This window comes from Sceloporus occidentalis, unplaced genomic scaffold, assembly GCF_023333645.1.
Source record: "Sceloporus occidentalis isolate IW3139 unplaced genomic scaffold, rSceOcc1.0.p SCAF_13, whole genome shotgun sequence".
NCBI lineage: Eukaryota > Metazoa > Chordata > Lepidosauria > Squamata > Phrynosomatidae > Sceloporus > Sceloporus occidentalis.
The window spans coordinates 17,407,674-17,696,031 of record NW_028316993.1 but is presented as its reverse complement, the minus strand read 5'-3'; the positions used below and the strand labels follow the sequence as shown (position 1 = coordinate 17,696,031).

Here is a 288,358-nt window from a genome sequence, read left to right as displayed (position 1 = left end):
CACTGTCAAACAGCCCTGACTGTCAGGAAGTTCTTCCTAATGTTGAGGTGGAATCTCTTTTCCTGTAGCTTGCATCCATTGTTCCTGGTCCTGTTCTCTGGATCAGCAGAAAACAAGCTTGCTCCCTCCTCAATATGACATCCCTTCAAATATTTAAACAGGGCTATCATATCACCTCTTAACCTTCTTTTCTCCAGGCTAAACATACCCAGCTCCCTGAGTCGTTCCTCATAGGGCTTGGTTTCTAGACCCTTCACCATTTTAGTCGCCCTCCTTTGGACACGCTCCAGTTTCTCAATGTCCTTTTTGAATTGTGGTGACTGCTTTGACCACACTATGATGTTGCTTGGCCATGCATGCCCTTGTTTTCGTCTATGAAATGTTGGAGTGTATACAAGAGTGGTTAGCTGATGATATAGTTCCACCCAAAAGTATATTGTCACAGTTATAGTTACTTTTTTTTCCTTAAGAAAGTACTCTGCTTTCCCACTTCTTTGAAGTAAGTGTTAACAACTTTGTTCAGCCTGAGGGCCAAATCCAATTTCCAAATGGAAAAATACCAGCATATTTTTAGTTTATGGCTCTTGCTGAGATTTTTTTTTAATGGAGTAGAGAGGGGGAAACCATATAAATGCAGGAAACCACCCAACAGTGGTGTATAGGTAAGGGGCCAGGGCCATCTGAGGAAGCCTGGAGCATTGGAGGTTTCTCACTCCTACTTTAAAGGAGCCAAACCTTTTACTTTTTCATTACATCACACAAATGTTTGACTGCAACTGAATGAGGCACATCACCTGAATTTCTACCAAGCAGCAGAAGGACATCACTATAACTATAAAAGTAACTAACAGTTATAGCTATGCCTTAGAGGTTGCTCATACGTTATGTTTTTTTAGCACAACTATGCAAATAATTTCACCTACACTTTCTGGGTTTATTGTTCACACTATGGAACGGCATCTATGTGCATCTCTGTGAGTTTGGTTGCTCACTCGAATAAACTTGGAGGCAATGATGCAAATGTATTCAAAGCATATTCAAGGCATGCAGTTTTATCCCAGGCCTATTCATGTCAATTATTCACAGAGCCACGAATCTGAATCTTTTTGAAAAACTCAGGGGGAAAAAATCTGGCGTCAATTATCCCAGACTAAGTTGGGGGTTTTGGAAGTGTCCCCCCACAACTTAATCAGATGCATTCGAAATGCATGTGAACAGCAAAGGTTCAGCCCAGATTGTACGTGGATTATTTTCACCGTCTGAATAACCCCTTGGTGGAAGAGAAGTTATCTCTTGCCTAGTTACAGACAGCCTGTAGTCACCATAAGTTGGAAACAACTTGAAGGCAGATAACAACAACACATTTATATAAAAATGGTCCCCTCCAGCCATTTTATTACGCTGCTTTATGTAATGGGACTTGAGCGTCTATGGCTCCCCAGGGAAAGCTGTGTCTTTCACTTTGTTGTTGTTGCCTTTAAGTTGTTAGTGACCCTATCATGGGTTTTCTTGGCAAGAATTGTGCAGAGGCGGTTTGGCATTGCCATCCCCTGAGGTTGAGAGCTTGTTACTTGGCCAAGATCATCCCATATGTTTAATGGCTGGGATGGGAATCGAACCCTGGTCCCCAGACTCATAGTTCAGTGTTCAAACCGCTACACCACAATGGCTGTCCTCTCACTTTGTTAGCCTTAATCTCATCAGGAACCATAAATTTCTGTGGTTCAGACATGCTGTGCAGTTGCTCCTTACCATGAAAATCTTTGCTTCCTATCCAGTGCTACCTACAATGTGGAATTCGAAAACTCGAGAGCTGTGTGAGGAAGACAGCATGTTTGCATGCACACATGGAATATCAAACAGCTAGGGAGCACCGAGAAAGGCAAAGCTTTAATGCACTGCAGAGTCACCTCCAGAGGTAGCCCTGGCATCTCCCTTTGCTGCTACCCAAGATGTCTCACCCCCCCCCCCCTTGTTCCTGTTACATAACCCCATTGCACAATCCCAGGCCTGCTTTTTTCTAGTGGTGTGGCTGTACTGAGGACGGATTGGGCGAGACAAGCTAATTTTTCAGGCTCAGCGCTGTAGCTGTCAAAAGAGATCCTCAGCAGGGCTAATTTGGAGCAGAAATTGGATTTGATTTCTACACCTTCTTATGCCCCCTTTTTTAAAAATAGAAATGGCAAGACCCTTTCTCATGAGGGACGTTTCATTAGTTAGCTGCCAGGATTTGGATGAAAAAGAAAATGCCTCTTCTCTTATGTTATCATAGAATTAAGGAATCATAGGAGTTTATCACACTGGGGCTGATTTCGGCATTAAAGAGAGATTAAAGTGCATGTAAAGCATCCTGCAAATGAAGCAGAAAAGGTGAGTAATTGCACGAATGATTATCACATGCAATTGTGCAAATAAAGTGATATCAGAAATGCATTGTTGCTGAAGTCCTGAAAATAAAAAGATGTGCATTAATGTTTCTTTGTGACCACTTTAATGGTGGGTTTTGTGCGATGTCATGTGAAAATGTTACGCATAATTACATGATTTTTCCAGGATATTCATGGGATAAACTCACAGTCTCCTTTGTGTGATAAACTCCATATGGGTCATCAAGTCCAACTCCTTGCTCGATGCAGGATCTCCAGCTAGAGCATCCCCAGCAAGTGGCTGCCCAGCCTCTATTTGAAGATATCCAGAGAAGGGGACCCCACCACCTCTCTAGGCCATTGGTTCCATATCTGACCTGCTTTCATTGTCAATAACATCCTGATGGTAAGAGCAGTTTGACAGTGGAATACGTTGCCTCAGAGTATGATGGAGGCTCCTTCTTCAGAGACCACTAAATATAGGCTGGATGCCCATCTGTGTGTGTGCATGCATGTGCACTTTATATATGCACTTTGTATATTCCTACATGGCAAGGGATTGGACTGGATGACCCTGGTGGTCTCTTCTGATTCTATTATTCAATAAGAAAGAGATTTAAAGGCAACGATATTGATAGTGGCTTTGAGTCCCATTCATGGGGAAAAGGCAGAATATAAATGGAATGGATGGAAAGATGGCTAATGTTATGCAGAATGCAGAAAAGGAAGGAAAGCCATAGTACTGCAGGGATTGGTAATTTCCCTTCCCCTCTTCATAGCAAAGTCATGTTTCTGAATTGACAGAAGGAAAAGCTGTCAAAGAAGAGGTCACAATCAGCCCACAGGGAATCTTTCCTGGAGAAACGCTTAGCTAAGAAGCCTTTCCTCTGTGAGAGGAGTTCCTGACAGCCGCCTCCTGCCATCTCAGCACATCATGGTGCGGAAATGAGAGAGGGGCAATGAAGGGTCAAATGAGAGCCATCAAACTAGCCATGGGTGAGAAATCTGTTTCATAATGTTGTGTTCCAATTTTTAAAAGAAAAGTAAGAATTGATCCATTATTTGTATCCAGTTTACACCCCCCGGAAAAAAAGCCATGGATGCGAATATAATCCAGAGCCTAAAATAAGACATTTCCAAAAGAGCCATGTGATTAATAAGGCCATATATTTTGTTGTTTTATTGCTGTTTTATCAATTGGTTCTATTACATTTTCTTGGTTTTTAGTAGTACAGTGGGCCCTTGGTATCCACTGGAGTTTGGTTCCAGGACCCTCTGTGGATACCAAAATCTGTGAATACTCCATTGTATACCATGGTATATTAACACAGTGTGCCTTATATAAAGGGCAGATTTGAGGTTTGCTTCTTGGAATTTATATATTTTAATAATATTTCCAAAGCATAGATGCTTGAATCCTTGGATGAAAAATCCATGGATATGGAGGGCTGACTGTATGCATAGAGGCCATATCCTAACCTAGCTAATGAGAATGAGCTTTAAGGAGGAAATTGGAAAATGTGGGAAGCTTGGATTTAACAGTTTTGAAAACTGAAAACCATAAAACTGAAGGAAGGTGTTGATTAATTCAAAGAAAGACATTTCCAGTTATGTTTTTGTGTGATGAGGACCACTTCCTGCCTCACAGAAAGCTTGCACATGGATATAATTGTCTAAAACATCAGTCTGTTCTAGCAAATATATCCAGGAGCAGCCGTGTTGGCCATATAACAAAGTACTGTATAGTATCATCCAAAATCCACTTTATTGGCTCAGTAAAGGTATCACTGTCTTGTGGATTTTTGGATGATGCTGTACACTGTTCCAGCAGTTACTCTTATTTCTGTCTCTTATTTCTGGCACAATGCATGCTCTCTCCATTCATTGGGGCCCAGCACAGATGCTGATGACAGTGGCAGACCCTCCATCTGTTCCTCCCAGTCCCTAGAGATTTCTCCCCGTCTTAGAGGAGTGGCATTTGTTTACTACATTGCTGCCTTCCACCTCCTAGGCCAGCCTGTGCCCTCCGGTATGGTGTGCTATGATGAGTCCTAATGCTGCAAAGTCTGAATGTAGCTGCAGGGAGGGTGTTTTTTCTTCACCAAGGATCAGTAAGGAGTTGCATAAGCTCCTTGATCATTCCTAGAGGAAGAGAGAAGATGGGTGGAGGCGGCAGTAAGCATGCTGTTTCTGCATCTGCCTTTTCATCCCTGCAGGATTGCCATGGGAGGCTTAGATAATCATCCCTGCTACACCACAACCATCACAGCAAGCCTATCCTGCACCCAAAGAAAACCACAGATTAGTTCCCATTGATGGAAGAGAGTGGCTGCCTTTGGGAGGAGGTTTTATTTGTGCAACCATTCTGCCCCGAGCTTGGAAATGTAACTTGTTTGGACTACAGCTCCCAGAATCTCGCAACCAGTATGGACACTGGCCCTGCCTCATTCATATCATGTTTATAGGGAGGGACCCTTGTAATACCCCATTGTTTCTTGTCTTTCCTTCTGTTTCACTTAAAGAGTCGTCAGAAAGACAGAGTCGCTATACGGTATTTTCCAGATGACCGTGCCAAGGTTTTTTTGCCTGGAAGCAGCCACATTCAATGCAAAGAAGGATCTGCATGACTTAAATCTCAGCTAAATCTCCAGTGGTCAGGGCCATTTTGGATGCAGCAAAACTGGCACACAGATTGGAAGTTCACAGCAATGCGTGTGACAAATGCGTACATGTCCATTTGACACATGCACATATCACTCCATCCATGGTTTGATAAAAAGGTGCAGACAGTGATGGCAAAGTTCTGGATTTTGCTGCTGTATCTAAGGTGATTTTGTTTTCATACCTAAGGGAGGCATAATCTATTTCACAATTATTTATTACTTTAAGTGGGGTTAAGCAATTTAGGACTCCTCCAGAAGGGACAAATGTGTTGGGAGTTGCAGTATTGGTTACTCTAGTTCTTGATATTTTTTAAATATCCAGGCATAATTTCTATCGATCTGAACTGTTTTCTGGCAATGTCTGGCACAAGCTGCAACGTTTTATTCCTATTTTTGAGTGAGTTTCTTTTTAATGCTGTGACATATAAGAACAAGAAGGTGCTATTGTGCATCACTGAAATTGTATGTTGGCACTATACATGATAATGCTAAAAAGTATATGTTTTTTAAATCAGAAAGAAGCAAATTTACCTTTCAAATGACACAACCTGCTTGGCAAATATGACATACATAAGAGACTGCTACAAACAGATACACACCCCAGAATGGAATGAGTGAATGTGGAGGTGGTAAAAACAGGCAAATCCTGGCAAAACTGAAGGTGTGGGAGAATTCACACTTCTTTAGATTAGTCTGGAGCAAGCAACCAATAGGAAGATTTACAGAGAGAGAACAGTAGCTTTCTTGTAACTTTTACAGCTGTGCCCAGTTAGAGCACTCAAGACAATTTGCAAAAGTAAAGAATAAAACTGCACTCATGTGTCATTCTAAAGTTTAGGATCGCAAGAATGAGCTGCAGGGCACCTCACACATTACACGCTACTGCTTTCCACTCTGATGCTGCTACAGGGAGTTAAGAAGTTTTCACTTCTGATTTAGATTAACTGCAGCTATGCTTAGCTGCCCACAAGAACGTTGTAGTTAACCTTAACAATGATTTATTTAAAACAAAGCTACTCAAAGGTGTTGATCCATGCACCGGTGCAGGTCCACAAGCCATCAGCTGCCAGTGTGTGTTGGTGAGTTTCTGGGAAAGTATGTACATGCAATAATAATATGGCACAAATATGGTACCAATCCCTGGCACAATGGGGGAAAGAATGGCCACATCAGATAGCTTGAGAAGCACTGGTTCAAACACAGAGCCAAACATTGGTGGTTTCCATAGCCTTGGGGTGATGAATCCATTCTGGATTTTAATCCCAATTTTAAAGGCAGTATCTATGGTGCTCAATACTCTCCTCAAAATAGATTCAGCATGAATGAATGAACAAACTATGGCAATGATATGAAAGCCACCAGCTGCCACTGATGTCAAAGTATAGGCTACGAAACTGTGGCCATAGTAGCTGGGGATGATGGAAGTTGTACTCCATTATGTCCAGAAGGCCTCAAGCTGGTTCTGTAGAAAATTGTGACCAATAGATGCATGCTCTCCAGCGCATTCCTATGCACAAAGAGTCGTTGTTGTCCTCCCTCTTACTTATGCCCCGATGAGTCTGACTGAACTCAATGGGTCTTATTTCTGGACATATAAGACTCCATTGCTTGTCACTGTGGGTAGGGCAGCCTTTTGTTTTGCATGGACTACAGTTTCATTTAGTCTGTTTTGAACCGCTTATAATTGCTCCTACAGTACAACTTTAGCAGCAAATTACCACTTCATTTACTTCTTTGTTTCTAAATTAGTGCTAGGGAAGACTTTGTGCATAGCAAAAACATCAGCCTTCAAAGATGAGTAAAGCAAGCCCAGGCAGTGATCACTGGTTCGCAGCCTTCTTATGCCCCCCATTCTTCATCTGCAAAATAGGGCAAGGTGTGACCATTTTATATGATCAGAAACTCGTGTCAGAGGCATGGCCTCACCCACAATTACACATTTTAATCAGGCAGAAAGAGAAATGGTTCTGATTAAAACTAATCCCCTCCATGGTGTAAATAAAGAGGCTAGCAGGCAATACAAAAATGTATAATCATGTTAAAAACATCAGTTTCTCATTAAAACAGTAATCTATTTTTTTTAAAAAAAGAACAACATAAGCATCCATTTTGAGAGACATAAATCATTACAACAGCAGCAGCATTTGAGCTATATTCCTATTTTTAGGGCTGTGCACTTGCCTGAGATCGCAACAAGGCACAAGTGGCGGCAAAGTACAGCTAGACCAGACCTGAGCAAATATGCAATCCACCCATCCCATCCCATCCTCCCTGCAACCCAACAAGTAATACAGCCTACTAGGTGCTTGTAGAAGGAATGTGGTTATTTTTTTAACTGCTACAGGCTCGAGTAGTACTCTTGAACTCTGGCTAGAACTGGAAAAGTGGCTTTCGGGGATAAGAAGTTCCAAACTCCCCAGGCAACATGCTAGGATGGGGGACACCTGGCTGAACGAGACTACATGTGAAAGGGATCTAGGAGTCCAAGTAGGCCACAAGTTGAACATGAGTCAACAGTGTGATGCGGCAGCTAAAAAGGCCAATGCAAAAGTATAGTTCTAGATCAAGGGAATTAATAGTGCCACTCTATTCTGCTTTGGTCAGGCCCCACCTGGAATACTGTGTCCAGTTCTGGGCCCCACAACTCAAAAAGGACATTGAGAAACTGGAGTGTGTCCAAAGGAGGGCAACCAAAATGGTTAAAGATCTGGAAATCATGCCCTATTAGGAACGCCTTAGGACCTGGGGATGTTTAGCCGAGAAGGTTAGGAGGTGATATGATAGCCCCATTTAACTATCTGAAAGGATGTCATATTGAGGAGGGAACGAGCTTGTTTTCTGCTGCTCCAGAGACTAGAACACGGAACAATGGATGCAAGCTACAGGGAAAGAGATTCCTGACAGTGATAGCTGTTTGACAGTGGAACACACTCCCACAGAGTGTGGCGAAGGTATTTAAACAGAGACTTGATGGCCATCTCTCGGGGATACTTTGATTGTGAGTTCCTGCATGGCAGGGGATTGGACTGGATGGCCCTTGTGGTCTCTTTCAATTCTGATTCTATGCTTGGGGATTCTGGGACCTGTGTTCCCTAAGAGCCACCTTCCCAGATTCTGGAGACCCAAGCCATACCGTTACACACCATTACACTCAATCTTCCTAACGCTTTCTGGGCTAACACTCCACATTCCTTCCTGCACCCAGACATCTCATCTCTATTGTGCAACAGCTGTGCCATTCTCTTCCCCAGACCACAAACTCGGTGGTAAAGAGCATCCTTTTCCTGACATCTGTGCAACTACAGCCCATGTTCATCTATCCAGGATGCTGGGGCAGAATGATGAGGTCAAAAGGCACATTTCCAAGCAGTGTCTGAACCTCTGGACTTCTGTTGCTGTCAAGTGCCTTCAAATTGACTCCAGCTTAATAGCAACCCTATCCTAGGGTTTCTTTGGCAAAAGGAGCTTTACCTTTGCCTTCCTCCAAAGCTAAGAGAGTGCGACTTGCCCAAGGTCATCCCAGTGGGTTTCCATGGCTGAGCAGAGACTTGAAACCTGGGTCTCCTAGTCCAAACATTCACATTCCTATACCACGCAATTCCTCTCCCTAAACTTTTTATTAGTATAGTTCCAGTTGCAGACCCTCTTCATACAATCTTTTTTTGTTGTGTGCCTTCAAGTTGTTTCCGACTTATGGTGACCCTATCCTGGGGTTTTCTTGATAAGTTTCTTCAAAAGGGGGTTTGCCATTGCCATCCTCTGAGGCTGAGAAGGTGTGACTTGCCCACAGTCACCCAGTGGGTTTCCATGGCTGAGCCAGGATTTGAACTCTGGTCTCCAGAGTCATAGGAGTTTATCGCACAAAGGAGATTGGGAGTTTAGCTCATGAATACAGTATCCCGGAAAAATCACATAATTATGTGTAACGATTTCACATGACGTCGCACAAAACCCGCCATTAAAGTGATCACAAAGGCCTGTTACAGACTGCCAAAATAAAGCTGCTTCGGGTCTCTTTGGAGGTATGCTGTTTAAATGATGCATGCACCCTAAGAATCCGGAAGCTGCACCAAAGCTGCACTCCAGTGCTTAGGAATGGAGTGTGGCTTTGGCACGACCTCCGGACTCTTAGGACCCGTGCATCATTTAAATAGCATACCTCCAAAGAGACCCGAAGCAGCTTTATTTTGGCAGTCTGTAACAGGCCATAGAAGCATTAATGCACATCTTTTTACTTTCGGGATTTCAGAGACAATGCATTTCCGATATCACTTTATGTGAGCAATTGCGTGTGATAATCATTCCCACTTCATTTTCTTTTCTTTTCCATAAAGATATTTTTTATTGTCTAATATATATACATAAAATAAAGATAATTACAAGCTTAATAATTTTACATCTTATATCTTCTACATTGTACTCTTCTATAAACTCCTCCTAAAGAAGTAATCATGAAATAAAGCAAAACCATTACTTCCTTCTCCCCCTTTCTCCCTTTAGGCTTCATGTAATGTTTTCTTTGGTTTTTAACGTAACTCGACGTCTCTTAATCTGTACCTCTGGCTGTGTCAACAGTTGTTATGTTCATATCCTCAAAAGCCAATATCATATTTAAAGTAATTACTAACAAAGAATGTAATATCTTGTGTAACATATTATTTGTCATATATATATATATATATTTTCTTATATTATTTTGGCATTTCCAACACCTGTTAGACTTCCTCTTATCCATCTTGGCCAATCTATTGGGTGTTAAATGCCATCTATTCTCCATCTTCCAATAGTTTTCTTTTAAAGCTTGTGCTAAATTAAATTTCTTAGTTTTTTCTCTAGCTAGTTTCCAACTGTTCAGATCTATAATGTTTCCACAATCTGAGGCCCATTTGATCATAGCTTCCGATATGATATCTTGTTCTTGGTTAATTTTTAGCAAAAATTTATATAATTTAGAAATTTTTTTTTGGTTCTTTTCTTAATAGTATTTTGTCCAATTCTTTAGTCTCTTCACTTATTCCAAACAAGTTTAAATCCATTTTAAATCTTTCTTTCAATTGAGTATAAAGAAACCAGTTTATCTTGATTCCCATTTGTTGTATTTCTTCCTTTGTTTTTAATTGAAAACCACCTTCTTTATTACTTTTTAAAATATCCTCATATTTCAGCCATTTATCTATATTTCCCCATCTTCCGAAAAAGGCTTCTTGAGTTGAATTCCAGAAAGAAATCTTCCTATATATTCTCTTTTTCACCTTTTCCCATGTCTTTATCAGTGCTTTTTTAACTTCGTGCTCCAGGAATTCTTTATGTGCCTTCACCTTCCCATAATTCAAGTATGCGTGCCGCCCGAACCTGTTGTTGGCACCTTCCAATTTTAACATATCCGAATTATCTAGACTTATCCATTCTGCTATCCAATTTAGGCTGTTTGCTTGGTAATATAATTCAAGGTTCGGTACCCCTCCTCCGCCATCTTCTTTTGACCTTGTCATTGTTTTCCAATTTATCCTCGCTTTCTTCTTCGTCCATATAAAGTTTTTTATATCCTTGTCCCATTGTTTGAACGTATTAGGGTTAATATATATTGGGATTGCTTGAAATAAAAAATTAATTCTAGGTAAGATCATCATTTTGACAGTTTCGATTCTTCGCATGATTGACAGATCTAGTTGCGTCCATTTTTTATATCCTTTTGAATCTCTTTCCAAAGTTTTTTATAGTTATTTTCAAAAAGGTCCTTGTTCTTATTGGTAATCCAAATCCCTAGATATCTCGCTTTCTTTTTAATTACACATTCTGTCGTCCTTTCTATTTCTTGTTCTTCATTAATCGTCATGTTCTTTGTTAGGATTGCTGTTTTACTTCTGTTTATCCTAAATCCTGCCACCTCTCCGAATTCTTCAAATAATCCAAATAATTTTCTAGTTTGATCAATTGGGTCATCCAGACATACAACAAGATCATCAGCAAATGCTTTGAGCTTATATTCCGTTCCTTTTACCTTGGGTCCTTTAATTTCTTCTCTGGTTCTGATGTTATTTGTCAAGATTTCCATTGTTATAATAAACAAGAGAGGAGAAAGTGGACATCCTTGTCGCGTACCCTTCATTTTCAGGATGCTTTCAATGTGCTTTAATCTGTCTTTAATGTCAAAATTAGCCCCAGTGTGATAAACTCCATAGTCCAACTATTAATAATATCCCAAAGGCACATTTGGTCCAGCCTTGGTATACACGAGGCAGTCTCTACCCCAAAAGAGATTGCTCTATTTGTTTGCATGTATGGCCACTCTCAAGGTAAGGAAAGAATTAGAGTAAAAAAAGACAACGTGAAAACATCTGGACGTACCTAGTCCAGCTCAATAAAAGATGCAAAGACAGATATTTTCATACCACAGGGACCATTTGGGGCCTTTTCACTCGAGACCTTTGGAATGGCAGAACGCTGACAAAAGTCACAACCTTCAAGGCTTTCATATGATCATGGTTTTCCTGCAACCACTCAAAACTTTCTCCCAGATAATCCAAAAATGCAGCGTTTGCACAACAGTTCTGGATTTTCCCCCTGCTAGTGGGAATGCTTTATATCGATTTTCACTCACTTTTGGAGGAATGTGCTTGTAAGCATGCTTTTGGGTGTGTTTTCCAAATATCACAACTCTTGTGTACCTCCAGACCTCTCTCAGTTCTTGAGAGGGAAACATGTGTGCTGGTTGGTGCCTCCGTTAATTTCCTTAGGCCTTGTGTATACAATTCACAGGTGAAGAGGCGTTTTAAACATGGGGAATAAAACAAGCTTAGTGTGTCTTCCAAGGAGGAACAATAAATCACATTGTGTAACACCAACAGTAAAAAAGGGCTATCATTGCAGAAGGCGAAGAGGCAAAATGCTACAACAGCACACTTCTGGCCATGTGACAGGATTGTGTTCTGTGTTGTTGCAAAAGTCTGCAATTGCACAATTCCAGCATAATGTTGTTTTTTTAAAGGTGGGTTTTTGTGAGGTTTCCTAATGGAGTAGAGAGGTTGGAGAAAAAAAGATGGGAATCGGTATGGAGGTAGAATTATAGGAAGGAGATGGAGTCATGAGGTTCCCACTTTGTGTCACTGTGTCACAATTTCCCCAGAAAAACAAGGGGTGGGGAAAGTCTAAAAGGTGCGGCGCTGTTTCTACGTTTAATCCATAAGCAACAAACCTGGTTCTCTACCAGCAAAAAGGAACCAGTGTGAAAAGTCCCTTGATAGTCCAATCTTAGGGATATATATATATATATATATATATATATATATATATATATAGCGCTTCAGTTTCCATGGTGAACTACAGATGAGATCAGTCCTTCGTTCTGTAGCTGCCACCACAAAGTGAGAAAACCAGCTACCTGGATGACATTTTTCCTATTCAGAAAGCAGGTATGATTTCACAACTCTCTCTTTCTCACAAACACACACGTCCTCCCCCTCTGTGATACAGGTTGGCAATGGGACTTTCAGCCCAGACTTAAGGTGACTACCATTCTTTCAACATAACAGTTACTGAAATGCAATGCCCAGAATTCCCTAGCCACTATCACCAGTGGTCATGTTGGTTGGGGGGATTCTGGGAGTAATAAACCTCCCCTCCCCACCCAAGAGTTACTTTTCCAGACTTTGGCTCTTAACCGAAGTTCTTTTCATTTCAGTGGGACCTTGTGCAAAGTAACTACTTTCAGGGCAGTTTCCCCCACCACCACAAAACCACAATCTGTATTTCTCTTCCCCTTAATAACCACAGAGAAGCAGACAGTACAACCTACTCCTGATCACCTCTCTGTAGTATTGGAGGAAAAATTCTTATGTTTAAGGAGGCATCTCAGCAACAAATCCCACTGGAAGTGTGAGCCACTCTGGATTGTGATTATATAAGCATAAAATGATTCTCCCCAACATCCCCCACCTCCCACCAGTCCCTATATTTTGGGGGAATCATAGGAGTTGGGTTGCCCAAAAGCACTGAAAGAAATAGCGAGAGGGTATTTTGTGTCTAGAGGCTGGACTTCTGTAGAGGACTGTCTGGAACAATGCAGTCCCCGATGCCTTCTAGAAGATTATCCCACTGGTCAAAATCTTCTTTTAGCTCTGTGAGAAAAGAGGAAAAGCGTTATCACAGGAGGTTATTAATGCACTACAGACATTAATAATAATAAAATGTCTTCTGGATCCATCAGTGCAGAGAGAAAGTGGCATAATGCATAAGCGACAATGAAGAAGCACTAGAAAATCTGCCAGAAATTGGCCATTCATCCATCAGTAGCAGCATCAGAGAGTCTAATTTCTCCTTAGCCAGGATATAGTGAATTGCATGCATTCAGAAGAGACCTAAATTCAAGTCCTTCACTTGATCAATTGTTGTTGGGTTTATGGCTTCGACCCATGTACTGTATGCTGTCTTCAGCGCATTGGAGGAAAGGCAAAATCTAAATGTAAATAAAATAGCTAGCTACCTACCTAAGCTACATTTAGAGCCCACTTTTTCAGGCTAGCTAGCTGGTTGGTTAAATTAGGCTTAGTTTAGAAGCCTCACAGATTAAAAACTTCCACCCCATTTGCCTATTAACCCCCCCTGCAGTGCATCAATAAATGGTTAACCTACCAATTAATACTGCCAAACTGCAAATGATGTACACCAGAAAGACAGGCACTGAATCTAACAAAATGAGACTCTTGTTTTTAGTCTGCAGGGATCCTCTTCCAAGGAGCCTCCTAGGTTATATGCCTTTCCCAAGGTTTGGTTATAGTGGCAGTAAAGGGTAAATAGATGCTGGTATTTTTCATCTCATGCTCTCTCTCCCCCCCCCCCCCCCCACTTTGGCCTATTCACCACTGTGATGCATCACCCAAGAAATACCTGAAATTGAAATGGGCCCTTAGGCTCAAAGACGCTCCTCAACAATGCCATGAGGGATTAAATAACTGACGGCTTCTGTCTTTAAGTCCCCATCACAATCTCCCTGAAGTCTGAGATGGCAAGAGGCCAAGTATCTAAGATACCTTTCTGTCATTTGAAGTTCAACATGTCACCACAACTGCAAACACTACTTAGAAAGGATTCTGGAAAGAAGTGGCCCCCACATAATCAGCTCTGCAGCATAGACTCACGGAGATGTTTCTGCAGGAAGGCAAGGGCTGCTTGGTTGGTGATGTTGAGGCCTTCATAGGGATTGATGGTGCCTCTTGTTTGGAAGACCCTGTTCACAAGATTCCCTGCCAGGAAAGTGAAGTCAGTCTGACTCTGGTGGACAGTACCCCTGGGAAGAAGACAGAAGCACTTAGAAATGACAAGAACCACCACAGAGTACCAGGCCTCCCATTGGGACACCTTACACACAAAGCGACTGAGAAGTATCAGTCCAACAGCGTTGTGTATGGTTCCAGTGTTGGACAGGGAGCAGGGAAACTCAAGTTTTAGGGATTAAATGTGGAATATGATCAGGATGCACTTGACAGGGATTTTTCAATGCTGGGGAAGATTTTCCTCTCTATGACAAGAGAAACCAACAATTGAACTCAGTATTGTGGATGTATGCTGTTTAAAACCCCCAATGACATTTAGATAACTTAGTTCAGAATTACTGTACATACTCATGTATAAGTCTAGAAATTTTAGTCAAAAAATTGACCCAAAAGCCTAGGTCAACTTATCCACGGGTCAATGTAAATAGTATATTTTAACTCTTATTAAAATGGGAACCATACCCTGGTGAAAGGCAAGAGTGCAATCTGTCCTGAAAGTACTGAACTCCCTCTACTCTCTCTCAATATTATGCCTGCCATAATATTGTAGGTTCTTTGGCGTTGTTTTCCTTTGCCTCATCATTTAGGCCCTTTGTTGCATGCCCCTAAGTTTTACCCTCGACTTATCCAAGGGTCAGATCAATGTCTATAATTTTGTCCTTGACTTACACATGAGGTTGATTTATAGTATATAGGGTAATATTAAAGAACAAGCTGAATTTTTGAACAGCTAAGCCAACTATGTTTGCTTTGGAATTCCATGCTACTCCTTTTTGTCTGTCCTCTTTCCCATCTTATCTTTTCTCTTTTAATAATTAATTTTCCAGTTCACAAACTGTCAATCATGAAGCACTGCAGGGCTTGTCAAGCGGTACATTGATAGTGGGTATGTCTAGGACTCCGATTCCCTTCCACTTCTGGCCAGCCAACATTTGGGAGTGCCATATGGTAGAGACTGAGATGCAGGGGGTGGAAGGTGGTGGGGCACTTAAGAAGAGCGGCTAGTCTCCAATTCTTTCAAGATGATGATGGGCTCCCTTAGTTGGAGCCTATGGTTGTGGTGGTGCTTTTGGAAGTACAACTGAAGGAGCAGGCAGTTCTAAGTTCAGGGGCATCTCAAGGGTGTGAGATGCCTTCAGATGGGGCTCAGCCACAAAAATGTCCTTGTGTGTGTGTAGCACACGTGCCTTGAAGTTGTCTGTTGACTTATGGCGACCCCATGAATTTCACAGGGTTTTCTTAGGGAAGGAATACTCAGAGGTGGTTTTGTCAGTTCCTCCCTCTGAAAAATACAGCACCTGTAAATTGGTGGTCCTCCCATTCAAGTCCTAGCTAGGTCTGATCCTGTTTAGCTTCCAAGATCAGACTGGATTTGGTGCCTTTAAAGTATGTAAAGTATTATCTCTGGATGAGATTATAAGGGTTACTTATGAGACATTATAGTGAGATTATCATCTCACTGGATGAAATTACAGATTGGAGAAAAGTGAGGATTTACTCAATGGGATGAGGACTGGGAGGAACATCCATGATCTGTATTAAGCATGCTGGCCAGAGGTCTCCCTCTTATTTTCTAACTGGCCTCTTCTTATCTACTTTTTTCTTCAGTTCAGCATTTTACTTTAGTTTCAATCCCTCCCTCCCTTTATTCATCAGTCATATTTCTTTCGGATCAGAAGCCTGAAGGCAGGGGCTCTGGGATGCATGATTTACCCCATATATACTACCCTCCTCTTAATATATATTCAATATTATTGGCTTTGAACATATTGTTTGAGTGTAGACTTACAAAATTGTTATAATCTTGGTCTCACTGTTTGTGGCACTGATCTTTTTCATTTTCGCCACACTTTCAGCAGTCTGGAATGATTCTGTGTTGACAAAAAGCACCGGTTTGGTCACTTTTGGGTACAGGGAATTCTCCAAAGGGAACATCCAGGCATCCAGAGCAACAGCACATCTGCAGGAGGAAAAGGGCAGTGTGTTCAGCCAAGCAGGTAACCAAAGTCTTGGATTCCCAACAGGCTGCATATCTCTAGGAAGATGACCCCAGTCACCACTGGAGCCTTCAGAGCAGTTGATTTAAACATACATGCACACACACAAATTCTGGAGCAGGGGGCCATTCTATTAGTGGATGAAGCCAAAGTCAAAGATGAAAAATACTTTGTTGTTGTGTGACTTCAAGTTGTTTCCGACTTGTGGCAAACCTATCATGGTGTCTTCTTGGTAAGTTTCTTCAGAGCGGGTTTGCCATTGACATTCTCTGAGGCTGAGAGAGTGTGACCTGCCCAAGGTCACCCAGGAGGTTCTAATGGCAGAACCAGGATTTGAACCCTGGTCTCCAAAATCATCGTCCAACACTCAAACTGCTACACCAATCTGGTTCCCTCAAAATGCTAGCACATTTTAAGTTAAGCTCTTACTACCAATGGCCAGGGGCTTTTCACACAACACAATTGTAGCACCATTATTCCACATTAATGGCCATGGTTCCATCCTGTGGAATCCTGGGATTTGCAGTTCAGGGAGGGGCAATTAGACTTCTCAGCTAGAGTTCTCCGGTGCCTCACCAGACTTCAAATCCCAGGATGCCATAGGATGCAGCTAAAGTGGAAATACAGTGCTATAAACTGTGTAATGTGAAAGGGCCCTAAATCTTAATAGATAAATTACGACATTTTGAGATGGGGCACAAAAGTATGCCAAAGCAGAGAAACCACCAAACTATGTATTTAAAGTGCCGCAACACTTCTCTGCTGTTTTTGCTGCAAAAGACTGTGACACACATGCACTCTGGAAATTTCACCAAACAATTATGCCACACTGGGAAAGGTGGGTGGTTTTTTTGGGAGAAGCCCAAAGGGCCTGATTCAACATCCCAGCTCTGGAGCATACTCACTTGAACTGGGCTTCTTTAACCAGGGCTAGCACAGCTGTTGCGCCTCCAAAAGAGTGACCCATGACTGTGACTTTGGTTAGATCTATGTTGTCCTGAAATGGAAAAGATGGAAAAGTTTGAAGAAGCCAGGCTGCAGACTTCAATACAACCACCCACTACATGCAATATGAGATAGATGCCGCCATTATAGGTCAGCTAAGTGCCATTTAGTCCAGGGATGATGGGGATTGTAATCCAACACTTCTGCACGGCCCTTGGCTGATGGAAGTTGGGCTAAGTCCTTTCTCAGTGCCAGCTAAACTGGCATTCCAGAGCTTGTAAGTAGTCAAATTCCTCAATGCTTGTCCCAGTAGACCCCCTAGAATCAAGTGCTAAATGGTAAGTCAATACTTACATAAATTCCATTGATTCAATGGCCCTCCTCTTCTTGGGAGCAGCAAACTGGATTTGGGCCAATATTTCTATTATCACTTCCCATAATCCCAGGCTAATGCATGATCACTTAGTACAAGTGGGGTTTTCTTTTAAGCAAGCACAATATCTGTTCTACTAAACACTATCTGGAAAAGTCCCTTTCCTCTTTTGCTGTAGTAATTTACATCCAGAAAAGGCATGTGAAGTATTCAGAAAAGGCCTTGGGTGGTGTTCCACAGAAGTAACAACCAAGAGATATTCTTAGGATGCAGAAAACCTGATGCAATGTTGTCAAGAATAATAATACACATAAAATCTGTTAAATAAAGATAAGGAGGGGCAGTATTATAGAGGAGTCAAGGCTTATTGTGGCTTTTCAATCAGCAGAAAAAATGGACATTTTCTGCAAAACACACAATAGAAATGGATTTCCTCAGCAACAAGATCATGTTTTGAGCTATCCCTGGTTCCTAGATAAAGTACATTGAGTAATGCTTGTGCTTCAATGTGCAATTAAGATCTATTGGTTTTACAAAAGATGTGCTCCTGGTGGAGGTGAAAATTGCTAGGTTATTGTTGAAATAGATAAAGACAGCTGCCTGTATTTTGGGTTCTCCTTGGAAGTATGACCGTGGATGGGGACATACCCTTAAATTGTCTCAATTTGGCATGGGCAGTGCCCATTAATCCTTTGTAATGCCATTTTTTCAATGGCTTTAAAAATATCCCAACATTTAAAAAATGTCCTTTACTTCAATATTGCTGCAAACTGAATTAAAAATACAAAAGTAATTTGCACTCCATTAACTCAGTAGGGGAGGACAAAAATAGGAGTGGGGCATAAACCAACTTTTCACAGAAGGGTCAGGCAAAAGAAACAGCTGCTGATTTTTTTTGGCATTCTTCCCCATCATTAACTTTTGCTATCATGACCACATTCAGAAGTTGCTTGGTTGCATGTTTCTTCATGTTCATCTATAAAATGTTGGAGGGTGTGTAGGAGCTGTTAGGATGATCATCTGCACCTTACAATTTACCACTCAGAAGGACTAAAATTATAGGTAGTGTGAGAGGACACAGAAAAATGTTTGAAGGGGGAAAACTGGAAAAGCCAAATGCAAAAGCGAAAGCAAAAAATGTGACCAAGCTATCAAATGCTTATAGTAGTTTTCCCACCTTGATGCCCTGTAGAACAACAAGCCCTACAGCCCTGCAGGCAGTATGTGCTGCTGAGTGATGGGTTTTGTAGTCGAACCACTAGGAGGATGCTATATTGGGGAGGAAAGGCTGGCTTAGAGGCCCTTTTGTCTCCGGTTTGTTTTCTCTGCTGGTTTTGTTCTCCATGTGGACAAGATGTACATTTGCCATTTTCTAAGAAGAAAAGAGGTCCATGTTCCCTCTGGTGACCAAAAGGCAACATTACAGAGATGGCTCAAAAGAAGGTGGGTGGGAGATTCGTAGAGAGCAGAATATGGCAAAAAAATAAAATAAAATGCTTGTAGAGAGCTGAATATAACAAGAAAAAGCCGCAGGGTGGGGTGGGAGACATGATCATGGATATGGGGCATGATGAGCATGAATAGGATGTTAATGGAAGTGGGCTGAAGCTACGAGCAAACGGAGGAGTGGAAGTCCTCCCATCTTCAGTTCCTCCTTGCCCACTCTCTCCTTTAATCCATTTGATCCAATTGTGTGTGTGTGTGTTCATTCCTTTAAGTTGCCTTAAACTTAAGGAAGGCGACTGCAACAGAGTGACCGGAAAAGTTAGGCACTAAACACAGAGTCATAGAATCGTAGAGTTGGAAGAGACCACAAGGGCCATCCAGCCCAGCCCCTTGCCATGCAGGAAATCCAAATCAAAGCATCCCCGACAGATGGCCACCCAGCCTCTGCTTGAAGACCTCCAAGGAAGGAGACTCCACTACACTCCGGGGAGTTTGTTCCACTGTCCAACAGCCCTTACTGTCAGGAAGTTCCTCCTAATGTTGAGGTGGAAACTTTTTTCCTGCAGTTTGCATCCATTGCTCCGGGTCCCAGTCTCTGGAGCAGCAGAAAACAAGCTTGTTCCCTCCTCAATATGACATCCCTTCAAATATTTAAACAGGGCTATCATATCACCTCTTAACCTTCTCTTCTCCAGGCTAAACATCCCCAGCTCCCTAAGTCGTTCCTCGTAGGGCATGGTTTCCAGACCTTTCACCATTTAGTTACTCTCCTTTGGACACGCTCCAGTTTCTCAATGTCCTTTTTTAATTGTGGTGCCCAGAACTGGACACAATATTCCAGGTGGGGCCTGACCAGAGCAGAATATAGTGGCACTATGACTTCCCTTGACCTAGACACTAAACTTCTATTGATGCAGCCTAAAATCGCATTGGCTTTGTTAGCTGCCGCATCGCATTGTTGACTCATGAATTGCAGAATGGGGTTGGGCTGGATGGCCCTTGCGGTCTCTTCCAACTCTATGATTCTATGATTCTAAGTCACCAAAGGGACCATCAGAAACAATAAATGTCCATAAAGTAATCCTATGTTCTACATAGTTATTTTCAAGATTTTTCAAATCTCAGAATCTTCAAACCTCGGCTTCTATACAAGGATTCCAAACCTCATATCTTTCTTCAGTGTTTTAAGCTACAGGACCTTGAGAATTCAGGATTTATAAACCATGAATGGACTTATATTATAGACATTTATTATTTCTGATTGTCCCTTTGGTGACTAGATATACTTTATAGTTACTGTAGCATCATCGTCTGTATGCCCAGAGTCATGCCATTCATGGTTCTAAGATGTTATAGTACCATGGCTTAGTATCTAACCTTTCTGGTCACTCTGTTACAGTCTCTTAGTTTAAAGACCCTTCCCTCTGCCTTTTGATTTATGGTGACCCCGCAAATTCCATAGGGTTTTTTCAGTCAAGGAATCCTCAGAGGTGGGTTTTGCCAGTTCCATTAATAATACCAATAGTTCTCTGCAATGGAAAGGAATTCCTCCATTAAACTGACATTCAAAGGAATTCGTCATATGTGAACACATCTGGGTTGTGAGTCTAAGGCAAGTCTCCTCTTTGTGGCTGAGGTAGGTAAGACAGCCTCAGTCTTCCAACTGGAAAATGGAAAACTGATGATTGAAAACTTCCAATGAGTCATAGCATTGATCAGTGAAAATTAAAATAGTTTCGCAAACATTTGCAGTCTTTTGAGCTATTAGATCTGCATCACATCAGAGACTGTTGGACGGAATGAGCTCAGCACATTTACCTTCAGCGCAGAGAGATCAAAGTTGGTACGTAAGAGGTTGACGGGCGCCTTGCCGCTGTCGATGCTTCGGAAGAGCTTGAGTCCTCGTATGCATTCATTTGCTCTTTGATGGAGCTGCAGCGACAAGAAAGTCTACAATTAATTTTCCATTCAAACAGCAGAATTACGCCCTGGTTTTCATTGTGTGCAGGAAAACTGAATAGTTATAGAAACAAGGGCTGATCCATTAACTTCCCTGGCTGGCCCACCTGCTTTTCCCAGCCTGTAGATCAGTCCCAACACACCTTCCCAAAAATAAAATTTAAAAATGCAGTACTAGCAGCAGCAACAAAAAGAAGATTTTTGTAGGAGATAGGGAAGGTTCTAGAAGAAACACTCTTAGCATCAGCAGCATTGGAGGTGACGAGTTGAGAAGGGACCAAAAAGAAGACACAAAAGGGACTGTTCTCTCTACTGTAAATACCCAACAGGTATATTCCAAAATCTTCTTCTCTGCCCCAAGAAGACACTTTGTCTCTGTGTGTCCTTCACAGGCACATTTTAAAGCAGTACCACAAAATCCATTCTGTACTAAGAGACAACTTGAGAATAGATCTTTTGCTCCCCTTTGCTTTCCTGATCTGCTTTTCTTTTTATGTCGTAACTTGTCAGATGGGACAACCTGCGAGGCAGGGATTGTCTGGCTTTATTTACTGATGTATAGAAATGTGCTCTGACAGCTATATACAAAAATGCTGAACACAGATCTATTTGGTTTGGCTATTAAGGAACAAAGGGTTATTCAATAGTATTCTTCTTTCCTATATGAATAAGGGCCATTAACAAAAAAAAAATTAGATTAATCAAGACATACCTGTGGGTTTCGGAAGTGAAATTCCTTCTGATCTTTTGGTACCCCCCGATAGGAAAGCCACTCTTCATGTACCTGGGATCCAGGGAGGTCAGGTGCTTCAGGTTCCAGTTTGCAGAAGTAAGTGGCAGAAGCGGAACGATCCCTGAAAAGGATGCAAATACAAATGGGGGAATGGAGCCAGAACTTGGAGAAGTTACCTTTTTTGAATGGTAAAAAGGAAGAAAAGAAGGGGAGAAAAAAGGTGGTATCAGCTGTAAGACTGTTTTTTATTTTAGTGTGAGCTTTCGTGGATATAAACCCACTTCTTCTGATGTAGTACTGAGTGGTATTAAAGCCTTAGGTTTTAAAGCATCTTTATACATTTCTAGGTATGGAATAGAATGTAATGGGATCCAGAAAGATGCCAAAAATGTCCCTTGCCGTAATTTTTCAAAGGACTGAGCAAAGTAAAGATCTGAAAGAAATGTTATCACATCCTTGTCCAGCCCTTTGAATATTTAGGGCAAGGGACATTTTGGGCACCTTTCTGGATCCCATTACATTCTATTCCACACCCAGATGGTTTAAAACCTAAGGCCTTAATAGCACTTGGTACTGCATTAGAAGTGGGTTTATATCCATGAAAGCTCATGCTACAATAAAAACCAGTTTGTCTTAAAGGTGCTGCCACATTTCTTTCTTTTTTTCTCCCTTTCCCTTCCTCCTTTTTATGTTGCAAGAGACTAACACAGCTGCTTCTTTAACATCTTTTTTGGCTGACAATTGCATATCCCTCATTCAGTATGGTATGGGGCCATGTTGGCGGTGGAACCCCTGTGAGTTCTAGTGGAAAAAAGTGTATACAAACCTCTCTTTTGTCTGTCTGTGTTGTCAGGTTATATTGTTGTCATTATGAATGTGAAAGTTGTCCAGACTAATATTTTGTACTTTTATATTTCAATTAAAAAAAACAACAAGAAAATGCAAACCTCTCTTCCCTTTCTACCACTTCATTATTATTTTATAATAAATCAATGATCAGGCTCTAATATTACCGGTCTAAATATCATCAGTTTCTCACCTGTGCTCAAGCGCCATCACCAAAAACCCACGGGAAGCCATTTCAATACAGATGGCAGAATACACGGTGCTGAAAGTTGAAGGGCAAAGGAGAAAGTAAGCAGGATTAACCTCAGACATTTTATTGTTGCTGAAATCCCAAAAGTAAAAAGATGCATGTTAATGCTTGTTTGTGACCACTTTAATGGTGGGTTTTGTGCTATGTTTTGTGTGAAATTACATGATTTTTCCAGGATATTCATGGGATAAACTCCTAATCTACTTCGTGTGATAAACTCCATAGTCAGGATGGAAATAAAGTTTCAACTTGAAGTTGTAGTTGTTTTTGTTGTTATTATTATTATTAGCTTCCACCTTTTTCCCAGTTTGGGACTCAAGGCTGCTTACAACACTTAAAAACAAATATAGGTGTTGTTGTTGTTGCGTGCCTTCAAGCCGTTTCTAACTTATAGCAATCCTAAGGTGACCTTGTCATAGCGTTTTCTTGGCAAATTTATTCAGAAGGAGTTTGCCATTGCTGTTCTCTGAGGCTGAGAGAGTGTGACTTGCCCAAGGTCACCCAGTAGGTTTACACATGGCAAAGGAGGTATTTGAGCCCTGGTCGCCAGAGTCAAAGTCGAACACTCAAACCAGTACACCATGAGAGTTTATCACACAGGAGGATTTTCTCTTAATTTCGAATGAAAAGAAAGTGGGGCCAGAACGCATTCAAGTGAATTCGCTAGTTCAGCGAATTTACATGAATTCGAATTGCGTTCAAGCTGACTTCCCATTGCCCGAAAATAGCTTGCCATTGCCCGAAATTGCATGTGATCACCTCTCACGCAATAACGTGAAACACCATGATTGCGTTTGGACTGACTTCCCATTGCCCGAAATTGCATGTGGTAGTCTATCATACAATAACGTTAAACTCCATGACTGAGTTCGGATTGCCATTGGATTAGACTTCCAGTTTCCCTTGTCTGATAAACTCCCTTGCTGGCTCATAGATGAAAGCAAATAAAAGTTAAAAAGTAATTAAGTGAAAAAGAATTTAAAAGCATGGCCCACTGAAAACAACATACAACCCCCCCCCCCATATTAAAAAAGTTCAAATATGGGGAAAGCAAGGTTGATATAAAGTTGTCCCTCCATATATCCACAGATTCTTTATCCACAGATTCAGCCATCCATGGCTTGAAAATATTCAAATAAAGGATATAAATTCTAAAAAGCAAAGCTTAGAATCATAGAATCATAGAGTTGGAAGAGACCGCAAGAGCCATCCAGTCCAACCCCCTGCCATGCAGGAAATCCAAATCAAAGCATCCCTGGCAGATGGCCATCCAGCCTCCGTTTGAAGACCTCCAAGGAGGGAGACTCCACTCCACTCCTAGGAAGTGTGTTCCACTGTCGAACAGCCCTTACTGTCAGGAAGTTCCTCCTAACGTTGAAGTGGAATCTCTTTTCCTGGAGCTTGCATCCATTGCTCCGGGTCCTAGTCTCTGGAGCAGCAGAAAACAAGTTTGCTCTCTCCTCAATATGACATCCCTTCAAGTATTTAAACAGGGTTATCATATCACCTCTTAGCCTTCTCTTTTCCAGGCTAGACATCCCCAGCTCCTTAAGTTGTCCCTCATAAGGTATGGTTGACAGGCCCTTCACCATTTTGGTCGCCCTCCTTTGGACACGCTCCTGTTTCTCAATGTCCTTTTTAAATTGTGGTGTCCAGAACTGGACACAGTATTCCAGGTGAGGGCTAACAAAGTAGAATAGAGTGGCACTATTACTTCCCTTGATCTAGACACTATACTTTTACTGATGCAGCCTAAAATTGCATTGGCCTTTTTAGCTGCCACATTGCACTGTTGCTATTTTATGAAAGGGATATCATTTCACTATGCCACTGTATGAAATGGGACTTGAGCATCCATGGATTTTGTTATCCATGTACGTGTGTATCCTGGAACCAACGTCAGCGGATAGCAATGACTAACTGTATTTCTCCATCCTTAGCTATAAGTATATTATTTTGCGTTCAAATCCCTCTTCAGCCATGAAAACATATTGGGTGACTTTGGGCAAATTACATTTTCTTTGTCTAAGACGAAGGCAATGTTAAAGCTCCTCAGAATAAATCCTGCTATAAAAAAACAACCCTTAAGATAGGGTCACTGTAAGACAGAACTGACTTGAAATCATTATTGACAATAAACTCAATATGTCTGTGTGAACGGCATATCCATCCATCTATCTATCTATCTATCTATCTATCTATCTATCTATCTATCTATGAATGAGAGTATGTTCCCAGCACTGCCTAAAAAACCCTCAAACCACTGCCCTCCACAATTTGCTTTTGACTTTTTAATACCCAAATAATAATAATAATAATAATAATAGAAAGTCTGTTGAAATGTATACTGTAAACATGACCTCAATAAAATCACAGCAGACAGTAATTGCACTTAAAAACAAATGAACCCAAATATCCTGAAGAACGGATGTCTAATCCATGACATCTAATCCAAGATGTGTTTGGTCTTGCGATGAACTAAGCCGTTCTAGAGGATATTTATCCCTTGGTGCTTTCTAATGAGCTCACAAGGATTTGATGGCTGGGTGGCAAAGCAGCTTTTTAACAGGCTTTGGGATTTCTTGTCTTTGAGGTATCCTTTCAGTCAAATTTAAAATAGATCCAAAGCAACCCATTCATCTTCTGGTGGTTTAGTGCTCTGTGAAATGCTACAACTTCACACTCTTTCCCCAGTACTTGGGCTATTGCCATGCTGCAAATCAATCAAATTTATTTACATCCTGCTTTCCCCCCACAATTGGGACACAAAGTTGCCTACAAATTAAAAATCAATACAATTAAAAACATCAAAAATGGGCATTAAAATAGAATTAAACTAGTACGGTATTAAAATACACTACTCATTAAAAAAATAAAATGCAATTTAACAGGTAACAGTAACAGATTAAAGTCTGACACCCCTTTAACTGCCATGGCTCAGTGCTAAGGAATCTTGAGATTTATAGCCTGTTGTGGCACCAGAGATCAACATCTCACCAAACTACAAATCAGAGAATTCCATCGCATTGAGACATAGCAGTTAAAGCGATGTTGAACTGCATTAATTCTGCAGTGTAGATGCAACCGGGGTGTAACCCCCTACACGCACAGCCTCATTTTGTATTTTGTGCTTTCCAGTTCATTCAGAAAGACAACTGAATGCAAGGAAGCAAAGAAAAGCTTAGGGCTTATCTATATGGGTGATTTACCCCGAATTCCTCCCGGGATTGTGGCATCCGCTTTACATGATGCAGAGCCAAAATCCCCAAGCATGTCTGGACTGTCTTAATTTTAAATTGTCCTTTTAAATTGATGTGTATGTTATCTGATTTTTAAAAAACTTATGTTGTATGTCTTTTAATTGTTCCTTTCTACCTAGATCCATGGGGAGAGGTGGGAAATAAATAAATAAAATTATTATTATTATTATTATTATTATTATTATTATTATTATTCATGATGCCCACACCTTATTTGGGGTTTCCTTCCCCAACCCGCATTTAAATAACTCAACATTTTGCTGCAGGTTTTGGTCTCTCTTTACAGCAATGATGGCAGCTGCCTTCACTCGTAGTCCCATGCGGGCAACCTGATGCTGCTGCTGTGAGTGCGAATTGCTGTATACATCGCTGGGCTACTTGTTCTGACCTCAACATCAGCGTTAGGTGATGAAAGGGGACTGTGTAGGAAGGCAGATGCCCGTCATTCACCGTGACTAGAGCCAAAAACCTGCAGCAAAAGAGAGCAGGTGTCAGGGGAAATTTGAGGTCAGAATAATCCAGGGGTATTCTGGCAAGTGACGAGAGGGCTGTAGAACTGGTTCTTTCAGTCTGAGTTAGTAGGAAAGTAGCCTTAAAAAAATGAAACCAGGTTACAAAGCCAAAGCCAGAACACCATAGAAAGCAAATACAAACTCTGTATTTTGATAACAGCAGAAGAGTTCAAAACTCTCTTATCAGGCAAAGACAGTTTTAAAAACATGCAGGGGAAAAGAGGAGAGGACAGAGTGCAGGAACTACTTAAGTTTTTAAAGTTTGAATCCCCCTACAATGGAGAACCCTTCATTGTTCTTTTTTAAATAGCTTTTGTTCCCAGTAAGCAGGGCCACTGCAGGTGTGGCTGGAGCCTTATAAAGTTACTTTGATAGTCTGCAGATTCTTTCTCTATAGTATAGAATGGCATAGAATCTGTACCATCGCAAAACAACATGCAGACTACAGTATTATCATCACACACACAGAGAGACACACCTTTCCTCCTCCATGCTTTTTAAAGACTATCTTTTCCTGTATTGCAAAACCTTTTCCACATAATGTTGTGGCTTTCTAGTCAGCCTTGGTATTTTTATTACTATTCATATTAGTACTACAGGCTGAGTTTCCCATATCCAAAATGCCTAGGACCAGAAGTTGTTTAGATTTCTGATGGGTTTTTTGGGGGGATTTTAGAATACCTATATTTGCATATATGTACGTAGTAAGATATCTTGGAGCTGTGGAATGCAAAATTCATTTACGTTTCATATACACCTTTGGCATAATGGTTTGGGTGTTGGACTACGACTCTAGAGACCTGGGTTAAATTCCATGCTTGGCCATGAAACCAACTGGGTGATCTTGGGCAAGTCACATATTCTCAGCTTGAGGGGAAGGCAATAGCAAACCTCCTCTGAACAAATCTTGCCAAGAAAACCCCATGATAGGTTCACCTTAGGAAATGACTTGAAGGCACACAACAACAACAACCACAACAACAACATACACCTTATACACATAGCCCAAAGTTAATTATATACAATATTTTAGAAATAATTTTAACTATTTCACAAACTTTGTGTGCACTGAACCATCAGAAGTCATCTTAGATACCCACGAAAAAAGTTTTGGTTTTTGGAGTGTTTCAGATTTTGGAATTCAGATAAAGGAAACTCAACCTGTACTATTGTTTATGCCCCATCTTTTCCCAGGATTTTGACCTAAATGGCTTGGGCCAGGATATCTGAAAGGCTGCTTCCTCCAATATGGTCCTGTCTAAAATATGAGATCCTCAAAAGAGATCCTGTTTTATTTCCCAAGTTGCATTTCCAACTTATGGCAACCCTAAGGGGAACCTGTCATGGGGGGTTTGTTGGCAAGGTTTGTTCAGGAGACGACTGAGAAAATGTGACTTGCCCATGGTCACATAGAGCCTTACTTGCTAATTAGCTTACTTGCTGTTCACCGCTATGATCTTTGGAATAGCGGTATATAAATAAAACAAATTATTATTATTATTATTATTATTATTATTATTATTATTATCACACTAGACAAATCTGGCTCAGAAATAGTATTTTAAAAGTAGAAAAAACCTGCAAATGCAAGATGTTTTTCAGACGTGTTTGCACCAAACAGCAATAACCCAAAAATAAAGTGAACGGAAAGTCGACAAAACTTTTTTAGTTTCCTTTTACTTTCCTGAAAGTAAAAAAGATGTCATTTCTGTCAACTTTCCATTTGCTTTATTTTCGTATTATTGCTGTTTGGAAGAAATGTCGTCTGAAAAGCATACCACATTCGCGGGGTTTTTTCCTACTTTTAAATCCTGTTTCTGAGCAGGATTCATCTAGTGTGATAAGGTCCCTAATGAGTTTCCATGGCTGAGCAGGGTTTTGAATGTAGTCTCCAGAGTTGGAGTCCTCCACGCTGGCTCTCAGCACAGGTGCTCCACTATTTGTGTTTGCATGAGGAATAAAAAAAGATGTGAAAGAATGCCCCAGAGATAGGCCAAAAGTACTCAACAAGAGCCAGAAAAATACTGGAGAACAGCTGCCAGTTTGCACAGATTATACAGGGCAAAAATAGACTCTTTGTCCAACTCCATACAAGGCAACTTCTTATATTCTTATCAGAATGGGCTGTAACAGTGCCACCGAATGCAGAACATGCACACTCTCAGTTATGGAATGCTAGGCATCTAGGCTTCAAAGTGTCAGGAAAAGGACTACAAAAAGTACTTGGAGTTGAGCACCTCTCACCAAATTCCTGGCCCACATATCCATGGGTGCTCAACAGCCTTCTCATCAGTGGCATTTCTCTTCAGTTTGTTCCAGAGCTTGGCAAAGTCACTTCTTTGGATTTCAGCGCCCAGAATCCCCAGCCGGTATGGTCCACTGCTAGGTGGATTTTCTGGGGGCTGAAGTTCAAAAAGATAAGTTTGTCAGTTTCCAGTTTTATACCACTCCAGCCACAGAGAAGTGGAAATGTTCTTTGCCCATCGGTAGTGATGATGAGAATTTTATTTTGATTTCACCTTTTGAAAAATTCTGCAAAGTTCCTCCTATTCAGGATGGATGTACCCATCCTGACCAAAGGTACATTTTCTGCCAAGGAAAATGGGTGCAGTAATGGGGAAAAAGTCTTACCGAAATGCTCCTAAGCCATGGGAGAATATGATCACTGGATATTTGTGTCTACTCGGTCGAAAAGGAGCATCCCAGCTCACAGGGATTCTGTATGATCCTGTGGAAATGAAAGTATATATGAGAGCAGAAATACGGACAGCTAATTCATAAAAACAGCATGGCATTGTGGTTTCAGCATCAGACTACTGATCCTGGAGACTGGGTTTGATTCCCCAGTCAGCCATGGAAACCCATTGGGTGATCTTGGGCAAGTCACACACTCTCAGCCCCAGAACAACTCTGTGATAGGTTTGCCTTTCTTGTTGTTTTTGTTGTTGTGTGTCTTCATGTCGTTTCTGACTTATGGTGACCCTATGTATCATGGGGTTTTCTCGGCAAGATTTGCTCAGAGGAGGTTTGCCATTGCCTTCCCCTGAGGCTGAGGGAGTGTGACTTGGCCAAGGTCACCATAAGTCTGAAATGACTTGAAGACACACCACTACAACAACAAACTAATAAATGCAAATTGTTGATGCTAGGGGGCTGTACTGACTCTCAGGGGACTTTGTAGGAACTACAAATCTTGACAAACCTATAATTTTTTTTGAATCCTGTTTTCCCTCGTGGCCTTCCCAAAGTCCCCACATTAAGCAATTTAAGGCTGTAAGTCCTAGGAGAGGACAACATTATAGGAGAGTCCATCCCCCCCACAAAAAAGATGTGACTTGAAAATCGGTTAATATCCTATTCATGCTTCAAGTCCCTTCCCAAATTCTGAGAATGCTACAATGTCCCAGAAAAGATGCACACTCTTGTCCTTAGTGGGTTTCTTAAAACCTGGAAACATTTCAGACTCAGAAAGCATGATGCTGTTGCATATCCTCTTTGAGGCATGCACTGCAGGACCCTTTTTTGTTCCTTGAGCAAGGTTCTAATCCACAGAGTTACAACTAGAGCTAGAAACCACTGTTGGAAAATGTGTCACAGGGTATCTCTGGCCTGTTACAGACAGCCAAAATAAAGCTGCTTCGAGTCACTTTGGAGGTATGGTGTTTCAATGATGCATGTGTCCTAAGAGTCCAGAAGCCACAACAAAGCCACGCTCCATTACAGGCCTCTGTAATGCAAGAGAACTCTTGCAGGGAGAGCAACCGTCTTACCAAACGTCACACTGAGCAGTGGAGCGCACCATTTTCTATTCATGTTCATGTAGTCAGCCAGGCCACAGTAGTATTCGTAGCGGGGGATCCAGGAAGGCTGCTCAGCTCCATCTTGAGGGATGCAAGGGTAGAATAAACGGAAGAAGAGGCCCTGCAGAAAGGAAAGGGAGTGGGCGTTATAAGTACACACTTCCCACAAAAAGACCCCTTAGTTTTTCTTATTTCCAGCCATTTATGCTTGGACTGGCCTCCTTGAATACGTGCATGATGCTACCATTCTTTTGGCAGAACCTCCTTGCCCCTATCTGAGACATGAGATTTTAAGACTACAGTTCCCAGAATCCTGGCCATGCTGGCTGGGGATTTTTGGAGACAGTCCAGAATATAATAATAATGATATAAAAGTATCCTTTCTGAGCTTAAGTACATGCAGTGGTACCAATTGCATGCTGCTTGTTGTCTTATCTCTGCTTCTGTTTGCCTCCCCTTCCATGCTGTGGACTTTTAGATTGCAAAATCCCTGGGGCAGGGACCTGTTTTCTTCTACTCTGTCACACACTGTGTAGAGGAATGACAGAAGCCACAATAACCGCTGGGTCTGGTTTCAGACATTTTGCTCGCTGAGATTCAGCTACAGTAGGGCAACCTGGTGTGCTTTGGATGATACAGACAACAAATCTCAGAATCCTTGACCATGCTGGCTTGAAGCTATGGGAATTGTAATCTGGGGCATCTGAGAGGCACCAGGTGGCCTATAACAGGGTATGGGAGTGATGCCAAAAATGTCAGGGAACCGTGCCAGAAGTTTCAGGGTTTGGATGAGGAGTTTGAAGGAATAACTGAAGCAAACCTAGTGGTCATCTATCTCAACCTGCTGCCAATGCCAGATATTCAAACATATAGCACTTTGGAGATACGTACAACTATCCATTCTCTGCTGAAAAGCCTCTAAAGCAGTGTTATCAACCTTGTTCTTTCATATTCAGTGGGTCCTTGGTATCCGCTGTAGTTTGGTTCCAGGATCCCCCATGGATAACAAAATTCATGGTTGCTCAAGTCCCATTACAATATGGAAAATCAACATTTGCTATTTGGAATTGATATTTTTAAAAAATATTTTCAAGCTGTGGATACTTGAATCCGTGCATAAAAATCCATGGATCAGGAGGGCCAACTGTATTTGGGACTTCAGCTTCCAGCATCCCTGAGCATTGTCCATCCTAGCTTGGACCACTGAGAGTTGAAATCCAAAACGTCTGGAGGAGCAAAGGTTGAGCTCAAAGGTAAGATTGCAGAACTGTAGCAGTTCAGATGTGTCTCATGACGGAACCTGGAGTCCAACAACATCTGGAGCTCTCCAGGAGAACATACCAACCTGTTCCACTACTTAGAAGGACGTTTCTTCTCACGTTTAGCCAAAATTTCCCTTAAAAGAACTCAACCTGTTGGTTGAGTTTCTACCTGCCGAGGCAAGAGTAAACCCATTGCTTCCACCTTTCTGTGGAACCCAGCCCTCTAAAGATCTGATATGATCCAAGAGGAGGGTTTGAGTCTTATTTCCTAAGTGATATAAGCCCCACGCAGCTTCTTTGAAATAGAGGAAGTAAGCATTGTCTGTGCCACATCACATGGGTTTTGCTTTTAGGTTTGTTGGCACAGGAGCTAAAAAAGGGAAGCATCTTGTGGCTCACAAGAAATGTTTGAGTCATGTGGTAGCCTATGCTTTTTTTTCATCTGGTGTGGAATTAATTTTTAATTATTGCTCATGCAGAAGTTTTAAGTCTCCCAAGTTATGTTCCAGTACAGAATCATAGAGTTGTGCCGGAGAACCTACAAATGCCTAGAGAGATGTTCTCCCAGGTTAAAAAAAATAGTGGATTTTTATTTGTGTTTTTGTGTTAGAGTCCTGCATCTCTAACCCTATTGAACATGGAAGGTTCACTGTTGTTCAAACATGGATCCAATGTGTTAAACCTATTTTAGGGACAGAATCCAGCACTTGGAAAGCTCTTTTGAAGTTCAGACTATAATCTAGAGCAGATTCCCTGCCCTAGTGACCTAGAAACCAACAGATGTTACTGCAGCCAAGCCACTTTGAACTCTTGCATGGAAGGCTTTGACTGTTGGAGATTTGATTAATATGTTATCTCTAGGAATCTCTAGGTCCTCCAGATTGACTCTATGGTCAGCATCTGGCAGACGTTGGCCAGAAAGTTGCGCTGGAGGACATAGACATTCCTAGCAAGGGGCTTTCTCAAATAAATAAAAAAATAATTTTTATTGGGGTCCTGTGCCCCCAACTCCAGCAAATGTGGAGGGACCATTGTATATAAATGTAGCGAATAACTACCAAATAAATATTAAGCCACAATAAAGTCTTCAGGATTGAGGGAAAACCAACTGTTAAGTACTTTCATGAAATGATTAAATCCATAATGGATTTAAACTCAGCTAAAGTATTTCTTCATTTCATGCGGTCAACTTTTAAACGGAGCCCTGCAGCGGTTCCTCTGACGTAAGTTTGTTCTGTTGCAACTCTGCAGACGATCACACTTAGCTCTGTGCCATTTAGACATTTCCTGGCTGATAATGCGCTGCAGATCCAACGCCTGAACAACAGGATGGCTTTTTTCCCTTGGCCATTTGGCAACTCTCTCTCCGCTGCATCCAGATTATTATTCATTTTTGATCCCTGCCTCAGACAACCAGCTGTCCTTGTAATGACAGTGAGTCAGAGTAACAATTCATACCATTGATGCACTTTCTATAACCAGATTCATTTTTTAACCCAAATAAGCAGTTTGGAGGATCAAATGATTCAGTATTTGCAGTCACAGATCTACGTAATAGGACTGCAGCACTAAACCCGCTGAACCAAGGATACTTTCTCATTAAACCAAGTGGGGCTTACTTGTGAGTGACTATGCCAAGGGTTATGTTGAATGATGCCCTGAATGAAGGAAAAACATTAGATGGAATTGTAATTGTTTTTCCACCACTGGGAGCACCCTGAAGCCAAAAGTCATAGAGAAGCAACCTGTGCCAACCAGAATTAATGCAAGTCATTTCCAACTCATGGTGACCCTAAGGAAAACTTATCATGGTGCTTTCTTGGCAAGTTTCTTCAGAAGGGGTTTGCCATTGCCGTCCTCTGAGGCTGAGAGAGAGTGACTTGCCCAAGGTCGCCTAGTGGGTTTACATGATCAAAGCCAGGATTCGAACCCTGGTTTCCAGAGTCATATTTCAAAGCTTAAACCATTATACCATGCTGGCTCTGCTACCTCCCCCAACTTCTCTTGCTTTATCTGCACCACAGAAATAATGCAGTTTGACAGTGTTTTAACTGTCGTGGCTCAATGCTATGGAATGCTGGGATTTGTCGTTTGTTGTGGCACCAGAGCTCTTCGAAAGAGGAGACTAAATATCTCACAAAACCCACTAGCTGACCTTGGGCAAGTCACATTCTTTCAGCTTCAAAGAAAGGCATTGGCAAACCCCCTCGAACAAATCCTGCCAAGAAAACCCTGCAGTAGAATCACCTTTGAGTCAGTACAAGTCAGAAACAACTTGAAGGCACTCAACAACAACAAAGGAGCAACTATTTTAGTTCCATTTCAGAAAAGAGAAAGCAAAGAGTTACAGCACCTTGTAACTAAATACTATTTGAAAATAACTCATCAAACTCTGACTGGATGCCACTGGCTTTGAACTTTGGGTTGACCTAAGGCCTTGTTCTGTGTGCTGAGCTTGTGTTTGGACCTTGGAACTATCACCAGATTGCAAGTCAAGCACTGATGATTGTTGCTCTACTGTTGTACTCCTGGAAGCAGGACCTCAAACCAGCTTATCCTCTCAATTCATTGGCCTTAGATACATGCATCCAAGGGATGGGACAGACAGTCCAAAAAAGTAGTTTCCAGATGCTTTGAAGGAAGGACGTTTATATGACTCATGCCTCCAAAGCAGGTGGAAACCAGAATGACGCCACATTTCCAGGCTAAAAGCTGGAGCAAAAAGAAGTTGGGATAGATAGACTTAGCACAGAAGAAGTGCATCTTCACACCTGAATATCAACAGCCCGGTGCCAGTGTGAAGCTGTGGCAAGGCAAAAAAGTGCAACTGAAACAAACCCAATGAATATAGTGATACCATATACAAACCAGACAGTCCAACGGGGGGGGGGGGGGGGGGCATGGGATAAAGAGGATATATATGGGGGCCCCATGGTTGTGCTTTACGATGGAATAATTAGGCACTCCTACACTCTGATGCTCCGCACCGGCGGAGCATCACATGTGTGAATGTTTGCATGTCCAAAGGTGCAGCCATTCAATAGGATGCTATATCAAGTGTAAGAAACCTGTAGCCTTCCAAATGTTGACATATTGCAAATTCCATCATCCCTGTTCTTTGGCCATGTTGACTGGGGTCAGTGGAAGCTGTCATGCAATAACATTAGGCAGAACACAAATTCCGACTCCACTCAACGTGGTCCACCTTAAGTCTCCTTGACTACAGGGACCACATGAGCGATTACTAGGTTTATTTTTCCAAAAAGATTTGCTAAGGCAGCGGGGGGGGGGGGGGGGGCAACATGCTTGTTAAAAAGCAAACCATGTTGAACCTGGTAGAACTTTAATTCTGACTCAGCATGCACAAAACTGGCTCCAATCCTACTGGAAATAAAGTGAAACTAATGCAAAATTAATACAGTACAACCGCTACAGGGTTACTTTCCTGGACTTAATGTAGAAATGTGAAACTGCAGATAATAGCAAACCCTATTGAAATGAATGACTTCCAGCAGAAGCTGAACGATAAAACAGCTCTAGGCATTTGTAGGTCCTCCAATGCAACACGGTGGTTGACTTCTGCTGGAGATATACCATAAAATCACACTGGATGACCTAGAAAATGCCTAGAGAGAACATATTTTTCAAACATGGAACCTGTAAGGGGAACTGTGGGTAGCAGTCCCATGGATACAGGGGTCATACTGTACACTATATCACTGCTTTCAGAGGATGGTTTCTACATGCAAAACTTCATGGGCCATTCTATGGGTATACACATAAGAGGGCACTGGGAGCAAAGAAGCAAAATAATTCAGAAAAATAAAATAAGGGGCAACATAATAGAGGCTCTAATACTAGAACCTAGTTATCCAAAGAGGCCGAATGGGACTCTGCATAAAGGAGACTCAAGGGGGAATTCAAACTCATTTTTTTTGTCCCGAGGAGATGCGGATCACCGTACTGATACCTATTGGGTTTATTGTTCCCATCTTGTTTTGGGTTCGTGAATCATTGTAATCTCTTTGTTATTTACACATGCCATAGTTTCGGGATAAAATGGAGCCGCCTCCATTCTCTTGAATGATACAGAGCAATCCGAATTGATTCGGAAGCTTATTCACACTGCTGAAGATGCAAATTGATGTAATCTTTCAGGAAAACCTGGGGTCAGGGGGGGAATGGTATCAAATATCTCAGGTTAAGTGGGGTTTTTTTGCCATCCTCCCCACAAAGTGCATCAAGTATATTTGAGAGGTGTGTGAACAACAAGGATTCAACCCAGATTCATCCCGGATTACTTTTGTAGCGTGAATGGGTACTCAACCTAGAGCTCCTTCTTGTGAAAAGCATAAGGTGGACGTTTCACAAATAACAATAATATCTACTGACTCAATTTGCCTGTTTTAACTATTTTTAATCTGTAATTTATTGTTGTTGTTTTTGTTTATGGTGAAGGGATAGATTACGTATTGTGCGTTTGTTTTTTATTATGTATTTTATTGTATTAATTATGCCAATGTAACCTGCCTTGAACAGTACAGAGAGGTGGGATATAAATAAATTATATTATTATTATTATTATTATTATTATTATTATTATGCACATCAATATATCCACACTTATTCTTTCAGTTCTCTTAAAAAAAATCCTGCCAGGGAATCTTCTTATCATCAGTCCAATAATCCATCTTCACAACAGTCCTGCAGGGAAGACCAACAAGTCCTATTGTCTTTTAGACATCTATGTACTATCCACATGTCAGAGGCAGGAGGGACTGCCCAGGCTTAGCAGAGGATAAAGGTGAATCAGTAAGTTCCTGGTTCACATCTTGGCCTTCTTGGTGGGGCAGGATGTTGCACAGGATCTAATGGCAGATCTCTGGATGATACCTGCAAGCTTTTCTGACTTACTTTTATTTACCTATAGTAGACTATGATTCTGGAGAGCAGGGTTCAAATCCCGACTTGGCCATGAAACCCACTGGGTGGCCATGGGCACGTCGCACTCTCTCAACCTCAGGGGGAGGTAATGGCAAACCTCCTCTGAACAAATCTTGCCGAGAAAACCCCTGGATAGATTCACCCCTTGGGTGATCTTGTGTAAGTTGCACTTTCTCAGCCTCAGAGGATGGTAATGGCAAAGTCCCCCTGAAGAAACCTGTCAAGAAAACCCCATGATAGGTTTGCCTTAGGGTTATGTAAACCGTTTGGGTGATCTTGGACAAGTCACACTCTCTCAGCCTCAGGGGATGGCACTGGCAAACACCGTCTGAAGAAACTTGCCAAGAAAACCCTGTGAAAGCATTGCCTTAGGGTGGTCATAAGTTGGAAATGACTTGAAAGTACACAACTACAACAACAACAACAAATAGTAGCAATAAGCAACCTAAGGCCCCATACAGACAGGCCAAAATAAAGCTGCTTTGGGTCACTTTGGAGGTATGCTGTTTAAATGATGCATGCTTCCTAAGAGTCCAGAAGCTGCACCAAAGCTGTGCTCTGGTCCTTAGGATTTGAGCATGGGTTTGGTGTGGCTCTCGGACTCTTAGTACACACGCATCATTTAAACAGCTTACCTCCAAAGTGACCCAAACAGCTTTATTTTGGCCTGTCTGTATGAGGCCTAAGTTTCCCAAGTTAGTATAGATCCATAAAAGTAAGAGAACCTGGCATAACCAGGAGTGGACTCTTATTTAAAATAAATCCAGTTCTGATACTGAAAAAAGAAAGTCTAAGCTAAACATGCTCAGACGCAGCCTTGTTCTTTAATTCTGAACAGCTCCCTATTATACCTCTCTCTGGTTGGTGGATTTTGGTGTTCTCATTTTTTAAGTCCTCAAAATACATCTGACAAATGGAAGTCCATCTACAATATATTACCCAGCTTTCAAAGACAGAATGGAAAGGGTAGTACTGTAAATATAGTTGATATAATACAGCACGCATGGAAAGTTGAAGAGGTATCAAGCCAAATTGTTTATGCAGTGTAGATGCAGCCCAACTAGCTCACCAAACTACAGATCCCAGTTCATAGCACTGAACCCTGGCAGTTTAAAAGGATGTCAGATCGGATTAGATGCAGCCCAAATAGCCCATAACACTACAAATCCCAGAATTAGCCATAGCATTTAAAGGGCTGTCAAACTGGATTACTTCTGCAGTAAAGATGCAGCCCAACTATCTCACCAAAGTTTTTTGTTGGGTTTTCAGATTCATAGAATCATAGAATCATAGAGCTGGAAGAGACTGCAAGGGCCATCCAGTCCAACCTCCTGCCATGCAGGAAATCCAGATCAAAGCATCCCCGACAGATGGCCATCCTTCTGGAAGAGTTTATTCCTGATGTTTCGCTAGCATCTCTGGCTGGCGTCTTCCGAGAATGCTGGCACAGAAGAGAGTGGGATACACACACACACACACACACACACACACTGTGACCCTTGGTTGAGAGGAAGTGATTTAAATTTAAATAATAATAATAATAATAATAATAATAAGTTCCCTGTTTGTCTTTTGGGATATGTGGCCACATTCTGGAAGAGTTTATTCTTGACATTTTGCCAGCGTCTGTGCCTGACATCCTCCAAGAATGCTGGCATGGAAGTGAGTGGGGTATATATTCTGTGTAGCCCTTGGTTGAGTATATACACAATATAAATACCCCACGCACTCCCATGCCAGCATTCTCTGAAGATGCCAGCCTCAGATGCTGGCGAAACGTCAGGAATAAACTCTTCCAGAATATGGTCACAGAGCCCAGAAAGCCCACAAAAATCTATGGGTGCCAGCCATGAAAGCCTTCAACTTCACATATCTCACCAAACTACCGTAACATTGAACTGAAGCAGTTAAAGTGGTGTCAGGTAGGATTATATCTGCAGTGTAAATGCATCCCAACTGTCTCACCAAAAGAAACTACTGATGCCAGATTCCCATAGCCTAGAGCCAGGGCAGTTAAAGTGGAGTGGAACTGGATGACTTTTTGGGGCACCCTGGTTCTTTCCTTGAGCATCCCAGCCTGGACTCACCTTTGGGGTCTGTCCCACCATCACATCCGTACAGCCAACTGGATGGGATCCTTTGCCATGGGGCAGTCCCAAAGACTGGGTCACCCCCATTTCTGCATCAATCACTTTCTCCTGTGGTTTCAGGGGACCCCTCAAAAAAGAGAGCCACCGCCTTGCACTTTCTCTTCCTCCTTTGCTGTTCCTGGTGAGGCTTTAGAAGGGGCTGGATCTGACAGTCATTGGTTGCTCCAGCCTCTTTTTCTCTGCTGGGGAGGAGTTTGGAGGAGGAAGAAAAAGAATCAAAAACAAGTTTTAAAGGGAGGAAAGCACTCAATGTGGGTGATCATGCAAGAGTTAGTGAACCAGCCGGAAAGTGAAAAAGATCCGGCTTGATCTGTGGCTTACTCTCTGCAGGAACTCTGTAGGAAAATGTAGAATTTTTATTTTATTTTATTCTTTATGAATGACTTTATATCATTTTCACCTCTATTCTTTATGAACTGCAGTCCAGAAAACAAAGTGAGGTTTCCACTGTTGTAATCCGCTTTGATTCCTTGAGAAAAAGCAGAATATAAATAAATTATTATTATTATTATTATTATCATCATCATCACATTGGGGGTGATTTTGGCATGCAAGAGAGATTAAAGTGCATCGAAAGCATCCCACAAATGAAGCATAAATGGCGAGTAATTGTGCGAATGATGATCACATGCTATTGCACAAATGAAGCAATATCAAAAATGCATTGTCGCTGAAATCCCAAAAGTAAAAAGATGCATGTTAATGCTGCTTTGTGACTACTTTAATGGCGGGTTTTGTGCAACGTCATGTGAAATCGCTGCACGTAATGTGATTTTTCCAGGATATTCCTGGGATAAACTCCCGATCTCCTTCGTGTGATAAACTCTCAAGTGTGCTTTGTCTTCTTAAGAGATCCATGTGGCAATTTTTTGGTGTGTGGATCCTTTTTTGTACCTTTCCTAGGGTTAAACCGAAGCTCAGAAAGCTACTTATCAAAAGGATTTTGTTTTGTTCCCTTTTGCAATGTCTAGAAAGTAACCTGTTGCTCATCATTGCAAGCATGATCCTCTTTTTCAGTCGTTGAATGACTTGTTTCTATTATTTTTTGTTGCTTTTTTGGAAAGGGAAACCTTAGGCTTGATGGCATAAAACTTGAAAACTTCCTGTCAAATGGTCACTTTAAAATTCCCTTAGAAGGATATTTGGAAAACAACTCGAAATGGTTACTCGTCACTCCAACTTTGCTTTTCTTTGTTATATTGCCTTTTAAATGTCACCTCGCCATGCAAGTGTTGTCAAAAAGTAAATAGTTGTTTGTTGGTGGCGCAGTGGTTAAATGCCTGTACTGCAGCCATTCACTTGAAACCACAAGGTTGCGAGTTCAAGACCAGCAAAAAGCCCCAAGCTCGACTCAGGCTTGCATCCTTCCGAGGAGGGAGCTAAAATGAGTACCCAGACTGTTGGGGGCAAATTGGCTTACTTGCTAATTAGCTTACTTGCTGTTCACCGCGATGATCTTTGGAATAGCGGTATATAAATAAAACAAATTATTATTATTATTATTGTTGGGTGCCTTTTAAAGTCATTTCCCAACTTATGGCAACCTTAAGGCAACCCTACCACAATCTGCACTATAATCCAGTTTGATACCACTTTAACTGCCGTGGCTCAATGCTATAGAATTCTGGGATTTTGTAGTTTTGTGAGGTATTTAGCCTTCTCTGTCAGAGATCTCTGATGCCACAACAAACTACAAATCCCAGGATTCCATAGCCTGGAGCCATGGCAGTGAAAGCAGCGTCAAACTGCACTACTTCTGCAGTATAGATGCAGCCTTAATGGTTTGTTTTAAAATCTTTTTCTCTCACTGTTTGACCTTGGTTTTCAGGGTCCTTTAATTTTTTATTAAATTCCAGCCATCAAATACAGCAAAATACATTTATCCTTCAGTCAAGAGCTCAAGATTTTAAGTTATTCTCTAAGGCGCTTAATGATTAATGAATGGCCTTGTTGTTTTGCACTTTGTTAGACTACTTCTGCTGCTATCTGCTTTCATTCTGTCTTTATAGAACCAGGCTGTACATGTCTTTTCAGAAGAAAGTCTCACTGACTTCAATGGAACTTAATAGAAAGACAGTAGAATGAACATAACAAAATATATATTTAAAATGTGTTAGTGTGGTTTGAGTGTCGGGCTAGAAATGGTATGCAATGATGCCTTGGAGGTCTTTAAACAGAGGCTGGATGGCCATCTGTCAGGGATGCTTTGATTTGGATTTCCTGCATGGCAGGGGGTTGGACTGGATGGCCCTTGCAGTCTCTTCCAACTCTATGATTCTATGGCCTGTTACAGACTGCCAAAATAAAGCTGCTTCGGGTCTCTTTGGAGGTATGCTATTTAAATGATGCATGAATCCTAAGAATCCGGAAGCTGCACCAAAAGCTGCACTCCGGTGCTTAGGAATTGAGTGTGGCTTTGGTGCGACCTCCGGACTCTTAGGACCCATGCATCATTTAAATAGCATACCTCCAAAGAGACCTGAAGCAGCTTTATTTTGGCAGTCTGTAACAGGCCTATGATTCTATGTTAAAATGTCTATTCCATGCTTCCAGGAGAAAAACAAAAAACATGGAGGCAGAGATGGTTTGGGATTATGGGAGCTGTAGTCCAAAAAATAACTTCCCAAGCTCTCCCTACAGCTATATCCATTTTGCCGGTAGGAAAGCAAATTTCATGTTCCAATACTTTGGGCAATCCTGTGCATGCCTACTCAGATGTAAGCTTCACTGTCTTCTGCAGCAATAACTCCCAGAAAAGTATTATTGGGTTGTGACCTTAGTGAGTTATTTTATTTCTCTGAAAAGTACAGGACTGGGCAACCAGATCTGCATTCCATGCAAGAAAAATAACAGCTCTGTGGTTTTAGGATTATTTTCTTTTAAGATCTAGGTACCAGGGGAACGTGCTTGTTGCTCTTTCCATACATTTTTACAAAAGTTTCTTCCATGAATCATGTATATTATTATATGCTTTCAATCTAGTTTGTGTAGCATCTGTTTCAAACGGCTGGGCTGGCTAAGAAATAGATTACTCATCATTATACGTCTCACTAATAGTAAATTTGTGTAATAAATACCATCAAGAATGTAGCCAAAATGGAGCCAGTCTGCACACCTGGAGGGTTAGGAAGGCTTCCAGAAGCACAAAAGGATCTTCACAAAACCCTTAAAAGATAATACCCTCATAGTTCACTGAACACGCGTTGTTGTTATTTATCTTCGTTGTTTCTGACTTATGGTGACCCCAAGGCAACCCTATCTTGGGGTTTTCTTGGCAAGTTTCTTCAGAGGAGGTTTGTCATGGCCATCCTGTGAGGCTGAGAGAGTGTGACTTGCCCAAGGTCACCCAGTAGGTTTGCGTGCCTGAGCGGGGATTTGAACCCTGGTCTCCAGAGTCCTAGTCTAATGCTCAAACCACCATGCCATGCTGGCTCTCACCGAGTCATGAAAATGTTATTAGGAAATAAAATCAAAATAGGGTAGTAAGCAAAATGTAATGGCCTCTTTGACTGTTCCTTAGGGGTTATTCACACTGTGAGAATAATCCGGGATGAACCCGGGTTGAATCTCAGTTGTTCACACGCATCCCGAATGCACCCAATTAAGTTGGAGGGGGACTGCCAAAAATCTCACTTAATCCAAGATAATAGATATCAGATTGCCCTCCATTTTTAAAAATGATCCGCATTGTGGGTAGTGTGACTCACTGATGTGAATAGACCAGAATAGACCCAGGATAAAACACTGCATGCCTTGAACATGTTCTGAATGCTTGTCAACTCCATCTTTATTTGAATGCTTGCATGTGTGAGCAACCAAATGTGCAGAGGTGCGCATCGATGAATTTCCATAGTGTGAATAACAAACCCGGAATATGTGAGTGAGAAGATTTGCATCATTGCACTTAATAAAGCGAATGACCTCATAGTTTTTAACCAGCAATAGCAATATTTATTATGGCATAAAGCTATAGCTTTTAATATGAAGAAAGCATGGTTACTTGGCTACTGGGAACACGGAATAGGGGCCTTTTGGTGCGAAAGCATATGCTGCAACATTTTGTTGAAGAATTCACCTGTTACTTGTACCACTCACTCGAGTGATGGAGCACTGATGGAACTGGAGCCCAAATGGGCTTCCTGAAAAATTAAAGGGGAGTTATTTGTGTATGCCTTTAGGAACGCCAAAGTATGCAGAAGTACAAAACCCTTTAAAAAGCATCGAATGGGGAAATGCCATTTTTCCATCCAGTTATCCATGGGTCATCTCAAAATCCATAATTTGGGGCCCCAAACCCGTCCTCGATTTGTACATGAGGTTGACGTATAGTCAAGTATATACAATCTGTGTCTTTGTTTCTGCTCTGCACCCAAAAGCTAGGAATGGGTACCCATTTGGAACCCAACTCTTAACTTTAAGATGCACAAAACCTTTTCTAATAGTGTGCTACAGATACCTGTAAACCAGCAGAGGGTGCTACCTAACCATTCAGCAGCTAACAGTTTGCAGTCCCAGTAAACTGTATTAAAGGGGGAAATTTTTAAAGGAAAAAAGCCCTCATGTGTTCTAATTGGTGCTACAGACCTGATTTTGTATTTTGAAAGGAAGAGTGGGCCAGTGTTTTCTGTCTTCTGGGAATCTTTGCACCAACCAACTTTCTGTCTGTATTGTCTTTCTGCATCTCAACTAGCATGGTCTAAATTGCCAACGTTTCATAGCAAAATCTGCCATTTATTCATTTTATACAACAAATGAATTTCAAAAACGGCAGACGGCAAACAGTTGCTTAAAAGTCTCAATTATTCCCCCTCCCTCCTTGTCCATATAGAGATAGGAAATGTTTGGACCCTCAGACATTGCTGGACTGCAGTTCCCATCATTCCTCACCACTGACTATACTACCTAGTGCTGCAAAATCAAGGTTTGCTATTTGGAATTTGTATATTTGAAAAATATTTTCAAGCTGTGGATACTTGAATCTGTGGATAAAAAATCTGTGGATACAGAGAGCTGACTGTATAACCTCATCCCCAGAACTGGATAGTGGGAACAGATATTTGATATCATTTGTACGTACCCCCCTCCTCCCCAATAATTGTTTCTTCTCCTGTCTTTGGTGCATAACCATTATTTCTCTACTTATTTCCTGAGATGTTTCAAAGTGTCTGAGAATTCTCTTCATGCCTCCTGTAGGTGCAAACTGGGAATCTGTGGCTAAGACATCCCCAGCATTTTGGCTGTTTTCAATGAAGTATCATTGCTTTTGCTTTTCAGTATTTGAAGTTTTATTTAGTGAACTTTCATCTACAGAAGCCAGCATGCAAAACCACAAAGTGGAATGACCGTATTTCATATCTGGAAACCCTTAACATACTGAGGTTGATGACTTCACCCCTGTCATTTTCATGCCTGGTGTGTGTGTGTATATTAAAATGTTTTAGTTATTTGCAGTTAAATGAGGAGAATCAGGATCAAAGTTTGACTAGCCTGCCTGTAGCCAAACCCACAATGAACAGAGAAGGGCAGAAGCAAGTTAAACGTTCCCTCAAACAACTCCTGATCTGCAGATTTTGATAACACTGAGAAGAGCAACAACCCAGAGAAATGTCTTTGAGGAATCTGGGAACGATTTTCTTTTCTTTTCTTGGCTCCACTTGGGTGCATTTAATTCCCACCATCCTTTCCCCAGCTCAGATATGGTTTAGGCCAGCTTTTCCAACACAGCACCCTACAAATGTGTTGAACTGCAATTCCAGCATATTGTTGTGGTTTGCGTATTGGATGACAACGCTGGAGATCAGGGTTTGATTTCCCACTCAGCCATGGAAAGCCACTGGGTGACCTTGGGCGAGTCACACAATCTCAGCCCCAGAAAACCCCAAGATAGGATTAGTTTACACGTTGTAAACCGCTTAGAGACTACTGAGTTCTGTATGAAATGGTATGGAAATGTAAATGCAATTGCTATTATGGTCATCATAAGTTAGAAACAACTTGAAGACACACAACAACAACAACAACAACAACAACAACAGGTTAGACTGAGAAGTAGTGAGTGGGTTTCATGATGTTGCTTGGGACCTATGTAGCCCTGCTGTCAGAATGTGGAATCTGTATCTAGGAAAATCAACCAGTCCATCTTATGATGAATAAGCAGAACTTTATTGATAGCTCCAGGATCAGTAATTCAACTCCATTCAGCTTTTAAGCTGAGACTGACCCCCCCCAACCAAAAACCAATACATAAAAACCCCAGGTTTGTCTACTCCATTCCCTACAAAGCCTGCGCAACAATATCCCCACCCCTTTCTCACCATTAATCACCCCCTTTCACTCCCCCCCATTGCAACTATCCCTCTAAACTCTAAACCTACATTCCAAGCCTCTGAGAAGAGCCTTCAAGGACTCTTGATAACAGCCACCTGGCACAGCTCAGCTCCTACATATCTACATCTACTCCTAGCCACATCAAAAGCATCTCAACCCCCATCATCCCCACATACATAAAATATACATCTGGTAGAATAGTAACAAGGATTCTAACACCTATACAGCTCAGGCCTTGTATATCTGGGCCTGCATTCCCACTTGCAAATAAATCACTGTGAGATCCGAATCGATGGACCGATTTGACATCGGAGGATGGTTCGCACTACATTTGCCCCAATCGCATATTCTTGCTGCAAAATAAAATAAAATAACCCACTTGTGGTTCACACTGATGAATGAATTGACTCAAAATGGACCCGCTCCAACTGGCCAGAGGGCAAATTTAAATCGATTCCGATCTACATCTGGTTCACACTTGTGTGGAATTGGTGTATCCAAAAAGACACGGGAAAAAACAGCGTCAAAAAGACGCAGGTTAAATGGGTCTAGCACATGCCCCCCCCTCTCTGAATTGCTTCAGCAAATCGATTCAAGTGGGAACCAGAGTCATTTGAACCGGTTCAAACCGATTTGCGATCCGGTTTAAACGGTAGTGGGAATCAGGTCCTGATCTTCTATATACACCTGCCCAAGTTTTCATATTTTCAGGGGAGTCCCCTTTATTCATTCCACAGCCTTCACAGGTTTCTCTGGATGGAAATTATGGGAGAACCTCTTCAGTGGTTGCTCCCAGGCTTTGGTACTCCCATAAAAGGGATGCTAGGCTGGTCTCCTCCATGGTATCCCTTCTATGGGAGATAAAGTCTCTTTTGTTTCGACAGGCCTTTTGCCTATGGGAAATTAAAATTATTATTTTAATAATGCACTGCCCTGCCTACATTTCATGCTTGCTAATAGACATGTTTTTTTAATTGCCTCTGATTGTATTAAATGGTTTAATTATAGTTTAACTTTGTTATGTTTTTTGCTGATGTGAACTTTCATGTTATCTGTTTTAAGTTTTGTAAGCCGTTTTGAATCCCAGGGCTGGGAAAAGGCATCTACTCAGTTCCAGCTCAACTCAGTCCTTACCCATGTACTCAGTCCTCACCCAAGGTGGATACTATATATCCCCATAATATGTTTTTGAAGTGCAACTCCCAGTAGCCCCAGACACCACAGCCAATGGTGACGAATGCTGGAAGTTGCTGTTCAGCAACATCAGGGCAGTTTTCAGCAACATCAGGGCAGATATCCACCTCTGCTCTAACCACTACACCACAATGGATGAACCCTCCTGCCTCACTTGCTACATTTTTACATACAGATTATGCAGGGAGATTTCAGTGGGGGAGCATCCACATAACCTTGCTAAGATAATGCAGTCCAGGGTAAGATTTGTGAGTTTTAAAGGGCCAAAACAGAGGAGATACAGCACATTCATGACCAGATCTGCCACCATTTAGATCAAAGGGTGCATCTACAGCAGTGATTCCCAAATTTTGCTCCTCCAGGCGTTTTGGACTTCAGCTCCCAGAAGCCCCAGCCAATTTGGCCAGCGGTCAGGAATTCTGGACACTAAAGTTGAAAACATATGGAAGATCAAAGTTTGGGAATCATTGATCTACACTGTAGAAATAACGCAGTTTGGCACCCCTTTAAGCGCTGCAGTTCTATCCTTTTTAAAAAAAAATTTTTTTTTAATTGAAACTAAAATTCATACACATAATTTTATGACAATACATACTTCCATGTGTATATATATATTCTGCATTCTATTACAACTTGGCTAAGTGTATTTTATGTCCCATTGTAGCTCTATCCTATGGGATCATGGATAGTTTTACAAGTCTTTAGCCTCTGCTGCCAAAGAGTGCTGGTGCCTCAGATGGAGCCATGGAAGTTAAAGTGGTGCCAAACGGCATTATTTCTACAGTGTAGATGCACCCTCAGTTTAATAGAAAAATACTGTTTTGCTTGAACTGCAATGTAGCAATAGTATGGGGGAGAGGTGAACTCCTCTGTGCCATTTTCCCAATCTAATTCATGCTCCTAAAGGTTGCTGTTTCAGTCTCACTGGAAAACATGCAGAAGTTCAACGAAAGAATGTGCTAGCAGATCTGATCATAGAATCATAGAGTTGGAAGAGACTGCACGGGCCATCCAGTCCAACCTCCTGCCACGCAGGAAATCCAGATCAAAGCATCCTCAGCAGATGGCCATCTAGCCTCTGCTTAAAGACCTCCAAGGAAGGAGACTCCACTACACTCTGGGGGAGTTTGTTCCACTGTCGAACAGCCCTTACTGTCAGGAAGTTCTTCCTAATGTTGAGGTGGAATCTCTTTTCCTGTAGCTTGCATCCATTGTTCCGGGTCCTGTTCTCTGGAGCAGCAGAAAACAAGCTTGCTCCCTCCTCATTATGACATCCTTTCAAATATTTAAACAGGGCTATCATATAATAATAATAATAATAATAATAATAATAATAATAATAATAATAATAATAAGTTTTATTTATATAATGCTATTCCAAAGATCATATCACCTCTTAACCTTCTCTTCTCCAGGCTAAACATCCCCAGCTCCCTGAGTCGTTCCTCATAGGGCAAGGTTTCCAGACCTTTCACCATTTTAGTCGTCCTCCTCTGGACACGCTCCAGTTTCTCAATGTCCTTTTTGAATTATAGTGCCTAGAACTGGACACAATATTCCAGGTGGGGCCTGACCAAAGCAGAATACAATGGAACTATTACTTCTCTTGATCTAGACACTATACTTTTATTGATGCAGCCTAAAATTGCATTGGCCTTTTTAGCTGCCACATCGCACTGTTGACTCATGTTCAACTTGTGGTTTCTCATCTGTTTTGCTCCTGCAAGCTGTGGATGTAACCACTAGACTCTGCTCCCTTTCCCCATCAGTGAATTGGTCTGAAAATGTGGGGACTTGGAAGAGATGTCTCTCCTGCCTCCAGTTGCATCTTTCATTTTTCCTGGAGGGGAAAAAGCATGAGAATAAAACTGTTGTTAAAGAACATTTACATAAAGGGTAGACTGAAATTAATGTTTAGTAATGAGTGCTGCCAAGATCTCTGGGGACCAGTTTATGAAGAATAAATCAGAGTGTCCTTGCTTTGAAAAACAGGCTGTTAATTACAGACTGCTTCCCTCTGGGACATTTGCACTAGGAGGCACCAAGAATAATGGCTGGTCCCCACAGCATGAGTATTTTATGGAATCTCTCTGAGCTATCAAATGTTTAATCTCCCTTTATCTGGGATTGGTGGAGAATTGACCCTTTCTTGAGCTGGGACGAGAAGTTGGCTGATGCCACATTGCAGAATTAATGCAGTTTGATTCCACTTTAACTACCATGGCCCCATGCTATGGAAGCCTGGGAGTTGTACTTTTTGTGGCACCAGAGCTCTCTGACAGAGAAGGCTAAATGTCTCACAAAACGACCAATCCCAGAACTCTGTAGCATTGTGCCATTGCAGTTAAAGCAGTGTCAAACTGCATTTATCCTGCAGTGTAAATGCATCTGTATTGTACCCTCAACACACTGGATTCGTGGAGCTATATGAAGTTTGTAATAGTACCTCCCTATGACTATCACTCTCACTGCTTTGCCACCATTCAACCCCAAAGGTCTTCTGCTCCTTCAATAGAGCTGGCCCAAGACATTTTTTTTCTGCCTGAGCAGAGATAGGATATTTAATAGAAAGGGGGGGATGGCTTTAGTAATGCGTTTAATGCACTAGCATACCCTCCACCTCTCCCAATTTGGCAGGGAAAGTCCCGATTAATCCTCTATCATCCCACTTTTTCAACTAATTTTAAAATGTCCCGGTTTCTCTGTCCTCCTCCCACCTTCCTCCTTTGACCTTCGCTTGCTTCAATTGCTGCAAACTGAGTTCAAAGTCCAAAAGTAGTTTGCACTCAGTTAAGTCAGTGGGCAGAAGATGATTGGAAAAATCATATGCTTCCCAGTTGGCCCAGGCAAAAGCAAACTGCTGCTGCAACTCCTTTCTTGTCTGTTCTCCTTCATTAATAACGTTTGACAACATTTTGATATTGCTTGGCTATACGTGTCCTATTCTCATGCATGAAATGTTGGACTGTGTGCACTAGAGCCAGCATTTGTAGTGGTTTGAGTATTGGACTAGAACTCCAGTCCCTGGGAGACCAGGGTTTGAATCCCCGCTCATGCATGGAAATTCACTGGGTGACCTTGGGTAAGTCACACTCTCTCAGCCTCAGAAGAAAGCAAAGGCAAACCCCACTGAAGGGACTGTTCCAAGAAAACCCAGTGATAGGTTTGCCTTAGGGTTGCCATAAGTTGGAAATGACTTGAAGGCACATAACAAGAAGAACAGCAACAACTACAATGCACTGACAAGCGGAATAGTTAATTATTATGTTTATGTTTAATTGCAAAAGAAACTGGAGACATGTCTGAAGGTGCTAAATAAAATAGATGAATGATTTGTTGATAAAAGGGCCTAGTGCATTTTGGCCAAAGGCTTTCTTCAGCAGTTATATAAAAAGAGAGAGCACATAAATATACCCCCTGAAGCAGACCTTTGAGAGCATAAACAAGCCAAAACATGCTGGGCTTTTTATCAATAAGTTGTTCATCTCTGGAACTCCTTGAAATGCTTCATCAATTTCTTCTGAGGATTTTATAGGGTTCTCCCAGTTTTTGCTTCTTTTGTTTATCCTTAACTGCCATTTAAAGGTTCAGGTATCTTTCTTGCTATTCAATTATAGCACATTGATGACCACTTGAACTGCTATGGCTCCATCCTATCCTATGGAATCCTGGGATGTGTAGTTTCATGGTGTCTTTAACATTTTTTTTTTTTTTTGCCAGAGAGTGCCAATGCCTAACCAGACTCCAGACTCCAGGATTTTGCCGGATGCTACCATGGCGGTTCAAATGGAATCAAAGCCGAATTGTGTAGTGTAAAAGAAACAGAGCAGAGGTCTATGCGAAATTAGCATTTAATTTTTGTAATTAGTAATTAGGCTGTGGCCTGAAGCCACAGATTCCCCACCACTGTTTCATGCTGACTTGCAATGGTTCTTTCATGCAGGCATCTAACTCATCCCTACCTGGAGCTGGGAGTTTCTATGTGCAGAGAAGGTGCCCTACCACAAAACTATATGGCTCTTCCCAGCCTTTTCCATAAAGCCTTGGGCACAAATTTTGGGTTGAGTGTTGGATTACAACTCTGGAGTCCAAGATTCAGTTCCCTCTTGGCCATGAAACCCACTAGAGGACTTTAGGTAAGTCACATGCTCTCAGCCTCAGGGGAAGGCAATGTTAAACCTCCTCTGAACAAATCTTGCCAAGAAAACCCCATGATTGCTTTGCCTTAGGGTCGCCATAAGTTAGAAATGACTTGAGGGCACACAACAAAAACAATGTCATGATCCCCATTATAACTAAACTACTTGCAAAGTACCATCTACTTTGCATGCTGGGTATGAATAGCAGCAAATGCTATTCATACCCAGCAACATATCCAACACAGGGAGAGGCGGGTTATAAATTATTATTATTATTATTATTATTATTATTATTATTATTATTATCAAGAAGATGACGGTTAACTGTCATCTTCTGGCCTCCTATTCCACTCCAGCTATGCTCTGACTGTGTGGGGGAGAGGCTTGCGTACCCTAATGAAGTTGTGAGCTATGCTGGCGGTGGTATAATAGCCACCAGTAGGGCCTCCCATGCCAGACAGGTCACAACTGAACGGTCTGACCAAGAGCGCCAAAGGGCAGGATGGCCTCTCTAACCTTATGGCAACCATCCTAGGAGAAGAAAAACTCTAATCCCAAACCTGGGCAGATGGTGCTTGTCTAACCATGTAAGGTCAACCATCTAAGAGAAGTAAACTCTAATCAAACCTACGACCTGAGGACCTCACTGCCACCATCCATGCTTGTCAAGGCCTCAGCAGTCGAACCTCGGGTTTAAAGGGTGAGGCCAGTTCTGTGCACACTGTGCTCCACCAGAAAAATCCATTGCGCAGGCTGGAAGGATACATCCAACGTCATCAACACGCTTGTAGAAAGTACAGATGAATCCTTCCTGAATCTTCATTCGCGAAGTAAAGCCACACAATATTAATAATTAAGGGCAGCAAAGTGGGAGAGAAATGTGGATAGAAATTCACTATGTTATTCTCCTGTATGAGTCCTGTGGAGCTAAGTGAGATTTAGGAGTTTATCAAATGGGAGCAAACTGCAAAACCCCCATGCAAAAACGGAATTTAAAAACCGGGGAAAAAACACCACAAAAGCGGGTAGTTTTTCCACACACGACAGGGTTAATTTGACATTAACCTGAACAGAAAGTAGACAAAACCCACCCCTTTTTAATTTTGGGATTTTCTGAAAGTAAAAAGGAGCAGGTTTTGTCTAGTTTCCATTCAGGTTAATGTCACGTTAATACTCATTAACGCTAATGTCATCTGAAAAACAACCTGGTTTTGGTTAACCCTGAACATTGTCTGAAAAATTACCCACTTTTCTGTTTGTTTGTTGTTGTTTTTTCAGTTTCTGCATGGGATCCGTCCTGTGCAATAAACTCCTTGTACAGGATAATTGTCCAGCAGATTGTGCCCCGTTGTAATCAGTATATCTCAATCTATGTTTCTAGATACCAGATTAATATTCCACTTGGCTAAAATAGGTTGAGATAGGATTCCCAGAACTCAGAGCCTGGCCCTTTCAATCCAGTCCTCAAAGCAAGAGGGAGGAATGTAAGGGCAAGAGTACTCCCTTGAAAAGTGTGTGTGTACCTTCCTCGTTTGTTAGATCTGGTGGGTTTTGTTTGAATGGCATACCCTCCGCAACTGTGGTTAATGCTTAATGTTTCACCTTAATGAATTACCAGGGTGGCCCATTGTATAACATCACCAGAGCAGTTTTCTCCTATAACACCAGAATAGGTCATCTTTGCAATGCTAGAAATCTGTGGGCTGAAGGAAAATTTAATGGGGTGGATGGGAGAATTCTTAAGGGGGTCAATGTCTTTGCTTTGCCTCCAAGCTACACCCCATAATAATAAAAGGGTTGCAACTTCATGAGTCAGAAGTAAGAGTTCAAAAATAAAAATGAATTTGGGTAGAGTTGAGAAGTGGAACTGCATTGGAAGGGATCTATTGCACAAAGATAGTAATGGAACAGCAGTGAGATTGAGAGCCTATTGATGGGTTTTGCCTGTCAATGAAAAAGTGCTCTATAGTAATGAACATAATGCAAGGCAGAAGTAGGACACACACAATGAACTCCTGGAGTAAAGGAGAAGTCCCAGCAGACTGGAGGAGGGCAAACTTTGTCCCCATCTTCAAAAAGAGGAAAAAAGAGGATCCCAACAATTATCATCCAGTTAGTTGGACATCAATACCAGGAAAGATTCTGGAGCAGATCATTAAACAAAGAGTCTGTGAACATCAAGAAGGCAATTCCATAATCACAAAAAGTCAACATGGGTTTCAGAAAAACAAGTCATGCCAGACAAATCTTATCTCTTTCTTTGATAAAATTACCAGCTTGTTAGATAAAAGGAATGCTGTGGATATGGTATATCTTGATTTCATTAAGTTCTTTGACAGAGTTCCCCATGACATTCTTGTAAACAAACTAGTGGAATGTGAGCTAGACAACATGACTGTTACATGGATTTGTAATTGGTTGACTGGCCGAAGCCAAAGGGTGCTCAACAATGGCTTCTTTTCATCCTGGAGAGAAGTGACCAGTGGGGTCCCACAGGGCTCTGTTCTGGGCCCAGTGCCATTCAACATCTTTATCAAGGACTTGGATGACAGAATTGGGGGCATACTTATCAAATTTGCAGATGACACCAAATTAGGACGAGTAGCTAATACTCCAGGGGACAGGATCAAAATTCAAAATGACCTGAACGGACTAAAAAACTGGGCCAAAGCTAACAAAATGAAATTCAACATGGAGAAATGTAAGGTACTGCACTTAGGGCGGAAAAATGAAATGCACAGATATAGGATGGGGGACACCTGGCTGAAAGAAACTACGTGTGAAAGGGATCAAGGAGTCCAAGTAGACCACAAATTGAACATGAGTCAACAGTGCGATGCGGCAACTAACAAGGCCAATGCGATTTTAGGCTGCATCAATAAAAGTATAGTGTCTAGATCAAGGGAAGTAATAGTGCCACTATATTCTACTCTGGTCAGACTCCACCTGGAATATTGTGTCCAGTTCTGGGCACCACAATTCAAAAAGGATGTGGAGAAACTGGAGCATGTCCAAAGGAGAGTGACTAAAATGGTGAAGGGTCTGGAAACTATGTCCTATGAGGAACGACTTAGAGAGCTGGGGATGTTCAGCCTGGAGAAGAAATAGTTATGAGGTGATATGATAACCCTGTTTAAATTCTTGAAGGGATGTCATATTGGGGAGGGAGCTAGCTTGTTTTCTGCTGCTCCAGAGACTAGGACCTGGAGCAATGGATGCAAGCTACAGGAAAAGAGATTCCAGCTCAGCATTAGAAGCAACTTCCTGACAGTAAGGGCTGTCTGACAGTAGAACACATTCCCTCGGAGTGTAGTGGAATCTCCCTCCTTGGAGGTCTTAAAATAGAGGCTGGACGGCCATCTGTTGGGGATGCTTTGATTTAAATTTCCTGCATGGCAGGGGGTTGGACTGGATGGCCCTTGTGGTATCCTCCAACTCTATGATTCTATGATTCTACTGTACTCAAGTCAAGTAAACATTTATTTACTTACCAAAGATGCTTTTATCCTGTTAAAATTCTGCTTTTATAGCCTTGTGTGATAAAATCCTTTAAGTTTGACAGGTGAAATGGCACAGGGAAACTTTCTTTGTTCCCATACTCACAAGCATATATACGTAAAATGTTACAGTCAAATTTCTGCCTGTTGAATAAAGGTTCAGTTAAATGCCTAGGAGCCTGCAGAGGTGATGAAGAAATCGCAGTTCTATATTTTTCGATGCATCAGGGAATTCAAAGACAAGAATTTGGATCCTGGGAACAGAAGTGCAGGCTGGAAAGTGCTCCCAGATTAAGAGAACAATATAAATGACAAATTAGTCGCACTCTGCATTTCCCTGAAATGTTGTACTGTTTGAGTATGCATGTATTATGCAATGGGGAGTCTTGCTCTGAGATGTTAAGAGAAGATCACAACTGGGAGATATTGAAAAGAAGCCAAAAAAAGAGAGGAAATTTTGTAGGGATAGGTGCTATGTAAAGTTTATGGCACTCTATATAATAAACATAATAATAATAATAATAATAATAATAATAATAATAATAATAATAATATAAAATGCCCATTTCCCCCCTTTCATTCTGACCTGATAAAATTGTAGGCATTCCAGCTAGAATTCACTGCATGTAATCTCATGCATAAAGATTACACATTTGGGTTGCTGGGAGTTTTCTCAGTCCAAACTCTCCTCAAACAAGCAGCAAGGCCTGAAACTGGGAGACCCCATTCGAACCACTCCTGCACAATGGGCAAGTTTTTGTTCTCGTCATGCCGGCAGGAGTTTGGGGTTTGCATGTCTGAACTGGCTGGCTCTCCCTCCTCCAGTTCCATCTCTGTTTGTAGCCGCATGACATCCCCACCCTTCCACGGCATTCTCGGCACAGAGTCAAAAGAGCCGGCAGGACAGAAACCAGCTGTGTGAACAACTCAGATTGGAGGGTTGCCCTTTGCCCTTCAGCGTGGAAATAGGCTCAAGCTGGCTTTGGATCAAAACCTTAGCAGACCTTCAAGGGCTGCCTCCTACATTTCCCAGCTTGGCAGGTTCTTGAGACTCCCCAGGCCAACATAAGGAGTGAGGCACTCGAGAGGAAAGCGGGAGGGAGAGACAAAAACTGGGACATTTTAAAAGTGGCCGAAAAAGTGGGACCATCCCTGCAAATCAGGACAGGTGGAGGATATGAAATCACAGATTTGAAAAGTTACTTTTATGGGTGGACTATAGCTTCTCAGAATCCCCCGGCCAGCATCATGACTAACTGTGCTGGTCAGGGGACTCTGCAAATCATAGTTCCCCAAAGGAGAAAGAAAGCCTTGCTCAAAATATCAAGACAGTTGTATGTGATCTGATTTATACGTACAAAGCCAACTGAAACTTTCTTGCTGCTGTAGCTCTGAAGTTGAAAGCAAGTCTGATTCTGGGTTTTCCTGCATTCCTGATCCAATCTCTTTGAGAGCTGGGAACCTCCTATCCACACACTCCCAGTGAACATTGTTTGGTCTGGTATTACTGTGATAGTGAATCTGCTCTGGGGTTAAGTATTAAATTTAAAAGGATTGTCCAATGTGCCGAATCTGAACCCAAACCTAAACACTCAAATAAGTCAAACTTTTGGACAGTTCCTTAAAACCCAGAGCAGATTTACTGACATTGAGGCCACCTGCTTCCCATGCCATGCCCAACACACACTTTTGTGGTGATCTCACAGTGCCCCCTTTCACTTGCCTTGTTTATGTTTGATCAGTTGATCATAATAAATCTATACTAAGCCTTGTTTTGTGAATGTTCTCAGTGGGCATAGGGATACTCAGAGAAAACCACAGTACCTAGGGACGGGCAATGTCTCTGCTTAACCCTTTTCATTGCAAATGATGGAGAGCCAACATGGGTGTGCTGGTTTGAGTTTTAGATTAGGACTTTGGAGACCAGGGTTCAAATCCCCTCTCAGCCATGGAAACCTTTAGGCAAATCACATTCTCTCAGCCTCAGAGTCTGATTCAGTTTAAAATAACTTCTTGTGAACCTATACAGACCTCGGAAAAGTTACTGTTTAGATCACAACTCCCAGAATCCTCCATGCAAAAGTCAGCACCCACCTCAATTACTGTATAGTATCACAGATAAGAAAGCAATGGAATAACACTGACAAAACACAAAGAGCAATGAAAATTACTTGCAAAACAGTCAACTATACTTATGAAATTATATTACAAGCTTGTAGGTACATTACAGAAGTCCAAAAAGTTTTTGGTATCATCTGATAATACAATCTAACAAATGGCTAATCAAGATTCTTTTTTTACATTGCTTTTTTATTTCTTTTATTGATTCTTCAAAAAGTCCTCCATGTATGAAGCAGACATGAAATGTGTGGAAGGAATCTTATGTAGCCCAGAAAACACACAGAGACTGGATGGAAGATTTTGAGCGTTGTCTAAAAAGTAACTTTTATGATCTCTGTATAGGTCCATAGGAACCTAGGATGATCTCTGTACCTATAAGTCTCCTTATGTTGGGGATGTTTTAGTTTTTGCATCAGCAGGGGATTGGATTGGATGCCCACTGGGTTTCCAGCTCTACAGTTCTATGCATAAGAAAGCTCGTCTTGGATCAATCTATTTGGCTCTCATAGAGCTTATCTCTCTTTCTCCTCATGACATTGCGTTGGAAACCTCAGTGAATAAATGCATTGTTTGTTCATGCAGATGAAATTATTCAGAACAAGAAAGCCACACAGAGATCTATATTTAGGAGTGGTGTTGAGGGAGTGGCATGGTGGTGTTTAGGAGCACCCTTCCTAGAGCTAGCTTATTGCACAAAGCCATTGGAATAACAGATTGCAGCAGAGATGCTGGAGTTCATAACATCCCCAGTGTTTTTCCCCCCACTCCAATTTATGACAGCCCACTAGACCCGAAGAAGGCCCCCCTGCGGTCTTGGTGGTGTCTTTCTGCCTCCCCATTTCAAGGGTGTCAGTTTGACTGCCAGAGCTCTCTAATGATAGCCTTTGCATTGAGGGAAAGCGGAGGACTGTGGGAGTTTAGCTGAGGTCTAAATGTAGTGTGAGCCACAAATATAGGGTTTTAGGAAAGAAAAAAAAATGGGAGTGGAACAAAAACTTAACCAAAGAGCACTTTGAAGTGACTTTAGAGGAAGGGTAACATGTCCAGGATTGCAATGACAACTATAATTTGTCACATAGTTCTAATGAACCCTCTGTATCACAAACCTGAGAGAGCTAGTGTGGTGTAGTAGTGGTTTGAGCATTGGACTGCGACCAGGGTTTGATCTTCTGCTTGGCCATGAAACCCACTGGGTGACCTTGAGCAAGTCACACTGTCTCAGCCTCAGAGGGTGGCAATGGCAAACCTCCTCTGAACAGATCTTGCCAAGAAAACCCCATGATAGGTTTGCCTTAGGGTCGCCGTAAGTTGGAAATGACTTGGAGGTACACAACAACAAATCACAAATCTAACTCAGTGTATTTTCTCTCTCTGTCCAGTGGTGTACCTACTTAATGGTGCACGCGCCCGTGGCACGTGCATTGGCCACGTGCAGGAGCACACGGCCATTCAAAGCTATGGGGCTTGAATGTATGCAAATTTCCAAATTCACAGCGGGGGGGGTCCAGAACAGATCCTTCACGAATTTGGAGGGAGGACTGTACATTTAGATTGTGCATATCATATTGTAATTTGAAGGTATAATTTTAATTTTGCTAGTTGTTTATGTCACAACTATTAACATGACATTCAATGTTATATGGGAATGATGATTGACAAATAACATTAGTGCAAATAGCATTCCTAAGGATTCTGTACAGTGGGTGAAACCAACCCTAGGGACCCCACTGCCAGCAACTGGCACTATATCTGTGCCCACTGGCTGCAACTGTATTTTCTTGAAACTCTCTAGGTGGACTAGTAGCTTGATGATTTGGCATTAGCACTGGTCCATGGACCACCTCTTTGAGTAGCACTGTTCTAACTGAAAGATTCTTAACAAGTGTCTGTTTGAAAATTATTGGAGAGCCACAGTCCTTAATTTAACCCCCGCTCCATCCGTAACCCTGCAGATGCAGCCTGAATCCTGTGTGGGTGGGTGGAGATTTTTGCATGCAAAGGAAAGAGTAAGAGACAGACACAGATGCACATTAAAGCTATTAAATAAATAACTGAAATGAAATCACACTTTCAAATCAGAGCTAAAGAATGTGCCCGTAGTTGAAGAGGAGCTGCAATTAAAACCAGCGCTCTTGACTACAAAAGGATTCCACACCCATAAACACATTCCCCCAAACCCCAACAGAAAGAAAAGCATCATGTTGTCTGTTTTATGAAGAGGGAAAAAGTGGGATACTTACAGGCTTCTGTTGGGACGGTTACCAGCTTTCATAGAGGCCCCATACAGAACATATTACGTAACTAATTCCATTTATTTAAATGGATCTATTCAGAGCCAGCATGGTTTGAGCATTGGACTATGATTCTGGAGACCAAGGTTCAAGCATAGAAACTCACTGGGTGACCTTAGGCAAATCTCTTAGCTTCAGAGAAGGGCACTGGCAAAACACCCTCTGAGCAAATCTTGCCAACCCCCCCCCCCAAACACACACACACACACACACACACACACACACACACACCTGTGATAGGCTTGCCTTAGGGTTGCCATAAATCAGAAACAACTTGAAGGTACCCAACAACCAACTCTATTGACTGTGAATTCGCAGTGGAACAGGATTTATAAATTCAATAGTTTTCCAAATTTAGCTATTCCTGGGATGTCTCATAATTGTATTTGGATTGGGTTCCGATTGTGTGTGATGTCATTTGAAATTCTCTTGCGAAATTGAGTGAAATACTTTGGATGAGCCTGGATTAACCTTTGGTTAACCTTCCAATTTTCCCCGTGTGATGAAGTCCTAAGTAGGAATGCATCATTGTTTCTTTGCTTGCTGTGAAATAATTTGCTATGGCAAACACAAGAGCAGGGCAGCTCTTATTTTGCTGGTCAGTTGGCAGCTGCTAAGGATCATTTTCCATCTCTTATGGCTTTTCGGACAAACCATCACTGACTTGAACTGCCAGCTTTATTTCTGGTACAACTCTCTCCACAGCAGACAATGAGACTCTGAAAATTATTCACTCTTCACATTTGTATTTGCCACATTTGCATTCCCTTGGTAACTTTGCCTGCCCCTTTTGTTTGGATATCTAAACTGTACCTCTGAAGGTCCGACTGAAATTTTAAGTTACTGCAATGCTGTGAATTTGTGGACTGAAGGAGAGTTTTATGAGAAGGAGCAGACTTTCTATGGAGAGGCAATGCCTTTATTTTGCCTCCTCCCATAGCTATACCCTTGGAGTGACTCCAGGGCTTTCAGGAGCTATATGAAGGAGACATTCAGCAGCCCAGTGCTCTTAGCCTTTTCACAGCAAGAGTTAGGCAGCGCTTTAAAGACTAACAGATTTATTGGGGCAGAAGGTTCCATGGACTACACTTCATCAGATCTGAGTGGGTTGTTCTCAGCAAGCAAAGTTTATGGTACAATAAATCTGCTAATCTTCACATTTCTAGTTTCCTCAAGTTACCCTTCTTTGTGATTTAAGACACAGCCGTCCTATCAAGATGGTCTGAATACCAATCCTGTGTGATCTTGGAAGCTAAGCAGGGTCAGCCCTGGTTAGTATTCGGACGGGTGACTGCCAGCGAATAAATACTGTAGTATTTCAGAGGAAAGAACTAGCAAATCCACCTCTGAGGATTTCTTGCTTTAAAAATGCTATTAAATTTATTAAATTCATGGAGTCACCATAAGTCCACAGGCATCTTGAAGGTGCGCACACAGTCTTATCAAGGCTGGATTCGGCTCCTGGCACCTCTGATAACTGCATATCCTCCAACTTTTCACAGATGGAAACAAAGACACATGTGGCTAAACAACATCAGATGGCAAAAACATATTAATGTGGAAGAACACATAAGTTAGGAGAAGCTGCAACAGTTTGCTTCTGCCTGAGTCTACTGGGAAGGACAAGGTTCTCTCCTTCCAGCCTAATGGAGTTAACTGAGTTCAGACTACTTTTGCATTTTGAACTCAGTTTGCAGCAGTTGAAGAAAGCTGAAGAAAGTGGAGGGAGGAGAGAGAAACTAGGACACCTGAAAACACCTGAAAAGTGTGACATTAGAGGATTAATTGGGTCTGTCCCTGCCAAATTGAGACAGATGGCATGCAATTTCACTGTTAAGGCCCATAGGCACAGATACCTTACTTTGTGCCCAGCTCTTGTATGGAAAACCGAGGTACATGAACCACCATTTTACTTTCTTTTAAGTGCCTTTAAAGTAGGATAATTCCAGGCCACTTTGGGAAGTTTTAAAGTGCTGCTACTATTAGAAGCTCACTGTCAGCTTCCATCATGGGGAGGACAAATGTCAATGCCTCCAGATTCCAGATTGTTGCTGGTAGTTACCTTGATGCCACTTGCTTACTTATTTAAAAAAAACATTTTGTATTAAGGCAGCAGTGAGTGAGGTGCTCAGAAATAAAGTACTGGACAAAGGTGCAACCTTCTTAATTTCCACAGCCCTGATAGCTAAGGCAGGCAGATAGGCAGGATTTAAGCAGAAAACTGGACAAAGCAATACCATGCCAACCACTACTGTTGTTTTCTGTCATTGGTAAATTCTGAGGCTCCAGTGAGGAGGTCTGGATGGCATCTTCTCCAGATCTTCCTCTAAGATAATGGCAACCCTGACTGCTAAAACATTGCTGGGACATTCTGGAAGTTGTAGTCCCCCAAAGTAGCATAGCCAAGCTATAAGCAAGTCTATGATTGATGGCACATTCTGAAGATGCCAGCCACAGATTCAGGCAAAACGTAAAGAATAAACTCTTCTAGAACATGGCCACATAACCCGAGAAACCCACAAAAAACTATTGATGTTACACATTAATGAAGAAGGTAGGATTGCCAGATTGAAAGGACTCCTGTATCTTTAAGGATTATGCATGAAGGAATTTCACCAAGTGTTGCTTGCCATGCAACCAGGTAATAAGAAACACCTTCTGAAATTCCCTCTTGTGCATAAATATTAATTGAACAGGAATCTTCTCCAGTTTTCACCCTGGCAAAGTAGAAAGGCATTTTGCCAAGACTCCCCAAAAACCTAATAGACCCTGAATCCCTTCCTCCTTTATTCTGGTCACCCCAAAAAGCAGTTATGAGTGGGAATAGTACTGTGCAGGCAGAGTCTGTGAGAGCAATAGAAGGCAAAAGAGCTGGGAGGTAGATTTCTTCCAAGCCCTCCATCTCCGTCTCATTTGCTGATGTTTTTTTCCTCCCTAAGGTAGAGAGCATTTCTCCCTTTTTATCCCTTGGCTGTGAGTATTTATGTGGCTAGCACACACTGAAGTAATGGTGGTGTCTCCATAGATCATCCCCACAGCCATAAAAGCTGGCAGAACGAAATGAGTTGAGTGCACAGGGAAAGGCAGGGGGAATGAGAGAAGAGAAATGATTGAAAATGTTACAGATTGGACCAAGGCCTCATCTCACTTTTGCAGGCAGCAAGCGACTCTGCCTCTCTCATCAGCCCATCCCAGAGCGGCTTTGGTAGCTCTTCTCCCTTGCTTTTGATTAAATAAGCCTCTGGTGCTTTTTTTAAAAAACATATTTATTTGCCCATTGGGGGAAAGTGTTGGGGTGGAGAAGATCTGGCTTTAGGGGGGTGTCCCCAGGTAGCCTCTGAACATTACTAGGACACACAGCTCCATTTTTCCTGCAAATGGGAAGAAGGTCTTTGTGACAAACGCCAGCACATTTGGAGTACTGTAATGCACTCTACATGGGGCTGCCTTTGGAAACTGTTTGGAAATTTCACTGGGTTTGAAATGCGGTGGCCAAAACGCTGACTGTGGCCAGTTATAGGGCGCATATAACTCCCTTGTTGAAACAGCTTCACTGGCTACCGTTTCATTTCTGGGCACAATTCAAAGTGCTGGTCATGACCTAAATGCCTTAGGTTGTTAGTATACCCTGCATACTCTGCGCTCAATTTGGGGTTCCCATATTTTCATATCAGGAGCCAGCATGTTCTTGAGAGGTCATGATGCCCTTTAGGAACATTAGGTAAGGTTTCTAGGAGAAAAGGAGGGAAGACACGAGGGCATGGGGACAATCAGTACGCTGATTGTTATCAGTACGCTGATGACACCCAAATATATTTCTCTATGTCTCAGACTGATGCAGTGACTAAGGATGGCATCTCTCCTCTGAATGCCTGTCTTGGGGCGGTAATGGACTGGATGAGGGAAAACCGACTCAAGCTGAATCCAGGTAAGACGGAGGTACTTGTTATAGGAAACCCAAACCCAGGTATGGAATTATGTCAGCCAGTTCTGGATGGGGTCACACTTTCCCTGAAAGACTCTGTCCGCAGCTTGGGGGTGCTCCTTGACTTGTCACTTCACCTGACAGCTCAGGTGGATGCGACAGTCAGGAGCACTTGTTATCAGCTTCGGCTGATACGCCAGCTGCGCCCCTTCCTGGAACTGGGAGACCTTGAAACAGTTGTACATGCGCTGGTCACCTCTCGATTGGACTTCTGTAATGCGCTCTACATGGGGCTACCCTTGTGCCAAGTTCAGAAACTTCAACTTGTACAAAATATGGCAGCCAGGTTAATTACAGGTACTTGTCGTACCGATCACATAACACCGGTTTTGAAATCCCTTCACTGGCTGCCAATTAGTTTCCGGGCAAGGTACAAGGTGTTGGTGATTACCTTCAAAACCCTACATGGCTTGGGTCCAGAATACTTAAGAGATCGCCTACTTCCATACTGTCCGTCCCGCACTCTAAGGTCCTCGGGGAAGAATCTACTTCAGCCAATAAAATCTAGGCTAACTTCAGTCACCCAGAGGGCCTTTTCCATTGCAGCTCCGAAGCTATGGAATGACCTGCCGAAGGAGATCCGTGACATTTCTACTCTTACAGCCTTTAAGAAGGCTCTTAAGACGGATCTCTTCCAGCAGGCCTTCCCTACCTAGTTCTACTCCCCATTTACTGTGACTTATGTCACTCTGTCCACCAATTCTTCTCTTAAATTTAATGAGAAGAATTACATTAAAATTAATTAAAATAAAATCCTTGCCTCAAGAAGAAGAGCCCTCCCTCCATGACATCACCATCAGACCTGGGAGGAAATTAAAAAGAGAGGCCCAACTTCCATCAGGCCTAACTGTGAATGTACTCACTTCGCTCTCTTTAATTTTATTGTATTTTATTTATTTATTGTATTTTATTTTATTATCTTTATTTTTACTGTTGTAACCCGCCTGGATTCCTTGTGATTGGGCGGGCTATAAATAAATCATCATCATCATTATTATTATTATTATTATTATTATTATTATTATCCAGATAATGATACAATCAAGGCTAAATTGGTGTACTAATTGCTCCTTCCTTTTCCCAGGTCCTCTGCATTTCATCTTGCACCAAGAGACAAAGGAAGTCTCATTGCACTGAAGCAGTGGGTCTGCTTACCCATTGCTTTGCTTTTTCTTAGCCTCCCTGTCTATTCCATCTGAGGCTGTCCTCATCCAATCACTGTTTTCATGACCCTAAAGTTAAAGCCATCAACCAGTCTGGATTCCCATTGTTGATTCCTGGGAAAGAACATCAATCCATTGATGTTCTGGCCATTCCCAGAGGCCAGTTTTCAGGTATAAATATTGGTCCCCCAAAACCTCAGTGCATACAGTATCGTGCAGTTGTCCCAGGTTGTGGTGTCCCATGTCAACTTCAGTCTGAGCCTGTTCCCGCTTTCCATGGTCTACTCTTCGGACAGGTAAATATCACCCTCTTTAACCCAATTCCACTATCAATTTGCCATATTTCCATTTCATTTAGCTCTGAATGTTATATCTGTGTGAGTTACTATTCTGTGTAAGTGATTGCACTCTTCATTTTTCTAAATAAACCCCTCTTAATTCGCCCAAAGCTGGAGTCTTCCTCAGTTATTACCAGTATACACAGTTACCAATGGTCCTAAAGGTTACCCAGCTAATTTACCCAACATTTAAAGTAACACTGCTGTACTTGGTGGGGACCCCCTTGTCCCCCACCTTTCTTTGGGTAACAAGGACAAGACTAGTATCTCCCCATACACACCTGCAAGATCTTCAGGGGATTGTCAGGGAAAGGCTTTTTCTTGGTCCCACCACCATCTCATCACATCACATCACTTGGTGAGGACAAGAGGTATATGTGTGATTTTCCACATCATTTTGCAAAATGAATTGTTTAGCTTTGCAAACCATATGCCTTGTTTTGTATGTATGGAGTAGATCACTATTATAGGGTTTTCTTGGCAAGATCTATTCAGAGGAAGTTTGGCATTGCCTTCCTCTTAGGTTGAGAGAAGAGTTTGTTTCCAAATATATGACAACTTTTGTCTGCATGTTTTCAGTTTTCCCGTTTGTGGGGATTTCAAATCTTGGACACATCCTTTAAATTTAGACCAAAACCTAGAGGAGTCACTGCCCCATCAACACTGGAGTCCCTGATCTCCTCTGAATATACAGCTGCTGTCATGACCAGCAGCAACTGATTTTCCATCAATTTACACAGTTCGCCTTTGAAAATGTTGAACAGGATTGCTTGTGTTTATTCCTAGCTGGCTAGGCTCTTTTACAGGCTCTTGAAGTCTGATAAGTCACTGCTCCTATCTAATGTATGGTGTTTATTTAGCATAGTTCTACCTTGCATTTGGCACACCACCACAAATCAAAATGCATTATGCACCTATTCTGTCTTTTCTTCCCTAATGGATTTTTCTGCAGTAAGGAAAAATAAACACAAGAAGAAAGTAAGCTGGTGAGCGGTAGAGATTGTGCGGTTTGACTTGAGCGTGTGAGAACTATTTGCTGCTCTGTGTCAGGCAGCAAAATTTCTTGGGCCAGCCCTGAGGAAACAGACACCCCTTTAATTCCAGAGTGGTATTTAGAATTCAAATATATAGCTGTGTTAATCTGGAAGATCAGTATGCCAAGGGATCTTGCAGCACCTTTGAGACTAACTGAAAGAAAGAGGTTGGTAGCATGAGCTTTTGTAGACTTGAGGCTACTTCCTCAACATGCATCTGAGTAAGTAGGCTCAAGTCTACAAAAGCTCATGCTACCAGCTTCTTTCTTTCAGTTAGTCTCAAAGGTGCTACAAGATCCCTTTGCAGATAGAGAGGTATTTATTTATACAGCACAATGGATATTGATGGTGCAACACACAGACACACATATAGAATTGTAGAATCAGAGTTGGAAGAGACCACATTATCACATTACAACTCGACCTCCTCTTGCTAGTTTTTTTAGCATTTGGAAAATTTAATTTCAATATGAAATGAGAAGTTTCGTCTTTTTCATTATAAAGAAACAGAATTACAGCTGTCCCTCCAAGACCGCAGACTTGAGATCCGCGGACTTGAAAATCCACGGAGGGGTGACCACCATTAACGTCAATGGGGGTGTGCACCCATAGCGCGCGCCCCTCATGCACGTGCCTCATTCAAGCCTATGGGGCTTGAATATGTGCCCTCCTCTGGACATGCTCCAGCTTCTCAACATCCTTCTGGAACTGTGGTGCCCAGAACTGGACACAATATTGCAGCATGATCAAAGCAGAATGGAGTGGTGCTATTATCTCTAACATACGTACATACACACCAGTAAGAACAACAAGAATAGTGTATTCCTATGTCTGCCTACTCAGAGATAAGTCCCTTTGAGTTCAGTCTAAGGTAAATGACTTTTTAGAATTGCAACCTTAATTGATGCACTTTTCTAGAACCCATTAAGAGTAACATTTGTATAGATGTACAGAAAGATGGACTGTATTTGTCACATTTTGGAACAATAAAGATTTGGGTGGTCCCTTTTTGCTCTGTTTTCCCCTGCCTTCTCATAGCATAAAAGAGCATAAAAGATTATGCTCTTTTATTTGATTACCTTAGATAGAGGGTCTCTATTATGAAAAACAGGTAAATGATAAATAGGCTCCTACAGAATTTTATTGAAAATAGCAGGATGTGTCTATCCCATTGTCCTTTGTATGCCAAGCAAAGACCCTTTTATTCTCCTGAGCTTTCTAGATGCAATTTTAATCCTGCTGACTGTGTTTAAGCTGCTTTTATAATTTGGCAGCTTTAGCCTTTTTTCAATATACATTTTGATTTTTTAAAAAATGACCTGATAATATTTTTTTTAAAAGCATTGCCTACCAACCAATGATGGAGAAAGAGAAATAGAAATTACCTGGCCACTCTTAGAGGCAGTGGCATTTGGAGGGTTTTTTTTTTTGTCCTTCTCCTAGACTATTCTGATATTAGGTATGATAGGACTGTAAATTGAAACGTTGATAGGGAAATTCATAGGCTTCTTTCTTTTCCTTGTTGTTGTGTTCTTTTAAATCCTTTCCAATTCATGGCCACCTTATCATGGGGTTATCTTAGCAAGATTTGTTGAGAAGGGGTTTACTTTTGCCATTTCTGAGGCCGAGAGAGTGTGGCTTGCCCAGTGTGTTTCCATTGCTAAACAGGGATTTGAACCCTGGTCTCCAGAGTCATACTCCAACACTCAAACTGCTATACCATTTTGGCTCCATAAAATTTCTAGTCAATTTCAAACTAACAAATTAGTCCCTTGCTTTTTCTAGTCGCTTTCATAACCCTCCTAGGAAATTTGCCTGCTTGACTTTCTAATCAAATTCAAACTGGTCCCCTAAGGATTCTGGCCAATATCACAACCAAATACCATACGCCAAATGAAAGGAAATATTCTGCCCTTGTCAGGGATTTGAAGGGTTAAAACACAGCACACAGGGAAATGCTTGATGTGTGTGTGTTTGGCCATGAGCATTCAGCAGAGTGGCAAGGCTGATCAGCACAGCTGAAGCTCATTGTGTCAAGGACTCTTCAATGTCCAAGTGCACGTAGCCATGGATGATGAAACCATGTGTCTGGATTGCACAGGAGACACATGACATGGTTACACACCTGAACTCACTGGGTTTGGGAGACCACATGGTCTGGAGACTATATAAACCCAGGGGTTGCAAGGGATTGTTTGTGGGTTTGAAGTAGGAGTTGGATTGGTATGTTTTGGAGTTTTAGAGATCTAGTTTTGTATAGCACTGTGAATAAAGAGCACTTTGGGAGACTTAGTTTCTCTGGTGGTTTATCAGAAGAAGCTACAGCATTGGTTTGCTGTGTGTCCCCGGAGGTTCCTGCATTGCTGCAGTTCCTGGAAGACATCCAGTTGCTGTCACCCCAATTGGACTTTGGAGCCACGCTTCGGCTTCTGGAAATTGCCAGCTCTGCTCCAAGGGTCTGATTTAACCCCAGGACTTGTTTGAGTTGCTGACAGTGGTTGTTGGACCCCAGCAGTTGCGCTGACAGCCCTCGCTTTCCCAGACATTTGGAGAAGTGCCTTTTGATTTGGTGTTTCCAGTCTGATGAGCCAATAGCTCTAGTAAATGTTGGACTATTCTGTTTCTGGGTTTCGTGCCTTGTAATGCTGGTGTTCACTTCTTCCTCCAGACGTGCCCTAAATATACCAAGGTACCAGGGTTTAATCCAATTTTTTTCTTGCTTAATATACCAGGGCTTCTCGACAGACCTTACGACCTGTATTTATAACTTTGTATTTCTAGTTATATAGATTATATAAAAACACAGTGTGTGGTAAGTCTGTAGAATCTACTTTCTCTGGATGTGGTGATATCTGCCATCTTCAGCATTGCTAAAGGGGGATTACACAGATTCATGAATGGTAAGGTTAGGATTGGTTGTTATGAATGTTTATCCCCTTCATCACCAAAGATACCAAGACCCCTATATATGAGCTGCTAAGGACTACAAGCATAAGGGCACATTTGTAGCCATATTCTGCTGGTGAGTTTCCCAGAAACACCTTGCTATCCTCCGTTAACGTTGTACTATGTTGGCCTTTGAAACAAAACCAATTAAAAGCCCAATTGGAGCTGACATCAATTCTTGACTGTTTAAGATCTCTTTATAATGCATATCTTGGCTGATAGGATCTTTTAAAATAAATCTCCTGTCAAAGTGAACAGACCCCAGGGCGTTCTTAAGAACATAAGAGTGTACCAAATGCCAACAGCTCAGTTGTTTGAAGTGCTTCAAAGATCCCCAGTCCTTGTTCAAGAGTATACTGCCATGGGCTGGGGTGTGCCAGAACATGCATTGTGCTGGTATTAAGCTTTGGAGAGAGTGTGTGTATCCAGATAATGTTGCCATGTGAAATAAAGGACAGGGATCCTATTCCTTTAATGCAGAAGAAGGAACTTCAGTAAGCAACATCAGATGGAATTTCCTTTTCTACACATGCATCTGAGGAAGTAGACTGAAGTCTACACAAGCTCATACTGCCAACTTCTTTATTTCAGTTAGTCTCAAAGGTGCTACAAGATCTCTCTAAGTCTAGATGCTTTTCTACACAATCAGTATAGGGAGAGGACCCCTATCCCTTATTGGACCTGGCAATCCTATGCCAATGTTAACTGAAGGATCACCTTGAAGTCTACTCCAGGAAAATTTGCTCCCTCGAATGAAGGCCCAGATGGCACTTCCACATGTAAAGTAAAGAAACAGAAGCCAACTAGACTGTCGGTTGAATCCAGAGCTTGGAAAGTTTCCTTTGGAAGCTAGAGCTCCATGTGGTAGGACAATGACCAGGCTGATTGAAAGGGTCTGGGATTTGTAGTCTAAAATTGTTAATTTCCAAATTCTGATCTAACTTCGACATTGGTAATGAGACTGTATCCTCCACATGCAAGGTACCAACAGACTAGCCTAAGGAATGGAGGGCAAGCCATGTAACATAAAAAGCTCCACGCTCCAAGATTTTGCTGCTAGCCTCCAAACACCTCTCAGCATTTGCTGCATGAGGTATATGCCCAATGGCAGGGCCTACCAAAAACTGGAGCCAGAGGATGAGAACAACTATAAGGGCTTTATCACACACAGCTTTTAAAATGCTTGAAAAAAGTGGATTTGCTGAAACCTATCGCATGACAACGCTTCTGACCCATAGCTGCTGTGTCCCCAAAGTGGAGTTAGGCTGAAAAAGATTGCAAGTTTAATTGATTAATTTTTAAGGCAACCATCCCAAGGAGACATATTCAGGAGTAGCCATGCTGGCCACGCAGCACAATACAATAAAATCCACAATCCACAAAAGGGCAATACTTTCATTAGCCAAGCAAAATGGCAGAAAGCAAATCATACAAGCATTCAAAGCTTCACTGTCTTCATAAGGCAAAGATGTTTAAAATCATACAGGAGAGGAAAAGAGATGATGTTACAGTCATGTGCCTACATTTTGTCTCAGATGTTACTTCTCTTGTCAGTTAAGATTGTCTGGAGTAATCAAAATGCAAGCAGAGGCCACTTCCCTGCTTGGTCACGTGGAGACTGGGGGAAAAGGACAGGTAATAAAATTTCAACCCCATTAGCAACAGAAAAGTAACTTTCCTTGGATGCCAGGCTGCCCCTTTCTTAGGCAGAGAACTTTGAATGTACATACAGATCCTACTATTTCAGCACTAAAAAAAGATGCAGATACTCAAATTCTACTTTCTTTGTACACAAAAATTGCATTTATATGGTGCTGATTCTGATGATCCTGGACTGGATGAGCCCAATTTTGAGGGACTAAGGATTCAGCCACTGCCAGTCAATTCCTTCCCACCACTGCCAGCCAATTCCTTTAGCCTTATTTTGTGTCACTTAAGAACAACAACCGCATGCCAGTTTCGATAACAGCATGGTGCCAATTGGCAAGGATGTGCCATCTAACTTCCCAACAAATCAGGTCAATTGTGTTGCCATGGTGAAAGGCTGTGATCTCATAAAGAATGGCATTATCAGATTATAAGCAGAACTAAGAGATTTCAGGAAAAAAGAGGGGGGTGGGGTTGGCGTGTAGGCAGGATGGCAGGTCAGATGGGTTAGATCCCCTGTGTCGATGCACTTGGAAGGAAAAGAACATGACATTTTCTCTTTCACACACACAGACACACACATCTAAACCACAACTTTCTTCCTCTGCTGAATCTTCCAACCTTTCAACATCCTGGGAGGAAAAAGCACAAGGAATAACTACGTTTCAGATGGTACCTTTATGAGAACAGGGCAGCAGATGCTGGGGCTTTCATGTTAGCAGTGTGTGAATCCGCTGTGGCATTTGGTCTATACTTTAATGGCATTATGTTCAACATCTTGGGTAGCTCATTTGAACTCTGGATTAAAACCCAGAACAGGTTCGCCACCCTCTTTGATGTGGAAGCCATCTGCCACCTTTGCAATGACATTGAAATGGGCTCAAACAGACAGCTGCTTTGGGTCACTTTGGAGGTATATTGTTTAAATGATGCACATGTCCTAAGAGTCCAGAAGCCATGCCAAAGCCATGCTGTAGTCCTAAGCTTTGGTGCAGCTTCTGGCCTCTTAAGATGTGTGTATCATTTAAACAGCATACCTCCAAAGTGACCCAAAACAGCTTTCTTTTGGCCTATCTGTTTGGGCCCTAAGACTTCTAGATGAATTTCATCTTGACAGTGGTGATGGTGCCGATCTTTCAAATTGCTTAACCTAGGGGGCACTGGGTAAGTCTCTCCATCCAGAGTAGGTACTCCAGGATCACTCTGCCTAATGGTAGAGCTGGGCCTGTATGAAGAACAAAGTGAGCTGACCTCTAGGATTTTGCTTAACTTCGTGGCTCAAGACGTTGCTTCAGCTGTTGATTGTCAGAGAAGACATCTTCTTGAATGAACACAGATTGCTTTTGATGACTTATGGCTACTACTAAATGCATGAAGCAGGCTGGGGAGAAACATGCCAGTTTTCAAAGCAGCTAACAAGGGAGCAGAAAACTGAGTTTTGCAGCAGACTGGAAAAGGGTCTGGGAGAGGGATAGTTCCAAGGACATGCCGTTTGCTCTTGGGAGAACTAATGTTTCTTCAAAAACTGTTTACTCCTCTCATGCTTAACTTATACCACATTTGTCTCTAAATAGATACTATACTAGAGGAACAGTGTAAGAAGTTTATCACACTAAGGAGATTGGGAGTTTATCCCATGAATATCCTGGGAAAACCGCGTAATGATGCGAAACAATTTCACATGATGTCGCACAAAAGCCATCATTAAAGTGGTCACAAAGAAGCATTAATGCACATCTTCTTTCTTTTGAGATTTCAGCAACAATGCATTTCCGATATCATGTTATTTGCGCAATTGTGTGTGACAATCATTTGTGCAATTACTCGCCATTTTCACTTTATTTGCGGGATGCTTTAAATGCACTTTTATCTCTCTTTAATGCCAAAATTAGACCTAGTGTGATAAACTCATAAGACTCCTTGTGATAAACTGATCTGGGCTGCTTCTTTTTCCACAACTGCCACCCTTGTTTTAATCAGGGCAGGGCAAGAAAATGCAGACAAGGCATTCTGAGGACTCCTGTGCCTTTAATTAAAAGTTTCCTGTTATCAGTTCCTGCTAGTTTATATTTTACCTTTGAGCATGATTACAAAATCAATTATAAAAGTAGATAGACTTGGTCCAAAGTTAGTTTCTGTATTCCCAGAGGGAGGAGGATTAAATTACTTTGAGAAGAGTTCTAATATCATAAGCACTTTGGTGTTTCCTATGGAGTTTATCAGACAAGGGAAATTGGAAGTCTAATCCAATGGCAATCCGAACGCAATCATAGGGTTTAATGTTATTGCGTGATAGACTACCACACGCAATTTCGGGCAATGGCATGCTATTTTCGGGCAATAGGACATCAGTTCGAATGCAATTTGAATTCACGTAAATTTGTTGAACTAGCAAATTCACGTGACACTTTCTTTTCATTCGAAATTAAGAGAAAATCCTCCCGTGTGATAAACTCCAATGTCAGTAGGAGAGGAATCTGCCCTGGCTTTATTTTAAATTGTAAAGGAACTATCCAAGATGCCAAACTGATTTTGGTGTATCCACACTACATAATTATAGAAGATTGATCCCACTTTGATTGTCAGGGCTCCCTTTAATGGAATCCTGGGATTTATAGTTTGGCGAGGTACTTAGAGTCGCTAGTCAACAACTGTGGTAAACTTCCTTGAACTACAGCACAGAATCCTGATTACCTGCCAAAGATACAAATCCCAAGGCTCTGTACAATGGAGTCAGAGCCGTTCAAGTGGTTTCAGATAGCTATAAACTGTGCAGCGTGGATGCACTTTCTGCTCTCTTAGTAGCACCTTTAAAATTAAGTTTAACACCTCAGTGACATTGGAATCACCAACCACCAACAACGGTAGGGCATAAACCACAGAATGGGTTGAATTAAGTAACTGTAGTGTATAAAGAAAACATACATACTAAATATGTTAATAAAAGGCAGATTCAAACCTTGTTTCTGGTGCACATGTACCTTTGTAAAGAGCTTATTCAGACATAACTAAACAGCCATCAAAAAATAAAACATGTCCCACAATTTTATAGCTTTTAAATAGTTACTCTCTCTAGTCACCTGTGGAGCATAAAACTCCTTCTCCAGGTGACAAGATGTAAAAAGTTTTATTTAAAAAAATATTTTTGAAGGCCACAAGTGTCATCTTGTTGTTGTTTTTAATTGTCACGCTGTTCTTATTTTTATTTTATACATTATTATTATTATTATTATTATTATTATTTGTTTTTCTAAACCTTGAGTTTAGAGTAGTTTGTAGTAGTTAAGATAATCTTCTGTGATATATGGAAACTGGCCAAACTGTTAAAAGTTTTGGACATTAATACTTTTTCCTTTGTTGAAAATACTTACTAAAATATTACTAATCCTAACATGATCTTGAGCTCTTCCCGGTTGAACAGTACGGCTGAATCCTCACTGCAGAAATAATCCAGTTTGATACCATGGCTCAATGCTAGGGAATTCTGGGATTTGAAGTTTGCTGTGGCACCACAGTTCTCTGATAGAGAAGGCTAAATGTTTTGTAACTGTTCCTAGAATTTCATGGTACTGAGCCATGGCAGTTAAAGTGGGGTAAAACTGCATTAATTCTCCAGTGCAGATGCAGCCTACATTTTAAAATGTACAATGTCAGACTGGAACATGGCACCTCTCCATAAACGTTAGGAAGTTATGCTTAGTCGGGTCCAGTGAAAACTCTAGACATGTTTACTCAGAAACCACTAGGTTTCATTGGACATATTTCCACTCCTGGAAGGCATGGATAGGGGTACATAAGTGTGATCTACCTATTACTCTACAGGTGAAAGACGCATAGAGACTGCATGATAGAACAATTCTGGTAGGTTCTGGAGGATCATCTTTTACTCCCAAAGTCCTGCTGGTTTACACCAAATGGGATCAGTTGTTGAATGGATGTTCCTTCCCGTTTTCCCCCTTGCAGTGATTCCCAAACTCTGGCCTTGCAGGTGTTTTGGACTTCAGCTCCCTGAATCCTAGGCTATTGGCCAAGATGATTGAGGCTTCTGGAAAATGAAGTCCGGAACATCTGGAGTACCTGAGTTTGGGAATCACTGAGAAACTGGAAGGTTTTGTAGTTGTTGTTAACTGCCTTCAAGTCGATCTCAATCCATAGTGACCCTGTGGATGAGACATCTCCAAGATGCCCTGTCCTCCACTGCTCTGCTTAGGTCCTGCAAATTCATACCCAAGACCTCTTTGATGTACTCCATCCATTTGGCATATGGTCCTCTTCTCTTTCTACTTCCATCCTCTTTTCCTAACATTATTGTTTTTTCCAATCAGTCCTCCCTTTTCATGATGTAACCAAAGTACAACAGCCTCAGTTTTGACATCTAGTCGTCCAGGGAGACTTCTGGCTTGATCTACTCTAGGAACCATTTGTTTGCCTTTTTCACTGTCCATGGGATCCTTTGCACTCTTCTCTAGCACCACTTCGCAAATAAATTGATTTTCTTCCTATCCACTTTCTTAATCTGGAGGTTAGGACCACGACATCAACCACAGTTTTTACAAGCAGGATGTTCATGTTAAGTCTGGTTACCTTGTTGGTAAACTGCTTCAAGCCTACTTTGCATCCTGGTTTCTATGCCGTCTTTAACCATGGTTAAATGTCAGGTCGGCATAAGGGGACTGATAATTTTGTAGCTGGGGAAAATACAGTGAGGATACCATACGCCAGAGCCATTTGAACGGGGATCTTCCTACCACCTAGGGACCACATTACTAAAATATACACTGCCTTATCTTTTTCCATGACGCAACCATGGGGGATTTCAGTCATTCGAAGTACAAACCCGGCTTTGGATCTCTCTTAATATTTACCGAGATCAAACGCAGCAACACTGCCAAAGCCCTGCTAATTAAAAACCCTGGCTTGATGGAATGTGCATCTTCTGTTTCAAAGGAAGCACTGATGTCAGGAGCATATTTTTAAAGACAGCTCACATGAAGCAGGCTTATTAAGGGTGACCAAGGATGGATTTGGAGAAAGGGCTGCTTGGAGATGCATGATGGAGAAAGAAGGATAGGCAGCTATGAGAAGATGGGGAAAGGAGGTCTGTAGTCACAGCTTACATCAGCCTTTCTCATGCAAAAAGGCCCTCTGGATGTGCTGAGCTACAACTCCCATCACCCCAGGTAGCATGGCCAATGAAAGGGGTTGTCCAGAGCTTGAACAAGCTGCTTTTTTTGTTGTTTTTTTGCACTACAGCTCCCACAACTCCCCAGCTGATGGATTGCATTGATGGCGCAGTGGTTAAATGCCAGTCCTGCAGCCATGAGGTCATAGAATCATAGAACTGGAAGAGACCGCAAGGGCCATCCAGTCCAACCCCCTTCCATGCAGGAAATCCAAATCAAAGCATCCCCGACAGATGGCCATCCAGCCTCCGTTTGAAGACCTCCAAGGAGGGAGACTCCAGTACACTCCGAGGAAGTGTGTTCCACTGTCAAATAGCCCTTACTGTCAGGAAGTTCCCTACTCAATATGACATCCCTTCAAGTATTTAAACAGGGTTATCATATCACCTCTTAACCTTCTTTTCTCCAGGCTAAACATCCCCAGCTCCCTAAAACGTTCCTCATAGGGCATGGTTTCCAGACCCTTCACCATTTTAGTCGCCCTCCTTTGGACACGCTCCAGTTTCTCTGTGTCCTTTTTGAATTGTGGTGCCCAGAACTGGACACAATATTCCAGGTGGGGTCTGACCAGAGTAGAATATAGTGGCACTATTACTTCCCTTGATCTAGACACTATACTTCTATTGATGTAGCCTAAAATCGCATTGGCCTTGTTAGCTGCCGCATCACACTGTTGACTCATGTTCAACTTGTGGTCTACTTGAACTCCTAGATCCCTTTCACATGTTGTCTCCTTAAGCCAGGTGTCCCCCATCCTATATCTCTGCATTTCATTTTTCTGCTCTAAGTGCAGTGCCTTACATTTCTCCCTGTTGAAGTTCATTTTGTTAGCTGTGGCCCAGTTTTCTAGTCTGTTCAGATCATTTTGAATTTTGATCCTGTCCTCTGGAGTATTAGCTATTCCTCCTAATTTGGTGTCATCTGCAAATTTGATAAGTATGCCCCCAATTCTGTCATCCAGATCATTGATAAAGATGTTGAATAACACTGGGCCCAGGACAGAGCCCTGTGGGACCCCACTGGTCACTTCTCTCCAGGATGAAAAGGAACCATTGTTGAGCACCCTTTGGGTTCGGCCGGTCAACCAATTACAAATCAACATAACAGTTGCCTTGTCTAGCCCACATTTTACAAGCTTGTTTGCAAGAATGTCATGGGGAACTTTGTCAAAGGTCTTACTGAAATCAAGATATATTATATCCACAGCATTCCATTCATCTAACAAGCTGGTAACTTTATCAAAGAATGAGATAAGATTTGTCTGGCATGACTTCTTTCTCTGAAACCCGTGTTGACTTTTTGTGATTATGGCATTGCTTTCTAGATGTTCACAGACTCTCTTTTTAATGATCTACTCTAGAATCTTTCCTGGTATTGATGTCAGACTAAGTGGATGATAATTGTTTGGATCCTCTTTCTTCCTCTTTTTGAAGATGGGGACAACGTTTGCCCTCCTCCAGTCTGCTGGGACTTCTCCTGTTCTCCAGGAGTTTTCAAAGATTATTGCCAATGGCTCCGATATTACATTTGCCAGTTCTGTTAATACCCTTGGATGTAGTTCATCTGGTCCTGGAGACTTAAATTCATTTAGGTTAAACAGGTATTCCTGTACTATCTCTTTACTTATTTTGTGCTGAAATTCCCCTATTCTATCCTCTGCTCCATTATCCTCAGGTTGAGCTCCCTTTGCCTTTTCTGAGAAGACTGAAGCAAAAAAGGTGTTGAGTAATTCTGCCTTTTCTCTGTCTTCTGTTAGCATTTTGCCATCTTCTCCACGCAGTGGCCCTACTGTTTCCTTCTTCTTCCTTTTGCTGCGGACATATCCATAAAAGCCCTGTTTGTTGTTCTGAACCTCTCTAGCAAGCCTGAGTTCATTCTGCGCTTTAGCTTTTCTGACCTTATCTCTACACATGCTAGCTATTTGTTTGAATTCCTCTTTGGTGATTTCCCCATTTTTCCATTTCTTATACATGTTCCGTTTAAAAGTTAGCTCAGTTGAAAGTTCCTTGGTCATCCGTCCTGGGTTCTTGCGACACCTCCCATTTTTCTTCCTCACTGGAACTGTTTTAATTTGTGCCTTCAGGTTGTGAGTTTGATCCTGGGCAGGGCTCCAAGGTTGACTCAGCCTTCCATCCTTTCATAGGTCGGTAAAATCAGTACCCAGCTTGTTGGTTTACAGATTGGCAACCGCTGAGAGAGTGCTTAGTTCACTGCTAAGTGGTGTGGAAATGTACATGCTAAATGCTCGTTATGGGAACCTTAGTCTAAGAAAGCAGCTTTCTCAAATCTGAGTGTGTCATCCAATACACCTGGAGGGACCAAGGTTGGGATGGTCTGGCTTAAGTATTTAATTTCCACAAAATGTACCTTGCTGTTTTGATGCTGGAGAGGCATCTCTATGCTAACTCTACTGGCAGGTCAATCTGGGGTGTGACTGGGGATTACATTTGTTGTTGTTAACTGCCTTCGATTTGACTCTGGACGGTATCACACGACTGAAATTGGAAGTATAATCCAGTGTCATCCTGAGCGGAATCACACGTATTCACATTATTGCGCTAAAGGCTACCACACGCAATCGCTGGCAGTCCGAACGCAATCACGCATCAATCCACAGTTAAGTAAATTCGGTGAACTAGGGAAGTCACAAACCCTGTTCCTAGGAAACTTCGCACTCAGTGCGCTGTTGTTTGGTGTGATGTGCATGTCTCCTTTGGTCCTGGTTTTCCCCTCCAATCCAGAAGGGGGTGTTTCTCATGAAGCCACGCTGCAATTCCGCTTCAATTTTGCTTCCACTTGTCCTTCAGCATTGTTGAGGGGGGGGCTGCTGCCTGCTAATGAAGAGGCATGGACCTGGAGCTATTGGATAACCATTAGATTCACATTTTAATGTGACAAGAGTGAATATATGTTCCTTTTAACGTGAGTAGAGCATGTTCTTTCAATCATTCTTCCCACCCCCCTCCAACATCTTTTGTAAATTGTGGGGTTCCTTGGTTCCTCTCTCTAATCACTCGCCTAAATACGCTATGCTCCAGTCATCTGGAGTCTCACTGAGCATGCGCAAGGGTGCCAACTCACAGTTAAGAACCCACCGATGTGATGGCTTACTTTGCACAGAATCTGGGTCGTGTTTGGGGAGGCCATTACAGTGAATTTAAGGTGTGATAAGGAATCACGTAATTGCATGAATTTTTGAATTGGCCTTGCTATCTTCTCTTTTGAAATTGAGAGCCTCCCGTCCCGTTTGATAATCTCCTTTGACTCATGGCAACCCGTGGATGGGACATCTCCAAGACCCTCTGTCCTCATCCACTCTGCCCAGGTCTTGCAGGCTCAGGGCTATGGATTCCACTCCACCTGGAGGACCAGAGTTGAGGAATTATTGACCTAGTGGCTCCCAACCTTGGATCCTCCTGATGCTTTGGACTCCATGGCCTGTTACAGACTGCCAAAATAAAGCTGCTTTGGGTCTCTTTGGAGGTATGCTGTTTAAATGATGCATGTGTCCTAAGGGTCCAGAAGTCACGCCAAAGCCATGCTCCAGTCCTAAGGATTGGAATGTGGCTTTGGTGAAGCTTTCGGACTCTTAGGACACATGCATCATTTAAACAACATACCTCCAAAGTGACCCGAAGCCACTTTATTTTGGCAGTCTATATGGGGCCCATCTCTCAGAATCCCTGACTGCTGGTTCATCTGGTTTCTGGGAGTTGCAATCTCAAACACCTGGAGGACCAGAGTTGGGAAAGTACTGACCTAATGCCCCTCAACCTTGGATCCCCCAGATGTTTGGACTTCATCTCCCAGAATCCCTGACCTCTGACTGTGACTTCTGGGAGTTGGAGTCCCAACCCTCTGGAGGAACATGGCTTTTTCTCTTTCTGGGGTTCTCTTAGGCTGCTTTGGCAGATCTAACTTGCTCTCTTAGGCTTGGCTGCAGGAGGAAAAAACCTCATTTCCCCCACTCTTCCAGGCAGAGAAAAGGTTAATGAGAGCCACGCCCCTTCGGAGGGCGGAGGGCCAATCAAAGGCGAGGGGCGTGGCTTGGGTGGAAGGTTCTGAAGGTGGCATCAGAACCCAGTGTGAACCAGAAGCTGACCAAGGCAGCAGAGGGATGGATGGAGGAATGAATGAATGAATGAGCAGGTAAGGCGGGCGATCAATACCTTCGATCCGCAATGCATTGATTGGCAATCAGCAGAAAGGGGAGATGAATCCAGCTGTGGGCTGTGCTTCTGCAGCCTTGACTGGTGTGATCAAAAAGCCAGCCAAGGGAGATCAATAATGGACTAAGGGAAAAAAGGGAGATCCTAAGGTGTGTTTCCTCCAGGGTTTGGATCTCCTGGTGCCTGCCAATGGGATCCCCCCAGCTGAAAGCCACAGGGTCGGATTGCTGTTACTCTGAGCCTCCAAAGGGAGCCGGGTGGAAAGATCCGAGGCAAATGCAATAGGGGAAAAAAGCGCTCAGGACTGAAAGAACTTCTTCCTTCTCCCATCGCAGCCTGGGAAGAGAGAAAGGGCTGCATGCAAGATCGAAAACCAGTTTTTAACAAAGTCTTCCAAAAGAGATCCAAGGATGAAGCTGAGAAGGTGAGCTCAACTCCCCAGCTTTGCAGCAAGAAAAAAAGAAAAGAATTAGGATCGCTGGTGGACAAGGGCAAAAAGATAAGAAGAAGAGCTGGAATTGGTTGCTGTGGTTTTGCAAAGCACCTGGGGAAAGGTTGGCACCTGAGCCCCAAAACAATCCCAGAGGATCAGGACTCTCTGGGTCCCTTGTAAAATCTTATCCCCCCCCCCCACCTTTCTCTGCACCCTGAGATTTGTTCCTTAGCAGAAGAAGTAGGGATCTGATCTCTCCCTTTCGTTGCTTTCCAGGTCAAAAGCTCAGATCCCAAGCTGGAATCAGTTGCTGGGGTTTTGCAAAGCACCTAGAAAAGGTTGGCAGAGGATTGGGACTCTCTGAGTCTCTTGTAAAATCTCATTCCCCCTCCCTCCTCATCTTGAGATTTGTTCCATAGCAGAAGAAGTAGGGATCTGGTCTGCCTCTTTAGTGGCTTTCCAGGTCAAAAGCTCAGATCCCAAGGGGGAATTGGTTGTTGAGGTTTTGCAAAGCACCTGGAAAAGCCTGGCACCTGAGCTCCAAAACAATCTCAGAGGATTGGGACTCTTTGGGTCCATTGAAAAATCTCTCTTTTCCCCTCCCCATCCTGAGAATTCATCCATAGCAGAAGAAATAGAGATCTGGTCTGTCTCTTCGGTTATTTTCCAGCTCAAAAGCTGAGATCCCAAGCTGGAATTGGTCACTGGGGTTTTGCAAAGCACCTAGAAAAGGCTGGCACCTGAGCTGCAAAACAATCTCGGAGGATTGGGACTGTTTGGATCCCTTGTAAAATTTCATTTCCCCCCTCCCCGTCCTGAGATTGGTTCCATAGCAGAAAAAGTAGGGATCTGGTCTATCCCTTTTAGGTCAAAAGCTCAGATCCCAACCTGGCAGAGCCAGTGGGAAGCATCAGCTTTCCTACCCAGAGAACCAGGTATCCAGAAAGACCTTTAGCAGTGAAGGGTGTGAACTCCCTGGAGGGGTGTGCCAACCAAGAGAAAGCGGGCAGTGCCAGGCCAAAGCTGGCAAGGCAGAGCTCAGATCAAGAAAACAAACAACAGCAAGAACAAGCCGATTGCAGCACAGCGTAGCCAGGGAGTTGATCAAATAAAAGGACAGGTTTTTATCTCAATCTTAAGCCGAAGGAAAAACAGGGCAGACTTTGAGGATTAGAAGAACAGAAAGAAATTAAAACTTACCAGGAAGAAGCTGGGGGGAAAAAGGGAATCAAATACTCTCCTCTCATGGTGGTGGCACAGGCTGAAATAAACATTGCCTTGTAGAAAAACAGCTGCTGTGTACTCCGCTGGCCTCAGAGGACATCAAGGTGTCGAAGGCTGCATTTGGCAGAAGAAGAAACGATTGCAATTCAGCTCTAGCAACAGCCAACGAAGTGGTAGTTTGCAAACAAGAGTGGCGATACTCCTGGGTGCGTCGTAAGATGGGGAAAGGATTTGAAAAGTTCACCCAGTCTTCTAAACCCCTCCGAGATACTATCTGCAAAATTATCGACCCGCACTTCCAGTTATGAAACACATGGTGGGTTTAAATTCTGTCTTCTGGCCTAGATGACTTTTCTTTCCTGGATCGACCTGCCGATGAAGTGGACCTCCTTTTTCACACGAACCTATGCAGGCCAGGAAAAAATACATCTTCATGACTTTCTTGGCCACTTGGCTTCTGCTCTCCCTGTTTGGAGGAGACCAAATCCGACGCTTTGCCTTCCTCTCCACCAAGAAAGCTGCCGGGCTGAGGAGCTGGCCCCGCTGGGCAGACGGATTTCTCTTGAAGAGCTTTGCTGGTCCAGAGGAGCTCCAGAGCGATGAGGCAGACACTGGTGAACAATCCCCCAAGGCCCGGCGAGAGTTGAGGAGGAATATTTATAAGAACAGCCACTGCCGTATGGAAACGTGCTTTGATTTTTCCAAATGCAGGGAGCATGGCTTCAAGGTCTTCGTCTATCCCTTGGAAAGTGGGGACCTTGTGTCGGAAAGTTACCTCAAAATCATTGCATCCCTTGAGGAGTCGCGCTACTACACCTCCAACCCTGAAGAGGCCTGCCTCTTTGTCCTCAACATTGACACTTTGGATAGGGACCACCTCTCCCCAAGGTACGTTCACAACATTAACGAAAAGATCCACGGTTTCCCGCTGTGGAACGACGGCCGAAATCATCTCATCTTTAACCTTTATTCGGGTACGTGGCCTAACTACACGGAGGACTTGGGCTTCGACATTGGTCAAGCCATCCTAGCCAAGGCCAGCTTCTACATGGAGAACTTCCGGCCTGGTTTTGACATCTCCATCCCTTTGTTTTCAAGGGACCATTCCCAGAAAGGTGGGGAGAGGGGCTGGCTGCATAAGACCTCTGTCCCACCAAAGAAAAAATACCTCTTGGTTTTTAAAGGGAAACGCTACCTGACGGGCATTGGATCCGACACTAGGAACGCTCTCCATCATATCCACAACGGCAAAGACATTATATCCCTGACCACGTGCAAACATGGCAAAGACTGGGAGAAGCACAAGGACAAACGGTGCGATAAGGACAATGCAGACTACGAAAGGTAAGTGAGAAAGCTTTTTGCATTTGGAACTAGCCTAAAAATTGGAAATGGGTTGGGGTTTTTGGACCACAATCTCCCAGTCTCTATGACCACTGGCCATATTAGCTGTTGGATTCTGTCAACTGTAGTTCAAAAATGTATTTTTAAAAAAGCTCCAGTCCATCCATACCATGGGACAAGATGGGACAGTAGATTTTGGATACCAGTTTGAACTTTATTTATTTATTTGGAGTATTTATACCCTGCTTTTCAGCCACAAATGGTTAATTAGACATTTCCCTGACCTCAGTCTTACAATCTAAAAGACGTGACACAATATATATATATATATTTTTATGTAAGTTCCATTGATTCAATGAGATTCCTCTAGTTAGGTCAAATAAATGGATTGAGGATCCGGTAATTGGTCTCTTCCATTGTTTTCTCCTATTGTGTGCCTTCGTGTCATTTTCAGCTTATGGACACCCTAAGACAAATCGTAACATGTCTGTGGAAAAAAGGTGCAGAAATCTGTTTGACCCATGGGCCATGCTCCAGTGGGAAATTCTACAGAAATCTTGGATGAACAGCAGCTGCTCAACAGCACACACTCATTTCCATGCAGCTTATGCAAAACAATTTCCCAATAGCATGGGTCCCATCTCAATAAGTGTGTATAGGGTGCAATTTTTATTTTCCACCTCGCTCGGGCACCAAAATCTTTGGGGTGAGCCGTAATTGTACCTGTAATTTATGCCACGATGTTCAGGCTGGGAGGGTTATGGAGTAAAGAAAACAGAGGAATCAGCAAATAAAAATAAATGCAAGGGTTGTAGAAATGCCACAGTCGAAAGCTAGGATATTTTGAAAGCCTTGTTAGCTAGGTTTTTCGCATGACCCCTGTGTAGCAATGTGTCAGCATCACCCTGTGAAAATGTCATTAGGCTGTTTACTCAAATGTTAACTCAAACTTAGCCGCTTGCTCCATATTTTTAGTTCCTGGAATCTTTTGAATCACCACAGCTGAGCTCTGGAGTATCGGAGATGATGTGTCTCTAAGCACGTATAGCATGTTTTCCTCCCATTTTTCAAGGATTTGAAATAAGGGTTTCTCTTATCAGAGAATGGGTTCCCATCGCCCCATATCTGAGCCTTGGTATTTCTCCTTTTTGCATATAAAGAACTATTACTTGCAATGTTTTGGTGCCAGGGAGGGTGCTGGATTCACTTTACTTGAACAGAAGTTGGATGGTCATCTCTCAGGAGTGCTTTAGTTGTGTATTCCTGCACGGCAGGGGGTTGAGATGGATGGCCCTTGAGACCCCTTCCAGCTCTGTGTTTCTATGAATTTGTTTTACAAAGCATAAGCATTCTGTATGGTCTCCTGTAATGGCTCACCTGGAAGATAGAGGAGGAAACTAAGCAATAGTTAGCCCTTCCTTCCTTCCCTCCCTCCCTCCCTTGCCTTTCTGAACAGTTAAGTCCTAAGAAGGGTTTTGTGTGACCCTCAAATTTCCTTAGAGTATCTTAAAGTATTTTTTTATAACGCTTTATATTCAACATTGGAAACAGCATTTGGTCAATAACCTTAAGCTAACACTAATGTTTTGCCTGATTTAAGAATTGAAAACATTGGGTGCCAGGTGCTAGATATGTTGAACATTTCATCTATGATATCAGATTTCTCCTTCTTCAGAAATTATTGATCCACTTGAGTCAGTGCCTTTATCAAGATTCAAAGTGTACGCAATGGATTTGGACTTCTGCTTGCCTGTCACTATGTTTTTTAAAATGAATTTTTTTCAAAGCAATGAAGGTTTACAACTTCAGTTTAAAATCTTGTGTACAGTATTCTAACACTATAAAAATAATTTACTTATCCAGGCAGCATAAAGCAGTTCAGAGGCTGATCCTAGGCAGATTTGTTAAGAAGCAAGACCCTTTATGTGGTTGTAATTCGGCATCAAGTCAGCTTTGACTTATAGCAGATCTGTGTTTAAGAGACCTTCAAGTTTAGCAACAGCTCTGCTCATGTCTTGCAAACTCAGGGCTTTGGTTTCCTTTCTTCCTTCTTTTTCCTGCTGCCTTCAACTTTTAAAAGCATCATTATTTTTTTCCAATGAGTCATGTCATCTCATGAAAAGTCCAAAATAAGATAGCCTCAGTTTATTCATTTTAGCTTGTATGGAGACTTCAGGCCTCATTTGCTTTCAGATTTTCATGTATTCATGCAGAAGCAAGCATATGGACTGGATGTGTGTCCCAAAGCTACATGTGTAGGCAGGCTCGACCCAGGGTGCATCTACTGTATGTTGCAGAAATAATGCACTTTAATGCTATAGTTCCATTCTATGGAATCCTGGGACTTGTAGTTTTACGAGGTCTTTAGACTTCTCTGCAAAGAGTACCAACGCCTCAGCAAACTACAAATCCCAGGATTGTGTAGGATGGAGCCATGGCAGTTCATGTGGTATCAAACTGCATTATTTGCACAGTGTAGAAGCCCCTTTTGCCTTGTTAAAATTCTGCTCATTAACTATTTGGGAGCACTGAATAGATGTGGGAATGGGAGTGGGAATGATAATGGTCATTCATATACATGAAGATTTCTGAAATGAAGGGTTACTGTCCCCAAGGACTTCCAAACTAGGAAATGACACAAGTCAAGCAAAAGAAGAAAGAGAGGGTAAAAAAGAAAGCAGAAAAAGGCATATACTTTTTAATTTAGCTATGTATTATTTATTTATTTAGTTAGTTAGTTCTATTTCATCTTTTCCAAGATTAGGACTCAAAGCATTTTATGATTAAAAAACATTGTTAAAAATCCACAAAAAACAATAGAAAAGACACAATTAAACAATCAGGAAAAAATAAAAATAAAGCCAGGTTAAAACATAACCAAACAGCTCCTTGCTACCTGAAAGTTGACAGCAGCTCGCAGTGATTCTCAGACTTTAGTCTTCCAGATGTTTTGGACTTCAGCTCCCAGAACTCCTGAATGTTGGCCAAGCTGGCAAAGGCTTCTGGGAGTTGAAGTCCAAAGCCCCTGGCGATTCTAAGTTTGGGAACCACTGGGATAAAATTGTTGTGATTATAAAACAATATCACCCAGGGACATGTGTTGCAGCAGGAAAGCTAGGAGTCTGAATGACCAACTTTGGGGTAAATGATTTGGAGCTTATGTTGGTTTGTTGACCTTTTAAATCTGTTGAACTCAGTAGGCTTGTGCTGGTATAAACACTGGTCCTTAGTTTCAAGGAAAGCAACAGATGGTGAACAATTTCTCTGATCATCTTTCTCTCCGCCACTCCATCCTCATGTACATCCCTACTCAGTTCTCTTGATGGGGCAAAAAAGTGTCAAGAAATGCAAGGGATTCGCACACAGGTTTGCATGAGAGGTCCAACAGCCTTGCCAAATCTATGCTTGTATTTCTTCTTGTTGAAAAGTCTCGCTGTGATGATCTGTGCTTCCATTGTGGCGGTTCAAATAGTAAACATTTGATTAGACTGAAACTTGAAATAAAGTCAACAAAGATGTACATCACTCGGATTACTCAACATGAGATGATTCATGGCCAGGTGTGCTATATCAGGTGTGGGAGGGAAGAAAAACTCAACCCAGAATGTGGTCTTTACCAATCCCTAAGGGCAAAAAAATCCACATTTTTATTTACATACATAGATACATACATACATATCTAGTCTTGTTTGTCATTGAGCCAGCATGGTGTAGGTTGAGCATTGGACTATGACTTCGAAAATCATAGCATTGGACTATGACTTCGAATCCCTCCTCGGCCATGGAGACCCACTGGGTACTAAGGGTTACCTTAGGATCGCCAGAAGTCAGAAACGAGTTGAAGGCACGCAGCAAAAGCCTATTTGTAAAATTCAATGTTATTCACTGGCAACTGGGGGTTAAGATACATTTCCCCCAGTTCTTATGGGAAGTGCATATACCCAAATGAAAAGCCATGTCTATTTTTTGTTTTTGAAGACTGGGAAATTTTGTGTGACCATTATGTGGAATAAGAAATGCACCATGCTAACTCATTTAACTTTATGATCTGATATGACTGTAAATTGTTGATGCAATTTTTAAAAACATAAGAGGAACCATAAGGTGCATAGTAGCCAAGTGCATGAATTTATTTCACATGGATTTTTGTCTCTTAAAAGCTTATTGTTTTTGTGTTTAGTATGATACTAAACTGTGAAGATGAAAGATAATGATAAAGGATGTAATGCAGGCAGAGGCTGAAACACACATCATTAAACTAAAGGATGACAAAAATAAGAATGGGTGGTATTTGGAAATGAGAAAATATAAAAGGATAACCATCTGTGGATATGAGAGGAAGTTCTGGCATTGTCAGGCAAGTGGGGTGGAGAAGTCGTGGCCTTCCAGATGTTGTTGCATTGTACTTCCCATTGACTTTCCCCATTGACTGTCCTGGCTGGGGAGATCTAAAGATTTCAGTCCAACAACCTCTGAAGGGCTCTGAGTTGTCCAATCCATACTACTGTATTAAGATGCCAATATATATTGGAAATCATAATTATAATTAGTTATGGGGAGATTATGTCACTTAGAAGATCAGGATGCTGACTGCATCCCCACTGCAGAAATAATTCAGTTTGAAACCACTTTACCTGCCATAGCCCAATGCTATGGAATTCTAGGATTTATAGTTTCGTGAAATATTTAGCTTTCGCTGTCAGAGAACTCTAATGTTTATGATTATTGTGAACAGCACTGGACAGTTTGAAACCATGAATTTCCCACAGTGCCCCTGGTGCAATGTCCCTCAAGTCAAGGGCATTGTGGGGAATGTTTAAATCGTGCTCCCAAGCTCAGCTGAATGGTTTGAGATCTTGAGTTTGCTATTAGAGGCAATGAGAATTACCAGGGCCCCAGCGGATTCTTGAAGGCATCTATTTCATAGGTTATTGTTGTTGTTGTGCCTTCAAGTCATTTCCGACTTATGGCGATCCTAAAGCGAACCTATCATGGGGTTTTCTTAGCAAGATTTCTTCAGAGGAGGTTTGCAATTGCTAACCTGGTTTCCAGACTTGTAGTCCAGCACTCAAACCACTACGCCACACTAGCTCTTAAGGTGTGTATATTATGATGCTGAAACAGGTGTGTGCATTCCATGTGTTCCATGTGTTTGTCTGTTTACTAAGAATGATCCCTCTCTTCTTGAACACAATCCTTGCAAATGAGGGTCCCCTCCTGTGAATTTGGCTGTGCAGCTGAAAATCAGTAGCAAACTGGAAAATACCCTTTAAAAGGTCTATTTCTTGTTTATTTTAAGGGTGTTTTCCCAGATTACTGGCATCTCCAAATTGTGGAAATCTGGTAGTGTGGTTTTTTGCTATGTCTCAGTTGTGTGGTTTTCGGGGGGACACCTTGGAAGACCCCCAAACAGCCTCATGAGAGAGTGTATGTTGGCCATCGCTATTTTAAATCCCTGCCCCATTTTACTTTTAGGGCAGAAGTTGGGAGTAAGGACATGAGCATGCACCTAAGTGTGCTTACACACACATCAGAGGCAGGTTTCTTCTTGAAGTGTTAAATATTTGAGTAGGCAGAGACACAGTAAAGTACAGTGTACGTGTATATAAATGCACGCTGATGGATACAAAAGATGTACAGCTGCCCTGCCATTCCCACCCACTCCTGGAGCACCTATCCAGATGGTCGAGGCTTCTGTTTTTGAGTTGTACCTATTCCAGGCAGATCACCTGTGAGATTAAACGGTGTATGACACTTTCTTAGCAAATGATGCATTTACGAAGGGTGGAACTACTGTAGATGTTAGCAAACACAGATTCTCAAGCCTGCCTCTGCGACATTTAGGGACGCGCCATGGCATTTTAAAGTGTTCTTTGTAGAAGTATATTGTTGGTGGAAATTGTATTTGCTAAAGCAATCCTTGCTGCCACATGTTATTGTATAATTTAAAAGCAAAGGAAATGAGTTGTGCTCTGCTCCTGGAATAATTGTTCCCCTAATATGCAGATACCATGGCTTACTATTTACCAGCTGAATAAGAGTGGGCAACCTGCAGCTATCTTGGTGTGTTGGATTCTAGCTGGCCACATCTTTGGGAGCTTTAGACCAACACAATTTGGATGACCACAGGTTGCTTCCCTCTTTTGCTTAACAAGAATATAAAATGGGGGAGGGAATCACAGAATCATAGAATCGTAGAGTTGGAAGAGGCCACAGGCCCATCCAGTCCAACCCCATTCTGCCATGCAGGAACTCTCAATCAAAGCATCCCTGACAGATGGCCATCCAGCCTCTGCTTAAAGACCTCTAAGGAAGGAGACTCCACTGCACTCCAAGGGAGTGTGTTTCACTGTCGAACAGTCCTTACTGTCAGGACGGTCCTCCTGATGTTGAGGTGGAATCTCTTTTCCTGGAGCTTGCATCCATTGCTCCGGGTCCTAGTCTCTGGAGCAGCAGAAAACAAGCTTGCTCCCTACTCAATATGACATCCCTTCAAGTATTTAACAGGGTTATCATATCACCTCATAACTATTTCTTCTCCAGGCTGAACATCCCCAGCTCCCTAAGTTGTTCCTCATAGGGCATGGTTTCCAGACCCTTCACCATTTTAGTCGCCCTCCTTTGAACACGCTCCAGTTTCTCAATGTCCTTTTTGAATTGCGGTGCCCAGAACTGGACACAATATTCCAGGTGGGGCCTGACCAAAGCAGACTACAGTGGCACTATTATTTCTCTTTATCTAGACACTATACTTCATGCATCCTTCCACATTCCTCCAGCCAATGTGTAGGAGTGTTGAGATTTGCAATGGAATGAGAGTAATATTATTCCCCCATCTGATCTGAAAGAGAGAGTTGCCTCTTTACCTGGTAAAATAGAGGAGTTGTTGTTAACTGCCATGGAATTGACTTCAATCCATGGTGACCGTACAAATGAGAGACCTCCAAGACCTGTTCATGTCTTGCAGACTCATACGCATGGCTTCCTTGATTGAGTCTATCCATCTGAATATGGTCTTCCTCTTCCTGCTGCCTTCTTGTCTTACCAAGCATTATTGTCTTTTCTAGAAAGTCTGTCTTCTCGTAATATGGCCAAAGTATGACAATTTGAGTTTAGTCATCTTGACTTCAAGGGAGAGTTCAGGCTTGATTTGCTGAAGCTGTGACCAGTTCCCGGAAGGTGTCATGGAAACTCATCCGACTCCGTGGACAAACATAAACACATGTCCTGATTTTGCTGCTCTTGAATGCTGCATTTCCAAATATTTGCATGTCATAAATGTTACACCTCTGAAGACATGTCTGTGTTTGCCAACTGTTGACAGTGAACCAAGCAAGATGAAAAATGAGTTCTCTCAGACACATGCATCATCTTGGCCTGTGCAAGGGCTCCCTTGAGCTCTGTTGCAATATCATGGCGCTGTTGCCACAGTGAGAGATGTCACTAGGATCGAAGGTTTTAGGACCCCTGAGTATTTGAAAATAAGGACATTGACATCAGGCAGAGCAGTGTAAATTGTTGCTCCAATCTAAATAGGCTAAGCAGTGCCTTTGTTGGTCATTGAATAGTCCTTGTATTGTTTTTTATGGGTTTGTTGGGCTATGTGGCCGTGTTCTAGAAGAGTTTATTCACGACGTTTCGCCAGCATAAATGTTGGAGGACGGGGTTCAATGTGTCCTCCATTCCTTAAGCTAGCAGCAGTTTTCTCTCATGTACAGTGATAAAACCTGTCTCCCCACAATGTGAGAATAAAGGAATCATGGAGAGCTCCATTTTGTCCTTCAACCTAGGCTAGGGTTGCCATAAGTCAGGACCTCCAAACTGGGACAAATGTAGGACATTTTCAAATGTAGGACACATTTTTTTAAAATGGAAGACACACGAAAAAATTCGATGATTTTTTAAAAAATGTTAATATATGCATGTTTCTTAGGCATGATCAAAATGGAGGACATTTTGGCATTATACCTAGACAGATGCCAGAAATGTACTTCCCTTTCTGGCCAAACACCCCCCCCCCCCCCAATTCCAAAACACACAGCAGCACATTTGGGCATTTGACATGGCTTCTTGCAGATTTCAGAGGCTTATTGCAAAACCAATCCCTTTGGGTTTAACACTTAACATGGTTATATATTTAACATAGGTTATTACATATTTCAGTTGCTTATTCCATAACCAAGGTTGCCATAAGTTGGAAAGGAGTTGAAGGCACACAGAACAGCAGCAACAACAACAGAGGAAGAAGAAGGGGGGAGAAGAAAAATGAAGGAGAAGGAGAAAGAAGAAAAGAAGGAGAAAGAATAGGAAAATAATATAAAAATAAGAGGAGGAGGAGGGGAGGAAGAGGAGGAAGAGTGGAAGAAGCAGAGGAGGAGGAAGAGGAAAAGAAGAAGAGGAGGAAGAAGAGGAGGAGGAGGAGAAGAAGAGGAGGAGGAAGAGGAGAAAAAGAGGAGGAGGAAGAAGAGGAAGTAGAGAGGAAGAAGAAGGGGAGGAAGAGGGGAAGAAGAAGAGGAGGAGAAGAAGAGGAGGAGGAGGAAGAAGAGGAAGTAGAGAGGAAGAAGAGGGGAAAAGAGGAGGAGGAAGAAGAAGAGGAAGAGGAAGAAGAAGGGGAGGAAGAGGGGAAGAGGAGGAGGAGAAGAAGAAGAGGAGGAAAAAGAGGAGGAAGAGGGGAAAAAGAGGAGGAGGAAGAAGAGGAAGTAGAGAGGAAGAAGAAGGGGAAGAGGAGGAGTAGAAGAAGAGGAGGAGGAGGAAGATGAAGAAGAAGGGGAGGAAGAGAAGGAGGAGGAGGAAGAAGAAGAGGAAGAAGAAGAGGAGGAGAAAGAAGAGGAAAGGCTTTCTTTCCCCGCCTGGGCTCCATCCCCGGCGGCGGAGCCCAGGCGGGGAAAGAATCCCCGCTGAGTCGAGTTTTTTTCCTTGCCTGGGCTCCGTCCTCAGCGGCAGGGCCCAAGAAGGGAAAGAAGTCTGGCCTCGGCGAGGCTTCTTTCCCTCCCTCGGCTCCGGCGGAGCCAAAGAGGGGAGGGAAGCCCCACCACCACTGCTGTTGCAGACTTTACAACAAAGCCCAGGGGCGGGGGAAATCCCGGGACAAAGGGCAAACCGGGGCGGGACTGTGCAGACCCGCCCAAAACCAGGAAAGTCCCACCCCCAGGCGGGATATGGCAACCCTAACCTAGGCAGCAAAATGTTTTGGGCTGGCTTGGGACAGTTATTTGGTCACTCACCTGGCAGTTTGTCCCACTGAACAGAGTGGGATTTTTTTCTAGGGCTGCTGCCACACTGCAGAATTAATGCTGCTTGGCACCACTTTAACTATCATGGCTCCATCCTATGGAATCCAAGGATTTGTAGTTTGCTGTGGCATCAGCACTCTCTTAAGTATCTCTCAAAACTACCAACCCAAGAATTCCATTGCATTGAGAAATGACAGTTAAAGCAGTGTCAAGCAGCATTAATTCTGCAGTGTAGATGCTGGATGAGCATGCATCGGACTTCACCATTGGTTGTTTGCTTTTCCAAGGAACATCTTTAGTCCTACCTGCAATGAGTATTCTCCAGTTCTGCTTTCTTCAGCCATCCTGGTTGTTACTTTGCCTCTCAAAAAACCCTGTAGTTAATTGCCAAGCAAGCAAGCTTTACTTCCTAGGTCTCCTGCGAGCTGTGAAACCAACCAGATGAGATAATGTATCTGTCAGAACAGCAGAGGGGAGACAATTCATCTTGGACTCTGTGTGTGTGTATGTGTGTCAGTGATCCCATTTGCTTGTTGTCTCTGGTCTCTGGAATTGCAATGCAACGTCAGGAATGAGCAGCAGGCCAAGGCAAGGTTAAAAGGTTCCCTGGCATCTTAGCAACCAAGCACAAGGGAGTCTGTGGTTGGCACCGTATCGCTTGCTGAATATGGGATTGTGTGTTGCAAGAAGGCTACATCCAGGGGGATGTATAAGTATAGGACTGGAGGCAGGGGAAAATCTTCCAACATTTGTCAAATAAAGAGTGTACTTGTTTTTACATTGGGTTGGAGTTCCGAGACATAGGAGTGTATCACATGGGAGGCATGCCATGCAGAAATGGGATTTAAAACGGGATTTAAAACTCAGAAAAAACCTAAGAAGACATGCAAAGACGTGATTGATTTTCAGACACATTTTTTTAACCAACATTGAATTGGCTAGAAAGTCGACAAACCACGATTCTTTTCACTTTCAGGATTTTCCTTAACAGCAATATTGTCTCAAATTTTGTGTGTCTTTTCTACTTTCTGTCCAGGCTAATGTTGGGTTAACCCGGATGTTGTCTGATAATCCACTTTTGCAGGGGTTTTTCCACTTTAAATCCCATTTTTGCACGGGATCCCTCCTGTGTGATAAATTAGCTGGATTTGTTGTTGTTGTTGTTGTTGTTGTTATGTGCTTTCGTGTCATTTCCGATCTATGGTGACTTTAGGTGAACCCTATCATGGAGATTTTTGGGCAAGATTTGTACTATCCTCTGAGGCTGTGAGAGTGTGATTTGCCCAAGGACAGTCGGTGGATCGGAATATTAGTATGCAAAGGGATCTTGTACTATGTCTGTGGTCCAAAACACTTAAAAAATAATCCCATTTGGGACCGCTTTAACTGTTCTGGCTCAATGCTAGCAATTAAGGCAAATGTCGTCTGGGGAGATATTTAGACATTGCACCTAAGACTAACTGAATGAAAGATGTTGTAGCGTAAGCTTTTGTAGACTTGCACCTGAAGAAGTCGACCAAGTCTGCCAAAACTTACATTATGATGTCTTTTGTTCAGTTTGTCTCAAAGGTGCTACAAAAGCCCTTTGCATATTGTTTTTACATTGCCTGGTTAACAGAAACACTGGCCAACAAGCCATCTAGCCTTCTCTGTTGGTGCCACAACAAGCTACAGTTCCCAGAATTCCACAGCATTGAGCCATGGTAGCTAAAGTGACGTCAGCCTGGATTATTTCTGCAGTGTGGGTGCATCCTAAGAGCATTATATATCCCAGCAGAGAAGCCTAAATGTCTAACAGAATTATAATTCCCAGAATTCCAGAGCATGAAGTCATGGCAGTTAAAGTGATATCAACCTGGATTATTTCTGTAGTGCGGATACAGCCTACGCTCATCCCTGCAACTGGACCAAAATCCTCAAGTGGGCAACTGCTCTGGTGAAGAGAGAAGTTATTAAAATATCCTTATCTGCTCTTACCTCTGCCAAACATCAGAGCAGTGATTCTCAACCAAAAAGGCTCCGGATATTGTTGGATTTCTATTCCTAGAATCTCTTGACCATTGGCTGGGCCTCTGAGGCTTCTGGAATGAAGTCCAACACCATTTAGAGTCTCCTTAGTTTTGATCGCTACTCTAGAGAATGCCAGCATCATCTCTTGGTACCTATTTTGGGCTGCCCTCTCATACTCCGAGGAATTAATTAAAGACAAGTCTGAAGTGACGGGTTTTTATTTCCTCCACGTGACGGAGGCATCGGCAGAAGCAGCAGAGAGATGCTCGCGGGTTCATGCATTATTAAACGGGTCCTCGCCCCGTTGCATGCATTGCGCCACTGGCTCAGGAATCATCTTCCTGAGAATTAAACAAAACTGCATTTTGGGAGGTGCATATTCATGTTTTGGTTGGGTGCCCATCTTCCTAGATTTTACCTTTTATTTCAAGAACACCGTACCTCTAACCTTCTGGCTCCTAGATTGCCAATTTTCCATTCATTGTAGGCAGAACTACTGTATTTCCTGCAGGCAGAGAAGAGTTTGCATAGCAAAGGGAAGCGTTGTGGGTGAGTTTGTGCAAATGAAAGGAGGTGCTGATGTGCAGGAGACAACTTGGTGTGCACAGGGCTTAATACGAAAGCTGCATGCTTCAATTGGTTTAGTCAGTGGATAGATTGGCAAAGGGACCATTTTAATTGGTGAGGGCCTTGAATCAAAGGGCATTTCTAAACACCAAGGTTAAAGGCAGGTAACAGAGACAAGCAAGAGACAAACATTTTTAAAGCTGCACTAACCCTACAAATGAGAGCCAACATGGACTCTGGAGACCGGGGTTCAAATCCAGGTTCAGCCATGGAAATCCACTTGAGCAAGTCACACTCTCTCAGCCTCAGAGGATGTCAATCTCTTCCAGCAGGTCATTCCACGTTCTAGGGGCAGCTGAAGAACAAGTCCAATGGCTGACAGTTACTAGCCTAGTCCTGGGTGACTGGAATTTGATCATTCCTGTCACAGAAGGGTAGTTCCCTTGTTTATATTTTTTGATTTGATGTTTGGATGCACACATCCACAGGTAAACATTTCATTTCCCTGTTCTCTATGAGTTTCACTGCATAGAAGCACCGGTGGGCAATCAGGACGAAGGGAAGGCTATTCAATTAATATACTAATATGCAAATGTGTGCATGCATTGCTGAAATTGCCCCCCAACCAATGTTACTGTTGTGGTTGTGTGATCAGACGTAATCTGATACAGCAAACCCATGCACACAATAGAAATGCCCCTTGTGCAGTGATGTGGCTACATAATGGGAGTCCTGTGCGACTTTCCAGACTGATTTTTATTTGGATTAAAACAGGTGTATAGAATAAAGAGGTCAAACCATGGTAAGGATACAACTCAGTGGGGCTGGGATACAGCCCTGGCATAGGTTCAGCCTTAGACTAAATAGTGAATTTTACTTTATTTTTATTACTACGTTTCCCTTCTGGATCCTAGCTCTGATGAAAGAGATACACCCATTGATAGCAGGGTGAGAACATTTGTGCAGTGCCACTGTCAGAACACTGAGAAAAATGGAGAAAGTCCTTAATAACATCTGCATCTCAATTCATATCTCAGTCCATTAGGCCCGACCACGCTTGGCAGTGCATTTTTCATATCTGTATATCTTTGCATGAGAGGCCCAAGAGGAGGTGAAGGCTCCTCGTTGCAAAATGGGAGATGATGAGTGATTGTCTTGCCAAGCGCTGAGACAGTCGGTGATGCTGCAATATGAACAGGGATGCTGCTTGTGAATGCACCGCATATGTCAGGAAACAGCTGCCAGATCAACAGCATCAAAATGAGCAATGTGCTTTGCGTTGTGTGCAAGCTTTTCCAACAACTGGGTGGCCGCTCATTCTGGCGTTATAACTGTCGATTTATCACAGGCCAATCTTGCATGTACAAGAACTGGTAAATATAGGCTACACGCTTTCAACAAAGATGGTCTGATTGGATATTTACTTCTAAATGAACGTATTCAAAGTGGCCCAAGCAGTTGCCTCAAAAATACTCACCTTGCCAAACATTCACTTTTGTTTTGAAGCCATTTGGTGTTCTTACATTTCCTTAACTGCCATTTCTTCATCTTTGCCCTTACTGTCATTGCCCTAATCTGCCCTCACTGCTTCTTAATCCATTTTTGGCACTGGTGAGCTGCATCATTTTCCATATTTGCCTCCATGATGTGGCCATGTCAGGTGAAGTGTTATTTATCAGGGAGGGAGGACAAAATATTGTTATATTCTATGTATACACTTGCTTGAATTTTGTGATGCAATGCCCCAAGTAAAAATTCCATATACAAAGACACATATAGAGTGAAGTACACACACACACACACACACACACACACACACACACTTATATTTGTGAGAATAATTTAGTTTGCATAATGTTAGGAAAGATTGCTCAAAACATATATGCATATATATTGAAGCAATTTATTGTATATAATCGATGGTAAGTCCACCTTGTGTATAAATCAAGGGCAGGTTTTGGTGCCAAAACTATGGATTTTGATGCGGCCCATGGAGAAGTTGAGGTTAAAACTTCGGGGCCTATGACAAAGGATGTAAAAGACCAAAACAAAGGAAAACGATGCCAAAGTATTACAATATTTCAGCAGGCATAACTGTGTGCGCTCACCCTAAAAGCTGGATGAATGAGAGAATAGTGGTGTTTCAGTGCTTCCAGGACAGATTATACTCTTGCCTTTCACCAGGGGATGGTTCCATTTGGTTAAATAAGAGGTCAAGTACAATACTTGCATTGACCATGGATAAGTTGACTCAGGTTTTTTGAGTCAATTGCTTGTCTAACATTTCTTGACTTAAACAGTATATCAGTTTAAATATCACAGGGAACCGCATTGTTTCTGTGCTGGTTGGCACCTTTTTGTCATTCCCCTTGCCTCACTTCCTCACTGATGCTTCTTGGCATCATTCTCCTCTTTCCTTTTGTTGTCATTGCCCTCACCCTCATTTGCCTGTAAGGCCATTCAATTCCAAATCCACATGGTCAGCTCCAGCCAATTATGTCACAATTAAGGATGAAAAATCCATCCGTTTCAGTTTCTCCCTGTTTCTAATTTGCTCTGATCTTGACTTCATTCTGACCCATTTCCAACTTAGATTCACATTTGTTTCTAGTCAGCACAAAAATTAGTATGCAGTTTTGCTGCTTCATTCATCAGTTGGGTGAATCATTGTTGAAAAAAAGGCAGGATGTATATGTTCATTCATTTACACAAGTGATTAAAAACAACAGTCTTTTAAAAAAGCAATAGCACCAATTTGGGCAAAATGACCACAGACCTGCCTATATACTCCAGGAACCATTCAGTTTGCAATCCTGACCAGGAGGCTAGATATCAGGTTTCATAGGCAACATGTTGTTGTTGTTTCGTTGTTGTGTGCCTTCAAGTAAGTATGATGACCCTAAGGTGAATCTATTATGGAGTTTTCTTGGGAAGATTTGTTCAAAGGATATTTGTCATCCCCCCGAGGCTGAGAGCATGTGACTTGCCCAAGGGAATCCAGTGGGTTTCATGACCAAGCAGGGAATCGAACTCTGGTCTCCAAAGTTGTAGTCCAACACTCAAATCACTATGGCACTATGGCTCCATAGGCAACTTTTGTTGTTGTTGTGTACCTTCAAGTTGTTTCCAGTTTATGGAAACCCTAAAGCGAACCTATCATGGTAAGATTTGTTCAGAGGAGGTTTGCCATTGCCTTTCTCTGAGGCTGGGAACACGTGAATTGCCCAAGGTGACCCAATTGGTTTCATGGTCAAGCAAGGAATTGAACCCTGATCTCCAGAGTCGTAGTCCAAATGCTGAAATTGCTATGCTACCATAGAGATGGCGTAAAGGCCATAAAATATTAGGGATGGGTTATAGAGTAAAGTTGGTATTGCTAGGTCAGTGGTCATATCATACCCAGCTGCTGAGATGAAGACTGGAAGGGAGGCATGAGCCAAGATCATATCTGTGAAAAGGATTTTGTTGCAACAGCAAAGGAAAGGGGTGGTGTGGGAATGTGTGGAGAGGTGTGTTTATTAATTGTAAGGAATAAGAATTAAGCCTGCCTGAAATTTAAAATTGTATGTAATTTAGTTAGGCAACTTTAACATTTCCTGGCCAGTTCTGAAAATGTAAGATTGGATCAATAGTTTCGTAATAAAGGTTTTCTGAGTTTTAACTACCAAAGCACTAATTTTCTGAACATGCAATCCTGCTGGATTTGACATTAGACTAGAGAAACTAGTGGCCAGCAAGGATTTGAGCTTGGAACATCACAACCTCTCTATTTGTCCTTGTTTGACATTGAGGTACCGTTTCATTCAGACATTTTAGAACACAGGGAAAATTTGGGGCTCTATAGACTTTAGACACTAACTCCACATGGCCCCAATCTAGAAGATATACCACTAAAGGAAGCAAGAAACAGAGTACAGGTTGAGTCTCCCTTATCCAAAATGCTTGGAACCAGACATTTTTGGATTTTTTAATGTTTTTTATTTGGATTTTGGAATACTCATATTACAATAGTGAGATGTCTTGGACATGTGAGCCAAGTCTAACTACAAAATTCAATTATGTTTCAACATGTACAAATACATGGCCAGAAGTTAATTTTACACAAAATTTTAATAACTTTTGCATGAAACAAGGTTTGCGTACATTGAATGAGAAGCCAAAGGTATCACAATCTCAGCCACCCATGAAAAAAAGTGTTGATGTTTGGAATATTTCAGATGACTGAATAAGAGAGATTCAGCCTGTACCAAATCTGGGAAGGACTGTGATTGAGTCACAGAAATATGCCATCTTGGGGTTGCCCTTTGGACACAGTGGGCGCTTAATGGGAAAATGCAGACAACTCTGTGTGAAGCCAAAACCAACAAGCAAAATACACTGTGATCCTTACAGGAAAAACAAAGCACTCAAGGACATGCTAGATAGAACATTGACTGTGCTGGGTAAGGTGAATGAGAGTTATAGTCCAATAACTCTGCACTCCTGTCACTTGTCTTTGAAGATGACTGCAAGTGTGGCATAGTGGTCTAGGTGTTGAACTACTACTCTGGAGACCAGAGTTCGATTCCCAGCTCAGCCATGAAACCCAGTGGATGACCTTGGGCAAGCCACACTTTCTCAGCCTCAAAGGAAGACAATGGCAAACCTCCCTGGAACAAATCTTACCAAGAAAACCTCATGACGGGTTCCCCCTAGGGTCGCCATAAGTCAGAAACAACAACAAATGCAATGCACAACTCCTCAAATCCCTCAGTCCAGATAAGGCTTAGAGTGTGGGCATGCTATCTGGAAAATTCTGACTAAAGCGAATCTGGTCATTGGTGTTCTGCGAGTTGTCGTCTAGAAAAGGCACACAGCATGAGTCTGGTAATTTGGAGGTGCTGGCTGCTGGCATGCTAGTTGGGGATTTTGGGTGTTGGAGTCCCCCAAAGCAACTTTCCCATGTGCTGGGTCTTATGTAGGCAACCTGCTCTCTGCCATGACAAGACTCAGTGGAGCAGTGCCCAACCAAGACAGGGAGTAATGGAAGAGGATCTTCTGGAATTATTGTTGAGTGGGAAGAAAAAAGTTATTTTTCAGCAATCCTTGGAGTCTTCTTGCTGCTAACTGCGCTTCCCTTGTCCAAAGCAGCCATGGTGGGTATCGCTTCCCTGGCAGATGGTCCCTCGGAAATGAGAAACCCTCCAGATTTGCCTACCTTCTGTCCAACCACCTGCGGAAATCAGAGTCGGTGCTAAGAGCCACCATATGGCTTTTTAATGAAAACATCGCTTCCGATAGATTTGCTCCAGGATATCTCTGCCGTGTGCTCTTGAGAAGGAGACAGGCTGGATCAAATCAAGAGCAACTAATCTCCCAGCAAGGGGAAAGCAAGACCTGATTAAAGGGGACTGACCTGTCAGCTGAGATTTTTTTGAGATGAACAGTTCCAGCCTGTGTCTTAATGTTTCTGAACCTCCTAATGGGGTGAGGATGAGCGGGAGGCGGATGAAAGGCCTTCTGGTGATGCTGCTCAGTGAAGTCAGACTGATTTCCTTCTGCGTAGCAGAGAATTATGCTTAAAGAAGTTAAACCTTGGGAGACCCCAGAGATTTCCTCCTTGAAGAGGACTTGGAAAAGTTATTCTGAGGGACTACAATTCCCCACTGGCAGTATGGCAGTTCATTTTGGGAACTATAACTACCAGAAACCTCCAGCCAACGTGATGGGGCAAAATTACCTTTGGGGAGGACTAGGGACAGGGACCCTTAGAGAACATGGCTTAGAAAACTTAGAAAAGGCTTTGTTGTTGTGCGCCTGCAAGTTATTTTTGACTAAAGGCAATCCTATCACAGGGTTTTCTTGACACATTTCTCCAGAGAGAATTTGTCATTGCCATCCTCTGAGGCTGAGATAGTGTGATTTGCTCAAGGTCACCCAGTGGGTTTTTATGCTTGAGCAGGGAATCGAATCCTGATCTCCAGAGTTGTAGTCCAGTGCTCAAACCACTATACCATGCTGGCTTTCTTAGAAAGGGCTACGACTTCTTCATCTTTCACTAACAAGGCTGAGAAAAGTGAATTTTAGGACTCCCAGAATCCCACAGCAAACACAGAGGATGAGAAATAGAAACAATCAGAATCGGGTTGGTGTCATAAGTACATTTGAGTTCCCTTACACATGCAGTTGTACTGTTTTGGCTGTTTAATGGACATGATTGCGTAAGCAGAGTTTAAGAGGTGTGACTGTTAATCATGCCCAAATCCCTATTGTTCGTACCATTAGAGCAGAACCATTGAATCAATAGGATTTACCTACTTGTTGACCGAGCATTCAGCAGTCCATCTAACCCACAGGATTCCAACCATGCCGTTGTGCATTCTTGGATGGAGCATAACTATTTGTCAGTGCTTTCAGTGCACCCCATGTTTCCCTGGGACTGCAGAAATGTTTAATTGGCTTCTGCCACACTGCAGAATTAATGCAGTTTGATACCACTTTAATTGCCATGGCACTGTTCTGTGGGAGCCTGGGGTGTGTAGTTTGTTGTGCCACCAGGGCTCTCTAACAGAGAAAGCCAAGTATCTCACAAAACTCCAGATCCCAGAATTCTACAGCACTGAGCCATGGCAGTTAAAATGGTGTCAAACTGAATTAATTCTGCAGTGTGGATGCAGCCTTAGCCATTGCACAGCAGGACAATAAACAGGCTCATTGGCAGATGCACATTTGGCAGAAGGGTGTAGTGTAACCCCTGTGCAACTGTAAGAGTGTAGATTTATGATAGATCTTGTCAAATGTTTGCCCTGGCAAAACTGTGTAAACCAAGCGGAGTTCTGGCACAAGGAAAGCCTAATCTAAAAGCATCCTAAGTGTTTATATTATAACACACTTTCAGTGTCTTAAGATTCAAGGCTGACCCAAGGCATTCTGGTGCTGGAGGCAATGGTACCCCCCTTCTTAGAGGTATAGTGGTGAGTTGTTGTAAGTTGGAAACAACAACAACAACAACAACAACAACAACAACACATCCAGCTAGTGTAGGGATTGGTGGGTTAAATGACAGTAGGGCACTTCAGGTATTGATCTGAATTTTAAAGGCAGTGTCCAAGGTGATGAACCTATTTGGAGGATAGATTCAGCACCTTGGATAAAACTCTTAAAGTTCCCAGGGAAACCCCTGGTGCTTTGAGTCTGTTCAGTATAGAAAAACCAGAACTATTGGTGGTTGCGTTTTATTTTGCTGCTGGAAATGCATCATTTATTTATTTATTTAAAAGATTTCTGTCTTGCCGTTCTCCCACAATGGGATTCAGTCTCCACTGACTCAGAGAGCAGGCTGTTTTGGGTGCCTGGATGTGCTTGTAACATATACAGTTCTGTCCTCCAAATGAAGAAACAAGCTACACTATGCTTCTGCTGCCCTCCAGCTTTTTACTGCCACAGATTTTCTAACAATAAGTCTGGTACTGCCAAAAATCTTTTCACATAAGTTCCTTGTGACACTCTTGTAAGGTAGGCTTTCCTGCAAAAAAGGCATAGCTGGCTGGCTGGAAATGTGAAAAGTGGAGCATTCCGCATTGGTCTAGTCCCACTTGTTCCATAAGAAAAGCCAACTGGAGCTTTTTGTGAGTTTAAATAATCTTTTTATTACGTATTATTATTTAAGAAAGACCATAAGGTTCCAGTTAATCTGGAGGCACAGAGACTGTGTCATAAGCCTGCTGCCATGTGTAACACTGTCTGGTATGACAGATCATTTGGTAAGAAAGGGAGTGTTCCAGATATGTCAGAGTGCCTCGGTTTTGTTTTTAAAGCTAAAAATTGGAGGATGTGCAGCTGTTGAGATTTGCACAGAGTTCTGTAGGCTTTCTGGCTGCCTTCAAGTTATTTGAGTCATTGACACCACTGATGTCAATGACTTATTTCTGCAGTGTGGATGCAGTGTCCTAAGTGTGACACTTCTCTTCAGGTTTCCACTGCAACGTTTCTCAGAAAAGCATCCCAGTGGCCAGCTGAGTGTGTGTATGGATGTGTGTATATGTGTGATGCCCTTCAGATCTAGCCCTGGTCCAGGATCTCCCATCACCCAAGAGAGACGGAGTCCTAAGGTCTTGGAAATGTCCCAGAAGCTTAACATTTCAGACATCTGCCAGCACACAAGGAGAGCCAGGGCATGACCCAGGGAGAACCAAGGTAAACCAGCGATTGCACTTGGATGCCCTGCTCAGCTGTAGCTTTTCAGTGAACGGCCAGGATTTGCAAGGTCAGAGTGGGGTGGAAAAAGAGGAGGAAGAAACCCAGTACCCTTTAACACCCGTCTGTGTCATGTCCTCTATATCCTTCCTACCAACTTCTCCCTTTCTGGTTATTTCCTTTACAAAGGAGATGGAATGGTTGCAGAAGGGTCCCCAAGAGCTCTCCAAAGCCATTAACATTTTTTACCTTTCCCCCCTAAAAATGGACAGTTTTCTTCCTGGTTGAAAAAACAAAAAGATCTTTCCCAAGCCTGAAAAAGTGTGATGATTGTAAGAGCAATTTTCTAAACAAGAAACGTTTAAAAACCAGAGAAGGAGGGTTGCCAATGTTGGGTGCCGTCTGGAGTCCAGCAAGAAAACAGTGCCCCCTTCACCCTCTGGCATTTGCCCATCCTTGGCCTTAGGCAAAGGTTTGCAAACAGAACAGTTTCCCTTCATTTTCCAAAGAACAACCCAGTCACGTTTATTCCACAAGTTCTCCAGAAATCTCTGTTGTTTTTTGGCAACTGTTAGGAGTTTTGGGCTGGCTCATTCCTCAGTGATATCACTTCTCCATCACTGTGAAATGCTCCGAAACATCCATTATTCACTTGGTAAGGAAACCACGTTGCCTTCTGAGGTTTTGGAAGTGCTCATGAAATCTAGGGACATGTGCCTGTTTCTTCTACATGCCTGGAATTGTAGAAACAGGCAAGGCAGTGCTGTACAAGCTTCGATCCTAGAAATCATTGCAGCTTTGTTATGTGTGCTGGTGTCCCAGTTATTTTGGATTCCCTTCTGCCCTCTGTGTTTGAGTGTGAGAGGGATGTCTATATATTCTGGAAAATGACATGCCAAAATGTTTCTTCGTCTTCTTTCATCATCATCACCACCACCACTAGATATTATTATTATTATTATCTTTTTATAAACATAGCAAATATAATAATAATAATTTTTATTTCTACCCCGCCTTTCCATAAAAAATGATCAAGGCAGCTTACAAAAGTTAAAAATATGAGACATTTTTGTGTGAAAAAGCAGTTTCAGATATAATTTAGGAAAGAAAAGAGTGCAGAGATGCTGGGGTTATAGACAACTGCCTGAAGAAAAGTTAAACTGTTTGTTTCAATGCTCTAGCTTGGTTTCACAGTTCCTTAATCACATTGATATCACATTTCAGCTGATCAGTGTATGTTCCCTTTTATGAACATATTCTATTAAACACACACACACACACCCCAAATGGCTAGCAATCCTGTTCAGTATTTACATCATAAGATTTCTGTGTGTATGTGCCTTCAAATTGCCTGTCGACTTATGGTTTTCTTAGGTATGCTCAGAGGTGGCTTTTCCAGTTCCTTCCTCAGAAATATAGCCTACAGCACCTGGTATTTGTTGGTGGTCTTCCCTCCAAGTACTAACCAGGGCTGAACCCACTTAGTTTCCAAGATCAGACAGGATCAGAGTGTTTGGACTGTGGAGCATTCTGTTTGGGCAAATGGTGAACTCTCCTTTGCTAGAGGTATTTAAACAAAGGTTGGAGGGCCACCTATCAAGTATCCTGTAATAGTGGATTTCTTGCAGCAGCAGGGATTGGACTGAATGATCTCAAAGGTCTCTTCCAGTTCTCGTCTTTTGACATGTGATGACCCTATGTTCCCATATGATGGAGGCCATTCGCCTGACAAGGCACTTCCACAGATGGGTTGGGGTCAACCTCTGACTACTCCTGCAGGGGCAGTCATGTTTTGGCAGCAGCTCCAGTCCAGTGTTCCAGGATGAAGTTTGCCTAACAGTGAATCTTTTGTCAGGCCCGATTTGTCAAAGAGAAGAGAAGTTTGAGAGCACAGCCCTCTTTCCCCCTCTTGCCCAGGGTCCTGCATTAACAAACAGGTTCCATCCAAGTACAAATAAAGAGGCCTTTTGTAGTTGGCTACCAGCTTCTTGTCCTGCTGCAGGATGAACATTTGTAGGAAATCTACTATTATAAACCAAAATAGAATTTGGGATGAAATATAAAGCTTCTTTAAAGCAGAAGTATAAACTGAAATTAGGGGCAAGACTTAAATATCCGCATTACTCCTGCAGGTTCCATCTGCTGGACTTTGCACTGCCATCTGTTTTGATTTGTAATGCTTTATGGATCCTACATCTTAGATCTGTGTATATAAAGGGATCATGCAGCACCTTTGAGACTAACTGTGCAAAATAAGTTGTAGGTCAGGAAGGACCTTTATAATCAGACTATATGAATAATAAGACTGTAGGAATAGTCATAGAAAGGCAAAACTTGTGTGGCAGAGTCACAGGTAATGAGGTGACAATTGTTGTCTACCAAAATAAAATATATATTTTTTAAAAATCCAAAATCCAAAAAAGAGTGATACTTTTATTGGCCAAACAAAATGCACAAAATATATCATGCAAGCTTTCGAAGCTTCACTGGTTTCTTCATTAGACAAAAGATGTTAAAAATCATACAGGAGAATAAGAGTGATAATGTCAAGAGTCATAGGCCTACATTTTGTATCTGATATTGTTGCTATTGAGCTGTTTAGCTGTTCTGGCGGGATCTCAAGGCATCATCTAGTTTCTTGCCTGCGGAGGGTTTGAACCTGGATCCTCAAGTCCAACAAGTCTTTTGTTTCTTTGCTTAAATTATACTAACTTCATTATACCTATCATTTTCACAGAATCTGGCCTCCTGCAATGAATGCTCACAGTCTGTTTGGACCTCTTCCTCTCTTTCGCCTTTTCCATCTCAATTCCACATCACCCACTCACCCACCCATTCCTCCCCTGCAAGCTTGCTTAGCTAAATTTTGACACGCTCAGGCTAACCAATTTTCACACCAGAAGACTGATCTGTATGCTTGCTCAGCATGGGTGCAGTGACTGTGAAATGCCCACATCCTGGATTGATAACATGACAGTGCTGTTAAGAATATCTTTCGTTAGACTAGATTTCTGTTAGCAAGTCCATGTCAGGGACACATTGGGCTAACTGTAGCCTGTTGGTTTTGGGCTGGAAATACTATAGGTCTCTTGCAAGGGCAGAAGCAGCCAAATGCCACATTCTCTCCCCAGCCTGACAAGAAGTCCTGACGATGCAGGGCCCAATCGTCGGTTCTGGTGCAAACTGTTCAGATAACGTCTGGCCAGTTCAGCACCAAAACCACTATATATCCCCCTTAATCCATTTTATTTATTTATTTATTTATTTTTTAAAAATGCCTTTTGCTCTGGTTCTTCCGGGGCAACAGCAGGCATCCATTTACAATGCATCCTGTTGTGCCGCCCATTGCTGTCGCTGCCCTCTGAAGTCAAACAAGGCACCCAGCCATCTGATTGACGTTGGGCACCTCATTTTTGGCCCCAGAAGGAGCAATCTGTGGATCTTCTATATCCTAACTTAAGAGAACAATAAACCTTTTACTCTTTTGTATTTCTCAGGCTTTCTCAAGCATCTGCTGCCAAAATGTTGTTATGTGGTTTCAAGACGTTTCCAATTTATGGCGACCCTAAAGTGAAGCACTTTAACTTCCATGGCAGAATCCTAGGATTAGTAGTTTTGTGATGCACTGGCATTCTTTGGCAGAGATGGCTAAAGACCTTGTAAAACTACAAATTCCAGGATTCCATATGATAGTTAGTGTTAAAGCACTTAAAGTGGTGTCAACAACTGTATTACAGTATTTCTACAGGGTAGATGCACCCTTAGACTCCTGTATTCAACAGGAGTGTCCAGCAATTGCAGGTTTCAACCGGGTTTGTGGAATGAACAGTCACATTCTGATCCCCAGGTTTAGTCTTACATTAAGTAACGTTGTGTGTTTTAAACTTATATTGTATTTTGTATATTAATCTTTTTCTGTTCCATGCCTCCTCGATCCATGGGGAGAGGTGGATAAAAAATTGTTGTTGTTATTGTTACACATGTTTAGTCCAACACTTGAATAATGCAACACTGGTGTCTCTGTGCTCAGAATCTTAGGAAGAAATGGGAAGGGATGAGATCTCCAGAGATTAAAATGTGGTTCCAGCAGGTGAAATGATTGTTTCAGGTTGTGTTTTGGTTCCTTGGCAGGCTCTCTCTATCAGCCTTCTTCTGCTACCATCTTATCTAATGGAGAGATTTAGAGAGCTTGACATCTTCACCTTTTTTTGTGAATGTTTAGGTTGCTTAATAAAAACATTGCACCAAAGGAAAGAAATTGCTTTTGGAAGCCAAAATTTGGTTTCAATTCTGAAAGGCTGCATCCCAATGATGGCAAAAGAGTGTGACCAAAAATACCAATATACAGGTTTTAAAGTCCTTGCAGCCAATAACTAAGCCTTTGGAGAGGCATTTCGGCCTTTGACCATCAGGAGAGTGGAAGTACAGAAGCTGAGAAATGAACAAATGATGGTGCCACATGGAAAGAGGTGACCATATGGACAAGCCTGGAAGGCCAGATTGGAACTCCAGGAGGGCTGGAGCAGATAACAGCCACAAATACCTGTAATATTCCAACACATTGTGGAATATAAATTCCTTCCCCAGAGTCCTTTGAAATAAAAAATTAAAAAATAAGCAAAACCAAAAATTGTATACTTTTATGTATACAGTGGGCCCTCGGTAGCTGCTGAGGTTTGGTTCCAGGATCCCCCTGTGGATATCAAAATCCATGGATACTCAAGTCCCATTAAATACAATGGCATAGCAGAATGGTGTCCCTTGTATAAAAAGGCAAAATCAAGGTTTGCTTTTTTTGGAATATATTCACATCCTGGATGGTTGAATCCATGGATAAGGAATCCGTGGATACAGAGGGCTGAGTGTGTATATAAAAATGTATTAAAACATACACAAAACATTTCTGTATTGAGAGCCTAAGAGATGGAAGAGATCTGTCTTATTACCACCTTAGACGCTTTTAAGAAGGCAGCCAAGATGGAGCTCTCCCGGTGGGCCTATCCATCTGACCCTGTTTAGGATACTCATCCATTAACCCTTGATTATAACTCTGTGTAATACTATTGTTATAAAACTGTCATATGATGACAAGTTATCTTTTAATCAGTACCATTACTGCTGAGATGATGTATTATATTGGAATGACTGTATTTTATTGATTGTATTGTTTATTTTTATTGGGTTGTAACCCCACCTCCATCCGCAGGGAGAGGTGGGGAAATATAAATAAAATTATTATTATTATCATCATCATCATCATCATCATCATCATCATCATCATCATCCACACAGCAGTTGCCCCAGGTCCTTTACATTAAAATGGAATTCTATAATTGTAAGGCTGAGGGTTTTTTCCTGGGTTGGTGAAACTTCTTTTGAGTTCATTAGCCTGGCGGGAATAGTCGAGATGGCTGTGTTGTTATAGAATGGAATACAGCAGCCACTAAAAAGGAGATAAACTACTGTATCTCAATGCAACGTTTCTGCACCAAGGATGCTCACAGGGCTGTATCATTGTGTTTGCATTTAGCAGAACTGGTGTTATATGTGCTTTACCCCCTTTATTCTATAAAGGGAGAACAATCCTGTAGTTTCCCCCATAAATATGAACATGAAAAGAACCTTATTAAATCAAAGCAGGACTGACCCCTTCAATTAGGCAGAGTTAGGAGGTTGCCAGAGTTTGGAAAAGTTATGTTTTGGATTATGACTTCCAGATATGCCACTGGGCATATAGTTGTGGGATTCTAGCAACTGTAGTCCAGACAAGTAACGTTTCCAGGCATTGCAACTTTGCCTTAGAGCTTCCACAGCTAGTTTGAACAGAGATTTTACATCTTCTGCTACTTTTCTTAGCGTTTCAGGCAGGGGATTGTTCAGCAAACAAACATGGCCTACATCCTTGTTGTACTCTCCTTGGGGCTTAGATGGGTTGGGAAAGAATTTAAGCTTTTTTCTAGGCCGTCTTTTCTTTCTGTTAAAGAAAAAAGCATGAGAAGTGAGAGCTGGCCAAGCTATTGCTTCTGCTGCTACCTTTGGTAAACATTGGATGAGATTCTGAATAGGGACACATATTATAAAGAGAGGTCAGGGAAGACATTGGGTCTTGGAGAAATCCATTTTTGCAGTATTCATGACAAGAATAGTCAAGCTATTTCTACATTTCAGAAACAATGCCCTCAGTTGTGATCTCTGTTAAGGATAGGATGGATGGAAGGAATTTTGTTGCACACACATAGAAACTGTAAAAAAAAATGCTGGTTTCCAAGGATGTGATCACCTTCCCTTCCCTAGGTTAAACATACCCTAAGACACTCCACATGGGGCATAATTTCTTATCCTCCTTAATAAGTCATAACATAAACTGTGGGCTTTCCTCTGCTTAAAACAGCAGCCTTGTGTGTTGCTCCTTATTCATAACTTTTTCCCTGTTGTTGCCCGTCCATGCTTTTGTGACCATGTTCTGATGTGGCTCAGCTACATACGTCCAGTTTTCATTTGTGAAATACTGGAGGGTATGCCCTTAAGTGGTTACGGGAACAACATCAAGAAATCCTGCTTGGAAATCCGCCGGTCTTTGAGGGCTCTTGAGAAATGAGGACTGGAGACAGAACTCCTTCAAGGAGGGACTCATTTTCCCCTCCCACCCTCACAGGGTGCTCTATAGAGCAAACACCAGTCCCTTTACTGAGTCTGAAAAAGCTGTGTGGAGCTCCAGCCAAAAATCCAAAGACATGTAGCACAGTCAGGGTGTTTGCCAGTTAGGGAGTTTGATCACTGTATGTTTTGGGATCCCTTTTGTGTGCCAGATAAAGGTCTGGCAGCTCCAGGAAGCACTGGATGTTCTTTTGGAGCAGGGCTGTCCAACTGCAGTCCTTCCGAGTTGATGTACTACATCTCTCATAATCTCTCACCATTGTCCAAGCTGGCTGGAGTTGATGGGAGTTATAATTGTCCACTCCTAATTTGGGGGGGACTCTAGCTGTATAGATTGGCTCTTGGAAGTTTGTTGTTGTTGTTGTGTGCCTTCTATTCTGCTTTGGTTAGGCCTCACCTGGAATACTGTGTCCAGTTCTGGACACCACAATTCAAAGAAGATGTTGAGATGCTGGAGTGTGTCCAGAAGAGAGTAACCAAAACGGCAAAGGGCCTTGAAACCATGCCCTATGAGGAGAGACAGGGAGCTGGGCATATTTAGCCTGGAGAAGAGAAGGTTAAGAGGTGATATGATAGCCCAGTTTAAATATTTGAAAGAGATGTCATATCAAGGATGGAGCAAGCTTGATTTCTGCTGCTCCAGAGAATAGGACCTGAAGCGATGGATGCATGCTACAGGAAAAGAGATTCCAGCTCAGCATTAGAAGGAACTTCCTGACAGTGATAGCTGTTCGACAGTGGAACACACTCCCTCGGAGTGTAGTGGAGTCTCCTTCCTTGGAGGTCTTTAAGCAGAGGCTGGATGGCCATCTGTTGGGGATGCTTTGATTGTGAGTTCCTGCACGGCAGGGGGCTGAACTGGATGGCCTTTGGGGTCTCTTCCAACTCTATGATTCTGTGATTTCTGACTTGTGGCAACCCTAAAGCCAAACCCTATCATGGAGTTTTCTTGGCAAGATTTGAAATATCATTTCAGCTTTGTGGATGTGCTTGCATAAAATGCAGGAGTGTATTTTGCAAAGTTTTGTCAAAATGCAGTTCTTTTGCAGAAAAACTTATTCCAGCCTCTCACCCTTGCAGTATGGGTTTAGTCAAGCCACCCTGAGTCATGGGTTGCAGTTGATGAAAGGGGAACCTCAGTGGTGTACCAGCCCACCTTGCGTACATCCCCCTCTGTGTTGTCACCCCCTGCACACTCTTAGTGGTGCCCCTGCTGCACACTACCATTGAGAAAGGTGAAGCCTGTAATAACACATGAACAATGCTTCTTGTTTTCATCAAAACAAAACCTGGCCCTGGATGGATGAAGAACTTGAGGTGTGAGACTACCCTTCCATTTCTAATTGGGAGCATAGTCAGATCACAACAGCATGGGGACAGTGAATGCTAACACATCTAATGAGGGAACTAATGTGACTGAAACACACACTGCTGCTCAAATTTGTGCAGGAATCTCTTAGTAGATTTTGTGTTGCTCTATGAGATTCTGAGCTTGGAAAAGGTATTTTCTTGGGCTACAGCTCTCTAAATCATTCACCCAATGTGGCTGGAGATCCTTGGGTTGTGGGGATCATATAGTTGTGTTCCAAAAAAGAAAGGAAAGGAGAGGAGAGGGGGGAAAGTAAAGTAAAGTTCTTCCAAGTTCTGATGAGATTGCAGCCCAGTAGGTTTTAGATCCCAAGTTTATAGAGCAAGGAAGTGTGGTTAGAGGACTTTGTAATTCAACGATCCATTCAGCCTGACATTCCCCTTGATGTTTTGTGTTAGAGAAGAACTTCCAGGCTTCATGAAAGCCAAGAGTACCATGCCCCATGCTCCACACTGGCTCCTTTGTTCTGTATGGCCCTCTTTGGTACTTGCCGGTCGAGCTCAAGGTAGAAACATAAGATGCTGTGTCCACAGTAAATGTAAATATTGGATTTTCCACTGTGGTTACAGGCAGCCTGCCGTGAATTTACCTCTCTGTGCATAGCTTTCACAGAGACGTCTTTCATCTTGTGGTATTTTGTGAGGCGGGGGATTGCTGCCAGGCTCCAGGATTCCTAAAATCTGGAGTTCACAGAAACCAGGAACTTTCTTGACAAAGTTTGTGCATCAGGGAAGATGGTTTGGAAAGACATACTTGTCCCCTTGTTTTACTATTCCTAAGACCTGGTGAAGTCTAGTAGGGTCATAGCAGATTGGGTTTACAAGACTGCACAATTTAATTTTTGGATTTTAGTTTCCATAATTCCACAGAGAGCATGGCCATCTTTGCGCAGGGATTCTGGGAGTGGTCCTTATTCCAGGATTTATACATGGTGAAAACAAACCCTAATATTGTAGGTACATACTGACAGTGGTGTCATCAGAGAAGGACTTTAGGACAGAGATCCAGACTTTCATAAAGCAGAATGAGAAGGAGAGCCATGAAATATTATATAAGTACCATTTCAAGAGGAAAACCCCTGTAAAATTATTAAATCCAAAAACCTGAAATTTTATTCTATATTCCTGGAAAAGGGACTATCAAATGAATGTTTTCTAGACTGTAGCAACCACTATGTTTGAGGTAGAGTATAAAGAATATTTGCAAATCTTCTGTTGCTCTCCCATCAAAATATTGGCAACCACAGTGAGAGTCTTCGCCCAGTTGTGTGAGAGAGCAAAAAGACCAGCGTGCGATAACATCCAAAATTCACGAAACACTAAAACCTTTATTTGGCCTACCAAAATGCATTATGCAAGCTTTCGAAGCTACATTGGTTTCTTCATCAGGCAAAGATATTAAGAATCATACAGGAGAAAAACAATTATAAAATGATGATGTTAGTCACAGGCTTATATTTTCTCAAGGTACTGGTGTGTTGGAAGCAGCCTTCAGATATGTTGGATTACACTCCCGTCATCTATAACCAGTACGGTTGATGGCTGGGGATGATGGATATCATGGTTTGTCCAGTTCACATGAAATCTACATACTGAGTAAAACTGTGGTGTCACTTCTGCATCCTCATTACAAACCCAGCTGAAGCAGGAGCTACTTTAAGCCATTTTTGGCTCTTGTTGTTGAGTCTGAAACATGGCTCTAGACCTGGTAGTGACCCCATGAAACATTATGCACACATCCTATGGGAAATCCTTCCATGTACAAAGCGGCTTTCTGTGGTCCCAGGCTGCCCACCTTGTTACTGATTAAGATATTTGGATGTGTGTGGTGAAGGAAGCCTTGTGCAGTTAACATAGCTGTGTGGAAAATGTCTGTCTCATTTCAGCTTCCCCCCATGTGCCGTGTCACATTCAGCACACACAGCTTTCTCTGTTGGCCCTTCCCTGGAAGGTGAGTGTGATCTTTGTTCCACCGGGCCTTAAACACGTACAGGAAGGATGTACGTAATGGTCCCACCTCAGACCTGACCTGATGACTATATATTCAAAGAATAATTCTTTAGAAGGATGGAAATGGTAGGGGCTGCTTGAGCCTTGTATTTGAAGGTCTCACTGGGATGATTGTTCTTATATCCGCCAACATTTATTATTATTTTGAAGTCGAAGGCTTTCACAGCCGGCATCCATAGTTTTTGTGGGTTTTTCAGGCTATGAGGCCGGGATCTAGAAGGGTTTATTCCTGACATTCACCAGCAGCTGTGGCTGGCATCTTCAGAGAAATTTTATTGTTGTTATTATTATCATTATTATTACCATTGTCATCGTCGTTGTTCTTGTTATCATTAGCATCATCAGCATCAGTAATAGTAGTAGTAGTATATTTAATTATATCCCATCTTTTCCCCCAAACTGGGACTTTTTATCTTTTTAACTATATTGTATTCTTTTACATGCAATCTGTTTAATGGTGTTATAATTTAATTCTGCTTAAATATAGCACCTTTCTATGTTTTTAATTGTACAGTTTTTAATCCTCTGGCCTACTCTAAGCAGAACTAAATTATAACACCATTAAACAGATTGCATGTAAAAGAATACAATATAGTTAAAAAGATAAAAAGTGTTTTAAAATACTTTAAAAGAAGACATTTCACAGACGAAAACATTTCACAGGCGAGAACTGTGACACAGGGCCCATGTAAAACCAGAGTGTGGTCAAAACGGGGAAAGTTATAAATGAGGGTGAACATGCGGACTAGGAGAGGCAGACTGCAGCAGTTTGCCTTTGCCTGAGCCTGCTGGGAAGGGCAAGATTCCTGGTCTCTTCTCCATTCCTACCAATTGAAATAATCGGTTCGGATGCAAATGATCTCTGGACTTTGAACTCAGGACGCTGCCAAACTGCAGAATGAATGCAGTTTGATGCTGCTTTAACTGCCATGTCTCCATCCTATTATGGCATCCTAGAAGTTGTAGCTCTCTGATAGAGAAGGTTAAATAGCCCACAAAATTAAAAATCCCAGGATTCCATAGCATTGAAACATGGCAGTTAAAGGAGTGTCAAACTGCATTAATTCAGCAGTGTAGGTGTTGTTGCAGTCTGCAGCAATTGAAGTAAGCTGAGGTTAAAGGGGGTAAAGCAGGAGCGGGAGAGAGAAACTGGGGCTTTTTAAAAGCAGCTGAAAAAAGGGGACAAGAGAGGATTACTTGGGGCTGTTTCTGCCAAATCAGACAGTGCGAAGGTAGGTATCAGCCTAATATTCAAGTAGATTTTGCCTATCTGGCCCAATGCTGCTACTTCATGTCAAGGGTACATCTCCACTGCAGAGATAATGCAGTTTGACAACCCTTAAGTGCTGTAGCTCCATCCAATGGAATCCTGAGATTTGTAGTTTTGCAGGGTCTTTAGCCTTTCCTGCCAAAGAGTGCTTGTGCCTCACGAAAGTACAGCTCCCAGGATTCTGTAGGACTAATCCATGAAAGTTAAAGCGGTGTCAAACTGTATTATTTCTATAGTGTAGATGCAGCCCAGGACGAAGCTGGAGTGACAGATGCAGGAGGGAGGGCACTGAAACAACCACCAAGTATACAGTTGGCCCTCCACATTTGCTGATGTTGGGGAAACAGGACCCCCTTGAAAGTGGATAAAACGCAAATTAAAAAACCACTGTTTTTTTTTTAAACCTGAGAGAATACTTCTCTAGAAATCTCTAGGTCCTCTAGCACAACTCTGTGATCAACCTCCACCAAAGGTTGACCATAGAATTGTGTTAGAGGACCTAAAATGCCCAGAGAAGTAAGTGTTCTCTCCTGGAATCTCTAGATCTTCCAGTGTAAGCTGGTCATAGAGTTATGCTGGAGGACCTAAAAATTCCTAGAGAGATGAGATTATGTAATAAAATCTGCAAAAGTCAAAACTGCAAATGTGGAGGCTAACTGTATGTCCATTCCATGCTCCCAGCTTCTGCTGTCTGAAGCAGCATCCTCCCTTATCTCCAGCTCAGACAGATAGCTTCCCTCTCCTAGCTTGCCTGTTTTTCTCTACTAATAACATCTCTGCCATGTTGATCACGTTCTGATGTTGCTTGGCCAAACGTGTCCCATGTTTCATCTGTGAAATGTTGTCATGTATGAGATCCACTCTACTGTCCGCTGACATCTCTGTTGCCATTGGAGCAAATGAATCAGCTCCAAGGAACTGTCCAAGGGGTGGAACCCTATCTCCAAAACACTTTGAGCAGTTTGGATAGCTCCTTTAAAGTTAAGTCTACAACCCAGGGCGGATTTGCCGTGGATTTGGATCCACCAGCTGCCACCGACCCGCTCCTTCCTTTGGATTCCTCCTCCCCACCCAAACCTGCTGACGCATTTCTGGTGCCATCGGATTGCAGCTGTAAACAACAAAGACTTGTGAGTCACTCCTTTGTACTCCTGGGCTGGAACATTGAGATGGTAGGAGAACATGCTTATTTCTTATGAGTAATTCTTATAAATGCTACGTATATGTTGCTTGTCTACAAGGGAAAAAAAATTCAGCTGTGAAACCATCCTCACCAATATCACCTATTTTCTCAATTTTGATCATGCTGTTTTTTCATATTTCATGGGTTTGTTCAGTATATTTATTGTTTCAAAGGTCTTTTTGCAGAGGTATATCCCTGAGAAGCAAGACAGATGTTTATGAAGGAAGGAAGGATCTGGGAATCTTTGTGAGAAGGTTCTCCCATGGCTCTGTGGCACTGGCCCTGATTCTTGTAGGCACTTGGATATCTTATAGGATTGTTTTCTCCAAAAGCTGGAAATATTCAGTGCCTCTTGTCTCCACATGACTGTTAATAGTACTGTAAATTAATGCATGGATCCCTGCATGAAACCACACAGACTCTGAGATCTCTCAGCACGTAAGGGTTGTCAACTCATATGTTAAATGTGGATCATGCACTCTAGTGCTGTGCAAGATTACAGACTGTAGTAGTAGGTCCAGGGCTTATAGGGTTGAAGTGCTGGGCCTTTTTGATTCTCAGGACTGATGCTGTCATCTGCCACCACAACCCTGGCTTCCCAAGCGTCCCTTTCCCCTCTTAGGGCTTGTCTACATGATTAAAATACTTCTCATTCAAACTGAATAGACTGCGATCTGGCTGCACATGATTTGGAGGAATTCAGGCTTTTTGTGGGGAGGACCCTGCACAAAAAACTCCATGAACTCTGATGAAAAAGGATTTGCGAGTTTTACCAGAGTACCACAAATATATGTGAGAGTGCACATGATTGAACATGTAGCCATCCATACACTTTGCATAGATTCACATGGCTGCACATTTTTGGCAGAGGGGGGCAATGCGTATGTGTGAAAATGTGCAGCAGTTTGCATAATATTCTTACATGTAGATTATCTTTGAGCTACAACACAACAGCTAAGCTGGAGTGATGGGTGGGTTTGACTTTCAATAACATGTTGTTGTGAGCTAGCCCTGTTTCAGTGCAAAGTACTTTGTGTGTCACTTGGTCTTGAAAGGGCAATTAAGACACATGAGCTTTATAAAAGACCTTCTCCAGGGAGAGGTGAAAACTACTAGAACTGGTTGGTTCTTGACATGGGTTTGGGTGCTATTATGATGGATGCTTGCACAGCATTTAATACTATGCAACTACATGCAGAATGTCTCAGATTCAATCCTTTTTGTTTCCGCAACAAGGACCCAGTAGGTGATAAGAATGGCTTTTTCTCTCTCTGAGGCTCCAGTTTTGTCAGTTAGGGTAGACAGTTCCTGGCAGCATGGACAGACATGGCACCTTTCTGTGTCTTTGCCTATCACAGCTAGAGCTTTTTTGGATTCGAATTGTCATAATTCTGCAGCCAGCATGGTCAGTTAAGATCAAAATGTTATTTATATTCCACCTTTTCCCCACAACCGGGACTCAGGTTGGTTTACAGAAATTGAAACCCAGACAGATAAAAGCACATGTCAGCAAAAACATACAAAAAGTTAAAATATAACACAAGCTTGCCAAATTGAGGGTTGTGATTTTTTTTTAAAATGTATTCTGGTTTTATAGGAATCTGATGTTCCAGATCCAAAAATGACATCAGATTTGTTCCATAACATACAGACTTTTCACAATTTGCTTTGGCATTTCTGTGTTGTTATATGGGACTCAATGAAATAATACTGCAGAGAGTAAGAAAGGGGTTAAAAATCCTCTAATAAACTTCCAACTCCCTAATTGCCTTCTAAAACCAAGCATTTGTCTTTTTCCTTCGCAGGTTTGATTATCAGGAGCTTTTGCACAACTCCACCTTTTGCATCATTCCCCGAGGGAGACGATTGGGGTCCTTCCGATTTCTAGAAGCACTGCAGGTAGGAAAAGAAAATGTCTTTGTGATAAGAGAGGCAAGAATGAATGGGTATACAGAGCAAGGTTGGTTAACTTCCAGAGATCCAGGGGCTGCATCTCTCTCTCTGGCTTCGAACGACAGCAGTAACTTCTCTACCTTGAACTCTGCCCCTGTTATCTCTTGGAGGCACAATTGGCCACTTTGATGTATTTTTGTTCATGCAAACACAACCTGTTTTAAGTCCATGGTTTCTCCCTCCCTAGCAAAAAACTGGAAGTAACCAGGCAGACATTTCCAGTTTCAAAAGATTTCCCCCATGCACCTAAAAACAGTGGGGAACCAGACCAGGGTGTGGATGGAGTGGGGAAGCAACACCTTTTTGTTTTTACCAATTTAGGATATTATATTAGCATTGTGTAGTGTGATGTTTTATCATGTTTTGATATATGTTATAGTGGAAAGGGCAATATAAATAAACATTGTTGTTGTTGTTGTTGTTGTTACTAGGACAGGTTTTTAGAATGAAAAAAATTAAATGTCAGAGCAGGCCAGGGTGCCAGAGTACCTGAGAAATTGCAGTAGGAGTCTTGGAATTTCACAATTTCTTGTGAAACACATCAAAGTTCTGAAAACAACTAGATAAAAATCCAGGGAGTTGCATTGCTCAATGTGGGATGTGAAGCTAGATCTCCCAGCTCCTAGTTTCAAATTCCAACCACTAGACCACACTAGCTCCTTTCCAGTGATCTTTTTTTTTTGTGTGCAAAGGAACCCAAAGTAAGTTCTATGCCTCTGGAAATTCTTATTGCTCAAAAAAGTGGTACAAGTATATCAAGCGTCTTGGAGTAAGCCCCATGGAACACTGTTTGGCTGATGTTTGGGGAGGGAGAAAGTAGACGTTAGATTGTGCTGTAACTTGCAAAGCCGCCCCTTGCTGATGCAGATCTCTTTCCTGTGCCTCCGTTGAACTCAGCTCTCCCACTTTCATTGATCCAGGCCGCCTGCATCCCTGTGCTGCTCAGTAATGGCTGGGAGCTGCCATTTTCGGAAGTGATCGATTGGAGTAAATCCGCCATTGTCGGGGATGAGAGACTCCTTTTGCAGGTAACAAGGCCTGCACTGTGTTAATGTGGGCAGGCGGGAGTCCAGCCAGACTGGTACAGGATGGTGCCATGCAATAACTGGCCCTCTGTGCTTTTCACACCGAGTACGATAGGATTACTGTATGGCAAATATAACCATGAGGTCATCACAGTGCCGGGATGAACGGATTCTCTGTGGCTCAATACATTTGAAAGGACAGCAAAGAAAAGTTACACAAACAGTCTTTTAGCTGTTCACAAATGTTTACTTATTTATTACATTTCTGTACCACAGACAGGCCAGAGATCTCAGAGAATACCCTTGGTATCCTCTATTGGTTCCAGGCCCCCCCCCCCCCCCCGATACCAAAACCCATGGATTTTGCACTGGAAATGATTTGAAGGCACACAACAACAATAACACAGAGTTGTTATAGTGTTGGGGAGAGCTACAGGCAGAGCTCTCTCATCCTTTCTCCCTTTGTTTTGCAACCTGAAGAACGGTTAGCTAGGTGACAAGGAAGAGATGCAAAAGAGGTTTTCATCTGCCAGCTACAAATTTGCTTTGAACGTTTTCTTCTCCTTTAAAGATGGTGAACAATTTATGTCTATAATCCTGGCCTGTGATATTCCCATCCACTCCTTCGTTGTTTCTGTTGTGGGTCGTGACAGGCTGATTCAAAGGAGAGGAGCAGGTCTGAGTAATGAATTTAATTGTGGCAGCTGGAGTAATGGGTGTTCAAGGATTGCCCTGGGTATCTTGGCAGAGATTTATTCCATGGCAGGAACAGCAGGGGCCCAGAGTTAATAATGCAATTGTCCCTGTCAGGACTTTCTGCATCAGTTTTCAATCTTGGCAACATCCCACTCTCAGACATATTCACCAGGGTTTGAATCCCCTCCAACATTTCACAGATGAAAATCCATGCAAATATTCTTCGCCTGTGAGTGATAGGGTCCCTCATTTTAGAACTGTGTGCTCTCTGGATGCCTCTCTTGGTCATAAATCACTCTGTTTTCTATTCTTCTGTCTGCTTCTTGCCTTCGTTTCCTCCACCTTCCTCATAGATTCCATCTACAGTCCGATGTCTCCCCAGCGACAAGATCCTGGCCTTCCAGCAGCAGACCCAGTTCCTTTGGGAAGCTTATTTTTCTTCCGTGGAGAAGATTGTGCAGACCACCCTTGAGGTAAGCCAGAAAGGCTTGGAGGACTGCTTTTGCTGGCAGCCCAGCATCTTGGCTAAGGTTGCCAACTGGCCAGCCACAAAAAGCTGCCCTGGCCTGTTCCTGTCTCTCCAAATGGGGCTGGATAAACAGAAATCACCAGCAGATATTTTCAGGTAATCCAGATGCAAAAAAGAGGATAGGTTCCTTATGCTTTGATGGCACAGAAGCCCTACTCTTTTTTTAATCTGGGCATCTTCTTCAGGGTGGCTTGCCTGAGTTCTTCCATGCTCCAGCACTGCAGAAATAATATAATTTGACTGCTTTAACTGCCATGGCTCAATGGTATGGGATTTTGGGGTTGGTGGTTCTGTGCAATATTTAGTCTTCTCTGTTAGAGAGCTCTGGTGCTGCAACAGACTACAAATCCCAGAATGGTTTTACCTTTTCTCTCTGTTCATGCATTTTCAGTAGAGGGTACTGGAAGCAGCTGCTGTTTACCTTGCCTGTTATAGGCAGACACACACAGTGACAGTAGGATTGGCTACAGCAAAATCCTATCCTTTTCCACTTCAAACTTTATTGGATTGTTTACTGCAACCATCCTTCTGCACTATCCTCCCAATGCTGCTTTAAAAACCCTTCCCTTAGAAAGAGGATGAGGGAAAAAGTAGGACAGGTATAAAAGGGCTTTGTAAAAAGGAGCTTCTTCATCAGATGCTTGGTTAACCGAGGTATGCCAGCGTGGCATAGTGGTTTGAGCGTTGGAATATGGCTCCGGAGACCAGGGTTCAAATCTCCGCTCATCCATGTAAAGTCACTGAGTGACCCTGGCCAAGTTGCACTTTCTCAGCCTCTGCGCATGGCAATGGCAAACTACTTCTGACGAAACTGGCCAAGAAAATCCTGTTATAGGGTGGCATTAGGGTCGCCATAAGTTGGAAACAACTTGAAGGCACAGAACAACAACACCTGTATTAAGTAAAATACATAGAAACATGCAGAGTTTATAAAAGCTACTTTCTTGGATGATAACTGCCAGTATCCACCAACCAGGATCGCTATACTGTTGTCAATAATGTCTGTTGCTTTCCAGATCAGTTCCTGTGAACTACAGAGTCAGGAATGTAAAGCAAAATGTAATGCATTACTAGAAGAAGAATTGCCTTGACGGAACAAAACAACAGTTTCCATCTAGTTCAGTGTTAGTCAGCAGAATACCTGCTGATGCTTGCTAGCAGGGCAGGAGGCTTATGACCACTCCTAAATCATTTTATCTTTTCTGACAAGTTGTCATTGAGAAGCTCTTCTTGGTAAATCTGTCTAATCTACAATACTAAACGGAATAACAACTAGCCATAAACACCTAGAAGGTGGTAGCTGCATCGTAACCATCCACTTAAGACTCTTGATCAGTACATTTGGGTAAAACTGAAAAGACTATGGAGCAGTGTCTTGAAAGGCCATGGTTCTTGCTGCGCACAGTAATGTCACACAGTTGTGTGCATCGTTTTGTGGCTGAAGCGTTAATGGAAATTAGGCCTTTATCACAAACCCTGATGATCTGTGAGATTTTCCAGAGTATCTCTTCCTGTACTCTTTCACAATTAAAGCAAGCTGGAGGTTGTTCACTTGGGTTTTGAAAAATCGGGCCTGGTGTGTGTATATATGTATTATATTCCTCAGTAGACACCTGGAGAAGATAAGAACACCAAAACCACTCTGTAATTATTCTGCTAAAAACACATCCGTAAAACCAGCTTTATCAGAACAGAAGAAAAGAATCAAATGGGAAAAGAGCTGATAACAGAACAAAACAGGAATTAATAGCACCAGTAGCTAAAGAGCATCAAACAGCAACGGAAAAAAACAAATATGAGTTTGCCAGTGAGCCAGGGATGGCAAATGTGATAGTTTTGTACTCTCCTATGTTTGAATTCTGCACATTTTGGTCAACCTGATTATTTATTTATTCTTTTTAAAAAAAGAGCTGTTCTTTAAACCATAACTTTCCCATGATCTTTTCTGGCATATACATACTTCTCAGATGATGGAGAGGAGTGGTGTGTGTGTTTCTGTGTGTAAATACAAGGCTGTGTATAAATGCTCACCGATTTTTTGCCCCGACTCCCTCCCAGTTTTTGACTCAGGAACAGCAGGAATATTTCTGGCTCAGAAAACTCACCCCTGTTTCAACCCCAAAGTTGATTTTTGTAAAACCCTTTTTTAAAGACAACTTGACCAACATTTTTCATAGTGCTTATATATTTGTAAGTTTTTATCCACATTATCATGATAAATTTTACCTTCAAGTTAAGTTGGTATCATTAACAACAACTTGGACTATATGGATGAAACTGAGAAAATAAGGCTGTGTCTTAGGCTGCATCTACACTGCAAAATGACTGCAGTTTGACACCACTTAAACTGCCATGGCTCAGTGCTATAGAATTTTGGGATTTGTAGTTTTGTGGGCTGTTTAGCTTTCTCTCTCAGAGCGCTCTGGTGCCACAACAAACTATAAATCCCAGGATTCCATAGCATGGAGCCATGACAGTCAAAGCAGTGTCAAACTGCATTAATTCTGTTAAACATTGAACTATACACTGAGGAAAATACATTTTCCCACAGCTTAACCTATTTACCCCCCAACAGTGGGATTTCCTCATAGATACATATTTCATTAATCAGACTTTTAAATTAAGCCCATGTTTACCTTCCATTGACCAATTATTAAAAAAGCATGCTAAATGCAAGGTATGGGAGTGAGGAAAACCAAGTGCTTTGACAAACAACTCATTTGAGGGAACATCTCTTCTAATATGTGCTAAATGTACTGCCTGATTTGATGCCCATTTCAGAGGTAAAACTTCCTAGTTTACAATTGACATTCTGCACTGCAGCAGCCTAACCTTCTTTTACATGAAATGACTAGGGCTGCTGAAGCAGATCTCATAGCCTGGTTGATCTCACCTCCTCCCTTATGTCAGATCCTGACAGCTTCAGGGGTGTAACACTTGTGCGATGACAACTTTCCTTTTCTTCCTTAGATAATAAAAGATCGGATATTTCATCAAGAATCCCGCCCAAGGTTCTTGTGGAACACGCTTCCAGGGGGGCTGTTAGCACTGCCAGAATTCTCCACTCACCTGAATGACTTCCCTTTCTACTACCTGCAGCAAGGTAAGGGAACGTTTCCCTTGCCTTTTCTTCAACATCATAAGTGTCTCTGCTTTCCCCCTCCAACTCAGGATGATAGTGGTAGCAGTGGTGCGGATGAGGATGGGAGTGACATGGCATCTGCAACACAATGGTGCACCATTTTGTTCAGAGATTTCATGCCATCTTCTAAGACACTACATTTATTTCCCTTCTCCATTAACCTACCCTGTTTTCCATTTCTCCCCACAATGGACACTTAGTATTCCATATCATTCTAGTATCCCCAGCCCTCCTTGGGCTCCTCCACTGTTTCTTTTTTGGAGTGAGGGAAGGCTCCCATTATATATTTTTTTCCTCCCAAAGGGTTTGGGGAGTACTTTCTGTGCCACTTTTTAAAAGTTTAGGGATCACTTAAAGCTGATACCTTCCCCTCTTCTTTTTTTAGTGGCTCTGTTTTTGGTTGCAAAACAAATATTAGGGTGCATCTACATTGCAGAAATAAGGCAGGTTGACACCACTTTAACTGCCATGGCTCCAGCCTATAGAAACCTAAGATTTGTAGTTTTGGGCAAAGAAGGCTAAAGACCTTCAGCTTCCAAAATTCCATAGGATGGAGCTACAGCAATTTAACTGATGTGAAGCTGCATCATTTCTACAGTGTGGAGGGAATGGATCAGTGCATACAGCCTTATGACCTGTGTTATGTATGCAACGTAGAGCATGGTCTACACTGTTTTAGCAGTCTTTAGCATGGGTTCATCTGATGGAATCCTGGGATTTCTAACTTCATATTCTTTGTTAGAGAGTTTTCTTGCACTTCCCTGGATTACAGTTCAGAGCATGCTAAGTACCTCTCCAAACTACATATCCTAGGATGGAGGTGATGATGATGATTTTATTTTTTAGATTGTTTTTAATGTCATTACTAGTTTGGTTCTATTTTCATGTCAGTCTATGAGCCTATGATTCTATGCTTGAACTATATTGTATTTATTTAAAGTTGTAAGCTGCATTGAGGCTCAGTTCTGGTGACAAGGCAAGGTATAAATAAAGATGGTGACATTGAGAGTAGGAGTGGGGGTGGTAAACTTTATATATGTCCAGTTTCTCCCCAAAACCAGGGCATGCGTACGATGTGACAGTTAAAGGGGAAACCAATTGATATTACTGTGAAACATTACGGTTACGTTCCTAGACAGGTTTCTGTTCCCAAGAAACTTAAAGCCGAACAGCAGAGGAGAAAGAAAAGACGTACAAACAAACAGGGAGGAGGAAGAATGTTAATAAATGCTGTTATACATACATACATACCAATTCTCTTCTTTCTAGTCATGCCCTATTACAATTAAGTTGATAGCCAAGTGGACCTGAAACATCACAAATTCTTTCCCTGTTTAATGCAGATTCAAAATCCTTCCCTTCCCTTCTCTTTCCTTCCCTTGTTTTCCCACGGTGTATGTCAGTCAGTCAACCTTTATTAGGCATAGAAAAACAACATGCATTTACAATAAAACTTCAGGATTGTTATTAAAATTTAAGCCATAATCTTGTTGCCTCCACCAGAAAATTGGCCATTAACCTGGTAATATGTGCATTCCGGTCTTCCAGTAGGTATTCCACTGATAACCCATTGTTATACTGCAAATTCCTTGCAACAGGGACCTGTCCTCTTCTGCCCTGGAAAGTATTACACACTTGGCAAGGGCCACTGGTGAATTTCATGTCAGCAGCCTGATATATCTGCTCCAGCTTTCAGTCTTAAATTTTTAAAAACACTACCCAAGTTTCTGGATCTTGTCCGTAAAGGTCTAATCTGCACTGCAAAAATAATGCCGTTTGACACTGCATTAATTGCCATGGCTCAACGCTGTGGGATTCTGCAATTTGTAGTCTGTTGTGGCACTAGAGCTCTCTGACAGAGAAGGCTCACAAACCTACAAATCTCCGAATTCCATAGGGTTGAGCCACGGCAGTTAAAGTGGGGTCAAACTGCATTATTTCTGCAGTCCAGATTAGTGCTAAGATACATTCAGTACTTAAGATAGCTCATTTAAAGTTTTTTTAAAAAAATACAGATCAGTCATACCATCCCACTGATGTGAAAGCTGCTAGCTCCCACTGGCACATTGATGGCATGATGTGAAGTATGACCATTTGCCTAGTTGGGAATGAGGATTCAGAGGATAAGCTAATGGAAAGTGTAGGTTTTATTCTTGGAGATGGTTGGTTGTTTTGTGTTGTTACTACACGTCCTAGAAATCCCTAGCCAGCATGAGCACTGTAACTTTTCCAAGGTCAGGTTTTGAGGAGGATTTTTGGTATCCTGGGCTCATCATCACATCTCTTCCCACAACAGGATCCAGTCCTTCAGGCAAGTTTACGGCATTCATCCGGGCTGTGTCACCAGTTGTCTCCCTCTCCCAGCCCATCCTCAAGCTCATCCAAGCAGTCTCCCAATCCCAGTACTGCGCCCAGGTAAAAGGGAAGGGACGCTTGTCCCACCATTGTGTGGAAGGGATGAGGAAAGAGAAATTGTGTCTACCAAAATGCCCTCTTTTTTACATGTGTATTGAAATATTGAAACATGGGTACTGAAAACTAGCACTACAGACAGGGTGACCAGGTGTCCTAACTGCAAAGGAGGACAGGGCACCGCAAAATGTAGGAACAAAATCCATGGATGCTCAAGTCCCATTATATACAATGGGGTAGTAAATGATGACCCTTATATAAAATGGCAGAATCAAGGTTTGTTTTGGGAATTTAAAAAAAGAACATCTTCAAACCTTGGATGGATGATTCCATGGATACAGAATCTGTGCATACGGAGGATTGACTGCAAAAACGAATTGAAAAAACTCCGCGTTGCTGATGCCCGCACTCCAGAGAGTCTGTCTCTCACCAGATGTTCTACATGACTCCCATCATCCTAGACCATTGTTCTGTGTTCCTGGGGCTGATGGGAGTTGTAGAATTCTTTCCCTCACTCAATAGTGCATTTGATTGTGCCCTATGAGTTTCCTATTAAGCAGTGGGGTGATTTTCTCTCCCGCACCAACACTGGAAATGCACACCCATGTGTCCCGAGGCCAAATGTCAAGATGGTTGATGATTTGGCAGCCAAGGAAGCACCTGGGTGGGCTTTGAATTTCTGCTCCTTGCCAGCAGGTGCTCACCTCTCCCTCTGACTATGGGGCAAGTCCTGTCAGCAAACATGTCTTGCTGAGGAATAGCTCAGCCAACAGGTCTCGCCCATCCCAGGCCACCCCAGGTGCTTCCAAATGAAAAATCACACCAGATCGGTTTGGGCATGTTGGTTCAGGGGATTCAAACATGCTGCCCTTCCACCTGAGCAACATTTGCTGAGATGCCAGGCTCGCATTACCTCATATGTAATGCTCAGAATAAATGTGCTTAGGCAGCAGTTGAAAATATAATTATTTTTTGGACTATATTTACAATAGTCCAAAAAACCCACAAAAAACAAACAAACCCAGAGTCACACTTCCAAGCTCCAGGGCCCTGTTCACAATACAGAATTATAGCGCTATTACTCCACTTTAATTGCCAGTGATTCCTTCTTACAAAATGCTGAGGTTTGTAGTGTAGGGAAGCATGAGGACACTCTGAGTTCCCCTCCCTAAACTGCCAGTTCAAGGATTCGATAGGATCATGGAAGCATGACAGTTAAAGTGGAATAATAGCACTATAATTCTGTAGTGTGGATGAGCCTTGGTAATTTCCATATCTGATTTCCATACGTCCTCCTTATCTGCCACTCCATTTGATTTGATGTCAGGGAATCTCCAATGTCATTGATCCCCTTTCACCAGGGTCAGTGGACAAGAGGTGGACTAGTCCCCCATCCTGTGGTAGATGAAATCTGAACAGGATTTTGGGTATCTTGGGCCTTGCCTGAATGGGCCAAGATTTTCCAGAAGTAGCCTGGAGTATCCTGGTCCCAGAACTGCCTCAATCTCTCGCCATTACCTGGCATGTCTACTACCACTGTGGGTCGCTCACTTTGAGGTCAGAATGAGTCCTGCACCACTGTGTCAGCACTGCCACATCCCACTGGCTGGGCACCTCGTTCTGACCTCAAAGTGAGCGACTCACAGTGGTGGCAGAGATGCCAGGCAGCTCAGTGGGACACCCTTGCAGATAGCCACCATGGCATACGGAGGGATCCGGATCTTCTTGGAAGATCTGGAGTAATAGATAACATTTTAAAATGTGTGTTAAGCAAGGTATAGCCTGGTTATGGTGTAGAACATCCCAGATGTCATCTGGAATGCTCTCACCAGAACCAGGATTTGGGACATGCATCATCCAACCAGGATGATGCCAAAACAAGGGGGAAATGGGCATTTGGACCCATGCACATAGTGCCTTGGTACACGTTCCCAGCTCCTACAGTAGGTAGGAATTTGAAATGGGACAATTAAATCACTGTAAAGAATTTAAACCCTTCTTTATTAAATGGAAGAGCTCCATTATAACACAAATTGTGCCCCATGAGAGCCTTTTATTAACAGTGATTCTTGCTTTGAATAAGAAATTGTATTAAAGCGCATAGACATTATCTAGAACAGTAGAACGGTAATTATATTTATGGGTTTTTTTTACAGTTATAGAAATATAAACAAATAATCTTTTTAAAAAAAATAGAAATGAGAGCAGATTGGGAATAATATTAATGCAAGGACATTTGTTCCAGCTCAGGTAAAGTTAGTTTAGGAAAGTTACATTTAATGTCTGGAACCTCCCATGCGATCACAGGAATACTTGTAGTCTAAAAGGGCAATTTTTCATATGGGACTCAATCTGTGTGGCAGTAGTGCAGCGTTGGCAAAGGAGTTACACAACTCCATTTTCTCACCAGATTCCCTATCTGAATTGTGAGCTTCTGTTTTCTTTAAAGGCGTGATTCTCAGTCTTTGGTCCTCCAGACATTTTGTGCTTCATCTCCCAAAAGCTCCAGCCAGCATAGCCAGTGTTAAGGAATTCTGAGAGCCACAGTCCAAAATAACACCTGCTTTATAGAAAACCATCTCCACGGTTGCCTAGTGCAAGACTGTTGTGTTGTGTCAAGTCTGGTTTGACTCAGCCTTTATCTGTATGTTTCTTTGGAAGGTTGTGCTACTGAACTCAGAGACCTAGTATGGTGTAGTGCTTTGAGTGTTAGTCTTGGAGACCTGGAGTTGAATTCCTGCTCAGCCATGGAAACCCATTGGGTGACCCTGGGCAAGTCACATTCTCTCATCTACAGAGGAAAGCAAAGGCATACCCCCTCTGAACAAATCTGTGATAGGTTTGTCTTAGGGTTGCCATAAAACTTGAAGGCACACAGCAACAACCACCCACTGAATTCAATGAGACTTGCTCCCAGAGGTAGGTAACTGTGCATGCTTGCTTGAAATTAAGCCCCTCTGAGTTCAATGGGGATTATTCCCAAGTAAGTGTACATAGGGAATTGCTGGGGTAGCCAATGCTATCTTGAGCTGGACTATGGTCAATAACATAAAGCTGGAGAATTACGTACTTTCAGTTTGGAAGCAGGGACGATTGAACTCAGTAGTATTCACAAGTAAATATGCATAAGATCCAGTGACTTGCCAATGACTCAGAGACTTTACAGCAAAGCTTTCAGCTTCAGCACCTCTCCCAGCCATTGCAGTTAATGGGACAAGTTAGAGTTAATTTAAGTCTCATTGATTTCAGTTCATTTGTTACTCTAAACATGACTGGTACTTAAGCTAACCTGCACAGTTAAATGGCATACTTGATGTAAGTTTGCACTCTGGGCTTCTTTTATAAAAATTGAGTGCTCTTTGATGTTCAAATTAGAACCATTTAAATACAAAGGTAGACCTTAAAAGTAGGTTCCTGGTGACTCCCAAGCCTGATCCATTAAGTGTGGAGGTGGGATATCTTATCCGAATGTATGGCAGGTACAGGAAAAAGAGGGGTTAGCCTGTCTATGGATTTGAGTAGGAGGATACCTACAGGCACAGAGGCAAACACATACCCTCATTCCCATAAAATAAATATGAACATGTGAACATAAAAACCCTGTGCTGCAGTGGCAAATTTTGAAGTTCAAGCTCTTATCATGGTAATCCTCGCCATAAGAAGAGTTTCCCCAAGCTTGTCAGAGACCAATCCACTGTAAAAATGTGGTTCAATCCATCTAAGCCAAGGACCATCAAAACCATCTTGTGGCAATGAATTCCATCAATTAATAACCTGCAGTGTCATGAAGTCCTTCCCTTCATGGCTTCCAGTGGAGTAGGGTGGCCACATGCAAAAGAGGACAGGACAGCTTTTAATAGTTGTTGGTACCTTGACGGATGGAATATCTCTGTATGGTTGCTTTGCTTGCTAATTCACAGTGCCCTCCCCACTCTGCCTCTGCTTCTCAGATTTTAGTTTTATGGAGCTGTGAGAAACCACCACCACAAAGCAGTAAATGGCCGCAGACAGCAGTTCCATTGACAGTTATCCACGGCAGCAACAAGGTAAGCAGGCTGCTGGGTTAACTTGGTGTGTAAGAGAGAGAGGCATCTTAGACATACAGTGCCAGCATGTGTTTAGCCATATTGATCCTTACTGAAGGCTGACTATTATTTTATCTGGATCCTAAGGTTTCACCCAAGAAAAGAAGGTTAAGAGGTGACATGATAGCTCTGTTTAAATATTGGAAAGAATGTCATATTGAGGATGGAGCAAGCTTGTTTTCTGCTGCTCCAGAGAATAGGACCTGGAACAATGGACAAATTCAATTCAAGAGAATTTCTTGGGGGCCACATTCCAGTGGTGGGCAGTGCCAAAGGTAAAGGAAGGAGTAAACATGCCAGCCTGATTTAACTTTAAGCTCCCACTGCCCATCAATAATATATTTAAAATATATTTCAACATTTTAGAATGGGAAGAAAATGCCATTAAAAAGCTAGGAAAGCACCGTATGGTGGAATCATAGAGAACAAGGCTGGGACATTTGAGGAAATTCAGTGTGGGTCTATATGACAGCATTATATCAGTATGAAACTACTTTAACTGCTATGACTCCAGTCTATAAAATCCTGGGAATACGGGGGAAGGACTTGTGTTACTATGTAATATTTAATAAGTATTAATAAATATTAATTAATAAATATTAAAATATTAATTTCTGGAGTTCAGCAGACGGCACCGGAAAATTGTCAGTACTTTACTAATCTACAAATCCTAGGATTCTGTTCAATGGAGCCATGGTAATGAAAGTAATATTAAACTGGTATAACTCTTTAGTGTGGACATAGCCTCAGATGGGTCAGATTCACTCCCAAAGGTCACAAGTTGCTTGTCCATGTTGTACTGCCTGTCAAAGACAGACAAAGGTCTATAATTCTGAAGATGGGGGATCACAAACATTTTCTCTAACTCTTTTGGGTTTCCCCACTCCCTTCTCTTCCCCTCTTTTTCTCCCCTAAAGGTCAGTGACCGGTTTTTGCCTTATTCCGCCATCGAAACAGATGCAGTATTGAGCCTGGATGAACACAGCAGCCTCTCAACAAGTGAGGTGAGGCAACTCTCTGGGAGCATTTAAACTCATCACCAAAGACAAAGACATCCCAGAAAGTAGGACCTTGCCAAGGGGTATCTAATCTCAACAGGTCATAGTGTCTATTTAATCACTGGCTTGAGACCCAGAACCAGGGATCACATAGTGCTCTGCCACTGACCTACAGCCCTTCCTTTCAAGGGGATTTCCCAAATCTCAGCCCATATTCCTGGTAGCTTTTTCATGTGTTCATGCACAATTCTGTCTTGTTTCCACAGTCAAATCAGTTATTAATGGACAACAGTATTTCTGACAATTAGAAGGTCTTTACTTCAGATACTAGGCCTTCTTCAATCCCCAGATTTCTAACACTCGAGTAACTTAATTTTATTTATTTTAAAGATTTATATTCCGCCTTTCTCCCACAATGGGATTCAAGGCGCGTTACAATAGTTTAAAGAGAAAAAAAAACAAAACAAAACACAGAAGTACAAAAGTTTTAAAAAGATTAAACATTATTAATATTAAAACATAAGTTTAAAAACACATAGTTAAAACTGGTAAAAACTATGTAGAAAGCATTTAAAACCTGATTTTAGCATTTAGAAATACACTGTGGGCTTTTAAAAAAAAGGTGGGAGACGAAGTTCATAAGGGAATATGAACTCAGTAAATATATGACTTCTAGGTGTGAAGATTTTCAGTGTCTCACTCTCTGTAATGTTAAAAATATGGGAAAGGAAGGAAAAATTCATTGGAGAGTGGGGCAGAATTCTTATTGAGAGAAGCAATGCCCTCATTTTGTCCCCTGCCTCTGGTAGCCAAACCTTTGCATTGCATGCTTTTTTTCTGCATGGTTCATTGGGCTCATCCTCAGTTTTTAGACATATGCTAAGGAATCTACAATTTAATTAAAAAGAGCACAGATGATGGATGTGGAGACCAGCTAGCCTCTTATGTGCAATGTGAGCAAATGTGTCTCTGCAGATGTGGCTGGTTTACAGTTCTTAGCATCCCTCACTACTGACCATGCTTACTCGAACAGATGGGTGACTTGCAATTCAACAACATCCAGAAGGACGCTGTTGCTTTGCCTCACCTTGTGCAGCTGTCTTCTCCGCTCACAATGCGCCTCTTGATTTCTTTCTCTCTCCCTGACTGTCCAGGTTGACTTTGCCTTTGGGGTGTGGAGAAGTTTCCCAGACCGGATTGTAGGCTTCCCTATGCGCAGCCATTTCTGGGATGCTGGCAAGAGCCAATGGAGTTACACCTCAAAATGGACCAATGAATTCTCCATGGTTCTCACTGCAGCAGCATTCTACCACAGGTAACCTTCTTCTTCTACCGTTGTTAGGAATTACCAATGAAGCCTGTGACAAAACGTTGTGGGATAAATGCTCCTCCTATTTAGGATTGTAGCCAGTCACACTTTTTCCCCAGATGCTCCATTCTGTTTCCCTCTCTTCTGCTTTTCCTCACATGCCGCAATTCACTAGTCACTAGCATCCTGAGGCCTGATTTTGTTGGCCTGCTTTTGGAGTGAGGAAGAGTGTATTTTCTTAGTGCATTTTTGTGCAGTCCTGTAAACCTTGGCTTTCTCTGGATACCTCCCCCTTTTGCACAGATTGAACCATTTTAGTTACTTAGCTGGAAAACTGTTTCTGTGTATGTATGAGCCAGTGTGCTGTAGTGCTCTGAGTATTGGGCTATGACTCTGGAGACCAGTTTCTCACTTGGCCATGAAAATCACTGGGTGCCCTTGGTCAAGTCATATGCAAATCAATGCTCTCATCCTCAGGGAAAGGCAATGGTGAACCCCTCTGAACAAATCTTGCCAAGAAAACCCCATGCTTAAGGGTGCCATAAGTTGGAAATGGCTTAGAGGAACGCAACACACAAATGTTTCTATTAGCTAACAGGTTTGAGAAGATTGCTTGGTTGGGGGTTGTTTTTAAGGAATTGGCTGCTCCAAGAGACATTTTGAGGTCATTTCAGGCATTTCTTTGTCCATTTTTAAAGCAGGGCTTGGAAGACTCAAAGGCAGGTTCATGGTGGAGTGAAAAAGGGTCCTGTTTGCTTGCCCCCCTAACACACTGTTTGGTCGGTTTTCCTTTCTCCCTCTTTCTTTCGTGAACAGGTATTATCACAGCCTCTTCACCAATTATTTGCCTGCTCGGCTAAGGAGCCTCATTGATCAGATCGCCAACTGTGAGGACATATTGATGAACTTCCTAGTTTCTGCTGTCACCAAGCTACCTCCCATTAAAGTGACCCAGAAAAAACAACTCAGAGAGAGCCTCCCTCAACAGGTAAAGTGGAGGCAACAGACAGGCAAGCATGGGAATTACAGTTGGCCCTTCACATTTGCGGCTTTGACTTTTGTGGATTTGATTATTTGCGATTTTGATTAATATGTTCTCTTTAGGAGTCTCTAGGTCTTCGAGTGCAACTCTGCCAGACGTTAACCATAGAGTTGTGCTGAAGAAACTAAAAGTTCCTAGAGAAAACATCTCTCGAGACATTTGTAGGTCCGCCGACATGATTCTATTAACTTCTGGCAGGTGTTGACCATAGCATTGCACTGGAGGACCTGGAGATACCTAGAGAGGTATTCTGCCAGGTAAAAAGAATAGTGTTTTTTTATTTGCAGTTTTTTCACATTCATGTGGGTCTTTCACCCATAACCCCAGAAAATGTGGAGGGGCCACTGTATATGGAGAAGGGGAGCAGAAGATAGGTATTGCTCCCACGTCACGTTGTTCTCAACAGCTATTACCCTATAAACCATAGGTGGGAATTTTGTAGCTCTCCAGATGTTGTTGGATTGCAGCTCCCATTGTTCCCAACCCAGCTCACCCAGTGGTGAAGAATGCTGGGGGGGTGCATGACTCCATAAACAAGAATGGGCATAGGAGCCTTGCTGAGTGTTTTTGTGGCCTCCATTGCTGTCATTACCAATGCTCAGTGGTGCTATTTGCGCTGCCAAAAGAATGACACCACTGAGATTTAGTGCTGTTACAAAATCCTCCTTCTCTTTTGCTTTCATTTCTTTTCCAGAATGGAAGGGAACTCTTTGCAGTACAGAAAGAGCTGCTCTATATGGTGTGGATGGAGGTAATCTCCTACCCTCCAGTTGTCCTGATTTGGCACACTGTGGAATTATTGCAGTACATAGAGACATCTTGTAGCAACTTTGAGACTAACTGAAAGAAAGAAATTGGCAAGCATTAACTTTCATACACTTCAGTCTACTTCCTCAGATGCATGTACGGTAGTTTCATTTAGTCTCAAAGGTGCTACAAGATCTCTCTATGTACTGATTCTACAGACTAACACGGTTATATCTTTGAATTCTACCACTGTGGAATTAATGCAGTTTGACACCACTTTGACTGCCATGGCTCCATCCTATGGAAGCTTGAGATTTGTAGTTTGTTGTGGCACTATAGCTTTCTGAGAGAGAAGTCTAAATAGCTCACAACACTAAACATGCCAGAATCCTATAGCATAGCTGCTCTTGGAAATCTGAAAAGAAAAGAGGAGCATACTCGATGACTTCTCAGGAGTCCGTTAAGATGGTATCATGTGATTTTTCTTCTCTTGAAAGAAGCCTTTAGCTCCTTGGCTAAGAAAATCCTGTGAAATTTGTGGGGCTGCCATAAATCGATGGGCGACTTGAAAACACATAGACACCCACACGCAGGTCTGGGAAACAGCAGACATGATGGATACCAGTCATTTTCAGAGCCAAAACAAAACAAAGAGTTGTTAACTATTTTGTCTGTTACAATGGTTTTATTGTTCTGTTGTTTTTAATTATATTGTTCACTGCCTGAAGTGCAATTTTTTGAAGGAAAGATGGGATAAAAAAGCAAGCACTGTGTGCACATGCACACACATATGCATACATACCCTTTGCCAAACCCTCCTCTGTCGGTTATGATGTCAGTATTCTTCAGTACAAGATTCAGAGAGAACTTGTAATTATGTGGTTTGGAATGAAAAATTATGTGCTCTCAATACTCCAAAACAGCACAAGACAAACATTAGTTCCACCAAGGTTCTTCTACTGCTCCAAAGGAAAATACAGAGAGAGAGAGATTACCACATGCCCACAGTATAGTTTTTAACTTAATTCTCTGACACAAGCAGTGGATGTCCAGCACTCAAACTAAAAATGTGTGGTATCTTAAACTAGAGAGCCAGAGTAGGTTCGAATCCCTGCTGAGCCACGAAACTCACTGGGCGACCTTGGGCAAGTCACACTCTCTCAGCCTCAGTTGACGGCAATGGCAAGTCCCCTCTGAACAAATCTTGCCAAGAAAACGCCTTAGAGTTTGAAAGCAAAAACAACAAAGCTTTCTATAAAACAATAAAAGTGACTTTTCAGTTGATTTGCTTTTTTAAAAAAAAGCCAATTTAATTCTTAAAACAAACTGGGGAGGGAGCAGATGAAAGAACCTTTCAGTGGCCAGTTGTGGCCCCCAGAGGCTTGATGTGTACAACTAGCCATTCGTAATCCACTAACAAAGGTGCAAGTCCGCAACAGGATTCTGGCTCCTTTCCCCAACTTGGCCATGATGATAAGAACTGTACTGCCACACAGTTGTTGAGCATGCACCAGGCTGTAAAAAGCATAGGTTGTAAAACATAGGAAAAGGAGAAGCACAAAGCGAGTTGAAAAGGGAATTTTAGCAGGCACACTCCTCCATGAGAAGCTGCATTTGTGAAAATTCGTAGCTTTGCATCTGTTCCCCCTAGAAGACAGACATAATGGCTGACAACGCAAAAACAGACCAATGCACATTATATTTTTGATGTAAAGGCAGGGTCTGGGTCTGACAGAGGTCAAAGATTCCTGGCACATCATATCTGACAGTTGAAAGCTGACATGACAGACAGTTGAAAATTTGAAGATTTCCAATATGATACCTTTCAGAAACAAAACCACTGGCTTTGACAAAAAAAACAAAAACCAAACCTTCCCGTTACAATTTTTTGTTTAACGGAAGGGATTTGCATCTTTGGCATGCCCACCTGGTCAATAAGCCCACTTGTTCAGCAAAAGTCATTCAGGCTGCAGAACCAATGAGTCATGGACAGCTGCCCCTGAGAATTAATCACAACTGATAGGATTGTGTCCCTAAAAGATTATATTTGTAACTGGACAGTGCTTGGAAAGATGCATGGAACATGTTGAGCAGCAGCATACCACTCAGTACCAATTGCTGGGGAATGACAGCAAAGAGAAAGCTGGTGTCATTGGAAGAAAATTAATATTCTGAAGAAGGAGCTGTCGCTCTGTGGCTGAGCACATTCTTTGCATGCAGAAGGGCCCAGGCTCTATCCTTTGCATCTCTAGTTACAAGACCTGGGTAGCAGGTAATGGGAAGCTAAAAAAACAAAAAACCTTCTGCCTCAGATTCTGACAATTCACTGTCAGAGTAAATGCAATACTAGGCACTAGAGAGACAATTTGCTATAAGGCAGTGTCTTAAGTGACATGAAAGAGGGATGAGTGTTCACTCCCTGTACCAGTGATATGGCACTTCCATGTCCCACTTATAGGAGGAATTATTCACATGGATATGGTTGAAGCTCATTCTCTTCCTCGCCTTTAGAGCCGGTCTGACTATTATAACCATCTCATATGCCAAGTGGTAAGGCTGCAGCAGTCCTCTAACTATTTCCCTGGAGTGCCCCCAATTATTTTCTTCTGTTGGAGGATGGAGCATGGTGTGTCACATAGTCATGATCAGGGTGACCAGATGTCTTCCTTTTCCAGGGCATGTCTTTCATTTCAACCTTCTGTTCAAGAAGAATTCCAAAATGTCCTCCGTTTTGAGTATGGCTAAGAAGCCCATTGATTAGCACCATGTTTGCTGCTCCCCTTCAAGAAATTCATCTCTTTGGCAGCCTGACTTCGCTGCAAATAGGGAATCGGATGGATCCTTCCAGTTCTTTATTCTTAGTAGCAGCAGCAGCAGATACGACTTGCACCCATAGTTCAAGGCCCCATTATTTCAGTGGGGGAAAGGACAACAAAAGTGTTTGGCAATGGGCAGCTTGTGGACACAGTGCAAAGGTTGAATGGGGTTTCCCCCTTTAATTTCAGCATAATGGACGAATGGAAGGAATACGGTTGGCCCTCCTCATTTGCGGCTTTGACATTTGTGGATTTGATGATTTGTGGCTTTGATAAATATGCTCTCTCTTGGAATCTCTTAAGTCACCCAGTGCAATTTTGCTGGGGGTTGTCCATAGAGTTGTGCTGGAGAACCTAGAATTTCCTAGAGAAAATACTTCTCTAGGCATTTGTAGGTCTTCCAGCATGATTTTATGATCAACGTCTGGCAGATGTTGACCATAGTATTGCATTGGAGGACTTCAAGATTCCCAGAGAGGTTCTTTTAGGTTAAAAGAATAGTGGGTTTTTTTTAAAATTTGTATTCTTTCCACATTCATGGTGATCTTTCACTCCTAACCACGGCGAATGTGGAGGGCCCACTGTAGTTTAAATCATTGTTGCTAGTAAAGTACAATTTTAAGCATTTGGTTTGTTCAGAGTTCTATAAGCATCTTGCAAGCCAACAAGCAATGAAGATAAGTTCATCAGAAAAAAATATGATGGAGTGCATAATAAAAATACAGTATATGGAATAGAGCTGTTTATATTAGTGATTTTAGTTTTTATTTTATAGTGTCCTAAATTTTTCTAGAATGTTCTAGATTTTGTGATGCCTTTTCCTCTTTTGTGGTTATGATATCTGGTCTCCCTGGTTATGAGCCTCTAGATGCAACAGCTGTCTTTTATTGAGGTGGAAGAGAGGGTATTGTATCACATCTGCAGTACTGAATTAAGACCACTGAGTCAAAATCTAGAATATTCTAGAAAAATTTAGGACACTATAAAATAAAAACTAAAATCACTAATATAAACAGCTCTATTCCATATACTGTATTTTATTATCACATGGGGCTACCTTTGTACCAGGTTCGGAAGCTACAACTAGTTCAGAATGCTGCAGCCAGGTTGATCCCAGGCACTCCAAGATCGGACCATATAACACCTATATTAAAATCTCTTCACTGGCTGCCTATTAGCTTCCAGGCACAATACAAAATGTTAGTCATTACCTATGAAGCCCTATATGGCTTGGGCCCAAGTTATTTGAGGGAGTGCCTCTCCCTACATAATCCGCCCCGCACCCTCAGAGCAACAGGGACATTTTACTTGACTGCTCCAGGGTAAAACTAGCAGCAACTCACTGGAGGGCTTATACGACAACAGCCCCTACCCTCTGGAACTCTCTCCCAGAAAAGATCTGACTCTGTCCTACATTAGTAGCCTTTAAGAAGGCATTAAAAACTCATCTCTTTCAAGTAGCATACCCTCCCGATTCTGTTTAGATTAGGAACTTCCCCCCATAACCGTTGGTTTTAATGGTTTGGATATGGCTCAGATTTTGTATGAAACTGTGAATTGTAACTAGTGAGGTATTTTATTGTTCTGTACTGTGACATGTGTCACATACCTGCTATATTGTAAACCGCTTTGATCTACAGGAAAGGCGGTATATAAATAAAGTTTTTATTTTTATATTTATTATTTTAATGTCTGTACTTGGAAATGATGGAAGGAGGGCAACCATCTTGTCTGTCACTTCAGGCAGAAAAATGTCTTGAGCCACCCTGCTCACCTTCATTCTCTTATTTTTGCTTCCTTGCAGCTGCTGAAGAGTGCTCCTCCGTCCAACGGGAACCTTCATTTTTCCCAGCGCCAGGAATGTGTCAATCAATTTGCAACCTGGTTCGGGTACATGCCTCTGGTGCATTCTCAGTTTCGTCTGGATCCTGTGCTCTTCAAAGACCAGGTGTCAGTGCTACGGAAGAAGTACCGCCATCTAGAGAGGGATTAGCTTCTCAAAATACCTACTCTTGGGCTGAATAGATGCCAGAGCAAAAGGGAAGACACACCAAAAGCAGCCCTCTCTCTGGTGGACCATGGGAATACTGCAACAGTACTAATCTGGACCTGATTGGACCCATCCGTATAGTCATTGCTCTTGTTGGGATGGAGGCAGCATCTATTGTATCAGAGAAACCTTTTAGACTTTGGGTACCATAAGGTGGAGCCTCATCTCACTGGTAGCTGTGGAGGTGCCAGATGAATTTTCACTCTTTATTGGGTTTTACCAGTACAAATAAAAAGGTTTGCAGGAACGGACTGCCTCTCTGCTTGTTTTTGACAGGACCTTTTTGGTTGTGCTCACTTTACAGATGGACTTGCCATCCCTGTTTTTGTTTTCTGAACAAAATTGGGTTGCTACATGGTCTTGAAATGTATTGGCCAGATCTACAATCCATCTTCCAGGGCATTTGCCAACACAGCAGATGATTAAGCAGGGGGGAAATGGCATGTGGTCAATTGCTTGGTCATTTTTCTATCTTTCAGAAGATGTGGCTTCTATATAAAAAGAAGAAGACAATCATGACATTTGCAGAAAGGTGAAACATTCTGGAAGTGCTCATTGTGACCATATGTCTGTACTTGGAAACTGGTTGTCTCTGGTTTTCTGTTTAAAGCTACTTCTCATCAGAAAGGAAAGACATCCTACAGATTCACAGAAATAGCTTTCCCTTCCAAAAATACACACAGTCTCCTTTTCAGGGAAATACACTCCGAATGAGGTGCTAGGGTTCCACACTTTTGGTAAATATAAAGGTTGCAATCGTAGAAAAGAATTTTGCACCTTAGTGATTTCAGAACTTGCAGGAATGATACAGGCGAAGGTTTTCCAAGCATGCAGGTGTGGTGAGAGGAAATCTCCCTGTTGGGTTTCTGTTTCTTGCAGAAGTATTTGTGACCAGGGAAAGGGACCTCTTATTACTCTGTGAATTGTTTTTCTACTGTTATCTCTTCAATATAGAAGGGACACACTTCTAGTTTTAGCCTTAGGGGTTGCATAAGGTCTTTGCAACTGCTGGGGCTGATTTACAGTGCAGGCAGGCAGGCTCAAGAATGAAGAACACTTTACCAAAATCAATACTTGAGGTGTGATGTATAAGCTGGCAGCCCTTCCACAGGGCAGGATGAAGTAGCTGGCCCAAATGATGGATCATCAGTGCCAATGTGGATGGCAGAGTGGGAAGTGGACATGAGAGAGCCAACTTTTGAATAACCAATATAGCTGCAGACTGATCTACAGCAGTTTCCCCCAACCTGGTGCACTCTTGCTGGGCTTGAACCCCATCATCCACAGCTACTAGAATGAGAGGTGGCAGTGACAATGGTTCTAATACAACACATATGGATTGTACCAAGTTAGAGAAGAGCATTCTATTAGGAGATAGCATAAAGAAATTATTAGCCAATGGTGCTGTGGTTTGAGCATTGGACTAGGACTCTGGAGGCCAAGGTTCGATTCCCAGCTGGGCCATAGAATCATACTGGATGACCTTGGGCAAGTCTCATGCTCTCAGCCCCAGGAGAAGGCAATGGCAAACCACCTCCAAATAAATGTTGCCAAGAAAACCCCACGATCAGTTTGCCTTAGGGTCAAACCCAAGTCAAAAACATCTTGAAGGCACACAACAATAATAAACACAGCCATTCCAGCTGGAGTGGATGGATGTTAGGAATTGTAGTAGGAGGCATGCAGAGCCCTGGATTAGGAAAGGCTGAGCTAATAGATAACTCTTATTTGCCATGGCTGTACTACACACTGAAATAGCCTGGTCCATGGATATATCTAGAATTCTGTCTTGTCTTATTTTGCAAATGCCCAGATGACATTGTTGGGTTGCTTAAAAATTAAGCACATCTACGTATATATGATGATTGAGAGCCAGTGTGGTTTATGTGGTTTGTGTGTAGGTCTAGGAATTGAGATCAGGGTTTGATTCCATGCTCAGCCATGGAAACCCACTGGCTGACCTTAGACAAATCACATATTCTCAGCTCCAGAAAATCCTGTGATAAGTTCGCTGTAGATTAGTCACAAGTCAGACATGACTTGAAGGTACACATCAACAACAACATTATAAATCATACCTTGTGTTATTCAGCCTTATCTGATTTGCCTGGAAGTAAAACTGTAATGTCCGAATAGCCTAAAGGCACTGGATTCCATCTGCTCTGAGAAGCTAAGCAGGGTCAGTCCTGGTTAATACTTGGATGGGAGACTGCCAATGAATACCAAATTCTGTAGGTTCTATTTCAGAGGAAGAAACTGCCAAAACCATCTCAGAGTATTCCTTGCCTGAGAAAACCCTATGAAATTGATAGGGTCGTCATAAGTCAACAAGTGACTTGAAGACATGTACAATAAAAATTTAAACAGTTTGAGTGTTGAAATAAAACTCTAGGAGATCAGAGTTCAAATCCTCACTCATCGATAGAAACTCACTGGGTGACTTTGTGCAGGTCATACTCAGTCTCAGAGAAAGGCAATGGCAAAACACCTCTGACGAAATCTTGCTAAGAAACAGAATCATAGAATTATAGAATCATAGAGTTGGAAGAGACCACAAGGGCCATCCAGTCCAACCCCCTGCCATGCAGGAAATCCATATCAAAGCATCCCTGACAGATGGCCATCCAGCCTCTGCTTAAAGACCTCCAAAGAAGGAGACTCCGCTACACTCCGAGGGAGTGTGTTCCACTGTCAAACAGCCCTTACTGTCAGGAAGTTTCTCCTAATGTTGAGGTGGAATCTCTTTTCCTGCAGTTTGCATCCATTGCTCCGGGTCCTGTTCTCTGGAGCAGCAGAAAACAAGCTTGCTCCCTCCTCAATATGACATCCCTTCAAATATTTAAACAGGGCTATCATATCACCTTTTAACCTTCTTTTCTCCAGGCTAAACATCCCCAGCTTCCTAAGTCGTTCCTCATGGAACATGGTTTTCAGACCCTTCACCATTTTAGTCGCCCTCCTTTGGACACGCTCCAGTTTCTCAATGTCCTTTTTGAATTGTGGTGCCCAGAACTGGACACAATATTCCAGGTGGGGCCTGACCAAAGCAGAATATAGTGGCACTATTACTTCTCTTGATCTAGAGACTATATTTTTATTGATGCAGCCTAAAAACGCATTGGCCTTGTTAGCTGCCGCATTGCACTGACGACTCATGTTCAACTTGTGGTCCACTTGGACTCTAAGATCCCTTTCACACGTAGTTTCATTCAGCCAGGTGTCCCCCATCCTATATCTGCGCATTTCATTTTTCTGCCCTAAGTGCAGTACCTTACATTTCTCTGTGTTGAATTTCATTTTTTTAGCTTTGGCCCAGCTTTCTAGTCTATTCAGGTCACTTTGAATTTTGATCCTGTCCTCTTGGAGTATTAGCTACTCCTCCTAATTTGGTGTCATCTGCAAATTTGATAAGTATGCCCTCAATTCTGTCATCCAAGTCATTGATAAAGATGTTGAATAACACTGGCCCCAGAACAGAGCCCTGTGGGACCCCACTGATCACTTCTCTCCAGGATGAAAAGAAGCCATTGTTGAGCACCCTTTGGCTTCGGCCGGTCAACCAGTTAAAAATCCATGTAACAGTTACCTTGTCTAGCCTACATTTTACAAGCTTGTTTGGGAAACCTTGTCAAAGGCCTTACTGAAATCAAGATATACTATATCCACTGCATTCCCTTCATCTACTAAGCTGGTAATTTTATCAAAGAAAGAGATCAGGTTTGTCTGGCATGACTTGTTTCTCTGAAACCCATGTTGACTTTTTGTGATTATGGCATTGCTTTCTAGATGTTCACAGACTCTCTGTTTAATGATCTGCTCTAGAATCTTTCCTGGTACTGATGTCAGACTAAGTGGATGATAATTGTTTGGATCCTCTTTTCCCCCCTTTTTGAAGATGGGGACAACGTTTGCCCTCCTCCAGTCTGCTGGGATTTTTCCTGTTCTCCAGGAGTTCTCAAAGATTATTGCCAATGGCTCCGATATTACATTTGCCAGTTCTTTTAATACCCTTGGATGTAGTTCGTCTGGTCCTGGTCACGATAACCAGGAGTCAATTTGGAGGCACATAACAACAACATTTCAAGGTGGGAATCCTGGAGATTAGTCATTGGCTAGAAGAAAAATACTATTGCTGGTGTCATTGATCTGGTCCAAGCATTTAAGCAAAGAGATAAAATGAGATGGGAGGAGGAAGGAGCAAAGTTGTAAGAAGCTGCTGTTCTATCTGCCAAAAGACTGTTGAAGGTTTGGGGAAGGAATTTGGTTAATATTTTCTTGGCAATCGTTTAGAAAGAAACATTTAAAAAATTAAAAATGAGATGCTTATAAAGAACAGAATGAAGCCAGAGGATGAGACAGGAGCCGTGAATAATCCTTTGACATGTGCATTTCCTGATGGGTTTCTGGAGGCTGCTCTGAAATTTTCCCACATCCGAATGTTTGATCCCTTCAGAATTTTTAACTGGCAGAAACCAATCCCTCCCAATCCAGTATTAAACCTGGATAAGATTAGACCTAACTCTCTGTGCTTTATTGTAAAAAAACCAAAACAGGACTGTCACTTCCTTAAAGGAACTGCAGTCAATATTTGTGGAAACCGACATAGAATGAAAGAGCCCTAGATTTGCAATAAAACTGAACTTCCGTGCACATACTTGCAATCCAATATGTTGTGCTTCAAAGGTAAGACCAAGTGACTTCAATGGAACTCACTCCCAAATAATGCATAAGGAACACAGCCTGAAAAAACAACACTGAATGCTGTGAAGTCATTGTGAAGTGAGGTGGCTTTTGGTTTATTTTTTAACCATCTGCATTGTAACTGAAATAATGTGTGTAGTGGTTTACATATTGGACTAGGACTCTGGAAACCAGGGTTTGAATCCCCATTCAGCCATGGAAACCCCCCTTGGATGACCTTGGGCAAGTCACACTCTCTCAGCCTCAGAGGAAGGCAAAGGCACTATAGCTTTTGAACAATGTGAATTCGAAGGCTTTCATGGCCAACAGCCATAGTTTTTTGTGGGTTTTTCAGGCTATATGCCATGTTCTAGAAGAGTTTATTCCTGACTTTTCACCAGCATCTGTGGCTGGCATCTTCAGAGAATGCATTCTCTGAAGATGCCAGCCACAAATGCGGGTGAAACGTCAGGAATAAACTCTTCTAGAACATGGCCTCATAGCCCAAAAAACCCACAAAAGAACCCTTTGAACAAATCTTGCCAAGAAACCCCCATGATAAGTTTGCCTTAAGGTCACCATATGTTGGAAATACTTTAGTTTTAGTCAGTTTTAGCCTGCTTTCATGTCTTCTTGGAGCAGGCCTTTTGCAAAGGGAATGAATTTTAATTCCACTCCAGACTAAACCATCACCAAATACTCGCTACAAAAGAGATGATATCACTGTTCAGTAAAAATCAGTTTTTACTTCTACTGTGTGGGTACAGCTAAACTAAGAGAAGAGGGGAGTCTGCACAGTGGATATCTTTATCATCTGCAACTTTTAACCTATTTCTTCAGTTCTGCATAGTGTGGCTCCACTACAAGGCTGGCCAGATCAGCGCCTGTAACCATTAGATAAGGCAGGCAGTAGCAGTACATTAGAGCCAGCGTGGTGTAGTGGTTTGAGCACTGGACTTTGGGCTTGTCTACATGATTAAAGTACTCCTGATTTGAACTGAATAGACTGTGATCCAGCCACATGCTATTTGGAGGAATTCGGAAAGGGAACTCCATAAATTAAGCTTTAAAAACTTAGCTTTAAAAAGGATTCAGAGTTTTTACTGGATATGTGTGAGTATCTATGAGGATTCACATTACTGAACCTATGGCCACCCCATTGTTCTGCATGGATTTGCCTTTTCGACAGAGGAAAGGCGAATAGATGTGAATTTGCACAGGGAAGTGGAGACAATTTAGCATCAATGCGAATGTGCAAAATCTGCAGCAATTACATATAGACTAGCCCTCAGACTCTGCAGAACAGAATTTGAATCCCAACTCAGTCATGGAAACCCACTAGGTGACCTTGGACAAGTCACACTCTCTCAGCCTTAGAGCAAAGCAAAGGCAAACCTTCCCTGAACAAATCTTGCCAAGAAAACATTGTGATAGGTTCGCCTTAGGGTTACTGCAAGTCAGAAACAACTTGAAGGTACACAACAACAACAACACAGAAGTACACTAACCAAGAACATACTGAGAAGGCACCATTCACATTTTGGTTCCTGCTGATGCTGCCACAAAAGTCCTGCCTTGGGTTACTTGCTGCCTGGCTATCATAGAAATCCTGACATGAGTTGCCTTAAACAGTACAAACAGCACCTCAGGAAACCCCAGCAGGGTTGAGAATTGCTTCTTAACAAACCCAAACCCCTTTCCAAACAATCATTTCCTAAACACTCTGAGGCATATGACATAAATAATGCGGCTTTTATTTGCAAGCAACTCCATGGCGGACCTTGCCGTAAAATCAATCATCTCTGCTTGGCAACTTAGCCCTGCTGTTCATAAAGGAGCAAATAAACCCTTGTTGGTCTTCAGGTGTCTTTAAAGGGAATAGCCTTTGGACTAACACAACTTCCTTTGACAAAATGGATCACAGTTGCATAAATCCAGGGATGAAACAACCACTGGATTGAGGTAACATCTCTTAAGAACCTTACTGGCTTGGATGGAGAGACACACAGGTAAAACCATTAAATGCAAATAAATCTCCAACATAATTGGCATGACCTTTTACGAATCTAAAATCAAAAGGAGTTTCGGGGCAGTGGGATTTATTTTGCTTGCATCCGCATTGCACATGGCAGGATTGTCCCATTTTATCTTCAGCATAACCCTCCAAAGAAAGACATCTAAAATGATGGCCCATGGCTGGTCCTCAGGTCAACTAGTGAACTTCAACAAGTGTTCACATTGAGCTAATGGGCAGAGAGGGAAATGAAATAACAGTGGAAGAAAACACTCAGTAAGTGACATTTATTTATGAATTAGTTAAATTTCTATCCAGATTCTCCTTTTGTGAGCTCAGGTTTGTGTTCAGTGCATCTCCTTCTCTCCATCTTCACAACAACCTTGCAAGGTAGGTCAGGCTAAGAGAGAGCAATTGGCCCAAGATCACCCATTGAATTATATGACGCAGTAGAGGCTTGAACCCTGGGATTTGAAGAACTGAACCAATTCTTCAACAAAAGAGTAAATCCAGTCCTTGGGGATAGAGAGTGTTTTCGGTAAGAGATGGCATCCATTTTTCAGAATCGTGATGCAGAGCTAGTCGGCTTTTCTCTTCATCCTCAGCCAGCAGAGACTGGACCAGATGAATGCCCAGCTCTTGTACAAACCACCGCCAAGCAAAAAAAAATATGAAATGAAATGAAATTGCTGCTGCAGATGCTTCCACACAGACACTAAAAAACCCCTTCAAAACACAAACCTGCAAACTGGTTTACCAAGCGTGTATAGAAAATACAATAGGAGGAGAAATAAATGTGACACAATTGCAGATAACTAAATAGCAAAATGTTAAATGGAAACTATTAAGAGTACACAAGCAAAAATAAATCCACAGTGTACTCACTGCAGAAACAGTGAATAACAAATCACTAAATAGAAGAAGTGGTAATTAATGACAGAACCACACCATTATTTGGTGTCTTGTTTGGGTACTTGTCACTCACCGTTTTCTGTATGCAGTGTGTTGTGGATTTGTGTTTATGTATTCTAGAAACAGCTTGCTCTTTAGCTCTCCACCACTGTGCCATATTTACTTTCCCCCCCTCCCTCATTGTTGAATTGTATTTGCACATTTTGTTAATCCATTTACAATTGTGTGCTCTGCAGCATTTTTGTGAAGCCATTGGCAGGTGTCATTTAAACACTTCCACTGTGCCCTTATTGCAGCATTGCTCCAGGGCACTGTAGGAAATTGAAATGCTACCTTTCCCATGACTGTTATTTAGATTTTGCTACAGTTTATCATGAAACTGAGCTGGGGCCATCCTAGGCAAGCTTTGCAGTTTATACAGCCAGTTCCATCTTCCCAGGGATCTGGAGGAGGTCAACTCTTCTGCTTTGCATTACAGATATATTAGTAGGACCTCATTTTCTTGAACCATCCTGGCAGGGAAGAGTTCCAATTAATCCTCTGTCATCCCATTTTACAGCTGTTTTTAAAACGTCCTGGTTTCTCTCTCCTCATCTCTCTTTCCCCCTTCGTCCTCAGCTTACTTCAGTTGTTGCAAACTCAGTTCAATGTTCAAAAGTACTGTAGTTTTACACAGTGAGGCGGTCGAGTCTTGCCCTCCGTGACAAGCTCAGGCAACCACTGGAACCTCTTGTGGTTTGTGCGCTCTTCCTTATACATAACATTTACCATCTTGACCACACTCTGATGTTGCTTGGCCACATCTGTCCAGGTTTGAAGGTGTGAAATATAGGCAGGTATAGGTCTGTATCTAACTATGGGAACAGACTTCTCCAATCTTCTTGCTCTCCAATGCCCAATGCCTTGACACACCCTGCTCTTCTGTGTGCTACACACCTCTGGATCATCTACAGAAGATTCCTCCATCAGGGTTAATCTGAGTCCAAATTTTAATTCTGCAAGCCAGTTCCTAAAGCAATGACTAAGGATTCCCAGTGATATCTTTCCAAAGGCATTGGGCAACTATTCATATAGAAATTTTAGCTAAAAAATTGACCCCCAAAACGTGGGTTGACTTATCCACAGGTCAGTATAAGTACTGTACTTTAATTCTTATTTTAAAAGGAATGCATGGTGAAAAGCAAGAGCATAATCTGTCCTGGAAGATTGAAACCCCCCCCCTCTCATCCATCCAGCCTTTAGGATGAGCACAAACAGTTGTGCCTGGTGAAATTTTGTAAGTTGTTTGGCATTGTTTTCCTTTGCCTCATCCTTTAGATCAGTGGTTCTCAACCTGTGGGTCGGGACCCCTTTGGGGGTCGAATGGCCCTTTCATGGGAGTCGCCTAAGACCATTGGAAAACACCTATTTAATTACAGTTATGAAGTAGCAATGAAAATAATTTCATGGGTTTGGGTCACCACAACATGAGGAACTGTATTAAAGGGTCGTGGCATCAAGAAGGTTGGGAACCACTGCTTTAGATCCTGTCACATGCCCCTAGCTTTTACCTTCGACTTATCGACAGGTCATATCAAAATCCATAATTTTGGCCCCAAAAACCTACCCTCAACTTATACATGAGGTCAACTTATAGTCAAGTATATATGGTTAGCCATCTTGCCAAAATTTAATGAATTTTGTGAGTATGCTTGTGCAGGAGTGTGGGGTGCTGAAAACAAGACAGAAGTAGTGGTGGAAAAACATGGCAAGGTTCAAAGTGGAAAGTGATGCTTAACTGGACCAAAAATTCCATTAACAAAGCAGGGCTATTGCACAAGAAAAGCTTCCTCTGAGATCACCCCAAGCCTAGTATTTAAATACATAAGAACAAGACATTTTTTAAAAAGTTGATGTACAAATTAAATAAGCTTCGGAGGCCCTCTAGTGGTAAACTGGAGACCCATTTGGAAAAAGCAGACATTGTTTTGAATTTCTTCCTCTCTACAGCTCTCATAGGATTATAGAGTTGGAAGAGACTCCAATGGTCATCCAGTCCAACCCCATCATGCAGGAATGCACAATCAAAGCACTCCTGGCTGATGGACATCCAGCTTCTGCTTAAAAACCTCCAGAGGAGGAGATTCCACCAATTCTGAGGCAATGTACAGTCCATTATTGAATAGCTCTTATTTGTCAGGAAGTTCTTCCTAATGTTTAGGTGGAATCTCTTTCCCCATAACTTGAATCCATTGCTCCATGCCCTGTTCTCTAGAGCTGCAGAAAACAAGCTTGCTCCATCCTCAGTATAACATCCCTTCAAATTTAAATGTGGGTATCATGTCACTTCTTAATCTTCCCTTCTCCAGGCTGAACATACCCAGCTCCTGAAGTCACTCCTCAAAGGGCATGGGTTTCCAGAGCTTTTGCCATTTCGATTACCTCCTCTGGACATGCTCCAGTTTGTCAATATCCCTCTTGAACTGTGGTACCCAGAACTGGATGCAGTATTCCAGGTGAGGCCTGACCAAAGCAGAATAGAGTGATACTACTGCTTCCTTTGATCTACATACTATACTCCGACTGATGCAGCCTAGGATCGTATTGGCTTTTTTAGCTGCTGCATCACATTGTTGACTCATGTTCAGCTTGTGGTCTACAAGGATTCCCAGATCCCTTTCACATGTACTTTTGTCAAGGCAGGTGTGACCTATTGTATATCTGAGCCTTTCATGTCCCCCCCCCCCCCCCCCGGCCAAATGCAGTACTGTACATTTCTCCCTGCTGAAATTCATTGTGTTAGTTTTGGCCCAATTCGATCCCACCCCATCCCTCTCTCACCCAGATATCCCCATTGGAATTTTTTGAACTTCAGAGGATGCTATTCAAAATTCCCATAATGATCTGAAGCAAAGGCACATTTTAGGCCCCTGTGGAAAACTGAGAAAGACAGCCATTCCTGGGGCTTCCAGGTTTGCTTATCCCTTAGAAGGCCACTAATGTAGGAAAGGGTTGCAACCAAACATTGGCTGTTGTTGTTGTGTATCTTCAAGTTGTTTCGGACTTATGATGACCTTATCATGGTGTGCCTTGGTAAATTTCTTCAGAGGGGGTTTGCCATTCATCATCATCATTTATTTATGTCCATAGACCAAAATGGGGTCTGCCATTGCCATTGTCAGAGGCTAGAGTGTGTGACTTGCCCAAGATCACCAGTGGATTTACATGGCTGAGCTGGGATTCGAACTGTGATCTCCAGAGTCACAATCCAATGCTCAGACCACAACACCATGATGGGTGTCTTTGATACTGGCCAAGAAAGAGTCCCTGCTATGAGTTATTGGCTAGGGCAGTGGTTCCCAACCTGTGGGTCGGGATCCCTTTGGGGGTCGAATGACCCTTTCATGGGGGTTGCCTAAGGCCATTGGAAAACACCTATTTAATTACAGTTATGAAGTAGCAATGAGAATAATTTCATGGGTTTGGGTCACCACAACATGACAAACTGTATTAAAGGGTCGCGGCATTAGGAAGGTTGGGAACCACTGGGCTAGGGTCTCTTATAGCAGGGGCCCTTTCACACTACACTAACCCTCCATCCTATGGAATCCTGAGAATTGTATTCTGGTAAGGCAATGGAGCACTCTACAGCTGAGAACCACAAATGCCCCTCTTTAAACTGCAAATCCCAGGACTCCATAGAATGGAACCATGGCAGTTAAATTGGAATCCTAATGCTAGAATTTTTTAAAAAAATTATTTAGTGTGGATGCGTTTTATTTGGGGATACATTTGGACTCAGAATCCCTACTCGCATAGAGGAGATCCTCTGCATTAAACAGACACCATAGCCAAGTCCATAAATAGGCAGATATCTCCTGCAGCTTCATTTTAGGTTCTTTAAAAAGTACATTTAGGAAAGGAGGAAGGGACTAGCAAACACATAAAAAGGAGGGAGAAAAGAAAAGCGAGAGGAAGGAGGAGGAGGAAAGAGACAGTGGTTCTTTGCTTGGCTCCCAAACAAACTAGGAACAGTTTGTTTCAGGCTCCAAGTGAGTTTTTTGGCTGCAAGGGACCCAAAAGTCAGGTCCCATTGGCAGAAATTCTGAGGTAGCAGCTTAGAAAGGATGGGAGATCCGTCCATAGGTTGCTCATTGACCTTCCCAGGGGTACAAAGGGTCAGTCAGAGGGGCTCTGGCACTCTCGGCAGTCCTTCATGTCCTCGGAGTAATTCTCTATCTGGATGGTCGTGGTGTGGAAATTGAAAGCTCGCTGCAGCCTAGAACTTGCTTCCTTCAAGACGGTCTGTGCATCTGCATCTGCATCTGGGATGGAAAACAACAAGAGTGGGGCAAAGGAAAACACCATCCATTTGAACCACCAGGAACGAGAAAGTATGTTGGGATACATATTCATTCATTGGTTACATTTTTATCCCACATTACAGCTAAAATGCTTCCCAGAGAAGCTCACAAAGATCATCCATCTAAAAAAAACAGGCTGACTGGTGAAATCTGAGAGTTGGGGGCCAAAAAAGGAAAAAAAAAGTAAGAAAGAAAAGAAGTTTTCCAAACTCTGTACCAGGTCTAGAATTCAGGACAATAGTTCCCCCCCAAAAGTCAGCCCAGCCTCAAATGTAACTTACTGATCGCAATGTGGACTGACAATACAGGCTGAGACACCGTGAGAGCCCAGATATGGAGACTGTGAAGGGCTTTCACCCCATTTATGGACAACAGGATCGTCTTCACATTGTTAAAATCCACACCTTTGGGGGTACCTATGGAAGAACAAAACGTTGTTTTAAAAACAAAAGGACACAGAAACAAAATGCAGAAGTATCAAGCTAAGACAAACCACAATTGAAGGATGGTAAATGGAATTTAAAATGGCTTGGTTCTCAGCAAGACAGAGTGAGGCCCAAGATATTTTAGTGCTTGACATGCAGGACAAGACAAACTCCTCCATTCCATTCCCAAACAGATGATGATATGAGATAATAAAATTACTATTTGCTTTATTTTTACTATGTATAGACCATAGCTTCATCCAAAAAAGATGCCAAACTTGTAAACTGGGGGGGGGGGGGGGGAATCAGATATTTGGTGCAACAAGAACAGCACCAAATCAAAGTGAAGCATATAAAAAACTATTTCAACCAGGTAGAAAATACAAAGTCAAGCATATTATTATGGGGCAGATTATTCCCTTGGGCCTATTATTATCCAGCTCAGTCCCTCGGAGTGGAATTCTAATGAAAATAAATTGAAATTAATGACTTCCTGCATTTTCAAGCCAATCATATGTTGCTTTGGCACAGAATACCTCTTTCATTGTACTCTGTGCCCCCAATCCTCTCACGAATTCAAGGCTATTCTGATCTACTTTATTTGTAGTCCAGCTTTATTTCTACAGTCTTGGGTGGATTCGCCCCACACTTCCAGATGGACTTGCCTTCCATGAGCACCAGAACAACATCTCGGAGGATGCTCAAAGTTGTTGCAAGGACTAGGATGGAAAACAAGAAGGTGCAGATGGGATCCACATATTTGTATTCTGGCTGGAAGGATAAAAATACAGATGATGAGTTGTCTCTCACTTTATGGATTAAATCCTTTTTCTGCAATACACCAGGGCTGGCATCTGAGGCAGTACATATTGGGGGTCAGCAGCAATGACAGCTTCCACACCTTTCAACTGTTCTGATTTGTCAGGGACAGACCCATTAATCATCTGCCATCCCTCTTTTTCAGCTTCTTTTAGTGTCCCACTTTCTTTCTCTTCTCCCCACTTTCCTCCTTTGTCCTCAGCTCGCTCAGTCGCTGCAAAATGAGTTCAACATGCAATAGCAGTTTACAGTCAGTTAACTCAGTGGAAGACAGGAGAGGAGGGCATGAAATATTGCCATTCCTAGTTCACTTAGGCAAAAGCAAACTGCTGCAGGCTCTCTTAGTTTACCTGTTCTTCCTCATTAATAACTTTTGGCACCTTAACCACACTCTTATGTTGCTCTGTCACATTTGTCCTGTTTTTCATCAGTGAAATGTTGAAAGGCATGAGCTTCCCAGTTGTTTCACCTGTATTCCCCAGCTGTTCTTGTCTTCCATGCCACACAACCCATCCTAGACCATAAAAGTAGCTTGCTGTCTCCACATGCAGAGAGGACATTGTCCCATTCTCAGTGCAGAAGTTGCCTTTTGACTCAACTTCTCAATGTGGAGCAAAGACGGGATGTCCTCTTGTCATAAAGTGACTTCACAGAAGGAACAACTTTATCCTTTGTTAAAATACAATTGTAATATAACGTTATACCTTTGTTGCTGGGGAAATGAGTTTATTACAAGTAATTAGTTATTTGGAAATGATAATGATGGCCATGTCCTCATCCCATCTGCAGGAGCCTACTTTATCCTTGAGTTAAAATTCCTCCCCGACTGTGTCCTTACTTTGAAATAAATGATGTAGGCTGCTATCAAGACTCCAATGCTCTGCAGAAGATCCCCAACCACATGGATGAAGGCAGCTCGGACGCTGGTGTTCTGCATCCCCTCACCATGACTGTGATGGCTGTGGCCATGTCCTGACTGGTGGAGGGCGATTCCCATTCTATAGGAAGAGATGAAGAGAGATCAGGAGAGGTACCAAAGGGAAACCACAGAAATCTTCACCTCCTTTTGCATTCTGTACCCACTGAAATGAGACAACCCAGGCCATTCTGCATCAATTACATACATGATGTTCACTGCCACAGCACAACCAGAGGTGATAAGCATGGCAGTCCCTTCTATTTCGTAGTCACCAGACAGGAGCCGTTGCACTGCTAAGTAGACCAAGACACCTGTCACCACCCAGATAGACAACACCGACAAGAGGGCTCCCAAGATTTCTGCAAAGCCAAGAACATTAGGTTGGGTGTCAGAAGCTGAAATAGCAAGTACTGCCTAACAGAATCTTTCTAAATGCATTTATTCTGGGGTTCCTGGGTGTCCCGTTTTATAGGGGATGTCTGCTATTTGGAAAATTAAAATATGCTTTATATCCAATGTCCTGTATAAAGGTCCTCATATTCCTTCAGATGGTGAGAGCAGCCACCAGGTACACACCCAGCAGAGCAAGACCAAGCATTATATTCACACCTATTCTATTACATATCAAATGCAAGGGTCTGCCGGTTGAGAGGGTGGTGGCCAGCCCAGTGTTTGCTTTTCCTCCTTTCAAGCTTGGTGCTTATGAGTAATCTTCATACCTCATGATGGCTGATCAGCCACTATGAGTTTTGTTTGTGTTTTAAGGTTTCTGTGAGATATGAGATCTCCTTATACAGGGCTGTCTCACGTGCTCTCAGCCATTCTTGTGCCATCATGCCAAATCTGCTAGTTTGTGTATATGTGCTTTGAAGCCGCCTGTTGACTAATGGAGATCCCATGAATTTCAAAGGGTTTTTTTTTTTTTTTGGCAAGGAATACTCAGAGGTGGTTTCGCTAGTTTCCGCTTCTGAAAAGTAGCCTACAGCACCTGGTATTCATTGGCGGTCTCCCATCCAAATATAAAGTAGGGCTGACCACAGGATAAGATGGGATCTGGTATTCAGGCTCATAGCACTAACAGAAAATGCAGGAATAATGTGTGTGTGTGTGTGTGTGTGTGTGTGTGTGTAAAATATATCTGGGGTGGAGTGGATGATAGATTGCAAGTACAGAAAAGGCTTATCTATTTCATTAGGCAGACCTATGTTTAGCTAGATAAATCAGACAGTTGGGGCTAATTGTGAAGTGCAAGTACAGGTGAAATTATCTATTTTATTAAGAAAGTAGATTTATATTTTGAAAAGAAGTACAGATGGACAAATTGGGGCAGTGCAGCCTCTTGAAGAACAATGATATTCATCATGCACCTTTACATACCCTTTGACTGTCCCAATTTGACAAGGAGTAGGATGTGAGAAGATTAATCAGGCCTGTTCCTGCTAAATCAGAAGGTACAGATCCGCTTGCTGCCCAAAGGCCACACTTTCCCCAGCCCAACATACATACTGTATATACTCGACTATAAGTCAACCTCATGTATAAGTCGAGGGCAGGTTTGGGGGCCAACATTATGGATTTTTATATGACTAGTGGATAAGTTGAGGGTAAAACTTAGCGGCATGTAGTAAAGGATCTAAATGATGAAGCAAAGGAAAACAATGCCAAAAGAACTTATAGAATCATAGAATCATAAAATCATAGAGCTAGAAGAGACTGCACAGGCCATCCAGTCCAACCCCATTCTGCCATGCAGGAAATCCAAATCAAAGCATCCCTGACAGATGACCGTCTAGCCTCTGCTTAAAGACCTCCAAGGAAGGAGACTCCACTACACTCCGAGGGAGTGTGTTCCACTTACAAAATTCCAGCAGACATAACTTTGAACTCATTTTAAAGGCTGGATGGATGAGAGAATAGAGGAAAGTGAGTGCTTCCAGGACAAATTACACTCTTTTTTTTTCCACCAAGGGATGTTCCCTTTTTAAAAAATGAGGGTTAAAGTACAGTATCTACATTGAACCATGGATAAGTCAATGCAGGTTTTTTGGGTCAATTTTTTAACCTAAATTTTTAGACTTATACATGAGTATATACAGTATTTGAAAGAAATCAATGATAGCAATAAGTTTGCAAAGCCTAAATTACCTGCTCGATGCCAGCCAAAATTCATGGTTTTGGTAGGAGGCCTTGACGACATCCAGAGAGAGAAAAGGCTGATCATCATACTGGCAAAGTCAGTCAGGAGATGGGCAGCATCTGTCATGATGGCCAAGCTATGGGCAATGTATCCCCCTGGGAAGAATGCGGTGGTACAGAGAAAAATGACAAAGGGCAGAGGGACCACACAGCAGTACAGCATTTCTCATCTTCTTGTATCAGGAATTTCCACCAAAGAGTGCAAGTTTGGTAAAGAACACATTTCTAGCCTAGTCTTGTACTTGCTATGGTAGATTTCTACAGACACAAAGTTTGAAATCAACCAAAACTGTTGTTGTTTTATATTTACATCTTGCCACTTCCTAAAATTGGAGCTCAAGACAGCTTACTATTTAATGACAATGACTATGACAATACAGCTAAAAACATACAAAAAGTGGACATAAAATTATCACAGTTTTAAACACTTACAGGTTGAGTTTCCCTTATCAAGAATTCCAAAATCTGAAACTTTCCAAAATCATCCACATAGCTGGCTGAGCTACTGACACTTTTGCTTTCTGCTTTCCATACATAAACTTTGTTTCATACACAAACTTATTAAAATATTGAGTATAAAATTACCTTCAATCTATGTGTATAAGGAGTATATGGAACAAATAAATTTCATGTTTAGACTTGGCTCCCATCTCCAAGGTCTTTCATTATGTATATGCAAATATGCCAAAATCCAAAAAGATCCATAATCCAATACACTTCTGCTCTCAAGCATTGCATAGAATCACAGAGTTGGAAGAGACCACAAGGGCCATTCAGCCCAACCCCTGCCATGCAGGAACTCTCAATCAAAGCATCCCTGACAGATGACCATCCAGCCTCTGTTTAAAGACCTCTAAGGAAGGAGACTCCACTACACTCCGAGGGAGTGTGTTCCACTGTCGAACAGCCTTTACTCTCAGGAAGTTCCCCCTAATGTTGAGGTGGAATCTCTTTTCCTGTAGCTTGCATCCATTGTTCTGGGTCCTAGTCTCTGGAGCAGCAGAAAACAAGCTTGCTCCCTCTTCAATATGGCAAATTTCAACACTTCTTTTCTGTCTCTGTGGACAACATTTCTATTCAACTAGTCCAGCAACCAGACTCTTCTCTGTCATGTATCCCTCAGATCCAGACCACAGCCAAGGCTTGTCGATTTTTTTTGTACAATATTGCCAAAATCCGACCATATCTCTCCGCCTCTACTGCCAAGATCCTGGTCCATGCCCTAGTGATCTCACGACTGGATTACTGTAACGTCCTCCTGGCTGGGCTTCCTCTTTCTCACCTCCGTCCTTTAATCTCTGTCCAGCATTCAGCTGCACGCATTATCACTTCCACCCACCGCTCTGACCATATCTCTCCTGTGTTGGCATCCCTTCACTGGCTCCCCCTCCCTTTCCGCATTCAGTATAAGCTCCTGCTGTCGACATTTAAAGCCCTCCATGGACTGGCCCCTCCTTACTTCTCAGACCTTCTTTCTCCTCACCTTCCCACCAGGGCCCTCCGTTCTGGTAGTCAAGGTCTGCTGTCTCAGCCCAGGATTTCCTCTGCCCCATCCCGGATTTGCCCCTTTTCACTTGCTGCCCCTCACTCCTGGAACCCCACAAGCAAGAGCCATCACTTCTTTAACCAGCTTCAAAACGGAGTTGAAAACCATCCTGTTCAGAGTAGCCTTCCCAGGCATTGCATAATTGTCACTTACTATTTGATGTTCTTTTGGTGCCTGTTTATCAAACCATTTCCTGTATTGCTATGTACTGTATATGCATTATCCTACTTGAGAGTATGTATTTTCCCTGGAAAATGATTAACCATCCATTATGAAGCCAAGCCCTCCCTCCAGTCCATCTGCCTTGGTCCAGGCCTTGGAGGTAGAGAGGAACTGCTGGACCTCATCCCCTTTCCCTCCACCACTCCCTTCTCCTTCTGTGTCATGTCTTTTTAGATTGTAAGCCCGAGGGCAGGGAACCGTCTAACTAAAAAGATTGCATGTACAGCGCTGTGTAAATTTACAGCGCTTCATAAATAAAGGTTAATAATAATAATAAATAAGGGAGACTCAACCTATCTCAAATATGTAACATCCATGTCTATGCCTCAGGTGGGTCAGTATGGTGAGGAGAAAGGGTTTAGCCATCCTTTCCCTGCCACACTACATTGCTACATGCATGGAATTAATAAAAACAACCAATGAGCTATGTAGGTGACACTCACATTGACAAGTGGTTGCAGTGCTAAGAAGAGTGTACTATGTAATATCTTTTTCACTCTGTATCTAAAGGCTGAGCTCCGCCGGGAGGACTCCAGGCTCTGCTCTGAAGCTCAGTCTGATAGCAGGCAGTCAGGAAACAGTGCTAGCGCTAGGAGTCTTACCCACAACTTCCCCTGTCATGAAGATCAAGCAGATGACAGAGGCAAGATACAGCTTCCTTCGAGCTTTCTCTTTCTCTGCATCGTAGCCATTGCTCGAAGCCCAGCTGGAATGGCAATGCAGGTGCCCTGTCAGGTTCAGCTCGATGGAGGTGAGGTCTCGGACGTAGCCGACCACAGAACCATTGCATTTCTTCCCAGGGATTCCTAAGTAAGACCTGCATCACAAAAGGGCAGCTTCAAAAATCAAGAAAACACATTCAGGGGAAGCCATGTTGGCCATATGGCAAAGTATAGTAACATACCAAATCCTCAAAACAGGGATACCTTTATGGAGACAACTAAAATACACAAAATACATGATGCACACTTTTGAAGCTGCACAGGCTTCTTCATCAGGCAAAGGTGCTAAGAATCATAACAGGAGAAATATATATATATAAAATGATAGTGTTAATCAGAGGCTTGTGTTTTCTCAAGGTGTTGTTGGTGTTCTTTGGAGGGATATCTATGCAAGTGGGTCCCTCCTCCTTCTACATTTGGCATATTTTACTAAAAGAACTTTTCCTAATGCAAAAGCATGGAGGCTTCTCTTGAGAGATTCAATGTTCTCTGCTTAACAAAAGGGCTGGGGTCTCACAAAGGATGGTGAAGTCTAGGATCTCAGAAGTAGTACCTTTTTGTATTGTTAATGGGATTCAGATTTTATCTCCTGGACTTTGGAATGCTTTGTTCCCAGTGCCATATGGCCAGAAGAAAGAGGACAATCCATTTGCATAGATATCCCTGTAAAGAGCAACACATCAGCAACACCTTGAGAAAATGCAAAACTGGGGCTAAAATCATCATTTAATTTTTGTTCCTCCTGTATGATTCTTAACACCTTTGCCTGATGAAGAAGCCAGTGGGACTTCAAAAGCTGGCATCACATATTTTGTGCATTTTGGTTGGCTGATTAAAGATGTCACTATTTTGTGGATTTGGACTCAGAGGAGGCTAGTGACATTAAAAAAAAACATAGGAGTCAATCTTCTATCATCCATACTTTTTTATATCCTTACATTCACAGAGTTTCCCCCATACATTCTAGCATGTCTTGGTGCGTCTTTTAAACACGTGAACTGTCTCTTACTTTACACTTTGGTTTGTTTCTATCATATACATTGTAATGTTGTTCACTTATATACAATATACAACTTACTTCAATTTTAGTCTATAAAACCAACAATTGCAAGCTACCCCCATTCATCACTTTAGAATTTCATATGTTTCCATTTGTCTACAAATCTAGTTGTGTTTTTCTCTTTTAAAAGACAGGTTAGCTTGTCTATTTCTACCACGTCTATTAATTTCATTACCAATTCTTGGATTGATGGGATTGTTTTATTTTTCCAGTTTTGGGCATATATAATTCTGGCTGCCACTGACATATAAAATATATTTTTTGCTATTTGACAATTGGTTTCCTCCTCAATTATCCCTAGTACATGCAGATTGATATTGTAGATTCATGAGCATCACATCCTCGCTCCCAGCTACTGAATCCACATTTGACTTTAAAATGAAGCTTAAACCCTGAGGCCCACTAAACTCATGAAAAATAAAACATTTGGGGAAGAGAAAAAATAAAGCAGCACCTCTAAGACTAACTCGTTTATTTTAGCATGAACTCTTGTACATTTCAACCAACTTCTAACACACTGGTGGAGTTAATATTAAACCTCATAGTTACCTAGTTGTGGGATAGGATCAGAGCATAGCATACAGGTGGCACAAAGGCTTTAGCTTGGCTAAAATCTTTCTCTTCATTGTACTGCAAGGATTACTGACATGTATGTATAGAAAGAAATGTATTGGTGTTGCATACTTGATACAGGTTGAGTCCCCCGTATCTGAAATGCATGGGACCGAAAGTATTTTGGATTTTGGAGTTGTTGTTGTTGTTGTTAATATTTGCATATATAAAATGAGATCTCTTGGAGATGGGACCCAAGTCTAAACATGGTGTTCATTTATGTCAAATGGATGGGGAGCCGCTGAAGCTGTTCCATCAAGGAGGAGCGACCTCTGCCACACCAAAATCCCTCAAAACCAACTGACAACAGATATAACATCTGATACAAAATGTAATATTGTGACTCTAACATGGCTGGGGTTCATGGAAACAGGAGTCCAAGAGCATCTGGAGCAGTGTTGCCAATTTCCGGGGAATTCCTCAGAATCCGGGGAATTTAATTAATTTCTTTCCAGAGATTTTGACTGAATAATAATAATAAATATTCCGGGGATTCGGGATTTTGGTGGAACATTCTGGGGAATATCGTCAAGACTTGGGCAACACTGATCTGGAGGGTTCCCCAACCCTGATGTTCATAAAGATTTTGAGTCTTGTAACAAAGAACAAAATATCACCCTTCAGTCTCCATTTATGATTCACATGAAACATATAGAGTCCCCCAAACCCTTTCTTTTAAGAGCTAATTTTCCCTGATGGCTATCTTTTCTCCAGTCTATGAACCTGTTCCAGTTTATCTACAAACTCCCTAAAGAATGATCCCTTGAAATGGACAAGGTTTTCTAGATGAGGTCTGGCTGGTACAGATTAGAGGAGAACACTTGCTTCCAGTGACTTGGGCACAGTGATCCTATTTATTCATGACGTATCAACTAGCCATAGCGTTCTTTATCAGATGACAATGTAAGTGGCTAGAATGTCAAGGCCCTTTTCCTACATTTTGAGACAGGGTTGTTAAGACATTGTGGTCATTTGGGGCTGAATGTTGAGACTCCCATCTCCAAGAGATCTCATTGTGTATAATGAAAATATTTTTTTTAAAAACAACTCTGAAATCCCAAACACTTTTGGTCCCAAGCATTTCAGATACCGGGGACTCAACCTGGCTGTATCAAGTATGCAACACCGATACATACCTTTCAATATATACATGTTAGCCCTACCTAGAGCAGACTCTCTGGAATCATTGAGATTGGTGAACCACACTTAACCTATTGTTGTTGTGTGCCTCCATGTCATTTTTGATCTATAGCGACCCAAAAGTAAACTTGTCGTAGGGTTTACTTGGCAAGTTTCTTCAGAGGGGGTTTGCCCAAGCCATCCTCTGAGGTTGAGAGAGTGTGACTTGCCCAAGGTCACCCAGTGGGTTTTTATGCATGAATGGGCAACTGAACCCTGATCTCCAGAATCATAGTCCAACGCTCAATCTACTACACCACACTGGGGATGGACAGGTGTGTCTATTCACACACCTTCTGGAAGATATTTTAAATATACAGAACTCTGTGTACCTGTGTGCGTGTTAAAATTTAACAATATTTGAAGGGTTGGAGATCCTTCAAGGTTGGTGTATGGAGGGAGGCCTCTGGTAGCAGAAACTGGCCTAGGAGAAGGAAACACATAATATACTGTACACAGACTTGAGCTGACGTACTACACTTCCCTTTTCCTCTTTTATGGGTACCCAAGTGTGCTGGGCTGGAGAGAACAATTCCACATCTCCAGAAATTGGCATCGACTTAAACACAGAATAAATGCACATGCACTAGGCTTAACTCTTTACTATCAAGATTCAAGGAGTAAATGTAAATAGAAAGGCAGAACTACCATGACCAGAGCAGACCTGGAGAAGATTCGGTTTGGGGTTACAATCCTAGAATCAGGCCACAAGGCCACTCTAGCTGGACGATTCGGGCAGCTGCCATCTCATTAAGATGATATTAATACTAATCATAATATTTCTTACCCTCCTCTCCCTATGGATCAAGGTAGGAAGCAACAGCCGATTAAAGGCACAGCATTAGTTGAAGGAGCATATGAAACAAATAGAGGGCCAGGCATGGTGCAGTGGTTTAAGATTTGGACTACGCTCTTTGAAAAATGTAAATCATTTGAGTCCTAGCTTTCTCATCATATAACAAGCCAACGTATTCCTTTATTTGTTGTTGTTTTGTGTTTTCACGTCAACTCTGACTTAGAATCAAAGAATCACAGAGTTGAAAGAGACCACAAGGGCCATCCAGTCCAGTCCCCTGCCATGCAGGAAACTCACATTCAAAGCACCCCTGACAGACTTGTGGCAACCCTATTATTATTATTTATTTATTTATTTATTTATTTATTTATTTATAAAGCTTTGTACATTTACACACACTATCATTGGGTTACAGAGAAATGGCTTGTGCAGTGTATTGGTGTAGGACTCTCCAGAACAGGTTTCAAATGCCCACTCCACCCTGGAGACCCAGTCAGTGACCTCAGACAAGTCACACTCTCTCAGCCTCAGGGAAAGCCAATGGCAAACCTCCTCTGAACAAATCGTGCCAAGAAAGCCCCATGACAGGTTTGCTTTTGTGTCCCGTAAGCCAGAAACGACTTGAAAGCACACAACAACCATTGTAGTGGTTTCTTGGCCAGATTTATTCACGCTCCTGTTGTTTTGGACTACAACTCCCGCAATCGCTCACTATTGGCTATGCAGGATGGTGCCAGTCGGAGTTTTGTAAGCCAAAGCATCCAAAGCTTTAATGCATCCCTTTTCCGAAACCAAAATGTTGAGCTTTCCTTTTTCAGGGCGTTTTATGTCCATTTCATGCTCCATTACACGAGAGGAAGGCTTTACACTTAGTTAAACTGGAATGACCATCAGCATATGCTCTCATCCCACTCTCTGCTGACAAAAGAGCAAAAGCCACACTTTGTACTCACGCAGCGTACAATATCTGTACACAGTCTCTCTCTGTCAGGTTGAAAGGATCTGACGGTGACTTAGGGTGCATCTGCACTGTAGAAATAATGCAGTTTGACACCACTTTAACAGCCACGACTCCATCCTACAGAATCCTAGGAGTTGTAGTTTTATGATCCACTAGTACTCTTTGGCAGAGAAGGCTACAGACCTTCAAGAACATCCAAGCAATGATACCTTTATTGGACCAACCAAAATGCACAATATGCATGTTGCAAACTTTTGAAGCTCCACTTGAAACACTGCCAATCTTAGGATTCCTTACAATGGAGCTACAGCATTTAAAGTAGTGTCAAACCCCACTTATTTCTACAGTGTAGATGCACCCTGTAACTATCCACATAATAGGGTTTCTTGCAAACCGGCTGGTCCAAATCCTTTGTGTGCCTTTGTGGGGAGACAGAATCCAGAAACCTGGAGGTGCCCAATGGTGCAGGGATGATGGGCACTGAAGTCCCCAAAGGAACTTTTCCCAATTTCCAGAGTCCAAAGGCAGGCATGTTGGCTGGGGGATTCTGGGAGGGGTAGTCTCTGGCAAGGATAATGGGCACTAAAGTCCTCAAAGGATCTTTTCTCAAGTTCCAAAGGCATGCATGCTGGCTGGGGGATTCTGGGAGATGTAGTCTCAAAGTCTCCAATACCCTCTGTGGGAATACAGAATCCAAAAACCTTGAGGATGCCCAATGGTGCGGGAATAATGGGCACTGAAGTCCCCCAAAGGAACTTTCCCCCAAGTTCCAAAGGCATGCATGCTGGCTGGGGGATTCTGGGAGAGATAGTCTCAAAGCCTCCAATTGCCTTTGTGTGGAGACAGAACCCAAAAACCTGGAGGGTGCCCAATGGTGCAGGGATGATGGGCACTGAAGTCCCCAAAGGAACTTTCCCCCCAAGTTCCAAAAGCATGCATGCTGGGTGGGGGATTCTGGGAGGGGTAGTCTCCAAGGCTGCAATGTCCTTTGTGGGGAGACAGAACCCAAAAACATGGAGGATACCCAATGGTGCAGGGATGATGGGCACTGAAGCCCCAAAAGGAACTTTTCCCCAAGTTCCAAAGGCATGCATTGTTGGCTGGGGGATTCTGGGAGAGGTAGTATCAAAGGTCCCAACAGCCTCTGTGGAAAGTGAGTATCCACAAAAACCTGGAGGGTGCCCAGTGGTGCAGGGATGATGGGCCTTGCAGTGCCCCCAGCTAAGTGGAAGAAGGGAAGGGAGAAAGAAGGCCCATTCTCCCTGTTACCTGTTCTCCAAGCTGTTGAGAAGGTGGCTTTTCTCGGCTTCTCCGGGCCTCCTTTCCATCCTTGGCAGTCCCAGACAGGTGAGTCCCAGACAGGTGAGTCCCAGACAGGTGAGTCCCAGACAGGTGAGCCTTACAAGGGAGCCCTGGACCAGCTCCCTGGAACTCCCCGATCGCCCTTTGGCTCTGCTTTCCCTGGCTCTCCAATGGCCCTTGCAGCTCTTTTCTGGCTGCTTCAGCTCCTGCCAAAGGCCAGCTTTGCTCTCAGCTGCCTCTTCTTATCTCGGGTGGAAACGCAGCCGATTCGTGCGCAAAAAGAGCTGGAGGCGGCTGCAAAGCCCTCTCTGCCTCTCCATCCTCCAAGGAACGATCTCCATCCCAGGCCTGCCTTGCCTTGCCTTTTTCTTTGCCTCCTCCTCAAAGCCAGCTGACACTCTCCTGGTTTTGGTTTCCAAGAGTTTGGAAACTTTCACTTTTCACAATGGAATGTTCTTTTCATTCTTGGGATTGTGGAACTGGGTTTTTTGGACACTTGCATTTTGCATGTTTTCTAGCATTTCAGCTTGGACTGTTTTAGATTTGTAAGCCGCCTGGAGTCCCTGGACTGGGAGGAAGGCAGGATATCAATAATAATAATAATAATAATAATAATAATAATAATAATAATAATAATATATTTCCCTGCAGATCGAGGTGGGGTTACAACCCGATCAAAACATACAAATACAATCAATAAAATACAATACATCCAATATAATACATCATATCAACAGTAATAATATCAATTAAAAGATAACTTATCATTAGACGACAGTTTTGTAACGGTAGAATTGCACAGAATCATCGTCAAGGGTTAATCAATAAACATAATAATAATAATAATATATTTATAGCCCACTTTTCCAAAAACGATCAAGGCGGGTTACAATACTAAAATACATCCACAACAACATATACAGTACATACATAAAGAAATACATAATCCCCTTATCCCCCCCCTATTATAAAACTAAACAATGACATTATAAAATACAGATTAAAATTAATTAGACCAAATTAAAATGAGGCATCTTGGGGCAGACAAGTGCAAACCATATCAATATAATGGGATGGCCAGTCAGGGAATAATAATAATAATTTTTACAAGATCTGCTAAAACAAATGATGGTACTAAGTAACTAAGTACTAAGTAGTATTAAGTCCTGCTAAGAAAGACCAAGGAAGAAAGCACAAAGGCAGGCCAGTGGTTGAACATAAAGAAAACAAGAATCGTGGTCATAGAATCATAGAGTTGGAAGAGACCGCAAGGGCCATCCAGTCCAACCCCCTGCCATGCAGGAAATCCAAATCAAAGGATCCCTGACAGATGGCCATCCAGCCTCTGTTTAAAGACCTCCAGGGAAGGAGACTCTATCATCCTCCGAGGGAGTGCGTTCCACTGTCAAACAGCCCTTAATAGAACCGACACAAATTTGAATTAGACAACGAAGCAACAGAAATAGTAAAAGAATTCTCCTACCTGGGACCAAACATGGATAGAAATGGCGACTGCAGCCAGGAAATCATAAGAAGGTTAAGAATAGGAAAGACAGCTACAAAAGAACTATTAGAAGATCCTAGAATGCAAGGATATACAACTAGAATCGTACAAGCCATCATACTCCCTATAGCCATGTCTGGTTGTGAGGGCTGGACAGTTAAAGGAGGATATCCACAGATTCAAGGATCCACGGCTTGAAAATAAAGTGGGCCCTTGATATCTGCTGGGATTTGGTTTCAGGACTCCCCAATGATACCAAAATCCACAGACGCTCAAGTCCCATTAAATACAATGGCACAGTAAAATGGTGTCCTTTATATAAAATGGCAAAATCAAGGCTTGCAATTTGGATTTTATAGTTTTTTGGGAATAGTTTCAAGCTGCGGATGCTTGAATGCGTTTGACCTGCAGCACAAAAATAATTCAGTTTGACACCACTTTCAGTGCCGTGGGCCAATGCTATGGAGTCCTGGGATTTGTAGCTTGTTGTGGCACCAGTGCTCTGACAGAAAAGACTAAATATCTCACAAAACTACAAAAGCCATAATTCCATAGCCTTGAGCCAAGGCAGTTAAATCTGGTTTCACTCTGCATGATTTCTGAAGTGCAGATGTAGGCTATGCCATGAAAAATCACAGATTGGTATCTTGCTAATGCTGTTGTGGCCGGAAATAAGTATCTGAAAGAGAAGCATTTGTTGTTCTTCTGATGATTTTTAAGATAACTGCTCCTGTCTTCTCCAAACACCATCCAAACTATAGTTTCTATTTCATCTCCTGACTGCACCCTCAAAATTCAGGCTCAATCCCAGCACCAAAAAGTATGAAACAAGGCATGGATCGTTGTGATTTTTGCAGGGAGTCATGAATCTCTTATCAGTTTGCTGCCTATATCCAGATGTCATAACTGCAAAAGAGGACCATGCACTGCAAAATGCAGGGCATTCAAGAAAATGTAGGACAGTACAAACTCTCAGAACTAAAAACACTAATATAAGTAAATATAAATTACAGTAACTTATGCTTCTTAGCCATGCTCAGAATGGAGGACATTTTGACATTCCTCCAGGACAGAAGGTTGAAATATAGGATATGTCCCAGAAAAGGAGGATGTCTGGGCACCCTGCCCATATCTACATGGAAGATGGCACTATCTATACCATGTGGTGAAATGATGCTGGAAATACTTGAAATTAGAATAAGGGTCCTTTGTAATCTTAGTGCTTTTTAAAACAGAAATGCGTTGGCTCCACTGCGAGATCTCTGGCTGAATCCTGTCCTTGAACTGCCTATGCTTAAGTTAAAACCATCATGGATACAGGATGCTGTATGATACAAAAATGCTATACATAATGTATTTTATGTTCCTGAAGTAACAAAGATACTGCCAATCAAAAGGTGCTAATTTTGCATTCTTTCCAAAAATTTTCTCCCTGCCCCAAAAAATTAACTGGGAGGAAAACATTCTATGTTATCAAATTTTCAGGAAAGTTTACATCTCTGGTCCCGACACCTTGACAAACAACTGGTTTGGTCAACTACCAGAAGGTGCCATTTTGATGGAGAAGACAGCATGCAGGGACAGTCGACCCTTGCCACCTTGGGTCCTGCTCCTGGAGAAAGGTGGCATATAAATGAAGTAAATAAATAAAACAAATGCCCGACCTTCTCAGCTGAGATCAGATGGGAAGCCTCAGGTCCTGGGGCCAAATCTCCAGATAGCCACACACATTTCCTGATTTGAGATTTGGGACAAATTAGATTTCAAAGGCAGTAGCCTTTTATCTTGCAAATAGAATTTAAAGTTTATTTCCTGGACTGGATGTCCCAGCACCTACATGGCCAGAAGGAAGGGAATGAGTAATCCCTCCATACCATCTGAATTGAGAACAAGAACATCAAAATGCAGGCCTATGGCTAACATCTTCCATTTTTAAATCCCCCCCCCCATGGTTTTTAACACCTTGCCTGATGAAGAAACCATCTTTGAAAGTTTGTGACATGTATTTTGTGCATTTTGGTTGGCCGATAAAGGTATTACTATAGTTTTTTTGTGAGTGTTTCGGGCTATGTGTCCATGTTCTAGAAGAATTTATTCCTGACGTTTCGCCAGCATCTAGGGCTGGCATCTTCTCTACAGCCACAGATGCTGGCGAAATGACAGGAATGATAATAATAATAACAATTTGTTTTATCTATATACCGCTATTCCAAAGATCATAGCGGTGAACAGCAAGTAAGCTAATTAGCAAGTAAGCTAATTTGCCCCCAACAGTCTGGGTACTCATTTTAGCTCCCTCCTCGGAAGGATGCAAGCCTGAGTCGAGCTTGGGCCCTTTTGCTGGTCTTGAACTCGCAACCTTGTGGTTTCGAGTGAATGGCTGCAGTACAGGCATTTAACCACTGCGCCACCAGGTTTCTTCTAGAATATGGCCACATAGCCCAAAACACTTACAAAAAACTATGGATGCTGGCCATGAAAGCCTTCGACTTCATAAAGGTTTTGTGGATTTTGGATGATGCCGTACCTTCCTGATGTCACCATCCTTGGTTGTTTTCCCAGCTTTCATATGGGGTTTTCCCATTCCAAGAGGTTTAAAGATTAGTGATTCGCAGGAAATGCTATGAACTCAACCAGGATGGAATAATTTGTTCCAATTTTTAAGCCTTGGTCATGCACACCTCTGGCATGCTGCCTGTAGAATAGCAGGGAGCATCACATGGTCTTCAAGATGTGCTTGACCTGCAGCGCAAAAACGCAGCATGTGATACCATTAGCTTTGCTGGCTAGACTTGGTGGGATGCAGCTGAAATTCAACCACATCTGGAACTAGGCAACGTGGGGCTTCATCTTGCCTTAGAATGCCCCTGAAATAAAATGCCACCTTTGATCTGAAAGACATTCCACAGCTTTGGTTTAATTCGTACACCTCCACTGCAATGGATGGGCAGCGAAGGGTCACAAAATGTTCCTGGCACTTTCGGAAAGGGAGTTTAAAGCCCTGCATGCTGGGTGTGGGTGTACGCATGGGAATAAAAGGAAGAGTGGGTGCATGAATGTGCATGCGCATGTGGGCTTGCCTGTGCATGTATGTATGTTGCTGTTGTTGTTGTGTGCCTTCAAGTCACTGTCAATTGTAAATGACGTATTTTAGATGTGGGAAAATTCTGTGCACATCTTATTTGTCTTTTTAAATGGCTCTGTGTTTTAAATCATCATCATCATCATCATCATCATCATCATCATCATCCCACTCTTTTCCCAGGACTGGGACTCAGAGTGGCTTCACAACATTAAAAACAGTACAATTAAAAACATTTTTAAAAACCCCATACATTAAAAAGGAATTAAATTATTACAGTATTAAAAGATAGTTATTAAAAGAATAAAACATGGGTCTGTGTTGTTTGTTTTTTAATTGCTGTTGTCCCCTGTCTCGATCCATGGTAAGAAATTATTGTTGTTGTTGTTGTATTTCTGATTTATGGCAACCCCAAAGCAATCCCAAGAAACTGGACTGCTTATGCTCAGTTAAAATCATCATGGATACAGACTGCTGTGTGACACAAAAAGGCTACACATAATGTTCCGAGAGTAACAAATGTTTTGTGTTCCTAAAGTAACAATGGCAAACTTGCCAAGAAAACCCCATGATCTGAGGCTGAGAAAGTGTGACTTGCCCTAAGCGCCAAGAACAGTTTGTGACCCTTTGCAGTGGGTTTACGTGGCCAAGCCAGGATTTGAACCCTTGTCTCCAGAGTACCCAACATTCAAACCACTGCAACTTCTTGTGGATGCAACTCCAATGCTCCCTTGCTGTGTGCATCCCAAAACTGCTATTTCCATTTGAAAGGATGGGCCCATTGGCACCCCTTGAAATGCAACTAGCAACCTCTCCCCACACCAAGACTGATATTTACACAACAAGGTGACACAGTGTGTATTGTGCAGGGTTTTTTTTAAAAGGAACTTATGCAATAAATCCCTAGAGCCAAGGGTATCCTTTGTTCCTAGAAGACATAAAAATTCCCATTATGTCAGGCATTTTGCCTACTCACAGATCCACACCCTTCTCCCTTTACAGCTCTTCTCTTCACAAAGCTGATAGGAATTCCTGGCATCTTCCTCTATCTTCTGTGCAAGGATGCTAAGAGGCTGGAAATGTCATTTGTGCAGACTATAACTCCCAGAATCCCCTCCACCAGCGGCTGGGGGATTTGGGGACCTGCCATTTCCCAAAGGAGAGAGCCAGCATGGTATAGACTAGAGGCTTGAGGTGCCACTCTGAAGACCAGGGTTTGAATCTCCATTTGGCCATGGAAACCCATTGGGTGACCTTGGGCAAGTCATACTCTCTCAGCCTCAGGGGAAGACAAACCTCCTCTGAACATATCTTCCCAAGCAAACCCCATGATAGGGTCGCCTTAGGGTTGCCATAAGTCAGAAATGACTTGAAGGCATACAACAACAATACCTGCTTTAAAAAAAAACCCTGGAGACATGTCCAGCCCAGTGCATTTCGGATATCCCCATTTTGTCCAGTAAATGATGTGGGAAGTTCAGCTGCAGAAATTTCATTTTAAAGAACCCCTAAAGAAGGCCTCTGATGGCACGCATAGTTCAAAACATATAACTTTTTAAAAAATTAATAAATAATGTCTGTTGATATGCCTCCTTTATATCTTCTTCTGATTTTATTGGGTTTCCCCCAGTTTTTGCTTCCTCCATCAATCTTTTTTAAAAGCTTTCTAAATTACTGAATTAAATTAAATTCCCTGATTGATCGACCCAGTTTCACGGATATGGACGGCCAAAGATTGCCTAAAGGTGTTATGACCATTTAACTGATTTTAATTGTACTTTATAATGTTATTTTTATGATTATGTAGATTAGTTTGGGGAGGAGGGATAAGGAGATTATGTATTTTAATGTATATGTATTATGTATTTTATCGATGTAATTTTTATTGTAACCCGCCTCAATCCTGAAGGAGAAGCAGGATATAAATTAAACTTATTATTATTATTATTATTATTATTATTGGTCTTTGCAAAGTTTTGGAGGTAATAATTTTGATGGTCTGCCAATACCATGGTACCCTCCAGCAGCACTCAGTTACTAGAAGAATCATTGCCACCAAAGCTAAAACCAGAATTCATTTTTATTGTGTAGCTATATACAACCAAAAGGAAAAATTGACATACATCTTTCAATTGAACTACAGGCACTGAGGCAGAGAATATTCTTCACCAGACTCCTCATTCTATATCAAACCAATGAACTAAAACTAGTATTTTTGTTCTCTTTCCTACAGTCTAACCCTAAGCTTTACCGTCGTCTTCTCTATTACTGGTTCTACGCGGTGCAAAGAAATGCTTGAACTTAATTCCCAGAATCAATGTCCCTCGGTCTGTGGGTGATACGAAAGAAAGAAAATCAGAAAGAAAAAGAAAAAGAGGGAAAAGCACATTTCTTTACAAAAAATCAAAAATCAAGTGCCATGGCAATTTTGTACAAAAAACACACGACTTATAAAACGTATGAAAGGTTCTGTTTTGCACCCGTGTATAAAAGTGTCTTTGTGCAAGATTTCCATTCTGAATTGTCAGGAATTCCACTTTCCCAACGGTTCTTCTTTGGCTGGACTTCACCTTTCTCCTCCTCCTCTTCCTTCATAGGCATTTCAGTTTGGGTTTCTCCTACTCCTCCCTTCATCTTTCCCAAATCCTCCTGGTATCTCTGTATAGGGAGAATTTCCTTTTCTTTTCTTGGAATTCGTGACACCTTGTTTTGTTACTGAGGATCTGAAACAAAAAGGGACATTGAAAGGTCATGGTAAGTGAAAGGAACCTATTGAAGATGTTGCGGAATATCATACTACACTTCCAGGAAATATGTTCAGGGGTAGCTGTGTTGGCCATAAAGCAAAGTACTATGACATCCAAAAGCCACAAAACAGGAATACCTTTAATCAACCAACCAAAGGTATCACTGTTTGCTGCATTTTGGATGTTATCACATTACATTGGTATAGCACTGTTATCTCACTTGTACTATTATGTGGAAACCTGGGATTTGCAGTTTAGGGAGGGTAATTTAGAATTAACAGCCAGAGAGCTTGTTAGAAGGAGCCACTGTTTTGGGTGTATCGATCCACCTGGAGGCTGATAGCATTGGAAAACATCTGGAAAACATCATTTCAGTGCCATCAGGATCCAAAATGGCACATTAGAGATAATGTGTTGAACTTGAACCTCCTGTGTATATCATTGTGATTTGACTATCAGGTTGTGGCTTTTCCTCACACAGGAGGCCATTGGAGACAGTAAACTACAAATCCCAGGTTTCCATATGTGGCAGACATAGCAAGTAAAGTGGAATAAGAGGGCTATAATAGTGTAGTGTGATGAGGGCAGGGACCTGTCTAACTATCTGTAAGTCGCTCTGAGAGCTTTTGTACTTAAAGAGCAGGATATAAATACAATCAATCAATCAATATTGACTTTGAAAGATGAAAGAAAAACCAATCTATGGCGCCTGGACAGATAGATTGGGGATTTTTGGGACCCAACAATCTCAGGATGAGACTGACTTGCTAACTGATTTTGTGGCATGATAAAATATGTGCATCATGCTTGCTTTCTTCTAACCAGAATTTGCAGGTCCCATTTAGCCAGCATGGTTTATTGCCACTAATAGACCCGTTGTCTGTCATGAATTTGTCTCCCATTTTGAAGCTATCTAGGACCAGAACCATTACTCAGAACCACTAGCACTGCTGAGAACCCACAACATTATGGCAACATCAGACTGGAAATCTACCCATCCAGGTCAATGGCCTCCTGTGTGAGGAAAAGCCACAACCTGATAGTCAAATCACAATGATATACACAGGAGGTTCAAGTTCAACACATTATCTCTAATGTGCCATTTTGGATCCTGATGGCACTGAAATGATGTTTTCCAGATGTTTTCCAATGCTATCAGCCTCCAGGTGGATCGATACACCCAAAACAGTGGCTCCTTCTAACAAACTACCCAGCTTAAAAGTTTCAAGACTTTCTCCTTTATCCCGAATTTTCTCCCCAACCTTTTAAAAAAAATACATACTGTCTACTTTTCCACTTTGAGGTTCTTCCTCTTCAGTTTCTTCGTCTTCTTCATTCACCTCTTCACTGTCTTCATCTAAAAAAGGAAGGAAGAAAACAATGGGGGGAATATTAGGAGCACATTTTCTATAAAGTGACCACCTGCTAAAGAGCTTTCTGGGCCTGGGAGTTTAGTTAAGAAGGAAACTGCCATCTAGTCTGGTGTAGTTTATTTCAGTATGCAAAGGGGCCTTGTAGCACTTTTGAGACTGAGCAAAAGAAGTTGTAGCATAAGCTTCCCTTAATTTAATCTACTTCATAAGTGGCATGGAGTGAACTGGTGCTACAAGATCCCTTTGCATAATCATATTTCAGACTAACACAACTATGTTTCTGAATAGTTTTCCAGGCAGGGATCAGAAAAGGTGGGCTACAACTAGTCCAGTTTCTTTGTATGGTGTGAAAACCAGACAGTGAAGAAAGCGGATAGGAAGAAAATAAATGCATTTGAAATGTGGTGCTGCAGAAGAATTCTATGGATACCATGGACTGCTAAAAAGACAAAAAAATAAAGGATCCTAGAGCAAATCAAGCCCTAGAAGCCAAGATGACTAAACTGAGACTGTCATACTTTGGCCATATCATGAGAAGACATGACTTGCTAGAAAAAGCAATAATGTTTAATACTGTAGAAAGCAATAGGAAAAGAGGAAGGCTGTATTCCAGATGGATAGACTCAATCACAGAAGCCACAGTCCTGACTAAAATGAAAAAGGGCTTTTTCCCCAAGTGCATGCATTTCATCCATTTGCATTTTTAAAATATATGCATAGTCTTGTGCATATTTTACTGTTCTGAAATATACTTCAGACCTTGCAAATGTGTTGATTTGGAGTGTACTTTGCATTGAGTCTGGGGAGTGGTGGTTTGTAAGACGGATGTTTTTTGTTAGAATTTTGAACCTGATGACACTTTTTTCCCATCCCTATTCTCATGCTACCTCTTTCTGCCTCCTTGGTCACCAGCAGTCTGCTAACTCAGGCAGTAGTTTCATTCTGCATCAAATCTGGATCAGTCTGAAGACCAGCAGGTCAGTATTTTAACAGATATTAGTGACCCACTGTATTGAAACATGCCAAGCTGCCTTAAGATGAATGAGAGCATTGATCCACCTAGCCCAGTATTGCTAACTTGCATTGGCAACAGCTCTCCAGAATTTCAGGCTGGGTTCATTCTGAAGGTGTCATTCCCACTACCATTTAAACCAAATCGCAATTCAGTTTGAACCAGTTCAAATGACCCTGGTTCCCACTTAAATTGAATCACTGAAGCGATTTGGCAAAGGGGCCATGCATCAGACCCATTTACCTGTGTCTTTTTGAGGCTGATTTTTCAGCATCTTTTTCAATAAATCGATTCTGCGGATTGGAATTGATTCAAATTTCCCTTTTGGCTGGCTGGAGCGGGTCCATTTTGAATCATTTCATGCATGAATGTGAACCACAAGTGGATTATTTTAGAGGGAAAACTGTGATAGGGACAAATGTAGTGGGAACCATGCTCCGCTGTCGAATCGACCCATCAATTCAGATTGCACACTGATTTATCTGTAAGTGGGAATGGGGCCGAACAGTACCTAGAGAGGAGAAGCCTTAGTATTCCCTGGTGGTCTACCATCCAAGTACTCACTAGATGCAATCCTATGTGATGAGATTAAATGTGTTCAGGTTGGATTTGGGTTTGGGGTCAGGCTAGCAATATGTTGAAGGGTAGAAGTGAAAGTCCTCATAACAATTTCTCACACTGACAGAACATCATGTCACCATACCTGGCTCAAAGTCAATGCTTCTCAAGATTTCTGTAACGTTTTCTGTGTCAACAGTGAAATAGTCCATGTTTTCAAAGCCTGGCTCAATCTTCTCCAACTGAGCTCCCTTTGATGCATCCACAATTCTAAGGAGAAAACAAAACGAGAAAGGGTTTTCATCTTGCAATGACTGTCTGTTTCAAATTGCAGTCTTATTTGTGGCTTTCATTTCGGTAGATTGCATTGTCTTGTTTGAAATATAATTACATGCCATCCCCTGATTTATTGTAATGAAGGATGGTATATCAATACTTTAAGCAGGCAGACAAAACAGCCTTTTTGATATTTTGGGCAACAAAAGGGAAATGAAAAGTAAGGAAGACTTTTCGGGGGTGTAGCTATAGGAGAGGGGGGAAAGAGTGTATTGCCCCACAAATAAAAATTATGCCACCCAATGAAATTTCCCATCAGTCCCCAAATTTCTGGCATTGTAGAAAGTGAGACACTGGTCTCATCTGCACTGCAGAAATAATGCAGTTTGACACTGCTTTGACTGCTATGGCTCCTACAACTAATAGATTTCTACATAGAAACTTCCATTTAAAGGGAAAGATGTATTCAGGACTTACGTTTTAATGAGCTGCTTTGCAGTCTGGAATGAGGCGAAGGAGACAGAGAAGGAGAAGCATCATTAGTTGATAAAGACGTTTTCTGTTTAATAAAAGACCAGTCAGCAGAAGCCATTCAAGTTTATTCATTTAATTATTATCTATTATTTAATCGTTATCATGATAATAAATTATTTTGTTTATTTGATTTGATCCGTCAGTTATTTAACTTATGTGTCTTGTGTTAAAAGCCTGACTGTCTCCCAAAACTGGAACTTTGGTTTGCTCAGAATAAAATGAAATTTAAATATACAGTTACAACTCGGGAAAAGTTCAAATATACAAACACACATTTCATGTATAAGGTGTATAAAAAAATAACTGATTTGCATGTTTAGGGTTGAGTCCCATCTCCAAGATACCTCATCATGTAAATATTCCAATTTTGTTTTAAAAAATCCAAAATCCCAAACCCATCTGGTCCTAAGAATAAGGATAAGGGAGATTCAGCCTGTAATCCTGGGAACAGACTTGGATAATTTGTTTCTTTTATTCCCGCACCACCATTTTTCTTTCATTCATAGGGATATACAGTACTGTTGTTTGGTCATAAAAGAAGAGAAAAGGGAGGAAATTGGTGAAAAGAAAATAATAATTTCTAGTTTTGTTTCCACTGTGAAATTGTCAGCTGGCAATAAAGGTAAAGGATAGACATTTTGGAAATAAAATAATAAATTAAACTCCTCCAGATAGAATAGAGAAGTTGAGTAATTAAGAGGCAATTCATCATCTTGCCCTCCTAAACAAAAAGCAATAATGGGAATAGAAGCTGCAAGGAGGACACTATTAATTAACATTGCAAGTGACCTCTTTATTTAAATATGGCACATTTGAAGGTATTATGGAAGGATCCTTGCCACAGGACTGGGCACATGTGGATAATATAGTGCTACATTAAGTGTCATGTGCAACTGCCATTTTAATTTTTTAATAACTTCCTCTACAATACTCAGCGGGAACAAATAATAGAGTCAGAAGTTGTGATGGCAGCTCTATGGTCTTTGCTAAATGGGACTTAATGGTGAATAAATGCTACAGTAAAGTCTTGGACATTGCTTGATGCACCAGGGACAGGCAAATTAATCCGTTTTTGTTTTCATTCGCTGTATCGTCTTTCCAAGGTCAGGTTCTTGTTCCCACAGCAGTTTTCGATTAAAAAAAATACTGTGCCTGGACATTCATACACTTTATGTATACTTCCCTTGCTTTAAACATTTTTGTAAATGATTTTTTCAGGCTAAGTGGCCATGTTCTAGAAGAGTTTATTCCTGACGTTTCACCAGCATCTGTGGCTGGCATCTTCAGAGAATGCTGGCATGGAAGACAGTGGGATACACACACACACACACACACACACACTGAGTATATATCCCTCTCTCTTCCATGCCAGCATTCTCTGAAGATGCCAGCCACAGATGCTGGTGAAACGTCAGGAATAAACTCTTCTAGAACATGGACACATAGTCCTAAAAAACTCACAATAAACTATGGATGCTGGCCATGAAAGCCTTTGACTTCACATTTTTGTAAATAATTTCCAATGTGGATTTTTCCTAATCCACATAATTTTCGCATGCAGTTTTCCCTGACTAGTATATTTTTACTGATATGCATGTTTTACGCTCACTTATTGATGCAAAAAAAAATAAAATAAATTACATTGCAGTATTCAGAAAAGTGCAGGATTAGAAGTGGAATAGCATTTTGGTTCATGTCTTAGTTTGGGAGATGCAACCAGGTCTTGGTTTGGAAGTACTTTATATATTGGTATGGGATGTGTTTGCATTAAAATGCAAAAACTAAGGAAATTTCTTCCTTCCTCCAGACCTGTGTTGAGGGCCATGTGGATTTATTTTTCCATCTGGTTATGGAAAATATAATGTCTGTAGATTAAAAGGAATCAAGTTGCAAAAGCAACTCTTGCATGGTTTTTTTTTTTTTACTTTACCTTCATTGTCACACCTTAGAAAAGTTACCTTTTGGACTACAGCTCTCAGAATTCCTCCGCAAGCTGTAGTCCTAAAATAATAACTTTTCATAGCTCCTAGCTAGGAGGAAATAGCAAATCTCACCCAGTCTCTATGCAAAGGACAAAGTACAGTGGCAGCTGGCACCCATATCAATGAGACAGTACATCTTTTCTGGTTTTTAGTCCAAACTTTGATGGAGCCTTAGGGATAAATTTCAGTACATTGAAGAGTTCAGGTTAAAACCATGAGCAGACTAACTCACTGACAGGGAAGCCAGCAGCTGCCATTGCCATCACACACATATTGTTCGTGTGTATGAGTACAGAATAATCTTTGTATCTGCAGGTGATACATTCCCAGATTTACCATGGATAGTAAAAATCACAGATAATAGTGAGCCCTATATTTCTGGTAGAAGCTGATGATAGGGTCACACTGGAGGCACTTCTGGATGCCTAGAAACGTGTTGTCTCTGGGCATCTTCAGGTCCTCCAATGCAATTCTATGATCAACTTCAGACATTGACCACAGAGTCACACTGGAGGACGCCCAGATGCCTAGAGACATCACACTTTTTTCAGGCATGTGTCAGTGAAACCACGAATACTGGTCCCAAAGGTCTGGGAGTTGTACTGTATAAAGGTTTGACTCACCAAGAGGAAAGCAGCCCCAGCTTCCTCCTCCATGGATTGAATGGCTGTCTCCACCAGCTTCGAAGACTCCTCCAACTGATCTTTGTACTGGTGGATGAGGTTCTTCATGAGCCCAACCTTCTCTTCTTGCTCCTTGGCTACACGCTCCAACAGCTCAGTTCTCTTCTCCTGCAAGATGGCAATGAGAGCTTCGAACTTCTCATACAACGCCTGTTTGACCTGCCGGCTATTTTCCTATTGCCAGGGAACAAAAAGAAGAAAAGAAGGAAGGAATAAATGAATGAGTGTAGAAACAATTGCTGAGGGGAGAACATGAGGTTGAAAAAGGGAGACTGTAGGGTCAAGAATTCCTCTTAAGGCTTCTGGAATGAAATCACAGCAGCATTGCCATTGATTGATCCTATATGTTTTAGTGAAGGTTACAATGAAAATGTAAACCTAAGCTTTCAGGGTGTTCTTTATCCTTATCCTGGTGGCAATTCCTTGCCAAGTCGACACCTGGCTGAATGAAACTACATGCGAAAGGGATCTGGGAGTCCAAGTAGACCACAAGTTGAACATGAGTCAACAGTGCGACGCAGCAGCTAAAAAGGCCAATGCAATTTTAGGCTGCATCACCAAAAGTATAGTGTCTAGATCAAGGGAAGTAATAGTGACACTATATTCTGCTCTGGTCAGACCCCACCTGGAATATTGTGTCCAGTTCTGGGCACCACAATTTAAAAAGGATGTGGAGAAACTGGAGCATGTCCAAATAATAATAATAATTGTTGTTGTTGTTGTTGTTGTTATGTCCAAAGGAGAGCAACTAAAATGGTGAAGGGTCTGGAAGCCATGCCCTACGAGGAATGACTTAGGGAGCTGGGGATGTTTCGCCTGAAGAAAAGAAGGTTAAGAGGTGATATGATAGCCCTGATTAAAGATTTGAAGGGATGTCATATTGAGGAGAGAGCAAGCTTGTTTTCTGCTGCTCCAGAGACTAGGATCTGGAACAACCAATGCAAGCTACAGGAAAAGAGATTCCACCTCAACATAAGGAAGAACTTCCTGACAGTAAGGGCTGTTTGACAGTGGAACAAACTGCCTTGGAGTGTAGTGGAGTCTCCCTACTTGGAGGTCTTTAAACAGAGGCTGGATGGCCATCTGTCAGGGATGCTTTGATTGTGATTTCTTGCATGGCAGGGGGTTGGACTGGATGGCCCTTGCGGTCTCTTTCAACTCTATTATTCTCTGATTCTCTGATTCTAGGTCCATCTAAAACTTGGTGCAAATAGCTGTTTTTCTCTGGAGTCCCTCTCAAAATGGCAACTGGATGTGAAGTGATGTCACTGCCTGTCACCATTTTGAGAAGGACTGCAGAAAAACAGAGGGAAGTGTTTGGGTTTGCTGGTGAGTGCAGCCCACAGAAGAGTTAAGGGAGAGAAATTGGTTATCGCCATCCATTGTGGCCCATCCTGATCTAAAATTTAGATTCAGGAGTTCTCTTCTCTGCTTTAGCTGCCTGGATCTGAAAGGGAGCATGGAATGAACTGCACAGATGGAGATACATCTGTATCTTCCCTTTCCCTCTTCCCTTTCCCTCTCCAGCAATGCCTGAGCCATCAGCCATTGCTCAGGGTTAGGTTTCCTTTCAACAGCTTGGATTTCGAAGAGCTCAGCCATTTGTTGGATTCCTCACCTCAGTGGTTTTGCATGACTCCTCCAGCTGGTTGATGATAGTCTGGATTCTGTCATTCCCTGCCACCAGCATTGAGATGCAGTTGTTCAGCTCCGTCTGTGAAGGAAGAGGATAAAAATAGTTTGAATCCATGCAGCCCACCTCTCCCTCTGAGCCAAAGGGCAAACTGTGCTTCTTCTTTAAAGCATAGCGAGAAAAGAAGATGGCCCTGGAAGCAGAAAGTCCAACTGGACAATGAAGAATCCTCCAATGCAAGAGGAACTTTCTTGTAGTGAAAAGATTGACTGGATTTAATTATTTTCTTCTTCTCACCTCATCCCTCCCCTTTCTTTTATAATGTTTATTACACTGTAAACCAGAGGTTCTCAACCTGAGGTAACCACAGAGATTGCAAGATGGAATTTCAGGGGGTGCGACAAAGATACCATCTACATTTTAAAAAATAAATTAGAATCTAATTGCTCAATCTAGATTTGCATTTTATGCACTGAGCTAAAAGTTTATTTTTTTTAAAGTTCAATTTGTTCACTCACTGTATCACTTGAGGTTCAATCTGTGGTTCAACATTTAGAAATTAGACTACTTCATCTTCAAATGGGACATTCTTTTTGTAGGGATTTTTCCCATCCTGGAAGAGGGTTGTGGATAATCCATTGATCCCATTCAATACATGTGGGGGAAGACTCCCCCATCCATTCCCCAAATCCCATTCACAGCTGCTCCCTTGGGAATGGGTGCCCTTTCTAGACGTCTATTGCTACTTCGCAGCTCTTAAGTGACTCTAAATATAACCACCAGGAACAGCTTGGGGACTGCAGTCATCTGTGTATTCATATAAGGGGTCAGAGGCTATTCCTGAAAGACACACAGCGCAGCACATCCGAACATCTCCAATCTGCTCTCTGCCCAAAAGGGAGACATTTTCTCTCTGGCCCTGAGAGTCTATCTGCAGGCCAGTTGATGAGCTGTGAACCCCACTAAGGTCAAGGAAAGGAAACCTTTGCCCTGAAGCCCACTGAGTGACCTTGGGCAAGTCACACTCTCTCAGCCTCAGGGGAAGGGCAAGGGTAAACCTCCTCTGAACAAATCCTGCCAAGAAAACCCTTGGCATGTCACATTCTCAGGGGATGGTAATGGTAAACTTGCTGGGAAGAAAATTGCCATGAAAACCCCATGGCCCTAGGGTCGCCATGAGCTGGAAATGACACATAACAACAACAACAAATGAAATTTGTGGAGCCACCATAAGACTCCAGGCGATTTGAAGGCACACAGACACATGCACACATACATATTGAGAGGGACCAAGTTGGATAAAGCTGATATTCAGCCTGTAAACTACCCACAGAAAATGTTCAAGGGTTCCTCTGCAACCACACAGCCTGGGGAAGAGTTTGCTGGCTACACAAAGTCTGGAAATAAGCTCCATAACTCAGTGTGAAGCTGATGAAGCTGCTGTACACATTGCACTGTACCTTTTGTCCCTGGAAGACACTTTGGAGGGGTGCTACTTCGCAGTCTTTGTGAGCCCCAAAGACTTTGCACATGGAGCAGGTGGGCACCTCGCAGGTTATGCAATAGATGTTGATTTTCTCATCTTCATGCTCTTTGCACATTGGATGGCTGCCCTTCTTCAGTGGCCGGCTGGAGAAAACACAAGAACAGTAACATAGCACAGTTGAGAATATTAGCTAAATTGTTGGCCTAGCACTGGGGAGCAGGGATGTCAGATCTTATAAAAATGATTCACAATTGTCTTTTCTGACACAATTGGAAACCCCCCAGCATGCTTTGCATTTGTATCACAGACTTTGCCACTGGAAAACTAGCTAGTGTCACTGAACCAAGAACCAACATGGTGTAGTGGTTTGGTGTTGGACTACGACTCTGGAGACCAGGATTTGATGCCCAGCTCAGCCATGTAAATTCATTGGGTGACCTTACACAAATTTCGCAGATGAAAACTAGAACACATATGGCCAAGCAATATAAGAGTGTGGTAATGACTGGCAAACATAAATGGAGAAGAGTGCACAAGACAGGAGTTTGCTTTTGCCTTGTGAAGGGCAGGACTCTAACCCTTTGAGTCCTTTCCCGCCACTATGTTAACTGAGTGTAAGTATTTCAACTCAGTTTGAAGCAACTGATGTAAACTGAGGACAAAGGGAGGAGGACAAAGATACTGGGACATTTTAAAAGCAGCTGAAAAAATGGGATGACAGAGGATTCAGTCACTAAGTCAGTGTATCACTTGGAAGGTATAGTGTGTAGATGTTCACTTATTTCATTCTCATATGCAAGAATGGATAATCTCAACAGTTTTATACCCATTGTGCAAACACTCAAGGGTTTCTGAATTTTTTGATGAATATTCACTATTTGGCACCTTTTTTGGAAAACTTTTGGCTGCATCTACACTGCAGAATTGATGCAGTTTCACTCCACGTTATCTGCCATGGCTCCATGCTATGGAATTCTGTGGCTTGTAGTTTTATGAGATATCTAGCCTTCACTGTCAGACAGCCACAACAAACTACAAATCCCAGGATTCCATAGCATGGAGCTGTGGCAGTTAAAGTGATGTCAAACTGCCTTAATTCTGCAGTGTGGCAGCAGCCATATTTTGTGCAAGAGATACGTCTTTGTTAAATTTAATTCATTCTTCTCCAAAAGAATGTGGCATACTGTCTCATCATCAACACCCTTTGATTATTCTTTTCTTTTCTCTTCTTTTCTTTTAGGGATTAGTCTGTCTTTCTTTCTGAGGATGGAAAACTGAGTCCGGCTCTATAAGATTCATTGCAGATGTGACAAATCTAGTGTGAAAGCAAGTAAGTCTGAGCCCTTGCCACCTCTTAGTACAGTAAGAACTGGACTTGTTCCCACCTCATCTCTAATATTAACTTCCTCAGAGAGGTTATGTTTAGACTTTCCTTCTCTGCATGCCACTCTGTCCGAGAAGCTTGCTAGCTGCGCCCATGCAGAGCCACTGAGTTTTATTTTGGGAGGCCGGCGGTATTCCTTCATTCTGGAGAGCGTTCGGATGATACCCCAAAAGTATCTTCATCAGCACTTAGCCTCCTATATTTGGATTCCTCCCTAATCCACCCAAATTTCATGTCCCCTAATGGGAATAGATTACTGGGACCATGTGTGGATGCTTTGTGTGTAAACTATTTTCTTAACCCAAAGGTTCTAATATTATCCTGGCTTAATTAGCAACTCCCAAGGTATACTAAAAGGATACTGCTCATTCAGAACCAGGGTTCATATAATAGCCAAACCATCTTTTCCAACTTTGGGTGCCCTGACTCAGATGTTTTGGAATTACGAATCCTACCATTCCCCACAAGGCTGAGAGATTATGAGGGCATAATATGTCCAAAAGGGTATCCAAAGCTGATGTGGGCATAGTACAGTATGTCGACAACTATAGGGTTGGTAAAGGTGATATTTCTAATACCAGCCAATGAGATACCTATGTAAAGTTCACAATTAGGTACCGGAAACAGCAGCTTCTGTTAGGTCCCAATACCTGGTATTTGGACAGGTAAAGTTTCTGAATGCACAGGTTCCTTTGGGTCTTTATAGCCAATAGCCACTGACATGTTTTTTTTTTCTATTAATTTTTCCAATCTATTGTTTAAACCCCACCTAAGTTATGGGTTGTGCAACATCATGATGAGGTGAGTTCCATGGGCTCATTACATTATGTGTGAATAAGTACATACTTCAAGTGACCATGGGGTCAGACCAAGCCTTGAGGGGAAGAAATAGCTAGCAAAAGCAGTTGGTGTGGATGCAGACAATCCTGGCAACAGTAATACAAATAATTGATCAAGCAGTGCTAGTTTTGGACTTCCAGACTCCTCCAGCTGAACAGCCAGGAATTATGTTGGTTGGGGATTCTGGAAGCTGAAGTCCCAAAAAGATACCTTTTCTGAGCTTTGACACTGAGTGAGATGTTCATAGGGTCAAGAGACATCTCTTGAGCCACTCTGGATAATTAGAATGGAGAAGTTTTTATGCTTGGCTGGTCCTCTGCCAGTTGCCTTCTTTGTCTGTTCCTGGATGGGTGCCTCAGCTGGATCTCAACCAACGTTGCTAACTTTTCAACAAACCCACTTTGGAGTGGTTTTTCCCCCCTCTTTCTTTTTAAATTAGAGGTTGAGTCTCCCTTATTATCAAAATGCTTGGGACCAGAAGTGTTTTGGAGTTCAGATTATTATTATTATTTTTATTTTGGAATATCTGTGTTTCTTAGACATACATAGAGGCCTCTTGGAGTTACTCAGGTCTAAATACAAAATTCATTTATGTTTCAGATACGCCTTATACATACTGCTTGAAGGTAATTTTATACACAATATTTTAAATAATTTTTGTGCCTGAAAGAAAGTCTGTGTACAATGAAAGGTGTCACTCTCTCAGCCACCTATAAAAAAGGTTTTGGATTTTGGAATATTTTTCATTTCTGAATTCTGGATAAGGGAAACTCAACCTGTATTGTTTTATTACCCAGCAGCTCGGTCTGAAGTGATTAGCAAATACTGAGGTTTCCTCTTTGGGCTGTGAAAAGCTTTGGGTGGCATCTTGTTTAACATCAGAGGAATATAAATCTCTGCAGGTGTATTTTAAGCAGCAATGTCTGGCAGGGAGTGAGATATAGTTGGTATCTTCCCAGCCATTCCTTTGGCTGTTCCAGGGAAGTTCCAGACAATTGCACTCAGGTATGAAATGCCACTCCAGGGCAGTTTGATATTGTCAGTATCAGTGTTTCCACCTTACCTCCTATCCCCCCTCTATTCCAAAGCAGCTTGATTGCTTTCATTTCATTTTATTTTTATATTTCTTCTCATTTGTTTTAAAAAAAATTAAATTGCAGTAGCAGAGCTCCAGAACTGTATGAAAAAGTAAAATAATTATAAAATAAAATGCATTCATCCCTCCACATTTGTGGCTTTGACTTTTGCGGATTTAATTAATATGTTCTCTCTGGGAATCTCTAGTTCCTCCAGCATGACCCCTATGGTCAACATTCAGCAGAGGTTGCACTGGAGGACATAGAGATTCATAGAGGGAACACTTCTCCAGGCATCTGTGGGTCCTCCAGTGCAATTCTATGGTCATCTTCTGGCACATGTTGACCAAAGAGTTGTGTTGGGGGACCTGGATAAGAAAGAAGAAGTACTAACTATTTGTTGCCTTTTCATGACACCCCAAATTTTCGACCTAAAGTAGACTCTGCATTTTGTCTCATGGTAAGGCCTGCCCAGTATCTTGCAAATAACAGAGGATGGCAGAGGGTTAATGCAAACCTGGTATATTCCTGCTTGTAGATGTCAATGATGTTTTCCACCAGTAGGTTCCTCTGGAGGCCATAGACTCCATGACGGTCCAAGATGACTTCGTGACGGCAAGATGGACAACGAAACCTTCCTCCGGAAATAGTTGTTCCCCGAGAGGTTTGCCAATAGGGGTTAGCAGCCTACAGAGCCCATCAACAACATGAACACAAAGGTCGGTCATAGACACAAGATGCAACCCACAAGCAAACACCATCCCACCTGTCCCGGGAAGGGCGATGTGAGATTTCAGCTGTTCAAGAGTGATCAAATCATTACATCTGATCTCTTATAAAAATGATTCACAATTGTCTTTTCTGACACAGTTGGAAACCCCCCAGCATGCTTTGCATTTGTATCACAGACTTTGTCACTGGAAAACTAGCTAGTGTCACTGAACCAAGAGCCAACATGGTGTAGTGGTTTGGTGTTGGACTACGACTCTGGAGACCAGGATTTGATGCCCAGCTCAGCCATGTAAATTCATTGGGTGACCTTACACAAATCACATGTCCTCAGCCTCAGGGGAAGGCAATGCCAAACCTCCTCTGAACAAATCTTGCCAAGAAAACCCCCTGATAGGATTGCCTTAGGTCGCTATAAGTCAGAAATGAGTTGAAGGCACACAACACATGCACATACATATCACTGCGCCAACCAGAAGTTCTTTTTGGGAACTGTTGCAGCAAGATGTTACCAATAGGCCTGGATATCGTTGGTCAGAACCAAGCTTCAAATTTGATGTGGGTTATCTAGTCTGGTTATTACTTGGATGTTTAAGCCATTGGCATGGGCCATTTGTCCAAGATTAAACTTTTTACAAAGCATGATGAGAGATTTTCATTCCCATCAGAAAAGACAAGTATGGTTATTTTTTGGTGAGTTTTGGGATGGCTCTTGAGCTCTGGAGAGATGGGCTGAAGTACAAATCCAAATTAATATCAAAATCAAATGACCAGTGTTTGTAGCAAGTTGATTTATCTATAACTTATACTGTATATCTAGACATGTAAGTCAAACAAGTAACTTGCCATTGTTGTTGTTGTTATTATTGTTGTTGTGTGCCTTCAAGTCATAGTCCAATGCTTAAAACTAGCATACCGACCCTAAAGCGAACCTGCCATGGGGTTTTCTTGGCAAGTTTCTTCAGAGGGGGTTTGCCATTGCCAACCCCTGGGGATGAAAGAGTGTGACTTGCCCAAGGTTATCTAGTGAGTTTCTATGGCTGAGTCAGGATTTGAACCCTGATCTCCAGAGTCATAGTCCAAACTCAAAACATTATTCCCTGTTCATAAGTCTATCAATGGCTACTAGTCACAATGGCTATATCTACCTTTCAGATTCCAGGGACAAAACATCCCTCAGTGCCAACTAGTGGGGAAAAACAGTGGAAGATGGCTGTCGCCTTGATACCCTGCATGTGGACTTCCCAAGTACATCTGGCTGGCATAGTCTAGATTAGGTAAATCTTCCAACTTGAACCATCAAGGCTCATATTCTTACGTTCCTAGGAGATGTGTGACAGCTGGCAGCACCACAGGCTCAAATGGAGGTCTTTGTCCAACAAAGTTGACAGCTGGCATACTCTCCTAGATCCAGTTTACATCCAAATCACATGCCGGAATGGGTTGATCACACAATGAAATGCTCCAGACATTCAGCAAGACAATGGGCCCTTTCACACTACACAGTTACAGCACTATGATTCCACTTTAACTGATGTGGCTGCATCCTATCAAATCCTGGGATTTGTAGTTTGGTCAGAATTCTCTGGCAGAGAATTCTAAATCCTAGGAGTGCAAATCCCAGGATTCCATAGGATGCTGCCTTGGCATTTCAAGTGGAATCATAGTACTGTACTATAATTGTGTAGTGTGAATGCGTACTTTAAAAAAAAACCCTAGCTTTAGTCCTCACTTCTGGGCCAGCCCTTGAAGCATTTGCCTCAGCAGTGGCATTAAAAAAAATCATACTTCGAGGGGAGAATGAAATTAGTTGTAAATTTTTCTGGTTACTTTTTAAAATATTTTTATATTTTAAACTTTTATAATATAAAATCTATACTGTTGAATTTTACATTTTAAGAGCATTTTAGGTCACTTTAGGAGGACTAAGGCTGCATCTATATTACAGAGTTAATGGAATTTGAAACTGCTTTAATTGCTGTAGTTCAATGCTGTGCAATTCTGGGATTTGTAGATTGCTGAGATATTTAGCCTACTCTGTCAGAGCGCTCTGGTGCCACAACAAACTACAGATCTGAGGATTCAATAGGGTGGAGCCATGTCAGTTAAAGCAGTGTCAAACTGTATTAATACTGCAGTGCAGATGCAGCTTTAGCGGACTTTTTAAAGGTTTCATGCCATTCTTCCACCACTGTAATGAGCAATGGCACCGTATTGTCTGTTAAGAACTATGATGAGTAATGACAATGAATTAATTTTTCAAAGTAACTTTCCAAACTCTATCATTAGTAATGATAGTTCTGGCTTTAGTTTCAATAGGCATCTGTCCTCCCGCCTTCACTGCATGAATTGCCAGCCAAACTATAAGAACTTGGGTAAGCTTTGATCTCGGTTCCAGCAAGTGGAATCCAATTTCTCCTTTGCCTTTGGGACCTTCCTTTTGCCTCCCTTTATTTTGTTGTCTTGGAAATCAAGCAACAATGATCAACACTGTTGGAAACAACTGCGTCACAACAACTAAGAGAGGCCCCTGAAGGAACAGCTCTCTTATCAGCTGGTTCTTCCTATCTCGGGAGTACCTCTTGGGATAAGAAACACATTCCTTTTGGAACCGTTTCCACTGTCTTCAACAAGAAGCATAATCCTGAGAGGATGTGTCTATTTTTGAAATTTCAAAGGGTGGGTTAGGGACCCCGACAAATGTATGGCACCACCATGATAAACACTGACAGATGTTTCACAATCCCAATGGTTTCCTTTATTTTAGAGTGGGCCCTTGGTATCTGCTGGGGTTGCTTCCAGGACCCCCTGTGGATACCAAAATGTGTGGATGCTCAAGTCTCATGATATGCAGTGGCATAGTAAAATGGTGTCCCTTATGGCAAAATCAGCTTTGCTTTTTGGAATTTGTGTGTGTGTGATACAAATGTGGAATCATTGTATAACTGTATGGTATGCAAAACCACTTCTGAGTATTCTTTTACCCCAACCCTATGAAATTCATGAGGTCACCATAAATTGACGGGGGAAATTTGAGGCACATGCACAGACACACACATGCAAAGGCCTTTACTCCAAGTCTAGCTAGTAGCATGTGTAACGTTGCATCCAAAAATATAAATTAGCGTGTACAATTTGTGATCTGAGAGACTGATGCACCCAAATTATTTGAATAAATTTGGTCAATCTGATTCTTAGGGTTGTATACTGCATATTAATGCTAGATTAATATTTATATTAGAAAAATTAACATAATCATGCAGAATACAAATGAGTTCATAACACTTTTTTTTGGGGGGGGGGGTAAAAACTTTCATTAAAGTGATGCCACTTTCTCTACTTCACAAAATCATGAATTGGCTAGTTCTAAAGGTATAATGAGACCATCTTTTTTCCTGCAACACACCAGAATGGATCTCTCTCTCAATTTCAGGAAACATTAATCTTCCAATGTTTCACAAATGAAAACTGGGGTATACATGTCCAAACAATATCAGAGAGTGGTCAAGAAGGCTAAAGTTATGAATGAGGAAAGAGAGGTTGCTTGAGCCTACAAGAAAGGTCAAGATTCTGCCCCCTCTTCTTTTTTCCTCCCCAAGAGCTAATGGAGTGCAAACTACGTTTCACGTTTTGAACTCAGTCTGCAACAAATTAAGACAACTGGAGGAAAAAGGGGGAAAGTGGGAGGAGGAAGGAGAGAGAGGGACATTTGAAAAGCAGCTGAAAAATGAGACTACAGGGGAGTAATTGGGACTGTCCCTGCCAAATTCAGACTGTGGGAGCATATAAGCGGTGTCAAACTGCACTACTTTGGCAGTGTGGCAGCAGCCTAGTGATACCTTTTTTTGCAAGAAGAAAATGACAACTGCATTTGAGAAATTGATCTCTGAGTGTGGGGTTGTTAAGCAATGTGGGCAGGGATCAATTTCCACTGTGTTGGGAAACCTATTTTTTGTGCCACAATTCCCAGAATCCCCTAGCTATAATGGCCACTTTCCCATTTCTAACTCCGTTGGGGAAGGAAACTGGTTTTCTTGAGAAATAGTTCTTGGTCAAGGCTTAGATACTGCAAGCCAGAGGTGACTTTTCTTTGGGCCAAGGGACCAAATGACCTCCAAGAGTGGTTACAAAACAATGATGGAGAGCATTGTTCAATATCTAAAATGCATGGTGCAATTTCACTCACAATTTCAGTATCTATAAAGGTCTGTTATGAGCCTAAGGACACTTAGGGGGCAAAAGTTAAATGCTGCAATCTTAGACACATCTTCTTGAACCTGGTGGAACTTACTTCTGAGGCATAGGATTGGCTGGACACCATAGAAATTTCATCAAAGACCAATGTAAGAAAATGCTAACTTGAACCTTTGTGAAAATACTGTTCCAATTTTGACCAGATCCTAGAAAAGCTGCTAACTCCCAGGATTCCCCTGACCAGCATGACCCGTAAAGTGGAAAATGTTGCTATAGCCACTCTGGTTGGGAAATTCTAGGCGTTTCATTTCAAAGAAATAACCTGTCCAAGCTTTGCTTTCAAAGATCTTGTGAACCTGCTGCCATACCTTGTTTCACCTTCCTTACCTCACAGCTCTTGCTTCAGCATTGCCTCTAGTATTGGTAGTTTTGTTCTTTGCAAAGGCAAGGCAGTTTTAAAAGTTACAATTACCCACCTTTTGGGTCAATATTAGGAGGGGACCCTACTGACCTGGAAGATGTCATTGGCGCATTTCCTGCAGAGGTTATGCTGGCAAGGTAAGATCACTACGGGCTTGGTGAACATCTCCAGACATATGGGGCAGATCAATTGCTTCTCCAGATTCTCCATAGGGTTAGTGTCCCGGATGATGCTCGGCTGGTAATCCATTGCCCTGTTCGATGCTTCCAAATTATATCCTTTGTAGCTGAAGACTCCAAAGAAAATGTCTTATGCTCTTCTTTTGAGCTTCTAGGGTGCCTTGTCAGCCGACTTGTACAGCCAAGCCTGTGGGTTTCTGCACTTTTGTCTGCCTCTTGTCTATTTATAATTTATCTCCGAGAGTCACATGTACTTCGGCTGGCAGGATCAGTTGGGAAGGGGGTCGTGTTTCCAAAAGGGTGACATGTTGTCACATGGGGGGCTGAGCAATCGTCCCTCCAGAGATTGAGAGATGGAGAGAGCTCTGTAAACAAGGTGGAGGGGACAATCTGTCCGAAAGGCTGGGGGACGTTGACTTCCAGGGAAGTTGGTTATTTTTTTCCTTCGTGGCTTCCCCTGGTGTCTGCTGGGACAAAGAAACTGGAGCCGTGGTTGTGTAAATGGTCACACTTTCCCGAGTGTTAAGTAAGCAACATGAGCCTGCTCTAGTCCCACCCCACCCGCCACCCAGGGCCTTCTCTTATTTCCACAAAATCAAGGGTTAAACTGGTACCACTTGACAAAATTGTTTGCTATTTCCAGCACCAGCTGCTATCCTCTCCCAATGGGTGCCCCTTAACAACTCAGACAGCCGTGCGGCTCGAGATATTGAAATGGTGGCTCCTTAGTCTCTGATCTGCACATGCCTCCTTCCACTGGGGACTATTGCCTGCTGGGGACTTGATCCCCTTTCCTTATTCCACAGGCTCCAGAAGGCAATTAAATGAGATTTAATTGGTAAATCCCACTGGTAGTAAAGGGCCACAGTGAGCTGCATCTGGCCAAGTGGATTTTATTCTTTGTCACATTTAGTGGTTGGGGATGTTACTTTTTTTCAGCTACTACTTCCAAGTTGGATTATTCGGGAGAGAGGGAGCAACTCTCAGCACAATGTTGGCCATGCTGTTGGTGAAACCTTGGAATGTTACTTTCCCAAGCTCTGTTTATATCTTGAATTTCTTGGAACCCAAAGTGACACCAAAGGAGTTAGAAACATGAGAAGCTGTATTATACTAAACAAGACCATTGGTCAGTTATAGCCCAGCGTGATCTACACAGCTGAGTCAGTGCGGTATAGTAGTTTTGAGTGTTGGGCTAGAATTCTACGAAACCAGGGTTCAAGTCCCCATTCAGGCAAAGACACCTGATGGGTTTCTTTCAGGCAAAGAAACCCTAGAACAGGCATACCTCCTAGGACAAAAGCAATGGCAAACCTCCTGAAGAAATCTTGCAAAGAAACCCTTTGATAAAGTTGCTGTAAGTTGGAGTCCATAGGAAAGTGCACAACACCCGCATTTGCACTTCAGAAATTATGGAAACCCACTGGGTGACCTTGGGCAAGTCACATACTCTCAGCCTCAGAGAATGGGAATGGCAAAGAAAGAAACGTGCAAAGCAAACCCCGTTATAGGATCGCCATAAGTCAGAAATTACTTGAAGGCACACAACAACAACAACAGCAACAACAACAACACTTTAATGATTCAATGCTTTGGAACTCTGGGATTTGTAATTTTGTGAGATATTTAACTTTCTCTCTCAGAGAGCTCTGGTGCTACAACAAACTACAACTCCCAGGATTCCATAGCATTGAGCCGTGCAGTTAAAATAGTGTCCACCTGCATTATTTTTGCAGTGCAGATGCAGCAACAACAACATGGTTTATACCAGCCTTCCCTAAGCTGGTGTGCCCAAACGTTTTGAGAGTGATAGAAGTTGTAGTCAACACATCTGGGGAGCACCACAATGGTGACATGATCTAGACTGACTGGCACCAAATGCTCAGAGTTTTATACAGTGGCATAATAAATTGGTGTCTCTTATATAAAATGACCAAATCAAGGTTTGCTTTTGGATTTTTTTTTTTTTTTTAATTTCAAGCCATGGATGGTGGAATCCGTAGCTGCAGAATGGAGGACTGACTGTTCATATTTATTGGTGAAAACGGGAGTGAGGATGGAGAAGGAAAAATTCTGCAGGGTTCACAAACTGATCAAAATGGAGACCAAGCAAATGAAAGATGCAAGAACACTAAGAAAACAAGAAGCAGTCTCTGAGGAAAAGAAGCATCTTTATTACGCAACACGGAGATCAACTTACTGCTATTTACCAGTGTTGATCCATGGGTCCTGGCAGGGATGTCCATAGGAAATGAGAGGAAAGGTGGGGAATAATGGAGAATCCCCAGATGAAGCTATGCATAGAAGATGAGAGCTTAACTCCCAATAAGAATTCTGCCCCACACCAATGAAGCTTGCTTTCGGTCCCCAAATTTCTAGTACTACAGAGAGTATGAGCTTGAAAAATCCTTCACACCTAGAATTTTCCTGTTTGCTGTGTTTGCATTCCCTTGGTCACTTTTCCCGTTCTTTTTCTTTGGATGCCTAAATTGTATTTCTAAAGGTGCAACTGAAGTTTTAAATGACTGCAAAGCTAGAAATTTGGAAACCTCATTGGACTGATGTCAGGATGCATTCAAAGATCTAGTTCAAAAAGTAACTTTCCCTGTCTCTGATCGTTATGCTTTCAATAATTATGTATTTACTAGATTTGATCAAAGAATGGACTAAGTTCAAGTACGGGAAGCATGATTTTTTTCGGTCTTCTTGTGATCAGACTTAAGCTGAATCCAAATAAAACGGAGGTACTCGTGATAGGTAACCCCAATCCGGGTATGGAGATAAGTTCACCAGTTCTAGATGGGGTCACACTTCCCCTGAAAGACTGCATCTGCAGCTTGGGGGGTGCTCCTGGATTCGTTGCTTCAACTGTCTTCTCAGATTGATGCGACAGCCAGGAGTGCCTGTTATCAGCTTCAGCTGATACGCTAGTTGTGCCCCTACCTGGAGCAGTGGGACCTAGAAACGGTTGTACATACTCTGGTAACCTCTCGCCTTGATTTCTGCAATGTGCTCTACATGGGGCAACCTTTGTGTCACGTCCGGAAACTCCAATTGATACAAAACATGGCAGCCAGATTGGTCGCCGGAAAATCCAAGTTCGACCATATTACACCTATTTTAAAATCACTACATTGGCTGCCTATTAGCTTCCGGGCACAGTACAAGGTGTTGGTTATCACCTATATCACCTGGGTCCAGTCTACTTGAAGTAACGCCTCCTCCCAAACAATCCTTCCCATACACTCCGATCCTCCGGGAAAAACCTTTTACAATCTAGAAAAACCAGACTGGCGGTGACCTCCCGGAGGTCCTTCTCTGTCACCGCTCCAAAAACTTGGAATGACCTGCCGGAAGAGATTCGCCAATTATCCTCACTCGAGGCTTTTAAAAAGGCGACAAAAACCTTTCTCTTCGGGCAGGCCTTCTCCGATTGATAATGTCCAGAACCACATGAATCCCCCTCCTTTTATTGTTTTTCTTATTTGCGGTTTGTTTTTTCTTTTTAATTTTGATGTATTGTTATGTACTTTTTAACCATGTTTTACTGTTTAATTTTATAGTTAGGAGGGAGGGTTGGGCCAGGGTCTTGTGGGGCTTGTTGTTTTTATTGTTGTATATTGTATTAACTCTGCTGTTACCCGCCTCGATCTTCAAAGCGGAAGAGGCGGGATATAAATAAATATTTATTATTATTATTATTATCATCACAAAAAGGACCCACAGCAAAAGAGCTAAGCACACTCCATTTGAACTGCCCCATTTGCCCCACAGTTGCCCTGAAATCACAACAAAAATGGCTGTGAGGCCCCTTCCATGTGCTGGCTTCGTAGGCACCCTGCCAAAATAGAGCATATTGCAAAAACATGCTCTTGCAGAATGACTGAGGGAGAAAGAGAGGCCTCTTCCCCTGGGCAGAGAAGTCATGAATCTCAGCTGACAAATCAGTTGATGCCTGTTAGGAAAGGGGATACAAAACACATCCCATCAAAACAACAGCTGGGTGAATGGATTCCCCCTTCTGGACTGTACATCTGGGTCACTCATTGGTGACACCAATGACCCCTGATAGTCCATCTGCAGCAGTCATTCATGCAAATTTGCAGTTTTTTTCAACACAGTGGCCCCTTTCACCAGCTTTCACTTTTCTTATAATTTGCATTTTGGTGGCCAAACTTACAGATATATTTATTTCTTACACACTGAGTGCGGAGCAGGTAGCTGATAAAGCATATTAATCTGCTTTCCCCTTTTCTCTCTATTTTGCTGTATATGCATATTCAGTAGGGCCTCCAAGAGAAAGTTTGCAAGGTGGAATGAGACTGCTTTTGGACGGATGAAGAGGCCCCCCCGAAATTGAAGATTTAAGATCCCACCAGACTTCAAATCCTCAGTTAACTCTTTTCGATCAAAATAATGAAAATTGAAAGTTGTAGCTTTTCCTCCTTTGTAGAAAAATATGGTCATGATAAAATATTAAAGAAGTAGACAGCTTTTGTGTATGGTTATGAAAGCATAATTGAACATGATGGCTAAGCTCAGGCTATCTGAATATGATCACTGGTAAACGTTCATCAGTGCTTTAATCCCTGTGAACCAGAATGACCAAATAGTAATTACTTTATTCAAAGCAGTGATAAGTCTAATCGGCTAAGGAAATTAGCTTTTCTGGCTTCTTTATCTGCTAAATTTCTAATAACAATATAAATTTGTCTGGCAATGCTTGATTCAATATTCAGTCTTATTGAGGGGTTGTCCGCATGGGCCAAAGGGTCTATGTTCCCCTTGGCCTCGCGTCATCCAGTTCAGATGACACAGGCCAAAATCCATGGGGAAGGTTCAGGCGCTATTCTGCCAGATTGAATGTGGATATGGTGGATCTGGCCTGATCCCTGGCTGTTTAAATACCCCCCCCCCCCATGCTTCTTACCTTGCTGCACCATTGCTCATATGTAGAAGCCCGCCGTTGCCATCTCTGATGCAGAAACAGGGCACCTGGCCCTGTGGGTGTGGTCAAGTGCCCCATTTCTGCATCAGAAGTAGTGGCTGGTAGCTTCTGAGTATGCGCAACGGTGCAGCAAGGAAAGGAGTATGTGCTGGTGGCAGCTCCTGGTTCAGCATGGGGACTGGCATGTAAACACCAATCCATCCTTGTGCCAACCTGAGGACTGACCCAGGTGAACACCGACCCCAGAATAGCACGGGCTCAGCTCATGCTGTTCTGCCCTGTCTGCTTAGCCCCTAAATTGACAAATCAGTTTTGAAACATGGTAGATCATAAAACGTTTTTGATATATTTGAGTTTGGTAAAAGATCTCTTTGGCCCAATTCAGACGGTGAAAATAATCTCGGTTGACTCTGGGTTGAATCTTCATTTCAAATGCATCCAATTAAATTTTGGGGAGTTGTCAAAAAATCCACTTAATCCGGGATAATCGATATCAAGTTTTCTCCCTGAATTTTTAAAAAAGAGTCACACTGTCGGCAGTATGAATAACCAATGTGCATAGACCCAGGATAAACTGGAGACACTTGCTGTTTGTCTGGCCTGTTGTAGGGGGCCATACAGTTACACAGATCCAATTGAGCAGAATCCCATTCTTTCCCAGTTAAAAGCTTTATTGTGCTGCTTTATTACAGATGCTTTATTGCAGATTGCAGATACAGTGCTGCAATTTGACACCGAGAAGTCCACATTTCTCTGTAAATATTTTTATTGTCTTTTTAACACATGTATGACGAACGTTAGCACAGCCCCTAATCTCACTTTCAGCAGATACAAACTAGTTATATACACGTGTTCCTGCACTCCAGGACCAGAGATATAATTATGAAACTCTCATGTTCTTCATTGGTTTTACCAGGATAGCATACACTGCTACCAAGGCAAAAGTTTCAATATTCAGTGTTCAAAAGCCGTAAATACAGGCTTCCCTTCTCTCTACTTTACAGATTGTATAAATGGTCCCCAAACTTTCACAAAGTTATCGAATGATTTCTCTTTGATCAAAGTGGATAATTTATCCATATTCCTGATTTCAATAGTTTCAGATATCCAATCCTCTTTAGATGAAATTTCTGTAATCTTCAATTTACTTGTGTAAAGCAACCAAGCCGCCAAAATCATACAATGTACCACTTTATAATTTAACTCCCTAATCTGCCCATTCGGCATTCCTAATAAAAACAAGTCTGGTTAAAAGTCTATTTTACTTTTAAACATGCTTTGCATTAATTTCTGTATTTGCTTCCAGAATTTCCTGGCTTTCTTGCATGAGCACCACATATGGTAAAAGGATCCAATCTGTTCCTCACACTTCCAACAAAGTTTCTTAGTTCTCTGAGACATTTTAGCTATTTTTCTAGAGTCAAATACCATTTATGCATCATTTTTAAAAAGAATATCTAAGATCCTAGCATCATTCGTCCTTAAAACCTTTCATCCACATTCTCCCCATTGCTCCAAATCAATACTATACCCAAAATTCTAGGCCTGCTTAACCATACAGTGGACCCTTGGAATCTGCTGTGGTTTGGTTCCAGGATGCCGCCAAGGATACAAAAATCCAAGGAAGCTCAAGTCCCATTAAATATAACAGCACAGTAAAATGGTGTCCCTTATATAAAATGACAATATCAAGATTTGCTTTTTTGGATATTTTTAAAAATATATACTTTCAAGCTGTGGATGGTTGAATCAGTGGATAAAGAACCCGCAGATACAGAGGGCCAACTGTACACTCTTTAATCTGCTCTTCAGCAAGCTCAGTTTTCAATAACATTATATATAATATTATATATAATATTATACAGTATATATAACATTATATATAACTCCTGAGAGGGAGTTCGCCAGGCAAGTCCAGTTCCATCAGGACTAGCCTGGAAGAAGGAAGAGCCCTCCCTCCAATCCATCTGCCTTGGTCCAGGCCTCAGAGGGAGAGAAGAACCACTGGACCTCATCCCCTTTCCCTCCATCATTCCCTTCTCCTTTTGTTTCGTGTCTTTTAGACTGTAAGCCTGAGGGCAGGAAACTGTCCGATTGAGCCATTAGGGCTGAAAGGCGGGATATAAATACATATATATATATTCTCCATTCAGATGCTTGTCATCCGTACAGAATTTAATCTCAAACTCAGTTTTCCCTGATTCCATACCAAACTGTTTTTTAAAATCTAAATTAAATATTTCCAGTAGTTGTCTATGTCTATCTCTTCTGGTGGGCTTATCCACTGAATTCCATACAAAAAGGTTATGACAACTGCTCTTCCTTGACTCTGATTGTTGGCTAATGGATGAATTGTAATTTTTAGAGAACTAATAGGAATTCTTAGTAAATTCAGTGTTAGTATTTTATTGTTGTATTGACTGTAAATTGTACTAAGTGTCTCTTAAGGTTGTAATCCCACCTCGATCCGTGGGAGAAGCGGGAGGTATAAATAAACTATATTATTATTATTATTATTATTATTATTATTATTATTATCATTATCATTATTATTATTATTATTATTATTATTATTCTACAGATGACCATGCTATTCAGTAGTATCGACATAGGCATAATAATACTATTGAATAGCATGGTCATCTGTAGAAGATATAGTAAGAGTCTGCAAGATATCGGCACAGTGATTCAGTGATTTTAATCACCATAGCAATTGACAGATGATATAACTAAAGCAGATAAGATAGATAGATAGATAGATAGATAGATAGATAGATAGATAGATAGATGGATAGATAGATAAGCATTTAATACATTCTGCCAAGCTTGTACAAACAATGTTGGAACAACCTCCACTTAAAAGTCTGCCCAGGGAGAAGTATAGACTTGTTTTCTTTTTCCTTTCCAGAACCAGAGCTTGATGGCTTGTCCAGCTGTCTCCAGGGCAGAAGTGTTAATAAAAGAAACTCAACCTGGTAACCACTCTCAGCCTTGGGCAACGAGTTCAGATGAATGTAAAGTTGCTAATTTTGGCCCAGCTCCCTGCAAAATCCATAAGACAGCAATGGAGAGAAGGCCTTCAAGAGACGGAGAGCCAGAAATAGAGCTCATTGACAACTAGCACCAGCAGTTTTCTTGAGAAGCAAGCACTGCTTTGTGCGTGGTGTGCGGCATGAATGCTGCATCTGTAAAGTTTTATTATAAAGATTTTAAACTGTTTTAATAATAATAATAATAATAGGATTTATTTATATGCTGCCCAATCTCTGGGAATTTTATTTCTGAGCTGTCTTGAGTCCCCTTTTGGGAGAAAGGCGGCCTAGAAATGAAATGAAAGAAATAAAATACATATATAGTAGATCAAGCCAAAACTCTCCCTGGAAGCCAAAAATGACCGAGACTGTCGTATTTTAGACATATCACAAGACAACATCACTCAGTTTGCAGCAACTGAAGAAATCTGAGGACAAAGGAGGGAATTTTTTGGGGGGAGAAGAGAGAAACCAGGACATTTTAAAAATGCAGCTAAAAAAGTTAAACAAAGGGGAATTAACTGGGACTGAAGTTGACTGTCCTGATGGTATGAGCTATTTGACAATGGAATAGACTGCTTCAGAAAGTGGTTATAGTTTGGGGAGACACTATAGCTCTCTGGCTGAGAACTCTAAATGTATGTTCATGTGTCTTCAATTAGCCTGTTGGCTTTCATAGGATTTTCTTAGGACCTTATCACACTTGATAAATCCCGCTCAAAACCGGATTTTAGAAATAGAAAAAAAACCCTGCAACTGCGGGAAGTTTCTCACACGACGTTTCTGCAAAACAGAAACAATGCGAAAACAAAGCGAACGTAAAGGCGACACAAATGACACCTTTTTACTTTCGAAACTTCCATTTCTGCAGAAATGTCGTGTGAAAAACCTCCTGCGTTTTATGTAATTTGTCACCGATATATAGGCAGAGAAATTTCGTATAACCTGAAACAAGGTAGGAGTGGTTAATGTTAGAAAAGGATCAGGATTTAGTTGGAGTTCAGGAAGTTATTGTTACGTGGTTGTTTTTTGGTTAAGGTTGTATTTGTTTAACTTATCTGTTGGATTGTTTTGTTGGTGTACTATGTGTATATGTATATGTATTTGTGTGTAGTGTATAGGTATATGTACTGTATTTGTGGTTTTTTCGTCTTTTTTAACACAATAAAATAAATAAATAAATAATAGAAAAACCTCCTGCATTTGTGTTTTTTTCCTACTTTAAATCTACTTTAAATCCTGTTTCTGAACGGGATTTCTCTAGTGTGATAAGGTCCTGAGTCTAGGAATACTCAGAGGTAGTTTTGCCAGTTCCTTCCTCTGAAATAGAGGTTATGGTGCCTTGTTGGCAGTCTCCCATCCAAGTACCAAACAGGGCTGACCCTACTTAGCTTCCCAAATCAGAGGGGATCTGGTGCCTTTAGGATATACCCTCCCTAAAGGGCAAGGGAAGATGGTGCCTCCCCGACCCCTGGAAATTCAAGAATTGCTCACTACATTTGCTGAGCAAATTATTGCCATGCTCAAAAACAGCATCACTCTTGGAAGGGGATTTCCCAGATGTGCCATCGCTGCTTCGCTGGGGCTTAATGCTGTAGTGAATCATCAGTTGAAAGCTTATCTCTACCTGGGTTTTAAAACTAGTCATGGTAATATTTTTGTAGTCGCAGATGTGTATGAAAGTGGAAAGTGTCCCACCTTTCAAGCACTTGTGGATTATTAATAGGATTAATGTAAATAAAGCTTGTTAATTATCTGTCAATATAATATTATATATAATACACATTATAAGAACCAGTTTGGCATAGAGGTTTAAGCACTGGATTATGACTCTGGAAACCAGGGTTCAATTCCCAGCTGGGCCGTGAAACCCACTGGGTGATCTATCTATCTATATGGTATACATATGCATTATACATATACATTATATAAAGGAACTAAAAGGTAGGTGATTTTTTTGGACCCTTAATAATAAGTGATTTATTTTAGTATGAAATGTTGTGAGTTAATATCAATTTCTTCTCTATATTTTAATCCATGAAAGATCATGCTGAAATAAATACATTTATTATTCTTAAAGACGTAACAAGACATGTCCCCCTTCTTCCTTTTTTATACTTATACACATGTCAGTGAACGAACATGGCAGACATCAATATGCATCGGCGTTATTATAAACGCTTGATTTTGAAAGCATAAATACTTTTCTCACCAGTCTATCTTAGGGACTGTCAATCCCCATATAAAGTTGGGTATTAAAGTTTTCAGGTACTCTTCTCTGAATGCTTTTCCTTTATGAAGTGAGTTTAGAAGCTAGTAGCAGAAAGCATTATGAATCATGGTATCCTGTTTCTGGAATACTCTGACCTAGTCCCGGAGGCGGAACAAAGGCCGGGGTTGGGGGAGAACCGGACCAGGGCAGGCAGGGGAGCCCCAAAAGCGGAATTGTGCCGGGGGCCGCCAGGATATGGCATCCCTAAACAAAGCACAAATGCTACTCCTTTTCATATGTTGCTGTGTGCCTTCAAAACCTATGGAGACCCTAAGGCAAACCTATCACATTTTTTTCTGGAGATGAGAGTTTGTAATAAGAATCGGTTTCCATGGCCAAGCAGGGAATAGACCCCTGATCTCCAGAGCTAAAGAATAAATTCTATTGTGCTTTCTGGGATTTCCTACCAGGCAAACATGCACAGGATCAGAAGACAGTGTATTTCATGCTGTGCTACATACAACTGATTTCATCAGGATTTAAGCATGTTTAGGCTAAAGCATGGCATAATGATTTGAATGTTGGACTATGACTCTGGAGACCAGGGTTCAGTTCCGCACTTGGCCATGAAACTGACTGGGTGATCTTGGGCAAGTCACATGCTCTGAGCCTCAGGGGAAAGCAATGAGAAAACCTCCTCTGAACAAATCTTGCCAAGAAAACACCATGATAGCTTTACCTCAGGGCCACCATAAATTGGAAACGACTCGAAACCACACAACAACAAGAAGGCTAAAATCCAAACCACTGGTAAACCCATTGGATTCTGCATCTTCCAGTTTCAAATGTCTGGTCAGGGATTCTTTACTTTTTGTCTTTTATTTTCTCTCGAGTAGCCGACTCATAGGTCACAGATTCACCCCCGCGTTCCGATCCAAGGTGGCCCGGTCAATATCATTCAGCAGGCCCATGCACAACGAATGGACTTCATGCCGCAACAACTCAGTGGCCATATCCTCCAAGTCCAGGATCAACAGTGTGCCCAGAGGAACATTGGCATAAGAGAGTTGCGTCTGTCAAGGAAGAGCCGTGAAAGGAACATCACAATCCACAACATGGCTGAAGAGGGAATGAGGACACCCCCCCTACATCGGAGTGCACGAATTAGGGCCCAGAAGGAAGCTCAGGAGAGGGTACAAGTACTTCAGGCTCCCCGCAGAAGCGCTCGTATTCAAGCCATGAAGGAACATCGGGACGCCCAGCAGCTACGACGAAGCACAAGAAATCCAGAGTATTAGAATCAACTTGTGTGGTGTAGACAATAACTGATTGACTGATATATTTAGGATTAATTTCTTTGATGTTTTTATGTAGCTCAGTTCTATAAGGCTAAATCTCTAGTATACTTATTGATGTAAACCCACATGATTCTATCACAACAATCCAATATTATGATTGTACATGTTTTATAATACAAAACAAAAGAAGCAACTAGTGAGCTAAACAAATAGCAGATTAGCAAATCACATTTGAGAAGATTTTGATAAGTGAATGAGTATGACATACAGTGGGCCCTTGGTATACGCGTATGCTCAAGTCCCACTGTCCCTCTCCTCCCCTCCCCTTCTCCCCAACTCTTTCTTTCCCTCCTTCCCTCCCGCCTTACCTCCTTACCGTTTCTTCGCTGCTGCTGCCACCTGGGCCTTCTTACCGGCATGGCCGGAGTAAAGGCCGGATGGGGGATTTGGAGGCCAAGAAGCCTCTAGCCTGCCACCTGGCCCTTCTGCGGCCGTGACGGAGGAGCAGCGCCAGAGGCCTCCTCGGCCTCCTCTCTGCCGCCACCTCTGTACAGGGGCCGGGTGATGGGCTGGAGGCCAAGAGGCCTCCAACCCCCCTACCCGACCCTTCCGCAGTGGCAGTGGCAGCAAGGAGGCCGAGAAGGCCTCTGGTGCTCCTGCCTGGAACCATGTCAGTTGAAGTGGAATCACAGCACTATGACAGTACAGTGTGAAAGGGCCTGGATCAGATGGAGATCTTACACAGCCTGGAAAGCCACTCAAGACCTTGAGGCTTCCAGAGTGGGAGAAGTTTGAAACATCTTCACTTTTCTGCATTTGAAGTCTTGATTTATTCCTGCAATGGTTTGACTCTACCAAAAAGCAGGAGGACCTGAACCTGATCCAGAAATGTTCATTTTGTCACTGGCAAGTTCTTACCCAGGCCTCAAATCACCACAACCTCAACATTTCCATTATCTTCCCACAAATGATAATATTTAGAATATATTTATACATTTATTTATTAAGTGAAACTCTGGCCTCAAATTACCATGCATTTTGCTATTTCGCTAGCTGCTGCTGTTATTATACCATTGTATTATTGTGCGTTCTTCTTTTTTGGACTTTTAGCCCCTTTGCAATTTTGTAAAACGATGGATTATAAACATAAATTAAATTTTGAAATCGTATTTTGCTAGTTATCATATCACTATGCACTCACATATGTGCATGTGTACAGAGATTATTTCCAGAAATACATTTGGGAGGGGGGGAAAAATCTGTTAGTGAGTGACAGAAAATTTCCATACATGTTATTAGAAATGCTGAGAGTTACCCACCCACCCACCTTTGGTGCATGTGTGCCTATGTGTATTGTGAAGTACCATATAATATGAATAGAAAACAATAGCAAGATATCTGCAGATTTAGCACACATGTGCAAATTCACTCCACGTGCTGAACAGATTGATGATAAATAAACATGCATAGATACCATAATGTGATACTGTCACCACATTTGGGAGAAACCAATGTTGTAACAAAAGTCTGCTTTACAGATGTAGTAATATACAGCATAAAACCGACGGTTTGAAGGGAAAGAAGCAAATCCTTTGTTATAAACATATATAATGCTATGCTTCAAAAACATACATTAATTGTTCTTAGTCCATTAAAAAAAGCTCTTGCAGGCATTATTATTTATACCTAAGGATTTTCAGTTATTTTACATATGCAATATAATTATGAATCCTGGATAGTTACTTTTAAAATATATATGTACAGAATTACGTTCAGATAATGAAATACTTAAGACAACACTTGAGCGGCACAAAGTCCTATTAACAGAAAAGGATCGTGAATTAATACGCAAAGTACAAGCTGCAAAAGAAGAAGAATTCCAGAAACTTGCCTTGTTACAGGAGGAAAAGTAAGTACATTCTTTCTCTTCTTGCTCAGAAATCATAGAATTCTAAGACAATGGTCCAAAACACACTGCAGAAATAATCCAGTTTGAGACCTCTTTAACTGCCCTGGTTCAGTGCTAGAAAATCTGGGGAACTGTAGTTTATTTTGACACCAGATCTCTCTGACAGAAAAGGTTAAATGTCCTGTAAAACTACAGTTCCCAGAATTCCCTAGCATTGAGCCAGGGCAGTTAAAGTGGTCACAAAATTATTTCTGCAGTGTGTTTTGGACCTATGTCACCCAAGCTGATCAGGTGCTCTTTTAGTACAGGAGAAAGATAACGTCAGCCTTCTTTATCCACACATTCTCCATCCATGGATTCAACCAACAATGATTTGAAAATATTCACAACCCCCCCCCCCCCCCATTTTATGTAAGAGACGCCATATTACTATGCCTTTATGTATAGTGGGACTTGAGTATCAATGGATTTTGATAACCATGGAGGCTCCTGGAACCAAACTCCAGTGGATACTGAGGGTCCCACTTGTCAAACTTTTATATGCTGTTACCCGCCTTGATCGCTGGAAAGGTGGGCTACAAATAAAATTTTATATATATATATATATAATTGCTACACTACACAGTATATCCCAAGCTCTGTACACAAATCTGCTTTTCTTAGGAAGAGGGCTCATATGGGGGAAAGGAACATCTTCCTCCCCTTCTCACAAATGTGGAAAACAGACGAAATCATGTTTGTTCAGGCCAAAAAAAGCAGGCTCATATGATCATGGTTTCACATTCAGTTTCATCTGGAAGCCCCGAGTGATAAACAGGGTATTATTCCAGATCCACAGGGAGACCTGTAAATATTGGTGGTGCAAGGGAGGGGTGAGGGTGGGGGGTGAGGTAAATAAAGCCCTCTGAGTCAGAGGATTGTGATGCCAGGAGGCCTCCTGTTAATCGGATTGGCGCTCTCCGGGGTGGCATTCCAGCCTCATGTAAGAAAGCAACTTGATAGGGGGCCCAGGAGGACAGGTGGCCTCATAGACCTGTCTCACCACCCCCAGCCCCCACTATTTGCTTAACAGCCTTTGCAATACCCTTTCATGCTGTTCTGCACCCTGCTTTTGGTTGAGATACCCCAGTGAGCCTTCCCAATTCATTAAAAGAAGGATCTGAGAAGATGCCTTATTTTCCCTTGGTCCCCAGTTCTGCAATCCTCGGGGAGAGGGGAGGAATTTCAGGGCAAGAGCATGGTCTTGAAAAGTGTATATGTATATGTGGCTGCATCTCCACTGGAGAATTAATGCAGTTTGGCACCGCTTTAACAGCCATGATTCAATGCTACAGAATTCTCAGATTTGTAGTTTTGTGAGATATTTAGCCTTCTCTGTCTGAGAGCTCCGGTGCCACAACAAACTACAAATCCCAGCATTGAGCCAGTTAAAGCAGTGTCAAACTACATTATTTTTACAGTGCAGCTCAGGCCAGCGCAATGCCAGAAATTTGGGGAATGATGGAAAATTTCATTGGTAGGGCACAATTTGTGGGGCAATATACTCCTTTTGCAATCCTGTTGAAGGGGAAAAGGGATCTGTCAGAATCTGAATCTGAGAACCTTCTGTGTCGGAGAGCTCTAGTGCCACATCAAACTACAAATCCCATAATTCTACCGGATAGACCTTTGGCAGTTCAAGCAGTGTTCAGCTGCATTATTTCTGCAGTGCAGATCTATGTGTGTACAGCTGGCTCTCCTTATCCATAGATTTTTTTTTTTATCCACAGATTCAAGCATCCATGGCTTGATGGTGGACGCCATGCCTCCCTAAGTCTCAGTTTGGGGCCTTGAAATCTCAGGAGCTAGGTCTTGATCTGACAACCCTAATCCTATATTAGGCCATTGGTGTAATTTGGACCAGAGGCAGGCAAAGTGTTACTTTTGTGTATCTTTGAAGCCTTGACCATCTGAGATTTAGACGCTCCATAGTGGCCACATGTTAACTATTTCTGATAAAGCCAAATTATTTTTGGACCACAACTCTCAGCCCCATTCGGAGTTACTTTTTTAGACTACCTTTGGGCTTGTGCACATGTTCTGGGACTTCTGGAATTTGGGGTTTCCAGTCCCTAAAAGTAATTCTCCCCACCAACACAAAACTTTGTCCACAGTGGGGTATAGAGTGGGCCCGTGTTATCTGCTGGGGTTTAGTTACAGGACCCACGTGGATAACAAAATCCATGGATGCACGTCCAATTAAATATAATGGCAAAAGAAAATGGTGTCTCTAATATAAAATGGAAAATCAAGGTTCGCTATTTGAAATTTATACTTTTTTAAAATATTTTCAAGCTGTGGATGCTTTAATCCGTGGATAAAAAAAATCCATGGATAAGGAGGGCCTACTGTACTTCCAACTAACTGAACAGGACTAAGCTGCAAGCAACGTGTTGAAGAAACCAGGAATAGAAACCCATGAGTGCACACAAAGCACATTGCCTGGTCTATTTATTATTCCGAAGGCTCGAAGAGTTATTTGTTTGTTTGAACCTTCCAGGAACAAATATGCAGAAACTGACTCCATTGCGTCCCCTTTTGCTTGTGACCCATGGAAAGAGGCTGAGTCTAGCAGTCGGGAGAATCTCTTGAGAGCAACACTAAAAGACAAAAAGACACTGGCATGGTCTATGGGGGTTTGTGTGAGTGTGTGTCTGTAATCTTCCAAAGAGCAAAGCAAGCCTCACATCTGTTGCAGCCTGAGAGAGTCTCAGCTGTTGTTTAGGGAGGTGTTGATCTGACTGGCACTAGCTTCTCTGCCCAGTGAATGGGTCTGGCCTTGCTCTTTATGACTTCCCCAACTTTCACCTCTCCTTTCTCAGTTGCACCCGTCCGACCCCATGTTCCCTAGTTGCGACACTCACAATCCTCTGGCCTGAGATGGCTGATGTCAAGTTTCAATTTTAGACACTGACGGGACCAGTGCTTCCAGAGACTGCAAGATTTCCAAGTCATTTATTTTTCCCAATCTCTCCTTGTTTACTAAGCATGGCTACCGTACACAATGCTTTGTATAATGTAATATTCTCCTTTTGCCGTGAGGGAGGGAAGAATGGAGTGGGCCTGTTATATTAACAGAGGTTTTATTATAAAAGGCTGACAAATGGAAGGGTAGCTGAGAGTTGACCAGGAAAGAAAGTTCAAAGTCCATTTTGTGGTAATGCGTTTCTTAGGCCGATCACAACAGCACAAAAGTGAGCTTGGACTCATTTATTTTCCAAGTAAGCAATGCATGTTTAGTTGCTGCTGTTTGTAAGAGTATTGCATGACTCATTATTAGTAGCAAGCAATGCAATACATTATTAACACAACATACCCTCCAACTGTCCCGTTTTGGCAGGGACAGTCCCAGTTAATCCTCTGTTGTCTCACTTTTTGAGCTGCTTTTTAAAATACCCTGGTTTCCCTCTCCTCCTAATTTCCCTCTTTGTCTTCACCTTATTTTGAAAGCTCACGGCGAATGAGTCTCGAAGAGAAACGACAACACAGAAAGAACCACAACCCGGAAACATCACCCAAGGAGACTTTCCGCCTGTGCTTTCTGCCACTGGACCTGTTTGTCCCAGATTGTCCTTTTTAGTCACCAACGCGCTTGTACAAAGTGCGGATGAGTCCTTCCTGAATCTTCGTTCGCGAAGCAAAGCCAGAGATTTCAGTTGCAGCAAACTGAAATCCAAGGACAAACATAGTTTGCACCCAATTAATAAAGAAAAGGATAAAGAAAGAGATAGCTCTAAAGTTGCAACCCAACACTCTAACCACTACCCCTTATTGGCTTTCAAAGGTTATATATTATCTCCAGTATCCAAGACAGGATGCTTTCAAACACAAATTGGAAGGGTGCCCTTGAGAGAGTCCTGTTGGCCTATTTATGCAGGCATAAGTTCTGCTATGGAATTGGTTGGACCTGTTTGTCCAATAAATAGCAACCATATTACATAAAAGTTTGCAGAAGTGGAGGTCTACATGTGATGCCATTGCGCAGGGAAGGGTACTGCCCTTGGTAACAGATTTTACAAGAAACAGTAGACGCACATTGTGCACCGGCATGCACTGATATATATTGTGCATCACATATTGAAGTGCCTGAATGCATGTATATGCACTTTCACATTTGGTTTTGCAGTGTGGTCAGTAACTCACTAATGAGGCGATGTTGCACAATTGTTGTGCAAAATAACACTCTGCCTCATCAGTGGAGGATCTCAGCCATGGTGGTGTGCTTGTGGCTTCTCCATTGGGCCACTTGGGTTGTATCCACACTGCAGAAATAATCTGGTTTGACACCACTTTAAATGCCACGGCTGAATGCTATGGAATCCGGGGACTTGTAGTATGGTGGGGGCAGAAGAACTTTCGGACAGGGAAAGCTAAATAGCTCACAAAACTAAAAACTCCCAAATTCCATAATATGGCACCATGGCAGTTAAAGTGGTGTTAAACTAGATTATTTCTGCAGTGTGGATGCAGCCTTGGTTGAACATTGTGGGGAACACGGTGCTGCACTAGAAAGGCCTTTAGTCAATAGGGCTGGTGATTGTGTTCCTATTAGCAATCTAACTAAAGTTAAGCGATACAACTTCAGCACTGACCTTCAAAACATGAGTGCACAGTACAAAAGATATCCTTTGTCAAGATGTAATAAATTGGGACTCAAAATGACTTAGCCTCACTTTAACATCCATGACCTTGTTTGAACGGCTACAGTGAGGAACATGGCGCTATTCTCCAGCAACTTTGATGGTAATGTTGCCATTACAATGGAGAAATACATTGTCTGTTTCCTAAAAAGAAGAAACACTCTGGCACAACAAAGCAGTCTCTTATATCCCTGCAGAAGAAGGGAAGACAGTAACTATGTAAGATCCAGGGGGGCCATTTACAGCCCTTGGGCTACACCAGTGGGGTTTTGAAAAAGACCTTACAGGATTTCTTAGAAATGTATGGGTTTACTTAGGAACCTTGGCAAACATGTCTTGTTGTCTAAAACATGGTTGCCTTCTAGAAACTTCTCTTATAACGGGCTGGAATTGTTGCGGCTCAGCCAGCAGTTGTTGTCTGTCACTCTTCACTCATCGATGGACTTGTGGAGAGAACACTTAAAACCCAATTATTTGAAGACGCCTTGGCCTCAAGACACCCCCAGTCTATCAGCGCATGACCTGCTGGGCCCCTTTGGCTTGGAGGGGAAATTCATTCTTGCTGTGTTTTCTAGCTTTGGAACAGCTTTTGAGTGGGACCTAGAGCCTGTCTATGAGTTTGTCGATGGACAGAGTGGGACACAGAGTTTGTCTACGGAGAAACCAAACGACAGCAAGAAACAATGTTTGAAATAGAGATTTGTTTCATTTTGGGTGGCTGCATACTTTCTTGCAATATTTTGAAAGATAGATGATTGGCCCATTTGGGTGAAATTCAGGAAAGGAGCTCCTTCTATCAAAACCCCATCCTTAGTAGTGAAGTACTCACGCAATGTAGCATTCCCAAACTCGGCATACACTAAAAATGTCAAACTCCAGTACCCATCGCCCCCAACCAACATTGTTACCCCATTGGTCAGGCTAGGTGGAAAGTCTTGGCCAAAACATCTGCTTGTCTTCGTGTAGTAAGCACTTTGCAAAAACTGTGGCATAGTTCTAGCAAAAGAGCCAGGATGTGTTGCAAAGTGATTTGCTGCGTATCAGATCTGAATAGGAAAATAGATGGCTAATGAGCTCCAAAAGAGAGACATTAACTTGCATGAAGCAAATGTTCAAATGAAGCACACCCGTTTTTTCCTTCTTCTCGGAGCCCACAGCAGCTGGATCTTCACAGGCTGAGGCTTCATTCCCCACTATAGAAATAACCCAGTTTAACACCGCTTTAACCATCATGCCACAATGCTATGGAATTCTAGGAATTGTCATTTTAAGAAATATTTGGCCTTTTTTGTCAGTGAGCTCTGGTACCTCAACAAACTCCAGATCCCAGGATTCCTTAGCAGGGAGCCATGGCAGTTAAAGCAGTGTCAAAGTGGATTATTTTGGCAGTGCAGAGACAGCCTAAGGTGCCTCCTTCCTCTCTTCCCTCTTCCCTACTGGTGACAACAACAGGGATCCCTCCTAAATGGTGACCCCTGCATGGCAGTGGAAGTTTTTTGGGAGTACATTGACAAGAGACTAGCCCTCTGCACCGTGTCCAAAATGAGACTTATATGTGCATAAATCACTACCAGGATGCTAGCCATTATAGGCTTCTATCGTCGATGTCTTTTCTTAGCAGCATTCTCTTTCATGCCATTTGAGGAATGAGCATTAGTTTTCATCCTCTGCAATTTTTTATCAATCCACAACAAATCTTGCCAAGAAAACCCCTTGATAGGTTCTCCTTAGGGTCGCTGTAAGTCAGAAATGACTTTAAGGCACACAACAACAACCCTTTTGCCTGTCCCATTGCTTATCTCATTTCATTCCAGTGGATGGTATTGAAAAGGCACCCTTGTATCTGAAGGTATAGGGCGCCTCCTTCCGACCCACATTCCCAATCGCCTCTTTTCCCTACCCTTTGCGGACAGCTGCTGTGACTATTTCGAGGGCTTGTGTATATATTGCTCGAGGAGCTGCAAAGTTTATCCAAAGGTTGGAACAGCTTCTTGATAACCAATCTAGAATTACACTGAAAGGGGCATCTTCTAACAGCAGTACATGCTGCTTTTTTGACAGACAAATGGCAAAACACAACTCCCGGTAGCCTAAAATACATGGTTAGTATTTTAAAATATATATTTTTTATTAAATACAGGGTTAGTCTTAAGTAGAGTAGAAGTGGTTGAATCAATGGCCTGTTACAGACTGCCAAAATAAAGCTGCTTCGGGTCTCTATGGAGGTATGCTGTTTAAATGATGCATGCATCCTAAGAATCCGGAAGCTGCACCAAAGCTGCACTCCAGTGCTTAGGAATGGAGTGTGGCTTTGGTGCGACCTCTGGACTCTTAGGACCCACGCATCATTTAAATAGCATACTTCCAAAGAGACCCGAAGCAGCTTTATTTTGGCAGTCTGTAACAGGCCATTGTGAATGTGGTAAGTCAGCATTTATGTCAGTTCCATGATTCAATGGGAGTACTCTAGCTGGGATTAATTTGGGATTTAGGTCCAAAAGCGCAAATTAGTACTAGTCAAAAGGCACTATGCATCTGTTCTGTATTTAGTGAAAGAGGGGAAGGTTTAGCTCTGACTCCACCATGTCATTCAATCTAGATACAGTAAGCCCTCCATATCCATGGATTTTTTTATCCACGGATTCAAGCATCCACGGTTTGAAAATATTTTAAAAATATGCGAATTCCAGTAAGCAAGCCATGATTTTGTCATTTTATGTAAGGGACACCATTTTGCTACCCCATTGTATATAATAGGATTTAAGCATCCATGGATTTGGGTATTCACCGGGGTGGGGGGTCCTGAAACCAAAGCCCTGTGGATAATAAGGGCCCACTGTATTACCAAATTCCACCAACTCTTCACTATGTCTTCCCTTCCAAAAGGAGCAAACTCTGAATTATCATTGCACCCATGGAACTTCTTATCCCTCAGGGAGATGGGGCAACATTAGGAATACCTCTTAAAGTTTCAAACCTTCAGTGTTGAACGGATGAAAATTGGAATATGTGTGGCCTAGCAACATCAGAGTGTGGTCAAGACAGCAAAAGTTATTAAAGAGGAAGACCAGACAAGGTAGGAAAGGGCTGCAGCAGTTTACTTTTGCCTGAGCCAACAGGAAAGGTCAAAATTCTGCCCCTTTCTTTACATCCTTCTGAGTTAATGAGTGCCACCTACTTTTGCACTTGCAACTTAGGCTGCAGCAGCTGAAGCAAGCTGAGGACAAAGAGAGAAATGTGGGGCAAGGAAAGAGAAACTGGGACATCTTTAAATCAGCTCAAAGAATAGGATGACAAGGATTAATCGGGACTGACCCTGCCAAGTTGGACGGCACGAGGCTTATGAAAATAGTTCCCAAAGTGCCTTAGGTCAAAGGTGGAGTAAACCAACTGCGGCACAGTCTGTTTTTTACTAGAACCTGAAGATTCATCAGTCAGAACCTGAGCCAAAGATCCAGGCTTGGAATTTGAGACTTTGAAGATGAAGAATTTGTTCTGAGTTCTAGAATAAAAGAGAATTCACAGTCCTACTTCCATGGCAAAGGCCAAGCTTTCTTCATTTCTACAGCACAGTTGATCGAAATAATGGGGTTCATTCTGTCTCTGCTGTGATTAAACAACCAGGAATCAGGAATCTAAGCCAATCTACTGCAAAGCAGAAAGAAACCGAGCAGCATTTTTCAATTATTTTGAATGTTTTATGTCAAACAACTAGCAATGCCCTCGGGGCAGTTTACACACAGGAGAAGTGAAAACAAGCAATAAAACTACATTAAACTTACAAGAAATAATGACACTTCACAGTAAGCAATCTTCTAAGCAGCTAAAATAAACAGATCAGCCAAAACATATCAAAAGGAGGATGCATGCCAGAAAAATAAGTCTAAAATACTACCAGGCATATATTGCAAATGTTGTAGTAACAGATTTTACAAGAAACAATACTGTATAATACATATAATTTCTAAAATAAATTACAACACAATGTTTAATGCCCAAATATTTATAACGAAAGCACACACAAATATGTCAGTCATCATCTCTGGTCTGCTCCCCATCCCACACTATTCTGTTGTTGTTGTTGTGTGTCTTCAAGTTGATCCTGAATTATAGCACCCTAAGTGAACCCATCATGAGGTTTTCTTAGCAAGTTTCTTCAGGGGGGATTTGAGGCTGAGAGAGTGTGACTTGCCCAACATCACTCAGTGAGTTTCATGACCGAGCCGAGAATCTAATCCTGGTCTCCAGTTGTAATCCAGCATTTAAACTACTATTTGGTTTGCTTCTGAGAATAAGGCTGACCCAAGGCATTTTGCTTCCTGGAGCAAAGGGCAAGCAGGAGCCTACATCCACCTTTTTAGAGGATCAGATGGTACAGCAGAGGACACATAGGTCTGTCCTCCAGCAAAGAAAAATGAACCGCTGAATTCAACCTGAATTCATCCTGGATTATTTTCACAATGTGAAAAATCCTAGTGTTGTTAAGGGATAGGAAGAGCCATCAAGTCAACTTTGACATATGGCAATATTATGAATGAGAGACCACCAGGATCACTGGCTGGTGATAGGATTGCCATAAGTCAAAGTTGACTTGATGGCAAATGATGAGCACCTGAGCATGTTTGGGGTAGTGGCCAGCCTTGCACACTTCTGCGTCAATGGGAAAAGGAGGGGGAGAAATAGCAACTCCCATAAAATAAAGATGGAGAATATTTTGAAAGAGGTTGCAAATGTCCATAGGGGGAGGGAGAAGATGAGGGCGGGGGGGGGGGGAATAAGATATTTTTGCAGGGAAAAAAAGTCCTGTGAAATTGTCAACTCAGCTCTTACCACAGATCCCTTTATCAATCTTATATCTTCCTCCTTCTCTGAACTTCAGAGTGCTTGTCTCCCCCTCCAGCACACTCTAAGTGCCATATACATAGGGGCCTTGGCATCTTCTGGAGTTTGGTTTCATGACCCAACACCACCCCATGTATACCAACGTCTGTGGATGCTCAAGTCCCATTATATACAACAGCACAGTAAAATAGTGTCCCTTATATGAAAGAGCAAAATTAAGCTTTGCTTTTTGGAATGTATAGACAGCCCTCCCTCCATATCCACAGATTCTTCATCGACGGATTCAACCATCCACAGCATGAAAATATTCATATATATATATTCCAAAAAGACTTTTTTCAGTGATTTTGCCATTTCCTATAAGGGACACCATTTTACTATGCAACTACTGTATATACTCATATATATACAGATACTAAGTCTAGAAATTTAGGTTAAAAAATTGACCCCCAAAAACCTGAGTTGACTTATCCATGGGTCAATGTAAGGGCTGTATTTTAACTCTTATTTAAAAGAAAGAACCGTTCCCTGATGAAAGGCAAGAGTATAATCTGTCCTGGAAGCACCCATCCTCTCTACTCTCTTATCCACCCAGCCTTAAGAGTGAGCACAAAGAGTTATGTCTGCTGGGATTTTGTAGGTTCTTTGGCATCATTTTCCGTTGCTTCATCCTTTGCTACATGTCCCTAAGTTTTACCCTTGATTTATCCATGGGTCATATCAAAATCCATAATTTTGGCCCCAAAATGTGCCCTTGACTTATACATGAGGTCGACTTATAGTTGAGTACATACAGTATATTCAATGGGACCTCAGGGTCTACTGATTTTAATATCCATGCGGAGTCCTGGAACCAAACCCCAGCAGATATCAAGGACCTGCCATATTCTTGGGCTATTTCCAAGCCATGGATAGTTGGATCCATGGATAAAGAATCAGCGGATATGAAGGGACGACTGTCCAGTCAGCCCTCTGTATCCACTGATTCTGCATCCACAGACTCCACCATCCATAACTCGAAAATATGTTTTCAAAGCTCCCAAAAGCAAGCTTTGATTTTGCCATTTTATATGAGGGACACCATTTTACTCCACCACTATATATAATGGGGCTTGAGCATCCATGGATTTTAATATTCATGGGGAGTCTTGGAACCAAACCCCAGTGGCTACCAAGGACCCACCATATTCTTGGACTATTTCCCATCTGTGGATAGTTGAATCCGTGGATAAAGAATCAGCGGACATGGAGGGACGACTGTCCAGTCAGCCCTCTGTATCCATGAATTCCACTATCCATAGCTTGAATTAAAAACCCCAAAAGCAAGCTTTGATTTTTTTTCTCCCATAGGGAGCACCATTCTGTAGCACCATTGGGTATAATGGGACTTGATCATCCTCAGATTTTGGTACCCAGGGTGGATCCTGGAACCAAACCTCAAAGGCTCCCAATGCCTCCCTATAAATAAATTGCACCCATTCTCTCCTAATAAAGAGAAAAATGGGAAGACGGTGTCTCTTTAAGGGAAGATACCAACAGCCCTTTATCCTTGGCAGGAGAGGGGTGGCAGAGATCTTACCATCCGATCTCAACCCTGGTTTCTCTGCAGGAACCACAAAGCCACCTTTCCCCATGCCTGGAGGGCTAAAAAGGATGCTAACAAAGGTGTCCTGGACCATTCTCAGGTAGATCACACCTCCATGCAGTTTTGGCAGCAAGGGCTCTCCTCTCCTCTTCTGGCTTTCTGGAAGAAAAGGCAGACAAACCCACAGATTCCATTTTTTGAACAGCAAAAAGAAAAATGCCTAAGATTTAATTGCAAGAAGGAGGAAGAAAGATAAAGAGCAAAGATGAAGGATGCTCCTGGATCCACCCGCAGGAAGACCTCTGGGTGACAAAGCAAGGTAAGAATAAGCAGGGATGCTTTGCAGAAAGGGAAATACAAAGGCACAAGCAGAGGGCAGGACGAGAGGATGGAGGGAAGGGAGAGGGAGGCCTATTGGTTAGAGCAGCAAATGGTCCTCAGGGTTTGCATCCCCGCCCCCTGTTTGGACCCGCCTCAGAAGCGGTGTGTCCACACACAAGCCTTGCCACCTTGCAGATTTGGCAAGGAAAGGTCCAGGTGCTTTTTCCTTGTGCCCTCCTCTGCATCCCATGAAAATTATTATTATTAAGCTTTATCCTATTGCACTATGGGATTATTATTATTATTATTATTATTATTATTATTACCACACTTATCTTACAGCGCACCCTAGGCTTTACAAAACACTTTACAAAAATGATAAAAAATAATCAAATATTATTATTATTAAGCTTTATAAGCTTTATCCTATTGCACTGTGGGATTATTATTATTATTATTATTATCATCATCATCATCATCATCATCATTATTACATTTGTTTTAATAATAATAATAATAATAATAATCAACAATGCACAAAGGATGAAGCTTAATAATAATAATAATAATAATTTTATTATTTTTGATAATTTTTGTAAAGCGCTGTGTAACGCCTACAGCTTTACAAAAATTATCAAAAATAAAAAAATATTATTATTATTATTATTAAGCTTTATCCTTTATGCATTGTTGAATTATTATTATTATTATTATTATTACATTTCTTTTATAAGTGGCTGTAGGGTTTACACAGTGGTTTACAAAAATAATCAAAAATATTATTATTATTATTATTATTATTATTATTAAGCTTTATTTATAAAGCACTGTAAATTTACACAGCGCTGTACATACGATCAGTTAAAAAATAGAATAGAATAAAATAAAACAAACCTATGGTGTACGTTCTACAAAAATAATTAAATATAATACATATTAATACATATTGACATTTAAATAATAAAATATAGCAAACAGCAAAAATAAATAAATAAATGTAGGATAACAATCATGTGATGTTCCTATTATTTTTATTATTATTATTATTTCTAAAGAGCAGAGTATAAATACAGTTAATAATAATAATAATAATTGCATTTTTACCCCATGCTTTAGAAATGTTCTCAGAGTGGCCTTCAAATTGTTAATTAGACATCTCTCTGCCAATTTTTATTATTATTCCCTATTATTATTATTATTATTATTACTCTCTTTAGTGGTTGTAATAATAATAATTCCCTTTTATTATTATTTCTAAAGAGCAGGATATAAATAGTTAATAATAATATTAATTGTATTTTTACCCAATGCTTTAGAAATGCTCTGAGAGGCTTCGAAATTGTTAATCAGACATTTTTCTGCCTATTATTATTATTATTATTATTATTCCCTACTACTACTATTATTATTATTGATTGTATTAATACCACTCTCTTTAGTAACTATATTAATAATAATTTCTTCTTATTGTTGTTGTTCTTGTTTTGTTGTAGTAGTTATTTCTAAAGAGCAGGGTATAAATACAAATAATAATAACAACAATAATAATAATATATTTTATTAATAATAAAAATATTTATTTATAATAATTGTATTTTTACTCCTGCGTTTTAGAAATGCTCTCAGAGCGGCTTATTAATTGTTAATTAGACATTTCCCTGCCTTTTATTTTATTTTATTTATTTATTTATTTATTTATTTATTTATTTATTTATTTATTTATTTATTTATTTATTTATTTATTTATTTATTTATAGTAAGCACCGCCTGCCACAAAGCGACCCTGTGCAAGAATATGGCTTTGCAATGCAATGCAATGCAATGCAATGCCAAGCTCACCTGAGCCCTGCAGCCAGTAGGGGGCGCGAGAGAGACGCCGGCTTCGGTGGAGCGCCGCAGCGAATGAGAGCGTCGGGAAAGCGTAGGCCCCGCCCCTTTGTTTCCTTGAAGCAGCCAATCGGGGGGAGGAAGAGGAGGCGCGAGGGGGGGGGTGTTTTCCTGGCGCGCGCGTGCGCACTTGGAGGAATTAAGTGCTCATGCGCGCTCCGTAGCCTTGCTGTCCAGAAGGGGGTGTGTCGTGAGCCCGGGAGAACGGAGTCAAGGAGGTAGTCAGACTGATAATGGCGGCCAAGAGGAAGCAGCGCCGCGGAGGCTCTGAGGTAGGAAGGAAGCGCAGGCCTTGGGGGCCTCAGCGTCGGGAGAGTGGAGGAGGCTCCGGGGGCGGAAGGAAGGGCCTCCTCCGCTTCTGGGGGAAAGGAGGCCGGCTCTCGGAGCCCCAGGGAGACAGCGAGGGAAGCCCGGCTTCTGTGAGGGGGAAGTGTCTTCGGGGGTCTGCCGTGCCTTCGGGGCCTTTCCAGTTCAGGCTGAGAGAGTGTGACGGGTGTCTTTGTGCGGCTTCAGGTCGCTTCTGACTTGAGAGGCTGAGAGAGTGTGATGTGGGTTTGTTTGTGCAGCTTCTGGTCGCTTCTGACTTGGGCTGAGCGAGTGTGACGTGTGTGTCTGTGTGTGTGTGTTTGTGTGCCTTAAAACCACTCCCGGCTTATGGAGACCTAAGCTCAGCCTTGGTTCAGAGGAGGTTTGCCATGGGCCTCTTCTGAGGCTGAGAGAGTGTGACGTTTGTGTGTGTGTGTGTGTGTGTGTGTGTGTGTTTGTGTGGCTTCAGGTTGTTTTTTTATTTAGGCTGAGAGAGTGTGGCGTGTGTTTGTGTGTTGCCCCATAGAGTCAGGCCGAAATAAAGCTGCTTCGAAGCACAGCTTCCGGACTCTTAGGGCGCATGCATCATTTAAACAGCATGCCTCCAAAGTGACCCGAAGCGGCTTTATTTTGGCCTGTCTGTATGGGGAGCGTATGCGTCAGTGTGCGTTGTGCGCCTTCCAGTCATTTCTGACTGACGTTGACCCAAAGGTCAACCAGATTTCTTTGTGGAGCGTTTGCTGTTGGCTTCCTCTGAGGCCGGGAGAGCGATGTGTGTGTGTTTGTGTGCTTTCTATGGCAACCCTAAGGCAAACTTCAGGGTTTTCTAGACAAGGTTTCTTCACAGGAGGCTTGCCATTGCCTTCTTCTGAGGCTCTTGCCCAAAGCACCCAGTGTCTCTCATGATAGAACCATAGTCTCCAGAATCATAGTTCAATTATTATGGTTATTATTATGGTTATTATTATCACCTGGCTGAATGAAACTACATGTGAAAGGGATCTAGAAGTCCAAGTAGACCACAAGTTGAACATGAGTCAACAGTGTGATGCGGCAGCTAAAAAGGCCAATGCGATGTTAGGCTGCATCAATAAAAGTATAGTGTCTAGATCAAGAGAAGTAATAGTGCCACTTTATTCTGCTCTGGTCAGGCCCCACCTGGAATATTGTGTTCAGTTCTGGGCACCACAATTCAAAAAGGACATTGAGAAACTGGAGCGTGTCCAAAGGAGAGCAACTAAAATGGTGAAGGGCCTGGAAACCATGTCCTATGAGGAAGGACTTAGGGAGCTGGGGATGTTTAGCCTGGAGAAAAGAAGGTTAAGAGGTGATATGATAGCCCTGTTTAAGTACTTGAAGGGATGTCATATTGAGGAGGGAGCAAGCTTGTTTTCTGCTGCTCCAGAGAACAGAACCTGGAACAATGGATGCAAGCTACAGGAAAAGAGATTCCAGCTCAACATTAGGAGGGACTTCCTGAGAGTAAGGGCTGTTTGACAGTGGAATACACTCCTTCCTCAGAGTGTAGTGGAGTCTCCTTCCTTGGAGGTCTTTAAGCAGAGGCTGGATGGCCATCTGTCAGGGATGCTTTGATTGAGATTTCCTGCATGGCAGAATGGGGTTGGACTGGATGGCCCTTGTGGTCTCTTCCTACTCTATGATTCTACGATTATTTGCTCTGTACAAACTACAGTTCCCAGAATCCCATAGCACTGATCCAGGGTAGTTAAAGCAGGTTCAAACCAAGCTGTTTCTGCAGTGTGTTTTGGACTTTAGTCTCCAAGGTGCTGCAAGATCCCTTTGCATCCCCATTTCCCAGACTGACACGGCTGTGGCTTTGAATGCTACACATCCCAGGCTCCCGTCACATGGAGCCATGACAGTTGTCTTGGCCCAAAGCTTGGCCTGTATCTGTCCTTCCCTTACACTGGAAAACTCCGCCTGCTGATTTCTTAGGGCTGTTAAAAGGCACAACAAGGGAGAGTGCCAGGCTGGGTGTTTTCCGTCTTCTGGTCTTATCAGTAGGACCTGCAGCTAGTCCTGATTTTCTGATTATTATGATCTCTGCTGTCAGTTGTTTTGTGCCGTTTGCATCTTGAAAGGTGGATTTGGAGCCTTTACTCTTGTGTATCCTTAACCTAAGGGAGACAGTAGGCTGCAGCCACACTGACAACGCTTTAACTGCCCTGGCTCTGTCCGATCAGATCCTGGGATTTTTAGTTCGAAGGCTAACTATGGTCCAAAACACACTGCAGAAGTAATCCAGTTTGAGGCCACTTTAACTGCCTTGGCTCAGTGCTAGGGAATTCTGGGAAATGTAGTTTTGCGAGACATTTAGCCTTCTCTGTCAGAGAGCTCTGGTGCCACAATAAACTACAGCTCCCATAATCCCCCAGGGCAGTGAAAGCGGTCTCAAACTGGATTATTTCTACAATGTGTTTTGGACCTATCTCACAAAATTACAAACTAGGGCCCGATTTAAATGGGCCTTTTAGTACGTCCTGACAACGCACTAGGGTTGCCCGGGAGCGTAGTTTTTAGACGCTCCCTAAGCCTCGTACGGCGCCAGGATGTCAAAATGGCGGCGCCCTGTACATACAGGTGCCGCCATTTTGACGTGATGGACGCCTAGCGTCCACACGTCTCGGTGCCTTCATGACACCACAAGTGTGTCATAATGGCGCCGCAGAAAGAAGCCGCTTTTTGCGGCTTCTTTTTGTTGCGCAAGGGAGCCGCGCAGTTTGTCGGCTGCTGCTCCCTCGCGCAACAAACGAGGACGGCGGGAGACCACCCTTTTTGGGCGGTCTGTATCCCGCCTAGGATTCCATAGCATTGAGCCAAGGTAGTTAAAGCAGTGTCAAACTGTATTAATTGGGCAGTGTGGCAGCGGACAACGCTCCAAAACATACTGCAAAAGGAATCCAGTTTGAGACTGGATATACCTTTGGCAGTCCTCCTTATGCAAAACTAGTCAATATAGGATAGCTCTGCACTCTTCCCTTGTTTTCATTGGCCTGTTACAGACTGCCAAAATAAAGCTGCTACTGGTCTCTTTGGAGGTATGCTATTTAAATGATGCATGGGTCCTAAGAGTCCGGAGGTCGCACCAAAGCCACACTCCATTCCTAAGCACCGGAGTGCAGCTTTTGGTGCAGCTTCCAGATTCTTAGGATGCATGCATCATTTAAATAGCATACCTCCAAAGAGACCCGAAGCAGCTTTATTTTGGCAGTCTGTAACAGGCCATTGATTTTCTTAAATAAACTTTAGGGAGTATGTGCTCTGATTATATGTTCCTTACAGGAGTACTAGAACGAGGAGTGAAAACACACCAGTTGACATAGCGTTACGTTGGGTCACGTCAAAGTATACATTTAACACCTGGAAAACATGGTTTGTTGTCTTTAGGATAACACAGTAAAAGTAAAGTTTTGCTAACTTATGCTTTAATTTCTAGAATAGGATAAATAGGTGAATATCCTTTACTGTTAAACACAGACCAAATATACAGCAGTTCATGGCATACATACTCAGTAAGCAGTGTTGCATCTTCATAGTGTAGAGGGAGAAGTGTGTGTTGTGTGCCTTCAAGTTGTTTCTGACTTAATGGCGACCCTATCCTGGAGTTTTCTTGGCCAGTGGAGGTTTGCCATTGCCTTCCCTTGAGGCTGAGAGCATTGACTTGCTCAGGGTCACCAGTGCGTTTCATGGCTAAGTGGGAATCGAACCCCGGTCTCCAGAGTCGGAGTCCAAAGTTCAAACCAAGGGAGATGGGAGAAAAAGAGGTTAAGGAAATGTGAGCAAAGTTGGAATCCCACTCCAGCAGTTGCCAGCTCACTTGTATACCAAAAAAGCGATCTTTCACTGAACTTTAGTACATTACAGATTTCCAAGGATCATTTATTTATAGCTTGTCCAATAAAGCTTGCTAGTCAGGTTTACATATGAGTGATCTACTGTATATACTCGACTATAAGTCGACCTCATGAGCAAGTTTTGGGGCCAGAATTAGGGATTTCGCTATGACCCGTGGATATGTCGAGGGTAAAATTTAGGAGCATGTGGCAAAGGATCTACGGAATGAAGCAAAGCAAAACAATGTCAAAGAAGCTATAAAATTCCAACTGCCATAACTCTTTGTGTTTACTCTTAAGACTGGATGGTTGACAAAGTAGAGGGGGGTCGGTGCTTCACGTATTATACTCTTGCTTTTCACCAAGAGATGGTTCCTTCTTTCAAATAAGGAAAGATACGGTACTTACATTGACCCATGGATAAGAATATACAGTAATACAGTCACCTGTTCTCTACCATATTTGACAGCTGCTTTGTGTCTGCTTTCCTTAAATCAAGCAGCATCCCTTGCTGGCTTGATTGATTGCTGTGCACAGGTCACAAAGCAAGCGTTTCCCAGTATGGAGGCTAAAAGGTATCTTCGTATAGATTAAATGTACTGTATTCATTCTTGTCTGAACCATAGAAAAGGCATTGTCTTTATTCCAGCACTTGTATAGGCTTGTATGGGAGATAGGTATTTTTAAACCTCTGTTTTGTAGCTTCGTTTACATGCTTGGCTTTAAAATCCGAACATTTTGTTCTTGAAAGGGAGCTGATAAATGGTTGTAGCAAAACCATCAGAAACCGTGTTAATTTTTATGGGTGGGGATGGAATATATATATATATGTAAGTATTCCTGAGTAATGTAATCTGAAATTACTACATGTTCTGCAACGTCTGTTGTCAGAAAAAGCATGCCCAGTGGTTGCCACAGACAAAGAGCATAGTGCCCATTTGCAGCATTTAAGGCCAATATATTTAGCTTTGATTCTGTTTCCTTTGCTATCTTCTCTTAGCAGAAAGCTGCCTCGCGGTATTGTGCAAAATTAAAAACATGTAAAAAATGGAAAAGCGAGATACTAGGAATATGAGCAGTTGCGTTGATACTAAAATAGTACACCCATGAATTTTCTTCAGCTGTATTCTAGTACCAGTCAATAAAAAACAGATTTGGGCAACTTGTTTCAAAGTCAGTAGGACAAGGAGTGAGATGAGCTTTCTTTTGGAGGGGGGTCCACAGTAATGACATTTCTACTATAAAGGATTTGCTTTTTATGTGCCACCTTGATGGATCTTACCAAAAGGCACATGGGAACAGCCTCAGTTTGGGCAGCTTCGTATACATCTGTAAAATTCTTTAACCTGGTCCCAGCTCATGCAGGATAGCGTTGTAATGAACATCATATCAGTTGAGTTGGTGATGCTACACAAATCAATCTTTTTTTGTATTGGGGTTTTGTTTCTTTTCTTTCAGACACCTTGACCTTGAAGATGGTGAGTAGCCAGCCAAAGTACGATCTAATACGGGAGGTTGGTCGTGGCAGCTATGGTGTGGTGTATGAAGCAGTAGTGAGGAAAACCTCTGCACGTGTTGCAGTGAAGAAGATTCGGTGCCATGCTCCAGAGAATGTCGAACTAGCCCTGCGTGAGTTCTGGGCGCTTAGCAGCATCAAGAGTCAACACCCAAATGTCATTCATCTAGAGGAATGCATCTTGCAAAAAGACGGCATGGTGCAAAAGATGTCCCACGGTTCCAGCTCCTCACTTTATTTACAGGTAAATGAGACTGAAACAAGTGGAAGAGGCACAATGAGTTAGAAATAAATGGCAAGAGGAAGAGGATCAGTGTTTCATTTATAAAGCTGAGAAAAGGAGGTTAGAGGTTTGCATGCTCCAGAGTGTTGCTTAGATATAAGGAAGAAGCGTGTTGCTTTTCTGTTTTGCAACAGTTTTAGAAACTCTTCAGTAAAAGAATGGTAATAGCGGTGCCTGGTTTCAACAAAGTCATTTTGACATGTGTAAAATCAGAAATATAGCTTAGGTCCAAAACACACTGCAGAAATAATCTGCATTAACTGCTCAGGCTCAGCGCTAGGGAATTCTGGGAACTGTATTTTTGTGAGACATTTCACCTTCTCTGTCAGAGAGCTCTTCTGTCACAATAAACTACAATTCCCAGGATTCCCTAACACTGAGCCAGGGCAGTTAAAGTGATCTCAAACTGGATTATTTCTGCAGTGTGTTTGGACCTAAGTTTGAATTTTCCCCTCTAAACGTAGCTGTGCTTAACAGAGGAGCTAGGTACAGTATGGGAAGCCACTGCTAAAAGCTATGCTGCCATTCAAAACCAGCTCTGCGCTAAAGGCTGGGAAATACCAACCGCTGTGCCACTGCAGCTTGCCCAGACATTTTACATGGCAAAAACATTACTGAATTGTAAAAAAAGGGGTACTATGAAGCCTGTCCCGGGAAAACTAACATCAGTAACCCTTTTAAGAGATTTTGTAGGGGAAGGATGTCATATAAACACATCAGTACTAATAAAATTTGTTATTTTGCTCTTAGAATGTAGGGTTCATTACTTTAAAAGATGTGGTTGTGTAAAAGCACTTGAAAAACAAAAATAAATAGCTAGTAAAATTATAAATTAAAACTTCTTCCTAATCATAACTTTTAAAAAAATCTTCTGTATTTCAAATTAATACTGAAATGTATCCTTTAATAGCCGCTCTTCATTTTGACATGGTGAAGAAAATTTTGATTTTGATTCATTTATTTAATTTTTTGTGGAGCAGACAAAAATAGAAACCTGAGTGTGCTGCATAATTTTCCTCAAGTATTTGAAAATAGCTGCTTGGTGATCTACATATTATGCATTGTCAGTTAAAAACATGCTAAATTGGGAACACTTCAGTATAACTTTTGAGTATAAAAGTTAGAGCCTCACATTTTCTGCTGTTGTGCGTTTTGATTGATTGAGGCATACTGTCAGTGAATGTCTCTTGAAAATACCTCTTAAAGAAGCAATTAGGAGAATGAGTACAGCAGGAATAGTTACAATATATACATTAAAAGTGTGGAGTATTTTTTTTTTAATTTAGGCCTGTTACAGACTGCCAAAATAAAGCTGCTTTGGGTCACTTTGGAGGTATGCTGTTTAAATGATGCATGCATCCTAAGAATCCGGAAGCTGCACCAAAGCTGAACTCCAATGCTTAGGGATGGAGTGTGGCTTTGGCGCGACCTCCGGACTCTTAGGACCCATGCATCATTTAAATAGCATACCTCCAAAGAGACCCGAAGCAGCTTTATTTTGGCAGTCTGTAACAGGCCCTAGCTACTTTCTTGAGTCATTCTTACTGAAACATATCCATCCAATGTCTTTATATTATAGCTTGTGGAGACCTCTCTGAAAGGTGAAATTGCCTTTGATCCCAGAAGCGCCTATTACCTTTGGTTTGTGATGGATTTCTGTGATGGAGGTGATATGAATGAATACCTCTTGTCCCGAAAGCCTAACCGAAAGACCAATACCAGCTTTATGCTTCAGCTCAGCAGTGCCCTGGCTTTCCTGCACAAAAATCAGATAATCCACCGTGACCTCAAACCTGACAACATCTTGATCTCTCAGAGCAGGATGGATGCTAGTGACTTAGAACCTACTTTGAAAGTTGCTGATTTTGGACTGAGCAAGGTTTGTTCTGCTTCAGGGCAAAACCCTGAAGAGCCTGTCAATGTAAACAAATGTTTTCTTTCTACGGCTTGTGGCACAGACTTCTATATGGCTCCTGAAGTTTGGGAAGGCCATTACACGGCCAAAGCAGACATCTTTGCCTTGGGGATTATAATTTGGGCAATGTTGGAAAGGATCACTTTCATAGACACAGAGACGAAGAAAGAATTGTTGGGGAGTTACGTCAAACAAGGGACTGAGATTGTGCCTGTCGGAGAAGCATTGCTAGAAAATCCGAAAATGGAACTGCTCATTCCTGTTAAGAAAAAGACAATGAATGCTCGTATGAAACAGCTGATTAAGGAAATGCTTGCTGCTAACCCACAAGACCGCCCAGATGCTTTTGAACTAGAGCTCCGATTAGTCAAAATTGCTTTTAAAGACAGCAGTTGGGACACGTGACCTTCGGTGTCCTGTGCCCTGTCATGGCAGACTTATATCTGTAACAATGGTGCAGCAATTTATGGAAGCAAAAAACAGACTAACCCAAATTCAAAGTGTCAGGGTTCCATGTTTTTTTCTTTTCTATTGCATTTCTCTTGATTTTTGTAAACTAAGCTTAAGGTGGCAATCCTTGTTTTATTACCCACGTATGTATTATTTCCAGGCTATAGCTGTTATGCTATCTACCTGGAGTGGAAAACTGGCAGGTTAGTTGACTGCTTTTTAGGAATACGTTATGGAATATTTCATACATTCCAGTTTCCTATTGCAGAATTTGGGATGCTTGTGGAAGAAAAGATTTGCATGCTGGCAGTGCAAATCATTCGGCTTTGTAAACGTGTATATATTTATGTCAGTATGGGTGACTTGACTCTCTCCCTCTTCCATATGAACAAAGTATGCCCGTTATTTATATTGTCTCGTGTAGAATTTGGGTGACTGTGGCTCATCTGTAAACCCCCAGTATATCACCAGTCTCTGCTTTTTTCATCAAGAAAAGACGCGATCACATAAAATGTGGTAAACAAATGTGATGCAAAAGGAGCCTCTGATTCAGACACTGAGTTACTGTGGAGAGAACCTCTTAGACTGGAAGGCTGCAGCAGGTAATCTGATGGTATATCCAGCTGTTGGGTGCCAGCACCTTGGTTAAGTCTTTATCCATTTAGCTTCATTTTTTTTTCTGGGGTAATGGAACGATCTCCAACTACCACTGTCCCTTGCATTTGAGCACCAGCATTATTTAACTCAAAATACCTATTTGGTGTTTTTTTTTTTTATGTAAATCATAGGAAAGAAAAAAAACCTTCAGTGTTCTGTGGAAACCTTTGCAAGTATGCCCCCACCTTATTTGTTGACCTGGCATAGGAGCTAGTCATGTTAATTGTTGCCCTCCCTTTTAATAGAGGTTCTTTCAGTCACTTGTTAGTGATGGTTTTCATGACAGAATACTTGTCTTGTTTCCTTTGGGAAGGAGACACACTCTGAAAGTTTTGTGTATTATCGAACTCTCCAGATTCTTTACTGTTAAAAAATATTGCCAATTTGAGTGGGTGGTTGTGTTTCTGCCCAAAATAATTGCACTTATTGTTTTGCTCTGACTCTTATGTTGGCAGAAGATACAGAACACTTAGCACAATTCTGCTACTCAAAGCACAGTTGATTGGGCCACAGGCCAGTGTGTCCTCTTCTTATCCACCATGCCATTTTTCTGCCCATACCATTATTGTTTTCTCTGTTCACCATGTCACAGCTAACATATTTACACCTGAAGCGGGGCCTCCTGTTTCCTGAATTTTACTCTGAAGCACTAAGAAGTCTCCTCCTCCAGGTTGCTGGTGTGCAGGCTGCTGCCATTTTGTACTTTGCGTGTGCCTGGGGTAAAAGGAGTTGCACTTTTTGGTTTGTTTCTGTTTGACTGCAGACAGGAGTGAAACTCTGATTCTGGAGTAAATAGAGAATGCAGAATAGTGTGTGTTCATTTTAGTGTTGAAAATGGATTTATTGTTTGGGTTAAAATAATTCCGATGCCGTTAACTACAGCCTTCAAATCAGAAAGTGAACTGACTTTTGTTTTCTCATCAAATGCACTGGAACTCACTATACACCGTCATCCTTAAATGAAATAGCAAGGATCTGAAAAGTACAATGAGAAAATGTGTTGATTTTATTCCTAATAGGAGTATCCATGTTGAACAAGATGCCTTTCAAATGAAGATGCTTCTTTGACTTGATAGAACACATATCCCTTTGCTCCAAATACAGTTATCGCTTATGCAGTCCAATCCTAAACCTGCTGACTTGGAAGCAAGTCTTACAGGTTTCAATGGGACTTTTAAGTAATAAAGATGTTTAGGATTGCAATGTTAATGATTTATTTGAAATTCTTGTTGAAAATAAGATTCAGGGAGCTGCGACTAACAAACTGTAATTCCACTGAGGCATACTTTCTGAGAATTTGAACTGCTATCAACTGGTATATCTCTGTCCGGCTGGCTTCCCAGTGTAATGCTATATTGGGTTAGCTGAGGACCCAATTAATGTCTTGTCCTTTGACTGCAGAGGTAAGACAACGTAAATATTCTGGGGGGATTAAATGATCCTTACTCTTTGGGGGGATTAAATTCTCCTTACTCTTTAAAGCACCACTGTGCCTTTGGAGACAAGATTATATAGTGAGTAGAAAGGCACTCATAAGGATATCCTGGCATCCAGCAGCTGAACATTTCCGTAATATGCATGTCAAACAAAAGCGTATGAGCTGTAGGAGATTGGCAGTCATTGACGATTCAAAATAAAAAGCAGGAACTCTCATATGTAAGACCTATCTAATCTTGATTACTCTGTGCAATTTCTTGCAATTTGCGGGTCCATAGGAAATTAAGATTTGGGTACATTGTTGCATGTTCTTCTTAAATACAGTGTAGAAGCTAGGAGTATTTAATGAGATGCACAGTAAAAAAAAATTAATGCCGAAAGTGCACTGGTTTCTTGTTTTTTAAATTTGGGGAGGCCTCCCCAGGTCACCTCTGTTCATGGTGCTTAGCCCATTGGCATTGAATGCTAACTTAATTATTCCATTAATTATTCATTGAATAATTGTCCCTGAGATCTCTGTATGTGTGTGTGATTTTGGTTGTTGGTTGTGTTTTCTTTGGGTTCCTGTAAAATCTCTGAAATCAACACTGTTGTAGCAGCTACAAAACAATCCACCAGCGTAACAAAAGTTGAGAAACTCATCAGCACTTCAGAAAGGAAGCAAACTTTCAAAACTTTTCCTTACAAATTGTAAACTCTATTTTGTGAAGAATTTATTAAAGGGGGGGGATGATTGTGTAATTTATTGCGTTCATGACTTTTTAAAAAAGAATAAAGTCTGACTTGAAAGAAATCCTTGAGTTTAAGGAAAAGTCTTTTTTGTTGTTTTACGTACAGCCAATTTTTCTTTCTTTCCCTCATTACAAATTAGTCTTATTTGCCATTACATGGTTATAATATGTGGGTTTGGCAATTATGCCATGGTTTTGGTGTAGATGTTCATGTGGGTTTAGTGCAAGGAGCACATTTCCCCATATACTTTTATCATAATGAACAGCCTTTTTATGACTCTTAGGTAGACAGATCTTTTTAGTTCCATAACCTTCCTGTGGTCAACATGAATATTGCTTTTGAGGGCTGGCTATAAGTGTAAGGAGGTAGCAAATAACCATATGGGTGCTTAATGGGATTTTCTAATTTGTGTACCAAAATAACTTGGCTGCTGTGCAAATGAAGAGCCATTTGCTGTTCAGTGTCAGGCAACAAAATGATTTGAGAGAGCTCTTGAGCTCAGGAGTTGTGCTTCAGCTTCTTTAAAAACATTTTTATTCATACACTATTTTTCCCATTAATATGAAGCACACATACAAGGTTGTAACCCTACAAATAGTACAAATATTACAAGTAAAAGGAGGGAAGGGGGGGACTATATTTCTAGATCTCCAAAAGCTACACACTACTACCACAATACTAACTTATAAAAACAGGTTAGCAAAAGACTTCCAACTTGACAGTTCATGGTGTCAAACTAATGGTTAATTCTACTTCCTCATTATCTTAATAAGAAAAACATAAAAAAGAGATTGATCTAAAATTTTATTTATAATATTGAATATTGGTAAATGATACTACTTAAAAATACGATTGCTACCGTTCTGCAAATCCTAACCTATCTCTATTTCTTCTTCCAGTCAATCACCAATCTCCATTGACACTTAAAAGACTCTATTGTTCCTTCTCTTATGAGTCAACTTGATCCAGTTCTGCAAATTCATCCAGCTTTATAAGCCAGTCTTCTTGAGAAGGAACAGCCCAGTCTTTCCAATGTTGTGCATACACAACATTGACTGCTGTTACCATTTACTGTATGATACATACTGCAGAGTGGAACTTCAAAAGCTTGCAACACATATTTTGTGCATTTTGGTTGGCCAATGAAAGTATGACTGTTTTGTGGATTATAGATGTTATGGTATGATAGTAGTTATGCTTTCCCTTCTGACCTATATTAACTTCAGCAGTCTTGTATGTCAGTTGACTAGCACTTGTAAAATAGAAGTGTGATGAAACTACCTCCAATTCAGCTAAAATCAATTGCTGCGTTGATCAGAGGTTGAGACTTGACATACATAAACATACCCAGCCTACACTTGTTTTCCTTCCCTTTTGTGTATTCTGTGTGAGCCTGTGGGCTTTGTGCCGCTGGGGCTGAGAACCTGTTTTTCCCTCCTGCGCCTTGTTTTGATTGTGTTTGCTTTCAGTCTGTTTCAAATGGCGCTCTTCCGCTTGTTCAGCCAATCCGCCGTTCGCTCTGAAACTGCAGAGTAATGCAAGACGGTTGCTTTGTGTGGTTAACCAGATAAACTTTGTCTGAAGAGGGAAGTTCAGGAGCTGAGGCCACACCTTTGGAACGCTGCCTTACTAAGAAGTTACACCGTGGTCCTCGGCACTGTTTGGTTCAAAATCTGTGCAAACATATTTGCTTTTAGATTTGCCAAACTCACAAGATGCCGTGGTGCATGTATTAACTTGTGCTTTGAGCCATTTATTTATTTATTAGATTTTTAAATAATTATTTGTGAGCAGGTAGAGAGGAGGAAGGAACAAATCAAAAGCCCTGACCCTAGGCATATATAAATCTCTCTCTTTTCTTCACATACACCATATATATTCGAGTATACGTCAGGCTCACATATAAGTCGAGGGCAGGTTTTGGGGCCAAAATTATGGATTTTGATATGACCGATGGATTAGTTGGGGGTAAAACTTAAGGGCATGTAGTGAAGGATCTAGTCGACAAAGCAAGGAGAAAAAATGCGAAAGAACGTACAAATTCCAGCAGGCATAACTGCTCATCCTAAAGGCTGTGTGGATGAATGGATGAGAGTGAGATCAAATTTCAAATATACAGGTATAGCATAAATCACACCCAGTAAGCATTCTGACAGACAGCAACAATCCACAGCCAGAGACAGAGCTTAGACAATTAACTTTTTTGGACTACAGCTCACAAAATCCTCCCGCTAGTGGCTCTGATGAGATCTCTAAGGAGACAGACAGCACTTCTAGAGGCTTCCAGCTCTCGAAACTCAGCCTCAAACTGCAGTCTTCTTTCGTAATATCTTCATTTCAACATCCTGAGCTTGCAAGATAGTTTATTCTGAAGAATCCTCACTATGGTCCTGTGGAAGCAACTGCCTACTTTATTCCATTCCCTTGACAACATTTTGCCTCTTCTTTACCTAACAAAGGATGCACTGAGCCAGACCTGGCCAGCAGATTTAACCAGTGACCTGAAGTCTCTCTGGCCTGTTAATCCCTCTCTCTCTTCAACATTGGTTTTAAAACAATACCTCTAGCTTCAGTCTCAAATCCCTTTCCAATATTTGTTTCTCTTCCCCATTCTAGAAACTAATGGCATGACTTCTGGGAGTCTGTAGCCCTGTAGACTTTAAAGTCTTTAGACTTTAATACTGAAGTCATATCTTGCTCCCCCAGCTTGGCTTTACAGGCTATCTGATCACGTTCTTAAAAAAATAACTGCAGGATAATACTTCAAACCAAGGAAAAACAGGATCGAGCTCTTAACAGTTTAAATGCTCTTGTGGGTTTTCTAAAAAATGCTTTAACTATATTGTGCAGGTGAATCTCAGATAACAATAATAGTAATAATAATAATGACAACAATTTATTTCTTATCCATGGGGTTATTCACACTGTGAAAATAATTCCAGGATAAATCTGGCTTGAATATCCATTGTTCACATGCATCTCGAATGCATCCGATTAGGTTTTTGGGAAGGGCTGCCCAAAAGTCCACTTAATCCAGGATAATCAATATCGGGTTTCCCCCATGTGTTTTTAAAAAGATCCACATTGTCGGTAGTGTGAATAATCGATGTGAATAGACCCAGGATAAAATGCAGCATGCTTTGAACATGTTCCAAATGCATTCACATTGTTGCCTCCATCTTTATTCAAATGCTTGCATGTGTGCGCAACCAAACTCGCAAAAATGTGTATTAAATAAATAATAAAACTTTTATTTATATACCGCCCTTCCATTGATCAGGGCGGTAAACAACATAATACAAATAATACATACAGTAAAACATTTTAAAAACAATCATAAAACCCCCGGTCAGCTCTCCAAATTGCCATCAGCAAGAGAGAGAGGCCATCGGGGAATGCAGTTCGAAATAGGAGGGTCTTTAACTCCCTCCTAAACTGAGCCAGGGAGGTGGCCGAGCGGAGCTCTGTGGGCAGCGTGTTCCAAAGGGTCGGGGCAACGATGGAATACGTCCTCCTCGATGTCGAGGAGAGTTTAGCCCCAGGTACCCTAAGTAATTGCTGCCCAGAAGTTCTGAGGGTGCGGGGCGATTGATGCGGTTCCATAGTGTGAATAACAAGCCCAGAATGCAAGAGTCGGATGATTCGCATCGTTGTGCTAAAAATGTCTGTCTCCTCATGGATCAAGGCAGGGAACAACAACAGACCAACAAATACACAACATCAGTTAAAAACACATCACTTTAAAAGAACAAACAAGACACATACATAAAACAACCCACATTTTAAATTCATTGTTTAAAATTTATAATTGAAAAGTCATAGGCCTGCTGGAAGAAACTAATCTTTATGGCTGTTTTAAATTCATACAGCATATATCAGCTGTCAAATTTAAACCTGAAAGAACCTAAAAGAAATGCCAATTCCTCTACTCTCTCCATCTCTGCATCGTTTGTGGCCTTTCTGAAAGCCTGGGCCAAAGAACAGCCGCACTCTTTGGCTCTGTTTTCCTTTGCTTCATTCTTTACATCCTTGGTTACATGCCCCTATGTTTTACTCTCAACTTAGCCAAAGGTTATATCAACATCCATAATTTTGGCCCCAAAACCTGCTCTCAACTTACACATGAGGTCAGCCTATACACAAGTATATGATACTCTCCAACCATACATAAGGAGGAGGAGAGATGATGAATGATACGTTCATAATCTGAAGGTGTGTAAGTCTTGTGGGAAACAGCAGCAGTACGCAGTTGTTGCCACATGAGGGAGGATTTCCCTCAAATTTGCTTTTAAATTCTCCAGGCTTAACATCTTTGCATGCAATACAGGCTGAGTTGCCCTTATGCAAAATGCTTAGGACTAGAAGTGCTTTGGATTCTGGAATATTTGCATAGAAATCAGGAGATATCTTGGAGAGGTGACCCAATTCTAAACATGAACCTCATTTATGTTTTGTAGCCAGTGTGGTATAGTGGTTGGAATGTTGGACTGTGACTCTGGAGAACAGAGTTCAAATCCTGGCTTGATCATGTAAACCCACTGGGTGACTTTGGGCAAGTCACACTATCGGAGGGAGGCAATGGCAAAATCCCTCTGAGGAAACTTGCCAAGAAAACCCTGGGATAGGTTCACCTTGGGGTTGCTGTAAATCAGAAACGACTCGAAGGTGCACAACAACATCATCAATACACCTTAAAGTCTGAAGGTAATTTTATACACAATACTTTTAATAGTTTTATGCATGAAAAAAGTTTGTGTACGTTGAACCGTCAGGAAGCAAATGTATCACTATCTCGGCTACTCATGTGGATGACTTTGGAGTATTTTGGATTTCACAATTCCCAATGAGGAAGGCTCAGTCTGTCTGTAGATATGTGACAAGCTTTTAAACTAATGTCATAATGGGAGGGGGGTATTTATATACTAAGTAAACTATAGTTTACATTCTTCGATAATATAGAGACCCTAAATAACGAACTTTTAAAAACTGTTAAAATAATACCCAGTTTTAGCAGAACTTTTATATTTGATGTGGTTTATGACACACTCTCTCAGCCTCAGAGGAAGGCAATGGCAAACCATATATATATTTGCTACTGCTATTGTTATAAACCACCTCTGAATAAATCTTGCCAAGAAAACCCCATGATAGGTTTGCCTTAGGGTCTCTTTAAGTAGGAAACAACTTGAAGGCACACAACAACAAAAACTGGATATAGAACATTCCTGGTCAGTTACATTTAGATTAAAAGACTTCTGAAGTAACTTTTCCCAACCCAGTGTCCATGGGAAATGTGCAGTGGATTCTGAGAGCTGAAATTCAGCACCTCTGAAGGAACCACATTGTGGAAGACTGTTTTAGGTGATCTGTCCTTTGGGATATAAACAAACGGATCGGTGGTCATCCCATCACTGAGTATGAAGTTTTCACCCCATCGTTGTCTATACTTTTCAACTGTCCCAAATTGGCAGGGACACTCTTGATCCATCCTCTATTATCCCACTTTCTCCTCTGATTTTAAAATGTCCCAGTTTCTGCTCATGGTTTTAGTAAAAACTTGAAAGGAGCTACCAAAGTGTTGGCCTTCTTTTGGAGATAGGGCTCAACACCTTGGATTCAGCACCTTTAAATTTCAAACTAGGAGCTGAAGTGGATTTCCCTCTCTATCAGCCACTGTTGATCCTGGGGTAACTTTACACAAGTGTGAGAACAGGCCATGAGATGAGCCCAGATGGACCACTGGTTTGGTTTTGTCTCTCTCTTTGGTGGGAAAAAGTGGCTCGGAAGGAAAAGGAGGAAATGGGACGGTGCCGGTTGACAGCCCACTTACGGGTACCGTTTTTGAAAAATCCACTAGGGAAAAAGTAGATAGTGATGCCATTCGTCTCCAACACTGTCCACAGACACAAAAGCCGGAAGACAAGTTCCCTGGTTTACACTTACTAGGCTCAAAGAAGATTGGCCCTGTGCCTTCTGGCACAAGTTGGTCCCAAAATTCCAAGTCCAGCTTTATCAGTTGGGCTACATATACTCTCTTGTTCCAGGAACAGAGCTTGGAAAAGTTGTGGAGTCAAAGGCTTTCATGGCTGGCATCCATAGGTTATGGTTTTTTTGTGTGTGTTTTTGGGGGGCTATGTGGCCATGTTCTAGAAGAGTTTCTTTCTGACGTTTCGCCAGCATCTGTGGCTGGCATCTTCAGAGAAAAGCTATTTTTAGGAATTAACATACAGGTTCATGTCATGATAACAAATACAGAATCAGTTAACCAGGGAAAGGAAGCCCATAGCTTATTTGGGGTTGTAATGCAAGCATTGGCCATTTTGGCTGGAGGATTGGAACATCTGTAGGATTGCCATATTCCAGTCCCACAAATCTGGGTTTGATATTCACAAATATGCAAAACATGTGCATTGTGCATTTGCACCACATATTACACAAATTATTAAAATTATAGATGTTGTTCTGATTTGTATCATGATTATGCAGTTTTAGCACACTAGTTGTTGCATCCCCCTCCCTCCCTTTCAGCATTGGTATTATTTTTACAAGTCTGTTTTGGGGAAACCAGTATAGAGTAATTTCTAAAGTGCTGCAGTTTTTGAATTCCTGCTTGGTCATGGAATTTACCTTGTGACTTTGGGCCATCATTACCTCTAAGCAAATTTATTTTCAGAATTGATGGTAGGATTAATAGGCTGAGAGAAGATTCGAACCCACGTCACCAGAGTCCTAATCCAATACCCAAACCATTATACCATGATACTTTTTTGCTAGTGCAAAGGCCGTTACAGAATGGATTGTGTTATACTAGGGTGTAGTACAAAGGTAGTGTCCTTCCTTATCTTTTCCTTTTTTCATGTCTTGCTGCCCTACCTTGGAAATCAGACCACACAGCCATGGATCACCAAAGCAGTGCTAAAGCGTTAATGCAGACATTGTGTGATAAAGATTAGTACAAAACTGGTATGCTTCTGTTATTTCATGATTGTGGCAGGACAGCAGGCACATGTGATAATGTCCTATGAAAGGTAGGTTGGTATATCATTATCACCATCTGTAATTGTTTATTAGTTTGTGTTAAATTCCAGAAGAGTTGTACAGAATTTCCTATCCCCATAGGAGCCTGTTAGATTGACTCTGGCCTCTAGCGCAAGCCCTGTTTGCTCTTCATTTCGGGAAACTCATCCACTCAGATATGCCTGTTACTCACTTCTGCCTTTGTGAGCATTCGCTATGCTGAAAACAAAACAGTATCAGCATTGGGGATTGAGTGATTCACACTGAAGCCGGCAGCAGAGTCAGGATATTTTAAATTTTTGTTCATTCTTCCCTTTCCAACACAGAGCATCTCATTTCCCAAAAGCCAGGCCTGCCAAACTTGTTTGCTTCACTCTCCAGAATGCCTCATTTCCCTCTCTGTGACTTTCTTCCTCCAGGGTTGTTGTTTTTTCTCCAATGGCCCCCGCAGTGAGGAAATAGCCCTTGGAAGAAAATTTAGGTGTGAAAATGTTTACTGGAAATTACAGTCTTGTGCCTAGTTCATTCTTGCCAGAACCTAGAAAACCCACTTTTTAGGACAGCAACTTCTAGAATCTCCCACGCAGCACAATGGTTGTGGCGGTAATGGTTTAACTTTATTAATATTGTTACCTGCCGACCATCTTATGGAGACCTTATGAATGAGAGACCTCCAAGTCACCGTGTCATCAGCATCCCTGCTCAGGTATTGCATACTCAGGTTTCCTTGGCAGAGAGATTCTGTCATCCAAAAAAAGGAACTTCCCCAGGCTCCAGTAAGGTGCTCTCTAGGAGCATTTGCAAATCTGTTTGCACCGTTCCTAATAATGTGGAATATAACTCGTCTTATTTCCCATCCAGCATGCCTATGCGAAGCTGGCTGGACAATTCTGGAAGCAGGGACATAGCCAAGGGGGGGGGGGGGTCTTGGGGTCCGGACCCCCCCCCCCTTCCATTAGAAAAATGAATGATGTGTGCTGCTGCACCGCCGCACCCAAGCCCCATTATAATGGTGGCACTTAGTCTGGACCCCCCCTTCCTAAAATCCTAGCTACGTCCCTGCTGGAAGTTATAATCCCCAAAAAGTAGTGTTGCAAAACTTTGCCTAGTAGCCATTTGTGCAGGTCTTTCAAGGCTTGGGAGTGTGATTTACAACCACATTCTCATAACTTGCTACGTGAGTTCCTATTTCTACAAGAGGGTTGGTGGTGAGGCCCAGAATAGTTTTCCCCCACTGGATCAAGACTTTGGCTATCCCATAGGAGGCTAATAATATGAGTAGCTGTTGATCTCTCCTCTAACGCTTCCCACAGATTTGCCTGGGCATCCTTCCGGATGGCTGTCATTATTTTCCCTTCCCTTTGGCCTTGTTATCTGGAGAGCTGAAGATGAGCTGACATCTGCGTCTGTCACTCCTGGTGCATTTGCAACGGTTTCTTTGTACCGACCAAGACCTCCCACACTGGCTGTCCTGCTATTCTTTCAGATGGGTTTTGGGGGATCTTCCACTCTGGAGATAAAATGAAGAGGGAGTTGGGATGCTAATCCGTGTTATACATCTTTGGCTGCAAGACGCCAGTCTCTTCACACTTACTAATCCCATGAAAAAAAATTATTATTATTATTTTGCTGAACATCATTCATCTTTCTGCATTTAGCTAAAGGTTGGCTCCTTAACTGGGAACACAGAATTTGGGGAATAGAGGTCCCAGAATCTTCCACATCCATTGGCCATGCTGAGTGGCGGATTGTGGTCCAAAAGGGTAAATTTTCCAGGTTCTGCTCCTGAACCCCAGATTTTGTAACTTTCTAAGCCACATTTCTGATGTCTCAATTTTTAGCACACAGATTTTAATTATTTTTATTGTTTATTATATTTCTATCCTAAATTTCTCCCCAAACAACCAATTCCCCACCCCCTGCCCCCCCCCTGAAAAAAACCAGAGAATGTTATAATAGTGAAACACAATTTAATAACCTAGATTAATTGTATTTGGATTAGGAGCAATTGAAAAGCATCTTAAAAAATACAGAGCTTAAAAAGTACAAAGTTTCAGCAGCCAGCCATTGCCCAAATTTTGCTTGAATAAAAAGATCTTTGCCTACTAGTGGAAAGACAAAGGGGGGGGGGGGGGGATTAGTCCCTCAGAAGACAGTTCGGATCAGACACCAAAAAGGCCCCCCAAATTCCAGCTACTGTATATATTTACCAAAATTACATAATTCCAGCATTTATTTTGGACTTGAATTCCTCTTCCAGCTGAATAATTTTCAAGAGTAGCTGTCAGAATTTTGGACTTCCATAGCACTGCAACTACTTTTGCACTTTGAATTCAGTTTGTAGAAATTGACATAAACCAAAGAAAAAGGGGAAAAGGAGGAGGCGGAAGGAGAAACTGGAATATTTTTAAGTCAGCTGGAAAAAAATGTGATGACAGAGAATTAATTGAGATCATCCTTGACAAATTGGGACAGTTGGAGGGTATGTAAGACTGGAGAGGTGTGGGTTCAGATCCATGCCTTGACTGAGGGTCCTTGCAACAATCGTTATTTCATAGCCCAACCTTACCTTACAAGATTGTTGTGAAGATAATAATGGGGAGGAGGACCATATCCTTTAACAATCTGGAGAAAATGGAAGATTTGTTGTTGCTGTATGTCATCAACTCATTTCCGACTTATGGCAACCCTGAAATGACCCTATCATGGGTTTTCCTTGGCAAGAATTTTTCAAAGGAGGTTTGTCATTGCCTTCCCCTGAGGCTGAGAAAGTGTGACTTGCCTAAGGTTTTATGGCTGAGCTGGGAATTGAACCCTGCTCTCCAGAGACATAGTTCAACACTCAAACCACTATGTCACTCTGCCTCTCAAAGTACAACTGTAATAATAATAATGTAAAATGGCCATTGTGGAGTGATTATGGAGAAACTGATTTGCAACAACTGTTGTGTTCTTTCCTAAACCTGCCTTGCTCGTTTGCATCCCCATCCCAGGCTAGCAAGCCCTTTCCATTGTATGAACAGTGTTGTTGCATGTGGGTGGCAATGGGGGATGGAGGAGCATCCTTTCCATTCCCCTAAAAAAAGAAGCCATATATTGAAGAGTTCAAAGATCAGTCACAAAAATAACCTTTGGCACTGCGGCAGAGGTTCTGCCGTGGCTTCCTGCAATTTAAATCTCCCCAGGAAAGAAAACATACAACCAAAACTTCCTCTCTTGACTGGGAAGGAGAGAAGCAGTTTCCAGCTGTTTAACCCTCTTAGTGCTTGGCCATAATTCCATCCTTGCATTTTTGGACAAGAAGACTAACAGACCTACTACTTGAGAAACTCATATCACAGTTCTTTGAAGCTTTATATCGAGTGCCACAATTGCACCTTTCTGTATCCCATTATATTCCGCTCCCACATCCACAACAATGGAATTGCTGGAATACCTGTGTGGCATTAATTTGGTAATCCACCAAGGCGTCTGACAAATGGACTGAAAGCTGCAAAAACTCATGCAAAAATAAATACGTTAATTGCAGAAGTGCTGCTAGATTCTTCCCTATCCCACCCCATTTTTTAAAAAACATTTTTTCCTGTGGTCATTATTTTTGTGCTCTTTATGTTCAGCATTAAGCCTGCCTTTGCATTTTCATCGTTGACCTTTCTAAGTAATTGTTTCACATCTGTGATGTTTTCTGCTAGTAGTACAGTGTCGTCCGCATATCTGACTGTTGATGTTCCTTCCTCCTGTCTTCACTCCTGTTTTTTTTTGCGTCTTCTTATGATATGCTCGTCTTCTGATATTTTCTGCATGAGGGACGTAGCCCAGGGGGGGTTTCTTGGGTCCAGACCCCCCCCCTTCCATTAGAAAAATGAATGGTGCGTGCTGCTGCACCGCCATGCCCAAGCCCCATTATAATGGTGGCACTTAGTCTGGACCCCCCCCCTCCTAAAATCCTGGCTACGTCCCTGTCTGCATGCAATTGAACAAATAGGGTGATAGTATGTACAGAGATCTTGTAGCACCTTTGAGACTAAATGAAATAAAGAAGCTGGCAGTGTGAGCTTTCATAGACTTCAGTCTGCTTCCTTAAATGTGAGACATTGAGCCTTCTTGGTCAGAGACTTGTGGTGCCACAATAAACTACAGTTCCCAGGATTCCCTAGCATTGAACCAGGGCAGTTAAAGCGGTCTCAAACTGGATTATATTTCTGCAGTGTGTTTTGGACCTCAGTTTAACTGGCTTGCTTTAGTTACAGATCCACCTACGAAATAGTACTCTGATTACAGCATTTTTTAGGTTGATCTGAAACCTTACATGGTGGAAATCTGCAGCTACTTTTACAATCTGTTCAGGGGTGTGCCTTGTTTCTAGTTTGAAATGAAAACCGTTTTATGTTTCGATGGCTTGTTCTCTTTGTCTCCCTACACTAAATTAAAAACTGAATTACATCAAAAGAAGAAGAAGAAGAAGAAGAAGAAGAAGAAGGAAGGAAAGAAAGAAAGAAAGAAAGAAAGAAAGAAAGAAAGAAAGAAAGAAAGAGTAATCCACTTGTGGAAATGACAGTTTGGAGCATGTGCAGACAAGGGATGTTACCACACGTAAGTCCTATGTGCTTCAATCCCAAACATGGTTAAAGTGGTGGCATCCCAGAAAAGCCAGCCTATTTGCTATTGGTTATCACACAGAGAGTACAACAAGGGGTTAAAAGCACATTAAAGTGGGCCCAATGTGGATTCGGCTATCAAAAGGAGACAAACAAATAAGCCTGCCTGATTCCATGCCCTCCTTTTCCAAGGCATGACCTCCCTCTGTCCAGGAGGACTTCCAAAATGACCTCTCTCTCCCTTTGCAAAGTCCAAAACAACACACACACACACAGAAGGGAAGAGCCTGAACTACAACTCTCCGAATGGCAAGTTTTGTGGCTCAGGAATCTGGGTGCTGTAATTCAAGGAGGAAAAATTTCCAAATTTCTCTGCAAATCAAATTGGTACAAGCAGCTGAAGAAGTGACCATGACTTATAGACAGCCCATCTCCCAAGCCTGCTTTAGGAAACACAGACATAGGCCCCATACAGACAGGCCAAAATAAAGCTGCTTCGGGTCACTTTGGAGGTATGTTGTTTCAATGATGCATGCATCCTAAGAGTCCGGAAGCTGCACCAAAGCCACGTCCCAGTCCTAAGAACTGGAGCACAGCTTTGGCACAGCTTCCAGACTCTTAAGATGCGTGCATCATTGAAACAGCACACCTCCAAAGTGACCCGAAACAGCTTTATTTTGGATTGTCTGTATGGGGCCATTGACAGAGTGACCTTTGCAAAATCCAGGCTTTCCAACTCAATTGGGGAGAAACCCACTCCCCTCCGATCACAGGAGCGCCATCATTATCCTAAATAATGGAGACAGCACTCCTGACATTACCACCTTCAGGTTCAAAACTTGGACAAACAGGGGAAATGTAGACATTCCTTCTTGCTGAGTCACCCCAAAACCTAAAGACACAGCAAAGATGAGTCTGCCTTGCCTGGCTTCATCCTATGGAATCCTGGGATTTGTAGTTTGGCAGAGAAGCTAAAAGGACCTCGTAAAACTATCTCTGTATTATTTAAATTGATGGACAGAAGCTCTAAAGTCCTCTAAATAAGAAGTTGCTTAGCCTTCTAGGGTTTCAAACAGGTATTTGCAAGCCTGAGCTGGAGATGCTGGAGATTAAACATGATAGTATAAGTCACTGAAACAGAGGTCATGGTACTTCTCTCAGTCCCTCGGAGTGTAGTGGAGTCTCCTTCCCTGGAGGTCTTTAAACAGAGGCTGGATGGCCATCTGTTGGGGATGCTTTGATTGAGAGTTCCTGCATGGCAGAACAGGGTTGGACTGGATGGCCCTTGTGGTCTCTTCCAACTCTATGATTCTAGACTTGGAGATATCTGAGCTCGACTCGTGGATTAAATATAACAAAGAGCTGTATCCAACAATTAAAGACTAGGTTCAACTTTATTCCTAGCTAGATTCACATGGCTATATCTTAGAAATAGGGTGAGAGTATGCAACCTTGGCTGACCAACTGGGAACTATTCTGTTTCACCGAATGCTGATACTTCTGACTTGTTTTCCATGGGGCCCTTTCTGTACCAATTTCTGTCGGCACTCACCACATGAGTTTGGTGTTAAGTGCTGAGTGACAAAGCCTATACTGATGTGTTCCAAGCACTTCACCTAAATCACTGTATACTGCCCGGATTCCTACTGATTGGTTGGCCTATAAATAGATCATTATTTATTATTATTATTATTATTATTATTATTATTATTATTATTAGGATTCCACACACACACACACACACACACACAAACACACACTCCAGCATAAAAACCCACTGGGTGACCTTAGTCAAGTCATACACTCTCAGCCTCGGAGGATGACAATGGCAAATCCCCTCTGAAGGAACTTGCCAAGAAAACCCCTATGATAGAATCACCATAAGTCAAAAATGACTTGGAGCTTGGAGGCACACAACAACAAACATAATGAAATACCTTGGCAATGAGCTCCAAGTCTAAACCCAAAATTCACTTATTTTTCCTAGGACTTTATCACACGGGGAAAATTGGAAGGTTAACCAAAGGTTAATCCAGGGTCATCCAAAGTATTTCACATAATTTTGCAAAAGATTTTCAAATGACGTTGCACACAAATGGAAAGCATTCCAAATGTAATCATGAGACATCCCAGGAATAGTGAAATTGGGAAAAAATATTAAATTTATAAATCCTTTTCCACTGTTAATTCAGAGTCTATTCACATTTGCATTAGTATGAAATGTATCTCCAATTCAGCTATGGGATTACTGTCAGCCATGGGATCCTGTCAATCCCTGCGCATGCGCAAATACATTAATTCAAATCAAGAAGCTGATGGCTACATACTCATGTGATGAGTTCACTCGCATTTGCACTGCTTTCTCTTTTGGATGGACGCTGTGTTCGTCTGCGCATGTGATAAGCTACTATGTAATTTCTTGCATTTTCAGATAGCGCCCACCCCATTTCTTCTTCTTTTGGGGCAGTGATACAGTACCTTCATAGAATCATAGCATCCTAGAATCGTAGAATCGTAGAGTTGGAAGAGACTGCAAGGGCCATCCAGTCCAACCTCATTCTGCCATGCAGGAAATCTCAATCAAAGCATCCTCGACAGATGGCCATCCAGCCTCTGCTTAAAGACCTCCAAGGAAGGAGACTCCACTACACTCCGAGGGAGTTTGTTCCACTGTCGAACAGCCATTACTGTCAGGAAGTTCCTCCTAATGTTGAGGTGGAATCTCTTTTCCTGCAGTTTGCATCCATTGCTCTGGGTCCTAGTCTCTGGAGCAGCAGAAAGCAAGCTTGCTCCCTTCTCAATATGACATCCCTTCAAATATTTAAACAGGGCTATCATATCACCTCTTAACTTTCTTTTCTCCAGGCTAAACATCCCCAGCTCACCCAGTCATTCCTATAGGGCATGATTTCTAGACCCTTCACCATTTTAGTCGCCTTCCTTTGGACACGCTCCAGTTTCTCAATGTCCTTTTTGAATTGTGGTGCCCAGAACTGGACACAGTATTCCACGTGAGGCCTGTGTGAAAAAGTCCATAGACACCTTATTATGCACATAGCCTGAAGGTAATTTTAAACAATATTTTAAAATAATTTTGAAACAACATTGCTGCACATTGCAACATCAGAAGGCAAAGGCATCACGATCTCAACCACCCATGAAAAAAGTGTTGCTTTTTTGGAATATTTTGGATAATGGAATTCCAGATAAGGGGGACCTAACACATGTACTGGAAGTTTGACCCCAGTCACACACACAGAAAACCCACTTTGTGGTCTGTGTTGCAATAATGGAGCTCAAAAGAACATGGAAGCAAAGAGTTAAAGTGGGGAAACCATGGAGAAGAGTTTTGTTTTTGTATTTTGGAGGGGAGCTGGTCAAATGCCAAACACACAGAAGGTCTTAAGGCTGGCAGCAGAGAGGGCAGCCTGGATGAGAAGGGGTTAAGGGAGGCGAGGGAGCAGGAGTGTGTCTTCCTGCCTTGACAGCCTGCATATATATTTGCCAGACCTCTGCAGGAGGTGCTGAGTTCACTTTGCGTTTGTCTGAGAGCCTTTTTTCGGATCTGGAGAAGTTGCTGGTGGGGCTTGAACGTACAATTGTGTTGTCCCACTTTTGTCCAGAGTTGGAAGGTGAGTGCTTTTGGGAGAGGGGGGCTATTGTGGCATCACTTTTCGGACAATCATGCTTGCCTTGAGTCTGATGCATCTGGGGTGTACCAGGTTAGGAAACACTGCTTTTAGAGACAGCTTACCATCTACTCCCCTCACATCCCTCTCTATCCAAATTGAAGGGATGGTGGAAATTTTCTGCTAATTCGGGAGCATTTTTGTCAGTGTGTGCTCATGTGATGCTTTGTGAATTTGGATGAGCTACACATTTTCCAGCTCTTAACTATTTTGTGGTACAGGTTGAGTCTCCCTTATTTAAAATGCTTAGGACCAGAAGTGTTTTGGATTTTGTAATTGCGGGGGGTGGGGTGGGGGGTGGGGGTGGAATATGCATATACATATCTAGGACATCTAGGAGATGGACAAGACTAAACATGAAATTCATTGATATATACACCTTTCAACTTGAAGATAATTTTATATGCAATATTTTAAAGAATTTCTTGCATGAAACAAAATTTGTGTACACTGAACCATCAGAGAACAAAGGTGTCGATAGCTCAGCCATCTATGTGGATAATTTTGGACTTCCGGATAACTCAACCTGTACCGCAACGTGATCTTCCTCAACTTGACCCCTTCTAAAAGAATCTGAGGAAGTAGACTGAAGTCTACGAAAGCCCATGCTACCAACTTCTGTCTTTCAGTAAGATCTCTCTACGTAATGACCCCTTCCAGAAGTGTTGGACTCTGGTTCCCATTATCCCCTAGCCAGGTTGGCAGTGGTGATGGGAGCTGTGGTCCAACATATCTTGGAATAGGGAGGCTATAATAAAGACTAATACCTGTTACAGACTGCCAAAATAAAGCTGCTTCGGGTCTCTTTGGAGGTATGCTGTTTAAATGATGCATGCATCCTAAGAATCCAGAAGCTGCACCAAAGCTGCACTCCAGTGCTTAGGAATGGAGTGTGGCTTTGGCATGACCTCCGGACTCTTAGGACCCATGCATCATTTAAACAGCATACCTCCAAAGAGACCTGAAGCAGCTTTATTTTGGCAGTCTGTAACAGGCCTAAGAGACCTATTGTGGCATCAGCTTTTAGGGACTGGATCCCACTTCATGTAACATGAGGCTTTAATTTTACACACATAGCAGAAGAGGACTTGAACTCATCCAAATTTCTCTACCAGTCTGTATTATAGGTTCTGTATGGTGTCATGCGATATCAAAACCCCATATATTAACCCCGGCTTGGCTTTGCTGCCCTTCTAGAATCCAACGCTACAGACCGTCCCCTGAGCTGCCCTGTATTTGCAGCCTGCAAACTGGGATGTGGCTTTGGGAAGTCTCCTCCGGCTAGTGGGATGTCTGGCTTCTGCACGTAGGTCTCCCATTTGGTCACAGCTGCCCTGTAGTTAAGTTCCCTCTTTGGAGGGTGTGACCCAGGCAGGAGGGTGATGGCTTGCTCCAGGCGGGCTTATTTATAGCTGTGGATTCAAGAGGCAAAAGTTCAACAGTAATTGGTGGCTTGTTCAGTATCCTGCAGGATCTTTTCCATAAGGATAGCTGTCTGGTCCTTGTGAGGACCAGGCCATGTCTCTCTTTCGAAAGTCATTTCCACACATTGATGTGGCAGAAAGATTTCATTCTGAGACATCACTGGGTGCTGGTTTGTTTGTTTGTTTTAATTTTTGGACTACATTTCCCAGCCATTGGCCACCCTTGCTGGTGAATACTGGAAACTGTGGCCCAAATAAGTACAATTTTCCAAGCTGTGGTTCAAAATGGACCACTCAACATGCAGCAGATGGGAGCTGCAGCAACTCAGGCCTCTCTGAAGAGCCATATTTGAGATCTGTGGCTCTCAAATTCTGATCCTCCACCAGCTGTTTTTTGGACTTCAGCTCTCAGAAGCCCCAACCAGCTTGGCCAATGGCCAAGGATGCTGAGAACGGAAATCCAAAACATATGGGAAACCGAAAGAGCAGGAACCACTGTCTTAACATGTGTTCACCTGGTTCATACACTGTACTTTTAAATGTATGCTTTTTATAATTCTCAAGGTGTCTTCCTATGAACATATGAAGCCAGATTTGGGGACAGGGTTGAACCCAAATGCCATCTGATGGGCACCCTTACTTGTTAGGGGCTCCTGGCAAGATTGCTTCATGGCTACAGTGGCAATTGCCCAGGCACTGCTAGATGGTTATGTCCACTCACTCTTGATTTCCCAGAATGCCCCAGTGTGGCACTAGATCATGGTCATCATGGGAAACTGAATGCAACTATCCCAAGTTTGGGCAAGTTCCTTTTTTGGAGTACAATTCTCAGAAGCTCCTAGGCAGCACAACTTGTCCAAGCTTTCACATCACACCTGGTGCAGTGGGCAAGAAAAAGATATATATTATACATATATTTATGGTGCAGTTCAGGGCTGATATCACCAAAAATACATATTAATGGAGAAGTTCAGGGCTGTCATCATATATATATATATGGGGAATATATATAAAAGGGAAAGTTTAGTGCTGACATTATTGCTATGGTCCAGCATAGCCATCTACATATGAATTGGCCAGAAAGGTTAATTTTGGACTACAAAGCACAGAAACCCCAGCTGCCTTGATTGTGCAGGCTGGAAGATACAGTCAAAAAATTCTTTGCCAGGATATCGAATTTGGGTAGGGAAGATGGTTGTGATTTGCTTCAGGAGGGAAACAGACATAGGATTTAATGGATAGAGAGAGGGATTTATTCAGTTAGATCTATATTGTGGGCAACTGAGCCCCTTTAAGTCTGTGTGCATGAAAGAGCTAACTAGGGATTAGTTGAAGTGAGAAATGTGCTTCTTTACCTTGCTTTATGGATTTACGTAATTCACACCACTTGGCTTCAACCAGAGAACTGGATGCAATCTGTAACTGGAGATCTGCACATGTTGAAGCTTGCAGTCCAACCTACCAAAGAAGAAAAATGCATCCAACAACATGTCCATCTTTGAAAAACATGCAGAGAAGACTGCAAACGTTTATAAAGTTTACACAAATATGCTACAGTAAATGAGTGCATATGTGGAAAAAAGCACATACATGCACACATGTCTAGCTAATACATACATCAACATGGATGCAAACTTCACCAGAATTGTCTGTTGGGGGGGGGGGGGCATACAAAACCAGGACAGAATTAGTCGGGATATGGAAGTCAAACAATTCCTCACCAGCATTTCACAGAGGAAAACTGGGACACATGGAAACATGAGAATGTGATCAAGATGGGAAAAGCTATTAATGAGGAAGAACAGACAAGCTAGGAAAGACTGTAGCAGTTTGCTTTTGCCTGAGCCTACTGGGAAGGGCAGGACTCTGCCACCCACCTCTCCTCTCCTCTCCACCCTACTTTTACATTTGAACTTAGGACTTTATCACACCAATCTACTGTTTCACCACAATCATGCTAGTTTAAGAATGGAATAAGACCATTTTGGCATAATTTCTTATCACATTTTCCCCATGATAGCACTGTGGCAATCCATGATCACATCATCTTTTTTCTGTACTGCCAGATGCCACTTTCTGAATGAATGAATTTATTATGGCACATGGCCAGCACCAAAATATAGCAAAAATACAAAACACGTAATATCAGGTATACTGCCATAGCACAAATATATCAACATTCTACTCCAAACGAAGATGTGTATTTTCTATATATCCAAGTAGAAGGGGAGAATGCCCACAGTCCCATCCTCCATAGCATCACAAAATTCACACATTGTTATAAGACATTGGCACAGTCAACAATCGGATACCGCATCCTCATTCCACAAAACCTTTTCAAGATTTAGGAAAAGAAGAAAAAAAAATAAAACATTGACATAGTTATACAGTTATCAACACACTTTTTCAATGCCATATCTGTGACATTTTATATAAAATGGTATAAAGATAAAATATGTAAAAACAGCAAGATGATGGCTTGTTATGGCCAAACTCTAAAGCATTCTTACTTCATCTGTATTAAAAGGTTTTTACAGCAGATAATTGCAGCTGCAAAGAACTTGGCAACTTTTATAGTTACCAGTTCCTTGCGGTCCGAAAGAAGATAATGTACATAAAATTGCCACTTTCTAGAAGGAAAGGGGGGGGACACTTGATCACAATTGCCAACTGCCTCTTGAAGCTGGCTGCTATGTTAACATGCACACAGCAGCCGGCTTCTGGAAGGTGTTGGCATCCACGATTGCTGCAAGCGGGGAAGTGACCTATCACAGGACTGGGAGCCTATTGACAGGTTTTGCCCATCAATGAAAAGAAACAAATGGAAAGCGAGGCAGCAGTAGGATGGACACGTCGTGTGATAAAGACCAGCCAAAGACACTTTTATCTTGTTTAAATCCCACTTTTCCAGCATGAAAAAGTCCATAGTTAGCAACAACTGAAGTAAGCTGGTGACAAAGATGAAAGTGGGAGGAGGAGAGAAAAACTGGGACATTTTAAAAGCAGCTGAAAAAGTGGAAAGATGGAGGATCAATTGGGATTATCCCTGTCAAACTGGGACAGTTGGAGGGCATGTTCAGTGTGTATGAACTTTCAAGATCTGCACATTCATTGAAGCTAAAATATGCAAATACAGTGGACCCTTGTTATACGCTGGGGTTTGGTTCCAAGATCCCCCGTGTATAACAAAATCCGTGTATGCTCAAGTCCCATTAAATATAATGACATAGCAAAATGGTGTCCCTAATAAAAAATGTAAAATCAAGGTAAATTTATACTTTTTTGGAACATTTTCAAACCGTGTATGCTTGAATCCGTGTATAAAAAATCAGTGTATAAGAAGGGCCAACTGTACTGGTAGTCAGTTTTCCCAGTCATCCTTCATCTTTTGAAAAGAGAGAAGGCCCAAGAAAAAATAATGAGGTGTATGAAAGGTTTTAACTCATACATGGGGATTGGGATCTTTCCTAGGACCTATCATTTTTCTTCGCTTTAAAAGCCTCATTTAACTAAAATTATAATCTTTTTATCTTTTGTTAACACAAACTCTTTGCAGACAGTAAGCAAAACACAATTTAAGGAAGAAAGGGAGAGGCAGTTGCTGGGCAGCAGACAGTTCAGGAAATGGCTGCTCGGTTTCCTAAAAGAGACATAGCAATAGGGACAGTGTGCGGTTTCCTCTCCTCTTGGTGACAGGGCCAGTATTTTGTGGGAAGGCAGACAAACAGAACTGGGCAAGGAGAACTGAAAGGTTATCCACACAATGGGTATTTCAAGTTGCTAAACAGTTTCTCAATGTTGTGCACATCACTACTTGAAACCAAAGGTGGCCATCTGCCCTACTTTCCAGAGGATAGTCCTCTGTTTGATGGGCTGTTCAGTTCAAGAGTTTAAGATAAGAAACCGTAACAAAGAAGAGAACCTTGAGGTCACCCATCAATAGCACCCAAAAAATCAACTCATTTGAGATGTAGTGCAGGAGCGAGTGCTAAGGATACCCTGGACGGCCAAAAAGACAAACAAGTGGGTCCTGGAGCCGATCAAGCCTGAAATCAAGCTAAATTCCATATCATTGAGAATTCCATATCATTGAGTCATGGCAGTTGAAATGGTATCAAACTGCATTATTTCTGCAGTGCAGATACAATCCAAGTTGTAATATTTGTTTTAATAGGAACTCATTTTTCAAAAGATGTTTTGGAAAGAACTTTTAAAAATGATTCATATGGATTAGCCAAGAAACACTAGTTGCATTTCCCAGAGACAAGTGGTTCTGGGTTAGAGCTCAGAAGTTATTATTCTCCGCTAAACTCTGACTGAAAGTTCTTGAAATCCAACTGCTGTTTCTTTGCTAATCCATATGGATTTTATAAGTTCTTTTAAAAAATCACTACTGGCCATCCTGCCTCCAAGCCATGCTGCCTGGGGTTAAAAAGAATCAACTTTTCTCAGCTTTGCTTTAAATTTTAGTGTGCCTTCAAGTCACTTGTGGTGACCTTAAGGCAAACCTATCACAGGGGTTTCTGGGGTTGAGAGTGTGTGACTCCACTTAGTATGTGCCAAATGTTTGGTGTGAATCTTATTTTAGTGCTCTGCTGGCTTCTGACCATCCTCCCAGTGCGATTAAGTGACCATTTGTGTCTTTTCTCCTACTGTAAGAAGTAGCCAGCTGTGTTTTCTTTGAAGGGAAAGGAAGGGGGCGAGGGAACTGTTTCCCACCTCTGTGTTGGACTCAAGTGCCTTTTCACACAGTCGGTCATTGTCTGACCCACTATTCTGCCCATTCCCACCCATGCTTTAGTTTAGGACATGTCCCTTCTCCTCCTTACTGAAAAGAAGATCAATTGCTTGTGGCGAGAGTAAAGTGGGGGGGAAATTACAAGATGGTTTATTGCTGGGACTGATTCCCACCGATTCCCACCGTAGGGAATTATTAACTAGGCAAAACTAAGGGGAACTCTCACTGGTTACAAGGTTGGTTGGTTTGGTATGGAGTTTTGTTTTTTGCTTGTATAGACACACCAAAATGAATGAAGGGAAATGGTCTGGGAAAGAACAGGAAAAAGCTGAAGAGAAGAGGTCCTTGTGGCTCAAGTTTCATGACCCTAACAGAAAAATCAAGACTAATCCAAACAAATATGAGGCCATGTGTACCATTTCAAGATCTCTACCATCCAGCACCAGATTTACACACCAGCTAAGCAAGCTACATGTTAGGGCCAAGGGAAATACAGTTTTTACACGATGGGTATAATAATACTTTCTCGAATGCAATACTGTGGAGCTGCTAAAAAATGAGATACATTCGGCCAGCCATATCCACGAATTCTTTATTCACAGTCTTTATCCATGGCTTGAAAACATTTTCTCTGAGGTGTCACCTGGTGTGATCCGCATCTCCTGCACCCACCTACTGACTCCCCTGGTTCAGGCTTTATTGCACTGTTTACTGCAAAATGCTGCAGCGCCAGCAACCCAAAAGTCTGTGTTTTTTAGGCCCTTCCTCGCCATCCTCCTTAAAAAAAAAAAAGCCCATCCAGGCACAGAGCAAAGAAGGAAAAGAGACTGGGTGTGCAAAAACTTTGCAAAAAGCCTCTTTGTTAGAGGGTCTTTGTTAACTGACGTATTCCTGTATTTTGCTGTGAAGGCGATGATTCAAAATCAGGTTGCTGATGCATCTTATCACATTACTGTTCCATTTACTCATCATCTATCCGAGATTAAGTAGCGTAAGTAGTCTTGCCTTCATTGGGAGTGGGATATGTGCAGTGAAACCAGCTTAAATCCTCTATCTCCGGCTCTCTGCATGGAGCGTTGCACACAGAGCCAAAGTTACCCATTTGGTTCCAGGTAGCCCACTTCATTCACTATGCTGACTAGGCCCCTGACTAGCAGCCCTGGGAGATCGGGAATCCCAGTCACCTCCAAAGTTTGCCAAATGAAGGTTGGATTTGCCCAGACGTGCCTCTCCATGTCTGCTGGTGACCTATTGTTTTTCTTCCCTGCCCTTCCCCTGGATCCGAACCAGATTTCCTCAGGCTCCACTGCCTGGCTCTGAGCTGAAAAAGCTGACATTTCTGATCACAAATACTCCCAAGTTCTTGGCTTTCTTTTAACAAAAAGAAGCCAACAATGTAATCCAGCCCAGGATGCAAGTCTTTTAGAAGCTGAGATTTATTCTGAGCTTCATGGAAGGGAAAGGGACCCCATATGACACCTGCTGTGACTTTTCCAACCTCTTGTCATCTCCTTCCTCCTCACCCAGGCTTGGCTTCCTTAGTGTGGTTCTGTTGCTTCCCTCTTACAACTGACCGCCTGCGGTGGATGCAGAGGAGGAGTGTTTTGCTGGTGGAGTTGGCTTTGTTCTAGGGATGGCTGGGCCCATAAAGATAAGGATAGCGGCTCCTATTTTTTCCTGCCTTGCTTCCTTTTCAAATGTAGGCCCACACAAAATAATTGAGTCCATTTGATAACGTGCCCAGAAGTGTTTCCTAATCCTGGTTTGACCATTCCCACTGTCTGGAGTCTATTTCAGTCCCCGATTGCATCCTGGAGTAGTAGGTACTGTATATTAACATCATTTCCCTTTTTTTAAAAATTAATTTTTATTAACAGTTATATCTTAAAACCATCAAAAACAAACATGCACACAGAATAAAACAACAACAAAAGCAATAACAATAAAAGGAAACAATGACAACAATAACAGAAAAACAAGAATAAAAAGGCTTCCTAATCTCTACTCTTGGATACATTTGTCCTTAATTTATACTTCATATCTTTACTCTCACTGTATGTGCTCTATTTTATAAACCTTGATATCTTATTCTTACATTTGAAGCATTTCAGATATTGCCGTAGGTCTCCAATTCAACCTCAGATAGGCTAACGTTACTTGCCACTCTGTCTTAAATCTATCCATTGGCCCATTTTAAATCAAATGTGATACTTTGTCATATATTAACCTAGTTTTCAAATGTCAAGTCTTTCAACAAGGAAGTACAAAAGTTAAAACGCTCCTACTGTTTTTAAATAAAAAGTTTAAAGAATTTTTTTTAATGTCAGTTCTGTGGAATTCTGGGGGATGTAGTTTGGTGAGGCTGAAAGCTGAGAGTTCTCCTTGCCTCTCTCTAAACTGCAGATCCCAGGATTCCCTATACTATACAACTGATGTTGTCTATATTGCCATGTTTCAGGATTCATTTGCTGTGACAGATACCATTCTGGGTTTATATTTGATCATTAATCAATTACTGTTTCTGTTTCTAGAGTTGGGGTTTCATCACCCAAGCTATTTTCCATTTAACGGAATAGGATGTTTTTGCTCATCCAAGCACTTGTGGCTGTATTTCGATGACACAAAGTGGAGAACCGTTTTCCAGACCTGCCAAAGTTATTCTGCTGTGAATTCCAAACAGCAAGCCAGAACCCTGAATGATAAAACCATAGAAGGTCTACCCAATGCCTCATTAAGGACAAACCTCTGACCTGCTCTGGACTACTAGTGATCCTTTTGACTTCACATGATCTCCCCATTGGATGCAACTGTCCTTCCTAAAGCACTTTTAGTTCTGAAAATTGCACAATATCTCACAAGGCGGATATAAAATGCGACCTCTCCATCCAGAAGATGGACTTTCCCCTCTTGGGCTACTGAATCAAAGGCCAGACCACCTGCGTAAGCAGCTGGAGGGGAGCAGTGGGGTTCGGACCCCAAGTGCTGTCGAAAGATTGGAGGCTGACAAAGTCAAATACGTCAAATCTCAGCAAGTGATCAACAGTCGGCAAGAGCCAGTGTTGCTCTGTTATAGCTCCCAGTCTTTGCCTTGCTGCAGAAGACCCCTCGTCCTCCACCAGCATGGAGGTGAGTTTTCCCAGAACTTAGCTGTTGGTCAAGATGGCCCTGGACCCAAGAAACTGCCACCTCCTCCTTCTTCTCCTCAGTCACCCATAGCACGGAGAGGAGGTGGGAGGCGAATGCTGAGGCCGGACTCGCTTGTCATCTACCGGCAGAAACGGGACTGCTTGGCTATCAACAAGGAGAACACCAAGGGCTATGGCCTAGTGAGACGGCTGTTTCAGAGTCCCCTGAGGGATGGACATAGCAGCCACTTGTCCTCAAGAAGCGTACTGGGTGACGGTCACCTGCAAGCAACACAAGAGGAGACCATGGTTTGGGTGACGACAGAAAGGGAGGAAGCAAAAACGGTGCATTCAGTAGGCATGCTAACCAGTTCCACGGGTTATCCTTTGGAAAATAGGGATCAACCTCAGGCCAGCCCTCAACTGGATGTGAACCCTATCCCTCTTTCTGTGAGCCCTGGCTCGACAAACTCCAAGACAAAGCTTGGTCCGAGTTCTTCTCTTCCTCTCTCAGAGAAAGAGCGCTTCTTTAACTATTGCGGCTTGGACCGGAACTTGGTGGATGTGTTGGGAGCTGAGCGGTTCAAACCAGGCAGCTGGGAGGCAGGTTCTTCCTGCGTGCTCTTGGGGAGTCAGGGTTCGGCCAGTTCTGTGCATGGTGGCAGTCCTTCCCACAATGAAGAGGAAGAACCTGCCGAAGAGATGAGCGAGAAGCTGCCTGCCTCTGTGTCTGTTGTTGAGAGAAATGCCCGGGTCATTAAATGGTTGTACAGCTGCCAGCAGGCCCAGACTAAGGAGTCCACAGTGTGAGCCAAGACCTGGCATCAAAGGCAGCTCTGATCCTTAAACTTGCATGGACCAGGTTCACCTACATGGGACCCCAGATATCAGTTGAGGGTAATGGCAATGCTGAGAGCCAGTGCAGTGTTGTAGTTTGAGTGTTGAACTATGATTCTGGAGCCATGGTTAGATTCTCAGCTTGGCCATGAAACACACTGAGTGGCCCTGGGCAAGTCATATACTCTCAGCCTCAGGAGAAGGCAATGGCAAACCTTCCCTGAACAAATCTTGCAAAAAAAAAAAAAAAAAGCCATAATAGAATAAGTCGGGAATGACTTGCAGGCACACAACAACAGCAACAACAATCGCAATGCTACCATTTTGGTGAGATGAACAGATAGAGACATGATGCCTGAAGCCAAGTGTCCCTGTCAGTGTGGCGGGTAAATGGATCATCTCTGTAGGAGGGAATTGGTCCCCAACAGTTCTGTGTTGACTTCATATTGGTAATAAATTGCAGAATTGTAGAGTATATGGGAATATACGTATCCGGATCAACTAAGGCTTAAATTGTGAAGGCAGCTTGGTGTTTGTGACAAGGGATTTCATTTCTAAATCCCTGGCTCCCAGAATAATTATTCATCAGTCCATAAGGAATTTACTACATATTGTAGGCCACATAATAGTCAGGGTGTCTTTCTCTTCTGCACTTACTGAGAGACAATGTGGCGATTGTGTTGGACTTGCACCAGGAAAACTTGGTTTCAATCCCCACTTAGCTCTCTGGGGGATGTTGGGCCTTTTACACACATTTTGCCTAGCTGGCTTCACTGGGTTGCAACTTATGAAAATACAACCAGACCATCCCCATAACCTCCCACCCTCCATTTCCTGGAGGAAGGATATGATACAACTGTGAGGATGAGATCATTATTAGCATTACAAATAAGTTCTGAGGCATAGACTCTCTGTAGAACCGAGAACATATCCATGTTGGTCCAGAAAATCAGCATGCAAAAGGATCTTGTAGAACCTTTGAGACTAACTGAGTGGAAAATGTCATTGCATAAGCTTTTGAAGTCTTAATCTCCTTCTTTAGATGCATGGAGTGAAGGGGTGCTCAGGAAGGACCTTTATAATCAAACTGTATCAATAGCCATAGAAATGCAAAACTTGAGGGTGTGGTGATGGGGTGACAAGTTTGGTTTTAACTATGATCTCCAAAGATAAATGCAAGACGAAAGATGTTGCCTAAGGCCAGGGTGACCACATGAATTTTGGGATGTAGTGTGTACAGGCTAGGAACAAGAAAGGAGATATGATAAACTAGCAAAGAGCGCCCAATGTTATAATATGTGTAGTGCTCCAGGAAGCCATTATTTCTGGTCATCTCACTGTTGATGGACTGGAGTATGTGGATATATTCTAATTTAGCTGTTTCTCTTTTCCATCTTTTAGTTTTTTTGTTCAAGGACCACTGTGCTAAGGTCATACAGTCTGATTATAAAGATCTTTCCTGGGCACAAATATACTCCACACATCTGAGGTAGTAGACTATGGCTGAATCTGCACTGCAGAAATAATCCAGTTTGAAACAGCTTTAATTGCCATTGCTCAATGCTATGGAATTCTGGAGTTTGTACTTTTGTGTAACATTTAGCCTTCTCTGTCAGAGCGCTCTGGTGACACAACAAGCTTCAAATCCTAGAATTCCATAGTATTTAGCCTTGGCAATTAAAGCAGTATCAAACTGGATTATTTCTACACTGAGGATTCAGCCCAAGTCTAGAAAAGCTTATGCTAAAATGTGAAATCAAAGGCTTTCACAGCCAGGATCCATAGTTTTTTGTGTTTTTTTTTCCACCAGGCTATGTGGCCATGTTCTGGAAGAGTTTATTCCTGACATTTCACTGCAGCATCTCTGAAGATGCCAGGCATAGATGCTGGCAAAACATCAGGAATAAACTCTTCCATAACACATAGCTTGAAAAACCCACAAAAGGGTATGCTAAAATGTTTTGCATCCAGTTAGATGCGACAACGTCTTTCTCTCAGTTAGTCTCAAAACTGCTAGTGTTTACCCCAGAAGGGAATGATGATCAGCTGGTTGCTGGGAGGTGTTGGTGGGTATCCTGAAAGTATCTATATTCCAGTTTTCTCTTTGATACTTGACTGATGGGTGTCAATCCCACTGTAGATGGATCCAAGTTTGTTCCATCTTTTCTGTACATGGGTCTGAGCATGTGGAAGTTTGCAAAAACCGGTTTGAAGTGCTGCCAGAAGATTGTGTTTGCATGTATTGTTCATAATAAAAAGAAGGAGGAGGAATTGCAATGCTCAAATTTTGGACTGCTCTGGGATAGTGAGGATTTTCTGGGATCCCTCCACCTTCGCAGGTACATCTGGTGGGAACACAAGCTGGATATAAAACCTGCCTAATTCTCCCAAGTACTGATGCGTAAGTAGAAAAGATTTCTGATTCCTAATTGTTTAAAAAGAGCAGCAACAAGATAATTTCCCTTTCCCTGCCTTAAATTCAGAGTTCAAAAATAACATACTACATGTAATAGCATTATCAGTGATGTGTTATTTCTTTGGGTAACAAGGGCATTAAAAAAAGACCTATAATGTCATTACTTTGTGTGTGGGGGTGTGTGTACTCAATACAGGAGACCCTGTGTATACATGGATTCTGCATTTAAACATCCATGGCTTGAAAATATTCAGGAGGTAAAATAAATTCCCAAAAGCAAACCTTCTTTTATATAAGGGACACCATTTTACTACACCATTCTATAATGGGACTTGAGCATCCATGGATTTTGGGATCCATTGTGGGGCCCTAGAACCAAACTCCAGCAGAGCTCACTGTACTTGTGAAACATTTTAGGTAGCCAGGGGCTGGGTTGGCCAGATTTCTATTTTTAAACTGTATTTTTATAAACATGAAAATGAAAATAACCAAAAAGTTTAACCTTATGCTAGAAGACTGGTGCGCAAGAAGTAGCACTTCACTTTGATAACAAGCAACTGGTAGCAAATTTCTTTTTTAAAAACCCCCCACACTTTCTAAATTATATTGTTGCAGAAAACTGGGAGTAACCTGGAGCAGTGTTTTTGTGTGTGGAAGGTTTGTGGTTGGCTGCTGATAGTCTAAGCAAATTCCTGGGAACAGATTTTTTTAATGGTAAGTGCATATACATACCTTTTGCACCAGGCTCTGGCTGATGACGTATCTCTGGTTTGTAGGAGAAAATAAAGCATATCAAGGCCCAGTCTGTTCATGGTATGGTATATATAGGAGCTGGGAAATCTCAGACACCACATTGGCTTCAGTTTCTGAAATGCACCTTTGAATGCTATATCAAACTCTCACTGGATATGTAATATTATTCAGTCATCAGCCTGCAACATGCTAACTGACCTAGTTATACGCATTGTGGGAAGACACAGTGGAGTTGCATGTACATGCAATAAGCTAAAGATCAGGACTAAGTAATGTTGCATGTCAAACTAGGGGTAGCAGGTAGAACATGCAAGAAAGATGAAAAAAGCAAAATGGTCCATCCTTTCCCATTCTCAAACTGCACATACACTGTCATCTTGTGGTAGCTCTAAGGAATGCAGGATAACCATCTGATGCCAAGACGAAACCTGCTTTCTCCTTAAGCAAACAACCCCAAGATTTGATTCCCCACTCGGTCATGAAAATGCACTGGTGACCTGAGCCAAGTCACACTCTCTCAGCCTCAGAGGAAGGCAATGGCAAACCATCTCTGAACAAATCTTGCCAAGAAAACCCTGCCTTATGTTCACCATAAATCAGAAATGACTTGAAGGCACACAACAACAACAAAGCAACACCTATAGAGTGAGCAGCAACCTTCTACCCTCCAGATGCTTTTTACTACATCTCCCATCCAGCATAGTCAAAATGGCCAGTGGTTAGGATTACAGACACTGAAGTGAAAATCGAGCTATTTATCTTTGCTATAGAGGGACAAGCGGCAATCTGTTCTAGTCCACCTTCCCATTAATACCAGTCAAAAGCAAGTGAACAAACAAAAAGCGCAACTCTGATGACTGAAGAAATGTGTTTGAAAACATGTGAACATTCTACATTGCAGAAGCCAAAAGTATTTGCTAAATAGTGTTTCCAGTGTTCAGCCTAAGTACATGTCCTCTACTATGAGTCGCAAAAGCAGAATGAAGTTATGAAGAAGAGGCAAAATTGTAGGATTCTAAAATACACAAAAGGCACCAGATTCCCGTCTGGTCTTGGAAGCTAAACAGAGTCAGCCCTTGTTACTACTTGGATGGGAGACGACTAATGAATACCAGGAGCTGTAGGCTATATTTCAGAGGAAAGAACTGGCAAAACCACCTCTGAGTATTCCTTGCCTAGGAAAACCCAGTGAAATTAATGGGGTCATGGTAAGTCGACAGGCAACTTGAAGGCACCTATACACACATGGTAATGATGACTCCAAGGCTATTTCAGGATATAAAAATAAGTATTTAATTTCCAGCACACCTTTTTGCAACAGCATGAGTTGTGGCTGAAGACTAGAGGGGATGGACTGATGAATCTCTTAGGAAGTAGTGAAGAAAAGGGTGCAGAGCGGATTTGAATGGTGTGTTTTTAAAAATCTGTTGTTGCTACTGAAGACCCAGAGAAATTGCACTATAAATGGGAGCATCACCATGAAATGGGAGGCTAAGGGTGTCTTATCTGGTCTACTTCTGGCTTGAAAGTTCTAGATGCAATTGTTGACCCATCTACGCTCATGCAGTCTTAAGGTGACAAAACAGTGAAACAATGGAGTCCTGAATCCAAAGGAACTCTTTCCTGTGAGGGGCTTGACAGAAATATTTTGCAAATGGAGGTCTGTACTTCACAGTGTGAACAGCCAGGGTGGGCAACTGTGCAAGGCATTAGCCCACCAAGAGACCTTGGAAGGATGCATTCCCTTGCATTGCACCCACCCCTGGCAAGAAAAATATATTTTGCCCCCAAATCCCATCTAGGGGATATGGGGGGCTTTCTCACCATGTGTTGGGGATTTCCTGTGCAATTTTAAGATGAGGTGTGGCCCTTTGAACAACAAGAAGTGTGCAGAAGTAACTCCCTTTTCATTTCCTTTTCAAAAAAGGCCTCTCTAGGACATAAACTGGCATAAGAAGGGGGAAATGTGATGGAAATGCCCTTCCCTTAGAGGTCATTTTGGGGCAAAACAATTTTTTTTAAATTTGCAAAATAATTTTGCCATTTTTTGACCACTGGGGCCCCCAATTGGGCATGCAGATGTGGTGCCCTCCACATCTCAGAGGTCACCGAGGCATTTTGGAGCAAACAAATGTTTTGCAATTTTATTTTATTTTTTTACCTTGGGGTGGCATGTGGCCCATGGGTATATGGTAGCATTTCTTAATAATGGCCGCAGTGTTGTAAAAGTAATATTCTGTAGATCTTGACCTGATACCCCCAGGTGGGATAGAGAACATTGTCTTTACCAGAGCTGAAGTACATGAAATGGAAGGAGGGGACCATTTTTACTTTCTACGTATGGCTGTGAAAGCTAGATACAGTTTGAATCTCCCTTATCTGGAATTTTAAAATCTGAGATACTTCAAAAACCCCAAACATTTTCCAGGTATGTCTGAGATAAGTGACACTTGCGTTTTGATGATTCAAAAAAATTGCACAAAAGTACCTTCAGGCTATAAGGTATACATGAAACATATGTACGCATATGCAAATATAGGTGTTCCAAAATCCAAAACAATATGAAATCCTGGTTCCCAAGCATTTTAGATAAGAGAGACAACCTGAAGTGAAGAAAGCTGATGGGAATAAATCAACTGATTTTAAATGTGGTGATGGAGAAGAATTTTTTGGATAGCATGGACTGACAAAACAACAACAGCAGCAACAATGAAGTCTGTACACTCACTAGAAGCCAAAATAACCAAACTGAAACTATCGTATTTTGGACAGATCATGTTGACATGACCAACTGGAAAAGATGATAATGCTTGGTAAACTGGAAGTCAGTAGAACAAGAGGAAGACTACATAACAGATGGATTAATCTGACCAAGGAAGCCACAGCCTTGTAAGACCTGAACAGGGCTGTTGATGATTGAGGCTCATGATGGTCTCTCATTCATAGGGTCACCAAAAGCGAATGCTGACTTGACAGCAAATAATAACAACATACCCATTGATCTTGCTTGTGGCAGTAAAATGTCTTGGGCTGACCTAGGCATAGTGTATGCAGAAAGATCATCTAGGCACAGAAAGTGGTAAGAAAATTGCCCTGCTCTTCTCTCTGCCAGGATTAACCTTACTTGCCAACGGACCTGTTCTGAACCAAATATTTTTATTTTAAGAACAGTCTTGGGGAAAAGAAGGGGAGGACAAGGAGAGATGGAATGGATACCATTTGAAACATGAGACACGCATGGAGAATGGGGTGGACAGGAGGACAACATCCTAAAGTTGTGTTGGTTAACAACACCAGTGTATGGTCAGACCCTTCACATCACACTCAGTTCTTCTCTTGAAGAGTTATTGGAACAAGATAAAGCCCTTCTCCCCTGCTGGAAAGACATCATAGACAGCTTCAGAAGTCTCTCCCTTCTGTGTCTGTCCTAGTTGCTCTTGAGGCCACTTTTGTTCTTCATCTCAGCCAGTTTGTTGGTGAGGAAACTCCACTTGAAGGCCACCCCTTCGGCTTCTCGGAGGTCGTTCTCCTGGTCGGTGTTGCTGGCTTCCTCCTCGGCTGCTGTTTCCCCGGAGGACCCTGAGCTGTCCTCGGCTGGTTGCTCTCTGGCATCGGCCATCTTCTCCAGGACTGAAGTGTGCTGCCACTTGGTAGCAAAGACGTCCCAAAGGCCAGATGTCTTTTTCTCCGAGGCAGACTCCTCCTCTGGTTTTGCTGCTAGAGGGCTGGAAGCAAGAGAAGAAACACTGAATGGAAAAAGGAGCAAAATAGACATTTTTTGTGGCCCAAGACATTTTGCTGCCTGAGTTGGAGGAGCAAATGGACACGACCCCAATCTTGCTCCCCTCAATTCAAACAAATCAAGGTACATAGGACCTAGTCCCTGTGTTGGGAGAAAGGTGGGATATAATAATAATAATAATCCCAGTCACATTACAATGGGCCCTTGGTATCCACCAGGGTTAGGGACCAGGACACCTGCACCCACCCCACCCCTTGAATCCATTACAGGTTTAAAGTACTGCAGTGTGACTATGTGAATAATTTCACTCACACATTTCCAATTTGTTGTTCACACTGCTTTTTTTAATAAAATCAAAACTGCATCTGTGTGCATCTCTGCAAGTTTTGTTGCTCACACATGTCAGCACTGCAAATAAAGATGGCGACAACAATGCAGATGTATTCAAAGCACATTCAGGTTTTATCCCGGTTTACCCCAGGTCTATCCGCACTGGTTAATCACACAGCCAGCAACATGAATCTTTCAGGGGGGAAGAACCACACACACAACCCAAGATCAATTATCCTGGGTTAAATGAGGTTTTTGGCAGCCCTGGAAAAATTTAACCAGATGCATTTGAAATTTATGTGAACAACACAGATTCAACCCACATTCTATTTTCAGCATCTGCATAACCCCTTAGTCCAGTGTAGAGAGGTTACTGATTGACCTGGGATCCTTCACATGCAGAGCCTGAACTCTTCTACTGAACAATGACCCTTTTTCATGAGAAATGTTTCACTAGCTATGCTAGCTGCTCAGCAGAAGATTGATTATATTGTCACAGAGGCAATACAAATGACCATCAGTCTAGAATTAATAGCCTTTGGAAGCTGGCGGATATACCATACGGTATACGGCTAGATTAAATATTCACGTTTTAATGATAGATTATTCTGTTTGCACCTCCAAGAAACAAATGTGGGTTCAGGAGATTACACATGAGCCCCATTCTTGCAGCAATTGCATCAGCTTATGTCTCTGTTCACACAGTACAGTTCAGTCGGCCCTTCTTATACACTGATTTTTTATGCAGAGATTCAAGCATCCATGGTTTGAAAATGTTAAAAAAGTATAAATTTCAATTATCAAACATTGATTTTCCATTTTTTATAAGGGACCCCATTTCGCTGTGCCATTATTTAATGGGACTTGAGCATACATGGATTTTGTTATCCACGACATGGGGGATCTTGGAACCAAACCCCAGCAGATAACAAGGGTCCACTGTATATCATTTGAGAGCTATACCATTATTACACAATAAACAATAAGCGATATGGACTTATTGGTCCTCTAGACAAAAATGTGCATGGGAGAGGATGAAGAAAAGGTTTCTCTTACTGGTCAGCACAAGGCTCAGAGGCCAGCAGTTTATGTTCGTCCTCCCGGCTGAACAAAGATGACACAGTCCTCCAGCTTTTGACTCCAGCTCCTTGGACCTACAGAACAAGAGGAGAAAAGGGAGGGAAATCACATTGTCAGCAGCACTAAGAAGTAGGTGGCAAAGCACCTTCCCCATTTAAAAACATAAGCTCTCTGGTTCCTTTCACCCAAGAAAACTGTAAGGTACAGTATGCAGGGAGTATTCAACCCAAATGGCTTAGCTATGCATTCACACTGCAGAAATAATCCAGTTTGTCACCACTTTAACTGCCATGGTTCCATCCCATAATTTGCTGTAGCACCAGAGCTCTCTGACAGAGAGGGCTAAATGTCTCACAAAATGACAATTCACAAAATTCCATGGCAGTTAAAGTGGGATCAAACTGGATTATTTCTGCAGTGAGGATGCAGCCTGAGGCGAATCTGCTGTTCTGACTGTTCAACTGGGGTGACTGATGGCTCTGGTGGATTCTGATTATGCATCTGATATGTGAGGTTTTTCAGTTTTGTTCTGACAGCCTCCCAACCCAATATTTAGCCCCATATACCATGATAGGTTCGCCATGTAGGAAACCACTTGAAGGCACACAACAACAACAACAGCAGCAACAACAACAATAGTATCTACAATTGCTAGCATCATCTAACCATATTTCTGAATACAGCCCTAGAAACACTCCCAGGAATCAGCATGGAATTGGAACTATTTTACTACGCCATGATTTAATGGACAGGTTGTGGTTTAGTGAAGTTTCATACACTTAAGGTAAGTCAATTTCATCTAAGGAGAGTGGGCCCTTGATATCTGCTGGGGTTTGGTTCCAGGTAGGGATGCCATATCCCGCCTGTAGGCAGGGCAATCCCGCTTTGGGCGGTGCCGTCCCGTCCCGGTCTGGTTTGGCACCAAGACCGGGACGGCACCACCCGCGGCCACCTCCGCCCCTGCATGCGTCGCGGGGTCCTCCAAGGCCTCGCTGAGGCCTGGGAGCGCACTCCGCGGTCGGAGCACCGGCCACGGAGACACTCCCTCCCAGGCCACAGCGAGGCTTTGGAGGCGGCTCTGCAATTGTGGGGTCCTCCAAGGCCTCCGTGAGGCCGGGGAGGAGGAGGAGGCCACTTGGCACCGCGGCGATCACCGCGATGCCAAGCGGCCCCCGCGGCCCTTCGCGGCCTGGGAGCAGGCCTAGGCTTCCTCCCAAGCTGGGAGGAGGAGGAGGCCGCTTGGCACTGCGGCCATCGCTGCGATGCCAAGCGGCCCCCGCGCCTTTTCCCGGCCTGTGAGCAGGCCTAGGCTTCCTCCCAAGCTGGGAGGAGGAGGAGGCTGCTTGGCACTGCAGCGATCGCCGCAATGCCAAGCGGCCCCTGCACCCCTTCTCGGCCTGAGAGGAGGCCAAAGCTTCCTCCCAAGCCGGGGAGGGAGAGGAGGAGGACAAGGTTTAAAAATGTAGGACCTTTTTTTTTAATTTCCTGGCCAGGAAATTTTTTTTAAAAGTCCTACATTTTCAAACCTTGTCCTACATTTGTCCTGGTTTGGAGGTCCTCAGGTATGGCAACCCTAGTTCCAGGACCCCCTGTGGATACCAAAATCCACAGACTGTCAAGTCCCATTAAATACAATGGCATAGTAAAATTGTGTCCCTTATATAAAATGGCAAAATCAAGGCTTGATTTTTGGAATTCAGTGGGCACCTGCCAAGCGTTGAAGGACCATTTTCATTATCTTTCAACACTTAGCAGCTTGTACTGACAAAATCAGCACCAACTACACATAAGATGTCTGATGACCAGAAGTCACTTTTGGTCAATTGTTGGGAAGTTGGTTTTTCTTTGATTGTTTTGTTTTGTTTCTGTTTGTTTTTTTGTGGTGAGGTCTGGTCAAACCTATAGAATTAATTTTGAGCTGGAAGAAAGCAGGTTGGATCCAGCAGGGTCCAGGAACTGGGAGAGACTCCCCAGAGGCATCTCTGGAAAACCCAAGGACTCTAGAGAATGATCACTCTGCTAGCACCTTTGAGGCTAACTGTAAGAAAGAAATTGGTAGCATGAGCTTTTGTAGACTGAAAACATGCATCTGAGGAAGTAGGTTCAAGTCTATGAAAGCTCATGGTACCAACTTATTTCTTTCAGTTAATCTCAAAAGTGATACACGATCCCTTCCCATACTGATTTTCCATACTAACATGGCTATGTCTTTGAATTCTAGAGAATGTGGCAGCCTCTCTGGAAAGACCATGAAAAAAGCAAGCCTACCTCAAAAGCAGTTTGTCAAGTTACATGTATTTTGGCATAATTGTGGCATACTGAAGCCATCCATGACCAAACAGAAGGAGGATGCTCTTAGCTCCTTCACTGTTCAATGACCAAAGGCTTCAGCATATCATTGTATTCACATGTCTTTAAGTTTCATTCCAAACTGTGATCAAAAGCTTTGTGCCACATGATGTGCAATGCTAAGTACAGAACCCCCCATAAGAATTCTGCACCCCCATGTAATTCTCCTACAGTCTCCAGATTTATAGCATTACTGACATCTTTGACACTTCTGTGGAGCATTTACAAATACAGTTTAGGCACCCAAAGTAAAGGAGCATGCACAGTTACTCAGGGAATGTGAACACAGCAATCAGAAGAGTTGCAGATGTGAACAATTTTTGTGTCTCGCTTTTAAATGCATGACGTCTTTGCAATGCTAGAAATCTGGGGACTGAAGGAAAATGTATATTTGAGTGGCAGAATTCTTATAGGGAGGATTATTTCTGCGGTGTGTAATCTGTCTCTGACTGCAATGCATAGTTATTGGGTTGTGTTCAGCCTGGCATGTCAAATGTTGTGCAAACCCACTTGGAAGTCAACTAATGCCAATTTCTGGTGTAGCTCCAAAGGCGCAAAACCAAATTTGGTTCTGGATAGCAATAACGTCATGTCCTTACCCGCCGTGCCAGCTGAGAAACGGGGTTAGATCCTTCCTCTGTCAGCAGCGTTGAGTCTGTTGTTTCCATCAGTTCAGGATTCTCTCTCTGAAAAAAGAATTCAGCTTCAGGAATGAGAGAGGAGGGACACCAACACGCAGGGCTAGATCAGGGATGAGTAACTTCGGAAGGCTAGGGGGCTGCACCTGCTTCAACCAAAATAAAATAAAAAATATTTTGCACCCTAATACTTCCAAGATGTATGGAGGCATTTCCACCATGTTTTAGGTTTCAAAAAAAGGCTTCTTCTGGACCTAAATTGACCCATGGGCCTGCAAAATGCAGTGAAAATATACCCCACATTCCCAGTGGACATTTTGCAGCCTTTCAGGGCAAAAACATTATTTTTTAATGGCTGTGGGATTGTGTGTGGCCTGGAGGGCACACTTTGCCCACCCCTGGGATAGCTAGATACATATTTTGACTTGTTATAAGGCACGTTACTTTTTCTCCAACTATGGTGTCTTCAGTTTAGAACTTGAGAGCAGAGCGCCAGAGTCAGTCAAGTAATACACCTTATTATAAAACAGGTAATGGACATAACACCTTTAAGTCTTAAGGCTTCCTGAGAGAGAGAGATGAAAATCAAGGATTAAAAACAGTTAATTCTGTTTTCCCTGCCCTGCCCCATCTGTGGGACTATCCACTGATTCCTAATTTTGTCTGAAAGAGTATTAGAGTTTTACTGGCTTCCCACAGACATATTTCTTTTTCAATGAGCTGCACACCAATCAGACCCATTGCTTAAAACATTTTTATCCACCCAAGCACCACCAGTTGTGAACCATCCAGCAAAATTAGTTTAACTGCTTCATTCTTTTCATGCAATCTTATGAAAACTTCAGGTGCCAAGGGCCATCTCCATAGAGCCATTTCCTGGGTGTGTGTTTGTGAGACAAAATAAAACAGCTTCTTCTAAGACAGGTGCAACATATACTCAGAGGTACAACACTGACAAAGAAAAAAAATCATGCTTTTCTTTCTTTAGAACTACTGTATTGTTTTCTTTCACGTGCAAATTTGGTCAGAGTTAAACAGATCAGTGTTTGAACGTAAGCCAGTATGATCAATCTACTAAGATAGCTTGTATGGAGAGTTATGACTCTCCTCTGACCTACTCTAGTAGTTTCAAATTGTACTGTGCTACAACTGCTATCATTCTCAACCATCACAGCCATGTTGGCTGTTGCTAATGGGGTCCTGGCCCAACATCTCTGAAGGACACTTAGGAGCCTTATTGCATGAAGAAAGAAAGTGGAAGTTCAGCTGAATAGTACATCCTTTTTATATGCCTTGCCGCATGACATTGTGGTTCTTTGTTTCTCTTCCCATGGGAGACAGCTTTAAAAGTGAGTCTGTTTGTAGCTTGGAAAAATCCGTTTGACAAAAGACTTGCTTTTACGACCATCTCCTGAAGGAAGAGAACTGAAGAAGTACATCATCATCTGATAAGGCATGTAGAACTGCGCTACTATCTGGCTGAACTTCTGTTTTCTTTTCTTGTGTGATAAGGCTGAGGAAGGCTTCTCTAGATGAAAAGCTCCTTCTCTCATAAGCAGAGACATAAACCTGTAACATACTAACAACCGAGGCTCAATAAGGGAGCAAAAGGGATGCCAGCAGGGATCACCTCTACCTCATCTTGGAGATCATCCTCTTGTGACTCTCCACCAAGGGTCTGCAGTACTTTGGACTTGTAGACCTTCCAGAATGCCTGAGTCATCCTGGCAACAATCTGCTCAGCTTTCTCGGATCCTTCTTTCAGAAGCAGCAGGGTCACACGAAGCAACCTGGTAGGATCTCGGATAGTTTGACAGCTTTAGTTCTTGCAGACCCCAGGCCCTGCTATAGCTTCTCCTCCGATCCTCGGTGGGCTAGGTGCCGGTGGCCATCCCGCCTCTGCGTCCAGCTGCTTTGGAGGCTCTGCAGGGAACCAGGCGCTCAAACAGATGCTGGCACGTCCTGCAAATTCACACCTGTCACGGGCGGCCTCCTTCTCAGATCTGGTGTCTTCATTAAAATTTCAGAAGCCTCCCATGTACATCTCGAAGAACAAAAAGGAATCGGATCCATGGCTGACCCAGAATGCCAGTGGATCCCTTCAATGAAGGGCCCTGGAACTGATGGGAGCTGTCTGAGTCTCCTTTCCCACTTCATGCATCCAGTCTCCAAATTGGTTCTTCAGAAACTCTCTGAGTTGTCTTCTCCATCTGGCAGTTGGGACATTCTTTAGTGGCCCCTTCACATCTTCATACTTGGAAGCTGGACCCTCTCTCCATGCAGAGCAACCTCATCAGCAGAAGAGGGAATTCTTCACATAGACACCCCCCCTATTCACCCCAACCAGACTTTTCTCCCCTCCTTTGGAGTCCTTAGGAAAGCCTCATTCCTGCATTGCTACGCTCTTACGTTACACGCCATTGTCTGCACTCTGTAACTGATCTCTTGCAAGAATGGCTTTGGAACGTGGTAGCTCAGCAACAGGCTCAAAATAGTGCCTAGCAGCTAAATTATTTCGTAGGGTTGATAGCCTCTCAGGCCTCTGTTCTTCTCCTTCGTGGATTTAGTTTCTGTCCTAGACAGAAAGCTTCTCCCCACCACCCTGAATGGCTTCTTGCAAACTGCAAGCAAGAAGGGTTGATTCCTCGTTTCTTTTTATCCCTCTTAAGAAGTAGCTTGCTTTGTCTGTTGTACCCCAAATCATGCAGTGAGTGGTTGTAGGAGAGAAGGAAGGAGGCTTATCTTCCCATCACCCACCTTGCTTCAGCCCAGCCCCTCTCCCCTTGGCTAATGGCAGATGCCTGTCTGCTGCCTTTACATGTCTGTAAATGTATTATTGATTCCCGGGCTGGCACAGTAATGTGATCACGAGTAGTTAACTGATGGAGGGCTGTTGCTTTGTCCTGCTCTTGACATCCAACATTTGTGGATCCATATTTGCTCTGCTGCACGCTGCTAGCATTGCTTTGTCATGTGCCTCTGTCTTTCCTTGAGCTGATTTTGGCTGGAGATGGTGGTAAACAGGGCAATGCAGTGATGCAAGGAGTTCTTGCCCTTCGGGAATCACTCAGAACAAAAGCATTGTGGATGGTGGAGTACATAATGTGACATGCTCCCCTCGTTTCCTAGCATTGAGAAGTTACAGCTGGTTGGTTTCTTTTGGTCAGAACCTCTTGCTGAAGTATTAGCAATGTTTTTTTAATGAAATACATTTCCACTTATAATTATAAAATGTTGACTTAACACAAACTGAGGGTGCATCTACTCTGGAGAAATAATGCAGTTTGACACCGCTTTAAATGCTTTGATGGCAAAAATAGTACTGTTGCACCACTGCAGGAGGCGTGCGTTAATTGAATGCTCCCAAACCATTATGTTTCCATTCTCTTTTACTAACACAATTCCAGTGGGACAGAGACCCGTGTGATAATGCCATAAATCCCAAACTTAAAACAATAAGGAGCAAGCATGTCGGTCTCTGCAGAAATCAGTCCTAGAGGATGGCTTCATTGGGTAACAGAGTGGATGTCAGTACTTCTTGGTAGAAGATAAGATTGTATTTAGTACCACCCCTAGATAGGAACAGATGTTCATCATTGGAGAGAGGAGCAGCTAGTTCTGGCAGTTATTATTTGCTTGTGTTTCCCATGGTCTTGGTTGGGCCTGAGTACGGATGTATCTTGTTGGAGGAAGGAAAAGGCCAAGGAAGGGATAGAATCAACAGGGCCTTGTAAAATTGCCTTGTTATCAGTTCTTACTCTTTTAGTCTTCCAGGAGGCCTTTGTGCTCATATCCATTTCACTTTCCTTCCATCCAAACAGAATGCATCCCACTTTCCATGCCACTGTCGTTCTGAAATCTTTCCTGGAGGGACTATTATTCTCCTCTTTTGATTAGGAAATAACATATACACACACACACACACACACACACACACACTGTATGTGTGTATATATATATATATATATATATATGGGAACAGTTGTACAACAGGGAGAAAAAGACTACCGTATCTAATTCAGACCACAGGGGAAATTTAGGTCAGCAGAATCTAATGACCCAAACTGAAACCTGGGAGGACACAGGGGTTATCACCCTTTGCTTGCAAAGAGCCCTATACGATCTTTTGATGACCAGGCTTTGGGGGCTTAGATTTCCTTCATGGAGGATTAGCTGAACACCAGGAACAACAGTTAACAAGGGTCAAAGAGTCATCCTTTTACACTGAATGGACATTAATCAGTTGTGAGCTGCAACACAATCTCCTGATGGAATTACATTCCACTCACTTTCATCTCAAAGGCTTAAAAGTGGAATTCCAAGGAAGAATGAAAAGCTGAGGAGTAGTGGAAATAATGGTTTTGTTTTGAAAGAACGGTGGATCCAACATCAGATCAGGAAGTCCACAGAACATGACTAATATTTTTTAAATCCATATTATTGTTACTAAGACTTTTTATATTTCTTTTCACTTTCGTCCCTCTACATTTCCAGCTTTAACTTTTGTGGATTTGATTAATATGTTCTCTCTAGGAATCTCTAGCTCCTCCAGTGCTACTCTATGATCAACTTTGACAAAAAGTTGCATTGAAGGACCTAGATATTCCTAGAGAGAACCCTCCACTAGGCATTTGTAGCTCCTCCAGCGTAACTCTATGGTCAATGTCTGGCAGATGTTGGCCACAGAGTTGCACTGGAGGACCTAGAGATTCCTAAAGAGGTGTTCTCTAAGGTAAAAACATAGTATATTTTGTTATTTGCAGTTCTTCCACATTCATGGTGGTCCTGTGCCCCTAACTCCAGCGAATGTGGAGGGACAGGTGTATAACATTACCTAGAAAATACAATAAAATTAAATAATAGCGTAATAAAGTGGCAATAAAACAGTAAAACATTCAGTTTTCTCCTATAACTAATTTAGCGTGGCTTGCAACAGAATTAAACTAATAATCATCATCTACAAAAATTAATACTAGAATGGACACAGTAGCAAGATAGAATAATTGTGGGTTTTTTGTGGTGTTTTTTTTAATGAAATGCCCACTGCAGATCTTTAGGAGACAATGACCAGAAAGAAACCTAGTAGTGAGCTAACGCCAAAGACCTTAAAGGACTGGGTGTTTTACTTGATATCTAAAGGCACTCGCTGTTGTAGGCCTTCCCAACCAGTTTGTGGTGTAAATGTTACAGTGTCACACTAGAACTAGGGAGACCCAGGTTCAAATCTCTTGTTAACCATTCAGTGGCGTTAAAATATAAATCATTTACCATTTGCCGTCCTTGAATGGTACCTTCTACCATCTCAGCATTACATTTTTGTGTGTGTGTTTCTCATTCTTATCGGTAGAATCCTATACACACTCAGCATACAATTACAGTGCGCACTGGCTTGTACCTTAAGCCTTTTAAGAAAGGAAACAATATTCTGCCTGCACTGTCCTCTTGCCCTGGTCAAGCTATAGGGAAATGCCCTGCAGCTCTGTACTTAAGGGATTGGTTTACAGGTGAATTTGTAACAACTGAAAGGATAATGAAGAGGCACAATACTATTGTGTGCACGCTATCCTTGTTTTGTTGTGTGCCTTCAAGTTATATCCAGCTAAATTACATACATTTTTAGATGGTAAAAAGTCTAATTAAAAATAATAATAATTGTATGCCGCTCTGAGAGCCTTTAGGGCTGAAGGGTGGGGTATTAATACCGTAAATAAACAAACAAATAAATAAATACACTGATCCACTTTTACTACCTTCAGACTTATTTAATAATAATAACAATACAATTTATTTATATTCCGCTTTTTCGCAAGGAATCAAAGCGGATTCCAGCGGTATAAGGATAAAACATAATACAAGATACAACCCCCCCATCATAAAATAATTTGAAGTTGTTACATTATATATTTCAGTGATAACAATCTGAGTGAATTGTAAATATGTAGATTACAAATCCCAGGATTATGTAAAATGGAGCTATAGCAGTTAAAGTGCTATCTACCTACAGTGTAGATGCATCCTATGTGAAGAATAAAAGTACCCCAGGTGGTCCCCATTGTTGTATTCTTTTATTGTTGTTGTTGTTGTTGTTGTTGTATTAATAAATTCAGTAAGAAAGGGCACAACAGTTTTTTTTAAAGAAAAACAGTCCTGTTTTCAAAATGTTTTATTTTAAAAATAATATGACAAAAATTGTAATTTATAGAACGATCCGAAGGGTCTTGATGTCAGGAGGACATGATGGGAAGCAAGATGAGAAATTAATAATTTTGAAATTTTATTCAAAGTAAATTAAATGAAGTAATGAAATAAATGAAGTAACAGAAAAATTTAAATTAAATGAATTAATAATTTTGGAATTTTGTTCAAAGAAATGTAATGTTAAAATGAATTAAATTAAGCCAGATGCTAAATACACAGAATAATTGTTTTGTTTTAAAAAAACAACTTTATTTCTGAATTGAAGAAAATAAAGATTTAAACGGCAAAGGTTTATACAAACTGGACGAAGATGGGATGAAGTCCATTTTGGAAAACAAAAATGGATGGATATTTTGTATGTTATCATTTATTATTTATTTATTATATGTATTTATTTATCACATATTATTTGTTTACATGTTGTTATTTATTATTAGGGCATTTATATTTGTCACAGAGAGGGCTTTGAGGTGATTTCTGCAAGCTTTGTGAAATTTGTAAAACAATAAAAATATATACAGTAAAATCCTGTTTTCAAAATGGTTTAATTAATTAATTAATTAATTTTAAAAGGTTGCCAAAAAGTCTCCATGGCAACAGGACTGTGCGGCGCCGTTTTGATGACGTCACGCGCGAGCGCCGGAAGCGGAAGTGCCCTTCCGCTGGCGGCGTGTTTTGCAGTCGGAAATGGCTCCCAAGAGCTCTCGCCGTACGGGAGCCCACAAGGCCCATTCTTTGGCCCGGCAGTGGAAAACGAAGCGGCGGCGCCGGGATCTGGACCAGATCCACCAAGATATGAGGCCGGAGAACTCGGCCAAGCTGCTCCGCCAAGACCCGGATGCGGACGTGCCTGGCAGCGCCCAGCACTACTGCCTCCACTGCGCGTGCGTACAGGGCGGGGGGGGGCAGAAGAGGAGGAGGAGGGGGCGGGGCCAGGCTTTGCTTCAGAAGCGTCGTCTCTGCTTACTGCGCCTGCGCCAAAAGAAGGCGGTTGGCTGGCGTGTTTTCATAGAGATATGAAAAAGAGTAGAGCACCCAATCCATGGTTTGTTTCTTTGTGATGGGCTTTTTTCATAGAGATATAAAAAAGTTAGAGCATTCAGTCCATTGTTTATGACTGGGTTTCTTCTTAGAGATAAGAAAAAGTAGAGCATCCAATCCATTGTTTGTTTCTTTGTGATGGGCTTTAAATAATAATAATAATAATAATAATAATAATTAGTAGTAGTAGTTTTATCCATTTGTTTGTGTGTTTGTATTAGGTTTTTGCATAGAGATAACAAAAAGCCTAGAATATTTAATCTCTTGTTTTGTTTGTTCCTTTGTTGTTGAGCTTTTTGTTATTGTTGTTGTTATTATTATTATTATTATCATTATGTTTATTTGTATCCCGCTCTTTTCCCAGAACGGAGACTCAGAGCAGCTCAACTATATTAAAAGAACAATAACACAATTAAAAATTGTGAATGCAATTCTTCTTCAGCCGCGTTCATAGACTTGAGTCTGCTTCCTCAGAGGTTCAGTCCAATGTTGAGTCGAAATCTACTCTCCTGTAACTTAAAACCATCAGACCAAAGTGTCACAAATTATAGGGACATGTATCCCTATGAGACCTGGATTATTTCTTCTTAACAACTAGACAAAGCAACTCAAAAAGAGCATTGGAAACTAATTCTATCTATGGTGGCATCCGCACACATTCTCTTAGTTAAATATTGGAAAGGGATAATAATGTTATTAGTGTTATTATTATTATACTTTATTTATATAGTCAGTCAAAGTTACTCTTAGATTTACACAGCGCTGTACACACAAACAAGTCAATAAAAATGAAACCTGCCAATGGCGTACAGTCTACAAAATACATATAAAACAATAGATGACAGTACAAGATAGAATTAGATGAAAAAGCAGACAACAAATTGAAAGGATCAAATATCAAATCAAATATCACATCTCAGATAACAGTCAGATAAATAATCACACAATGCCTGGGAACGCTTTCCTGAACAATATAGTCTTCAACTCTGTTGAACATCAACTGAAGAGTGGCTAATAAAACTACTGGACATGATTAAATTAGGTAAATTTACATGCAGATTCAATAACAAGTCTATGGCCTGTTACAGACAGCCAAAATAAAGCTGCTTCGAGTCACTTTGGAGGTATGGTATTTCAATGATGCATGAGTCCTAAGAGTCTGGAAGTTTCACCAAAGCTGCACTCCAGTCCTTAGGACTGAAGCATGGCTTTGTTGCGGCCTTTGGACTCTTAGGCCGCATGTATCATTGAAATACCATACCTCCAAAGTGACTCGAAGCAGCTTTATTTTGGCTGTCTGTAACAGGCCAATAAGAGAAGTAGAAAAGGTTTGGATACCAGTGATAAAAGCTTGGAGATTATGAATGTGGAAGGTTTTCATCCTCACAAACATAACTAATTACCAGAAATGATTAGTATGTAAATAATACCATTAGCTATGTTTTATTTGTATGTTATAAAGGTTATAAATAAAATATTAAAACAAACAAACAAACCATTAGACCAGGTGCTATTCTCTGTGGCAGCAGAGAGTAGATCTGCCCGTCTTCCTTGAGCAATTTAAAGAATGCAGTCATGTTACTCCTCAGTCTTCTCTACACCAAGGTGAATGTGCCTAGCTGCGGCAACTTTTCCTCATATGATACCTCCTATCAGCCTTGTCACCCTTCTCTGAACCTGCTCCGACATTTAAGTGCCTTGCCTTTTGAGGACTAGCCTTTGCAAGCATCACCTTGCTCTACTAACTTGAGTTTGTCTGTTTTTCTCTTCTCTCAACAGGCGATATTTTGTTGATCTAAAAAGCATGAAGGATCACTTTCGGTCTAAGGTTCACAAAAAGAGGTAACATGACTTCTGGGTAGTAATCCTATAGTGGTTTCTAGGGGATGAACTTGTCATAAAGCCAAAGGTTTGCTTTAGCTGTATCGAAGCTCAAGCTTGCCATGTGACTTACATATGGCATTCATGGAAATTGTAAACAGTACTTGAAAATCATTTTTATTAGTGTATTTCTAGGTTCCATAAGACAAGACAGCTCAGTAACAGAGACTTCCTATAAGCCAGGGCAGGCAGAAAGCAGATTTGAGTCTATTGCTAGATCTCTGAGTGATTTGTAATAGATCATCAAGGATTTATTACTATAGTTATATAATAATAGCAACAAAATTTACAACTGCACTCTTCTGCTCTAAATTACATCTCTGAAAAGAAAACAGCTTGAGGATAACAGCTGCTGTGAGCTCCTTTTGGATTGGCTCCTATCCTTCCAAGCAGATTCCTGGGTTTTAAAAAGAGAGATGTGTATGCCTTTTGCACCAGTCTTTGGCTGGTGGATTTTAAGGTACAATGTGATTAATGTTGTATCAGTCCCTATTGCACAGTTTAAAATGCATTGTTTACATTAAGTTAATTCATCACCTTTATGGAGCCATGCCATGTCCATGCTGTCACTTCTAAATGGCTCACTACTGCAGTTGCCAGATCATGGATTAGTCGCAGAGCAGAAGCGGTGGCTGAGGTGGATTTCTGTTTGTACTTAAACCAGGGCTGGGAAATGTGTTGGGGCACAGGTGGATGACCATAGGGTCTCAATCGTGACTTAAAATATCTCATAAAGCGATATAAAGGAATCATATAGTTCCTTTGAGACTAATTCTTACCAGCTTTCCTAGACTCCAGTCCACTCATCAGATGCAGCTGATGCAGTGCAACTGTTTCTAGAGCATCTCAGTTGCAGTGGAACATCAGAGTATGAAAGCTCTTTTGACTTGAATGAGTTTTGTTTCAGGTTGAAACAGCTGAGTGAAGAGCCGTACACCCAGGAGGAAGCTGAGAGAGCAGCCGGGATGGGGTCATACATTCCTCCCAAGAAGGTCGAAGTCCATACGCAACCCCTTGATGAGATGGAAGAATCCAATTGAGAAGAAGAAATACAGTAAGAGCTCTCGGCCCAACTGGACATGGCGCATACCTTCAAACATCACTATTTCACAGACCTGCGTTTAGAACTGGAGCATAAAACCCAGCGGGTGGTTTTCGGCAGAGATGAGAGCTAAGGCTATTTTTTCCCCTTTCTTTTTTCTGTGGAAAAGCCACTTTCTCCCCATCCTCTTTGGCCCCAATCGGAGTTCAAGCAGAGGTCTGGGAAGGGAAGAGCAGACACCCTGCTGTCCTATTGACCTGGTTATATAACTAATTGCTGCTCTGACAATGGCTCCTGTTTATCAGCAGCGGCTGTGGATTTTCAAGCAGTTTTGTTCCTAATGTGACCTCTTCTATCTTTTGAGTGTGTCCTCTTAATAAATGAACTACAAAGCTGATAGCTAACCTTGGGCTTTGTGTTGTGCTGATTTGATTTGAACTCACTGTAGGATGCTTCCTAGGGCCCATGAGAAGATGAGTAAATATTTCCACTGAAGGTTGTGACTTTTATTTTGCGCTAGTTTCTGTAGGAATTACTGCTTTGGTTCAGAATTATCAACATGAATTACAATTCCCCCTTTATCCATAACTGAGCATAACTGAAAACTGAATGTTTCAGAGAAGCCTGTCCTCTTCCCATAGATTTGGGAACCTTTTGACCCTTCAGATGTTATTATTATATTATTATTATTTATTTATATCCCTCCCTGTTCCCAAAACTGGGACATGGGTTGGCTTACAATATGAAAAACAAAACAAAACAAAACAGTACAATTAAAAGCTTACAAAAATTAAAATGTTGTGGACTTCCAATTCCCAGAAACACCAGCCAGCACAGCCAGTGGTAAGGAATTATGGGATTTGGAGTTCAGAACATCTGGAGAAGCTAATGGTCCCCTACCTTAATTGTGGCTGTGTTTGTTAAAATGTTAATGTTGTTGTGTGCCTTCATGTCATTTCCAAGTTCCAACCTATGGTGACCCTATCATGGCTTTCTTGGCAAGATTTGTTCAGAGAGTTTTTTTCCCTTTTCCCTTTAAGTGGGGTATAAATGAAGTTATTGATTCATTGTTACATGGGTGGCTGTACAATATTTTCTGTGAGTCTTAGATGATTGGACAAAATCATGTCTTTATTTAAAAAGTCAGGGAGCTTAGCGTGCCTGCACAGTTTGTTTATCACACTTACTTTCTTACTCCACAACAACCTTATGGGGTAGGCCAAGCCAAGTGACACAGTGGCTGGTGTTATGATCATCCAGTGAAGCTCAGGGCTGATTTTTAACCACTTGAAAACATTGTCAGTTGCCTTAAAGACATCTTGCAAATAAATGGACAACTGATTTCATTTCCTTGCTTCTCCCTGAATAGCTGTGTGTTTGTTTATTAAACACCTGTATCTCATCTTTAGATCTAAAGATCAGCAAGGCAGCTCACAACTAGGGTTGCCATAACCCGGTTGCAACCGGGTTTTTCCCGGTTTTGGCTGCACCTGCCCGGTCACAGCACGGGTGCAGCCAAAAACCGGGAAAAGCCCGTTTGCAGCGGGGTTGCTGAGCAACCCTGGGGCCTCGCTGCCCTCCTGCTCCTCCCCCGCGCATGGTCGCGCGGAGGAAAAGGAGGGCAGCGAGGCCTGAGGCGGAGGAGGCTGCAGGGAGACGGCGTCTCTTGGGCGCAGCCGCGCCAACCTCCCTGCCTCCCTGCAGCCTCCTCCCTCCTTCCTGGCCTCCGTGGGGGCCAAGAAGGAGGCGAAGCCCCGGCCATCGCCGCCGGCCTCCCCCCTCCTTCCTGGTCCCTGCGGGGGCCAAGAAGGAGGCGAGGCCGGGGCGATCGCCGCCGGCCTCCTCCCCTCCTTCCTGGTCCCTGAGGGGGCCAAGAAGGAGGCGAGGCCGGGGCGATCGCCGCCGGCCTCCTCCCCTCCTTCCTGGTCCCTGAGGGGGCCAGGAACGAGGTGAGGCCCCGATCCTGGCCTCCGATCGCGGCGGGGCCCAGGCGGGGAGGGAAAGCCTCCTTAAGTGGAGGCTTTCCCTTGCCGCTTGGCCTCCGCTTTTTGTGTGTCCTACATTTGAAAATTTTGTCCTACATTTTCCCGGTTTCGAGGTCCGGCACTATGGCAACCCTACTCACAACACCTAAAATTAACACAAACCAAAACAATAGCAAATAACATGCAGTCAGCAGAAGATGCTTGATAACTAGTGATGGATAACGCACCTTCTCCCAGGCTCATAAAAGAAGAATGAACTGCAGTCTCAGTTCACAGAAATCTTGTCTTTCTGAATACATTTGAAGTATGTTTTGGACTCTGTTACACTTCTGAAATTCTTATGAATTTCCAAGCCCTGAAAGGCCCAATATGCTTTACTATCCATCCCACCCCACCTTTTTTTTGCTGCTGCAGTGGTGGTTAATAAAATATCCATGCATTATGGCGTCTTTAAAGAGAGGCTGGCTGGCCAGCTGTTGGGTATACTTTGATTGAGAGTTCCTTCATGGCAGAATGGGGTTGGACTGGATGGCCCTTGTTGTCTCTTCCAACTCTACGATTCTATGAATCTATACTAGAGTGTGCCTTGCCCAAGGTCACCTAATAGGTTTGCAAGGCTGAGCAGGGATTCAAACCTTAATCTCCAGAGTCATAGCCCAGTGCTCAAACTGGCTTTCTGTTAAAATGCTAAGGCCACAGAAAAAAATCTGAAGCCATGTCTCAAGAGGATCAAAAGGCAGTGCAAAAAACCCCAGTGCCTTATAATCTGTGTATATTCTTAAGGCATTCTTCAAGGGCTATACAAAATCATAAAAGGACAACATGGAAATACATAAAATCATATTATATAAAATCACAATTGCATTAGTGCATTGCCTATGGCCTGTACATACCTACTGAGAAGCGAAGTTCAGATATTTCTGGATGACAAACTCATACCATTTACTGGACAAGTGAAAACGTGAGCAAAGCCTGAAGGGTTGCTTTATATCTTGTAAGAAGATGGTAGGAAAAATAGTACTCTGAATACAATGTCTCCATCTCCCCCCCCCCCCCCCCGGGGTCTTCATTGGATGCTCCCCAGTTCCTGCTCCTTTAAAAATGTTAAGGTGCAAATAATATGAACTAAGTCATTTTGATAGTGTTCTTTAAGCTATTCAGCTGTTTGGGTTAGCAGGAGAAGTGGAAGTATGACTCTGGTCTGGTTCGGACATACCAACTTCAGTAATAAACTGACCTGTCATCTTGAGAATAGATTACATGCTCCTGCGTCACCTCTTCTTTACTCATCTTGCTTTGACACTTCTGTCTTCTCTAAACCATAATTTTCTATTATGCCCAGGCAGGGAAACTGATATTTAATCACTGCTAATGGATCAGAATATGATGCCAGAAAGGGTACAAAGCAGCTTATGAAAGCCAGTTTTTAAAGCAGTGATTATATCAGGAAAGGGCAATATATGGCCCTCCAGATGCTGGATCGCAGCTTCCATGATCCCTCACCATTGGTTTTATTGGAATCCCTCATCTATAGTAACACAGATGCAGATTTGTATAAACAAATCAACCCAAACTAGGGCTCATAGGTTGCAGAATATAGCTGGCTCATTTCCTTTAACCAACATTAAGCTAGAACTCGTACTCCTCCCAATCTATATCTGGCATGGGTTGGTGGACCTTAATGTTCTAGTTTAAAATCATATTGAAGTATGCCCATCTCTGGTGTGTACTTCAGATATGTTTTCTAGATCTTATGGAAATATCTTACCCTTATCCCTCTTGAATGAGTTGAGTACTCACAGCTGTCTTGTACAAATGGATCCCATTTTGGGAAAAAGGTGGGATATAAATGCAACAGATAAACACATGCAATGCTTCTTTATATACCTGTTTGTTGTTCTGTGCCTTCAAGTCATTTCTGACTTATGGCGACCCTATCATGGGGTTTTCTGGGGTTGAGACAGTGTGACTCTCCCAATATCACCAATGGATTTCCATGGCCAAGCGGGGAATCAAACCCCAGTCTCCAGAATGCTGGCTCTCTTATATATCTGTAGCATGAGGAAATTGTTCTTAGGCTGACCTTTTCAAATCCGGGCTGGAGAACGGTTGACTTTCCAGATGTTTGGTACTGTAGCTCCTACAAATCCTGGGTGAGGCTGATGGGAGTTGTAGCAATACATTTTAAAGTAATAGTTGTGTATCCAAATGGACACCCACGCCTGGCTTTTGGACATCTGGGGGGACAAATAGGCATATGCAATTTAATCGGCGAACTGTATGATCTCCATCTCTGTTCCAATGTCTTCTGGAAATTACTGCAAACCAAAAATAAAAATAATGCCCACTATCTTATACAATCAGAGATCAGATGTGTGTTGTTTTTTTAATTCCAAGTTTTAAGAGTTTTTGGGATACTTCTTTTAAATTCAGGTATTTTCTGGTAATTAGGAGAATAATCAAAATTGCTAGGAGGGCAATATGTGCAAATGTGTTTGCTGCTCTGCATTGTTTAAAGAAAACCCGACAACTTTCAACACAATCAGTGTCAGAACTGCACATAGCTGAGAAGTTCCCAATTGGGATCTGGGAGTCCAAGTAGACCACAAGTTAAACATGAGTCAACAGTGTGATGTGGCAGCTAAAAAGGCCAATGCAATTTTAGGCTGCATCAATAAAAGTATAGTGTCTAGATCAAGGGAAGTAATAGTGCCACTGTATTCTGCTTTGGTCAGGCCCCACCTGGAATATTGAATCAGTTCTGGGCACCACAATTCAAAAAGGACATTGAGAAACTGGAGCATGTCCAAAGGAGGGCGACTAAAATGGTGAAAGGTCTGGAAGCCATGCCCTATGTATGAGGAACGACTTGGGGAGCTGGGGATGTTTAGCCTGGAGAAAAGAAGGTTAAGAGGTGATATGATTGCCCTGTTTAAATATTTGAAGGGGTGTCATATTGAGGAGAGAGTAAGCTTGTTTTCTGCTGCTCCAGAGACTAGGATCTGGAACAATGGATGCAAGCTCCAGGAAAAAAGATTCTCCCTCAGCATTAGGAAGAACTTCCTGACAGTAAGGGCTGTCCGACAGTGGAACACACTCCCTTGGAGTGTAGTGGAATCTCCTTCCTTGGATGTCTTTAAACAGAGGCTGGATGGCCATCTGTAGGGGATGCTTTGATTTGGATTTCCTGCATGGCAGGGGGTTGGACTGGATGGCCCTTGCGGTCTCTTCCAACTCTATGATTCTATGATTCTACACCTACTAACAATTTCTTTAAAAATGCCCCAAATTGTAATGTTGCCCAAAAAAATCCTGGGAGGCCAAAGGGGGTGGTGGTGGTATTATTATTATTAATATTTTATTGTCATCATCGTTTATTTATATAGCACCATCCATGTACATGGTACTTTAAAGATACAGAATGAAACAATTATAACTATAGGTTTCCCTCCCTGTCTGTTGAACATACCCCTGTAAAGTATTTATCTATTGACAGATGCTGAAGCAAGCACATCCTTTGCTGTGAATCAGCACAGTTTAAGCCTCTTTACAAAGGGCTTTGGGAGAAGAGAGCTGGGTGCTTTTAACCATAGCTGCTCTCTCTCGCTTTGCTGTTTCAGAGGAACAAAGAACCATGCAGAGATGTTAGCTTTTGATTAGATCTCTAATTCTTGAATCTGTGATGTCTCTCTCAATTCTTAAGAATTTGGTTTTTTAAATTTTTTAACCTTCTAGACCTCATGGTTATAGAGACTGTACTTTCAAAGATGAAGATAGTCCTTGCTGACAGCTGCACATAGAGTTTCTAGTATCTAGCAGGCCCCACATGTGGAATTTTGGTGCCTTATAGGAGAACTATTTCTGCAGGGTGAATGTAGCCAGAGAGACTGAAAATTGTTCATGCCTACAAGTCTTATGTGCACTGTCCCTTGGTCATTTTGCCTGCTCCTTTCCTTTGGGTGCATAAACTGTATTTCCAAATGGTCAAAAAAATAACCGCAGTAGGATACAAACCAGCTGTATTTATGCTGCTTTGTGTAGCAACTGCAAAATTATTACAAAACTTTTGAACCCTAGGAATGCTGCCACTATATATATGACATTCAAGGCATCATAATTTGTTGTGTGTATTTGGAGTTTGCCTTATTTTGATTCTGCGGAAAAGGCAGATGTTTAAAAGTAGTTCTTGATGTATATTTCACTGTGCAAAATATTTTAACTTTGCAGCACCAGGATCCAGATTCTTCTGGTTTTGTGAGGAATAGGGCAGAGGCTGGGCAAGAAGAGATGCAAGATATAGAACCCCTGGTCTTGAACACATCTTATTTGTAGTGCTCTTTCCCACATAGTCATGCATATGTTTTCCAGTCATAATGGCTAACAACTTAATATTTTTTAATTAAAAAATAGAGAGGGAGTTCACATTGACAGAAGTCAAATTCACTACCAGCACAACTCAGCGACCATTTGTACCAAACCACTCCTGTATCACTGACTTGAAGAATATTTTCCAAATGCAGAACATATATACTAATCAGTGGCCAAGGATTAGTAAAATAGGGGCCCTGCAGAATTTGGCTACCCTTTCATGCAGGGATGAGCAGTTGCACAAGGCAAGGAACCAGCTTTTGCCCCTGTCGATACATGACAGGCTGCAGAAGTTCAAAATCAGCTGAAATTCTGATGCAGAAGTTACTGGAAAATGCATCTGATTTTAATTCTGGGATTTTCAACTACTTTGAGAAGTGGGGCAGGGATTTCAGGAACAGTAGTTGAGTGTTTTAAGCTTATTTGGAGATAATACAGTAGGAAAAGGTAAAGGGTTGGGATGCAGGGGCTTTGAAGAAAAAAATCAAAATGTTTGGGAAGCAAGGGCTTTGAGAGAAGCCATGAAAGATTGCAGGTTTTGTCTTGTAGGAAACAGCCATCCCTGGAAAGTGATGGAGACACAGACAAAATACTACAAAATACATTTATTGTAAATGCAACAGATTTCATCTCACCTCTGCTGGGGTGAGCAGGATGAATGGTAGCCACTAATACATTCCTTGAGACCTAGCGTTATATATAATCTAGATAGGTATGTGGGCAGGTGGTACATGGGCAAAAAGTAATGCTTCCAAGCTGTGCTCTTTTGTAAGTGGAGGAACATACCCCTGTCTTGCCCTTGCCCTAGCCCTCTTTCCCTGGCATATTTGTCAAATAGAAGTCTAGACGCTTCCTTTAAAAAAAATAAAATAAACCCCTTCTCCTAATCACTAGTTTAAAGGCATGATTTAGGTCACAGCTGTCTGGCCACATGTTTGGTTATGTAACAGGCAGTCTGCACTCTGCAGTGCCTTCTAGTTTCCAATGATGCATCCCTTCTGGCCAAACCAAGCGGGAGGGAACTGATAGCACATGGACCGGTTCAGCTCCCTGCAATACAATTCAGTTGCAGAAAAGCCTTTCAATTGCACTTCGTTCTCTTTCTTCACAGCCCTCTCTATTCTTGTTGAATCAGAGGGCATTGAGGAAAGCACTCCTGGCTGGTGTGGGCATGGCTCTGTGGAACTGTCCTTTTCTGGGGAATGATGTGAAGCGGTCGGCTTCATCCTGGCCACATTTTAAACCTCTGTGACATGGGACTCAGGTTTTATTTGCCGTATGTATCTTGTCTTCCTTGCACTTCATTGTTCTGCCCACTTAAAACCTGTTGGCACCTTGTGGTCCTCCAAATGTTGTTACACACCACTTCCCATCATCCTTTGCCACTGGTTATGCTGCCTAGAGCAGATGAGAAGTATATTCTAACAACATCTGAAGTATCATAGGTTGCCCTCTGAAATGAACCAGAAAAGTAGAAATGGTGCAGCCAACCTTAGACTTGCCTGGCACCCATTTGAGTGTCCCAGAGCCTTTTCACATTACAGTTACAGCATTATGAGTCCACCTTAACTGCCATGGTCCCAACCTGTAGATTCCTAGGGTTTGTCGTTTGGGAAGGCATTAGAACTCTGGCTGAGAAATCTAAATGCTTTTTCCTTAATCTGACAATCCCATGTTTCCATCGGACGTTGGCCATGTCAGTTAAAATCTGTGGCGTCACTAAGGTTGGTGCCACACCAGTGCGGTATCTCATGCTATCACCCCCAGACAGCTTGGCACAGAAGAAGCCAAGGCAACACTTAACTTTGGACACTAAGGCAACAATTGAGTGAACTCCACATTTCCTTCCTCCATTACAACCCGCTCAGGACTTCAGATGAGATTCAACCAGGCAGGGAGGAGTTGGGAAAATACTGGGTGTATCCTCTTTTTCTTTTAGGATTTTGGAAAATGGAGTTTAGTACTGCCGCAAAGGGTGCCAGTAACAAGACTTCCATTGCACTAGAAAGGATGGTGATGATGATTCTCTAACACACACATCCCAGACAAGGCATGCTAAGTGTACATAAAAAAGTATTGCTGGTACTGCAGGATAAGACACCCAAGTTTCTGACTTTGCTCTGCTTCTATCTTCTTAGCTGTAATCTTTATTCTGGGTCCTTCCTGTCCAGCAGATGAGTGTCACTTTTCTGGATGTGGTTTAGTCTCTTCACTCATTTGCCGGGCACTGTAGAAGGATAGGCTTAATCCCATAATGGCTAAAAGCAATGCCAGGTGATTCATCAGCCGCTCTTGAGGTTCTGATTCAGGCCCACTGGCCAACTGCATCTGTGTGGATCATAAATAAATACAATTTTATTTATATGCCGCCTCTAGCGTAGGATCAAGGCGGCTTACAACACCGGATAAACACAATATAAAATACAACATACAATTAAAATACATCCCATAATTCCCTCCCCCTCCATATTGCAATAAAATATCATTAAACAATCAAAAAATTAAAAGAATAAAAATTAAAATGCAATGTGTGTGTGTGTGTCAGGTGAGATGATCAGTATAGGGCATCCTTCACATCACAAAAAATTGGGAGCAGATTTGAGGCGGAAGGAACACATTTTGTTTTTGCTTTTAAATATTTTTATTGAAAGTTTCCAGCTACATTAAAAGACTATAAGAATCTAAGCATACATGAAAAACAATAAAAGGAACAAAGCACAGCCAGAAACAGAAAAGACAAAAAACAATGATTTCTAGCTTTCTTTCTTTTGGTGGTTATAAGTCCATATATAGAAGATCTAACATCTCCAATTAAAGAATATTATGGGGTACACTTCTACTGTTTTGAACCTACTAATTATCAAAACCTACAGTTATCATATCATTCTCTTCGAAACAGATGATATTTTGGATGTCACAGATGTTTACAGAGGTGGGACTCTATATAACCACATAGGGTTACGGGTTGTAATTTTGGGGTTATTTCAACAAAACTGCATTACTTATTACAATATTCCAATGTACTTTTCTTTCTTTGAATACAGAGTGCAGAAGAACTTACAACGGTTGTCTTCCCCAACTAGGAACCTTTTACACATGTTGGTCTAACTCCCATCTGGCAATCCCATCATTCTGGCTGATGGATATTGTAGTTCGCTAGATAGGTCGCTAAAATGAGTACCCAGCTTTTAGCTTTACACATTACTATGTATGGGGGCAATTAGCTTGCATATTATAAACTGCTTAAGAAGTGCTTAAGTGCACGGATAAGCGGTATAGAAATGTACTTGCCATTGCTATTTGGAGGTCACCCGACTGGGAAAGGCTATGATGGATATACAGTGGACCCTTGGTATCCACTGGAGGTTGGTTCCAGGATCCGCCTCCCGTGTGTAACAAAATCCATGCATGCTCAAGTCCCATTAAACACAATGGAAGTACAAGGGAGTCGCCTCTCTTCCCACTTGGGCAGCAGCCCTGCCAGACCTGAAAAGCAGCCTTCTCTGAAAAGCTGAAAGACCCAGAATGCAGCCCCTTCCCATCCTCAGCTGCTGGTAAGGGTTGGGTTTTGCTGTTGCCTGGTTGCCCCTTCCAGGTCTGGCAGGGCTGCTGGTCAAGCAAAGCAAGAAAGTCACCTCCCTTTCCCGCTTGGCCATCAGTGCTTCCAGAAGGGATAGCCAGGCAAGAGCAATAGCCCATCCGCACGAATAGCTGCAGCAAATAGACAGCAGAGATGCCCTGGCTGGAGGAGGGGAGCAGCTGGAGGGCAGTCTTGGGATGGATGGGAGCAACTGCCCCACTGGGTATTCACCCCCTTGGTGGTGTCTCCCAGTGCAACACCTTCCCAAAACTGGCGACTGTGTGCACATTCACACAGCAGCTCACTTCGGGAAGTGGTTGGCAACCACAATCACTTATTCCCACCCTTCCTCCCAGAAGGTGGCATTTGACAGTGCAAAAAACAGATCACGTGGGGAAAAGTGTAATAAGAAATGATGCCTAATCAGTATATTTCCATTCTTAAACTAGCAGAACTGTGGTGGGACAGCAGGCTGGTGTGATAAAGTCCTTAGCTACAGTCATTACAGCAGTTGTGGCAGAGAGGGAACATTTTTCTCAAATACAAATGTATTGTGAACAAGCAAGGTATTTTGGGATGGCTTGGTCCTGAATGGGCAGTCAAGACCCATGACGCTAACAAAAGATGTGCTCTCAGTGGAGCTGAAAATGTCTTAAACTTATTGTAGTCTGCATTTTTGGACTCTCTCTGAGGGGCTAGGCTATGAGGGTTATCACAAGCAGCAGCTGCAATACTAAACTTAGTACTATACCACTGTATGTCTACCAGTGTAACCTATTTTGGCTCCCAAGCCCCATTGCAGATCAATGGGATTACTATCTGTAGGTACACAAATGGGACTGGGCTCTTCAAATGCAGTCCTATGCATGTTTACTTGAAAATATGCCCCCCTCAACTTTTCTAGATCTTATTTCTGAGTAAGTATGGCAAACTGCACACCATCTACATTTAGGCAATGAAAAGACATCTTGTCCATGTTCTTTGCATGCCTCATCATGCATATTCAATTGACAGATCAGGCTTGAAATGCAAGTCACTGACTCAGCTTTTATCTTAGATCCTAAGAGTTTTTATTGAACCTGAGAAATCTGTTTCTCAAATAGCCTGGGAGAGCAGATTTCTTAGGAATACTAGTTATTATTGCATAGGTTTTGAGGCACTGAGAATTATGGGAATGATGGACTGAGAGCTGCATCCCAGGGATGGAAAAGAATTTGGTTTGGCTTGAAATTCTTAAGAAAAGCATCCATTTCACTCTTCCTGGGATTTATGTGTTTGGAAACTGGCACATCTGTGAGTCTTGCAGTGCAATTCGGAGAACTAAAATGTTCACAGAACCAATTACACATTTTAAAAATGTACCTGGCTAATATATATATGGGAGCACACACACACACACACACACACATATATGCAATTGGTAAATGTGCACAAACATATGCTAGCCAGGGATCAAATGTTTTATCTAAAAATACATCTAAAAATGCAAAATTTCCTCTTCTTTAGAACCACAAGTTCTGTTGTATGAAAAAAAAAGTCTTCCAATCTCCTATACACCAAAGATGGGATGAGAAGGCAAGGTGGGTTCATAAAAACACAATGAAATAAAGACTGAGAGATTCATACCCCAACTGCATTGTTCTTTTCTGCTAAAAACAATATTACATAATGCGGGCTACATAAGAAATGAGGAGGAGGAAGAGAAAGAAGTTGGATGTTAGCTTTCTTCTTCTTTTCCAGTTTTCTAACATCCCTTCTGAAATGTGAACCACAAACTAAATCTACTACTTTGGATTTGCAAAATAACAGATCAATTAATAAATAGCCTGCTAAAACAATGGTATGAATGTCACTGTCTGAGAGGCTCAGTTGCCCAAGAGAATAGGAAGTCTTCAGCTTACCTGTAGCAGGCGGAAGTAACCTGGCGTCAAACGCCTGAGGCGGAAGATCATAGCACAGAGGAGAGGAAGAAGCCAGTTACGTTATCGATACCTTTCCTCCCAACTGCTTTATAACTTTGTCCGGTTAAGGCTGTTACAGGAAGGAGATATAACTGGTTAAAACATAGCAGAAGAAAAGAAAGGATGGAGCAGAAGCACACTCTGATATTTGACAGTAGAACTGTCTGTGGATCTTGCCTGTGGAGTGCACCCAGTCTTTGGGGATCACAGCACTATCTTTTGTGGAATGCACCCCAATGCTGCGTGCTGATTGCACGGGTTATTATTTTGAACAGAGATGAATGCCATTAGTGTTTCAGTCTCATTGGTCATCAACTACAGGGGAACCTTGTTAGACAACTGTGGTGCGTGGAAGGGAGCACGTCGCTCTCTCTGGTGGAAGCTCCTTCCCCCTCCTTATTGCTCTCAACAACCACTTCCAGCATTTTTCAGCCCTAACTCTCCTGGTTTGGTTCTTCCATGGATGCTATGGGGATGGAGCGGGACATACCTTCCACTCACCAGTTTCTGGGTCCCAATCCTCGTGCACCACATCCCAGCAGCACTGCCAGGCGACTGGGTCACGCAGCTTTTTAAATATCGCCCTCCTTTTTCTTCTCCTCCCATCCCTCGCTTGATGACGATCCCTACCACACCGCCTGCCTCAGGAACAGCTGTCACAAGAGATCAGCGCTTGCTGCTCTGCCGACCGCACGCGATCCACGTGTCAAAAAGAAGCGGCTTTGGCCAGGATGAAATATTTGTGAGCAATTTGTGCCATCCTGCAAAAATGAACGTCTCCCATGATGGCAGCTGAGAGTTCAAAGCAGGCCTCCTTAGAGTGTCCATGTGCTTCCCTAAGAAATGTTGCTGGCTGAAGGGTAGACTCAGAAGGCATCCTGTCCAGCAAGAACTGTCTGGACTAAGGTTTCCAATTCAGAATTATTCCAGGCCCTGAGTCTTCAAAGCCAAAGCCTGATACTTAGGAAGTGCCCCTACTGATGTCACTAAGTAACAACCTCAGTGGCTCACCTCCTTTAGAAGACAGGATAAGAAATATTTAATCTCACCTACATGCTTCTAATCAGAAGATTTTCTAATTGAGAAGAAGGCTAGGAATGGGAAGGGCAGCTATGAAAGAACTGGGAAAGATCCTAAAGAGTAAAGATATACAGTACAACTCTATGAGCATAAAAGTTAGAATTGTACAAGCCATTGTATTTCCTATTAACACGTATGGCTGTGAGAGCTACCTATATATGTCTCCAGTATTAACACTTACTAACATAGGGACTCAGGCTAATTCCTTCTCCAGTTTCCACTCTGGCTCCATACAGACAGGCCAAAATAAAGCTGCTTTGGGTCACTTTGGAGGTATGCTATTTCAATGATGCATGTGTCCTAAGAGTCCGGAAGCTGCGCCAAAGCTGTGCTCTAGTCCTTAGGATTGGAACATGGCTTTGGCGTGGCTTCTGGACTCTTAGGACACATGCATCATTTAAACAGCAAAGCTCCAAAGTGACCTGAAGCAGCTTTATTTTGGCCTGTGTGTAAGGGGCCTCTGTCTTCAACAGTCCAGAGCTCAACTGCTCTTTTACAAGGCAACCCCATACACATCTACTCAGAAATAAGTCCTGTTTAAAACCAATTAGTTTCTCTCCCCTGGTAAGTAAATAAATAACTGCAACCTTAATTGACTGAACTCTTGCATAATATTTGGGGACAAAAGAGAGCTGCCAATTTACCAACAGCATGTTTCATCTAGCTCTCCGCTCTGCAGCAAAAGACAACAGCCAGGGCAGAACATCTTACCTATAGCATGCACTGTAAATGCTAACATTCTTTCTCCAGGCAAGTTATTCTACAGTTTACTTATACACTCGTCCCCCGGGATACGAACGCGCCGCGTTGCGAATTTTTCGGGTTACGAAGAAAAAAACATTAATTAATTATTTCCGGGTTACGAACGTTTCCCCGGCTTGCGAAAAAAGTTTTGGTGCTTTTCGGCGCTATTTCGCACCAAAACGCGGCTTTCCCCATTAGCGCCTATGGGGATTCGGCTAACGAAAGACTTCCGGGTTACGAAAATGGCGCCGGAACGAATTAATTTCGTAACCCGGGGGACGAGTGTAGCAATATGCTTTTGACATCCTTAATATCCTGGAATGTCACAGGGCTGCTCTGAGATTTTAAATTTTGCTATATTTCTACTAATGTACGCATCCATACAATCCAAGGTTCCTAGGGAGCGTGTCGAATCCGCAGTCTAACTTTTGGAAGGATGCATGACAGGTAAGAACACAACCAAGAACACAACCTCCTGAGTTTATTGTGTGAGGGAGCCTGTAATTCTGATCTTGTCAGTGAAATTGCTCAACAGTGACTCCAGGACGCAATTGCTGATGCCATCCAGGGCCTTTCAGAAATGGTTGCAGACAATGTTGGCATTCTTTTGACTGCTATCGTATCTCCCTCTAGCGGTGACTGAAACACGTAATCCTGGCTCACAAGTGACTGAAAGGCATCCACTGATCTAAAGGTGTTGAAAGCTGTATAATGTCGCTGAACATAGCTTTCAGATTCAGGAATCTGCTGCAGTTGGGTGATCAGCATCTTTGCATGATTCTGATTACAATGTGATGATTCATCATGTAAATTCAAAGGGCCATATAATTTAAAGAGGTAGAATCATAGCATCACAGGCCACGTTCCCACTATGATTTAAAACAAATTGCTGATCGGGTTATATGACCGTCGTTCCCATTTGAAACCAGTTCCGATCCTACTGTGATCGATTTCAATCATGATGAAGCAAGGCAAATGCAAAAAACCCACCGAAAAATGCTCTTTCCTGACACTAGTTCATTCGTGGTTCTTTTGAAAAGAATCAATTCCGAAGCTTGTTCAACAAGTGGGAACGATGGATCAGAATCGCATCATTCTGGAGGGGAGGGACTAATGGCAGAGAGGTGTTTACCATCCCTCCTCAGTTTTTGGTAGATCCACCATTTCCGCCTGCTTCGCAGCGCTGCCTTTGTGCTTGTGGGGTGACCTATGGGCACATGGTTGTTGTTTTTAATTGATAGAAGATTTGATTCACTGATTTTGCAGCTACTTGAAATCAGTGAGACAAGTAATTGCAAAACTAATGAATCGAATCTTCTATAAATTTATGTGTGTGTGTGTGTGTGTGTGTGTGTGTGTGTGTGTGTGTGTATAGCCGGGCTGTCCAGCCTGCCGCTTACATCACTGATGACGCACAGATTGATATGCATTTTGAAGTGGTGCAAACTAGTGGGGACAACAATTGTGCCAAAAAAGAAGCAATTACAAGGGGATAATGAAAACATCCACTTTCATAGTGGGAATGACAGACCTTTTGGAATCGATTTACCAACACAGAGCGAAGGCAAATCGCAAACTGGTTTAAATGTAAGTAGGATTGAGCCCATGGAGTTGGAGGAGACCACAAGGGCCATCCAGTCCAACCCCATTCTGCCATGCAGGAACTCACAAAGCACCCCCAACAGCCAGTCTCTGTTTAAAGATCTACAAAGAAGGAGACTCCTCCACTCTCCAAGGGAGTTTGTTCCACTGCTGAACAGCCCTTACTGTCAGGAAGTTCATCCTAATGATGTGGAATCCTCTTTTCCATTGTTCCAGGTCCTATTCTCTGCAGCAGCAGAAAACAAGCTTGCTTCAGCCTTAATAAGACACCCCTTCAAATACTCAAAGAGGGCTATCATATCGCCTCTTAACCATCTCTTCTTCAGGCTAAACATCCCCAGCTCCCTAAGTCGTTCCTCACAGGGCATGGTTTCCAGACCTTTCACTATTTTAGTCGCCCTCCTTTGGACACGCTCCAGCTTCTCAACATACGTTTTGAATTGTGGTGCCCAGAAGTGGACACAGTATTCCAGGTAGGGCTGAGCAAAGCAGAATACAGTGAAGACAGGTAGGGTGACCAGATGCAGCCTTGTCTGACCCCTTTGCCAATTGGGATGCATTCGGTTTCTCCGGATTCTCTTCTGACAGTAGCCTCTTGTCCTGAGTACCGATTACAAATCCTAGGATTCTGTAGGATGGAGTCATGGCAGTTAAGGTGGCATCAAATTGCTTTATTTCTGCAATGTGGACACACCCTGAACCCCAGGGAAGTGCCTGTACAGCATTCCAGCTTTCCTCTCTAATAAATGTAATTTAAACAATTAATTCTAATTGTCCAATCAAAAT

At 42.1% G+C, this 288,358-nt stretch overlaps 8 protein-coding genes and 1 long non-coding RNA gene across 12 annotated transcripts; 4 read left to right on the top strand and 5 right to left on the bottom strand.

The window, feature by feature from the left end:
* Positions 1–9,252: 9,252 nt before the first annotated feature.
* PAFAH2 (platelet activating factor acetylhydrolase 2) lies at positions 9,253–38,884 on the bottom strand. The gene is made up of 10 exons (XM_089478551.1): positions 38,716–38,884; positions 30,393–30,543; positions 29,254–29,350; positions 22,794–22,862; positions 21,734–21,875; positions 20,881–20,994; positions 17,204–17,295; positions 16,091–16,261; positions 14,167–14,315; positions 9,253–13,146 (listed from the first exon to the last, which is right to left on the bottom strand). Exons 1-10 carry the CDS (start codon positions 38,803–38,805, stop codon positions 13,052–13,054), a joined length of 1,170 nt encoding a protein of 389 aa, XP_089334677.1. The 5' UTR covers positions 38,806–38,884; the 3' UTR covers positions 9,253–13,051.
* Positions 38,885–78,743: 39,859 nt separating this feature from the next.
* On the top strand, positions 78,744–137,806 carry EXTL1 (exostosin like glycosyltransferase 1). Of its 2 annotated transcripts, none has more exons than XM_089479497.1 (11): positions 78,744–81,813; positions 116,092–116,185; positions 117,160–117,267; positions 118,314–118,433; positions 121,460–121,592; positions 123,928–124,046; positions 127,994–128,089; positions 129,046–129,132; positions 130,281–130,441; positions 131,252–131,445; positions 136,845–137,806. In XM_089479497.1, the coding sequence occupies exons 1-11, from the start codon at positions 80,876–80,878 to the stop codon at positions 137,063–137,065; spliced, it is 2,271 nt and encodes a 756-aa protein (XP_089335623.1). In that variant the 5' UTR covers positions 78,744–80,875; the 3' UTR covers positions 137,066–137,806. The 2 variants fall into 2 exon arrangements, with proteins under 2 accessions (XP_089335623.1, XP_089335624.1); XM_089479498.1 differs by having other exon boundaries at positions 131,252–131,423; positions 136,845–137,038.
* A 10,759-nt stretch (positions 137,807–148,565) lies between these two features.
* On the bottom strand, positions 148,566–162,001 carry SLC30A2 (solute carrier family 30 member 2). The gene is made up of 8 exons (XM_089478866.1): positions 161,766–162,001; positions 155,769–155,983; positions 153,348–153,494; positions 151,408–151,561; positions 151,122–151,281; positions 150,130–150,235; positions 149,321–149,455; positions 148,566–149,000 (listed from the first exon to the last, which is right to left on the bottom strand). Exons 1-8 carry the CDS (start codon positions 161,822–161,824, stop codon positions 148,855–148,857), a joined length of 1,122 nt encoding a protein of 373 aa, XP_089334992.1. The 5' UTR covers positions 161,825–162,001; the 3' UTR covers positions 148,566–148,854.
* Positions 162,002–168,457: 6,456 nt separating this feature from the next.
* On the bottom strand, positions 168,458–187,966 carry TRIM63 (tripartite motif containing 63). The gene is made up of 9 exons (XM_089478322.1): positions 187,403–187,966; positions 182,486–182,655; positions 178,643–178,811; positions 177,168–177,263; positions 175,490–175,723; positions 172,828–172,850; positions 172,220–172,344; positions 170,414–170,488; positions 168,458–169,107 (listed from the first exon to the last, which is right to left on the bottom strand). Exons 1-9 carry the CDS (start codon positions 187,559–187,561, stop codon positions 169,097–169,099), a joined length of 1,062 nt encoding a protein of 353 aa, XP_089334448.1. The 5' UTR covers positions 187,562–187,966; the 3' UTR covers positions 168,458–169,096.
* A 26,420-nt stretch (positions 187,967–214,386) lies between these two features.
* On the top strand, positions 214,387–225,383 carry PDIK1L (PDLIM1 interacting kinase 1 like). Its single transcript, XM_089478985.1, has 3 exons — positions 214,387–214,476; positions 219,823–220,124; positions 221,743–225,383. The coding sequence occupies exons 2-3, from the start codon at positions 219,840–219,842 to the stop codon at positions 222,481–222,483; spliced, it is 1,026 nt and encodes a 341-aa protein (XP_089335111.1). The 5' UTR covers positions 214,387–214,476; positions 219,823–219,839; the 3' UTR covers positions 222,484–225,383.
* A 15,184-nt stretch (positions 225,384–240,567) lies between these two features.
* On the top strand, positions 240,568–252,272 carry FAM110D (family with sequence similarity 110 member D). The gene is made up of 2 exons (XM_089478959.1): positions 240,568–240,601; positions 249,352–252,272. Exon 2 carries the CDS (start codon positions 249,691–249,693, stop codon positions 250,753–250,755), a length of 1,065 nt encoding a protein of 354 aa, XP_089335085.1. The 5' UTR covers positions 240,568–240,601; positions 249,352–249,690; the 3' UTR covers positions 250,756–252,272.
* Positions 252,273–255,242: 2,970 nt separating this feature from the next.
* On the bottom strand, positions 255,243–267,476 carry CUNH1orf232 (chromosome unknown C1orf232 homolog). 2 transcript variants are annotated; one of them, XM_089478756.1, is made up of 4 exons: positions 267,359–267,476; positions 262,052–262,138; positions 259,080–259,177; positions 255,243–257,676 (listed from the first exon to the last, which is right to left on the bottom strand). In XM_089478756.1, the coding sequence occupies exons 1-4, from the start codon at positions 267,389–267,391 to the stop codon at positions 257,379–257,381; spliced, it is 516 nt and encodes a 171-aa protein (XP_089334882.1). In that variant the 5' UTR covers positions 267,392–267,476; the 3' UTR covers positions 255,243–257,378. The 2 variants fall into 2 exon arrangements, with proteins under 2 accessions (XP_089334882.1, XP_089334881.1); XM_089478755.1 differs by lacking the exon at positions 267,359–267,476 and adding an exon at positions 263,727–264,866.
* A 1,460-nt stretch (positions 267,477–268,936) lies between these two features.
* Positions 268,937–272,656, top strand: ZNF593 (zinc finger protein 593). Its single transcript, XM_089478954.1, has 3 exons — positions 268,937–269,172; positions 271,109–271,171; positions 272,118–272,656. Exons 1-3 carry the CDS (start codon positions 268,976–268,978, stop codon positions 272,248–272,250), a joined length of 393 nt encoding a protein of 130 aa, XP_089335080.1. The 5' UTR covers positions 268,937–268,975; the 3' UTR covers positions 272,251–272,656.
* A 6,539-nt stretch (positions 272,657–279,195) lies between these two features.
* Positions 279,196–284,830, bottom strand: LOC149305111 (uncharacterized). Of its 2 annotated transcripts, none has more exons than XR_016271881.1 (3): positions 284,637–284,830; positions 284,087–284,216; positions 279,196–280,933 (listed from the first exon to the last, which is right to left on the bottom strand). It is a non-coding gene; the product is annotated as an uncharacterized LOC149305111 (long non-coding RNA). The 2 variants fall into 2 exon arrangements; XR_016271880.1 differs by having other exon boundaries at positions 284,648–284,826.
* Between the last annotated feature and the right edge of the window lie 3,528 nt (positions 284,831–288,358).

Excerpts from the sequence above, each read along its gene's own strand:
- SLC30A2 (XM_089478866.1), bottom strand. The coding sequence starts at position 161,824 with ATGGAAAGGAGGCCCGGAGAAGCCGAGAAAAGCCACCTTCTCAACAGC. Across the intron at positions 150,236-151,121 it reads CCTACATCATTTATTTCAAA|CCAGAATACAAATATGTGGA; the intron begins GTAAGGACACAG and ends TTATCCTTCCAG. Across the intron at positions 149,456-150,129 it reads TGTTCTGGTGCTCATGGAAG|GTACCCCCAAAGGTGTGGAT; the intron begins GCAAGTCCATCT and ends GTTCTTCCATAG.
- PAFAH2 (XM_089478551.1), bottom strand. The coding sequence starts at position 38,805 with ATGGGGGTGACCCAGTCTTTGGGACTGCCCCATGGCAAAGGATCCCAT. Across the intron at positions 22,863-29,253 it reads CATGGCTTAGGAGCATTTCG|CACCGTGTATTCTGCCATCT; the intron begins GTAAGACTTTTT and ends TTCAACTTTCAG. Across the intron at positions 14,316-16,090 it reads ACCAAGATTATAACAATTTT|GGGTACTGTCCACCAGAGTC; the intron begins GTAAGTCTACAC and ends TCTTCTTCCCAG.
- FAM110D (XM_089478959.1), top strand. The coding sequence starts at position 249,691 with ATGCGACCTCTCCATCCAGAAGATGGACTTTCCCCTCTTGGGCTACTG.
- TRIM63 (XM_089478322.1), bottom strand. The coding sequence starts at position 187,561 with ATGGATTACCAGCCGAGCATCATCCGGGACACTAACCCTATGGAGAAT. Across the intron at positions 178,812-182,485 it reads TACAAGCAGGAATATACCAG|CCGGCCACTGAAGAAGGGCA; the intron begins GTTTGCATTAAC and ends TGTTTTCTCCAG. Across the intron at positions 177,264-178,642 it reads GTGTCTTCCAGGGACAAAAG|ACGGAGCTGAACAACTGCAT; the intron begins GTACAGTGCAAT and ends CTTCCTTCACAG.
- EXTL1 (XM_089479497.1), top strand. The coding sequence starts at position 80,876 with ATGCAGGCCAGGAAAAAATACATCTTCATGACTTTCTTGGCCACTTGG. Across the intron at positions 81,814-116,091 it reads GACAATGCAGACTACGAAAG|GTTTGATTATCAGGAGCTTT; the intron begins GTAAGTGAGAAA and ends TTTCCTTCGCAG. Across the intron at positions 130,442-131,251 it reads GCAGCAGCATTCTACCACAG|GTATTATCACAGCCTCTTCA; the intron begins GTAACCTTCTTC and ends TTTCGTGAACAG.
- ZNF593 (XM_089478954.1), top strand. The coding sequence starts at position 268,976 with ATGGCTCCCAAGAGCTCTCGCCGTACGGGAGCCCACAAGGCCCATTCT. Across the intron at positions 269,173-271,108 it reads CACTACTGCCTCCACTGCGC|GCGATATTTTGTTGATCTAA; the intron begins GTGCGTACAGGG and ends TTCTCTCAACAG. Across the intron at positions 271,172-272,117 it reads TCTAAGGTTCACAAAAAGAG|GTTGAAACAGCTGAGTGAAG; the intron begins GTAACATGACTT and ends GTTTTGTTTCAG.
- CUNH1orf232 (XM_089478755.1), bottom strand. The coding sequence starts at position 263,813 with ATGACTCAGGCATTCTGGAAGGTCTACAAGTCCAAAGTACTGCAGACC. Across the intron at positions 262,139-263,726 it reads AGGATGATCTCCAAGATGAG|AGAGAGAATCCTGAACTGAT; the intron begins GTAGAGGTGATC and ends TTCTTTTTTCAG. Across the intron at positions 259,178-262,051 it reads TTTCTCAGCTGGCACGGCGG|GTCCAAGGAGCTGGAGTCAA; the intron begins GTAAGGACATGA and ends CTTGTTCTGTAG.
- PDIK1L (XM_089478985.1), top strand. The coding sequence starts at position 219,840 with ATGGTGAGTAGCCAGCCAAAGTACGATCTAATACGGGAGGTTGGTCGT. Across the intron at positions 220,125-221,742 it reads GCTCCTCACTTTATTTACAG|CTTGTGGAGACCTCTCTGAA; the intron begins GTAAATGAGACT and ends TTTATATTATAG.